Source organism: Delphinus delphis, chromosome 2 (assembly GCF_949987515.2).
Source record: "Delphinus delphis chromosome 2, mDelDel1.2, whole genome shotgun sequence".
Classification (NCBI taxonomy): domain Eukaryota; kingdom Metazoa; phylum Chordata; class Mammalia; order Artiodactyla; family Delphinidae; genus Delphinus; species Delphinus delphis.
Genome location: NC_082684.1, coordinates 42991150 through 43279507, shown reverse-complemented (window position 1 = coordinate 43279507; position 288358 = coordinate 42991150). Strand labels below are relative to the sequence as shown.

Genomic DNA, 288358 nt, shown 5'->3' with positions numbered 1-288358 from the left:
GAATCATAATTAAGATATAATTAGAGGGCTTCCCTGGTGGCGCAGTGGTTGAGAGTCTGCCTGCCGATGCAGGGGACACGGGTTCGTGCCCCGGTCTGGGATGATCCCACATGCCGCGGAGCGGCTGGGCCCGTGAGCCATGGCCGCTGAGCCTGCGCGTCCGGAGCCTGTGCTTCGCAACGGGAGCGGCCACAACAGTGAGAGGCCCGCGTACCGAAAAAAAAAAAAAAAAAGATATAATTAGAAAGAAGTGCTACCCCAGAATGATATGCTTAATGATGTATTTGCACTGTGGTGTACGTTGATGTGTAAATGCAAAAGAAGACTATAGCTGGAAAGAAGTGTGTAGGTTTAAGCAACATGATACCCACTGAAATAACCCACTTCTAGTTAAGTTTTCTTCCCCACTGCCTTCTCTCATACGCAAGAGGGAATAATAATCCAAAATCAAAGTATTTATCTCTGGGAAGTCTGAAACTAGATGCTGATTGTGTTTATAAACCAGCTGGCAGCAGTCAGAACAAAGGTCAGAATGAAGAAAGGATCAAGACAACTTGCTCCCTTAGAGCTTACTAGGATAAACCTCTTAGTAATTTCCTTCTTTGTAGGCATTTTACTGTGCAGAAGTAATTTAGAGCAACAACTCTGGACCTTTCCTCTGAAGGTAAGTTGGCTTGCCTTCTTGAGCTATTATAAATGAAGGGAAAAAATTATAGGCTCTGTTTTATTAATTCATTATATCCTTCATTCATTCATTGTTCTATGTATCATTGATTTATTTAAAAAAACATTTATCTAATACTTCGTATGTTCAGTTCAGGGAATACAAAGTTAAAAAGCCATTCCGGGGGAATTCCCTAGTGGTCCAGTGGTTAGTACTCCGTGCTTTCACTGCCAAGGGCCTGGGTTCAATCCCCGGTTGGGGAACTAAGATCCTGCAAGCCGCTTGGCACGGCCAAAGAAAAAAACCATCCCTAGACTCAAAGTAGATACTAAAGGTAGATAAAAGAGAAAATTAGAAAACAACATAAGAAAAGGTTCATACAGAAATGGAACCCCAAGTAGGGGCACCTAAGACCCAGGGGAGACTTCCCAGCAAAAAGGATGTCTGAACTAAGTCCTGAAGGATGAAGACCATCCAGAGAAGAGGGAGCAGTGTACAGCCACAGCAGTGAACTGAAAAAAAACACAGCACATTTAGGGAAGTGCTCATAGCTCAGGGTGGTTATTAGAGTTCTAAGAGGGGAATGGTGGGAAGACAAGGCCAGGGATTGGTGAGCTGGGGTCAGGTCCTGAAGGATTGTGATCACCATATGAGAAATCTAGAATTTGTCCTAATGGTTATGGGTTTTAAGCAGGAGGATGACATGATCAGGGTTGGGTTTTAGGAAGATCTCTTGGGCAGCAGTGTGAGTAATGTGAAGGAGCAGGACAATGTTTAAGATAGAAAACTTGCAGCAACATAGGAAAGAGATGATGAGTGGTTTTGGTCTTTAAAGAACATACTAAATGACAGATGAGGACACCAGTCCTCTGGTTGGACCCTGAGGCCCTGGGAAGAACTCTGGAGGACAGTGCTGAGGCAGTTTATGGAAGCGTTTGACAGTGATGGTCGGGCCTTTGGAGGCAAGGCCTAAGACAAGGAGCGGTACTTGTTATACAAGGTGGGCCACTCGTTTAAGGCCATGGAGGTTACTTCCCTGGAGGACATTTCTTCTCTCTGCCCACCAAAGAGTCTGAGATTATTTTTTTTACTCCTTCTGGGGGAAATCCCTCAAGGTCCTGAAGATCTTGTCCATTCTGAAACACACCCAGGGCAGTAAATGACTGAGGCTGAAGGAATTGGCGGCCATTGGGTTGATCTGGCAGAGTCCAAATGCCCCAGAGAGCCAAACTATCATCCATGGTGCCGTCATTCTGACCAAGCCGCCTTAATTCCTGTGGGATGAGGCAACTGAAGGGAGAACAAAATCAATAAGCACTTTGCTCTTGCCAGGTGACATGCTCTTTGCAAGGTGACAGGGTGCAGGGTCTCATTAGGGGTGCATCTTGTTCTTGTTCCTAAAATAACTGACACTGTCTCTCTGCTCTTGTGCCTAAAACACTGCTGCTAATGGCGGATGTGGATAACTGCTGTACCTCTGCTAAAAGCTGCACTTCTATGGGCAACTTTGCTAAAGCCATCTTTGATGCCATCTCCAAGTCCTGCAGCTATCAGACCCTGAACTCTGCGAAGAGACCATATTCATCAAATTTACCTCTCAGAGATTTACTGATCATAAAGACTCAAGTGACAGTGCAAAGAACCCACAGAATCCTCCTGTGGCTACCATGTTCGGTTCTTATAGTACAAGCAAAAGTAAAGAAAGAGTGAGAGAGAAAGATGATGAAGATCTGATTAATCTGAGCTACTAGTAGTAGTAGTAGTAAGGATAGAGAGGAGGTAAGACTGAGATATACAAGAAGGAGAAATCAGAGGACTTCATGACTGATTGAAAGTGGGAAGTAAGAGGGAGAGAGAAGTTGAGAATGACTACTTTGGGTTTTGGCGCCTGGAAGGTCTTTCAGAATGATAAGAAAAGTAGGATATGGGGCCACTTTTCAAGGGATTACAAATAGTTAAGTTTTGGGACATACAGAATTTAAGCCAGTTGAGGGACATCCACAGAGATCAGTAGATAGTTGGATAATACAGCTTTTAAATTCAGGCAATAGAACTGGGCTGAAGGTACAGATTGTTAGAGAGTGGGTGGGGTGGGTGGACATGAGTATAAGATGGTAAATGAAGCTGTGGAGGAGAATGAGATGACTCAGGGAGAGTGTGTAGAGGTGAGAAGAGAAGTGAGCCAAACATAACGATTCTCTAGCCAAATGGTAGAGAATATGTATTAAGAGGTAGATAGAATAACAGAAGACTCCAAAGAAATACCCATAAAGTATGTTAAAAACCAAAACAGGGCATCATTGTAGAAGCTAAGAGAAAAGAAAGTTTCAAGAAGAATTGTTAGTTGTGCCTATGATTTATTTAAAGCTAAAGCTTTGAAGTACTAGGACCCCCGATTCTTTTTTTGTTTGTTTTTGTTTTTTGGCCACTCCACTGGCTTGCGGGATCTTAGTTGTTCTCCGACCAGGGGTTGAACCTGGGCCCTCAGCAATGAAAGCACCGAGTTCTAAGCACTGGACCACCAAGGAACCCCCTAGGACCCCTGATTCTAATTTGTTTCTATGGAAAGCACCCTTGGCTTTATAATGATCCACTTTTTGATGCAGTTCCCAAGAATGTGTCTGGGAAAAACAGGAGCTTACACAGACTCATTTTTTAATTGATAAGTTCTCTCTGTTAATTGATAAACTAATAAATTACACATGTTTATATTTGTACATTCTGTACATGTTTATATAAGTTATAAATGGAGGGAAATCTTAAGTCTTAAAAGTATTAACAGAATTTTGAATATACAATAAAATGCCAAAGCCAATTCCAAAAAAAAAAAACAGTTTGAAAACTTGCAGAGAAGTTATATATAATAGGTTAAAAATTGAGATGTGTCCATTGGATTTAGCAACCAAAGAAGTCACCGATGTGTTAAGCAATAGCAATTTGGTCATGTGGCAAAATCTAGAATGCAATGAGTTAAGAAAGGGAAGGGAAAAGAAGGTATAAGGCTGTTGCTAGAGAAGAAGATAGGTTGAGGGAGGGTTTTCTTTTTTGGAAAGATGCTGATGGGAAAGAGAAGGAGGCAGGCAATTGAGGATGCATGGCCACCGAATAGGTTGGGGAATGAGGTCTAGAGCCCAACTGGAGGGATTAGCTTTGGATAAAAGAAGGGAAGCCTCTTCCCTTGTGATAAGAAGAAAGCCATGCAGATATATTTCTAAGAGACATCCACCACCCACCAAAATTTTTTGATACAAAGCTTTTTGGTGCTGGAATTCCAAATCAGATGGAGAGTATTGTCTGTGGACAATAAGCATTCACAATGTTGTAAGAGGTGACAAGCAAACCCTCTCCCTGGGTCACCCCATTCCACAGCTTTGATAACTGCCACGTCTCACATGTTTAGTAATGTCAAAAGTAGAGTGAAAACCAAGTCCTTAGTGCTGCTTAGTTGAGGTATAATTTACATACCATAAAATTCACCAGTTTTAAGTGTACACTTAAATGATCTTTAGTAAATTTACCAAATTATGCAAGCATCACTGTTACCAAACCAAACTTGGGTCAGCTTGCCCATGCACAGTAAAGCCAATCTATTGACACCGGGATTGTGGTGAAGGAAAGTGCCTTGTTTATTGCAAGGCCAACCAAGGAGTATGGACAGCTAATGCTCAAAAGACCCAAGCTCTCCAATGGATTTGAGGGAAGGGGTTTTAAAGGCAAGGTGAGGGAGAGGGCTGCAGGATGCACAATCAGCTCATGCACAATTCTCTGACTGGTTGATGGTAAGGTAACAGGGTGATGTCACAGGGATTAACATCATCATAGGCTCCAGCCAGTCTGGGGGCTATGTGTTCATGGTCATCAGGCAGTTAGCTTCTTCCATCCGGTGGGGGCTTTAGTATCTGTAAAACAACTCAGGAATGTGTGTCAGACACTGTTATCCATGTCCTTCAGGGAGGAACTAAAGATTCTGTGACTCTACTGTATGGCTGATCTATTGTTCAAATTGTTACCAGTTCTTCTGGCCCAACTGCTATCTTTCGTTACTACATGTTCACACTATTCTAATCATTAACTCTTGAGCCAGCCTTTTGTGACTCAGGGGAGGCCTGGGAAACTAAAGCTTTTCTACAAACAAGAGGCAGGCAGAGGACGGGGGTGGGGGTGTGTGTCTGTCCTGGGAAGGCACCATAGATTCCTCCTTGGTTACATTACCATAATCCAGTGTTATAATATTTCCATCACCCCAGTAAAATCCCTAATGCCCATTTTCAGCTAATCCCCATTCCCACCCCAGCCCTAGGCAACTACAAATCTATTTTTCATGTCTATAGATTTGCATTTTCCAGACATTTCATATAAATCATACAAAATGTGGTTTTTTGGCTGGCTTCTTTCACTCAGCATAATTGACTTTTAGGCTCATACGTATTGTAGCATGTATCAGCAGTTCATTCCTTTTTATTGCTGAGTAGTATTCCTTTGTGTGGCCATACCACATTTTGTTTATCTATTCACCAGCTGAACATTTGCTGCTTTGCTTTTGCTTCCCCCTTTGCCCCTGAATGACAGAGCATAGGCTGACAGTTTTCTCTTCATTCTTTCAATATGCCTATTCACAATTTTAGAGAGTGTGGCATATCAATTTTCCTAAGGGTGTGAAGCTAGGCTTTGCCAATTTTTGGTGAAGGATAAAGCGATTTTTTGGGAACTGGTGAGGATAAAGACGTTATGATTAGACCAATGCCTTACAAATATTTCCAAACCACAGACAATTGTGACAGGATGTATACCTGCCACAATCCACAAGAGGATACCTCACACACTCCAAAACTGCTGCCATTACAATACAACAGCACAAAACAATAATGACAATAACAGTGATGGCCACCACAATAAAACCTCCCAGGAAATAATGGGAAGAATGATGCTATTTGGGGGGAATCCAAGGAGAAAAATTACATCAGTTATGCCAAAATAGAAATAAAAATGTTGTCCTAATATAAACATTGTCCTATATGCACTGACGTCTGTGGACAATAAGCAACCTTCTCAGAACATACTTTGAGAGCTGTATGTACAGCCCAATGGTGCACTTGAAGGTAAGAATTATCACTAAACGAATACACATCCCAAGAAGTGATTCAATCATTTTGTATTTTTTAGTTTTTTTTTTAACTTCTACTTTTTAATACACAAAAGTATACAAACCAGTATAAAAAAGCCCCCGAGTAGCTATCACCCAGGCCCAACAACCAACAAACCATGGCAAATCTGCCCCATCCACAAGTTAATTCTGCCCCCCATATTATTTTACAGCAAAATTCAGGCATCATATAATTTTATCCATAAATATTTCATCATGCAACTCTACAAGAGACTTTTTTGGAATAACATAACCACAATACCATGATCACATCTAAAATATTATAATAATAATTGTTTAACATAAATTTTCTAGTCATTGTTCCTGTAATGTGAATTTATAACTTAAAGCAACAAGCCTAGATGGCAAAACAACCTCTATCAGATAAAGACTTGAAGAAGAGGGGCTCCATGCATGTCTTGATAGAATACACATGGTAACATTTCTTCACATTGCCAAGTGATCTTGTCGGGCTGGGTTTTAAAGGACAGAAGGGAATGCAAAAATAAGCTTGGAAAACGTATGCCATATGGACATTAAAGAATTACTCTCCTCTTTTGGGTATGAAATGACTAATTAACTATTTGCAGCTAAAATGTGTGGGCTCTTTTTCAGAAAATGGAATCTTTCCCTCACTGAGCATATTGATTAGAGACATAATCTAGACTGTCTGGGAATAGTTTCTCTGTAGCAGAACAAATCACACCCTTCAATACACTGTTTAATTTTAGATATATCTTGACACATTTATTTAAATATTTTGGCTCTGGATTTTCTTTTCCTTTAGGCGTGCCTGATGTCCGCATTTAAAATTTAGCTGTCATTTTTCTCAAAAGGTTGTGTGGGGCAATAGGAAAAGCAATTCCAATTTGTCACATATGAGCAGTATGATCTTAAGTAAGTTACTTAACCTCTCTGAGCGAGATTTTTTTTTCCATTTGTTGGCCAATAAGGATTTTTGAGGATTAAATGAGATAATGAATTTAGGATTATGCCTGCATCAAGAAATCAGAGCTATTGTTAAAAAAAGAGGAATTTTCTACAATAAAAATGTATAATTTATCAAAAGTTCCCCTATGAGAGTTTTTCTTTAGCAGTATTATTTCTTACTGATTCTTCAACAAAATTATAATGTTACTACGCATGGATCAGACAGCCAAGAAATAATTTACATTGCCTCGAACGTTAACAAGAGCTTAGAGTAATAGAACTGTAGCTGATAGACACTCTCTTAAATCATTCTATTTTGAATCTATTTTTTAAAATTAGGTCAATTCAACCATCTTTATCTATTCTAACCTCTCAGAATAAAATATCAAACTTTTCTGTTTGAAACTAAAACAAAAATAATGGGAAAGACCAAAAAAGTCTAATTCTCTCATCTTAGAGACAATATCGAAAATTCTACATCCTTAGGTTCTATTCCAAACCCGACCCTGGCCTGAAGTATGCATGTGAGGAAACCAGAAAACTTCCATTTTTGTCCATCCATTTGTAGGCACAGAATGAAAATCATTTATAGTAGAATATTAATGAAATAGGTTGCTAGTTCAGCAAATACTTCTATGCTCAATGTATGACTTATGAAAATCTGTATTAAATGTTTAAGTCAACTTTGTCTGCTTTTACAAGTTTAAATATGCTGTGGGTAACTGATTCTGTGATTGATGGTTTAGGATCTTGCCATACCTCATAGTTAGCAATAAATTTTCATTATGTAGTTCCTCAGAAATGAAGAGTGTAATAAATCAGCCCAAATGTGTCCTGACCTTAACACAGTTCCTGGTACTATCTAGTGAATTACTTCCCTTTAGTAAAAGGGGACACAACACTGTAATTCCAGCTCATTGTAAGCTCTGATTCATTACTTGAAGTTTTATTACAATGTGTCATGAGTATTCATGAAATGTGGCATGAAATATTCTTTGAGAGGTCAGCTTCAAAAGCACTATTGTGGTCAATCATGTAGATGGATAGCTACATACTGAGTTTAAAGCAGTTTTCTATTGTCATTTGCCAACCAGCTACAAGGTGAGCTGGGAGCAGTTCAGCTGGCCACTTTTCCATGTCACTGTCATCCATTTAAAAAACTAGTGAGTGCCTACTCCATAGTCAGTCCTACGCCAGATGCTGGTCTACAGAGGCCCTGCTCTCCGGGTGAAGGCACAGTAAATCAGCAATCGCGTTACAGTAATAAGTGTTAGTCACTTAGCAAATATTTATCCAGAACCTACTATATGCCAGGTGCTCTGTTAGGCCACTAGGGAAACAACAGTAAACTAAGCAGACAAAAATATTTTAATGTGCTGTAATGTGCACAGGATGCCATGGAGACCCAGATAAGAGGATCTAAATAGACTAATAGCACAGGGGTCAGGGAAAGCTTTTCAGAGGAGGTGATACTTCAGCAGAGTTTGGAAAGATAAAGAAGAAAAGACATTAGATAAAGAAGGCATTCTAATTATGGGAGGTGTGAAGTAGCAGGATACATTTGGGAAACCACTGGCAGGTTGATATAGCTGCTGCCTTATCTGAAAACAGCAGAATATCATTGAAAGACTAAGCAAAGAGTGGCATGATTGTATTTGCATGTGAGAGTGCTCACTCTGCCTGCAATATAGAAAATGGACTGTGTGTGGAGAGGATAGAGAGACCAATTAAGCAGCTGGTGCCATGATCCTGATTGCATAGTAGGAATGGAGAAGACAAGGTTTATACTAAACTTATAACAGGACTTTGCAACTGATTAGGATAGTAAAAGACTGAATGAGAGGGGCCTAGGAGACTTCTAGGTTTCTGGCTATAAATGCAACTACTTGAGTCATTGGTGCTGATGAAAACTCTTCTTCATCAACTAAAAATTGGAGAGCTTGTATAGTGCACTCAAGAAGCCTAAGATTAGGTCACCTTCCCAGCCACTCTGGACCCAAAATTGGTTTCTGAGTTAAAGAAGGTGAGTTATTCCTGGAGACATAAGTGATTGTTAGTTTTGAGGAGGGCTTTGATGACTAAGAATAAACAGTTTGTTAACATGGGCAAGAGCTAGTTATCATTTTCATTTTGGTGACATAACCTGCAGAAGTAGTTGAAAAAGAGGTTAAAAATAAAGCTACAGGGACTTCCCTGGTGGCGCAGTGGTTGGGAATCCACCTGCCAGTGCAGGGGACACAGGTTCGAGCCCTGGTCCGGGAAGATCCCATATGCCACAGAGCAACTAAGCCTGTGCGCCACAACTACTGAGCCTGCGCTCCAGAGCCCTTGAGCCACAACTACTGAAGCCCGCGCACCTAGAGCCCATGCTCCGCAACAAAAGAAGCCACCACAATGAGAAGCCCGCTCACCGCAACTAGAGAAAGCCCACGCGCAGCAACGAAGACCCAACGCAGCCAAAAATAAATAAATTTAGAAAAAAAAATAAAGCTATATTATGAGAGCTGTAATTATGATTACATCTTGTACTTCAGAAAGGATTAATTAGGAGGCACTAATAAAATTAGAACTATAAACCTCTCTGACCATGTAACTTTAGTTGACTAAATCGGAGTATTCTTTTTCTAGCACAGTGCTTGAGAAAACAGCTCTAAACTGTGATCAGTGCCTTATTACAATTTTACTGTCATTAAATATAAAATTACATCTTTTCCCATATGGATAACATTTTTTTTTTTTCCTGCGGTACGCGGGCCTCTCACCGCTGCGGCCTCTCCCGTTGCAGAGCACAGGCTCCGGACGCACAGGCCCAACAAGCCACTGCTCACAGGCCCAGCCGCTCCGCAGCACGTGGGATCCTCCCGGACCGGGGCACGAACCCGTGTCCCCTGCATCGGCAGGCGGACTCTCAACCACTGCACCACCAGGGAAGCCCATGGATAACATTTTAAAGGCAATTTGTCACATATACATTATTATTCCCTAATTAACGGTCATCATTTCTCTCATGGACTCTTGCAATAGCTTGCAAATTGGTTTCTCACCACAGGTCTCTGTCCCCTCCATTTCACCCTGGTCTATCCCACTTCAGAATAAGTGAACACAAACTGATCAAACTGAACACAAAGCTGACATTGTATTTCCCTTACATATTTTGAATGGTGACTAATAACTATAAAGCCCAAACTCCCCAGCATATTAGTAAAGGGCTTAAGATTTGGACCCATCATTTCTTGTCAATAGACAGCATATTACTACGCCTCACCAACTTTCTTAGACTCATGCCATGTGCAGTTATCTCAACCTGGAATGTCCTCCCTGTAGCTCTAGATTGGAAAACTGCCACTAAGCATCTAGAGAGTTCACATATTATGTCCTCCATTATGTATGCCCATTCCCACCTCTCCTGAAAAAATATCAAGTTGCTCCCTGGTCTCTGCCTCTAACTACCATGTTCATCCAAGCATTAGCTTTTATCAATAGTTTTAAAAGTTTGTTTTTGTCTGTAAATGTGACTATAAGCCCCTGAGGCTAGTAATTTTCTTTTACATTTGTACCTCCAGTGCCTAACAGAGCATCTGCTTGAACTCAAGAATGGATAAATGAACATCTCCCTGAAGCTGCCCTTCACCATTCCCTAGGCAGTTAACTGGTCCCTTCCTCTGTCTTCCTTTAATACTTACCATATTATCGCCAGTATGGTACAGTACTTATTACTTTATATGTCTATCTCTCCAATATAGTCTATGAGCTGAGACCATTTTTTATTCTTATAGTTTCTGAACCTAGCACATAATAGGCCCTCAGTAGGTACTTATTAAAAGAACGAAAACCTTGAAAGCATGCTCCTCAAACTTGTGGGTTGCAATATATTTAATGTTTAATGTCAGACTCTTGATTCAAAAAGATTTGGATTGAGGGAAGACTGCTGCCATGTCTGCTGCAAACAGTGGGGTGTTGCTCCAGGACCTTGCTTCAGACATATGTCTTACATTTCATCCCTAGCCTGAGCAAAGGAAATCTCCTTGAGGACTGGGAAGCAACAATGGCCTCACTGCAAGATGAATCTAACTGTTGGGTCTACAGTGAGATGCTGTTGTCATCCTCCTCTGGACATCCATAGAAAATTGACCCAGGTAACGCGACCATGTGGGGATGACTGACAATGGGGGGAAAAGACAAACCACTTTCCTGTTCCGCAAGCCAGCATGTCAAAAGAACCCCCATCGGTAAACGTTACTGTACACATCACACACTTTGCCAAGGTTACTGCTCACGAGCCCCCCACCCTCACCCCCACCCCAGGCTATGTTGTGTGAAATGGAATAGGCTGGCTTTTGGACACACAAGTCCAACTAGCAGGATTAACTGTTTTTTGTTTGGAAAGTCATATAATTGGTCCACCCCTAATAGCACCCAAAATAACATGGGATGCCAGACCTGTACTGTGACTGCTGACTTCTGGCTAGGCCGCCAGAATGTTTCTTTTAAAGCTGGGCCTTCCCCTCTCCATGCAGGTGCCTCCGGGTTTGTGAAAACCCGGGCGGCACTTACCTTCCTTATAACTGGACAGGACACTGCTGCCATTGACTCTCCATTGACCTGGTAAGCAACTGGCTCCAAGATTTGCCTATATCCTGGCAAATGACTGTTCTTAGCATACTGGGTATCTTACTCTTGATAGCCCTTGGCTGCTGCTGTCTGGATTCTATTTGTGGTATCTGGTTGCAGTGCCCCTCTATATACCCGACCCAGGGATATCTCGGAAGAGGGCTGGACCAAGACTGTAAGGGTCGTGCAGGGTATGTAAGGGTGGAGGGTATGGTCAGGCCTGCCGAAATGGTTGTTCTCTTGCTCCCTGTATATCCCCCGCTTGACCAGTCCCTGCTTCACCTACACCCTACTCCCCTGACTGACCTTCCCTCTTAATCATAGAGCCTAATCAGTAAATGCCTAGTACTTGCCCCTAGCCCCAGCTAGTGATTGTTCTAATCTTTAGATCAGAACATCTCCAGCAAGATAACTGGGCTTCCCGGGTGGCGCAGTGGTTAAGAGTCTGCCTGCCGATGCAGGGGACACGGGTTTGTGCCCCGGTCCGGGAAGATCCCACATGCCGCGGAGGGGCTGGGCCCGTGAGCCATGACCGCTGAGCCTGCGTGTCCGGAGCCTGTGCTCTGCAACGGGAGAGGCCACAACAGTGAGAGGCCCGCGTACTGAAAAAAAAAAAAAAAATCCTGTTCTCCACCAAGATAACGTATCAAAGGGGTGGTGAGGGGCGTGCTCCTCTGCTGGTTTCCCTGGTAACAGATGAGCCAACCTGATGTCAATTTCCCCTATAACTGGTAAACATCCCTTCCCCACCCCAGGGAACAAAGACTATTGCCATGTCTTGCATGTCCTGCCCATTGCAGTCTGCTGCACATGTTGGGGTGTTGCTCCTGTACCTTGCTTCAGACATGTAAGATCCCCCCCATCCATTAAACCATCGATGTCTCTGTTGCTGACTCGGGCTCTTTTTTCGGTCTTGAGGCTGGGTAAGTACAGAACCTGCAGGCCTGTGGAGTGCAGCCCAACAACAGTGAACTCAGGTGATCTGTCAATTAGTAGGCGTCAATCCCATTTGTGGAAAGTGAAAGTAAGAGTATGTGTGAGATGGAAAAGATTCAGAAAAGGATGAACGTGTTTATGGAGCACAAAAGAATAGTTACCGAGGTATAGTTGGATTGCCAGATATATTAGAAAGTTACTGGGATTTGTGATTCTGTATTTAGATGAGGATCAATATTCTAATAATGTGCTTCATCTGAAGCAGCCACTGAATAGGGAAGAATTTTGAGTCACTGGGATTGGTATCTTGATCAGGATATATGGTAAGAAGTCAGATAAACTTATGAATCATTTGTCTTAGTAAAAATAGGTTTAAATGAGTAAATGGGGATTAAATTAGGCAGTAAGAATGAGGAATGCTAGGGGCTGATGGATGGAAAGTGGGGACAATGGAATATCGGAGTCCCATGTGATAGGAGAGCTTATACATGGGGAGTGATCCTGTGAATGAGCTGGAAGTAGACAATGTTGGGGTTGCTGGATGTGGTCTCTGATTATTGATTCTATAGGTCACATTCATGGTGAAACCTAAGTGTGGTATGTATCCCATTTTTAGAAATGTTAAGTTGGAAAACAAAGCAAAATTTGTACTACAGCTGTAGCATTGTCTAACCATGTAATTTTGTGATATCATTCCTTCCAAACCTTTGTTCACATTATTTGTTAAATAAACCACATCAGCAAGTTTTTTTAATGAGGATTAATAAAGCAAATATATGTAAAAAAGCAAACTGGATTTTAAAAATATGATATGGAATGGCTGGAAAGATGAAACAAAACTTGCTAGATTAAATTTAACAGAAAGAGGGGACTTCCCTGGTGGTCCAGTGGTTAAGACTCCACACTTCCACTGCAGGGGGCGCAAGTTCGATCCCTAGTTGGGGAACTGATATCCTGAATGGCATGCGGCGCAGCCAAAGGGAAAAAAACAATTTAACAGAAAGAGGTCTAAAGCTCCAAATTTAGGTAGACATTAGGTTTTCATTTGCCAGGTGAGAGAGAACTGAATCAACAGTATGATATGACTGAAAATAAAACAAAGAAACCTACTGCTACATATTAGTAGAGAATGCAGCTGGAGCAAGAGAGTTGAGCCTTATCATACCATGAGCTCTTCAGACATATCTTCGATATTGTGTAATTTATGGGCCCATACCAAAATAGAGAAACTCCAGAAGTACGTAAATGGGCTCATAAGTGGCCTGAAAACCATGAAAATGAGGGATAGAGAGGAATAGGAATGACTAGCTTTGGGGGAAAAAAAGGTAGGAAGAGCAGGGGAGAATACTCAGTATTAGCCAAAGGGATGAAGATTCCAGTTCAACTTAGTTTAGGTTATTAGTGCTTATACATCTACCTCATTTTGCAAGTGAGGAAGGCATTATGTTAAGTGAAATAAGTCAGACAGGAAAAGACAAATACTTTATGATCTCACTTATATGTGGAATGTAAGGAAAACAAAACAAAAACACCAAACTCAAAGAAAAAGAGGCAGAGTGGGGGGCGGGAGGGATTGCAGGAAGATGGTTAAAAGCTATAAACTTCCAGTTATAAGATACATAAGTACTAGGGATGTGATGTACAACATGATGACTGTAGTTAACCCTGCTGTAAGATATACAGGAAAGTTGTTAAAAGAGTAAATCCTGGGACTTCCCTGGTGGTGCAGTGGTTAAGAATCCGCCTGCCAATGCAGGGGACACAGGTTCGAGCCCTGGTCCGGGAAGATCCCACATGCCGCGGAGCAACTAAGCCCGTGCGCCACAGCTACTGAGCCTGCACTCTAGAGCCCGTGAGCCACAACTACTGAGCCCATGTGCCACAACTACTGAAGCCCGTGCGCCTAGGGCCCGTGCTCCTCAACAAGAGAAGCCAGCGCAACAAGCAGCCCAAGAACCGCAACGAAGAGTAGCCCCCGCTCGCCGCAAGTAGAGAAAGCCTGCATGCAGCAACGAAGACCCAACGCAGCCAAAAATAAATAAATTTAAATTAAATAAATTTAAAAAACAAAGCAAAACAAAAAAGAGTAAATCCTGAGAGTGCCCATCACAAGAATTTTCTTTCTCTTCTTTCCTTTTTATTGTATCCATATGAAATGATGGATGTTAACTAAACCTATCGTGGTAATCTTTTCACAATATATGTAAGTCAATCCATCATGCTGCTTACCTTAAATTTATACAGCGATATGCATCAATTATTTCTCAATAAAACTGGAGAGGAAAAAAAGATTCAGGTTTCCTAAGGAACCAGGATAAATCTTGATACTAGTTACAATTATCTACTCAGGCTGACTGATTGGCGAAGAAGTCATCATTCCATCCAAAGGAGAATCAGCAACCACCAGGGCACAAAAACAAACAAACAACAAACAAAGGAGGAAACTGAAGCCCAGAGAGTTTAATGGAGTTGCCTGAGGTCAGTAGGCTAACTAACAGACTTAGGACTTAAACTCAGGTTCATATACCAAGCTGCTGGAAGTTGGGTTTCTTTAAAGTGATTCTTATCCTTGGGACTTCCCTGGCGGTCCAGTGGTTAAGACTCCACACTTCCAATGCAGGGGGCGAGGGTTCGAAAAGATCTGGGAACTAAGATCCCACATGCCGCACAGCGTGGCCAAAGGAAATAAAAAAGTGATTCTTATCCTTACAGCATTTTCTTTTTTCTTTTTTTTTTTTTAAACCTCTAAGTGTATTAGCAAATGCATTTTCAGTATCTTGTAGATCCCAACCAGTCATGAGTTCTCTGTTCACCCCTGGAACCATTTGAGGAGATAATTCTCATCAGAGATGAACAGGAAAGTCTTGTATTAGGTTAGAGTTTAGACTTGAAAAACCCTTATATCACTTCATATACTAGGATTGTAAAATTCTACGATAAGATATAATTACTTTAATTAATATATAACTACATTATAACCACGCAGTATAGTTTTGGTCCTGGAGTCAGACTGTCTGGGTTCGAATTCCTGCTCTGCCACTTACCATTTTGAGAGGCCTTGGGCACATGATTTAACCTCTTTCGCCTTCGGTATCCTCATTTGTAAGATGGAGATAATAATACTTAGTTCATAAAGTTATTGTGAGAAATGAATGGGATTATATAGAGCAAACAGCTAGCAAACAGAACTCAACAAATATTAGCTCTAGGTATACGCAGGGGAGTAAAATTATTAAAAGAGAGTGTATACAGTAAGAAGAAAAGAGGTCTGAGGGCAGGGCTGTGGAGAACATTTAGTTGTGCTGGGTTGCACAGTATTCTCTCCATTTCTTGGCCACTGGGAACCTTAAAGTATGATCTTTTTTGGAAATAGAGTCTTTGTAGATATAATCAAGTTAAAATGAGATCATAGTGGATTAGGATTGGGGCCCTAATCCAATGACTGGTTTTCTTTTCTTTTCCTTTTTGGCTGCATGGCCCAGAATGCGGAACTTCCCCAACCAGGGATTGAACCCACACCCCCTGCAGTGGAAGATGGAGTCTTAACCCGGAAGTCCTGGTTTTCTTATAAGAGGGAAATTTGGACACAGAGAGCTATGCAGAAAGAAAATGTTGTGAAAACGCTGGGAAGAGAACGTCATATGAAAGCACAGAGACACAAGACCAGGTGACAACAGAGACAAGAGACTGGAGTGATGCATCCACAAACAAAGGAAGACTAAGGGTTGCCAGCAACCACAAGAAGCTAGAAAGAAGAAAGGAAGTATCCCCCTAGAGCCTTCACAGAGAGCATGACCTTGCTGACACCTTAATCTCAAACTTCTAGCCTCCACAACTATGAGGATACATTTCTATTGCTTTCAGCCACTCTGTTTGTGGTACTTGGTTATGGCATCCCTAGGAAACTAATATAGCTGGTGAGCAGTCAGGGAAAACACAGAATGGATAATAATACTTTATAGTTTCAAAATACAATGTCAATTGATCCTCACAACTACCTTGAAAAGTAGCAGGACAGTTTATATATAAGTAAATGGATGATCAAAAGTATTGGAGACTTGACAGAAGGTGGCAGAAACAGAATTTGAGAGATGAGTCCTGTTCCAACACTCTGATCCTAGTTAGCAAAATGCTTCATCCTTTCTCAACCTTTCTGAAGTTTCCTTTCCCATTCACAACTCCAACATCGTCCTCTTACCTCTGGCAACTCAATTTCAGGAAGGCCACTGATCAGTGAATTCTACTAACGTCACATTTACCAAGCTTATGCATTGCATAGCTTTAACTCTTATTATAGAAGGACCTTATCCTTCGGTGGGGAGGTTCAGGCACGTACAGTAGGTAAGAATGACACACTGGGGAAAAACAGGTCATTCCCCTTTCTACAGTCATAGAGACAAGGCACCAACCTACGCCACTAACTCCAGTTTTCACGGGCAATTTCAGCAGAAAGAAAACAGACCTAACCTAACTTTTCTCAGGTTACACAGTTCCTCAGTTTTAGAGTAAACAGGAACCCGATTCAATGTTCCTTCCATTAAACCACCTTGATTGTTCCTCCACAGACAGATTTGTAGATGCTACTGCTTTCTTCTAGATTAAAATTAACTTTCAGCAGAATGACCTCCAAATAAAAATTTGTACGTGTTCTTTTCTAAGGCATCAGTAGTACAGGCTTTGAAATCAGAAAGTCTTGGGGTCCAATCCTGGCTTGGCGGTGGGGCACTGGGAACATTACTTCGGTTCAAACACGTAAGGAGGTAACACCTACTTCCGATATTTCTTGCGAAGAATAAATGATAAGCAAAACACCTGGCACAGCAAATTTTGTCCCAAGACTGCAGGAATCAAAGCTTTTGGGGTTGTGACTTCTCTCAGCGTCCTCTGCAATGGAGAGGTTCAGCGATCTAACCACAGAAGCTCTCGAAAGGACCCCAGCCCCTGCGCCACTTGAGGGCGTGTCCGGAGGGAAGGACCCAGGGGTTGACTCCGCCCCAACTCGGGGCACCCGGCGCGCCTGATCGCCTCGGTCCTCTGCATCACCCGCATCTAGATCAGCAGCTGCCTGCACCCGTACCTTCCTAGTCCCCGGGACGCGAGCTCCTGCGAGGGTTCAAAGCCCGACGCGGAGTGAGGCACAGCCAGGGACAGCCCGGGCCCCGTGCGCCGCGGCCACGCGAGGCCCCCGCCGTCGCCACCACCTGCGCGCCGTCGCGCCAGCCCCGCCCCCGAGAGCCGAGAGCTGTTGGCAGCCGAGGTCTGGTGACGCCCGTCTCCTTACCGGCTTGTTTACTACCATGCCGCTGTACGAGGGCCTGGGGAGCGGCGGAGAGAAAACGGCGGTCGTGATAGACCTGGGAGAGTCTTTTACCAAGTGAGTGGCCGCGGCGCCAGCTGCAGTCGTCCCGAGGGGAGGGCGGGTAGCCGAGCCCCAGGCCCAGCCCGGGTCCTCGTCGCAGGCTCCAGAGGCGGCTTGTTCCGTCTCCACTTCTTCCCCCAGGACCCGCAAATGACGGCCCTTGTTACTTACACCGTGGGCGATGCAAATCCCGGGAATCCGGTGGAGCGGTCAGGTTCTGACTCCTGGAGAGGCCCAGGAGGCTTCGGGAAAGTTGCCTTCGTTGTTGCCCCGGTCGTCACCCCAAACTGAATGGACTCTTTGGGGTCATCTATGCAGGGGATGACAGCGATGACCTAGGCCCCGCTTATCTGGCTTTATCTGCTTAGGGAGGTGGCAACCGAACTGTCATGCTTGATGACGACCTCCGTTATTAAGCATTTATTGAAAAGAGATGCTATTGGTGTTGGAAATTCAAATATGTTTAAGACAGGGCTACTGCTTCCCAAGAGTAGGAAGTCGAATTAGGAAGGCTGAATGCATGAAAAACTGAAACCCTATAGATAATTCTCTAAAGAGTCTTCGTTGCTCCCACCCACCAACTCTTAGATTAGGAAATTTAACATTTTAAAAGGCAACTTGTAAACACTAGAATAGTGGTTTTCAACCTTTTGGATGGCATAGATTCCTTTGACGACCGAAAGAAAGCCACAAATACACAAACCTTAAAATATTTGCACACAGTTTCAGGGGTTGGTGGACCATCGCAGTGGTCCTTGGACTCCGGATTGAGAGCCCTTGTACTGCTCTCAAGAAAAAGGAACGTGACAGCCAGAATTGCATCTTCTATCTGAAATGGAAACATTTGAAAAAATTTTGTATGTCTCTGAACAGTGCCTGACATGTAGTATGTGTTCAATAACTATTTGTTGAACAAGTGGTCGAAAGAGCCTATTTCAGAATTGGAGGGAATTCCCTGGCGCTGCAGTGGTTATGACTGGGCATTTTCACTGCCGAGGGCCAGGTTCAGTCCCTGGTTGGGGAACTAAGATCCCACAAGACGCCCAGTGCTGCCAAAGAAAAAAAAAAAAAAAAACAGGAAAATTGGACTTCAGGTGCTCCAGAATTGGATTAAACATAGTCCTTGGTTCATGTTATTCTCTTACTGTTCTAAGCAAGATGCTCCCATAATTATATATTTTTATTTATCTTTAAAGGTTTATTTAAATACCATAGTAAGTACCTTGAGGCTGACACCCAAAGATAATTATTTTAGGTATGCTGTGGCAATGAGAAATGGAACTACTATATAGGAGGACGGTTATTGACAAAGACAACAGGAGGGTGATAAGATGAGTTTGTGCATCCTGGGGAATTTGAGGAGCACTGGTACAAGTCAAGTAAACATGGGGATGTGACTAAAAGAAGATGGAGAGAGCTATTTGGGAATAGGAGGAGAGCAGTACTGAAAACCAGACAGGACAAGGAAAGATATTAAGACTAAACTTACATGGCAATCCTTTTTAACAACATTTTTAGCAAAGTTTTGTTTTACGTGAAACAGAAATGGAAATACTTAAATACTCTAGAAAGGAGAATAGTTTTTTAAAAGGGATGAAATATTTTATGCAATTTAAAAAATGATAGCAGTGAAGACTAACAATATGGGCAGAATCTTATTTTATGAATTCATGATGTGTGAACAGTGTGATTATAATTATGTCACATATGCATAGTTTAAAAACTAGACCAAAGGAAATGCATCAATATGGAAGCTGATATTAGAATGATGGAATTATGAGTAACATGAATTATAGACATGAAGTCAGATAGTGGAATACAGATTCAGGACTGTAGAGATGTGTTACCTAAAATTCAAGTAAAATTAAAAACAGAAAAAAAAGTAAATGCGACCCTAAAATAATACACTGGTTTATTTCACTGTCACTAATTTGAAAAATTTTATTTTTTACCTTTAATACATAATTATGAATAGGTGGTATTAACTTTTCCCTAGTTTTTTGTCCCTTTGAATACATCAGAGATGTTTCTAGTTGTTTTTGTGACCACTGCTTTGAAAAAAATACAGAAAAACTTGTTTCTGTGACAAATATATAAAAAGAATGTTATAATAAGTTGAATTGTTTCAATTTTCTATTTATTTGTAGATGTGGATTTGCTGGAGAAACTGGTCCAAGATGCATAATTCCTAGTGTGATAAAAAAAGCTGGCATGCCTAAGGTATTTTTTTTATGACAAATTAGGAAAATAAATGCTGTACTGTAAAATATTTTTAAATGTGACTTTAAATAAGATTGATTAGAACAGTGCTAAATGTATAGCTTAGACTGTATTCCAAGAAAACTTTTTTGATTCTTTATTTAGGTTTAATTTTGCATACCATAAAATTCATCTATTTTAAGTGTGCGATTCAGTGATTTTTAGTAAATATATCAAGTTGTGCAGCCATCACCACAGTTCAGTTTTAGAACATTTTTGTCATTCCAGTAGCATCACTAATGCCTACTTATAGTTAATTCCCATTCCCACCCCGAGCCCACCACGGATGTTCTTTGTCTTATAGATTTGCTTTTTCTATTTAATGTATATAAATGAAATTATATAACATTAAGAGAAAGTTTTTGAGCTCAATAAAATAATTGCCTGAGCCTTGTAATGTAATTGTAGAATCATTTTATTCTTACCCTGTTCAGAATATGAGCCAGGTCCTCATTTCTTTATCTGTAATTCAAAAGACCTGTGAAAAACACAGTTTTTAAAAGCAAGTCTTGCCAAAGTTAATTTTGTAGAGTAGGAATTGTAGAACAATAGAAAGAATAATTTTACATGCCATAAAATTTGCCTGTAAAATCAAATACAGATTTTTCTACCATAACTTAATATTTGCATTCCTGAAAAACCTCTTCTTGATAGCAAACAAAAACAGGTTTTGGGGAAAAGTAGGTTGGGGTAGATTATTTAAAACCCATGAAACTTTGTAATCCGAGCATTAGAAAAACAAAAATTAATACCTCAGGAAAAAATTGGAATAGCTTTGAGTTGCAATTGAGTGTGGCTGGAAACTCTCTTGGGGACATATAAAATAAAATGAAATAATTGAAACTGTTGGTTGGTGGGTGCTGAAACAATGCAGATATAAAAATGAGCTCTGAGCCTCTCTGACTGTTGTTAAGGTGGGACCAGGAAGAAATGCAGCTCAGTAAAGAGTCTTGAAGGGGTCCACTCTGTTACGGGAGCCCCTGGTACACGGGATCATTTAAAATTTTTAAAAATAGATCTGAAAGAATGCTGATTTGTGTGACCACTGAGTTGATGACTTTCTTTACCTTGATGAAGGTTATAACTCTGCTGTCATCATTTCAGCTCCTCTTGCCTAATATGAACTGTACAGCCTTCACATCATATAGACATTATTCCCTTATTTAACAAATATGAGCATATTTGTTTTCATAAAAGCACATATTGGAGCAAGATACAGTAAATGGAGCCCTTGTGATGTGTTAGTGTTGACTTAGCACCCATGGTTTGGTAGGGTTTACTTTAGTGCTAATGGTGCATGTTTTCATTTTTGCCACACATATTTATGAGCTGTTTGCTTTGTTCCTGGCACTGTATCAGTTGAAGGAGGATATATCATAAGCAAGCCAGAAGTAGTTCTTGCCCCATGGAGTTTGTAGTCTAATGGGAAGGTAGACATTTTACAAGTAATTAAGTGGGGTGATGCTACAGAAGGAAAAGTGTCAATGCTTTGGGAGTAAATAACAGGGACTGAACCAAGTCTGGAGTATTTGAGGAAGCCTTTGATGCTTTTTAATTGATGCTGCTTTTTATCGGTGATGCCAAAATAATGTCAGATGGAAGAAAAATGTGATGAGTACAGCTCTTTACTTACTGTGGACACAGATTTTTTATTCCATAAACCAAAACATTTTGTCATCTTGGACATGCCAGTTCTTAAACATTTCTAATTTAAGTGATTATATTTGATGTTTGTATCTCTTCTCAATACAAATTGCTTTTGACTTATTACCAGAAAATCCATTAGAAAAATAAATAAGCATGTTTTAGTTTGAGATTATTTTATTATTATAAATTAATAAATCATTTTAATTTTTTATAGCCTATCAAAGTTGTACAATATAATATCAATACAGAAGAATTATATTCCTACCTAAAGGAATTCATCCACATACTGTATTTCAGGTAAAATGCAATTGTGTTTCCCCCGCCCCCCAGCTTTTCCTAGTGCCCATCCTACTGATATTTGGTTGTATTATTTCTAATGCAAAAAAAAGGTTAATTTCCATTGCCATTTTAACTTTCTTACTTTCAATCTTTTCAAAAATATATTTGAAGACTAGGAAACTAGCAAGCATAAGGAAATATCGAAAATAAGTCAAATGTCTATTAATAAAGGGGATTGGATAATTTAATTATTGTACATCCATATAGTGAAACACTATATTGTCATTTAAAAAGTTCTGTATCTATATGTACTGATACAGAAAGATGTCTTAGATATTCTGATAATTGAAAACATGTTGCAGAAGAACATCTATGGAATGAATATTTTTGTTAAAATATATGTGTGGACATACACAATAATGAAAATCTATAAACTGCTGTAAGTGAAAGTTTCTGGGTAGTAGAGGTATATGGTATTTTTGTATTTTCCAAGTTATAAGCTTCTATAATATTTGGAGTCTTGTGAGCATATACTACTTTTGTAGCTTAAAAAAAGAAAATATCTTTTTAATGGCTCAACTCAGTATTCATAATAGGCTATAGTTTTTGTTTTCTGAGATAAACGAGTTAATAGATGTAAATTTCCTGACACAGTACATGGCACGTAGTAAGAGTTCAAAAATGTTATCTTTCTGTGGCATATATATTGATATATTCCATGGACTACTACTGAGCCATAAAAAACCCCCGAAATTTTGCCATTTGCAGCAACATGGATGGATTTGGAGGGCATTATGCTAAGTGAAACAAGTCAGACAGAGACAGACAAACACTATATGATATCACTTCTTTGTGGAATCTAAAAAATACTACAAACTAGTGAATATAACAAAGAAGAAGCAGACTCACAGATATAGAGAGCAAACTAAGGGCTACCAGGGACAACATAGGGGTGAGGGAGTGGGAGGCACAAACTACTGGGTATACGATAGGCTCGGGGCTGTATTGTACAACACAGGGATAGAGCCAATATTTTGTAATAACTGTGAATGGAAAATAACCTTTCAAAACTGAATAAAAAATTTTAAAACATTTAAAAATTTAAAAAATGAAAATGTGATCTTTCACAGATAATAAAATGAAGATGTCTTTTTGTTGTAAAGCTTCTTAAGTGAAGGTGGTACGATTTCTCTAATCTTAACAAATTGCATTATGTACCAAAATAAATACAAACTTTTATTTACTTTTAAAACAAAACTATCACTTTTCAGGCATCTATTGGTGAATCCCAGAGACCGCAGAGTTGTGGTTATTGAGTCGGTATTATGTCCTTCCCACTTCAGAGAGACACTCACTCGTGTTCTTTTCAAGTATTTTGAGGTACCTGTTTTTTATTTTGTTGTTTTTAGTAGGTACTCAAAGCTTAAACTAAAAGGTCCTCATTTTATTTCCTTCATTGGAAAGAGGAATTGGATGACAAAATAAACTGAATCCTTTACAAATTGACCGTTTATTTTCTTTCTTTGTGTGGTTACTTCATGCGTAATAAGCATTTCATCTAATACTTAGATAATTGAAGGTTTCTTTTTATTGCTGTTTCCCTTGTTTGTTTAGTTTAGTACAGGTTTTAAGTTTTGGGACTTCTTTCTGAAATTAAAAGTTATATTCTGTGCTGTGAAGTTGATGTTTTTCTTCCAGGTCTTTTCTAGTTTTCATTGTTTAGTTATGCTGACTGTTCTAAATTCTCCAATTCTTTCATTTCAGGCTTTAAATTCCCCTTAAATGGAGTATTCAAATAATGTCTCCCATAGAGTAAGTGGGCAGTGCCAGGAGTGACTCTTATATCTTGATATTAGTAATATTACTTGTAGCTTTCATTTTATAGGAGTCAAGATTATTTTAAAGACCAAAATTATGACTTAAATGATTACATTTCATAGTAGGCCAGAATCTTTATTATTTAACTTTTTAAAAAAATCTCTGCCTTAGGAATTTAGAGTTTTTCAGCAATTTAGAAGAATGTATAAAATGTGTATAGTATATAAGAAATTAAGCACATGTAAATGTAATTTTCATACATTCTACTGAACACAAAATATATCAAAAATCACAATGTATTTATGAGATAAGGGCAGTTAATATTTAGTAACACAGGCACAGAGAAACAGGTTACATACCCTCCTGTACTTACTGATGTCACTAATTCAGGAATTTGGTTTGCAATAGGGAGAACACAAAACACAGCAGGAAGTCACTTTAGCTCTTACCTGAATAAAATAGATGATTTTCTGTATTTTTACTTGAACTTAGCATTTTAGTTATATTTATGTTAGTATGCTTATCTGGTGTATAACCAGAATACCTGCTGTACTTAGATAAAGGAAATATAGCCATTATTTTGTTTGCCACTTGGTTATTATGGACTTCCATATTTCGATTGAATATTTACCTGATATTTGGGATGTCACCAGATCTGGCAAATTTTCACTGAAAAATGTCACTTAGAGCTAAGGATTTTTGTAGTTCTTCAATTTAATTTTAACTGCTACATTATAATATTTTTAGAATATAGTTCATATTGTGAACTTTGTGAATGAGGACAATCAAGAATTCTTCTTCTCTATTTCTATTTTGATGATAAAGGCATCTCTTTATTTTTTAAATTTAGCATCTTCCTTTGAATGTATGTTTCTGGACCTCTTCTTTTATCCTTTTCAGTTTTCCCTCCAAAAGAGAACTGAATTAATTAAAATGCTTCATAATTGTCATTTCAGAATGAAAAGACTTAGAGAACTTAAAGAGTGTTTCTATTCGTTACAGTGTATTTTGTTTATTGTGTAAATTCAAATAAATCAACTAATTCTTAATTTAGTGCCATAAAATGGTTGAGTAGGTATCATAATTATGAATTTTTTCAAATATATTTGAAATGTAAGGGAAACACCTTCAACTACTGACATTCATTCTGGTTTTGTTGTTGTTGTTTTGGATTTGTTGTTTTCTAGGTTCCATCTGTCTTGCTTGCTCCAAGTCATCTAATGGCTCTTCTTACACTTGGGATAAACTCTGCCATGGTCCTGGATTGTGGATATAGGGAAAGCCTGGTGTTACCTGTATCTTTTTTGTAAACCAGCTAATTTTGCAGTTTTTACTCTACTTTAGAATAATTAGGCTTATTACAAATTGTTTTTATTGCATCAAGCTATTTTGGATTATCATGTACAAATATGACATATGTGGAAAAAATTCACAGGATTGTGAGACTTAAATTTACTTTTTGTAGAAATTGTCATTATGACTTGGTCCCAATATAAACTCCAGAGATCAGACCTATTACGTTCAGTTTTTAAGAGGAATATCCGCTAATTAGGATGTGTCAAAGAAGATGGGTAGGATAGTCAAGTTCTAAGAAAAGATCATATGAAGAATAACTGGAAACAGAAATGAAAAAGTTAGGGACTTCCCTGGCAGTCCAGTGGTTGAGACTTTGCCTTCCAGTGCAGAGGGTGCGGGTTCAATCCCTGGTTGGGGAACTAAGATCTGACATGCCTCACGGCCAAAAAGCCAAAACATAAAACAGAAGCAATATTGTAACATATTCAATAAAGACTTTAAAAATGGTCCACGTAAAAAAAAAAAGAAAAAGAAAAAAAGGCAGATGTAGATTAGTGGTTTCCAGGGGCTAGAGGGAGTGTAGAATAGGGGAATGAAAAATAAATAAATAAAAATTAAAAAATTAAAAAAGATAAATGAGAAAGTTAAATCAAAAGTTAAAACTTAAATGGCAACGTGAAATCTGCTTTCAAGTAGCTGAAGGGCTCACTGTGGAAAAGTAAATAGATTTTTTTTTCAATCTATTTCCTGAGGCTATGATGGGGGCAGTATGACAGCTAAGCTTCTTTCTAGTTGTATGATTTTGGTCAAGTAGCTTAATCTCTTTTGGGCTTAGTCTCCTCATCTGTAAAATGGGAATTATAATAATTCCACCTCATAGGGGCATTGTGTATCTTGAGTGAGATAATGTATGTAAAATATTTAGCGTAAGACCTAGCACGTAAATTGCACAGTAAGTGCTGTAGTTTTTATATCATTTGCCATTAGGAAGAACTCCCTAGTAATTTAAGCTGTTCCACAGTGAAATTACTGACTATAAACTGGTCCATTCCCCATCATTAGAAGAATTTAAGTAGAGTATAGGTAAACATCTCTTAGAAATGTTACAGTAGACATTTGCTACATTTGAAAAGGAGTTTGAAGTACATAGATGCAAGACTCTTGCAATTTTGAGACCTATATGTGTATTTATTAGAAGAAGTACTTATGGGAAGGAAATCAAGAATCATTAGCTCCTAAAGAACTAAACTAGGCAATAGCTTTTTTAAATATAAAGTATTTTGTGTGTTAGTCCCTGCAACAAAAGTATTATTCTCTTCATTATATGATTGAAAGTTGAGATGGTAGTTGACCCAAGTTAATATTAAGTGTATAGCCAAGATATAAACCCATGTTTGTCTCCAAAGCCAGTGCTCTTAACAATATACTTTTTTCTTTTTCATAAATAATGTACTTATGAAACATCAGCAAAAACAATATATAAAATAAAGTAGCAAACCTACAGTACAGTATTGTCCACTGTCCTCTCAGCTCTGATAGAAATACAGTGTGAGACATATGTAATTTAAAATTTTTCTAAGAGCTACAAATTTTAAAAGTTCAGGGGCTTCCCTGATGGCACAGTGATTGAGAGTCCGCCTGCTGATGCAGGGGACACGGGTTTGTGCCCCGGTTCGGGAAGATCCCACATGCCGCGGAGGGGCTGGGCCCGTGAGCCATGGCCGCTGAGCCTGCGTGTCCGGAGCCTGTGCTCCGCAATGGGAGAGGCCATTAGTAGTGTATTTTATCTAGCTCAATGTATTTAAAATACTATCATTTCAATATGTAGTCAATATAATAAATTATAATGAGATATTTTACAGGTTTTTTTTTTTATTACTAAGTTTCCTGTGTTTGCTGTGGAGGTTATTCTTACAGCACATCTCAATTCGGACCAGCCATATTTCAAGTGCTCAATAGCCACATGTGGTCAGTGGCTACATTGTTGGACACCCAAGCTCTAACGAATGAATTCTGTGTGTGTGTGTGTGTGTGTATATATTTGTGTATGTATATGTTTAACTGTTTTCTTTGGAGAAGGAAAAAGACTCTGATTTTTCTGTAACTCTTTTTAAAAAAAGAAATAAGAATTTGCCAGCCAAGCTGATTTAGAACAATAATGCAGAGGTGAAGAAAATACTGAGGGAAACACATTTTACCTCCTAAAATAGTAATACCCTTGACTGCCTTATAGATATATGAAGGAATCCCAGTACTAAATTGTTGGGGAGCACTCCCCCTAGGAGGAAAAGCTCTTCACAAGTAAGTTTCTTGGCATTTAGCACATTTGCTTCACCTGTGCCAAAAAACATGCAATTTTTTTTTACAGTGATCAATAGAGGACTTGTAGTATGGACATTTAATGTTATTTATTCCATTCTTTACTAGCCTTGAGTATATTCATCTTTTAAGGGTAAAACCACTTTTATTTAAAGCATCATGATCTGTTATGAAGTAAAAGTATTAAATAAGAAAAGGATATCAGTTGCATTATTGTAATTCCAGTAACTTTTTTTTTTTTTTAATCTTCAGGGAGTTGGAAACTCAACTATTGGAACAATGTACTGTTGACACAGGTGCTGCTAAAGAACAGAGCCTTCCCTCTGTGATGGGTAAAATCATTATAAACTTTGAGTGGTTTACATTCCCTTTTCGTTCAACTCATTTCCCCCCCCCCCCCCATTGCATAGCTATTCTCTTTCTCACATCACTCTGGTGACATGGCTCCAATTATAAGGTCATCATTGAGCTGTTAATCACCAAATCCAGTAGTTGAATTTTATTCATTCTTTCCAGAACTTTTGACATTATGGATTATCATATACTCTTTTTAAAAAAATTTTATTGAAGTATAGTTGAATTACAATGTTGTTAATTTCTGCTGCATAGCGAAGTGACTCAGTTATACATATATATACTTTTTTCATATTCTTTTCCATTATGGCTTATCACAGGATATTGAATGTAGTTCCCTGTGCTATACAATAGGACCTTGTCGTTTATCCATCCTATATATAATAGTTTGCATCTGGATTATCATATACTCTTTTTTTTTTTTTGATACGCGGGCCTCTCACTGTTGTGGCCTCTCCCGTTGCGGAGCGCAGACTCCGCAGCCATGGCTCACGGGCCCAGCCACTCCACGGCATGTGGGATCTTCCTGGACCGGGGCACGAACCCGTGTCCCCTGCATCGGCAGGCGGACTCTCAACCACTGCGCCACCAGGGAAGCCCTGTCATATACTCTTGTTATTATCTCTTCCCTTGGCTTTCAGGACTTTTCTTCCTTTATGGTTTTCTCTTATTTCTCCAAGTATTCCTTCTTAATTTCCTCTGCTCTTGCTTTCTCTGCTGATATTCTTCTAGCCGTTTATTTTTTGTTCCTTTTTTTCTTCCTACTGTCTTTTTAAAAGTGATCTCATGGGGCTTCCCTGGTGGCGCAGTGGTTGGGAGTCCACCTGCCAATGCAGGGGATGCGGGTTTGTGCCCCGGTCCGGGAGGATCCTGCGTGCCGCGGAGCGGCTGGGCCCGTGAGCCATGGGCACTGGGCCTGCGCGTCCGGAGCCTGTGCTCCGCAGCGGGAGAGGCCGCAGCAGTGAGAGGCCCGCGTACCGCAAAAAAAAAAAAAAAAAGAAAAAAAAAAAAGTGATCTCATGTGTTCCCGTAACTTCAGCTACATCAATATGCTGTTGGTTCTTAAGTGTATCACTGGGCCCAACCCTTCTTCTAAACTTCATATTCATAATTCCAATTGATTATTAGATATAAACTAGGCATCCCTCTCGGCACCTCAAACTTAAGACTTCCAGAAGTAAATACATTATCTCTTTCCCTAAATTCATTTTAACAAATCATGGTTAGATAAAGATAATATCTTACTGAGCTCCCATTTTAGATAACTGGGAGTTTATCAGTCCTTTCAATTCTCCCTCAGAAATCTCTTTTTCATCTCTTTTTTTTCTGTCCTCCACAACACAGAACATCTGAAAACAAAGACGTCAACTAGGCCCTCATTGCTTCTTGCTTGGATTATTACAGGAGCCTGCTTTTTGGACCCATTTAGTCTATTTCACACTGTTAGCAGGAATAACTTTCACAAAATTAATCTGATTACATTTCTCTTTTGCTTGAGAATTTTTGCTGGCCTCCACAGGTTAAAACCCAAATTATCTGTTTGATATGCATGTTTCTTCACAATCCGACTTTATTCTACCTCTTAGCTTTAACTACTAAACTCAACCCTTTGCACCTTATTTCAGCTACAGTAAATTTCATACATCTTCCTGGCACCATTGTTCTTCGACAACCCTGTGCCTTCATTTATACTATTTCTTTACCTGGGATGTTTTTCTTTACCTATTTGGGTTTTTGATCCCTCTACATGACTCAACTGAAAGATTATCTTGATTGTGAAACCTTCCTCATTTTCCCTAAGCAGAATAAATTGCTCCCTTCTCTGTTACACCCTCAGCAGTATTTATTATAGTACATATAACAGCCTCATTTACCTGATAACTGTTTCCCTCGATAGACTTTGAGAATCCCTGTCTTATTTATTTTTCAAGTGCCTGGGCACTGAATAAATGTTGGAAAGACAAAGGTGGGTTGTTAGGACATTTATCCTTGCATATATTGTTTTCCTGTTCTTCTTTAGGTAGTTAAGATAATAGCACATTCTTCATTCTGTAGATCAGATTATTATTTTTCTATTCCAGATAAACTTTGTTACCTTTTTAGTATATCATGATGACAGTTAGTTAATAAAAGATATCCAAAGGTAATAAGTTTAGTGTAGCATCCCAAGTTTTTTTTTTTTTTTTTTTTTTTTTTGGTGGCCATGCCACGGCATGCAGGATCTTAGTTCTCAGACCAGGGATCGAACCCATGCCCCCTGCAATGGAAGCGCGGAGTCTTAACCACTAGACCGCCAGGGAAGTCTCCCAGATGTTTTTTTTTTTTTTTTTTTTTTTTCTTTTTGCGGTACGCGGGCCTCTCACTGTTGGGGCCTCTCCCGTTGCGGAGCACAGGCTCCGGACGCGCAGGCTCAGCGGCCATGGCTCACGGGCCCAGCCGCTCCGCGGCATGTGGGATCCTCCCGGACCGGGGCACGAACCCGCGTCCCCTGCATCGGCAGGCGGACGCTCAACCACTGCGCCACCAGGGAAGCCCCCAGATGTTTTTAATAAAGCTCTTCACTAAAACTATGACATTTCCTTAAAATTCTAAACTGTATGTTCTTGGACACCCCTTTCTTTAACCAACTGTCTTGGACTGTGATTCTAATCTTTCCCTCTCATATGCCCCAAAAGTCTTGAGTCTGCAATCCTAATAATTGAGGAATTAAATCATATCACTGTTTGCTGAAGGATCCACTTAGGAGGATCAGAAATGCAAATGTATTTTAAATATCTCTTGTCAAGGTCCTTAGCAAAGATTAGATATAAGTCTTACATATACTGGGATATCCTTAAGTGAACTTTGAATGAGCCTCTTTCATTTAGTATTTAGAACCTAGTTCAAAAAAGAATGAATATACTACCTTAAAACTTACAAAGACTAACCTAAGTACATTGATTTGAAAAGTGTACAGTTGAAAAGTAAACTATATATAAAATATTGTACTTCTTATTCTCCTTAATTAGCTGAAATTTAAATATGATTTTTCAAAGCCAGAGCCAGTGAATGCCTCTTATTTCTACTCCTCATTTGCAAAGTTTAAATGGCTGTGATTATTCCCTAAGATTGAAAAGTCCCTTCCCAAAGCACCATCTACGCCCAGCTAAAATAAGCCCTTTATTTTGAAGCCTGCCTTCCATGTTGCCTAAAGAAAACTGTTTTTCATATTACCAAATGTCTCTGGCACATGTTGGAATTTATTTGAATATTCCTAGAGAGAGTTTAGCACATGTGAAAAGTTACGGTTTTTAGCACTTATTCTTAAATTTCCAGGTTCTTATAATCTAGTTACATTTCTCTTATCTATTCATAGCCAGGTTTAAATCATTTTGGAAATCTTTATCCCCCTGTGAGATAAATTTTAATATTTAACAATAGGAGTCTTCAAACTTTTTGATCACACACTGACCGCATAGTAAAAAAATTTTGAGCATGTACCTGCAATACATATTTATGTCTATATTTATTTATAAACTATATGTGTATCATTATTACTATATTACAAAACACAGAGGTAAGAATTTGGAAAGGACAATATAATAAAGGTAAAATAATAATTCTCAAGTCATACTTACTAATGGTAAATTTTTTTTGCTCCCTCTCAGAATAGCAATGTGATTAAATATTGTTTATTATTTTTAAAAAGTTATGGCTTAACATTTTGAAAGTGTGGTTTTAATTTTATCTTAATTCTTAGTTTCAGTAGCTGTCATAACGTAAAGATGTAGCTAACAAGATACGTAGCTCCAGATGGAAGAAGTGCCTGATTACCCTTATTAAATCATTCCTTTTGTAGCTATAAATTTCTGTCTTCATTGATATAAATAATTTGTTCTTACAGATCAATCAGAATATTTTTACATACTTAACAATGAGTTAAAAATTCTGAGTTTAGAAGATTCTAAACTTAGAAAACTTTGTTTCTCAGTCTGACTTGGAAACCTAGATTTATTGGCAACAAAATCACATAACAGTGGTAACATATGCAAATACTATCTTCTAAAGTCATCCTGTATTATATAGGTTTCTTTGAATAGCTACTTTCTCACTCATTTTTTAAAATGTCACGTTTACCTTGAAAAAAATTAAAAGTCTGTGTGTGATCCTTTTTACAAATATGTATTAGGTTAGCATATCACTGACAGTCATTTATTATCACAGAAAAGGTAAGCAAACTTGAAACTTCACTTTTTGTTAAAGAAAAGTAAATAGCTCATGTTTAAGCCCTACCATTTCTTCTAAGTACTTTAACACAGATAACCAGCAAATCTTTTTATGGTAGAAAATATTTTCTTGGTCAATTCCTATCTACTGCCAATTATTCTATGATATTTTTAAGGTCTTATTTTTATCAAATTTATGAGTATTAGTGACTTTCTTCAGCACCTTGTGCACATCTGGCTTCAACTTCCGTGCTTTGGCTTGGCTTCGAATGCTGAAGTTTCTTCCCTAAAAGCAAAGTTGAATTTTTTATTTGGCTTTTAAAAAATTATGGTACTTCTAAATTTTTTTTTAGGTTGCTGAAATGGAAAATGGAAATGTGAATGCAATTTTACAGACTGTTTCTGCTTATAAAGTTCTGTAGTTCTAAATAAAAATTTCTGTTTTAGGTTCAATTCCAGAAGGTATCTTGGAGGACATTAAAGGTAAACTAAGTTCCCATTTTTGTCCCCTTCATCATTAAGTATTCATTTGGAGGGCAAGTGTTTCTAAGTATTTACACAGATATAAAATATATTAAATTCATAATGTAATATCCTAAAAATATTTAACATTTAGGCTATAGAATAACGTAAATAAAATATTGGTTTTTCTTCAGATTTATGGAAGCTTTTGGTATTACTTTTTTTTTTTGGCCACACCACGTGGCTTGCAAGATCTTAGTTCCCTGACCAGGAATTGAACCCAGGCCTTCGGCAGTGAAAGTATGGAGTCCTAACCACTCGACCACCAGAGAATTCCCTTTTGGCATTACTTTTGATGTATTATTATTTTTATTTATTTATTTTTTTTTTTTTTTTGCGCTACGCAGGCCTCTCACTGTTGTGGCCTCTCCCGTTGCGGAGCACACGCTCCGGACGCGCAGGCTCAGCGGCCATGGCTCATGGGCCCAGCCGCTTCGCGGCATATGGGATCCTCCCAGGCCGGGGCACGTACCCGTGTCCCCTGCATCGGCAGGCGGACTCTCAACCACTGTGCCACCAGGGAAGCCTGATGTATTATTGAAGAAACTTCTCAATGATAGAGTATAGAGAGTTACTAGGGAATTAGTAGTTTTCACAGTATGAATTAACAGTTACATTACTTATGAAAGCCACTGATTTTATGTTGTTTAGCATTTTTTTAAACTCTAGTATTTTAAAGGTCATTTTTATAAGGTCAGTCATTTTACTGATTTCAGAAATTCTACAGTTGGGTAAAGTATATTAGATTCACTTTAATAAGATATGTTACTTCTCCTTTGCTAGAGTGTATTTTTATGATAATATTTAAATTGAGTTTTCTGGTATTTTGATTCACTAAAAGGAAAAGCAGTTAAACTATAATGTAATGTTCTTCATTACTGAAAGTGTCATGTAAAATTAATACTCTAGAATATTTAATAGAGAATTAGACAATAATGGATTTTAGAGTTAAATGGGACCTGGAGGTAATCTGGTACAATTGGGTCCCTGAAATATTAAGTGATTTGTTCAGTGTCACACAATAGGTAGGGTTAGACCTAGGGCTGTAAAATGGATCTTGTTCTTCATTATATTGCTTACTTATGTTGTATAATTACCTAAAATCTCTTCAGTTATTATAAAATTTCAGTCATTTGTACATGCTTATTGCAAAAGCTCAAATAATACAGAAATATCTCAAGTGAAACAAATAGTTTCCCTTTCGTTCTTCCAGTCCTATCCCCCATGATGTAACAGTTGATAATTCCTTGGAATGTTTCTTTCCATATAGCTTCCATCTTGTGAAAAGATGTTCAACTTTCCCATTACCCAGGGAAACATCAGATTGGCAAAAATTTGAAAGATAGACATTTAGTATTCGTGAGATTATGGGAAAATTAATATATTGCTATTAGTAAGAACTGAAAATTAAACTCTTTGGAAAGCATTCTGACATATATATAAAAATTGAAAAGTGTGCATCCTATCTAAGAGTGTATGTTGAATGAAATTTGGTGACTTCATAATAAGGAATATCATATAGCTTTTATTTATTTGTTTTTTAAAATATTTATTTATTTAATTTTTGGCTGCGTCGGGTCTTAGTTGCGGCACACAGGATCTTTTGTTGCGGCGCGTGGATTCTCTCTAGTTGTGGTGCACAGGCTTAGTTGCCCCTGCATTGCAAGGTGGATTCTTAACCACTGGACCACCAGGGAAGTCCCACCATATAGCTTTTTAAAAGGAGGAGCTAGATGTATTGATTTGGAAGGATATCCATAATGTATTAAGGGAAAAAGCATGTTGCTGAATAATATGTACAGTAGGAACCCGTTTCTATTAAAAACAAATATGCAATACGTACACATACTCTTGCCCACTCATTTATATTACTTATGTAGTACCTACATTTTTTTCAATTATTTTAAAATCCTTAAGTGTAATTTATCTGTTCTTAGATTTTTAATTCAGTGAATTTGGTTTCCTTAAAGAAGAACACCTTCATATGCCAAGTATATAAGATGTAGAAGTCTAAGTATTTACCTTGCTTAGTTATGAGGACTTAAAGTATAAAATATGTAAATAACTTGAGCACGTAGCTTACTGTCTAGCATATTAGCATATTGTAAACTTTTTTTTTAAAATTGAAGTATAGTTGATTTACAGTGTCTCAGGGTACAGCAAACTGATTCAGCTTTATATATTCTTTTCTTTTTTTTTTTTTTTTTTGGCTGTGCCATGCAATCTATGGGATCTTAGTTGCCCGACCAGGGATCAAACACATGCATTGGGAGCACAGAGTCTTAACCACTGGACTGCCAGGGAAGTCCCCAGTTATATATATTCTTTTTCAGAATCTTTTCTATTATAGGTTATTACAAGATTTTATTGAATATAGTTTCCTGCGCTATACAGTTCTTGGCATATTGTAGATTCTTAACAAATATATTTTGAATTAGTAAATGAAAAGAATTTTGTATAATATATAAGTTTATGTCAGCATGTTTTGCAAGTCATTAACCAAATCATTAGATTTCTTGCTCTCAACATCAATTTTTAAAAATTAATTAATATATTTATTTGGTCTTCATTGCTGCACATGGGCTGTCTCTATTTGCGGCGAGCAGGGGCTACTCTTCGTTGCAGTGCACTGGCTTCTCATTGCAGTGCCTTCTCTTGTTGTGGAGCACGGGCTCTAGGTACACGGGCTTCAGTAGTTGTGGCACGCAGACTCTAGAGTGCAGGCTCAGTAGTTGTGGTGCACGGGCTTAGTTGCTCCGTGGCATGTGGGATCTTCCCGGACCAGGGCTGGAACCCATGTCCCCTGCAATGGCAGGCGGATTCTTAACCACTGAGCCACCAGGGAAGTCCCTCAACATCAATTTTGTCTCTACTTGAAAAAATTTTTTATTCCTTACCTATTTCTGAAAATAATTTGCACCCGCTTATTATAAAAGGTACTTTGCAACAGAAATAATCTTTAAAAGAATAAATGATCATAGTGAAAGAAAAGAAGATAAAGTGTGCAAGAGGGAGAAAATTATCATCCCAGAAAACCCTAAACTAAGGAGTGTTACTGTAACTAAGACCAAAATTTAGCTTTGTGTTCTGACCAACCAACATTTTTAAAAAAGAATAGGATAGATAAGTAAGATTAGATATAAATCAATCTGGTTCAAAGAGATATGCTGTTCAATTAGAATGGCTACATTTTCATGCTGCTAAAATTTATTTTTATTATGGTACTCTTTATACAAGGAATATCAAAGAACATAAGTTTCCTCAAATATGGTTTTGTTTTTTTTTTAATGTGGCTTTGTGGAAGACGAACATGGAACATGTCTTATGATTCCTCAGTGAATGAAAAGTTTTTTATATGTGTATAAATTGTCATAAGCTAACTAAAGACGGAGATAGTTTATAAAATTGGAAGGAACAGGTGATTAACATGTCCACTTGAATAGAATTGTTTTAACTGGGACATTGATTCAATCACAAACCATAACAATGTCTCCTTTTCTTTTAAGTGCGCACTTGCTTTGTTAGTGATCTGAAGCGTGGACTAAAAATCCAAGCAGCAAAATTTAATATTGATGGGAATACTGAGGTAAGCTAAAAATAAATGTATATTCTTTTTTTCAGAGGTTGTAATTTGTGTACTTATGCTTATGATACTTATATTTCAGCGTCCCTCACCACCTCCAAATGTTGACTACCCATTAGATGGAGAGAAGATTTTACATGTCCTTGGATCAATCAGGTTAGACCTTAATTTTTATGAGCAAAATAATGAACTAAAATAAATTTTTGGCCTGAATATTTGTATAAGCCTTTAGTATTGTTGATTTAATAATTATGTGTTTTTCATTAAGCCTCATCACTCGTGTTTATTTTTATTATTCGACTTCTTAATGTTTTAAAACATAAAAAAAATTTTTTTTCTGTTCTTCAAAGTAATTCAGAATCAACCATTCTTTGAGATGGAGAATAAAGTATGATACTTTAAAACAGGATTCATCAGACTTTTTCTGTAAAGGACCAAATGGTAAATACCTTAGGATTGGTGGGCCATATGGTCTCTGTTGCAGCTACTCAGCTGTACAGTTGGAGTGCAGAATCAGCCATAGGCAATGTGTAAATGAGTGAGCATGACTTGTGTTCCAATAAAACTTTATTTGAAAAAACAGACAGTGGGCTGGATTTGGCTTGCAGGCCATAGTTTGCTGACTCCTGCTTTAAAACATTGGCTTGTTAGAAAGAATGCATTCTTCCAAATATACTAAATCTTTAGGACCAGTTAGTAATTCACCTTTTTATTATTCATTATTCGGTCTGATGATGCAATATAAGTTGTCAAGGACTTACATGATTATATTGGTAACAATGTAATTTTTGTTTATACCCAAGCTATATAAAATTTGTATTATAAAAGTTTCATCTGTAAAATACTAGATCAGAAGATGCACAGAAAAGAATTATATAAATATAGAAGATCCTGTTAGATTTTGAGATAATTAACATAGAGGTTGAGATACTAGAAGGATGAACATAAATATACAGATGTTAAAGATAGTAGGTTGGGGAAACAAAAAAGTCAGAATGTAACACTTTTTGGTAGTAAGTTTTTATCATTTTACCTTTTAGTTAAGTTATATTCACTAATTTACTACGTAAAAATTTCTCCTGATTGTTTAGTGGAGCCCAGAATAACAGAAGAAAATAAGTGTTTATTTTCTACCATAATATTTCATTGCTTAAGTGATAATTGTTAAATTATGTCATTTCAATATCAAATTAACTGACAAAGATTTGGGAAAAGAAAACTGATGCTTTGTGAGTATTTAGCTCAACTGGTAGAAGCAAAAGTATGCAGGCATAGAGGCAAGTGGCTAACCAACTGTGAGTGAGTGAGTGTTCAGCATACTGTAGATCTCAGTATACTGTACTAACAAAATCGACAGTTAGGAAGTAGGTTGAATATCAGGAAGAGAATTTTATGTTTTGAAAAAGATTCAAAACTCTTTAAAGTAGTATGCATAGTATAGTCCCAGTTTTATTTTAAAAGATATTGTATGTATATGTATATGTATAGCTTTATATTGCATTGGTTAGGGTTCAGTTTGTTTACCAGTTATACAAACCTGAAAATAGTGGCTTCAACAGGATAGAATTTGTCTGTCATTTAAAAGAAGTTCAGAGGTAGATAGTCCAAGGATGGTATGATAACTGCTACCAGTGACCCAAGCTTCCTTCCACCTATCATCTTTGAGGTGTAGCCCTTGTCCTTGGGGTCCAGGGTAGTTGGTAAAGTTAGCTACTCCATCCGTGTTTCAAGCATGCAATCCTAGGAAGGAAAAGAGAAAAATGCTTCCTCTCCTTTTAAAGTGGACTTTCTAGCAGTCCCACATACTACTTTTGCCTCCATCTCATTGTCCGGTACTTAGCTATATCTAGCTGCAAGGGAGGCTGATAAATACAGTGTTTCAACTGGGGAGGGGCATTGTATCCAGCTTATAGGAGTTTTATCTTTTTTTATTTTCAAATAATTACAGATTCACAGGAAGTTGCTAAGATAATATAGAGAGGTCCCATGTACTCTTCACCCAGTTTCTCCCAATGGATACATCTTATGTAACTATAGTACAATATCAAAACCAGTAAATTGGCATTGGTGCAGTGTGTATATATTGTTCTGTGTAATTGTATCACATGTAGATTTCCATAATCAGCACCACCACGATCAAGATATAGAACTATTCCATCACAACAAAGATCTTCCTTGTGCTACCAAAAATAACCCTAATAGTTCTATATCTTTTAATTTGAAAATGAACAGGCACATGAATATTTTATTAGGCAACTAGCCATCTTTGCCATGTATTGTTTTTAAAAACAAAGAAATACTTTGGGCTGGGTGGGGGAGGGTCTTGTTTGGTTTCAAATCTGTTGTATCACTACTGATCTGCTTGTTGAATTCTACCAACTATTACAGAATTTCGCTCCTTTTCTGTTATTAGGTTTAAGGTGGACAAAATATTTGTAAATCTATACATAATAATAATAGTTATAGTTAGTACTTAGGGAGTACCTCCTATGTGCCAGGCACTGTTCTATTAACTCATTGAATCTCTATCACAACACCTGTGAGGCAAGTGCTATTATTTTTCTCATTTACAAATGCAAACACCTTGTGTTTTAACCATTACTCTACATTAATATAGTACTGGTACCTAAAAATATGTCAGTAGAACTAATGGTATATACTATGTCATATTATGTGATGCCAACAAAACACTGTCTGTTTTTAATCTCATTAGAGATTCGGTTGTGGAAATCCTTTTTGAGCAAGATAATGAAGAGAAATCAGTTGCCACTTTAATATTGGATTCCCTTATGCAGGTACTTTTATTTTGTAAAAGGTTTCAATTTATGAATACAGCCCTTTACAGAGAAATTTTAAAAATCATATTGTCTGTATTTTTAATTTTAGCCATTAGTTACATTTTTTAGCTTTTATGTGAAGTTTTATAGTTAATGAGTTTTACTTTGGCACTTATATATGGTACCCACAACATTTCAAACCCGGGATAATACGTTCTATAGACACATCATGCATTTTTTCCATGACAATGATAACAGATTTTTATTTTGTACCTAGTATGGCTTGTAGTTTCTTCAAATGTAGGTTTGTGTAGTATGAAGTTTTTCATTCCACAAGGTATATGTCTCTTTTGTTTAATGACTGTGGGACCATAGAACTCCTATAAAATACTATCACTTTGGGAGATATTGTCTACCTCTATGGCTCTACTTGAGGACTTTATGAAAAACATAACATCATTGAAGGACTGTAACATTCCTGATGCTTAGAGAGAACTGATGTGGAAACAATTTTTCTAAGAATGTTATCTTCCCACTCGATAACAGGCTCTGGATATAATGGATATAGTACCTTAGAAAAATCAGGTTTCCACATGTTTTCCTTACTAAAAAAGAAATGAAAAGTTATTTCTTCTCATGTTCTTTGCTCAGCTCAGTCATTCTACCCTGAAAATGAGAATACTCCCATATTACTACTATATTCCCTGTGGAATTTAAAAGTCTACACTATTAGCTTTTTAAATCTTTAAGGATTTATATAAGTACATGATAATATTATCATGGGGTTTATTTGCCACTTGAAAAACTCTTGTTAAAGAAACCTTGCTGTAGCCCTTTCTGAGGGGTGGGATGAACTAGGAGATTGGGATTTACATATATGCACTAATATTATAAAATAGATAACTAATAAGAACCTGCTGTATAGCACAGGGAACTCCACTTAGCTGTGCAGCAGAAACTAACACAACATTGTACAACAATTATACCCCAATTAAAAAAACAAAAAGATAAAAGGGCTTCCCTGGTGGCGCAGTGGTTAAGAATCCTCCTGCCAGTGCAGGGCACACGGGTTCAAGCCCTGGTCCGGGAAGATCCCACATGCCGTGGAGCAACGAAGCCCATGTGTCACAACTACTGAGCCTGTGTGCCACAACTACTGAAGCCCATGCGCCTAGAGCCCGTGCTCCACAGCAAGAGAAGCCACTGCAATGAGAAGACCACACACTGCAATGAAGAGTAGCCCCCGCTCGCCACAACTAGAGAAAGCTCGCACACAGCAGCGAGGACTCAATGCAGCCAAAGACAGATAGATAGGTAGATAAATAGATTAATTAATTAAAGAAAAGAAACCTTGCTGTGGCCCTTTTTTGTAATACAAATGATCACCTAATAATGTGTATATTTTCTTAAATTCAATCAAGCATTATTTATAGTTAATTCTTTTTTTCTTTCTCTTTAATAACAGTGCCCAATAGACACTAGGAAGCAACTAGCAGAGAACTTGGTAGTCATAGGTGGCACGTCTATGTTGCCAGGATTCCTCCACAGACTACTTGCAGAAATAAGGTATTTGGTAGAAAAACCAAAATATAAAAAAATACTTGGCACCAAGACATTCCGAATTCATACTCCACCTGCAAAGGCTAATTGTGTAGCCTGGTTGGGAGGTAAGAACTGCTTTTTTTTCTTTTTTGTTTTTGTCTTTGTTTTTGTTTTGTCCATACCATATGTCTTGCGGGATCTTAGTTCCCCGACCAGGGATTGAATCCAGGCACCCCAGCAGTGGAAGTGTGGAGTCCTAACCACTGGACTGCCAGGGAATTCCCAAGAATTTCACTTTTAAAAATAATGATTATATAGTAATTGGTTCCTGAATGACATTACTAATGGTTATATTAGAACAGATGATTCATTGTTCAAAATTGTGTACTTAGTAAACTAATAGAACTATTAAATAATTTTCTTTGAACATTTACTTTTCCTTAAATTATTAGTTTTCAGAATTATATACTTATTTCTCTTATCATTTGCACTTCTATTTTTTTTTCAGTGAACTCTGTCCAATTAAAGTCATCCCGCATAATGATAGTGATAGCTATGCATTTATTTTAATTATGCTACCATTGCTTAGAACCCTTGTTTTAATTCCTTACAAAGCTAATTTGTGAGCCATATATGAAAACTGATCTCTTTATTTTATAATTACACTATATTTTGTGACTGAGTTTATTGAATGTTTTAGGAAATGATAGTTTTATTAGTTTTATTGAAATACGGAAATAGCCTAATAAAGAGACTACTTTGAAGAGAGAACAATCATAGATGTGTATATTTGTGTAAGTTCTGATATGTGTCTTATGATGCAGTTACAGCTCATAGGTATCAGGATCATTTAGAGAGAAAAAACAAGTCTTGAGATTTAAATTGATACGTATTATATTTCTTATAAAGTAGAATTTGGTCAAAACGTAATTTTGATCTAGGAAGAATGGATTTGGTCACTAAGTTATTTTTTTGAAACTGCCTTGTGGGTCTTTATAAGGTCTTCAGCATAGACTCTTAGGATACTACGGTTGGCTTATTGAGTTTTGCACTGCTGTTTTTTTACTGACATATAATCTTAGAGTGTGGCAAAGAAAACTAAGATGATTATTTCTTGTGTTTACACAGAGTTGAAAATACTTTCCACCTTACTCTACCTCACTCTACCTGCATTTGAACACAGTAATACTTATCATTTTCACTATAATCTAGTTTAGAACATTTAAGTTAGTTTCAACACAGGAGTTATGGCTTAGCCTGTTTTTCAAAATATAGGATATAGAACAACTTAACCGGAATTAATTTGAAGACTGTGAATATGCATTACTGAATTTTACCTGTTCTCTCTTGTCATATAATGAAGTGGATGTATGTGTACATAAAATTTTCCAGTAAAAGTTTTCATATCAGCTATAAAAATATGTTTACCACACAGGAGCTATTTTTGGAGCACTGCAAGACATACTTGGGAGCCGTTCAGTCTCAAAGGAATATTACAACCAGACAGGCCGTATACCTGATTGGTGTTCTCTTAATAACCCACCTTTGGAAATGATGTTTGATGTCGGGAAGGCTCAACCACCTCTGATGAAGAGAGCATTTTCCACTGAGAAATGAAAGTTTGATTAAAATTCAGCTTTGCTTCTTTTCAAATATCAATTACAAGCAAACTGTACAAAGTATATGGGATGGTGTTAGAGATGACTTTAGTAGACGTGCAAGCGTTTCTGTAATTATACTTCACATTAGTATTTAATCATTTTGCCTTTGGTGTAATGGTAGAATGGTAGCTGATGCTTATTGAAATTAGTTGTATTTATATCAATAAAATATAGTAAAGCAGTTAATTTTGGAAGTTTGTTGCATAGTTCATTTTTCAAAAAGAATAAAAACATTGTCCCTCCACAATTCACATAATCTGTCCTGGGCATTGGAGACTTCATTAATTTCATTGTGTTCAACAATTATTTTATTTAAAGAATAATGTTACCAGTTATTTCAAGTATTAACATGGGTCTGTGTCTTAAAATCCTTTTGTTTTGATGTTTGTGTCCATGTTATAATTATGCTACTTTTGGGCTGAGAATGTTGGGTAGCATAGTTAAGCATTTGGTAAGGAAAATGGGGAAATGTTCACTTTTTAACTTTACAGTTTATTTTATGAATTGCTAAGAAAAAAGATATTTCATTTTTATGCGGAGATACTCATTTTATGCATTTTTATGAAACTGCTTTATAAACATGTATTCATAATGTCTTTAATCTTTTGTGCTTTTTATCTTCTAAGGCAGGGGTTCTTTGAAATATGTACTCAGTCATTATTTAATTTTTATTTTTGTTTGTTTTTCTTCCTTTGTTTTTAATGAACTGCCTCTTACGAGAATTTTGCTGGTTTCATTCTTTCTAAATACCTATGAATGGGAAATATATGCGTATGTATGCTCATAGTCCTGAAGACCGATTATGAATTTATACATTTTCTAGACTATATATCCCAAGTCCATTTTTACTCATAGTTCAATCATTTTGATTGTCCTTTTTCTGGATCCTTCCTACTTTTGCTATATGATTTATGTATGAAGATACCAACACCAAGTCACACTTGAAAGAGCTGGTTCCTGGCATTAAGAACAGGAAAGGATTGGGGCTTCCCTGGTGGCGCAGTGGTTGAGAATCCGCCTGCCAATGCAGGGGACACGGGTTCGAGCCCTGGTCTGGGAAGATCCCACATGCTGCAGAACAACTAAGCCTGTGCGCCACAACTACTGAGCCTGCGCTCTAGAACCCGCGAGCCACAACTACTGAAGCCTGCGTGCCTATGCCTAGAGCCTGTGCTTCGCTACAAGAGAAGCCACCGCAGTGAGAAGCCCAGGCACCGCAACGAAGAGTAGCCCCCGCTCGCCACGACTAGAGAGAGCCTGCGCGCATCAACGAAGACCCAACACAGCCAACAATAAAATAAATATATTAAAAAAAAAAGAATAGGAAAGGATTCATTTGTGTGTGTGTGTGTGTATTACTTTAAAAAATACTACTAGCTCTACTTTGTCACCATGTAATCCTACTTTAGTAGCCCCAAACTAAGATTCATTCAGTATTTATTGACTCTCTACTGCGTACCTAGTATAGTTTTAGATTCTATAACTGCTGCAACAGGAAGACATGGACCTTTGCCCTTAGAGGGGTTGCAGGTTAGCAGAAGTGGATGTGTACACAGGTGACGATAAACAGTGTGGTGTGTGCCATAAAGGGATCAATTGCTTATTGCTGATGTAGTTAGTTCTGACCAGGGAGCCAAGGAAGCCTTCATAGAGGAGGCTTTTGACCTTGTTCCTGAAGGATGAGGAGAATTTCAGTCCAGGCTACGTGAACTGAATTCTTGACACAAAGCATTGAGATGAAGCATTGCAAATTACAATTTAGGATTCAATCACAAAGAACTTGAAAGCCATATTAAACCAGTGAATAAAACTATGAAAATTCAGTTTTACCATCCAGTTTCCCAATATATTCATTCCTAAAGTGAGACCCCTCTGCCCTCTGGGACTTACTGCTTTCCACAGCACCCTTTCCCCCAAGGTAGTGATCTCTCTCATAAGCACATTATCTGTAACCGAGGCACTTACAATTTCACCTTGTATTTGTTTCTATACAGGTTTTATCTTCCTTTCTGGAATATAAGTTCCATAAGAACAAAGCTCCATTTCTTAACTTTGAAACCCACCAGTGGGATGGCCAGGAATAGGTGTACTCATTGTCAGTCTTAAGGATTCAGTATTTTATTAACATTATCTCTTGTAGTAAACATAAAATTGTCTTTTGTAGAATTCGGATTATTTATTAGAAGATTTTCATTATTGAATAATACAAAATATAAGCTGAAATATAGCTTTATAGAAAGCTATAAAGCGGCAGACACCCAGTGGCTGAGGTTAAGGAATGGAGCCCTCTTTTAAGGGTTGAGTTGTATGCCCCAGAGAGATACGTTGAAGTCCGAACTCCTAACACCTATGAATGTGGCCTTACTTGGAAGTAAAGTCTTTGCAGATGTAATCAAATTAAGATGGGGTTATTAGGGTGAGCCCTAATCAGGCACTATGACTGGTGTCCTCATACAAAAAGGAAAATACCATGTGAGACAGAAACACAAGGAGAAAGGATGTAACAACAGAGGCAGAGATTGGAGTTAGGCACCTGCAAACCAAGGAACACCAAGGGTAGCTGATGACAGCAGAAAGCTAACAGAAAGAAGCAAAGAACAGATTCTTCAAGACAGTCTTTGAGAGCATGACTCTGCCTACACCTTGATTTCAAGCTCCTAGCCTCCAGAATTGTGAGACAATACATTTCTTTTAAGTAACTCAGTTTGGGGTACTTTGTTTATGGCAGCCCTAGGAAACTAATACACCCTTCTTAATTCACTAATTCAACGCATACTTACTGAACATCTGCCAGATACTAATTTAGGTGCTTGAGATACATTCGTGAGCAAAGACAAAGACCATGCCTTTGTGGACCAACATTCCAAGGGTGTGGGTGAAAGTGAAGAGAGGTAATAATAAAAGAAGATGATACCTTCTATAGAAAAAATAGTGTAGGGCTTCCCTGGTGGCGCAGTGGTTGAGAGTCCGCCTGCCGATGCAGGGGACACGGGTTCGTGCCCCGGACTGGGAAGATCCCACATGCCGGCGGAGCGGCTGGGCCCGTGAGCCATGGCTGCTGAGCCTGTGCGTCCAGAGCCTGTGCTCCGCAACGGGAGAGGCCACAACAGTGAGAGGCCTGCGTACGGCAAAAAAAAAAAAAAAAAATAGTGTAGGATAAAGTGGATGGTGGGGTAGTTGCCAGTTAGGGTGATTGTGGTTGGGCTTATAGCGACTCAAAGACAAATTAGGCAAGTGTGACATAATAAGTATATATTTGGTGTCTGCCCCTAGTTTCTGACACAGAGCTCCTAAAATCCTTGTCAATTCCTGCATGATGGGGGTGTTAGGAGCATCTTACACAGAGCTTCTAAATCCCTTGGAATTTCCTGGGTAATAGGAGTGTCTTGTTCTAATGAGGCAACTCTTGGAGGGCTCCTGGATGATTTCTGGATGAGGTCTGGTCGCCAGAAAGTCTAAGTCATGATTAGAAACAGAACTTGGAAATTGATCAATAACTGATCATGCCTGTGTGATGAAGCCTCCATAAAAATCCCTAAAATACAGGGTTCACAGAGCTTCCAGGATGGCGAACATATTCAGGTGCTGGGAGAGTTCCATGCTCCTTCCCCATACCTTGCCCTATGCATCTCTCCCATTTGGCTGCTCCTGAGTTGTAACCTTTATAATAAACCAGGAATAAGTAAACTGTTTTCCGGAGTTCTGTGAGCCATTCTAGGAAATTAACAAACCTCAGGAGAGATTGTGAGAACCCCTGATTTATAGTGGGTTTGTCACAAGTGGGGAGGCCTGGACTTGGAATTGGCATCTCACAGAACCATTCACTTTAGACAAGTTGGTCCCTTCCAGCTCAAAACACCAAACATCATGCTCTCCTGCTAAATGAGTGACTTTACCAGTTTCAGCTTTATCCCTCCTTTAGTCTGTTTTCCCTATAGGTAAGATTTATTTAGATGATAGAATTGCCCTTGCTTTCTGAGAACACCCAATCCAAAAGGAACCCTCACTTCCTTAGACCCTCCGCAAAATTCCACAACTATAGCCCCAATCCTATAATAGGTTCTTTCTAACTCCCTCTTACTGAGACACCCCACAGGTCTCCCTCGCTGCAAGGGATTTTTTTTTTTTGGCTGAAGGGCATTGTCAGGTTTAAGAGATGGGAGGAGAGGAATGTGACCTTAGGCGACTGTGGGGTAACTTACCCCAAAGAGGAACAGAGAAATACTGTAGAACGGTAGCCTACAGGGAAACTAGGTCAAAGTTTTCGTTTTCTTTTAAGATAGAGAATTAACAGCATGTTGTACGTTGAAGGGAAAAACCGAGAGAGACAAATGGGTCGTTTAGCAGGAGACACGCCGAGTACAGGAACTAGTGCTTCAGGTAGGAGCATGCGTCGTTCACCTGCAGGGTCGGGTGAGTGAGATCCTGGAACGTGCCTGGCTGTGGTGTGGACATTCTCTTCCTGATTACTTCAAAGTTCTCAGTGAAGAGGCGAAAAAGGCGGAAGTCCTGCCTCCCACAATATCTAATTGTCTATTAGAAATTTCACGTCTCAGTCCTTTTGTGCTTCTGTTTCAAAGAGCCTCCCCTCTACCGGAATATTAATTTCCCTAATACCTATCCAATTGTATGGTTAGATTCCAAATACAGTCCCACGAACAATGGGAGAAAACCTGATTGTGCCCTAGTTGTCTAGATCTCACAACAGAAGGAAACATTTCTCACTGTGTATTTCTCCACAAGACATTCCCCCACCTCCACCCCAGGACAAGCCCTATATTGAGAAGAAAAAAAGTAAAATAAACAAGAAAGGACTTTCTTCGAAGTCCTCCGACTCTCTAACTGCTTTTACATAGGATCGCTTGTTTTAGAAAAGCTGCCAATATTGAGGCTCATAATTTTGGTCCGATAGAATAAAACACTGCCCTCTATCAGCAGTAATGCAGGTATGCACAGTAACACAGAAAATCAATTTCAACTTTAAACAGTGGCCTTTTCAGTTTCTTCTGTGCTTTACGGAGGAAGTAGGCGAGGGATCCGGGAGAGGAAGAAAAACTTGCGCTTTTAAGTGCGCAAGCGCAGTTTGAGAACTGTTTCGTTCGCAAACTGGTCTTTTTTCCGAAGATCTGGTTAATATTGACAGTACGTAAATTAATCCGGTTTAAAAAACAAACAAAACCGTTCTTAATTACAGTGCTGTGGAGAGACCTCAAAATATTCAAGGGAAATTAAGTGCTATAACAAAAGGTACCTTGCGCCCAACGTGGGGCTCGAACCCACGACCCTGGGATTAAGAGTCCCATGCTCTACCGACTGAGCTAGCCGGGCACCTAGGTACCAGGTTTCCTTTTTCTTCTCTTGAAGGGTTCAATTACATTTGATTTTTGTTTTCCTATGATTCTTTATTTACATTAAAAAATTTGTCATACTATAACCTCCAAATTCGTTTCTTAAATTCTTTGAAACAGTTCTTTAATTGTATTTAGATTTAATATTTTTTAGTGCGTGTGTATCCCAAAGGCACTGAAAACACGCGTTTCTCATTACAGAATCACTGAATCTCTTTTTCTGCAGTGTTTTAAAATATTTACTGCCCAATACGTTATCTTCTTTACATAAACACGTATCAAGACTGTTCACTTTCTATCAAATGGCATAATGGATTCCTACAATTTTGGACGCGGCATTAAAAAACAAAGTTTTTAATGAAGTTAGTTACACACACGGAAGAAAAATGGAGCTTAGCTATTTTCCTTTAATAGGATCTAGTCAAGGAAAGTTAAATTGAGGAAGGGGATACTGGTTCAGTTAAAATAAGCCCTCTTTCCGGTAACTGCCTGACAATTGAAAGATAGGACCCTGAGAGGTTGTCATTACCATCCATCTCAAGAGACAAGCTGAGAGGAAAGGACTGTAGAGACTGTGGGTCTTCTGGCAAAGAAAGTTACTTCTAGAAGAAAAGGAGAAGAACTGATTCTGACCAAATTATGACAAGCTGAGACAATGGAATAATCTTCTATGGAAATATATATATTCTGAGATACTAGTGAAGTTCTCTAGATAAGGAACTCTGCAGATTTCTGTGATGGGAGTGGTGTCTATCCTACTGCTCAGAACAGCAAGCTAAAGCCTAATTGTTAACCTGGGAGTAACAGAATCCTTAGGTTACTATCCCTGAAACCCTAAAACACAGTATTTAGAAGTTAAACACATTGCGCATCACATTTCCGAGCTGCTTAATTAACACATAATAATAAGGTATGGCATAAAATATGTTTAGATTCCTCAAAGTGCACCTAGGATTTAAGTAGAATATTTAAAATTTCCAAGCTTGAAATATTAATGCAATTATTCACCAACAATTTTTTCCTGCAGTTGCAAATTCTGGCTTATTTTGACAATTTTATAACTTGGCAGAATGTAACTGGGAATTGAATTTGTATTTATTTGCATTTTCAACACATTTATTAAGTACCTATCATGTGCAAAGCACTGTGTTATGTATTCTAATAGATGGAAGTATAAACCAGACTCTGATAACCAAAAATACCTTATCACCCTCTAAGAAAGACATGTAGATTACATACCGATTTTATATGCACTACTTCTAAAGTAATTTAAAGTAATTAAAACAAACACATCCATACTCACACCTTTTAAGTCTTCTAATGAATCAGGCAATCACGAACCTTAGACCACAATTCAGTGTATTCTTCCAAGATACGAGATATATCAACAATCCAGCCCCCAAATAGGCAGTTCATCGAGTTCAGAAAGCGTTCCAAATTCATAATTATTAATCAATACACAGTAGGCATTAGACACTCAAATTGTGTTTATCACACACAAGCAGGAAAGTTAATTAAGAGTTTAACTGGATCCCTAAACAAGTTTGGAGTACTTGTAGTTTACCTTCAAGGTGAACCCTCCTAGGACTATACTCTTCAGCTTTCTTCAGCACTTTCTTGGCCTACCCTGGACTAACTCAGGACCCTTCATGAAAAAATTGCAACTAGAATATTTCAGTGAGGGTTAGGCAAATTAAATGGCTAGTCTTCCAAGTATATCCAAATCCTTTCTTTATCCATTTGTTCAAGAATAAAAACTAACCTTTAATTATAATGCTTCATTAGCAGAAATTAGCAATTGAATTTCCTCCTTCTCTCTCACTTTCTACATCTAATTTTTCAGCAAGCCCTACACTTCTAAAATCCATCCACGTATTTCCACCTCCACTGCCGCCACTCTGCTCATTCTCCATTACTGCTTGCCCACGGGACTGCAATAGCTTTCCAACTAGTCTCTGTGCTTCTGTTCTTCCCTGTATTTATCATTCTTCACACAGAAGCAAGAGAGATCATTTAATAAATAAATTAGATCATATCATTCTGCTTAAAAAACTGATGACCTCATGGTAGAAAGCCAATCATTAACTGTGGAAGGAATGACGGAATTAGAAAATCACCATTTGGCAACCATCATCATAATAATTGATTCAAATATGAATCATGGGATACTATAATTAGTGGGTGAAAGGTGAAGGAGTTGCAGGATATTTACATAGTTTCAAGGTGTTTCTTCACAAGATATTTATTAATTACAAAGGGCAAAATTGAAACTATAGTGGAGAAATCTTAAGTGATCAAAGTTAACATCATCTGTAGTGGAACAAACTGACATCACGTGCCTCCTAATATAAGATTCTAATATGAATACAAGGTTACTTTTGTGGCATTCCTGACAAAGAATGCATCACCCAAATCTAATCATGAAAAAAGTCACACAAACCTAAACTGCAGAATATTCTACAAAGCAAATGTTTTGTATTCTTCAAGTGTTAATGCCATGAAACCTAAAGAAATATTAAGAAACAATTTTCCAGATTAAAGGAGACTAGAGACATGACAACTGAATGCAATGTGTGATCTTGGATTTTCTTTTGCTATGAAGGGCATTACTGAGAGATTTGCCAAAATCTAAATGAAGTCTGCAGATCAGAAAAAAGTATTGTTAATTTTCTAATTTTCATAGTTTTACTGTGGATATGTAAAATGATGTTCTTGATTTTGGGGAAATACACACTGAAGTATTTAGCAGTTAAAAATGGCTTTCCAGGGGAAAGGGGGGGAAAATGGCTTTCCATTTAAAATCAGATTAAAATCCAAACCACTACAAGGTCTGATCCCACTTCCACCTCTCTGATTTCACTTCCTGTCACTCTCCCCCACTTAATCTCTATGACAGGCCACACTGATCTGACAGTTCCCATAACAAGCCAAGTTTATATTTCGATAACAACCCCAAGTTTCAGTTTAAATATCACCCATTCAGAAAGTCTTTCCTTAAGTATCAATAATAGGTCTAAAGTTCAAACTTCCATTGTCTCTTTTTTTTTTTTACCACAAGATGCAACTATTTGCCTATTTACTTTTTGTTGCCTATTTCTTCTCACTGAATGTAAATGTCTCCTTCACCGTTTTATCAGCCAGCAGTATTTAACTGAGTACTTGGGACATATAGAGCTCAACAAATAATAGTTAATCAGTCTTATCCTTAATTCTACTAAATAGAGTCACACTCAAAGAGTCCTAATGCTTCTGTAAAATTCCGACCTGAGCTTAAAGGTGATACCCTTAGAGCGCACGTTCCTTCTTTTTTGTTAGAATAGGTGGATGAAGGGGATGCCATCAATATACTGGTTTAGAACAAGGCCGCCAAGGGTGGAGGGAAACCCTCTCCCCTACCGTTTTCTCCGGTCTTTGTAAGAGTATAAGAACATCTCTCTGCTTTGCTCTAAGAAAGAATTAGGCAGAGAAAGAGAGGGATAAAAGATAAATAATAATTCCTAGGAAAAGGAATGGCGCAGCTCCTCAAGCCATCCGAAAACTTAAAGTTTCTCAACGACCCTCAAGACCGAAACCTGACTCTCAGAAGTAAGCAGAATCCTACGTAACCCCACTTCTATTGCTTCTGCACATGCGCGTTGCACCCCACGCACATCCCCTTCCTTTTCCCACAATCCTCTGTTCCTGGGCTAAGGCCCCAGGAACGAGCCACAGAGAAGGCTATTGGTGGAAAGAAGAGCCAATGAGAGAGCCTGTTACTCGTCTGCGTGCTGCAGCGTAGGGGGATCGCTTTAGATCCTGAAGACCTAGGCGTCCCCGTGGGTTTTAGCGCGATGAGCTCAATCGGCACCGGGGTGAGTTCGTTGTCTCTCGGCGTGATAGTCTACATAAGGATTAGCGTGGGAAGGGAACGCGGACGGACCGCGAGGGGTGCGCCGGCCCGGGGTGCGCTGGTACTTCCTGGAGGCAGGTGGGCCGCTTCCAGTTGCGCGGTGGACCGGGGGTCTTTCCGACGCTGATTGCTAGGCCCGCGTCTGCAGTGACCGTGGCTTGAAGCTTCTCAGCTCAGGTGTGGCGGGCTTGCCGCGCAGCAGTTAGATTTGGAGCCGCTTTGGGTTGCTGAGTCACTTTCTTTAGTCGCTTAGGGAAACCGAAAGTGAAAACTCGTGGGGCCTGAAATTGTGTGTGAGTGAAGGGTTTGGGCGACAGTTAGCCTCTTGAGAACCACTGAGGCAAGGCGGCTTGAGAGTCCAAGGGCAGAGACGCCGCTTTCCAAGGAACCCCTTTGCAGTTCCTGGGGTGCTGCTGCCTCACGGGGATTCTCTGTCTTTCCTTCGAGTGTAGTGATGGACCGCTCTGTATGAGTCCCTGGAGCCTTCTCAGAACTGATAAGAAAAATAGTCTAAAAAGCGGAATCGGAAGAATCCTTTCCATTTTTCCTGTGTCTCAGCTTTTCCTGTACAAATCACTTAACAGCACTATGAGGTGTCAGTACCGTTAAGCGTTTAAATGGTTAGCTACAGACTTAACCGCTTCTGACTTTGAAGACAGTTCAGGATTTTGGAGTTGGATTTGTTAACTTTTTCGGCCTACTACTTTCCTTTGTCAAACGAACTGCATATATGCAATCTTCTGCTTACTCCTTTTATGTATTTCTCCATGTAGAAAATACAGTTTTTGTTTAGAAATATTTATTGGTGGTTTTCACTAGAGGCATTGAATGATGGGTTTCTCAGTTCATTTTATACTCCTACTGTGCACAAGACTTTTATACTCACCATTAGGCCCAAATACTGGTTTTCCGAGTTTGATAATACGCAACTTATACTTGGAATGGTTTAATCCATTCGGTTATGAGATGCTAAGATTGTCATATAGTTTTTGGATTAGTTGATGCTCAGTAATGCCTGTTGTAGCAAATTGACTTTGCAACTACATTAATATTACCCTAGATTAATAGTGTTCTAAAGGGTTCTACAAACCCTTTAAAAATATTTGATAATATAACCAGGTGAGATATTTCGGTATTACAGTGGTAGAGTTAAGGATCTTCATTTAACAAATCAACAAACTGAGACCAGGAAGCACCACTGTTGAAGACTTATCTCCTGTCTTTACTTGTCCCAAGAACTCTGGATATGAAGACCTGTCTTCTTGACATTTCTCTCCACTTGATTAATAGCCATTTCAAATGACATGTCCAAAGTAGATCTCTGGGTTTTCTTTTTCCCTTGCCATTTTGCATCTCCTACAATTTTCATTTCAGTGAATGGGCGAGTTCTAGTTGCGCAAATGAAAAATAATCTATGATGCACTTTTAATTTCTTTTTTACTCTACTCCTAGGGCCAATCCATTAGCAAGGTTTTTCTGATTGTACCCTCCAACGATAACACCTTCCATCTCTTTTTCTATAGTCTAAGACACTACCTTTGGAATACTTAACCTCTGCTTCCACTCTTGTTCCCTCTCTAATTAATTTTCCAGATGAACAACGTTTTAAAAAAATTAGACATAACCTCTCCCCCTTTCCCCCTCAAACTCCAATGACTTTCTGTTGGATTTAGAATAGAAATGAAAACTTCCTACTCCAGCCTAAAAGACTTAACATAGTTTGGCCCTTATATGCCTCTGATATAGTTTACTCTTCTGTTTACCACTTATGGTGCTCAAGATACAGTGGCCTTATTTCTTTTTCTTATTGTGCTCAGCTTATTTCTACCCTAAGGTCTTTTATGCCAAATACCAGGACGCTCCTCCTCCATATCCTAAATGACTAATTACTTGTTATTAATTCTAGCTTAGCCTAAATAACTAAATATAATTGCCCCAACAATGCCTTACTTGATCAGGTAGTCTGTGGTAGTCCCTGAGACTATCACTTCACCCTGTCTTATTTTCATCATAGTACCTTTTCTGATTTACTGCTGTATCTTCAGCTCCTAGATTTGTTCATGGTCTGATTTTTGAAGATGAAGGACTTCTAGAATGAGTAGTCTTTGTATTTCCTTATAGTGACTAACATATAATAGATGCTTATTAAATGTCTGAATGCTAAATGATGTGTCCAAGGTCCCTCAGTTTCTTAGTGCCACAGCTATGAATTAAAATGCTCCAATGCTGTTTTTACCATAGCAGTTTTTTCAGAAATGAGCCATTTCCTGTGTGGGAAAAGTTCTGACTTGATGCAGGACTTGTATCCATTGCTTTTCTAGCAGAAATCTAAAGTGTATAACTTTGTCTTAGCTTCTGTTGCTGCTCTGACATGCTTCCCCTTTCTCTTTAAAGCAAAATCTGTGTTGAGATTTAACACACATTTCTGATGTGTAAGCCATTTAGGGGGAAAAAAAAGTGTAAGGTTATTACTGCCAAAGATACATCATTATAAGCTTATTATTGCCTTTTCCTCCTAGTATGACCTGTCAGCCTCTACATTCTCTCCTGATGGAAGAGTTTTTCAAGTTGAGTATGCTATGAAGGCTGTGGAAAATAGTAGGTAAGAAACATTGTTTTACTTGAAATTACCATGTTTTAACCAGGTATTAAATGTCTTCTTTTCTATATTTTTGGTAATTAGGGTTTGTTATGTTACTTTGGCACAGAATAATATATGCCCTAAAATAATCTCAATTTATTAGTCATTTCCAGATCTCTTTTTAGGCCAGATCTTTCCATGTGCCTATATTTTCAGTTGACTCCAGAATTATCCACTTAGACATTCTGCCAAGTCTCAAATGAAGTGTATAAAACCAAATTCATCAACATCTTTGCTAGACCTTTATTCCTTTTTCAAATTCCTGATACATATCATTGTTTTCCTTGGCCATTAGGATTGCGACTTTATCGTCTGATCTTTTATTTCCTTGTGTTTTAAATGTCCTGTGCAGTTGGTCACATGATCATCTCAGCAGGGATGTTTTTTATTTTTCTCTTCTGCTGCCATACTCCAAAAGGTGTAGGATCACTAAGATATTTTCCCGTTGGACTTATTTCCTTCACTCTGTCTTTTTTTGTTTAGAGTAATTCACTAAAATGATTCCTTGCCACCACTGTAACATCTTAGTTGAATTACTGGCTTATTGACAAATTCTCTGAGTCTTATATTGAAGAATTTTTGCAATCAGTTATATGATCTTTTTTTTAAATTTTTTTTTTTATACAGCAGGTTTTTATTAGTCATCCATTTTATACACATCAGTGTATACATGTCAATCCCAATCTCCCAATTCATCCCACCACCAACACCACCCCCCGCCGCTTTCCCCCCTTGGTGTCCATACGTTTGTTCTCTACATCTGTGTCTCATATATGATCATTTAAAAAAAAAATCATTTCTAATTGAACATAGTCTGCACAAACTGGTTTCATTTTTAATTTTTTTTAATAGAGTTTGTTTATTTATTTATGGCTGTATTGGGTCTTTGTTGCTGCGCACAGGCTTTCTCTAGTCGTGGCGAGCGGGAGCAACTCTTCATTGCGGTGCCTGGGCTTCTCATTGCGGTGGCTTCTCTTGTTGCGGAGCACAGGCTCAGTAGTTGTGGTGCATGGGCTGAGTTGCTTAGTTGCTCCGCGGCATGTGGGATCTTCCTGTGCCAGGGCTCGAACCCGTGTCCCCTGCATTGGCAGGCAGATTCTTAACCACTGAGCCACCAAGGAAGCCCCTTTAATTTTTTTTTTATTGAGGTATAGTTAATTTACAATGTTGTGTTAGCTTCAAGTGTACAGCTCAGTGATTCAGCTTTTTATATATATATATATATATATATATATATATATATATATATATATATATAAATAATCGTATTTTTGAATCTAAAGCAGCTTCGGGATGAAAAAAATTTTGTTCATGACATCTCATTCAGATCTCTCAAAAATTTTTTTTTAGGCCTACTAAACAAATGGTGTTGATGTTTGAGCTTGGTGTTTTCATTATAATGAAAACCTGTGTAGTAGGGAAATGTGTCCAGAATTTTAGAAAAGTCCACGTGTAGATGTAGTTTTTTCACTTTCTACTAGTATCTTCGATATTTGATTATGGAAGTTTCATGAGGGTAGAGACTGTAACTGGTCTTTGCATGGGCTAGCACATAGCCCTCAGTAGTTACTGAATAAATAAATGTTCATTTTTTGCATTTTCTGGGTGGTAGAAAGAAGGTATGTGGATTTCTAATGGTTTATGAAATAGTATTTTAAAGTTTTTGAGCAAAAATATTTTTTAAGTCTTCTTACAGGATTTGTTAATGAAGCTAGTAGATTCTGTGTTTAAATGTATTATTATAGATATTGTTACTTACAAACTGTCAGTATCTGATAATATAATAGAAGTAAGGCTGTTAAGAATTTTAGGCTGCACTGTATTTGTCGTTGTGTGCAAGGCCTGAAAGAGTTCAGAAGAGAGTCAAATTCAAGAAAAAAGTTGACAATAAAGAAATTTAAAAATTAAAAAAAAATGAAAGCAAATAAGTGTACTGGGGAAACTGGACAGCTACATGTAAAAAAGAGTGAAATTAAAACATTTTTTCACACCAGACACAAAAATAAACTCAAAATGGATTAAAGACCTAAAAAAAAAAAAGAAAAAATAAGTTGACACATTTTTTTTCCTGTTGGTTAAAGAAGATAGGCTCATAGGCCAAGGAGCTGGAGAAAGACTTGAGGAAGTCATTGTTTTTCTCTTCCTCCTTTGCATTCTTGCATTTTCATTGGTGTAAAAAACTGGTGGGAGATGTCTTGACTAAGGGAAAAACTGGAGATGCATTTTGAAGTCATCTGTAACCCAGAAAATTGAGACTAGCCTGTGAGGGTCTGGGTATCTTAGCAATTTGTTTTCTATAAAGTATTTCTAAATATGGTTTAAAACAGTTACATTTAAGCAAACTTGAAGAAATATAATTTTTTAAAATGGAAACATTAAAAATTAATGTATTTTTCCTGCATAAAGAAAAATTACTAGGAAAGTTCCTCTTTTAAAGGGATCTGTGTAACTTGGTATGATGGAATACTGGATGAGGATCAGAAGATGTGAATTTTTCTCCTAGCTGCTGCCTAATGGTAATATTATATAGGTTTCCACTATTCAGTCCTCTGAATGTTACTTTTCTGTCTGTAAAATTGGGATGTGGACATCTAACCTAACTACTTCATATACCTTACCATAAGAATGAAATTTGAAAATGTTTGTTTTGTGGGCACAGAAAGTAGAAAATAGAAAAATTACATATGAATTTTCTTACGAGTCTGGCATATAAACTGATAGAAAACATTTAACCAAATAATTTGATATGATTATATTCTGCATTAAAAAGAGATAAATTCTTTTTTTTTTAATTTTTTATTTATATTATTATTTTTTGGCTGTGCCTGTACAGCATGTCAGATTTTAGTTCTCCAGCCAGGGATCAAACCCATGCCCCCTACAATGGAAGCGTGGAGTCTTAACCACTGGACTGCCAGGGAAGTCCTGGAGATAGAAATTCAATCTCGGGAATTTAGAAGGCAAATACTTTTGAGTACCTGTTACGTTAAGCATAGGAACTACCAAAACAAATAATTGACATATAAGTGAATACTTAAAAACATTTTATTAAAAAAAAATATATATATATATCATGATCAAAACTATTTTATAAAAGTATGCTCCTAGCAGGTAATATGCAAAAGGAGAAACGGGGTAAAATTATAATCGTTCCCTTTAGCCTCATTGAGGAGACAGGATATGAAAGGAAGATTGAGCAACATAACTGAAAGGCTAGATTGTTTGGAACAAAAATGTACACAAAATTTTGGCCTTAGGACCCCTTTATACCTGGAAAAAAAAATCACTGAGGACCTTGAAGAACATTTAATTATGTAGGTTGTAGGTTCTATCAATATTTAACATCACCCTGAAGAGCATTTATTTATGCAGGTTATTGGTTCATCAATATTTACCATATTAGAAATTGAAACTGAAAAATTAAAAATACTTATAAATTCATTTAAGTAACAGTAATAAACACAACTGCATGTTAACAAATAATTTAAATTAACATTTATTAAAATATTTGAGTAACATTAATAACATTTTTTTTTGAAGATGTTGGGGGTAGGAGTTTATTAATTTATTTATTTTTGCTGTGTTGGGTCTTCGTTTCTGTGCAAGGACTTTCTCTAGTTGTGCCAAGCGGGGGCCACTCTTTATCACGGTGCGTGGGCCTCTCACTATCGCGGCTTCTCTTGTTGCGGAGCACAGGCTCCAGATGCGCAGGCTCAGTAGTTGTGGCTCACGGGCCTAGTTGCTCCGCGGCATGTGGGATCCTCCCAGACCAGGGCTCGAACCTGTGTCCCCTGCATTAGCAGGCAGATTCTCAACCACTGCGCCACCAGGGAAGCCCATTAATAACATTTTTAATGCAAATTACTTTTCCAAAACATAGAAAAAAATGTTGTGAGAAGAGTGGCATTGTTTTACATTTTTGTAAATCTCAATAATTAATTGAATCTTAATTAAAGAGAGTCTCATATCTCCTTCTGCTTCAGTATGTTGTTACTTTTGTTGGAGCTTGTGAAACAAATCAGGCTTCATGTTGTTTTATGATACTATACCAAAACTGGACAAATGTTAGTTTCTTAAAGATTAGTTGCAGTGTGGAGTCAGAAAACATAACAATGAACTTTTTCTACTTTTACATTAAAATCTGTTGGGCTGTCTTACACTTTGCATGTTTTACCCGTCAACATTGTGAGTTGGTCATTTGGAAAATATTGGTTCACTGAGTTATAACAGAGCTTCCAAATTAGACATATTTCATTATAAACTATCAGAAACATCACACTTTTTTTTTTTTTTTTTTGCGGTACGAGGGCCTCTCACCGTTGTGGCCTCTCCCGCTGCGGAGCACAGGCTCCGGACGTGCAGGCTCAGCGGCCAGGGCCCACGGGCCCAGCCGCTCCAAGGCACGTGGGATCCACCCGGACCAGGGCATGAACCCGTGTCCCCTGCATCGGCAGGCGGACTCTCAACCACTGCGCCACCAGGGACGCCCCTGTCTTTGTATTTTTATGAAAATAATTTTGACCTCACAAACCACACTTTTAGAACTTTTAGTTTAGAAAAAAGAATGTTTTAGGTTCTGAAAGGTGAGGAAGATGATGAGTTGGGATAATTGGGAATGGCTACCTGAGGCTATTCAAGTGACTTTGCAAAAGTTTGTGGAAATTTATTTAAATGGGCAGTGGTGAGGAGGAAGTGTATTCTAGTACCCAGGATAACCGCAATAAAGACAGAAAAGCAAAAATGAACATTAAGGTGTTTGAGGGGTGACAGTGAGGTTGAATTTGGTAGAGCACAAGACCTCTATAACAGGAAACTGAATTCGCTAGATGGGCTTTGCAGATTCTTGGGGAGTGCTGAAAGCTGGGCCAAGGAGTTTAAACTTGAAAAGATACCTGAAGTGTGGGGGAAGGAGTGTCTGCAATTCTTTACATATTTGTGCCTGTGGCTCAGCTCATTTTTCTGGTTGTTTCTCTTTGTTAAAAGAATTAGAAGATTAAAGTAATTCATGTATTTTCATCTTGAAGTGGCAATGTATAATTTCTCCACATTTTACTTCAGATTATTTTTTGATCTACTTTGTTTTAAACAGTTGTACAAAATGTTTATTCTTTTACACTTAAATAGTAAGCAACACATGATTATTGCAGAAAAAGCAAAAGAAAGAAAAAGAATTATAATCTTTCCACCGAGAATAGTCACTGGTAACTTTTTAGTTTGTATGTAGCCTGTCTTTTGTATGCATATTATGTACCATTTTTTTTTAAATAATAAATTAATTTTTTTGGCTGCGTTGGGTTTTCGTTGCTGCATGCCGGCTTTCTCTAGTGTGGTCAGCGGGGGCTACTCTTTGTTGCGGTGCGCGGGCTTCTCATTGCCGTGGCTTCTATTTGTTGTGGAGCACGGGCTCTAGGCGCATGGGCTTCAGTAGTTGTGGCACACGGGCTCAGTAGTTGTGGCACACGGGCTCAGTAGTTGTGGCTTGCGAGCTCTAGAGCGCAGGCTCAGTAGTTGTGGCGCACGGGCTTAGTTGCTCCGCGGCATGCAGGATCTTCCCTGCCTAGGACTCGAACCCATGTCCCCTCCATTGGCAGGCGGATTCTTAGCCACTGCTCCACCAGGGAAGCCCTTACATACCAGTTTTAATTGCACATGACTTTAGTCGGCATTTGTTGTAAGATGGCTAATATATGCTAGACACTGTGCCATTTGGTACATATTTTGTTGGCATCTTTTTTCACTTATGTATTAATATCTTTCCATGTCATGATATGAGATTTTTGGTCACATGATTATTTATATGGATCTAATTCATCACATTTTAGACTGTCCTTTCTAGTTTTCAAATGTATTTATTTTAAAGACTTGATATGCTTTAAGAAACAAATTTGCCTGTTTTCGTGGTTTTTGTTTTTTAAACTTGGGTTTACAAAGTTTCTTTTATTTTCAGTTAAAAAAATTGATTTTCTTCTACTTGTTTCAGTACAGCTATTGGAATCAGATGTAAAGATGGCGTTGTCTTTGGGGTAGAAAAATTAGTCCTTTCTAAACTTTATGAAGAAGGTTCTAACAAACGACTTTTTAATGTTGATCGGCATGTCGGAATGGTAAGGTTACATTTAAAAATGTTCCTTTTTGCCTTGTCCAGTTTCTTGTGAAATAACTAACTGGAATATGTGAAAATGTGATTGTTAAGAACCCATTTAATACTTCAGCACTGAGGCAGAAACAGCAGAGAGCAGCTATAGAAGTAATCAGAAAGTTACTGGTTTGTGAACAGCTCACTGTCTAAAAGGAAGGTAGCATTCTTATTGTATAACCTGATTGGAGATAGATATGAAAAACCAAGTTGCCTTAAGAAAAGGAGGGGGGGAGGGGGTGAGAAGTATGGGTTAAAAAGAAATCTTGGCAGTATAGATCAATGAAGGTACATGCTTGAGAGGCAATGAATCTTTGGCTTTTTGTATCCTTTCTGGGGATCACTGTTACACTGAAGATGTTATCAGAAAGAGAAGACCTTTATAGTAAGGTGGAGCATCAGGAAAGGATGTCCGATGAAGGGAAAAGTGAACACATGCTTTCTAGTAGCTTCATAAGCATCACTGTATTTATTTCATGCAGCTGGTATCTTGAGTGACTGCTTTGCACAGTTGCAGGCCAAGACATAGATACATTACTGGTATATACTGAAGTCATCCTATATAGATGTCAGACTTTCTTCAGTAAGAGCAACAATCCAAAAAAAAAAGAAAAGAAATGATTTTTAACTTTGCTTACTGAAAAGTCAAGGAAGAAAAGAGAACACTGTGTGCTAGGTACTATGCTAGTTCTTTACATAAATTATCTCATTTAATCCTGACAACCCAGTACAAGTAATATTAATCCCATTTTTACAGATGAGAAAAAGATGCACAGGTGGTAAAGAAATATGCTGGGATTCATACTTGGGTCTGCATGGTCTGTGTGTTACTCTAGAGACCATTCTGCAGGGTGAGATCCTATAGGATCCACTCATTCTGCTGAAATACGAGTAGCTTTGTTATTTCTAAATGAGATGTGTTACAAACACAAAAAGGACTAGCAAAATATAGCCAGTAAACTATAAAGCTACAGATAAAAATTTTTTTTTTTTTTTTTTGCTTCATATTTTTTTTTTTTTGAACTTGTTTTCTCTCCTGAACAAATTTATTATTGCCAGTGAAACTGGTATGTTTTCTTGAAACTTGCCAGATTGTAACCTAGCTGGTATGAGGTAAGGAATCCTGCTTTCTTTCACTTAAAAAAACTTTAGATAGGTATATTTTGGAAAAAAATCATATATGCTTATAAGCACTTTAGTGATGGAAAGAATTTTATCATCCTAGAATTTTCACATTTGTCCCATTTGTTATTTAAAGCCAGGAAACTGATGGCATTCCTTATAGCTGGAAATTGGCAAAACATTTAGACATTGAACAGGGTTGGAGAAAATGAAGGATTAATGTTCTGTCTCCAAGTGATTTGATAAATTTTTAGACTTCACAGTGGGTTTTATCCAAAGCAATGGAAGATTGTTTAAATGGTGAAAATTACTACCTGGGTATCCTTGTGGAAGTTATTCTAAACAGCAGTTTTCTAACCTGCAAAACTATGGTGGTAATAGTACCTACCTACCTTCATGTATAATTATGTAAAATGCTTATTAGCATGTAATGAATGATCAATAATATGTTAAGGATTTTCATCATTATTACTACTACTAGGTAGCAGTAGAAAAAAAGGCTATTAAAAATTTTGATAGTACTTATTTTTAAATTCTGCAAATCTTCTGTGCCACTGGTTCCCAGTACCCATAAGTGTTTCAGTAGTTTTTTCTGTTTTCATGGCTTCCCTAGACCAAAAGAAATACCCAGTGGTTCTGTTTATTATATATGTAGGTCTAAACAACTAAGTGGTTGTGTCCTAAAAACTTAGTAGCTGTAAAAACAAAACAAAAACAAACTCACCACATACAGCAAAAGAAAAATATTTTTAAACAGTCACAGTTAACTAATGTGTACTGCACAACTTCTTAACCTTTGGAATTGGATTAGATGCCGCCCCCCACCTCCACCCCGTTTCCTGTTCTGCATTGTTTTTTGCACAGTACTTATTTTATATCATGGCAACCCAGCTTTTCAACGAGCGGATGGCAGTAAAAAGAATGTAGAATGATCTAATGTTGAAACCGTTAAGTACTTCAACATATGTTTCCCCAAACTTAAAATGCCCCACAACTCTGAGTTCACTATAGTGCCCTGGGATGTCTCAGCACGTGGTTTAGTAATTGCAATTCTAAGCCACCAGATTTGTGGTTTGTCATGTTTTGATTTGCCATTACAATTTATTAGTTAAGCTGAAAAAGGAATTTGAGGTTGTGCCTTTTAGGTGAAAACTTTTAATAGCTTTTTGAACACAGAATGGCTTTAAATAAAGGATCAGTTCTAACCAAAACAAATGGTTATATTCTTCTTTGTTGTTGTTTTGTTCTTTATAATGAAGTGGAGAATGGGGAGACATGGAGGTTTTTCTGAATGTGATCAATGGACAAAACAATGTAGTCACACTTGGGAAATTTCCAAATTGTAATCCCGTACTCAAGCATCAAAATGCCAGAATGCCTTGTAAAGAAAGACCTTTAAGCCAAACAGATTTATTCTAATAGTGATACTTGTTAAAAATATCAAATAAGCCTGTAATAATTGCATACTTTCCTTGATTTGTGATAGGAATGTTATCTACTGAATTGGTACTTTTTTTTTCTTTCAGGCCGTAGCGGGTTTGTTGGCAGATGCTCGTTCTTTAGCAGACATTGCGAGAGAAGAGGCTTCCAACTTTAGATCTAACTTTGGATATAACATTCCACTAAAAGTAAGCTGATAACATGTTGAAGAGCCTTTGGAACAGAAAGAGAAGAGTATTAATAAGCTCTTCTGTTTTTCCCCACAGCATCTTGCAGACAGAGTGGCCATGTATGTACATGCCTATACACTCTACAGTGCTGTTAGACCTTTTGGCTGCAGGTATGAAATTTACTGAGATATTCAGTGGTATCTGTACTGTAGGTATTTGTTTTCTCAGAATCTAATTAGCCTTTTATACCCTTAAAAAATGAAGTATCATCAAGAAGTATTAGGGCAGTGATTAAATAAAATGATGTACTTAAAAATAAAAACTGAAAAATGAAAGACTATGCAGATTTGGACAGGATAAAACACAGAATTCATAGTAATATTTTAATCTAATTATAATAAATTCTCTGGAGGAAGGTGGTCAAAAGGTATATAAACTTTTTTTAAAATTATTTTTGGCTGCGTTGGGTCTTCGTTGCTGTGCACGGGCTTTCTCTAGTTGCAGCGAGAGGGGGCTACTCTTCATTGCAGTACATGGGCTTGTCATTGCGGTGGCTTGTCTTTGTCGTGGAGCACAGGCTCTAGGCATGTGGGCTTCAGTAGTTGCAGCGCATGGGCTCAGTAGTTGTGGCTCGCAGGCTCTAGAGCGCAGGCTCAGTAGTTGTGGTGCACGGGCTTAGTTGCTGCTCCGTGGCATGTGGGATCTTCCAGGACCAGCGCTCAAACCCATGTCCCCTGCACTGGCAGGTAGATTCCCAACCACTGCCCCACAAGGTAAGTCCCAAAAGGTATATAAACTTTTAAAGTACTAGGGATATAATGTACAACACGATGACTATAGTTAACACTGATGTGTGATAAAAAGGAAAATTTTTAATATAGTAGATCCCTTAGAGTTCGTCACAAAAGGAGGAAGTTTTTTTTCTTTTAATTGTATCTATATGAGATGATGCATGTTAACTAAACCTATTGTGCTAATCATTTCAGTGTATGTAAATCAGACCATCATGCTGTGCACCTTACATTTATATAACAATGTATGTCAATTATTTCCCAATAAAACTGGGGGAAAAAAGTATCTGGAACTAAACCCAAACATTTTCAGGAAATGGCAAACTGATTTTAAATATATTCCATGTTGTTACTATTTAGTAGCCAATTATACTGACACTTCAGTTTTCTCATTAGTTTCCATCTGATATACTTTAAGCAATAGGTCAGATGTTCTTAAATGGGATGTAGCTGTTACAGTATTCTGCACATGAAATGATAAGGCTGGTTTCTTTTCTACTTGTAATTTCAAAATATCAGTAATTCATATGATTTTTTAATACCCTAATTTTAATTTGTTGAGCATAAAAAAATGCATTGAACCAATTTTCCTGCAATTTTTATTGCAGGAAAATAAATGGAGGAATACCGGGGAATAGCCAGAAAAGAATGAAGGGTGGAACAAGAGTTTTAGGTAGTTTCAGCGTATTCACATCAGGAATTTTGTCCCCTTGGCTTTTTCATGTTTATTCCTTTAGCTGTTGGGCCCCCTTATTACTTGTCCATCTATCAGTACTCCTTTCTCTCCACTGCTGTCCTCTCAGGAAAGTTTCATCAGAAAGTTTAATACTAAAGAAAGGCACATGAATTGTGAAAAGTTTTCAAGTATATACTAGTTTTTATCCAAACTACATTATCAAAGTGTTTACTATGAGTTATATGGGTATTAGTAAATGTTTGTCTTAGAAAGTACAATTGCATTTTTATCACAGTACTTTTTATTTTTTAAATTTTATTTATTATTATAAATTTATTTATTTTTGGCTGCATTGGGTCTTTGTTGCTGCGCACGGGCATTCTGTAGTTGCGGCGAGTGGGGGCTGCTTTGCGTTGCGGTTCGCGGGCTTCTTATTGTGGTGGCTTCTCTTGTTGCAGAGCACGGGCTCTAGGCGCTTGGGCTTAACTAGTTGTAGCTTGCGGGCTCTAGAGCGCAGGCTCAGTAGTTGTGGCACATGGGCTTAGTTGCTTAGTTGCTTCGCAGCATGTGGGATCTTCCCGGACCAGGGCTCGAACCTGGGTCCCCTGCATTGGCAGGCGGATTCTTAACCACTGTGCCACCAGAGAAGCCCTATCACTGTACTTTTTAATACTTTTCTGGTATTAAGAATCATGGTTTAAAATTACTAATTTACTTTTATGTAGTTTCATGTTAGGGTCTTACAGTGTGAATGATGGTGCACAACTCTACATGATTGACCCATCGGGTGTTTCATATGTGAGTAGTTTTGAATCATCTGAAATTCTATTTCTAGTTTAATGGTCTCTCATTAAGCACTTAAATCATGTATTTGGATTATATGAGGTTTCTTTAATATTCTTTCAAGGAAGGTAACATTTTTTTCTTGTTTTAACATTAATGACAATAACCTATGAATGTGAGGCAGAGGAAGATCTGTGGCTTTTTTTTTTTGGTTTTCTGGCCGAGCCATGCCACATGCAGGATCTTAGTTCGCCCAGCAGGGATCGCCCCCTGCATTGGGAGTGTGGAGTCTTAACCACTGGACCATCAGGGAAGTCCCAGATTTGTGGCTTTAAATATGCTATTATAGAAACTGCATAGTGAAGATAAAATCTTGAATATGTGCTATTTCCTTTATTACTACAAATATTAGCAGTATCTTAAAAATGAATGTAAAAGTGAATGTAATGCCGTCCTTTTTTTTATTTTGCGGTACGCGGGCCTCTCACTGTTGTGGCCTCTCCCGCTGCGGAGCACAGGCTCCGGACGTGCAGGCCCAGCGGCCATGACTCACGGGCCCAGCCGCTCTGCGGCATGTGGGATCTTCCCGGACCGGGGCACGAACCCGTATCCCCTGCATCGGCAGGCGGACTCTTCAACCACTGCACCACCAGGGAAGCCCAATGCCGTCCCTTTTAAAGTTTTGTTTTTGTTGTGTTTTTTTGGCTGTGCCACACGGCTTGTGGGATCTTAGTTTCCCACCCAAGGATCTAACCCAGGTCCATGGCAGTGAAAGCCTGTGTCCTAACCACTGCACCACCAGGGAGTTCCCCAATTCCCTTTTTAAAAAGGATTTCAAGTGGGATTTCTTGGACGTTTCTCTAATTACCTTTTCTTAAGTGTCTTCTGAGATTTTTATGGTTTTTTTAATACTCATTAAAAAAAATGTTCTTTATGTTTTGTCATTATACACTGGTTACACAAGTAAAAAAACCTTTACAGTATAAATTAGGGGATTCCCTGGCTGTCCAGTGGTTAGGACTCCGTGCTCTCACTGCTGAGGCCCCAGGTTCAATCCCTGGTTGGGAAACTAAAATCCCACAAGTTGTGCTGGTGTGGCAAAAAAAAAAAAAAAAAGTATATATTCACACACACATAATTCATATGTATATATTAAAAAAAGGCTTATTTAACTCTTAGGAATTATTTCTTTCTCTAAAATAACTTCCATTGTCAGAATGCTAAAATTTTTTCTATTCCTGTCCTCAGAAGTGCTTATAGTTCATGAAGTGTATATACATAATGAAATAATTTGTTTTTCTTTGGATATACTTCTTGAAAATAATACAGATTACTCTAGATTTAAGTTATTTTAATTTTTTTGAGTCCCTTGGTGGTCATTAAAATGTCTTTTGACTATATTTCTCCAGATGTGCTTTTGAATGTCATTTAACAACCTTTCATTAACCTTTAAATAAACAGTAGTCATTAATGACTTATGATAGTATATTAATTTAATAATACATATGTATTTTTCGTGTATGTTCTTTTTAAATAGGGTTATTGGGGCTGTGCCATTGGCAAAGCCAGACAAGCTGCAAAGACAGAAATCGAAAAGCTTCAGGTAATACATACATATTTACTGCTTGAAATTTTGCTATAGCATTATCCTCATGTGGTGAAATTTTATCACCACAAACTAAACCTTTTACTCCAAGTGTGGTTTGCTGTTTTGAGTAGAGCTTTCTGAAGCTGCTAGCTAGGTGGCTGAGTAGGAAAGCTGGTAGCATATTACCTGTAGAGTTGGGTCATGGATCCCTTTATGATTTTGGTGGCTGCTTAATCCAAAAAAAATACGAACAAATCTTCATATAATGTCACAAAATCCTTGAAGCCCATTCATGGAGCCCTGTGACCCTTAGGCTGAGAACTTTGCTCTTTTATTGTATCATTTCTTCCATCTGGAGAACAGCTTTTGTCTGTGGAAGTCTTACACATTAAGAGTCTGTGCTCCTTTGCTTCTCTTTCCTTTTTGTTCCTAGCTAAATAGGGCATGGGAACCCATCATCTATCTATTAGTGTGAAAAAGGTTTCTTAAAAATTTGCTGGCTTTCCTTTTAGCCATAAATTGATCAACTTTATATTGAAACAGTACCCACCAACTCTTCATTGCTTATCAGAAACTTCCCTAAAGACAGGTGTATGATTCATCAACATTTTGGTAAATTACAGTGAGAAAAAATTTTATATACATTTAAATATTAATGCTCAACTAATTAACTTATTCAGCTTATTTAAGGCTAGGTCCTAGAAAACATTTTTTTAGTGCTTGGAATTTAATGGCAAGTTCTAGACGTATAAAAGCCTAATTTATGTTTGGTATTTTAGTATTGATAAAATTGACAAAAGGACTTTAGAGATCACTTAGTCCAAGTCCAGCCCTGGGTTAAACATACTGGCTAGAGTCATAGAATATTGCTTATGAACAATTCACAGACCTAATAACTCTTAGACCAGTGTTCTTTTCCATCATATACTCCCTGGTTTGTGCTAAGTCCCTGTCTTCTACTATCTTCTCTTTTGCTTTGATCTCTCCGTAGTATTATGTGGAAATTTGAAAATAGATTGTTTAGTACAATTGTTCTTTTGTCCTCTGTGGTTAAATCCTAGCAAGGAATGGGAATACTAACAAATCGTACTTAAGAATTGAGAACGATTACTTCTATTGAGGAACATGTACACTTAATGATGAAAACATATGCTCTAAATCAGAGGTTAGCAAACTGGCCCACTGCCTGCATTTTTTTTTTTTTAAAGTGAAGTATAGTTGATTTACAATGTTGTGCTGATTTCTGCTGTACAGCAAAGTGATTCAGTTATACAAATACATACATTCTTTTTTTATATTCTTTTCTATTATGGTTTATCATAGGATATTGAATATAGTTCCTTGTGCTGTACAGCAGAACCTTGTTTATCCATTCTGTATATAATAGTTACATCTGCCAACCCCAACCTCCCACTCCATCCCTCCCCCAGTCCCCTCCCCCTTGGCAACCACAGCTCTGTTCTCTGTGTCTGAGTCTGTTTTTGTTACATAGATAAGTTCATTTGTGTCACATTTTAGATTGCACATATAAGTGATGTCATATGGTTATTTGTCTTTCTTTGACTTCACTTCGTATGATAATCTCTAGTTGCAATGCTTTTTAAAGTTTTATTGAAACCCAGCCATATTCAGTCTCTGGCTTTTGCCCTAGTACAACAGTGGAGTTTAGTTGGTGACGGGGACCAAACACCATATCCCAATAAGTCTAATAAAATATTTACTACTTGGCTCTTTACAAAAAGAGTTTGCCAACCCCTGCATTACTCTGGTCTGCTTTTCTGCTTGTGTTCTGTTTTACCAAGAATATAACTTTATGAAATAAACTTTACCAACATATATAAAAATATTTTTGACATTTAAGATGTATCTTTTCAAGTTTAAGTTTGTCTTTGTATGTTACAATTAATATACTAAATATAGAACTTAACATGTAAGGGCAAAAGTATGAATATTGGTATTTTCCTTTTCTTCACTCCCAGTTTTAACATGAAAAAAATTAATCATCAGAAAAGATACTGTACAACAAAATATCTCCATCTAGATTGAGTGAACAGTTGTTATTTTCCAATATTTTACCTATTTGTATAAGCTGGGTGATCAAGATTTCTAAATATAAAAAAATACCAAAAATAAATAATAAGCCTAGATATACACCTCAAGTCTGGACTGCTGTATGACTATATTCATTATTTTTCGCCATTTTCCATCCTCCTCCACATATCCAGAATATGAACACTAGTTTGCTCTTTTTTTGTTTGTCAGCTGTGTTCAGAAACACATATTCCTAAAAAAATTTTTGCATTGGTTACTTCCAGTACCTACAGTACAGCAGACTTTTCTGCTGGGCATTTAAGGGCTGTTTTTCTACCCTGATTTCCAAATGTTCACTTTTGCTTTGTGCTGTTCATTTATCTTCCTCAAAATCAAATCAGATCCAACTAAGACCCCACTCAGATCTTGGTTCTTCAAAGCTTTCCCTGACATTTTGCATTTTTGTCTTAAACAGTTTCATGAGGGACAATTTATTTCACTCCTTCATCCCCCTCTAGAATATAGAAGGTATTCGTGGTTTGTTTACATTTTATTATCCTGAATTGGCTATAAAGAAGAAAAGAAAAAAACATTTCTTTGCTAATGTTTTAAATGTCAGGGTCTGCCTGTGAATAAATTCATAAAGGAATCTAGATTTTTATAAACTTTAATATTTTTCACAAAATTAGTGGTGCCCAAGGGTTGTCCAGAATATGTTTTGGCATAATCATTAAAAAACATTACACTGTAAATAAAAAACTTTGGTTCTGGTCTTTTTGTATTTCAGGTTATTTTCTTTGGTTTTATATCTGAGAATCTATCTCAAGAGCATGGGGTTACTGATAAAAGTTGTGGAAAGAACCTGGAAAGTTACACAGGTGGAAAGCGTTCTTCTTTGAATCATAACATAATGAATATATATTTTATTTTCTGTAGATGAAAGAAATGACCTGCTGTGATGTTGTTAAAGAAGTTGCAAAAATGTAAGTTGAAATTTTCCTTAGCATTGACAAAAATATTTCACTTGACCTTACCTTATACATTAACCCTGAGGCCGTTTTGTTTGGAAATAACTTGTTGCATAAGTTTTAGAAGGTGAATCCAACATTCTCAGATGGCTCATTAAGGAGAATATCCAAGTGACAATGAATAGGATGGGGAAAAATAGCTTTTGACAAAATATACTCCTGTTCAGGTGACAGAATTCAAGAATAGGAGGATATAGTGAACCTCTACGGACTTCATTTGATAGCTCCCGACTTCTTAAATCTCAGAAGTCCCGATAATATTAACCTTAGCTTACAACTTTAAGGTCTACAGCTAAAGTTGTAACAAGATGAGAAGAGCAGTGTTTCAAAACATCTAGCAATAGCTGAAGAAAGCCTGAAGTAGTTCATATTACAGTAATAGTAAGCAACAACAAAGCCAGTAAAAGCTCAGTGAACATGCTTCGAAGCCCATGATTTTTTTTACATCAAAGAAGGCAGGCATTTGGTATTTCAAAAAATCTAATAAAATGCTGGTGTTGCAGCCAGCTTTTCAGAGTTAAAAGTAGTAAATGTAATATTCCAGAGAATTCACAGAGACTTCTAACTACTCCACATTAGAACTACATGAACATGGTCTAGTCAGCATTTTGTGCACGTGTCTCAGGTTTTACATCTAATAACACATGCAAGGGAAAAGTCTTGGAGGGCTCTATTATATAATAATAAATATACTATTTGAATGGTACCCTTAATCTCTATACTGATGGTTGTAGCAAAGTATTAAAATCACAAGTGTTTTATAATTTTGTACTAATCGTCCACCACTCCTGCTACCCTCACTTCCCACCCCCCACCCCCCTTTACCATGAGACCCTTCCCCCCTTTCCAGTTGTGAAGAAGCAGAATCCATTCCATTCTATGACTGTCAGTTAATAACAACCTAGGGGACACTGGCAACTAACATATAATAGAACTAGTTAAAAAGTAATCCTTATTGAATTGCACAGCAGTTTAACATGATAACTCAATTTCCTTCACTGAGAAGTCTTCTGGAAATCAGTTCTTCCTGCACCTTTTATGTTTAAATGTAACACTAGACTCTACTTTGTTCCGTGTAGGAAAGCCATCCCTTTATCATTTAATAAAATGGAGCACTATGCTTCTTTTACTTAGTTCTAGCAATTTTAAGGTGCTTTCTTAAAGCAAGGCTTTAGGAATACTCTCCAAATTACTTTTGTTACTTTGTTGTATAAGATGGTGGAAAGTATAAAATAAGAAAGTTTTGCTGATACTTTGTTTTTACTTCTACTTTAATATGTTGTGTGACAGTGCCTTCTTGCTGGCAGCAATTTGTCATGTACTGTTTGAAGGCCAGGTTAAGGGACATACCTTAAGGGGTTTAAAAATATTCCTGCCAAGAAGGTGCAGAACGAAGAGACCACTAATTGTAAACTAATGAATTAGTTTGGTTTTTAAAAAAATCAGTTAATGAATGGAAAAAAATATACTGAAAAGGCACACAGGGAATGATGGCCTTTTCCCATTTGAATATATGTTCCTTAGGAGGTATCTTTCAGGTATGTCTCTAAAAGAATGTATCAAGGGCTTCCCTGGTGGCTCAGTGGTTGAGAGTCCGCCTGCTGATGCAGGGGACACAGGTTCGTACCCCAGTCTGGGAAGATCCCACATGCCGCGGAGTGGCTAGGCTTGTGAGCCATGGCCGCTGAGCCGGCGTGTCCAGAGCCTGTGCTCCACAACGGGAGAGGCCACAACAGTGAGAGGCCTGCATACAGCACAAAAAAAAAAAAAAAAAAAAAAAAGAATATCAAAATAAACAACTTGGGTTGTAAAGGTGTAAGGTATATTGAATCCTTTGTAGTGAGTGTTTAATTTTTTAATCAGTCCTAGTGTAATTTTCATAATAGACTGTATATAATGTGTGTATCATTTTATAGATACTTACATTAGGAATGGCTGTTCTAATTTGCTGAGCTAGGTGCATGAACTATGTATGTAGATGACCAAATGAATGTTAACGTCCTCTTTCTGTTCTAGAATTTACATAGTACATGATGAAGTTAAGGATAAAGCTTTTGAACTAGAGCTCAGCTGGGTTGGTGAAAGTAAGTTATTTTTCTACATTTATTTGCTCTCAGAGTCATCTGTACCAAACCTAATGTACTACTGGGTGCCTTATTTTTTCTTAAAAACAACAAAAAATTAGTAATGGTGTATACACATATAAGAGTACACAAATAACAAATGAATTGATAACTGTCACAACATGGATACATTCATGTAAATACTGCTTTGGTCAACAAGTAGACCAGCCCCCCAGATCACCCCTTAGGCTTCTCCCCAGAGGTAACCACTATCCTGAATCCTAACACCATAGTTCTTGACCTGTTGTTGAATTTTATATAAATGGAATTAGACATTATGGATTCTTTTGTTCCTCATTTCTTTTCACAAAATTATATTTGTGTAAATCAGTTTTGTTACATACAGTAGTATTTTTGTTCATTTGGCTTGCTGTACAGTGTTCTGTTGTCTGAAAATAACACTTTATTCATCTCCTCTTCTGTTGTTACACCGTTAGGCACTTTCCAGTGTTTGTTTACTGTAAAATGAACAATGCAGCTGTGGACATCTTGTACATCTATTGTGGTACACATATGTAGTAGCATTTTAGAAATATATGTTAAGAGTGGAATTGCTGGGTCATGAAATAGGCACACATTCAACTGCAATATTGGCCACAATGTGTTCTGACCACTGGGTGCCCTTCTAATACAAACAGAGCCAGAACAAATTTAGGAGGTACTCTATTTTTGAAGGAAAAGCTCTGCTTAATAATTGACTAAAGCTGTGACTAGTTTATTTACTTTTTTTGAAACATCCATTGCATTTTTTTTTTTTTTTTTTTTTGCGGTACGCGGGCCTCTCACTGTTGTGGCCTCTCCCGTTGTGGGGCACAGGCTCCGGACGCGCAGGCTCAGCAGCCATGGCTCACGAGCCCAGCCGCTCCGCGGCATGCGGGATCCTCCCGGACCTGGGCACGAACCCGTGTCCCCTGCATCGGCAGGTGGACTCTCAACCACTGCGCCACCAGGGAAGCCCCATTGCATATTTTAAAAAAGAATTACTGGGAAATCACCATTTTTCTTTCTAGCATGGCAACTGTAAGGCTTCAAGGACAGCTTTTAAAATCTAACCATGCTGTGAATGAATGCTCAGGACTTAATAGCATCAGGATAAATCTTAGCATAATGTATTCTTTATTATAAGAGCTAAATTTGGGCAGATTTAATATGTAGGGAAAACACACAAAGATGAGTTCAGAGAATCTGGTATTTACACTTGTAGATTGGCTAGATTATATGGTATTTGCAAATCACAATTACAGTCCTTGTTTTTAATTCATTTAAATATATGGCTTAATTTACAGTAACTAACGGAAGACATGAAATTGTTCCAAAAGATATAAGGGAAGAGGCAGAGAAATATGCCAAGGTAAGCCACAGCATGAAAACGATTCTAGCTGAAGATATGGAGATACGTTGAATTTTCTTAAATAACCCTTAAGAGTTGAGCTGAACTGAAGGATGAAAACTTTCTAGGTTATCCTCAATGGGGATAAAGTTGCCCTGGTTCCAAAAAAAATTTTTTGTGCTTGTGAAAATGGCAAAGTTTTTTCAGGACATTTAATGCTTTCATACTGTGTGTATCCTATCAAGAATATAGTCATTGATTGTTACAGCAAGATGTACTTTAGTTACCTGTTTCTTTACTTGAATGTCTTATTCTAAACCAGTGTTCATTTTCACTTACAAAGAATTTTAATGACAAGTGCTTAATTAGATTCAGGCTGTTATAGCAATGCTAAAAATTGATTTTAAACACTTTTCTCTTTAACAGGAATCTTTGAAGGAAGAAGATGAATCAGATGATGATAACATGTAACATTTACTTCGTTTACTTCTATTTAACTATTTAGCCCTTTGGATTAATACATACCCACTGACAAACTTTCATTAAATCTTTGTCTTGTAACGACTGAAGTTTGGTTAATATCTGCTTGACAAAATTGGTGGGGGTAGCTGAGCACATATTTATTCAGCATTAGGATGCTGCTTTATGCCTGTTGTAAAATTCCTTGCTCTGGAATCAGATTAATTCAAAACTCCATTTCTTCACTCATCTATAACCTAAAGATCATATCCTGCTGGGCTGTTGTGTAAAAAGTACCTACCAACTTTGTAGGCAATTGATGCCACTGCCCAATTTTGTATTTAGTGAGATGATTGTCGGTCATCAGACACTGTTAATCTTTAGAATTTTATTTTTTTTTACTTTGAGGAGTGGATTTAAGGATTCAGAAAGCCCCTATCCTGTCACTTAAAGAATTTCTTGATCTGTAAAGCTGAAATAAAAATACCCACATTTAATGCTTAAAAATAAATTAGAATGCATGTGGAAACAGAACTGATACTGAGTGGAAAAATGAGTATTGGAAGAAACAGTCTGAACTCAGGCCAAGCGTGCCAGGCGTACACACACCCTTTATTGGCCTCATGCCAGTATCACTCCATTCAACTGTCATGCTTTCCTGAGGTCACTGAGTTTATTAGCAGCAGGGTGTTGCCGGACTTTGAGCATCTGTATAGTTTAAACGGCAAATCATTATACCAGAATACTTAACTACTATACAAACAACTCAAGAGCAGTATCTCATTACCATGGCTGCTTTTATGTAAAATTACCTGCTACATCTTACAACCCGTATATTTAACTCAGAATGACACCAGTGGCCTTGGGCAGACACCTAAACAACTTAAGCTGGATGGATAATAAGTTGAGTATCCCTAAGCCAGTCTGACCATTCTATACTTTTCCAACTTCCAAAGTATGAATGGCACATGAATCTTCTATTTTCATTGTACTGTGAGTACATCTGTTCTTAAATTCACATTGGAATAGCTAATAATCCTCTTTAAAAAAACAGACAATGGTTCTCAAGAAACTTAAATCTGAGCAGCTAAGCCACCTCAAAAACATATATCAGATAAATCTAAAACTAAGCTTCTCAGCTATTAGAAAAGAAAAGCAATTGATTTTCATAAAACTATACAAAGGAGTAATAAATAATCTAGGTTCAGCTGTAGGGGCACTTCGTAACTGCACCACTGAGGCATGATTAGCCTCTGGGGGGAAAAATGGCTGGCACATTTTACTTTGACAAGATAACAAATTTATTTTCAGCAAAGACTGAATACCTTATTACTGTAAACCTCGATACTGGTACCTAGGAAAGAAAATTACAAACGTTTTAAAGAATGAAGTTTTGGTTTAGAGATTACAAATAATATTGGGTTGGCCAAAGAAGTTTGTTCGGATTCTTCCATAACATCTCTTCTATTCCACATTATTGTACAGTATCCAATTTTCATTGCCCATCACAATTTGTTTTTAAAAACGGAATGTTTTCGTTACGTAAGTAGAGAATCGCAGTGCAGAAATGTGGTCAAGGTTTCTTTCGCCTAACATGGAACCCAAACATCAAAGCGATTAACATAACCAAGCTGGTGCGAATGATTTTCAACACCTGATTTGGAGATTTTGAGTGTGTCGGCTTATCTCCTGCGTGGTATAACGTTGATTGTTCTGAAATTTACGTCTCGATCTGACTGCTATCAACTTGAACTGGTCTCCCCGACCATGGAGCATCGTCCAGTCAGAAATCTCTACCACAAAACTTTGCAAACCACTTTTGACACGTTCAGTCACGGCACCTTTTCCATACACTGCACGAATGTTTTGCCTTTTCAGTTGTGTTTTAACCTTTCTTGAATAAAGCATAATATGCTGCTGTTTTTTTCCTTCCATCTTCAATATTAAAATGGCTACACAAAAATTCACCAATTTTGATGCTTTTTTTAAAAAAGGACGCTGATATGACAGCTATCACAATACAATCTAACAAAATTGTTTCAAATGAAGTTAAAGACAACTAAGCACTACTAAAGCCATCTTATGGAAGAAACCGAATACATTCAGATAAAAAAGCACTTATCTGATAAGACTATCCCTTTGCTTTCATTTCTATCATTCTCAAAGGAACCTGAAAAATAAATGAGAAAAATAAAGTTGTAGGTCCTCAATATGTTTAACTGATTGAAACATTAAAATACTCTTCAAATTAAGATTTGAAAAGCAAATTAAGGTTACAAATTAATATCTCGTTAAAAAAATCTATCAAAACGCTACTAAGAAATCAGAAGAAATCCACAAATGAAAAAAATGAAGTCTTAATGTAACAACAATTCTAATGCTGTTCCTCACCTTGGAAATGAAACCCAGGCGGAACCTTTTACTTTCCTGCGCTCTACCACATCCATATTGTATTTACTGTGCCTAGGCTACCTCTTAACTGGTCTTTCTGAAGGACTCCCACCACCTACAAAAGCAAGACTTCTGAAATGATTGACAGATTTCTCCCTCTCAAAGCCCTTTACACGTTTCCCTCTTAATAGTTTTCAAACTATTTTTTTTTAAAAGGAACTCCGAAATATGAAATAAGAGTGCAGCCTACTCTTAACCCCAACCAAGTAGAAGCTTTTGTTCCACCATTGACCATGTGTATATATCTATTACAGTGTTTACTATAGTAAAATTTACTATAATTATATAAATGTATTCCTCCTCCCCCACCGTCCCTTGGGAGTTGTTCAAGAAATCATCTTTGTATCTCTACTGGTGAGCACACAGTATGTAATCAAATGCTAAAGGTATGTATTTTTAAAACTAAAATAACTCATACTAGTTAACTACAGGGTGAGATATTCAATATATTTAAAAACACTGGTTCACTACTGTATTGATCAGAGGCTTCTAAATTAAGACAAACGTGGTTTAAACGATTTGAACAGATCTGGAAAACCTAAGCTCAGGAAACATAAACTTTGGGGGAATCAATTCTTTTATACCATCATGATAATGGGATTTTTCTTGTTAAAAAAAGTTGGGGCTGCTTCTCTGTCACCATTGTAACCACAATTTCAGAATAAGAAAACCAGCATCATAATTAAAACCAGGATAGTGGTTTATAAGCTAACGTAGGTTTCATACTGGCTTTGTCACTTAATAATTGTGTCACCTTGGGCAAGTTACTTATTCCCTCGTCTATAAAATGAGGATTATGTACCACTTTTAAAATGACATCAAAAACAGGAATACTTAGATATAAATTTAAATTTGTACAAGATTTTGTGTTGAAAATTATAAAATGTTGGTGAGAAAGTGAACTATATAAACAAACTGATCAGAAGACTCAGTATTGTCAGTTCTCCTTAAACTGATTTATAGATTCAATGTAAAACCCAATCAAATTTGCAAGAGGGTTTTTTTTTGGGGGGGGGGGAGGGGTGTGTTTGTGGAAAGAAATCAACAAGCTTATTTCTAAAATTTATTTGGGAAAAGAAATTAGAATAGCCAAAACAATTTCAAAAGAAAAAGTTACAAGGCCTATGCCATCTGATTTCAAGACTTACTATAAAATTAATGTAATATTATTAATGGAAAAGAATAGAGTCTAGAAATAGAAATATATGGTTAATTGACAAAGGTGCAAAGGCAAATCAATGCACAAAGATAGTGTTTTTCCACAAATGGCGCTTGAACAACTGGACACCAAACACCAAACCATACCTTGTACCATATACAAAAATTAACTCAAAGTGATAAGTCAAAATGTACCTCAGGGCTTCCCTGGTGGCGCAGTGGTTGAGAGTCTGCCTGCCGATGCAGGGGACACGGGTTCGTGCCCTGGTCCAGAAAGATCCTACATGCCGCGGAGCAGCTGGGCCCGTGAGCCATGGCCGCTGAGCCTGCGCGGAGCCTGTGCTCCGCAACGGGAGAGGCCACAACAGTGAGAGGCCCGTGTACCGCCAAAAAAAAAACCAAAAAAATAATGTACCTCAAAGTCTAAAACTTCTGGATGAAAACAGAAAACCTTTGTGACCCTGGTTTAAAAAAGAGCTCTCAGATACTACACCAAAAGCATGATACATAAATGAAAAAAACTGACAGTGAATTTCACCAAAATTAAAAGCTTCTGCTCTCCTTTAAGAGAATGAAAAAAAACTCTAGACAAAATATTTGCAAATCACATATTTGACAAAGGATATTTGTCCAGAATGTATAAAGAACTCTCAAAATTCAACAACCCAATATTTAAAAATGGGCGAAAGACTCAGATAATTCATATTACAAATAAAACTAATGTTCCTTCTTTAACCATCCTAACCCTGCAAGAGGTAATCACCATATTATGTATATCCTTCCAGCCAATAAATATTAATTCTTTCAAAGAGTAAATGCTAGTGTAATTATAAAGATGTTGAAGAGCAAGGGTACTCACACACCTTGAGTCTGTGTTTGAAGTGTATGATTTGGAATTTGATTTTGATTTTTACTATGTGGAACCATGAAGTGGAATTTTAGGAAAAAGTCATTTAAATAAGTTGAACTATATGATCCATATGGGATTTATTAAAACTTTTTAATTTTTTTAGGAAAAGCCAATAGGCTTCAAGATATAATATGGTAGAATCTGACATATAAAGATGATAACCTACCTTTAATAGACCGATTGGTTTAAGAGTCAGCAGCAACCAAGTGATAGTAAAGATTCAATGCAAAAATTTAGATGTCTAAAATGGATCATACTGCCAGGAAAGATTAAAAAAAAATAATATGCAATTCTTTCCCCAGTGGGAAAAACAGACACATTTAAAAATCACTAGGAAAGTATATTAGAAATACATGGGGACTTCCCTGGTGGCACAGTGGTTAAGAATCTGCCTTTCAATGCAGGGGACGTGGGTTTGATCCCTGGTCAAGGAACTAGATCCCACATGCATGCTGCAACTAAGAGTTCACATGCCACAACTAAGGGGCCTGCTGGCCGCAACTAAGACCCGGCACAACCGAAATAATAAAATTTAAAAAAAATATTTCATATCCATTAAAAAAAAAGAAATACATGTTCATGTATTATTAAGTATACATAGCCTGTATGTATATACTGACCATAAATGTGTACTCTGAGAAGGGGGGAGCAGGGGAGGAGATAAATCCTGACAAGGAATTTTGGACAGTTCCCTGGATATCTGGTGCATTAGCTCTCCAATTCAGTGAACTGGATGAAAAACTAAGGATGACAATAATAGGAAAAAATCTGAGATGTCAATAATTGAAACAAAGTAAAAAAACTAATCCATATAAGAATATGAAGAACAGAATTTAGATGGGCGTGCACGTAAGTTGATAACTGTTTCTCCATCTTGTTCAGAGACCACCCGCATAAGAATTCTCCATGGATCTGAATTCACCAGATCTGAAGCGAGGCCCAGGAATCTGTATTTTGAACAAACAACTGATGTAATGCTTATGAATACACTAAAATTTGAGAATCACTGATTTGGACACAGCTTATTAAAATGAGAATACAGCAACAGAATGGTTATTAAAGGGTTTCAAGAAAAGAGATTTCTGATATATAGCAAAACGGAGGATGAAGCTGTAGGGCATGATGGGTACTTGGGAAAACTTTTTTCCATTGGATTTTTAAATACATGTCTCAGAAATAGGAGCACATAACTAGATGATAAAAAGAGAAGTATCTGATAGAAACTTTATAATAGATGGTTTCTAATACCTTATGATTCAGCATCAGTTCTCTCACCATTTCCAACATGAGGGTGGACAAAGAGCCAGGGAGCTGATAAAGAAGAAAATGCATATGAATTCAGAGATTAAAAAGCATCTTTTATATTTTACTGACAGGTCAAGAGAAAGAAAAATAGCTCCGACTTAAGACAGGCCAGGTCAATATGGCCAAAGAAAATTTTATATTAAGGGCTCAGTTCTGCCACTGCAAAAGAACCTTAACACAAGATTCCCTTACCAGCAATATCAAGGGATTCAGGTTTACACTGAAAGTATCTTCTACTGACACGTTCTACTAACACCTAATTCGAAGTTCATTTCATAGGATAAAAATAAGTGACAGATAATTCATTGTTTAGATAAATGTTGTATTTACTCACTATTTTACTAACAAGAGTAACATCATTTTACTGCAAACTTTCCCCCAAAGATATTCAATATTCACAAGGCAGCCCATTTCTATTCTAATCACCATTTGACCTTTCACCTGTCCCTACTGAAAATGGAGTAAATGTGGCTGAATGCAGTTCTTACATATTTCTAGAGGAAAGGTCTACTAGAAGTGAACACAGATAACAACACTTCCTTCAGAGGCAATACAATGATTCATTCACAGACTGAAACACGTTTGACAGGGAAAGTCTAAAAAGGCAAGCCACCAATGTTGGCAAGTCATACATTAGTAATTATTTCTGACAACTAAGTTTTTCCTTCCTTGTCGGCAACCCTGGCTTTCATGATATGAAGCCAAATGAAACTTTCTGACAGATGACTTCATGTGAAGACATGACGTGCCACCCCCATTCCTCAATCTAGATATTTGGACAGCTTCCAAAAAGAATTTCAGAAGAGATGCTTTAAACATGAAACTCAAGCTTGTCTACTCTAAATCCATTCTTTTCCCTACATGGAAATCTGACAAAACAGGAAGTACTTGGCAGGATGGAGAAGCAAGTCTTGCGGCTTAAGTATTTACTGGTAACAGACTAAGTTCTTCGTGACTGTGTAATAAAATGCAGAACTACAAATTTGAGAAGAAAACAGCAAAAACTTGCCTTGGTTACCAAGCTTCCCTTGGCAATTTAAAGGCCTTGAAAAGACAGTATATCACATGATACATAGAGGAATAAGAAACAGGAAGATGGCTTTTTTTTTTGTTATGGTACTTCATGTAAGAATCCCTCTCCCTACCCTGTCAGACCAAGATCTAAGCCACCAAAATTATACAAACACTGAAAGGAGTTTTGTGACTATATAAAAACTAAGAAACACAAAGATTCAAAACAAAACAAAACAAAGATTTCTGGTTTCGTTTGAGAGAACATACTTGGGGAAAATCTTTGGTCTACGTTTGCCGAAGGATCTGAGTATAAATACAGTATCCTAACTACAAATAAATACAAATATAAATATACACCCTTAAATGGGCTGTTAGGATTAGCAGAATCAATAACACACTAGCAAACATACTAAGGAAAAAAGAATCCCTCCCCCATGACTCCTTCCAGCTGCCACCCCCAGCCCCAACTGAACTGTTGTTGAAACAACTAGAAGCATTTTCAGTTAACAGTTAGTTTGTATCTTCACTTTTAAGCTATCACACTTAAGGGTACAGCAGTATATCAAAGTGCCCAGTGAATGTTAAAAACTACCAAACAAATGTAAAGCACTGTTATCTAGTCCATTTGCCTACCCCTCAAAAGCAGGTTCAGACCCACAGTAAGTCATAAAATCAATTCGTGGGTCACAACAGATTTTATAAAAAAGTGAACTACAGGACAAAATACTGGAGGGCACTGTACTTTCATCTGTGGTGTGTATGAGCAATACACACACATACACAGAATAGAAACTTCACTATAAAGAAATTAATCCACGACCTTCCTTAGCTATTATTTCAAATATCTGTTTTACTAGAACACTTGTTATATAAAACAGTGAGGTAGGTAAGGACATTAAAGCTTCTGTCAATTTGATAATAGCAGCAACTTCCTTAAGTGCTAAAATTATCAAGTCAGTGTCTGATACTTCTGATTTTCAGAAGTATCATTTAACCTTTCAGGGATACATAAATATTAGAAATATGCTTAGGAATTCTTATTAGAAAAATATGGTGCTGGATTAGAACCGTTAAGTATTAAGAGCTGTAAATACCTAGCCCCATGTCCCTTATACTTTAAAAGCAAACACTCATGTAGAGTAATGTATCCCAACCAATGAGAACAGGCTTATGATCAGAACACAGAACACCTGGTCTTCAAATCCAGTGTTTCTACAGTAGGATACTTACTGAAATCAACATCCCATTGAACTATTGTAAAAATTCTGAGCATTTTCGAGCTAAGAGTACATAACTGCTGCTTTAGCTCTAAAAATGCCTACTATGAGCCTGATTTTTTAACTTATCTCCCCATTTCCCAACATTTCCATTTCTTCTAAATCTAGAGGCATAGACCCCGTCAATCTTACAGTAACTAAAGGTCAAGTAAGTGTCCTCATGAAATGTCTCACCCAGTTCCTATTTTCAGCCTACTCCTATTTTCATGCCTAGAGGCATTACGGTATTGTGAAAAGAAAAATGTATGTACAGAGTGAGATTATGGGTTCAATAACCAATCGAGCCACGTGGTTTGTAGATTCTGTTATTGGCAGATGTACCCTTAGTACTGGCCCAACTTTTCACAAATTTGGACCACTGAGGATGAGAAGATTGGTGGGCTGGCAGATCCATGAAAAATCAGCTGTCAGAAGAAAAATCCCTCTGGTGGTTAATTAGACATACTAGCCTTTATAAAACAATAGGAAATCATTCTAATGAAAATTCCTGACCTGTGGATAGTCCCCAGAGTGATCTACCCCCACTACACATTCTGGAATCTGACCCAATTCCTAAACCTCAAGCGATCTCTCATTTTAAGCAACTCATCAGGCAAGATGTTCCTCTTGTACAAAAACTGACAAAGCACATTTTCACTGGCATGCATTTGTCCATTAAATGTCACCTTTTAGCTTGCTATACCTTTTATAAACTGTCACTCCACAAATGAGTGCGTACTAAGTGCCAAGGCCTGTGACAGGTTCTAAACCTACAAAAGTGAATAAGGTGCAGTTCTCTGTCTGTAAGATGTCATAACTTAGTGAAGGACATATTAGAGGACAAAAAGCTAAAATGCAATACAGAAAGTGGTAGAAATCACATAAAAGGAAATATATGAAATTCATACGGACAGATTATCTATAGTTGCAGAGGTATCAAGGAAAGCATCACTTAAATAGCAGCTTTTGAATATGTGGCAATAGGGCAACGATCCAGATGGTGGGAAAAATATGAATAAAAACAAAGAACTGGGAAAAATACAGAGCTTGTGCGGTGGAGCCATGATAGTTTTAGTGTGACTGCAGCAAATAATACCTGAAGAGAAGAAGTATGAAATAAGTTTGGAGAGAGGTCAATATGACCTTCAGGAAGGGAGAGGCAAAGAGTCTAGGTGCTTTATTTCTGTATATAAATATAACATTTCTTTAAAACTCTTGAATGACAGACATTATGAAACAGCACGATACATACTAACAACACCACATAATATCTGGAATCATTCTAAGCACTTTACGTATATTAATTCATTTAATACTAATCCTAACCAGGTCAGTTCTATTACTATCCCTATTTTACAGATCAGGCAGAGATTAAATCTGCCCTAAACCACCCATCCCCACAAAAAGCCTGGCCACACCCACACATTCTAAAGCTGAAGTATCTTCTTTGCTATCCCTGAATAATTCCCTGGATATTCACTAAACTGTAGTCATCATTTCATGATGTTAAGTCAAATCACTACGCGGTACACAAACTTATACACTACTATATGTTAATACCTCAATAAAACTGGAAGAAAAAAGAATGAAAAACTAACCTTTCTTTAACTTAGTTCAGGAATCATCTGGTTTTCCTGCATTTTACTTAATAATCCACTTTAACTTTTCAAGTTAAAACCAGAAATAAGAAAACCCTAATAAAAGCCCCAAAAAGTCTAATGGAAGAATAGAATTAAAAGTCAGAATACAAGGAACTCCCTGGCAGTCCAGTGGTTAGTACTCCACGCTTTCACTGCCAAGGGCCTGGGTTCGAGCCCTGGTCGGGGAACTAAGATCCCACGTGCCACGCCACGCAGCCACAAAAGTTGGAATACACAAAACAGTATACAGTCCAGCATATGCCTTAATCCAATTAGGGACCTTATAGGCATTTTCACAAAAGTAAGAACAGATGCTTACTGGACATTTCAAGCTCTAACTAGCATGTTTAAAACTGATTTCACTTTCCTTACCAACCAGTAGCCTTTCCTGACTTTCCAAACTGATTAATGGCACAATCTATTTCCCATTTTTTAAAATCTTGAGTTTTCTTTCTTTTTACCTCTATAATCAATTAGAAATCAAATGCTATCAACTCTTTTTTTCTCACAGTCTCTTGCTCACCTATCCTTCCTTACCCTCCCTCCAGGCCCTACTCACTCTAGTTTCACCTCATGCTGACATCACTGCAAGAGTATCTTAATTGTCTCCCCACCTCCAATTCCTGTGTCACTTCTTCAGTCATACTGGACACTATTTCCAAGTAATCGTTCAGGAATACATTTTGTCTATTCAAAAACCCTCAACACAAATAATGAAAATCAAAAGGGAAGTCTTTATGGAAAAATATCTGTAGCAAATTACTACTAAATATTATATAATAAGCTCAAAAAATTAAGGAATATCAAAACTCTAATATATAAATGGACAAAAGTCTTGAATAGACAACTTGTCTACTACTAAGAATCAGTAACTGAAATTATGGAAAGAGGTCCCACTTCACAAAAATATTACAGAGAAAAAGAGAGCTCAACATATTTTGTACCTAGTAACTTAGCAAAAGTTATAATTACAGGCTACCCAATGTTGGTAACTAAACTCACAGGGAAGGTAGTGTAAATTATAACTCTTTTGGAAAACAACATGGCAACATTTCAAAGAGTCATAAAAATGTTCATACAATGACCATTTAAATCAATCCTAAAAGAACAGTGCAAAAAAACAGAAAATACTGTATGTACATAGATGATAATTACAGCACAATATTTAAGAACTAGAAAGAAACCTAAATGGTCCAGCAATAGGAAAATAAAGTCAGAGATAACAGAGTTTGATGGAATATTTTCAGACATTAAAATTACTGTGGAGGACTTCCCTGGTGGCGCAGTGGTTAAGAATCCGCCTGCCGATGCAGGGAACATGGGTTCAAGCTCTGGGCTGGGAAGATCTCACATGCCGTGGAGCAACTAAGCCCGTGCGCCACAACTGCGGAGCCTGCGCTCTAGAGCCCACGAGCCACAACTACTGAAGCCCACGTGCCTAGAGCCCATGCTCCGCAACAAGAAAAGCCACTGCAATGAGAAGCCCGTGCACCACAACACTGAGTAGCCCCCGCTCGCCGCAACTAGAGAGCTCACGTACAGCAATGAAGACCGAATGCAGCCAAAAATAAATTAATTAATTAAAAAAAAATTACTGTGGAGACCATGCAGTCACATTGAATGCCTATTACAACGTTAAGTAACAAAGAAAAATAAAAATTTCTCTGAGTCTAAAGAAAGAATATGCATACAGACAAGGAAAAAGAAAATTTTAAAAATCCAATGGTAGGGTGGGATTAGAAGTAAGTTTTTGTTTGTTTGTTTAATTCCATTTTGATTTGTAAAATTTGAAAACAAAACAAAAAATAACCTTCATTTTCTGCTCATATCCCACCTTTCAAGGCCCTCTGGAAGTTCCCAAACCTATAAAAGACAAGCACTCTACATAATTCTGATGTGCAGCTAATTCTAGAAACCTCGACAAGCTGGCTTCACACAACTTTCCCAATGTAATCTTTAATCAGTCATCCTCTCCAAACTGGTTCACTTACTGTCCCAAACATAGCTTTTCTTATATATTGGGTTGGCCAAGAAGTTCCTTCAGTTTTAAGTAACTATAAAAGACACATTTTTCATTTTCACCAAGAATTTTATTGAATAATGTATTCACTAACCGAACAAACTTTTTGGCCAACCCAAATAACTGCATCCTTGCTCACAAGCTACATCCACTTAGAATGACTTCCTTTCTTCTAATTTTACACATTACATATCATTAACCTTGAAAAGCCTTCAATGATGGCTAAATTTCTTTCTGTTCTGTATTATAAAACAATTTGTTTTTTAAAACAATTAGATCCAATTGTACACTGAACTTTGACAAATCTATTTTTCTCGTGTGCCATGATTTAAATCTTTAAAAAGTTAAACCAATCTAAATTGATGGAATCTTTTGAAATAACTATATTAACACCCACATGTTTAATTATGGTTTTCTTTTTATTGACAGTAAGCTTCTGAGGACAGATCCTAGTAGGAATGCCACTAGGTAATCTACCAAATCCTAAAATAATGCTCTTGTTTGCATTATATATGAAGGAAAACCAGTTATCTATGACTCCATGTGGCCATAAAATAAGCAGTGACATCTACTAGGGCAAAAGACCATACAGAGATTACAAAGGTTGCTTTGGTTGCAAATAAGCAAATTTAGTAACTTTCCAAAAAATAACAAAACCATTAGGAAAGCAGCTACATTCAACACAACAATCTGTTCTGCTTTTCAACATACACAGACAGTTACAGGAATAACTGTACAGTGGAACAAATTCTATCATTTTTAAAAAGAGATATACATGTAAAGGCAACATGGCCCATCTCGATTACTAAAGAATAGTTAAGTAAAACTGCATACCAGAATTACAATTTCAACAGAGAGCAGATCCAAGTCATTTAAAAACTGGAACACTTTCCTTCATTATTCCACAAAGCGAGGCTTCCTCTAGAAGACAAAGACTTTTTAAAGTTTTGAGTATGTTATATAGCCCACACACTCAGAACAGACTGTTTTGCTTCACTTCTAAACACTTTTCCTGATGAGATCTTTATATGTCAAGTATTTTACCATGGGTTAAAGAAAAAAAAAATCATGAAAATGTTCACAGTGTTCTGTGATTAAAAATCCAGAAATGGGAACCATATGAATGGGTAAAAAAAAAATTCATAGGGATGTTCTAATTTCGAGATTTCAGTCTAAGATACCATGATGGGAAGCTAACTTCATGCCCTCATTTGAATTCTTGACCAAATAAATAAAACATTCTGCTTTCAAAATAGCTTTTTTTCATAAAAACATTATTAAAAATTTGACCATTTTGATTTTGTAGAAACATTATTCTACTAGTTTGGGCTCATTAAAATACGTTACAAAAATCAATTTTATCAAAATTAATTTTCATTCATTTATTCCTAAGAGATGATTTGAGTGTTCAATTAATATTCATCTATAGTTGCCTTCCGCTAAGGTATCATAAAATCTTTAAAAAAAAAAAAAAGAATTGAGGAAAAAAGTCAAGAATAACTATTCTCAATGAGTTCTCTAAACCTACATTATTATTAGCAATTAGAAATCAAATCAGTTCTGGGACTTCCCTGGTGGAGCAGTTGTTGAAGAGTCTGCCTGCCAAGGCAGGGGACACGGGTTCAATCCCTGGTCTGAGGGGATCCCACACGCTGTGAAGCAACTGAGCCCGTGTTCCACAACTACTGAGTCTGTGCTCTGGAGCCCTCGTGCTACCACTACTGAAGCCCTTGAGCATAGAGCCCACGCTCCGCAACAAGAGAAGCCACCGCAATGAGAAGCCCGCGCACTGCAATGAAGAGTGGCCCCTGCTCGCCGCAACTAGAAAGCCTGCGTGCAGCAACGAAGACCCAATGCAGCCAAAATAAAAAAAAAAAAAGTTTGCTCCCTTCAAAAAAAAAAAGAAAGAAATCAACTCAGTATTAAATCAAGTATTTGGAACATTAAAAAAAATTTCAAAGTTAAGACAGCATTTGTGGAATATCATGAATTTTCAGAAGAGAACCGCTGTTAAAGAAAACATGTTAGCTTACTTCACATATTTTGTATATGAAAGTACATAACGATTCATAAGAAACAGTGACAGAGCACATACCATGTATCAGGTAAGGAAACATAAGAGTGATTAAAACAGCAATTGCAACCCTCTGGGAGTAAAGTCTCAAACTGGGGAAGAGCCAAACAAATGCAAAGTAAATGTGATGAGAGAGGCATGTAAAGGGTCCTATGACAGTACAAAAGCACCTTGAGAATGCACAGAAAGATGGAAAACTTTAAGCCAGCCTACAAGGAAACAATAGTTAAACTCAACTAACTCTACCATAAAAAACAATTTGTTTTTAGTATCCTCTAAGTGTCACTTCTGCATAGCAAAATGTTTCACTGTACAAACGCCTAACTATTCTAGAGCAAAAAATAAATTAATTTTAAGAAATTACTCTTAAGGTACAAAAAATTCTCAAGTTTATTTTACTATATGTGTGACTTGAAAGACTGATAATTTTACCTGAATAAACAGAGACCCAGGAGAAAAAGCTCAAAAATAAAGCTAAATTAAATTTTTAAAATGGGGATTGGGGAGGAGGAGAGTAATAAAAGGAAAAAGGATAACAAAAAAAGAGCAAAAGCTTTCTGATGAAGCATGGTATAATCTCTTTGGCCTTGTATTTCCACTTATAGAAATTTATTCTAGAGAAATAATCAGGCATGTGAGGGAATATCAAGATGCCTAGAAATTTTAGGCATAGATGTCAGTTCTCAGAGAAAATCTTTTGTAAAACATGCACAAGGATATTCAGACATATTACTGCCATTATAAAAATTAAGAGATCTGGTTACATAAAATACAGTACATCTATCCTACAGGACACTATGCAGCCATGAAAAACGTGCAGCATGTTCCCAATATTTTCCAAAAAGGAAAAAAACCTGAGTGACAAAATGAGCATGACTAGAATGATCTCTATTTTGTAAAACAAAACCAGCGAAAGAGAAACCCCTCTGAATAACACATAGGTACAGTACAAACTGCAATCACCTTTTGGTGGTGGTGATACAAGAGATTTTGTTTTCTTCTTTTGGCTTTTTGGTAATTTCCAAATGCCCACTGACATACATTATTTGGATCAGATAATAACCGTTTTAAGTCAGGTAGTGGAATTATAGGTGATTACCCACCCGCTCCGACCCGGGAAGTTAAGTAGTATTTACATGTCCTATAATTTCCTTAAGAAAAAAAATTGCTTAACTTCTAAACTCTTACTGAAATATCTTTTCTACATGCCAAATTTTTAAATATTGAGTAAAAAATCATGAAAATGTCCACATTATTCCTTGATAAAAATATTAAGTACTTAAAAATCTAGAAATGGGACTAGCATGAATGGGTAAACAAATTCTTAGGTATGTCCTAATTTTGAGACTTCATTCTAAAGTATCATATCAGGAAGCTAATCACAGACTCATTTGAACCCTTGACCAAACAAAGACTTTTCAACTACCATTCTTCCATGTTGCTATTTATGGCTCTACTTACTGGTCTCCCTAATTCTAAAGATTTTTACAGACATTAGAACTCACCTCAGTAATACTTCCGGATGTTTGTCACTTAACTGTCCTTTTCTTCAGACCAACTGCCAAAAAAACCCCAACAAATCATTAAATCACTCGATCATTTTCTAGTCTGGAGCCCCACCAATACAGCAATAGGGTTCAAAACAGAAGTATTATGAGGATAATTTTAAGCAGCTATTCAGATCAGTGTGACTAGGTCACTCAGCAGAAATACTAACATGCATTTCATTTTCTTAACAATTCTGAAAAAATCACTGTTACGAATGAAAAATCGATGCAGCCTTAGTTAACATGTCCTCTTAACGAGTAAGTTTAGTCAACGTGGATTACCATCGATATTTTACATTTTTTTAATTATTTCATGCTTTAAAACAACTTGCCAATCAATACTCTATTTCCACCATTTCAAATGTGGTTTTGTTTTCTTTAACAGAACACAAGATCGTGCTAATGGAACGAGATCAATGGCTACCCTGAACAAAATCCTATCGGGGAGGCCCTTGTATTTTTATCTAAGGTGTGTCCCGTCCCTGCAAAACCACTACTCGCTCCTTTCAAAAAGCAGCCTAAGCCTCGTGCAGCATGGCACAGCTACTTGTCTAAGGCCAGAGCGGCAGCGTCTGTGCTAGCTAGGGAATTCCTCAGCACCCCAAGCCCAGCGTTTCCTTCATTTTCCTCACTGCTTAAACGCGTGACCAGCACGCGGAAACCCCTCCCCACGCAGGACCGGTTTGCCTCAGAACCCTGCCCTCCCTGCCTTAACTAAGGAGGAGCACACAGCCGGTGGCCTTGGTCCCAGAACGTGACAAGCTGCCGAAATCCACTTCCAAAGGGAGGAAGCACTGCTCTGAGAGGAGCGGCATCCCGAACATCTCTCACACTCCCGAGAGGAGTCCAAAGGATCAGCCCGGAGAAAAGAGACGTGCACGTCCCCTCCGCCTCTTTCTCTAGGGCCGCGAGAGAAGCCTCGCCCCCTCTCAGCCCGCCCCCAGCTCCCCACCCAGCCGCAGGGAGAACTTACTCTGCTATGGCTGCCGAGCGGCCCCCTCACTTCCGGTGCCGGTGCCGCTAGAGCTGCGCCATCCCCCAGTCCACCGGACAACTACCGCTTCCAACTGACCTTTCTGACAGATCGCTACTCTTCCGATCTTCACTAGGTGCTGTCCTGGAGGGAACGGTGGATGGTTGCCACAGTTAAATGAATCCACGGGATAAAGATTCCGCTCTCGTCTCGCCAGAAACATAAAATACCGTAGACCTGCAGCCACCGCTGCCCAGACAAAATGGCGCCGAGAAACTGGTTCAGCGCAGGCGCTTTGGAAAGACCCTGCCCCGCCCCCGTGCAAGTCCTGGCCACAGCTCCGGGTTCGGTTTCCATGGGACACCCCACCGCCAATCCTCGTGCCGAACTGCTCTTCCTGACCCCTCAATTGACCAATCAGTGCTCAGTTAAGTACATCCGGAGTCGTCTTTACCAATCATTTTTCAGGACTTGCTTACTCAATACCTGATTCTCCAGTAACGTTAGTCTTCGGAGGCAGCCAATCATAAGTGGCAGATGTCCTACCTGCTGTTTTTCGCACCAATCCGTGAAGTTTCAGAGCTACATCCAATGAGGACGGCAGGTAGCGAGCTCCAATCCGAAACTCTTCGGCGTCATGAGCAGCCAATAGGAGTTCGTGTAGAAGCGAGTCTGCTCAACAGCTTGTTATTTGGTGGATTGTGGCAGTAAATCGGGCGAGTGGGGAACGGGGCGCAGGAACTGCCGCCGCGGCCGGGAGTGGTGCTGCCCGGACTGGGGCCCACGGGGGTCAGTGGGGCGGAGGACTCGGGGGCTGACAGCGCGCACTTCACCGGCAGTTGGTAGGTGGGGAGAAGAGAAGCGGGGGATACTGAATGGAAGAAGCGGCACTAGCAGCTGGTGCTGCTGCCCGGGGTCCCGGTGCAGTTGGAAGCTTTGGAGGTGGAGAGGGGGATGCTTGGCAAGCGGGGTGGCGAGCGCAGGGGAAGGGGCAAGTCGTGGAGCAGCGGCAGCAACTGCGGGAACAGCCGCCGCAGCTGCCTCGTCGGCCGCTTCCCCGGGTTCCCCGGGAAAATGGCTGTGGGCTGGCCGCGCCGCTAAGTTTGCTTCCGCGAGGCGAGGAGCGGGCTGCTTGGGGCAGCCGGCCCCCAACTCCCCAGTGCGTCCTCCCCCGTGGAGTCCGTGGTTGGACCCGAGGGACTGGGGGCTGGTACTGCTCTGGGTTGTACAAAAAGTTGAGGCGGGCGCGGGGAGGAGGCGGCGGCTGCCGCTGTGCGGCTCCCCTCCCCTCCCACACCCTGTCCGGGCCACCTCCCCTCCTTCTCTCCGCCCCCCCAGCCTTCTTCCCCTCGCGGGTCTTCCCTCCCTCGCGCGCCTCGGGGCTGAAGGCCACGGCCCCTGCCCCTTCGGGTGAAGAAGTGCTTCTCCTTTCTGATATGGTGCAGAGGAAAGGAAGGAGAGCAATGGCGCCGTGACACTCCGCTGCCGCCACCGCGGGCCCGGGGCGGGCGGAGGGGGCCGATCGGCGGAGGCGGGGCGCGGGCCGAAGTCGGGGTATCCGGGGGGCGGCTGAGCTCGGCGACCGCGCCTGTGGGGGGCCCGGGGAAGCCCAAACGGCGCCCTGCCCTTCTCCAGAGCGACCCGTCCTGGGGCTCTGAGTTGAGCATTCCGGGTCAAAGTGGCGAGCGAGGCGGGGGCGCGGTGGGCCGCTGGCGAACTCCGCGGCGGAACCCACTGCCCTTTGGCGCCCGTGGGGTTCTTGCCACCCCCTCGGCTCCTGCGTCCTGGCTGCCCTCGGAGGGGATCTTATCCCTTCCCTGGTGAGGGTTCTGCCCCTCCCCGCTGGCATTTGTTTACTTTCTTTCCCTGGGTCGCTCCCCTCGTTGACTGATTCTGTGCCTGTCTTTCCCCTCCCCTTGGTTCCAGCGACGGAGAAGATAGCTCGTTGAGCTGGAACCCCACAGATCACCAGTGAAAATGAAGGTAAGTAGAGTCGACGCTGCTCGGAACCTCGTGCCCTGGACACTGACTGTCGTGAGGCCAGTGCTATGGAATGTCATTTTTTTGCTACTCAAAATTGATTCGTCTGCTGAGCAGCGCTTTCTGAAAATGAGGACGTGTTGAATGGGTGAGAGATGATCATTGTGTCTAAATGCGGTCAGTTGGGCCCCTCTCCGAAGCAGTTAGCACTTTGGAAAGGCTGCTGCAGCCTTTCCATTGTTGTCCATTGGGCTAGTATTTTTAAACACTTCCTGTGTTGGCAGCGACCTTTGCAGAAGTAAAGCTTTTGTCCTGCTTTGGTTCTTTGGGGGATTTTTTGATTTTTTTTTTTTTTTCCTTCTCCAGTGCCAATGCGATTTTCTAAGGAAGGAATGTGTGGATTGTGTAAGGGAGATACCATTTCTTCTGGGGATAAAGTGAAATTTTGTGGGTAAAATATTTGAAGGTGAACTAAAACTAAGTATTATTATATATTATTATTATAACTAATAATACTTAATTTTAGTTCAGTAAATATTTTAAATGTATATCCAACCTAAAAAAAATTCTTCTGAAGACAACAAATATTGCAAACATCGTATGTGATGTTTAAAGGGAAAGGAAGGTATAACATCCTGCAGTTCCATGGCATTGAATGTTTCAGGTCAGATATTTATTTGCAAAAAGTATTTCTTTTCAATTTGCGTTATTCGTAAATGCACTAACTTTAAACTTGATTCCTTACTCATTTACTCTTGCAGTGTATTAAGCTCTGAAATACAGGATTTTCCCAAACTTCATCTTGCTTTCTTATCTCCTTGAAATGACAGTGTACCTTCTTTAATGTTAGTTGGGAAAACTTAATGAAAAATCATTTTCTACTTGAAAGTATTTCTCTAAAGTGTACACTGTCACCTTTGCACTTAGCATTGTTGAGTTGAGCTTTTATGAATACACTTAACTTTTGGAAAATATTCTTAAAATGACAGATTGAGATAGCAGTCATTCTGTTACTGTCAAGATTAAAATGAATGGTGGAGTGAAATTTCTCACATCTTTCCATGTATCATTCTGATCACGGACATTTGCTAAAAGTAGGTATTTCTTTGTGAAACTTTTTTTTTTTAAATATACCAAGAAGATTAATATTGATAAACTAGGTACAGCTACCCTCAGTTCACATCTCTGCATTCATCAGTTAATTTAGATTTAAAGCTTTAAAATGCAGCTTTTAGCCAATGATTTTTCTAAATGCTCTCCTTATCAAAAGGCTTCATTTATTGTCTGTACAGTTATTATGTATCCAAAAACAGTTGCCTTTATGTAGCTATATTAATAAACATTTGGGCTTCCCTGGTGGTGCAGTGGTTGAGAGTCCGCCTGCCAATGCAGGAGACGCGGGTTCATGCCCTGGTCTGGGAGAAGATCCCACATGCCGCGGAGCGGCTGGGCCTGTGAGCCATGGCCGCTGGGCCTGCGTGTCCAGAGCCTGTGCTCCGCAACGGGAGAGGCCAGAACAGTGAGAGGCCCGCGTACCGCAAACAAAACAAAACAAAACACATTTAATTATGTATTTGTTAGTGTTAATTTTAATAGCAATATTTCTTTTAATTTGAAAACAAAATTTCAAGAGGCCATAACTGACTAACTTAAAGTTTTATGAGACACTTAAAATAAATATACCTTTTCTGGATTTTTAAATTTTTTCATTTCTTAAATATATTATAAAATTGTTGAATCATTTTGTATCTGAATGAAAAAACATTATATTTCCTACTGATACTTTCTAGTTACAATTTAAATTGTTTTATGTTTTCGCGATATAGTTTATAAAGTAAAGGATTGCTAATAAAGTGCTTTAGGGATATTTTTCAAATTATCAATGATACTAATAAGCAAATAATGTTAATGTTCTTATTACTTGAAATACAGAACCTTTTGATGGGAGTTGGGGTTGGAGTAGGGGAAAATAGTAGTGACATTCATATTGTATGTTCCTTTCATCAGGCGGCGGATGAGCCTGCCTACCTGACAGTGGGAACTGATGTCAGTGCCAAGTACCGAGGTGCCTTCTGTGAGGCAAAAATTAAGACTGTGAAAAGGCTGGTAAAAGTTAAGGTAATTTTTTTTTTAATGGAACAGCTTTATTAACTCGATTGAAGAGAGTTAGGGATGGAATTCGGAGACTACAAATCAACATTTTATTTACTGAACTATTACTTCACTTCGTGAATCATTACTATGTGAAAGCACTGTTATATACAAAACTATAGGAAAAGCACATTAAGAATTGGGAAATAAAGAACTCAAGATGAGAAATTATTCCAAGTGCTTCCATGAAATACCATACTCATGATACTTCCCATCATTTGGATCTTTCCTGTTTGCGGTAGCATGCTTACTTAGGCTATAATCTATTTTCTCTCCTTTCATATTATTCAGGTAGCGATGATTTCAAGTGATTAGAAAAAACAATAGATTACTAGAAACAAAACAGTGGGAATTATCATTTCAAGACAGCGATAAAAATGACTTAAGAATTTTATCCTAAGATAATTTTAAGATGCTTTTGTGACCAGAAAAAAAGTTATTGATTGCTGTACAATATTTGGAAGTACAGAAAAGTACTGAAGGATTAAAAGCCATAGTTGACCTCAGAAATCCTACTATTATCATTTTGTGTTTACTCCTAGTAATTTTTCTATATAAATGCTTTTAATAATCTTAGTTACTTAGACTACAAAGGTAATCCATGCTTATTATAAACTTTTTAACATTGTGGAACTGTATAATGAAGTTCATGGAGGTCCTCTGTAATATTACTCCAAAGAGCCTTTATGTGTTCTACCAAATTTTGTGCTGTGCCTTTCAGTAACAGTGTTGATGTTATTATTATCATTGGATCATTCTGTACTTTCAGTTTTGCAATTTGCTTTTCACTTACATATGTGATCCTTTCCTACAAAAATTAAGCACCCTGGAAGGAGGAAATGTTTGCTTTGTTCTGTTCACAATACCTAGAGCAGTGCCTTATAAACAGGGGGCGCTCAGAATGTGTTGAATGAATAAGTGAACAGTGGACCCAGGACCAGCAGCATCAGTCTCACCTGAGAACTGGTTTAAAATGCAAATTCTCAGGCCCCCACCCCAGACAAACTGAGTCAGAAACACTGAGGATGGGGTCCTATGATTGTGTTATAACAAGCCCTTCAAGTGTTTCTGATGCATGTTGAAGTTTGAGAACCATTAAACTAGAGGAGTGTGATTTGTGTGGTAGACAAATAGATTTATCTATGATTATTATAAACTTTCTGTTTAAATTTCCATCTGCTGGTGAAACTTTTCTTCGAGTATTCTTAGGATATCATTTGACATTCATTTCTTCCTTGTTTCATATAGCCTTTTTACTATGTCAGCTATACAGGATTTCCTTACTAAATATTTACTTGGAATTCTTTGAGAATTTTAACTTTTTGTTAGTATTGTGGCTCTTTGTAGATTAATTTATTTAATTTAAAATCAATACAGTGATTGTCTGGGGAGGTCTTATACATAAATTACCTAGAATTTGAAGTTTCCCCTTATTTGGGTACATGCTTCCTTTCCGTCTCCCTCTCCCATTCTCCCTCTCTCTCAATAGAGCTGGTTACCTTATATATGTGGGAGGATCTGTAGTAGAAGGGAGCACTTATTTGTGACTGAATTGCATATCAGATTATTATTTAGGTTTACTTTATAAAGGACCAGAAGACTTCTGGTTTTAATTTGTTTACCTTGCATGTAGGCAATAAAGTTTGATGCTGTTTTTTTTTAAATATACTTGGCGACGGAACCTTTATGACTAGTTGATAAAAAGCAATGAAGGCCATTTTAAGGTTTTACAATAATCACTACAGATTATAAACCTTCTATAGTCAATTCAGCAAACATTTATTAAGTGCCTGTAATATGTATTGACACTTGCTAACTGCTGGAGATATAGTGAGAAGGAGGACTCCAGCCCTCAAGGAGCTCACAGTTAGTGAGAGAGACAATAAATGTAAATACAATGGAATAAGTATTATACCAGAGGTAACTCCAGGATGCTAAGAAAGTATAAAGACATTTTTGTTACAGTATTACCATAAATGTACTGTTTTAAAAGTAACATGCAAACTATTGTGCAAAAATGTTTTTTAGGTACTCCTGAAACAGGATAATACTACACAATTGGTGCAAGATGACCAAGTAAAAGGTCCTTTAAGAGTACGTATTTTGTACAGTTTACAATCTGAAATGATGAATCGTAAATTCATACAGTGATTTATTGGATTTTATATTTGTAGATACACTTTTAAAATGTTAAAAAATGTTAATCAGAAAACAAAATTACAAATAAGGTGTTGTAGAGTTAGTATAAATTACAATATTACAATGGCTGTATCCTTAGTTAAAGAATGTTAAACATCTTACAGAAGGATAATTTAATATATGTGGACATGAGTTTCAGCTACCTTTTGTTTTGAATTCTTGGACTGAATACTACATTTTGTTTTTCATATTGTTGCCACAGGTGTTTAGCTTGATAAGTGTAATATACCAGTATCATAAGTCTGAATCTTCTGTTTTTCTAACTTACCAAGTAAACTATGTTGACTTAATAGTTCAATTTAATGAATACCTACATTATGTTTTCCATCCATTTCTGGCCATTTGTTTATGTTATAAATCTTCATTATGTCAGAGTACCACTTCGGTTAATATCTGATATACAAAGGTCTGGAAGCTGAAAGAAGGTCAACTGGTCCATCCCTCTCTCTCCAGGTGAACCTTTATCTAAAAGGTCCCTTAAATACAAATGCTGAATCCAATATTCAATATTTACATGAAAGAAAATTGAAGCTGTTTTTGCTGTCCTATGGTGTTTTGGTTCTTACATTCCACAATTTTCTTGAAGGCAGTATCATGTAGTAAAAAAAAGCTCTGAAATGAGACTTAAAAGACTGGGTTCTCATCCTGGACTCTTTGCAAATTATTCTGTCTTCCTAAACCACAATTTCCAACACGTAAAATAGGGGTAATAATAGCTATCTTACTTAAGCCTAAGCATTTTGAGACTTGAATTGCATGGTAAATGTATGAACACTACAAATGATAAAGATCTAAGCCAATGTAAGGTATAATTACCATAAATAGATATATTTTTTTAACCCAGGTCATATAGTTGGTACGAGTGATTTGGTTTGTTTGTTTAAATTTGGTGATGAAATTTCGATTTTTTGTTTTAGGTTGGAGCCATTGTTGAAACAAGGACATCTGATGGATCCTTTCAGGAAGCTGTTATCAGCAAGTTGACAGATGCTAGTTGGTATACTGTGGGTAGGTAGTTAGGTAATTTAATATAGAGGATTTAATTTGCGGGTTTCATATCTATCTCTCTGTTTTGTAAATTCATTGAATCATTACCTTGGCAGAGAAATATGTATTCTTTCCTGTCAATTTACTTGATATAGACAGCTAAAATTTTAATGACACCCTGATGGTAAAAAAAAAAACCAATTATCTCTTTATAGTAACTTGGCCACTTATGGCTATTTCATCCAAGAATGTACTTCTTTTTTAGGTTATCTTGATATTTCCCTTCAAGAAAGTTAAATTATATGGTTATTTTTCTTGCGTTAGAAAAGTCAATACAACTTAGTATTGTAAGTCATCAGACTTTTAAACTTTTTCTGGAATTACAATTAAAATTGCATAGTTGCAGTCTTTTTTTGTATTGCTGCCTATTCTATATAAGGGTGCTATAGATATTACCACAGAATTTACAGACTAAAAAAATTTGGGCCAGAGTAGATTCAAGCCTAGGTGATCATAGCTTAATTTTTGATTTTCAGTGCAGTCAGGACTCTCTTAGTAACACCTTTCACGAAAGATATATATGCTGCTAATGTGAATTCATTCTTAACATTTCATGCATAAGCTTATACTGGCTTTAAAAAACTTTACTGTAGTGAGTAGCAACAAGTGTCACAGTGCATGTAAATGAAAACCTAAATGTAGTACCTATATTGTTGCTGTCATTATGTTGATGAGAATAGCAATAATTAAGATTTCCAAGTCTCCTCTCATTACTTTCAGACTACACAGTCCTGTGGATAACATCCAATCGTTGGCTTTACACTGAACATCTATAGCATTATTTGGTTTTTACATTTATGTCTTGGTATAAAAGATATAATTATAGTGTTGTGGTTTCCTTGCAGAAGGTAAAGAAATGACCCTTTAGGTTTATTTTTAGTTTACTTGATTTGTTGCTTTGGGTAAACATCATTCATCTGTAGTTGATGCTCAAAGCTGTGAAGAACACGCTTTGGTTGAAAATTGTACTTCCTGTGTCTTACTCTGTGGCTTCTATTAGTAGTAGCAATGTGCTGTATGTACCTAATATTTTCTAACCATTTTTATTCTTAGACCTCCTACAAGTTGGTGTTGGTTCACAATAGTGCTATTATTCTGAACTATACATATATATATATATATATATATATATTTATTTTTTTTTTTTTTGGCGGTACGCGGGCCTCTCACTGTTGTGGTCTCTCCCGTTGCGGAGCACAGGCTCGGGACGCGCAGGCTCAGCGGCCATGGCTCACGGGCCCAGCCACTCCGCAGCATGTGGGATCTTCCCAGACCGGGGCACGAACCCCTGTCCCCTGCATCGGCAGGCGGACTCTCAACCACTGCGCCACCAGGGAAGCCCTGAACTATATATTTTTAGGAGGCTTAATTGTAACTGTTGATAGTTGTTAGAGATTTAAAAACTAAGCTTAAACTTAACTGTTAGATTTTAAGTGGATACAATTTTGCTATATTAAACAAAGCAGTGGTAAAAATTACAGGAGTTGATGTGTGCAGACTCATGGGAAATAATATGATGCATGTTTGAATACTAACATGCATCCTGTTTGGTGTCCAATATCAAGGTTACATTCACAATACTTGTGAAGTTTTCCTGATGTAATGCTTACACTTCTGCAGCAGCAATACTTTTCAGGTTTTCACATTTTGGATTTTCTGCACCCCAGAATAATCCTTCATTTATGAATAGCAATCTCTGTCCTTTACCTGAATGGCACTTTAGTATTGACGAAAACTAGTTGCTACTTAGCATTCTTTGTGGTGATTTTCTTTGATAGACAATAACAGAAGAAATTGTATAATTCTTGTTCTCAAAGAGCTTAGAATCTTAATTGCATATGGTTCATATATTAAGCATTAATGTACATAAGAATCACTTGGTGCTCATTTGAAAAAAAAAGGATTTGAGGACCCCAAATCTCTCTAATTTAGTAGGTCTGGGATGGCAACCCAAGAATCTGTTTTATAAGCACATTGGCTGAATCTAATGCAGTTAGTACACACTTAGAAAAACAGACCACATTTGTAGAAACAGAGACCAATTAGGGGAGAAGAATCCAAAATACTTAAAATTTTTGCATCTGTGTAATGAGAGACAGTGACCAAAAAATTTTAAGATGTTAAGAGGCACTATTCTCTTAAGTATTAAGAGTATTAAGTATTAAGAGGCACTATTCTCGTAAGTATTAAGAGAATTAAGTATATTCTCTTATTCTCTTTATAGCACTCTGCTATAAAGAATGTTTAGGTGTTGAAGGATGTAGGCCACATAAAGAATGATCCTTATTAAAAGATGGCAAAATAAAATGTGTGATCTCTCACAGGTCACGAACTTTCTATAATTTTCTTTAATTGAGTGACGACTTAATTGCTCTTTTCTGGATTTTTTCTTGATTTCTAATTCCTAGCAAAGTGTTATATAGGTAGAATCAGAAAGTATTCAAAGTATTGTTAATGGTCTTGATGTTTTTTGATTTTAAAAGAACTTGAAATTATGTCAGGCTCTTAAAAATGAAACAAAAGGGGATACCATACTGCTGATTTGGATTAAATAGGAGTTATAATTATCAGTGATCAAAAGTTATCTGAGAAACTGTTATTAACTCCTTATATAATATAGGTATTAATTTTTCATATTATAGCTGAATGATCAATTTTGAAAAAGATTATGGATCTAATATAACTTAATTAAAAAAAATCTAATAATACCTTGCCCTCCAGTGTTGAACAACAAATAGCACCAGTTCATGGATTTTTATGTTTTTTGAGACTTTGAAATATTTCCCCTTCCTATCATAAAACAATGCTTCCTAGTAGCTTATTCATTTGGCAGTTCTTTTGCTTGCATTAAAGATAAGGAATCTGTAATGTATGGAAGTATATTGTTATCTGTCCAGCCATTCAGAAGATACCAAAATTGGGATTAGAATTCATATCTCCACTTGAATGTTGCCTTTAATTCCTGACAAATATAACTGTCAGTAAGACATTCTAAAACTGTTTTTCTTTTGCTTTGTTAGAATATAAAAATAACACATGGTATTTGAAAAATAAGAAAAATGTAAAGGAGAAAGTTGCTTTTAATTTAAATAATTTATATATAAATGTACATAAACACATCATATATCAAGTTTAACACTAAAATATTTTCGATCATTGATATATTGTGACAAATGCTTTTTAAGTTTCTGGATTTTTTTCATACCTTCTTATTATTTTGCACATCAGTTTGATCAGATCTCATGGAAATTCTAAGTTAAAGGAGTAGAGGAGGGTTACATTAACCTGGTGAATGGACTGACTTTTGTAGAATGTACTGTAGGCTTATAAGGCTTTTAATTTGATTAGAACTGCTTATGACAAATGTTGTTATAACCAGAATCAACCACAAAATGTTTTCAAAGCCAAATGGTTATTCCCCTGACTAGAAAATCATTCATTAAGAAAAAAAGTACTAAGTAACAAATCTATTTAGTCCTGTGATAGGCTTTAACCCATTGTTTAAATAGCCTTCTGTAAGACTTAACATCTCATGATATTTTGTTAACATAATTATACATTTGAATGTTAATTTCTTAAATTTCCAGATTCCTGAAGTTTTTGATCTTAGCTGCTGAGGGGCTTCTATAGTTATCACAGATGATTTTATGAGCAACAGAACTATTGGTTTTACCTAGGGTATGCATATATTTTTAATTTTAAAGTTTTTACTGTATCACGTGAAATGTTTTGTTAATTGTTACCGATATAAGCAGATATAACAATAATACTTATTTTCACCAAGTCAGAATTCTTTTTTTTGGTCTGTTTTTTGTTTATTAACAAGATAAAGTTTGAGGGTTTTAAAAAAATTAATTTTTATTATTGAAATATAGTTGATTTACAGTGTTGTGTTAATTTCTGCTGTATAGCAAAGTGATTCAGTTAGACATATGTATACATTCTTTTTAATATTCTTTTCTATTATGGTTTATCACAGGATATTGAATATAGTTCCCTGTTCTATACAGTAGGACCTTGTTGTTTATCAAGTTAGAATTCTTAAACTCTCTTCCCAATGTTCATTTTATGCCTCTGTTTCTTACCTGTTTGTTAATTCATTTTGATCCCCCCTTAACTAAATTGTAGCTCATAGATGAACCTTCTAATTCTCAATTTCTTTATCTATAAAAGGAAGATAGTGATTCCGACCCTGTAGAGTCTGCTGTGAGGATTAGGGCATAGTAGAAGCTTAATAAGTAATAGCCAATTATATCTTTGGATAGATAAAGTTAATTTACTGTTGTTATTATCTTATTATTCTCCAGCATCTAACAGTGCTATGATAACAGGTAAATCTTTTGTATTTAGTAGTTAGATTAGATCCCTTTTACTTTTGTTTCTTTGAATTCTAACAGTTTAGGGTCAGTCTTTGTTTCCATTAGCATTATTTTGTCTAGTACGATTAATGTTATAGAGAGAGTCTTAGCTTTGTCATTGTCCTCAAATTAGGTTTTAGAATTTTTATGTAATATACTAACAGAGATACAACTTTTGTAGTATCTGCTCTCTTGCACTCAGTGAATGATCTATTCAAATGCCATTTTTGGCAAGTATAAGACATTTCATATCTTATAATTACTAAACCCTTATACTCTGACTTTTTTTCTCTTGGCGTGCTGTAGTATACACCTTGAACCAAAAATAAGCTTAATATACTATACACACACCAGTTAATTATTTCACTCTTATCAAAATGCTAGAGTCAGTGTTCAATGCCTTCAAATTATGTGTTCTTTAAGATGATATTTCTAACATGGAAGTTATAGAGGAAACTTTTTGTTTTTGGCCGCACCGCATGGCGTGTGAGATCTTAGTTCCCTAACCTGGGGTTGAACCTAGGCTCTTGACAGTCAGAGTGCAGAGTCCTAACCGCTGGACTGCCAGGGAATTCCCTAGAGGAAACTTTTTTTTTTCTTGTGTTATGCGGGCCTCTCACTGTTGTGGCCTCTCCCATTGCAGGGCACAGGCTCGGGATGCGCAGGCTCAGCGGCCATGGCTCACGGGCCTAGCCACTCCGCGGCATGTGGGATCTTCCCGAACTGGGGCACGAACCCGTGTCCCCTGCATTGGCAGGCGGACTCACACTGCGCCACCAGGGAAGCCCGAGGAAACTTTTTTTAATCAATTTATTTTATTTATTTATTTATTTATTTTTGGCTGCGTTGGGTCTTCCTTGCAGTGTGCGGGCTTCTCATTGTGGTGGCTTCTCTTGTTGCGGAGCACGGGCTCTAGGTGCGCGGGTTTCAGTAGTTGTGGCTTGTGGGCTCTAGAGCACAGGCTCAGTAGTTGTGGTGCGTGGGCTTAGTTGCTGCGCGGCATGTGGGATCTTCCCAGCCCAGGGCTCAATTCAGTGTCCCCTGCACTGGCAGGCGGATTCTTAACCACTGCGCCACCAGGGAAGCCCTAGATGGAACTTCTTAATGATTTTGATAATCAGGGATGTCATGATTAAATAGGTCCACTATGTTGTCAAGTTTTCTGTTTGTCTTTCAGAAAATCTTGAGAAGTTATATGGCTCAACAAACTTGTATGAAGTACTCAAGTACATACCTTTGTATAGTTTTATGAATTAAAAAATATTCTTAAAAATATTTTTTAAGAGAAACAGAGAAAATTCTGTTTCTCTTTGTTCACTTGAAGTTGGAAGGGGTTCGGTTCCTGTGAAAAAATGTAAAACGCTTATTTGTACCACAATTGACTTTGGTCCTTACCTTATTTCTAACCATGGTAAAATTGTGTTGAAGTGAGATTAATTTTTTCCTTCAAAAATCTGATATATTTTCAAGGTGAATATTTTAGAAAAACAAGAACTCAGAATGTTAAATTGTTGAAATTTCTCATCAGAGCATTTTGATTTGGGGCTGCCATTGATTAATAATAAAACCTTGTGGAAAAGATTTTGTTGCGTAAATTTGATATTAGTGATTTGTCTTATAGTCTCATTTTCCTTCCTCACATCTCTACCACTTAAATGTGGTGTATATAGTGTATATGTGCGTGTCCAGTGTCACCGTCTTTGCTATTGTAGGCATTAAGGAAAATTGGAACTTTTAAGTTTTATTCTTTAGCATACTTATGGACATTAATAATAACATGAAAAATTATTTTAAGTTTGGTATGATAATTTCATGATTTTGAATTTTTCAAAGAGCAGTGGTTTATCAGACTCGATGACACCATATAAATCATAATTGTGATACAAATGTTTAAAGCAGTGTTAATCAAGTGTAGATTGGTGATGTAATTGTTGGAGGATGTTGTGTTTCATCCTGTCATTGTGTCTGCAGGTGGTCATTAATTTCTGCATCATTGACAGTGTATAACACAGATGATTTTGCGGAATTATTATGGTTCTTTAAATATGTGCACCAGGAGCTTTTAATATTCTCTGCATTGTCTCCTGCATGTAAGAGAACCTAAACTAGGTGTCTTTAGTCTAAGAGAAGGAACTGACTGAGGTGGATAAATATTGAAGAAGTTGAGTACTCTTACATAGTTAAGTTTCTACCGTGAAAAAAGTTTATGATTCAAAGGCAAAGTTTTTGCTAATAAAGCAGCCCTTTAAAAAAAATTCAGGATTGTAATTATATAGGTAACAAGGTAAAGATTTTAAGATATTAAATCAAGATAATGTAGAATTTTCCTTTCTTAACATTAATATATTCTGTTAAATTGGAAAAATATTAAAAAATTGGAAAACATGTAGAATTATAAAAATTAGGATTAAATCTTAAAATAATAATCACTTTTGTTTATGTATGCTTTCCTGTGTATGTGCTTTTTCCATAATATATATAAACATTTGTTGATGTGTATATGCATTTTAAGTATCAGAGGTAAGGATTCTGTCTTCTTGTATTTTATTTTTTCAAAATGCTGGGCATCAGGTATCTTCTGAAAAAATTTTCTTTGTGAATATTAGATGGTAAAATCAGAGTACCTTTCTAGAAAATTAAACCTTAGGGAGGGCAGGAGAGAGGGAGACGCAAGAGGGAAGAGATATGGGAACATATGTATATGTATAACTGATTCACTTTGTTATAAAGCAGAAACTAACACACCATTGCAAAGCAATTATGCCTCAATAAAGATGTTAAAAAAAAACCCTATAAAATTATCAAAATAATATATATAGCTAGATATATGAAGAGCATTGGTGGTAAATTGTTGAATTCCTTGCCCCCATTTTCTTGAAATATTTACACATAGTTTCCAAGTAGTATTTCTTTTAAATGTAGTAGAAATAAAAACTTGAGAAAGCTTCTGTGCAATTATGACTTATTTTTTAGAATTAAAAAAATTCTCTTTCTGGTGTTTAAACTTTTATTTCTAAACTTCTTGCATCCTCCTCTAGCAAAAGAAACAAGTTGAATCTTATGACTTTAGAATTTGGCAGCCAGTACTTCTGTTGTATTAGGTTATCATGCAAATAAGTAGAAGCAGTAGAATGAACCAACAGCATTACGAGCAGTCAGGCAGTTTCTGGACATTAGAGATACTCCATTGATAACTGTTGCGAAAAAACCCATAATACTTCTTTTTTTTTTTCCTGTACGCGGGCCTCTTACCGCTGTGGCCTCCCACGTTGCGGAGCACAGGCTCCGGACGCGCAGGCTCAGCGGCCATGGCTCACGGGCCCAGCCGCTCCGCGGCATGTGGGATCTTCTGGACCAGGTCACGAACCCGCGCCCCCTGCATCAGCAGGCGGACTCCCAACCACTGCGCACCAGGGAAACCCCTACTTCTTTTTTTTAAACCAGGTTTTTGCTCGTTCTTCTAAAATTAAAGGTAATTTAATATCTGTGCTTTGACTAGGTTGCTCATGGTTTAAGAAGGTCGTTCTGTAGTGATAGAGATTGAAAAAGTGAATGGAGACACTAAAGCAGTTTGGGGCAGCCCTTAACCTGTGTTTGTTTGGTATCTATAGAATGAAAAATGTGTGTAAATTTTAAAAGGTTTTGAAGCGTAACTAACAATGGTTCTTAAGCTCCAGGTAAATAGCAATAAGTGTGCATAAATTCTCTGATATTTTCTGCCTATTGCAGTGTTTGATGATGGTGATGAGAGAACATTGAGACGTACCTCACTATGCTTAAAAGGAGAGAGACATTTTGCTGAGAGTGAGGTAGGGTAACATGGATGGACTTTTAAAATTGAACAACAGCTACTAATGTAGAAGCAAAAAGTGATTTAATTTGTCTGTTTCTTATCCAGACTCTTGACCAGCTTCCATTAACAAATCCAGAGCATTTTGGAACTCCAGTAATTGCAAAGAAGACGAACAGAGGAAGGAGGTCCTCTCTGCCTGTGTGAGTGTTTTCATGTACAGTAACATTACAATTATCACGACATTAAATAAGTGGTTTTTCTACGGTGGTGAAATTTGTTTGGGTGGCCTTTCCACAGCATCTTGTATCCTTGTTTTAGACATTTTACCCTGAGTAGACTTTGTTCTTAATTCTTGGACAAAGTAATAGGAATAATGATCTCAACCCCTTTTTAAAAAAGGCTATTTTTGTTTTGAGTTACTTTGCCGAATTCCTTAATTGATAGGATTATTTTGCTATGTTATGTGCGTATATGTGTTTTCTTAGCCTTCTTATTTCAAAAACATTTCAAGTTTAAAAATTGTAAGAATAATACAATAAACTTTCATATACTCATCATCCAGATTCACTAAATTATTAAAACTTTTTGACACATTTGCTTTATCATTTCCTGTCTTTATATACATATATTATAATTATTTTTTATTTAATAATAATTTTAACTGGCTGAACCATTTAAGAGGAAGTTGCAAGCATCATGACTTCTTACCCCTAAATAGTTTATGTAAGAACAGGGACATTCTCTTACATAATCGAAGTATGGTTATCAAATTCAGAATAGATAACATTGATAGAATGCTATTATCTGACAATATATAATACATATTTCAGATTTTGCCAGTTGTCCCAATAATAGCCTTTATACCATCGCCTGATTCCAGGATTCAATCCAAGATCATGCATTGCATTTAGTTTACGTGGTTCTTAAGTCTCCTTTAATCTAGAAAAGTTCCTCAGCCTTTTTTTGTCTTTTCATGACAGTGACATTTTTGAAGAGTACAGGCCAATTGTTTTGTAGATTTTTCCTCGTTGTGGCCTTGTCTGATTGTTTAGTTATCCAGATAGGTTATCTAAATAAACCTCCTGATGTGTTTGGTGAGATCTTTTCCTAACCTGTTGGAGAATTAAGAGTTATATTATCTGGAACCTGGCATACATAAAAAGTGGAAGGGCAATCTCTTAAACTGTATTTGGCACAGTGAATACTTCCTGGTGATATAGGTTTTCTGTCCCAGCCAGTGGTTGGCATGAGAGTCTAAGTCCAGGTCCTCACTGATCTAGTGAAGTGGACTCAGAGTTACCATGGACAGCGCAGGACTACCCCTTTAGGGCTAGGGAAGTATCCATTTCTTCAATTCCGACTTGAATGAAGAGGCTACTACCCTGGGGTAATGACTGTATCAAAAATGGTTGATGTTAAGATTATGATAAAGTTATTCTAACTTTTAGTAACGAAGATGAAAAAGAAGACGAAAGTAGTGAAGAGGAAGATGAAGATAAGCGACGTCTCAATGATGAATTATTAGGAAAAGTTGTAAGTGTGGTATCTACATCTGAGAAGAGTGAATGGTATCCTGCTTTGGTAAGTATGGTTTCTTTGCAGAGTTAATTAACCATTTAAAGTATTTGTTTAACATGGATTTTAAGAAAGCATTTAAAATATTTTGAGAGTGTTACACAAATTTAGTTTGGACTTTATTGCAAAATTGAGCAGTCTTACTCAGGTCCCACATTCTTCACTGTCTTCTTTTGTTATTTCCTTTCTTTAATTCTCTGTAACCAAGTATTTATTGAGATCTTTCAGTTTTTCCTTCAAAATGTGTCCAGTGGTCTGTGTTTACTCTGTTCCCATCACCTTTTTCACCTGATGTATAGTACCTACCACCAGCTTCTCTTAACTTGATGCCTGAATGCTTTCTTTACTAAATTCAGACTTATTTTCTAGAAGTAACTTTTATAGAGAAATTTTAAAACATTGATTTAATCATGATAGTCCCATTCTCAAAAAAAAAAAAACAAAAAAAACCGGCACTGACTCTGCCTAGTGAATCAATTCTGCATTTTTAGATGGGTATCTGTGGTCATCCTTAGCTTTTAGTTTGTTTCTCATTTTCAGTGTAAGCTGTCTACTTAGGCTGTTTCTTAACTGCTCCCTGTGTAAGACACTTCACTCCTCCAGTCCTTTACCCCTTAAATCAATTAGTATTTACTAAGGATTTGCAGTGACTTCAGCTTTGCTCTAAGCTCCTTAAGAAAAGAAAGAGGTATGAGACATAACACATTGCCCTCAAGGAGTTTACTATACACATCTCAAAGACTGTGTAGTAGTTAAATATTATACAGTAATTTAAAAAACTTTTGGTGCAGACACTGGAATAGGACAAAGAGTTTTAGGGAAAGGAAGGGTATACCTAAGCTTTAGAAATGGCAAATCTTGGGTAGGTTGGTAGAGAAAACTAACCTTTGCTTACTTGGGAAAGGAATGAGAAGGTATGGGGAAGAGAACTACTTCACAAGAGGAATCAATAGTACTTGGTAATACCTATCTCCCTTTTCTCTTCTTCCTACTCCTCTCTTAAATATGTCTTAAGGCTCAGCTCAGGTCCTACCTTTCCTGCAGATTCTCCCCTAACCACTTTAACATAAGTATGCCCCTTCTTCTCTGAGTTTTGATATCACTTATATCTCTAATAATAATTTTGGCACAAAATACCTCCCAAATTAGGTTAGCCTCCTTTAAAGAACTGAGGCCTTTTTTTTTTTTTTTTTTTTAGGTTTCTATGTGCATGTAAATACATTACTCAATTCCTGTGTAGTAGATTTACTTCACATAGGAAAAGTCTGAAAATCCTTTGAACCTTTCAGTTGTATAGGCCAACAAGTAAATGGGTTTGGATTCAGAATACTCAGGTCATAATTTGTCAAGAGATTAAAAAAAAAAACCTTTATTTACTCAACAGGTTTATCATTTCCCAGGTAATAAAATGAAAGATGAGTAAGAGTCAATGTAAGACTCAATCTTACATTTGATGATTTTAGTGTACTGCAGAGAATAATCCAAGTAACTGTAATATAAAATAGTATACATTCAATATTAGGACTTCTTGTCCTGAGACCTTGCATTTATTTGAAGGAAATCCAAAAAGAAAAAAAATAAAAAGCCTTCATGAAGCTTTTGAGCTGAGCCTTGAAGGATTTAAAGTTAGTTAGCAGAGCTTCACTAGAGAACTTTCTTAGAAGAAACAGAATAAGTAATAGGAAAGAAGGGGGTTTGTTCATGAAACTATTTGCTCTGGGAATTCATTTTGGCTAAATATTAGATGTGAATAGGGGCATAATAGGAAAGAAGACTGGGAAATAATTTGGATTGAGGACAGAAGGGTCTTTAAAATTTCATCTAAAGAATCTGGACATAGTTCTGCATAGAATTTTGCAGAAGAGTGACATTATTTGAGCTGCATATTTAGGAATGTTAATGACGCAGTGGTATGGTGGATGGATTGTTGTTGAAAGGAGTGGAGGTGATAGGAATCAATTTGGAGGCCATTAGAATGGTTCACAGGTGAGGTAATTAAGCCTTGGGTTCTGTCTACTCATCCTTTAAGACTTACCTTTAGCCTTTGCTGCCACACATTTTCCCTTCCCAGGTCTGGTTAAATCTTCCTCCTAGGTGTTTTTATTGATATTTTATCTTATGCCTAGTTGGTATCACTGTACTTAGCCTTTGTTATGTTTTTTTTGTATATATTTTTGTATTTACCCTTCCATTTCAGTGTTAGCTCCTTGAGGGCAGACACAACTATATTATTAGTCTAGTAATTACCAGCACCTAACAAACAAAAAAACATTTAATACCATCTGATGTTAAAACAGCTGATACAACTGCCAAGAATTTTTGATTGTCTGGACATAACACTGTTTAATATGATAGTCATGAGCCATGTGTGGCTATTTAAGTTTAAATTGTAACTTAATTAATATTAAATAGAATTAAAAATTCAGTCTCTCAGTTGAACTGGCCACATTTCAGGTGCTCAGCCCCATGTGATTCATTGCTGCTATATTGGTCAGTGCCGACAGAGAACATTTCCATCATTGCCTAAAGTTCTGTGGTTGGTGCTCGATTACCACAGAGGGGCTAATGTTGAGCAGGTACAGTTCAGCAATTTATTAGTAGTCTTTAATGTTTTTTAAATATTAAATTCTATAAAGAATATACAGAGATTGGTTAGTTACAAATGTTAAGACATTTGTTATTTTTAAAAGTTAAGAAATTTAAAAGTTCTTCATTCAGATTTTCTCTGACTTGTTTAAATACTAAAAATTGTACATGCCTTGGTAAGAATGGGAACTTAGGTGCTTATTTTAACCAAATAGCCAGATTTCAAAATTGATCCTGATTTAAGTGCATTTAAAAAAAATAATAATATGGCATGTCTTCATCATAGATCATACATTTTGTTTTTTGGACAGTAAATGAGTTGTTATTATTTGGCTTAGAATAAATCCTAATATTTTTAAAGTGGTCACATTATGGTTTATATTTCATTAATTATTCATTTTATTATCTAATGACTGTGTATATTAAATATCTAGAAAGCCAATATGCTAAAGAAAAATTATAAGGCAATCTTTTGTAAGTAAATTTATTATGGTATGGAAGCTGTTGACAATGAACGTATTTCTTGTCAAATATAATCATTTCAAGAAGTTAGGGGATCCAGAATTGTTATTTTAAAAAATATATTCTTTCTTTGAGTAGGGAAAGTAGTAATCAATCTGCTTTTATTTTATATTTCAGGTAGTATCTCCCAGTTGTAATGATGATATCACAGTGAAAAAAGACCAATGTTTAATTCGGTCATTTATCGATTCTAAATTGTGAGTAATGAATCACTTAATAGTGTTACATTGGGAGAAAAAAATGGAAATCAAGACCTTATTTTTTAAAATTTAATCATTTCATGAACTGAGAAGTTGTTACCTAATATGTTTTGACTTCTTTGTAATGTAGGTTATTTAAAAAAAAGTTTTTTTTAATAAATTTATTTTATTTTTGGCTGCCTTGGGTCTTCAGTTGCTGTGCGCGGGCTTTCTCCAGTTGCGGCGAGTGGTGGCTACTCATCATTGTGGTGCGCGGGCTTCTCATCGCGGTGGCTTCTCTCGTTGCGGAGCACAGTCTTCAGGCACACAGGCTTCAGTAGTTGCAGCACATGGGCTCAGTAGCTGTGGCTCGCGGGCTCTAGAGTGCAGGCTCAGTTGCTGTGGCGCATGGGCTTAGTTGCTCCGTGGCATGTGGGATCTTCCCCGACCAGGGCTCGAACCCGTGTCCCCTGCATTGGCAGGCAGATTCTTAACCACTGCACCACCAGGGAAATCCCTAAAATTTTTATATAAAAACTGAACAACAGTATTTGAGAATAATATTTAAAAAGTTTTAAAATAAAGCATAGTATTGATTTTCTTTTTAATTGTAAGAATTCTTTTTTTAATTTATTTTATTTATTTATTTTTGGCTGCGTTGGGTCTTCATTGCTGCGTGCGGGCTTTCTCTAGTTGTGGCGAGCAGGGGCTACTCTTCTTTGCGGTGCTCGGGCTTCTCATTGCGGTTGCTTCTTTTGTTGTGGAGCAAGAGCTCTAGGCGTGCAGACTTCCAGCAGTTGTGGTTTACGGGCTGTAGAGACCAGCCTCAGTTGTTGTGGCGCGTGGGCTTAATTGCTCCACGGCATGTGGGATCTTCCCGGACCAGGGCTGGAACCTGTGTCCCCTGCATTGGCAGGCAGATTTTTGACCACTGAGCCATCAGGGAAGCCCTAATTGTAAGAATTCTTTATTTTTATTATGTGTACTATTTCATATTATAAAACATGAAATTTACTTTTAATAGAATTTATATTACTAGAATAATTATTTTGACTTTTTTTCTGATTAAATGTCAGATTTTGAACTCCAATAAAAATTAATTTAAAAAAAGGTCAGAGTTTTAGAAACCTTCCTTCACTTCAACTTTGCTTTGTTTCCAAAAAATGTAAAATTATGTATTCATTGAGTTGTGATTCTCTGTGAAAAATTTGATACCATAATATATCTTACAATGATAAAAGTATTTTAATGTTACCATCTATTAAATTTTTCATACTGAACTGAATAGTAAATTTGAGAAATATGAAAGATCAAAATAGACACTATAAGGAAAATACCATGCTGATATAAATAAACTACCCCATATTGTAGGTAAGACGGTTGCATAAATTGAAATATTACAAATGTGAGGCTCTCAAATTAGTGTGCTTTGAGTATGTGAATCTTTAGAATTAAGATATTAACTTTGCCTATATTACCTCTTGCCCTTTATTAAAGATTAGGATATACATGGTCTTTTTAAAACAATTTATAAGTAAAATAATTTTGATTTTGAGATTTATATTTTCTGTGTGTTAACATGACTCTTTAAGTGATAATTCTTATTTAGTAATGGTTTCCCTCCTATTTATTTTTCTCTATAATTAGTTATTCTATAGCAAGAAAGGATATCAAGGAAGTAGACATTCTCAGTCTACCTGAATCTGAGCTCTCTGCTAAACCAGGTAAAATAAGGATGAATCAATTCATTATTTCATGATGTGACTCTAAATGGCAAATTTAGTGGCAAAAGCAAGACTGAATATTTTCTGGTGCCATTTTAACTGTTTAGAGTTGGTATCCACTCTTCTTTAATGCCTTTTTTTAATATCTAGATAAAGTATTTGACCTTAATTCTTTGTATGTTTTATCACTAACATTTCTGACAGTATTGCCTAGAGAAAAATAAACATTAATATAATATTATAACTTATATGTTCAAATTTACTGTATCATTTTAGAAATGACAGCTGAATTTGAATCCAGATCTTCTGACTCTGAATGTCATGGCTTTGTATTATTCTGTGGTGCTAATTCCATAACAACTGCTGAAGTACATTTTTATTTTTAGGGCTTCAGAAAGCAAGCATCTTCTTAAAAACTAGAGTTGTTCCTGATAATTGGAAAATGGATATAAGTGAAATCCTTGAGTCATCCAGTAGTGATGATGAAGTTGGCCCAGCTGAAGAAAATGATGAAGAGAAGGAAAAGGAGGCCAAAAAGGAAGAAGAAGAGATGGTAGGTGAAATTTCATGTTTGTAACATATGAAAACATTTCAATACTCTAAAAATAATACCTTCATATATTTTCCCTGTGTTTAGATTCTTTATATTATTTGTTGCTGTCTTTTTCTAGCTCAGCTTTATTTGGGGAAGGGGGAGCTTTCTGGCTTTTAGCTTAGTGGGCAAATCAGAACTAATTTTTAGTGGGTAAGAGATTACAAAGAAGAACTTTTCAGGTTAAATGAGCAGCAAGTGCAGACTTTTTTTTTTAATAACATCTTTTCCAAATAACCAAGGAGGAAGGAAATGTAACTTTTAGGTATATTACATGTGTTAACTCATTTAAATTATTTCCAGATGGAGTAACTGTTATTATTCTACTTTAGAGAGAAAAGTGAGGGTCAGAAAGATTAAATAACTTTCCAAAGATGACACAGCTCAAATGTGGAGAGCAGGGATTTGAACACGGGTCTGGTCTGTCTTAACTTTGAAATTTCACCTCTTTCAGACATTTCACAGTATCTCAAGGATAATGAGGATTAAAAAAATCCTATCTAAATGGAAGAATATTTCATTTGGCAGTTGGATAAATCATAGAAAAGATTTAGATTGTATTTTATAGGTGCTAATGGTTTTCTTTGTAATATCACTGTGTTGTTAAGAATGTATATGTAATTGTAGGAAATCATTCATGAAGTACCACATAATTGCTTTCATGAATATTGCTGTCTATTTTTTCAGCAGTGTTTTGTCAAGTGGGATAAACTGTCCAGTATAGTTTTGGTTGTTATGAGGTAAAGGGGCTTCAGGGCAGACAAAGAGAATGAGTTTACTGAAAAAGACCTATTTGAGCATGAAAAATATTTGCTTGGAAAATGTGGAATGTTTGTTTCTGTTTTACATACACAAATAAGAATTTTTGAAACAAAATGAGTGTACTTGTATGTGATATAGGGCATAGGGTGTTTCTTCCCTTTTACTTCCCCTGCAGTATTTGGCTTTTTGCACTCTGAAATCAGAATGGCGGTTCATACTTACAGGCTGCCTACAGAGTTGCCATAGTAACGGGCTGTTGGTTTTAAGTGAGCATGCTCGGAAAGACAGGAAGGTTTTGCAGAGGCTTGGCGGGTTGCCAATGGAGGTTTGCCAGATGCTTTGAAATGGGCTGTCTTTCTTTTCCTTTCATGTAATGTCTGATTTTTATGTGGAAGAGAATGTAAGTAGTGCTGTATAACCCTGCGGATGCTATGCCCTAAGAGGAAAAGCAAATATTGCAAGTCAGACTGAAAAATGTTCAGATACTGTACTGATTAAGTAGAAGGGGAATCTAACCATTTTACATGTGAAAGAAAATGCAGCATATAGGTAAGATTTTTTTTATGTATTACCATTTTGATTGCCAGAAATGAGGTTAAATAAGAATTTTAGGTATTGATGATTTGGCTGATATGGTAGGACTCGTAACCAAGCGTAATTGTTTCATGTAAAAGAGACAGTAGGAGTCTATTTTTAGAATATCAGAGGATGAAGGCTATTTTTCTGAAACATAAGATAGAGTTTGAAATGAAAATGACAGTTTGGAAAAATTTTGGGATTTAAAGTCTAAATATTAAATGTGATTTTTGTATTTTATCTGTATTTATTTATAGATTATATGTTTTCAGGGTAAATAGGCCACATTTTCAGGGTGTGAACTGTTGGAGTCTGGTTTTGCTTTTTTTTTTTTTTTTTGAATTAACATTGAAACATTGAAGTTAGGATCTTATATTGCCAAATACTGAAATACATAGTCTCTTTATTTTTGCTAATACTTTTGATTTGTATCCCTTTCAAAATGCATTTTCCCTGATCCCCACCCCCCCAAAAAACCTGAAATTTTAAACAAAGAGGGTTAAATGAGTAGTAAGGGTAGAGAGTATGGCTGTAAAATAGTAAGTAGTAAATAGTGGTCTTATTATAGCTATTAATTTTGTAAAAGTCATAATGTTTTGTTTAAGCTGTGAGTAAATGTTAGTAAAAAAGAATGAAGAGCAGAGGCAAGCTCTGTTACCTATTGTTTGCAGGTAGTAAGTAAAGAAATTTAAAAAGGTAAGGACCTTTCTAAGGATAGTATCTTCTTAAAATGTATTACTTAAATTATGAACTGTTAAAATTAAGTGAACCAAGATGCTTTTCATCTACTAAAGAAAGAAAAGCACAATCGCAAAATGTAGTCATTGATTATATGATTATTTAAAACTATTTTTCAGATATTCATTTTCATGCATATACTTCATTGAATTACCTAATAGAAACTAATTTCCTCTTTTTCTCTGGCTGTACAAGTAGATTTTCTTTAGTGAGATTGGGTTGCTTTAGAAAAAAAAAAATCAGCTGCATTTCTTGCTCTTGGATTTAAGATTTAGATGCTGAATCATTCTAACCTGTCTTGGACAGTAATTTTTAAAAATTTGATATATTGTAAAACTGAAAAGCAGTTTAATCTATATTTAGCAAAGGAAAAAAATGGATATGGTATAAAATGAATTAAAATCTGATAAGCCAGGGCCTACCTGGCTTAGTCATTACAGGCCTTTACTATATAAGTGAGGCTAAGCTGTTATATTTACATTACAGATCATATTCTTCCCAAAATGTAATTATGCTATGCTTTCCATGAGGATTTAATGTTGCTTGACAATGATCAAAAAGATCTTTTATAATATTCTGTAAACCACTGTAACAATACTTCAGCCAGCCATTTGGTGTTTGTAAATTTTATGCAGTAGAATCATACAAGTGTTAAGATACTTCTGCAGTACTAATGGGCAGTGCACATTGTTTTTATATTTGATACTTTGAGTACCCTAACATAGCCTTGATCAGGAGATTTGAGACTTACTGTGGAGTAGCATCTTTTATACTTAATATTATTTTGAATTCCTAAGCATTGGTAGTTCAGGATTTGAGTACAAGAAATATATTTCATACTATTACTGGGTAGGAAGAGACTTGAGAGTCTGACAGGAAGTAGGTCCTACCTATATTGATGACTCTACATTTTAAGTCATTGATAATTATATTGAAAAAGGTTCTGGAGAATATTTTTGTGGGTATTACTTAAATGTCTTTTGTTAGGACATTTTTATATTAGAAAAGATATTACTGAATTTCCTTTTGAGCTTTGAAATTGATTGAAAAGTTCATGTAAACATAAACAATGATGTCAGGTGTTCATTTACTCCTGACTTATATTCACTTTGGATGAATGTAGGAGAGTTGTCTAAGGGTAAAATAAATAGGTGAATGTTTAGAAGACTGAATATCAGGTGGGAATTTAACTAGTCTTAGTTCTTTTATCCTTTTGGTTTGCTATAGGTAGGCTTATATGTTGGGCCCTTTCAAAAATCTCCTCTAATTTCATATTTAGTAATGAAAATTAGAATTTAGTGAATTTTTATAAGAAATGCTCTTTTTTTAAAAAATTTTTTGGCCTCTCCTGTTGTGGAGCACAGGCTCCGGACGCGCAGACTCAGCGGCCATGGCTCATGGGCCCAGCCGCTCCGCGGCATGTGGGATCTTCCCGGACCGGGGCACGAGCCCGTGTCCCCTGCATCGGCAGGCAGACTCTCAACCACTGCACCACCAGGGAAGCCCAAGAAATGCTCTTTTTTGTTTAGAAGTATTGACACCCATTTCTCCAGTCGTTGAACTTCTAGGGATCACTGTTAAATTTAATTCCTAGGATTACATTCTCCTATTACAAAAATCATAAGTGCTTGAACTTTTTAATTCATCGAAATGTGAGGTTTTTTTTTTTTAATGTTTAAATCAAGTGTTTTTTGTGTATTTATGCCTTTTTGTAGATCAACCATAAAGGCATTTGTTAGTAATCTTTCAAGATCACTTTGGGTATAAACCTATAGTAAATGCTTGATAACTCAGGAAAATCCTGTTAAGTCAATAAAATTTACAGAAAAATTTAAAGGTAATATTAGTATTTTAGGTATATCTAATAACTCCAGCTGCCAATCAGGTGTTTGTAAGCAGACCCTATAAAGCCAACCTTCAATGAATAATTGAGACTTTAGCTTGCATTCAAATGTAATAACTTACCTGCTAAGGTCTTAAAATGTAGCCTGTTAAATAAGCAAGCAAAAATGTCCTAATGTCTTTAGCAAAGCCTTTCTTCACAGTGTTAGCATAAGACTCTAACCAAATTAGGATCACCTCATCAGATTAATGAGGATTGCACATTTGTACACACAAATACACCTACATTTTAATGTACTTATAGAAAAAGGTATTTTATAGTTGTGTTAGTAAGACTGATTTTAAAACCTTAGATTTGATAGCATGTGAACCACAGCTTGATGACTGAAAGTAAGATATATGTACCTTTTAAAATGGGGGGGGAGGAATTACTAATTTGTTATAGGCAGGTTGTTTGTAAACTGTTCTGTGAAATTATAAAACAGTGTCTTACCACATAATGAATATATTAGGCATGACATGTGGTTTCTGAAATTTTCTGTTTAAGTGTACACAACAGAGAAGAATGGTACCACTCTAAATTTTATGATGAACAAATTTCACTGGGCCTTCGATACTATTGGTCGGTTCTCAGTTTCTATAATCTAATCATTATCTCCTCCATTAAGCCAGCAACGCTACCCCCACTCCACTCACTTTGGAAAGAAACTAGGAGCTTCAAATTGGGAGCCAGCTCTAAACCCCACCTGCCTGCTCTCCTTCCCTTAATGTACAATTAATAGTATGTTGTCCTCTTCTGTAAGATGAGTCCATCTTTTTAGGCTCTGGATCTCATTCCCTTCTTTCTTGTCTTAGACTGTGAAGTATCTCTTTTCTTTCCAGCATCTTTAATCTATTCCTTTGTGTTGTAACCTTCTTACCAGCTTTTAAAAACATGCTTACATCTCTTCCAACCTTCTAGCAACCTGTCCAGATTCCTTCCACCAACCCCTCCACCTTATGGCCAGATTGCTCAGAGGTATATACACCGTTCTATTTCCTGACACTACCACCCTGCCCCCCGTTCACTCTTAATTCACTGTAGTGCATCTTGTACTTCCACCACACCTAAAACAACTTAACTAAGGTCACCAGTGACCTCCAACAAATTTTTGTGCTAAGTCCAACAAATTTTTGTCATGATTTCGTTTGACTCCTTAGTAGGCATTCAGCATCTTTGACATGCCTACCTTCTTAAATCACCTGACATACATGACATTGCATTTTTTTCTGGTTTACTTCGTAACTAAATGATGTAATGACTCCAAATCTATATGTGCATCAAAGATGTCTCTTTCTTAACTCCAGACATTTATATTAAAATTCCAATGAGGATTTCTTCATATTTTGTAAGTCCTCAAACTCTGTATGTGCAAGACTGCACTCATCTTTTCCCCCAAACCTGTCCTTAACCTGTTTGTTCCTAATTCACTTGAATAGAAGCACCATCCACCCAATTACTCAAGCTAGATAAATGGAAGTCGCCTTAATCCTCTCACTCTTGCCTCCCTATCCAATGAGACATCAGATCCTGTCTCTTCTACTTACTTTATAGCTCTCAAATTTGCCCACTTCCTTCAGTTCCTACTCTCTGTCACCTTAGTTCAAGCCACTCTTCTCTTTCACCTAGCTAGACTGGTGCAGTAGCAACTTGTTCTTTCCATGTCCATGCTTTCCCTACTCCAGTCTGTTCCTCTGTACTGCATCGAAGTAGGTTTTTTAAAACTAGAAATATAAAAATGAGATTCCTCTTGGAATAAATTAATTTTGGGGCACAAAAATAAAAATAAAAATAAATACCAGTCATTGACAATAAAACTGTGACTAAAATCAGCATGTCTTTAACTTCATGGAATTTATTGAGCACTTATAACATGTTGAAACTTTGAGGACAACAAACATGAATAACCTAAACTAAAAAAAATCTCAGCATTAACACCTCTCTCTCACTCTCCCATGCTCTCTTTTCTCTCTGCTTCAGGGGGAGGGGTCATCTTTCCATCATCAGGTGGCAAGACTAATTCAGGCATTGATCCTCTCTTTGTGGACTGTGACAGTAGCTCCCCTTTCCCTTCCAATCCATCAAACTCAGAGAACTTTTAAAAATACAAATCTGACCTAATTCCTCTCTAGCTCTCTCAAACCTCACATCTACCCAGAGTGTCCAGTTCTGATTCTCTAACATATCATTACAAAGTCCTTTCCTAATCACAGCCTGCCTTTGCAAGCCTCATGTTTATGCTCTTTGCTCTGTATGCAGAAAAAAACAAAAACAACTTATACCACACTGGGTCTATGCCACACTGGCTGTATGCTCTTCACATTCTGAGGCTTTCCCTACTATTACCACCATCACCGCAGCCCCAGCAGAACCATTCATCCCCTCACCTTGCTCCTGTATTCTTTTATGTATTTTACAACACTTACCACATTTTGTCGAATTGGCTGGTTTTACATTTCCACACCTCCTGCCAGACTTGAGGGCCAAAAGTTTTCTGATTTGAATTGCAATACTTTTGCAAAAGTTTGTGATTCATGGTAACTATCAAAAATGCTTGAGCTGTATTTGAAGACATAGTGTCCAAAGTCAGAAAATACATAATCTAGTAGTAGATAGATATACAACTACTATAATACTAGGAAGTTATACTCCTGCTAACTAAAATTGTAAGTTTCTTAAAATTATGATCATATTCATGCCTCTTCTATATTCTTAGCCCCCTTCCCTGCCCTGGCATTTTAGTGGGTGCATAGTTACTCTTCACATCCTTGACTAAACGAAGGGAAGAAGGCTCATCAGCAGTCTAATGGGCTCCACCTCCCATTATTATAGCCCTATCCCACTTCAGAACCCTTGAGGGATGGAAAACCCTCTTGGCTCCCAACCGGGAGAGAGACCCTGCAGGTATTGTGATAGCAAGCGCTGCCCCCATATAAAAGTCATAAAGGCAGAGTCTTTGGAGTAGTTGGAGGCATTTTCTACCATGTGCAATTTTACTCTAAGGTGACTAACAAGACAGCTGTTTTTTTAAAAAAAATGATTGTGAAGAATTACTTATTGTAAGAGATTAAGCAGTTTTGAGTTTTGCAAAGACCATCAGGTAAATTTAAAACTTTGTTTATAGCATCATCTTTTTTTTTTACTCGAAATAAATTTCCTTTCAAGCAGGCAGTTGTTTTTAAGTAGAATTCTTTATTCATTTATATCTTGTTTTTACACATGATAACTGCATTCTGAACTTAAAATTTTATGGCCATAGTTTCTCATGGTACTTAAAACACTCTTGACATCCACTAACTTTTAATTCCAATGAATTTAAACTACCAATTTTTATCTATAAAACTATATTCTTAATCATTAAGAATTTCTCAAATGTTTGGTAAAACCTTAATAAATACCTTATTTGCAATTGATGGGTTCATTTTGTTTACTTGCTTTTGGAAGAAACTTTGATTTCAAACCAGTGCTTTTTAAAAACAATTGCTTTTACATATACTGGATACAACAGTCTTCTTTGAATTCTGTAAGATCATAAATACTAAAAATGAGGTGTTAGTCTGAGGAGAGACTGTTGTGATTACGAGGGACAGGCAAAGCATAGACCCAGTGTGGTATAAGTTGTTTTTGTTTTTTTCTGCATACCAGAAGTCCTTAAAATTAGTATCTGAAATGATTCTTAGGCTACCAGATTACTCTTTTCTTGAGTTAACTCATTGGCAGTTGTTTTCACAACCTTGTAAAAGCAAAAATTTTTAATGCAGTTGGGAAAAAATTGCCATGTCTTGATCTGAGTATTTAGTAAAGACCTCTATTAACTCTGTAGTGATTATTAAGTCTGTATGTATATTGCTAACTATTAAGTCTGTATATTGCTAATTTTTTTTTTTTTTTTTGCGGTACGCGGGCCTCTCACTGTTGTGGCCTCTCCCGTTGCGGAGCACAGGCTCCGGACGCGCAGGCTCAGCGGCCATGGCTCACGGGCCCAGCCACTCTGCGGCATGTGGGATCTTCCCGAACTGGGGCACGAACCCGTGTCCCCTGCATCGGCAGGCGGACTCTCAACCACTGCGCCACCAGGGAAGCCCGTATATTGCTAATTTTTGAGGCTTACTAGAACTTCGACTTAAGTTTCTTAAATTTTGTTAAACTGAAAGTACTCCGATGCTATAAGTCATTTTTTTTTTTAAGAAGATATTGGGGGTAGGAGTTTATTAATTAATTAATTAATTTTTGCCGTGTTGGGTCTTCGTTTCTGTGCGAGGGCTTTCTCTAGTTGTGGCAAGCGGTGGCCACTCTTTATCGCGGCGCGCGGGCCTCTCACTATCATGGCCTCTCTTGTTGCGGAGCACAGGCTCCAGACACGCAGGCTCAGTAGTTGTGGCTCATGGGCCTAGTTGCTCTGCGGCATGTGGGATCCTCCCAGACCAGGGCTTAAACCCGTGTCGCCTGCATTAGCAGGCAGATTCTCAACCACTGAGCCACCAGGGAAGCCCTGTAAGTCATTCTTAATGAATGTACTGAAAGAAAAAAAAGACTGTACTGAGGGAAAGACTTTTCTGTTGATTGCCTCATGCTTTTTATGTTATATATTTTAATCGACCTTGATTGCCTCATGTTTTTTTAATATATTTTAATTAACTACATGTTTATTGATCTTGGCTATATTATTAGCTGTTAAAAACTTAAAAAAATTTTTTGCTGTCTGGATTTGTGAGCACTCAATATTTATTGCTTGACAGTTGCCTTTGCTTTGAATATGGCTTTGAAAGACAAAAGTCTGAATTCTTGTTTTGGATCATGGAAAAATAGTAGTACTCTGGGGCTTCCCTGGTGGCACAGTGGTTAAGAATCCGCCTGCCAATGCAGGGGACACGGGTTCGAGCCCTGGTCCGGGAAGATCCCACATGCCGCGGAGCAGCTAAGCCTGTGTGCCACAACTACTTAGCCTGCACTCTAGAGCCCACGAGCCACAACTACTGAGCCCATGGGCCACAACTATTGAAGTCCGCGCGCCTAGAGCCCATGCTCTGCAACAAGAGAGGCCACCGCAGTGAGAAGCCCGCGCCCCGTAACGAAGAGCAGCCCCTGCTCGCTGCAACTAGAGAAAGCCCGCGGGCAGCAACGAAGACCCAATATAGCCAAAAATAAATAAATCTATTAAAAAAAAAAAAAGTAGTGCTCTGAAATTAAATTATGATAATTTATATGAAAGAAGTATATCAGTGTTTTCTTTGTTTCTCCATAGTATTGTTAAACTTCAAGAATTTTCCCAAATATTAATTTATAAGTAGTCTATCAGAAAAGGAAATATTAAAACCCCAAATCCATTTGTTTGCATAAGAAGAAATCATTAGGTTTATATAATTAGTAAAATGTAACACACAAATAGGTATTTGTAGGAATAGTTGTTTCTGTATGAATGTTTCCATTAATTTTTTTTCCACAGAACTAAATTGTAGTTATGTATATAGTTTCCTTCCTTAAGAAATAATTTTCATTGTTCTATTTTAAGGGGTTGCAAAGTCAACTACAGAGGCCCTGCAAGAAAGGCAAATGAGAAAAGCAGGCTACTGTGATACAAGAGGGGCTGGTGGAGTCTGGGACAAAATAAAATTTATATGGCTCATTTACGTGCATTTAAATTTCTTTAAAACATTGTGCTATCCAAGCAAAAAACCTTTGCCATGCGACTTCGCAGCCTCTGGTTTATATTCATTCAACAGTAACAAAATTTTAATATTAATTTGTGGATTATTTTAAAATAATAAATACATTTGTGATTATTATGCTTATCTATCAGTATATTCCTATGGGCCACATGATAATTTTGAGGATTTTTAAAAAAACACTAGATGAGGTGAAAACATTCTCACCCCATTCCTAAACCTTTTCCTCATGGCTAATCTTAGTCCCCACAGTGATAATTAACAGGAAGCTTCAAGTGATAAATGGGGTGAAGAGTAGAGATTGTATATCTTGACAGTCGCATCAAACCAGCTCTATCAAAATATGAATTAAAGTATGGCATTGTAGGATTTTGAGAAAAATTCATATTTTCTGGCTTCATTAAAATTTTATCCCCTTACCTTGGGTTCCCAAAACAAGAAACAAAGAAGACAGTGTATCTCCTATTCATTGTTCTGTATATTTATATAGTTTATCTTTACAGCCTGAGGAAGAACCTGATCCTGAAGAGAGGGACAGCTTCCTTCAACAGCTTTATAAGTTTATGGAAGACAGAGGTATTTTCATGCTTATTATTTAAAAGCAGACATTTCTGGGAATTCCCTGGCAGTCCAGTGATTAGGACTCAGCGTTTTCACTGCTGAGGGCCCAGGTTCAGCCCCTGGTCTGGGAACTAGTGCGGCATGGCCAAAAAAAAAAAAAAAAAGTAGACATTTCTTTTACTGTTTTATATTCTAGGTTTATGTATTATTTTTGTTCAAATCCTGGTACAGGGATTTGGATTTCAAGCCTAAGAATCAGTTATAGCTGATAATAATAAGTATTGGGAATACAGACAACTACTAATATCTAGTTTGAGTACAAATGTAGAGGAAAAGTAGTTTTGGTATAGTTAAATTTTATCTTCTTGAGACTTATGAAACCAGAAAATATTATAATAATATTTGAGTAATAGAAAGTGAACAATCATAAGGTAAATCTACATACCCATTATTTACTAATGGCGTTTTTGTGGCAAGTAAACTAGTCTGATCCTTGGTCTCAACAAATTAAACATAATAGCCCCTATCTAAACGGAGTAGGATTTCTAATAAAGTTAGAAGAAATAGAAGCTTTATAAATCATCATACTTACTGGCATTATGTAAGTCCTGGAAATCCTCAGATAAATCAGTTCTACTGGCCTTCAACAGTGATCCTTCAGATGACTGCCACCCGTCTTAACGTTTGTGTTGAAGCATTCAAAATGGAACCATGGCCTAAAATGTGCCCTTTCCATTGTATGTTTTCTTGCCCAGGCTTCTTGAACCAGCAACATCATTGGCTACACCTTGCAGGCCCAAGGTTTGATTTAGTTTTATCCAATTCAGTGGCAGTTAGAGAGGTTATTTTATTAGTTGTGGCAGTAAAACTAAAGACCACCACAATACTGTGTAAAGAATATAGAGAATATTTTGTGTTGTCTTATATAATTTGAGGTTCTTTAAATATATGCCTCTGATTAGTGATATTTGGGAAATTAGAAATTGATAAGCTTTGTTTTAAACTTAGTATTTTCCGTTGGAATTAACATGGTATTTCTGCTCTCTGATATTTAAAAGGTACTCCAATCAACAAACCACCTGTATTGGGCTATAAAGATCTCAATCTCTTCAAACTTTTCAGACTGGTTTATCATCAAGGTGGATGTGACAAGGTAAGTAAGACTGTAATGCAAAGTTAAATTGTCTAATGTTGCACTATAATATGTACTTTAGGTAATAAGCACATTTTCTTAATGAACATACAGTATTAGTGTAAAGATTATTTCCCTTTGCAAACATTAACAAATAAAAACTTAATTTTCCAGATTGATAGTGGTGCTGTATGGAAGCAAATTTATATGGACCTTGGCATTCCTATTTTGAATTCAGCTGCTTCCTACAATGTAAAAACTGCTTATAGAAAGTAAGTAGTATAGTTTATTCATCAAAGAATACATATTTACAAGGAGTATTTTCCACTTAATTTGTTAACAGTTAAATAAGAACACATCAGTCGAAGAACATTAAAGTCAGAGAAAGTATATAAAAAGGTTTCGGTTAATAAATACTGTGATTGAAAGTTATTTCAGTGTACCAAGTCTGCTTTACTCCATTTTTCATGTTCTGATTTTCTTTTCAAAATCACAGATACAGGCAGTGTTTATAGTCTGAAATTACGATACATTTTATAGAGTTGTACCTTTTGTGGTGAACAGCCTTCACATCAAAACTATGATAGCTGTGTTCACTTATCACAAGCTCAGATTTTTCAGGAAAGAAATTTTATTTTCTGATCAATATTTTTGTCTGTTTTCCTATATAAAACACCAATAAATCAGTAACAGAAAAAATACTTTGTAAAAAAAAAAGGCTTGAGTTTTACTTTTCAAAAAACATGTGTGTGTTTAATATAGTATTCAAGTTAAATGTAAAGACTAAAATTTCTTAAAATGAAATATTGTTTGTTTAGGTATCTCTATGGTTTTGAGGAGTACTGCCGTTCTGCAAATATTCAGTTTAGAACTATTCACCACCATGAACCAAAAGTAAAAGAGGAAAAAAAAGACTTAGAAGAATCCATGGAAGAGGCTCCAAAAGTAGATCAAGAAATGCCTTTAGTAGAAGTGAAGAGTGAACCTGAGGAAAACATTGATTCAAACAGTGAAAGCGAAAGAGAAGAAACAGAATTAAAATCTCCAAGGGTTAGTAGTTAAGACTAGTTTTATCTAGTTCGTTTTTAGCATTATTTTAACCTTTTTATTATGGGCATTTTCAGATATACACAAAAAGACTCCTATGAACCTAGTTTATTTTCCAGTATTTGGTTGTGCTTCAGCCAGGCTAGCCTAGCTCCCTTTCTCTAAATATACCACATATTATTTCTTCTACCTGAAAAAACATTCCTCCTCTTGTTCTGTTTATGTTTGTTCAAGTCATTCTCATCTGGGGTCAGTCTCAAATATTCACTTCCATCAAGTCTTTTGCTAAAGTGTCACCTCACTGAAGCCTATCCTGGTCACCTTACCTAAAATTGTAACCTACCTCCTCTCTTTGGCACTGGCAATCCCTCTAATGTTGCTGTTTCTATCTGTAATTTACTTACTTGTTCAGTTTACTATTTATTGTTTCTTTTACCCCACTCTGGACTAGTATCACACTCCACAAGGGCAGGGATTAGTGTTTATTCCATTAATTGAGAGATCCCAGGCATCTAGAATAGTGCCTGGCACATAGTAAGGACTTATTAAATAGTTGTTGAGTGAATGAATCTCCTCTTTATAATACCTGTGCCCTCAGCCAGGTGGGATCTTTTCTTTCTCTTGACTTCACAACACACTGTACAGCTCTTGTGGCAGTTTTTCATGCTCTGCCTTGTTTCCTAGTCATGTGCACACTGGTTTTATGTTCTAACTCTACTCTTCCTCTCCATTAGTATATAACTCAAATCAGGAATTGTCCCTCACTATTTTGATCTTTGTCTGATGATGTCTACACAGTAGGATTTATCAAATTTTAGAAGTAGAAAGAAAATTTAATCACACTGTCAAAGAAGTTCACTTATTGTAATGCATCTTATTTTTCAGTGAAATTGTATTTAAAAGAAAAGGTGAAATCATCTTCTCTTTTATTTGCTCAGAAACCATTTTTTAAAACTGTCCATTTTATCATCTAGTAAATGGAATCTTCTAGTGAATTTCATGAAACATCCAAAGTGGTTTGTTTCTTTTCTTTCTTTAATTTTTAAAAATTGTAAATACACATAACATAAAATTTATCATCTTCACCGTTTTTACACGTGCAGTTCAGTGGCATTAACTACATTCACATTGTTGTACAACCATCACCACCATCCATCCCCAGAACTTTTTTCATCTTGCAAAACTGAAACTGTACCTGTTAAACAGTAACTCCTCATTCCTCTCTTCCCCAACCTCTGGCAACCACCCTTCTACTTTCTATGAATTTGACTACTCTAGGTACTTCATATAAGTGGAATTATGTAATATTTGTCCTTTTGTGACTGGTTTATTTCACTCTGCATAAGATCTTCAAGGTTCATCCATGTATGCATTAGAATTTCCTTCCTTTTTTTTTTTTTTTTGTGGTACGCGGGCCTCTCACTGTTGTGGCCTCTCCTGTTGCGGAGCACAGGCTCCAGACGCACAGGCTCAGCGGCCATGGCTCACGGGCCTAGCCGCTCCGCGTCATGTGGGATTCTCTGGACCGGGGCACAAACCCATGTCCCCTGCATCGGCAGGCGGACTCTCAACCACTGCACCACCAGGGAAGCCCTTCCTTCCTTTTTAAGACTGAATAATATCCCTTGTATGTATTGTGGACATACTTCCTTGTCATTACATAAAGACCCTCCTCATCTTTATGTAAAGCATCTGCAGAGTACTGCGTAGTACGGATGTTTCATAAATTTACCTTCCTCAAGATTTTGTCCAATTTTTTATGATTATAAAAAGTGATGCAATAAATATGCTTGTAAAAATGTCCTCCCCATTTATCTAAATGTAGAGGTTTGTAAAAATATCCTCCTCATTTATCTGAATACAGAGGCCAGACTTCTAAAAATGGGATTTCTGGGATAAAGGTATAAGTTATACAAACCTAAATTTTGATGGATAACAGATGCTTTCATTCATTTACCTACAAATATTTAAAGAGCACCTGCCATGTGCCAGGCACTGTCTAGATCTGAGGTTACAGAAGTGAGTAAGACAGAGACCCTGCCCTCATGGAACTTACATTTAAGTTCTTTTTTTTTTTTTCCCCGACCTTTGATGTTTAAATAGCACATAGTCGGCGACTAGGTAAAACATTTGTTATACTGAGATATTGTTAAGTATTCTAGTGCTCCCAAAGTTCTTGGCTCTTTTTTTATCCTCACTTTATTCCAAGTAGAGGGGAATTCTGCCAGTGTATAGAGGTTGACTGGAAGGAGAATTTAGGAGATAATGAAATGGCTCAACAGTTTCATGGTCATTTGAGCATGCAGCAAGAGACTGGATAAAAGCTGCTGGGCGTATAACAAGTTACTGCTGGCCTAGTGAGCTCTCCAGATACTCATTCAAAGAAATGAGCTCACTTTTTGGCCATTGATACAGTTCAGTCCTTTTAAAATGTAATCACACTGAAACACAGTGATACGTTAATTTTATCTTAGTAAACAGTAGAATTAGAGATGACAGAACTTCTAAAAACTTAAGGGACTGATTTATTATTATTAACTTACATCATTGACACTTAGATAATTCTTTAAAAAATTTTATTATAGTCAGGAAATATTAAAAGTGAGATAATAGAGTGAACACAGGAGAAAATCTTTATTTTTTATGTAGTATGTAGCCAGGGATCATAGTACACTTGGACATAATTAAGTGATTTACATGGGTTATTCTTTTCCTTTTGAGAGGAAGAGAAAAGTGTTCAGGAGTTGATGGGTTACCAGTGTCATGCCTCAAGCTAGAGAGAAGACGAGTCATTGCTGTGAAGGTTTAAGGAAAAGATGCATTTTTCTATGTTTTTTTGCCCTTTGTAGTGATAGTTACTTTAAAGCTTTTATCCCCCTATTAGGGACGAAGACGAATTGCTCGAGATGCAAATTCTATTAAAAAGGAAATTGAAGAAGAGAAAACAGAAGACAAATTAAAAGATAATGATACAGAAAATAAGGATGAAGATGATGACTATGAAACTGCAGAGAAAAAAGAAAATGAGTTACTACTGGGGAGAAAAAATACACCAAAGCAAAAGGAGAAGAAAATTAAAAAGCAGGAGGATTCTGACAAAGACTCAGAGGAAGAGGAAGAGAAGAGCCAAGAGAGGTACATTATCTTATATTTGTTCTCCAGAAGCACCTGTCTGGGGTACAGCAGCGCTCTGTTCCTGCTTAGAGATTCAGGTTTGAGGGAATGTTTTCTTATTGGGACTTCCATTCCTCTTGTCTAATGAAGGTGAGACACATTGTGAAGATGATGTGTATCGCCTTTCGGAATTGGAGAATATACTGGTCGCACCATTTTAATAGCACTTGTGCCCTAAACAGTGGCCTCAAAGAAGGCTGCGCCACCCAGTCAAAAGAAAGGTCCTGCAGTTGACAGCAGGGAAGGGAGCTGGAGAAAAATGGAGGAAGTGGACAAGAGGAAACAGCGACAGCAAAAATTCCATTTTAAAAAAGGTACAATTTGGGAAAGCTAACAAACACATGGGTGCACAGTACTAGCAGATGTTTCTGTGTGTTAGCTTTATCTAAGAACATTTTTCTTTTTCAAGTTATTGTATTAGAATAAGTGGCATGCACCCCTGATTCTAGTTTGGAAAGTACATTCTTGCCCCACAACACGACAATTAAATTTCGGCCTTTTAATGTTCATCCTGTTTGCTGTTGAATGAAAACTGTTTTTGTTTTTTCTCATGTATTACACACGTATGGACTGAATTGACTTAAAAATAACCAATGATTAGGCAGTCTAGCTAGATCACGGTAATGTCCAACTATGTTCAGTTGGCCATTTCTTTGTTGTCAAATGGATTTACTAATTTTTAGACACTACTAAAAAATGAATTTTAATTCAGCAACAGCAGCATAACACACTTACTTGTATAGAAGCTCTCCTCCATAGTTATTTTTTGATTATCATCTGATGCTAAATTTTCTAGAAATGTGAGTTACTAAGCAAAATTGGGAACAGTGGCCTGCTGCCTCCGACTAGTGGCTGACACCCATCTGAAAAATAACCGTTGAGAAAATTACTGGAAAAATAGTAATGATTGGTGAGCGGGAGGTAATTTTATGATTCAGTACAAATAGGTGCAGGAGCTTTCACAATTACATGTGAATTAGGTTAGTGAATAAAGCAAGTTCTGTCGTGAAATAGGATTAGGATTAGGGAAAGTGGGAGGAAGTAATTCGAGTTGAGTATAATGATGTGAGTATAGTATTTGAAGTATTCGGACAATAAATTTAAGCAAAGATAAACCACCTAAAACGTAAGGCCTAATTACAGTTTGAAGATGTGTTAAAAATAAGCATCAAAATGTGTATATTTTATAGTAATGCATCAAACGTGTAATGCACATATATACACATACACACTATGTGGTTTGAAAAGCCTTTATAATTAATTGATATGTAAATGGAATATTTATTTTAGAGACAGAAAATTTCAGACTTGAATATGAAGAATGGTATTTCCTTTTACTAAATAAAAATTGAATATACAAACATAGTCTGTATTCTCATTCAGTAGCAGGAATTATGGAAATAGGAAACTTTTTTATTTATAGAGACTTCTGTCTTAAGTAGTTTCTCATGGTGTTTTGAAATTACCTTATCAGGATATAATTGGAAGATGCCCTTGGAAAGAAAACATTCCCACTGCTAATGGGTTATCAAAGCTTCTTCATGTCGGGTCCCCCAGTGGTCCCTAAAATAATGCCCTATGTTTATGACAGAACACAGTACCTCCTTTTAAGCTTTTTAAAACTCTTGTGACACTAGTGTGATCTTTGATGCAAATCTTTTCTGAATCCTTGCCAGGCTAATAAAGAATGTTTTATTTATAAAAATATGAAAAATATTGTTGGACCTCCCTGTGTGAATCTCCTTTATATCTGATTATCAAAACAAAGAAGAACTGAGGGGAGATGCGTAAAAACAAATAGGAATCAACATTAGATATGCAAAGTTTTGTTCTCCTGGTGCTATGCCACAGTTATAACAAGTGGCCTGATACTCAAGTATCGTTTCTTTGTTAGGGTGGGGAAACCTTTAAAATAGAAACTATCAGTAATTTAAAAGATAGAGTTACTAAGGTAGTTAGCCCTTGTTCATTATTTTGCCCACCAAAAAACTAGTCTTGGTTAAGAACCGTTCTGAATTGAGCCGAAAGTAGTAGTAAAGTAGACTTAAAAGGCATTTTAGTTGCAGGAAGTTAAAAACTATCTTTAGGTCATTTTCACCTGTAAGGTGGCACTTGAGTATGAATCCTAAAGACTTTTTCAAAGCATGTTGTCCTTATTTTGCTTTATCAAAAGTGACTTATTTGACTCCACATCATCATTAACTGTGATTATTGATTGGCCTTTAAGAAGTATGGATTTCCTTTTGGTACAGTGCACCTTTACATAGTAAATAAAGTCCTTAGTAAGTAGTCTGTAAAAATCTTCTCCTTCTCCTCCTTCTTCTCCTCCTCCACTGACATGAATTAGGTTATGACTCTTCTACATGTTGGATTCTTTTAGCGTATATTATTTTGTTTTCCATTAAGTTATTAGTAGCATTATCAATGTTATAACTTACTGCAGGGAAGAAACCGAAAGCAAATGTGACTCTGAAGGGGAGGAAGATGAGGAAGACACAGAACCTTGCCTAACAGGAACCAAAGTGAAAGTAAAATACGGACGAGGGAAAACACAGAAAATCTATGAAGCCAGTATTAAAGGCACTGAAATTGATGATGGAGAAGTTTTATACTTGGTACATTACTATGGATGGAATGTCAGGTAAGCAAGAAATTATTTTCTTTTTTTGAAATTTCTTTCATTGGTTCAGAAAGATCAATTTAATGTTTTAAAGAACTAAAGCAAATAGTATATTTGTATTTACAAAGCACACCTTGTATCTGAATTTTCCAAGACTCCTGTCATTCCCACTGTTTTACTAGCTATGTCAATACTTCCAGCCAAAGGTCACCAGGATCACATCTGTAGTTGAACAAGTTGGATTTATTACTCATTTTCAGTGAGGGAGAACACACAGCTTGGAGAACCACGTGGCACCTCAGTTAGAGGGTGGATCTGTGAAAGCTTACAGTACCACCTTGGGGAAAAGCAATACCCCAGGATTCTGTGGAAACATCCTGTAGGGAGCCAGGCCCATGGCGCCCAACAGTGCAAGTGGTTTTTGTTTGTTTGTTTATTTATTAAATTTATCAGAAATCAAACCTGTATCAAGCACTGTAACAATTCTGAATTGGTTAATTAATAAAAAAAAGAATATTAGATAGGACTTAGATCTGAGCTTCTGTTAGGTGATTTTGGGGTGGGTTTAAGGAAATGGGGCTTTGCTCTAGACTGGATGCTGTCAAGAAGTGGGGGGTAATTCTGTGATTGGTTATCTTAATCTTATCTATAAGGAGAGAAGACTAGAGCAAGGTTAATGCTATAATTGGTAAAGCAGCAGCAGTCAGGAAAACAAAGGATGCTCGGTCATTTTTGTGGCTTGGAAAATGTTCCTGTTTTTTTCTGGGTTGAGACACAACTAGGGAGTGGTCTTGTTTTTGTCTTGATCCATTATGGTCACGGAACAGACCTGTCTGATGTTGATGTTCTGTGAAATTGTTCACATTCAACATGAGAACAACACGCCCAAGCTGTGAGGGCCAGAACAGCTCCGTAGCAACAGCAAGGCCCAGCTAATAGTACCAGGCTAGTTCCTGAATGGCAGGGACTACTTTTCTCTTTCTCCTTTAGAAAGTCTTGTGTGTTCAGTATCTCTGCTTGCCCTGTAGTTGCTTTGAGCCAGAGTGCTCCAGAATTTCCCTACATACTCAGTGTGTGCCCTGTTACGCCTCAATTCCCTCATCTGAATTGGGGAAGACAGAGTACCTATTTTACAGGGATTCTGTGAGAAGCAGTGCTAATATCTACATTAACATGCAAAGTTAATATAATTAGTGCCTAATATAGTTAGTAAGTGCTCAATAAACATTAACTTTTCTTTAGTGAGGGGGAGTTTGGTTTCTGTCCTCTCACATCATTTTAAAAGAGTATGGTTTTAATGAATAGCGTATAAAACTTGAAAATTTCTTTTCTCTTTTCTCAAACCAGCCCTTGTGCCCTTCACATTTCTGCCAACACTAAAAACAAACTTTTTCGTCCATCTCCCAGTTGTTTTGTATGTATGTACTGAATTTGGGAAGAAAGACCGCACTTACCAACCTCGAGTCCCTGCTTTGCAGTTGCAGCCCATTGTAGCCTTTTTTCCTCAGATTCTATTTAGTTCACATCCATCTACTTTTATTTACCATCAGTGTGTCTTTTCTGCTTTCCAGAATTTCCCCCTTCTGTCATCCTTCTGTCTCATTTTTTTAATGTATTACTGTATGACTCTTCTTCACAGTCATTTTATTACATGCTCATGTTCTTCCTAACTGGTTACCTAACTGGAATTCACATGGTTATGGGTTTTCATTGACCTTCCATACTGCTAGATATTGGGTTAATGCAGGAGAAGATCATTTTTAAACCATAGTATAGGTAGTCATGGTACTGTGTCAGCTGAACTTGCGCATATTGGAACAGTGTCCTTCTTTTGCGTGACTTCACGGTAATTCGGTAACAAAGTGAGGGTATGGTTGCCATCATCATGGTGCAGTTCAAAGCAAGGACTGCCTGTAGTTTTTTTGCTTAAATGTTCAGATTTTAGATTCTGGTTGAGCTCTATAAATACCTATATATTCATATAATATGAAAGTTGTTATTTAGTTCTAGGAAGTTTAATTCCTTATTTGCCCCTGATTAGTAACTTGGACTGACTATGTTAAAATTTAGAAGTGATGTCAATATTTTGGGAAAGGGGAAAATGAGGAGTTCTCAACTTGAGCTAAACAGAATAAACGTAGGTAAAGGAAATATCTATAAAAAATTTCAGTCTTAGAGGTGATACAATTCAGAATAAAATTTTATTAGAAATACTGGAGGCTAGAGAGAGTTCTGAGAGGAAAAGAGTTGAAAAGGCCTTCATAAAATAATCCGGAACTGAGCATATTACAAACTTGAATTTACCTGACTTGTTTTGCATTATTCGATCAATAGAATGAATTCCAGTGCAGAATCACTTATTTCATTAAGCTCAGATGTGTGGGAGTTGTGGAAAAGAAGGCAGTTCAAACAATCTTGAATCTGTTTAGAGTTTGCCTACCCTGCTATCCCTGTAAGCCTGTTTTCCCTGAGAAATTCTCTTGCCTTGCCCTGTTGGGGGCAGGTACATAAAACACCTAGTAGAGTACTTGGCACACACGTTACCAGCAAACTAGCATCCGTGCCCTTCGCATTTCTGCCAACGCTAGAACCAAATTCTTTAGCCTATCTCACTGTTGTTTTTATTTGGTGAGTACCTTTCAAATAAGGTATTCTTGTGAATTTTTAATATATTCTTTATTTTAAGGTATGATGAATGGGTGAAGGCTGACAGGATAATCTGGCCGTTGGACAAAGGTGGACCAAAGAAAAAACAGAAGAAAAAAGCTAAAGTATGTACATAGGTGCCATATCCTTTATGATAGGTACAGGAATTATTCATATTGTATTTTCTGTAAACGTTGTTTTCTCATTGTATAATCATCTTGAGTCTTTCAAAGTAATTGTGATTTTCTCTTCTACAACACAGAAGCTTAAAAAGTAAAAAATGTAAACACATTACCACGCTGTTTCAGGAAAGGTGAAAACCAGCAACCCCTAGGGCACAGACTTCAAACACAAAGGCCTATGAGGTTCTCTAGAAAAGGGGTGTAAAGTAGGACTGAGAGTGACAAAGGAGAGGTCAAGTTCCTCATCTAGAGAGAATGGAACTAACTACTCTGCTGTGGGATGCAGACCCAGGGTTGCCAGATTTTAGGATTTTTCAAGACAACTGTATTTTTTAAAATGTGAAATCTAATTTTTAAATGCTGGAAGCTGATACTAAATTTTAAGACATACGTTGGCCAGTTGTACCCTCATGCACGCCCACAATTTTCAGCCTTTGCTGTAGAGATGATGACGTATCTTTCTTTTCCTCAGGGAATAGTAAGAAACAAGGGGGAGAGCTGAGTAGTGTATAGCTCTGTAATGTACTGACTCTGACCTTCACAATATAATTGCAGTGTTACAAGTTGAAGTTGTAGAACATCATATTCACATAAGTACAAAAATATTTTAGAAAACGATTTAATTTTAATTTTTCCATAACTACAGATTAGGAGTTGACATAACAAACCTTTTTGAGTTATAGTTTTACTTGGAGAAGTAGACTGGTGCTTCTCATACATTTTGTTGTTGTTACCCAGAACAAAGAAGACAGTGAAAAGGATGAAAAGAGGGATGAGGAGAGGCAGAAGTCAAAACGGGGACGACCTCCTTTAAAATCTACTCTTTCATCAAACATGCCATATGGTTTGTCTAAGACTCCAAACAGCGATGGAAAATCAGGTACCAGAAGTGCTCACATCAATATGCCAGACAGCTCACCTCTGTCAAATGGAATGGAAGGTGCTGAATTCTGAGAATCACTGGTTTTCTAAAAATCAATAATAAAAACAATAAAACTTCAGTTTGCGAGAGATTCATAGCAAGTCATCTAGGTTTTTTTTTTTTTAAGGAATCAATTTTATTTATTTATTTATTTTTGGTTGTGTTGGATCTTTGTTGCTGTGCACGGGCTTTCTCTAGTTGCGGCAAGCGGAGGCTACTCTTCGTTGCGGTGCGTGGGTTCTCATTGCCGTGGCTTCTCTTGTTGCGGAGCACGGGCTCTAGGCATCTGGACTTCAGTAGTTGTGGCTCGCGGGCTCTAGAGCGCAGGCTCAATAGTTGTGGTGCACGGGCTTAGTTGCTTCACGGCATGTGGGATCTTCCTGGACCAGGGATCGAACCTGTGTCCCCTGCCTCGGCAGGCAGATTCTTAACCACTGCACCACCAGAAAAGTCCCTAGGCTTTTACTATATGATTTAAACTACAAAATTTGATTTGAAGAAAATGTTTATTTTGCTGTATCATGTTTATTTAAAATTTAGTGATGTTTTACTTAATTAGGAATAACTTTTCTTGTTAATACCGTAGGAATATTCTTTTTAAAAATTGTTTATTTATTTTTGGCTGCATTGGGACTTCGTTGCTGTGCGCAGGCTTTCTCTAGTTGTGGCGAGCGGGGTCTACTCTTGGTTGCGGTCTACTCTTCGTTACAGTGCGCGGGCTTCTCATTGCGGTGGCGGTGGCTTCTCTTGTTGCGGAGCACGGGCTCTAGGTGTGCGGGCTTCAGTAGTTGTGGCACGTGGGCTTAGTTGCTCCGTGGCATGTGGGATCTTCCCGGACCAGGGCTCGAACCCGTGTCCCCTGCGTTGGCAGACGGATTCTTAACCACTGCACCACCAGGGAATCCCCCCTAGGAATATTCTATTTTAACAGAGGGTGCATTGACAAGCCATGCGTCCTCCTGTGTGCTGCACTGTCCTACAAAGCATGTGCCAGTGTCTCCTGTAATCTATTGCTGTTCACCTAGGATCTTTCAATAAAGTTGTGACTGTGTTGTTCAAAGACAGGACAAACTAATGTGGTAGAGGCATGTTTTGTGATGAATATAGGTGAACATATGTTATTCTGATTTTACCGTTTTTCCCACTTTTCTACCTTTGTATATTTTTCCATGTAATTTAAGAAATGTTAAATTTAGCAAAACGTTCATATAAAAATTTCCCTCCCTTGAAGAAAAAAGCTTTTCTGAACCACAGGATTGCCAGGAGTCCACCGTGTGGAGAAAACGGCATCTTTCTTCCTCTTTACTGCCATCTGCTGGAAGGTTGTCATAATACACAAATGCAAGACGTCCACAAAGGGGAAGATGCCCTCTTAGATGCATGCCCATGTGCAGTGTATAGTCTACAGAACTGTACATGGTCTTGCTAAACTAGTTCATAAAAGTAAAAAACTACTTTTAAAAAAAATTTATTTATTTTGTTTATATTTATTTTTGGCTGCGTTGGGTCTTCATTGCTGCGTGCAGGCTTTCTCTAGTTGGGGCGAGCGGGGGCTGCTCTTCGTTGTGGTGCGTGGGCTTCTCATTGCGGTGGCTTCTCTTGTTGCGGATCACTGGCTCTAGCTGCGCGGGCTTCAGTAGTTGTGGCACATGGGGTCAGTAGTTGTGGCTCATGGGCTCTAGAGTGCAGGCTCAGTAGTTGTGGCGCACGGGCTTAGTAGCTCCGGGGCATGTGGGATCTCCCTGGACCAGGGCTCAAACACGTGACCCCTGTATTGGCAGGTGGATTCTTAACCACTGCGCCACCAGGGAAGTCCCTACTTTTTTTACCATGAGAAAAAATTCTAAATTCTGTATATGATAAAACCACAAAATAAAACCACACCTTTTCACTTAAAAAGTACATTTAAGCTTGCTTTTTTGCACTTCTTTAGAATATGAGCACCATGTGGGTAGAATTTTTGTATTTTACAACTTCTATACCATCTTAGAACCCTAGTTATTATTTTAAAAATTTTCTGAGTTAAAGAGAATGATTTAAGGTAGCTGGCCTGTACTTTCCTGTCTCTTAATCAGAGGAATATTTAAAGTTTTGAGAATTCAAGCTTCTCATTCTGTACATCTTTTCAGAATTAAGTAGAATATCATATTCCTTTCTAAGGACACAAAATGGGCATCTCATTTATTAATCAGTACCTTCTAGATCTCAGATCAAACCACTTAACATATTAACTTCATATCTCAGTACTAGTCCTTTGCTTTTTCTAGGGGTTACTGTAGCCTAAATACGATACTAGTAAAAATTGCAAAATAGCTCTTTTATGGAATTGAGACAGTAATATTTTCTATGCAATGTATTTTCACATGGAATTTGAGGTCTCCCCTCCCCCATTTTGGCACAAATGTATGATTTATTTTTTTTTAATTTATTTATTTACCTTTGGCTGCGTTGGGTCTTCGTTGCTGCGCGTGGGCTGTCTCTAGTTGTGGTAAGCGGGGGCTACTCTTCATTTTGCTGCGTGGGCTTCTCATTGTGGTGGCTTCTCTTGTTGCGGAGCGCAGGCTCTAGGTGCGCAGGCTTCAGTAGTTGCGGCGTGCGGGCTCAGTAGTTGTGGCGTGTGGGCTCTAGAGCACAGGCTCAGTAGTTGTGGTGCACAGGCTTAGTTGCTCTGTGGCATGTGGGATCTTTCCGGGCCAGGGCTTGAACCCGTGTCCTCTGCATTGGCAGGCAGATTCTTAACCATTGTGTCACCAGGGAAGTCCTGATTTATTTTACATAAGAAATTTCTACAAGGAGGTATTCAGAGGTACTTGATAAAGAGTTTTGTCTTTGGCAGAATTTTTATTATAAAATTGCATTGGTAATTAAGATAGAAACCTTTGTAATACAGTATTTCCTCTTGCAGACTCCTGTTCATCTGATAGTGAAACAGAAGACCTTTTAGAAAAGAATTTGATGAATGAAGAACTTTCTCCTGATATTAAAGAAGAATTAGAAAAAAATGAAAGTTTAAGTGATGATAAACTAGATGAAGAAAATCCAAAGATTGCTGCACATATATTAAAAGAAAATGATAGGACTCAAATGCAGCCTTTAGAAACCTTGAAGTTAGAAGTTGGAGAGAATGAACAAATAGTACAGATTTTTGGAAATAAAGTGGAACAAGTAGAAGAAGTTAAGAAAGAGGCAGAAAAATCTCCTAAAGGAAAGGGAAGACGAAGCAAGACAAAAGATCTTTCTTTAGAAATTATAAAGATTTCATCATTTAGCCAGGATGAAGCAGGAACTGAACCTCATATAGAAGCTCAGAGTATAGAATTTTCTTCATTAGACAATAAAAACTTTTCTTCTGCTACAGAAGATGAAATTGACCAGTGTGCAAAAGAAAAAAAGTTGAAACGGAAAATACTGGGACAGTCATCACCAGAGAAAAAAGTAAGAATGGAGAATGGAATGGAAATGACAAATAGTATTTCTCAAGAAAGGACCAGTGATTGTGTTGCATCTGACGGAATGAAAAACTTAAATTTTGAACAACACTTTGAAATAGAAAATGAAGGAATGCCATCATTAATAGCAGAGCCAAACCAATGCATTCAAGAATTGACTAAAGAAAAATTTGATAGTCCAGCTGAAGAAACTGTAAATACTCCGCTAAAAGAAGAAGAGGATGCAATGCCTCTGATTGGGCCGGAAACCTTGGTTTGCCATGAAGTAGATTTGGACGATTTGGATGAAAAGGATAAGACCAGTACTGAGGATGTAGTAGTTGAAAGCTCTGAATGTAACACTCTTGTTTCTATTCCACCTGCCCTACCTCCTGCAGTACAGCATAACTTTTCAGTGGCTTCACCACTTACTCTCAGCCAAGATGAGTCTCGAAGTATAAAAAGTGAGAGTGATGTAACCATTGAGGTCGATAGTATTGCTGAAGAATCTCAAGAAGGTCTCTGTGAGAGGGAATCAGCAAATGGATTTGAAGCCAGCGTTGCCTCTGGTACCTGTAGTATAATTGTTCAAGAAAGAGAGAGCAGAGAGAAGGGTAAGGACTTCCTAGGGAGAAAATCAACCGTTATATTAAAACCAAAAACTAGTGAGCCAAGAGTTTTAGGAACTAATGATCTGTTAAGTACCCTCCCTCCCTCCTTCCCTCCTTCCTTCCTTCCTTCCTTCCTTCTTTCTTTCCTCTCTCCCTCCCTCCCCTCCTTTTTTTTCTTTTTAACATAGACGTGGAAATTCGTGTAGAGTAAATAGGTGAATGAATGTTCTTGCTCTTGATTTTTTTTTTTGCTAAATCTCTCTTTTCACTTATTTCAGGTCAGAAAAGGCCAAGTGATGGAACTAGTGGATTATTGGCCAAAAAGCAGAAGCGAACCCCAAAGCGAACAAGTGCTGTAGCCAAAAATGAAAAGAATGGAGCAGGTTGGTACTTTTCAATGCTGGCTTTAGTATGGTGTTAGTACTTTCAGCAGTTTGTTGGCTTGATCATTTGTGTCAGCTTAAAACTCAATTTGGTTTATTATGTTCTGAAAAGTAGCAATTTTTCCATTAGTTTTTAATCTGAAGGTGCTTGTCAATTTTATTTAGAGCTGGGATAGCTGTGGTTATTTTTTATGCTTATTTCATTTGTATTTCTTATGTAAAGCAGTTTAATATTAGAGGAATACATTTGGGAATCTTGAACAAAAGAAAAATAACATTTGCTCTGGTAATAAAAGCAGATTAAGTTTACATTTCTGAATGGAATGTTCTCCTTTCATCTAGAAAAACTGACTTTTAAATAGTAACACAGTAAGTTTGAAATACGGGGAAATAAAATTCTTACTAAAACAAACAGGAAAATTAGTAAACCAGTAAGAATAGATTACATGAAAAACAGATTTCTGTACAATAAGGAGTAAAATTAAGTTGTAGAATATAGTAAATAGAAATAAACATGGTTGATTTTAACAAATGAAAATTTTACCTCCAAAGCATGCCTTCATACAAGTCTGAAAGGGAAATTCTAGATTACAGTAGATACATATTTCAAGGAAGGGGCATATAATTTATTTAAGATAAAAGGCATTTCAAAGAAAAACCTTTGAGCCATATTTCAAGTCCTCAATAACCAGATATGGCTAGTGGCTGGACAAGACAGGTCTAGAGTATAGAGAAAGAGTGATGGGAGATGAGACTAAAAAGACAGCAGGAATTACAAAGGGAAAATGAGAACTTTACAGTGGCTGAGCTAGGCAGACATCACCTTAGTCAAATGAAGTGAACACCACCAGTAATGGGACAAAGTGAAATGTACCACCTGACAGGACGCAATAAGAAGAACATAGCTGCACATCTGTAATATTCCTGTCAAAGATGTATAACCTGACTGTAACCATGAGGACCCATCAACAAATTCAAACTGAAGGATGTTCTATAAAATGACTGGTCTATGATTTTAAAAATTGTCAAGGTTATGAAAGTCAAAGAAAGAGGAACCGTTCCAGATTAAAGGAGACTTAGGAGGTGTGATAATTAAATGCAGTATATAATTCTCACCTGGATCCTATTGCTGTAAAGAACATTATCAGGTCAAGTAGAGATACTTGTGTGGGATCTGAGGATTAGATGATAGTAATATATCTGTGTTAATTTCCTGATTTTGATGGTTGTATTATGGTTCTTTAGGAGCGTGGTGGTTTTTAAAACATATCCACAAATGTGTTGATACGTTTCGCTTCAAGAGGCAAAGCCTAATCCCTTCCTCTTGAGTGTGGGCTGAATTTAGTGACTCACTTCTAACTAATAAAGTGGACGTGATGGAGTATGTCTTCAGAGAATAGGTCATAAAAGGCACTGCAAATTCCTTCCTGCTCTCCCTTGGATCACTTGCTCTGGGGGAAGTTAGCTGCCATGGTGTGAGGTCACTCAAGCAGTGTATGGAGAGGCCCACGTGGTGAGGAACTGAGCATATCCTGCCAACAGCCAGCAAGGAACTGAGGCCTCCCAAAACTCACTAACAGCCATGTGAGTGAGCCATCTTGGAGCATATCCTCCAGCTCCAGTCAAGTCTTCAGAGACCAGAATCTTGGCTGGTTGACTGCAACCAGAATCTTGGCTGGTTGACTGGTTGACTGGTTGCTTGACTGCAACCTCATAAGATTCCCTGAGCTGGACCACACAGCCAAGCTGTTCCCAGATTCCAACCCTCTGAAACCGTGTGAGATACTAAACATTTGTAGTTTTAAACTGCTAAGTTTTGGGCTAATTTGAAGATAACTAATACAGGGAGAATGTTCTTATTTGTAAGAAGAGAACACTAAAGTATTCAAATATGGCAGGGCAACTTATCCTCAAATGGCAGAAAAACATTCTTTGGTAATTGTTCTTCTCTTTTTTGTAAGTTTGAAGATTGTCTCAAAAAGTTAAAAAGATTAAAAAGGAAAAAAAAAGGAGATGATCAGTTTTTCCTTTTGGAAAGAATCTTTGGCTTAACTAAGGCAGTGAAAGAAGGAATGAATTAAGAGAATTGGGACATAAAATCACTAGTACTCAATTATTATTAGTTAGATATGAGGAACTGGTTAACTGACATATAGCATATAGGAGTAGCAGCAGGCTGTTGGAAGAGTAATTTAGGGAATGTTGCTTTTAGAGATACCGCGTATTAGGAAAATAAGGCTCTGGAGCTTCGAAGAAAGTCTGTTTTTAGAAGATAGTTGTTGAAGGATTACAAGATGATAAAGCTGCTATGGGAGAGTTGTAAAATGAGAAGAAAAAGAACCAGAAGTGGAATTATGTGGCATATCCCTTTAAATGGGCCAGGAATAGCAGAGTAGAAGCAGATTAGAGATAAATGAAAATCAGTAAACACTAGTTGGTTTGAATAAGAAAGACGTTTCAAATGCAATAGAATATTCAAGTAGGATTAAAATATATTCATTGAATTTGGTGAATAGTAAGTGTTTGGGGCCCTAACAAGAGCATGGGAAGGAGACATGATTAGAAAGTATGGAAATAAGAAAGACAAAGAATTTCTCTTTCATGAAATTTGACCCTAAAGAGAAGGAAAGAGGTGCCAGCTAAAGGGGGAGGCTTTCCTCTCCTTCCCTCCCTCCCTCTCTAAGGGTAGGAACGCTTTAGGCATGGAAAAAGATGCTTAAAGAAGCATCTGGAAAAAGAAGAAAGATAAAATGACATTGGGATATTTCAGAGGAGCTGGGAATAAATGGTTTCAAGAGTATAGCTGAAGAGATTAGTTTGCCCAGAATTAACAGTCTCCTCTTTTTGAGGCCCAAAAAGGGAGATAAGGACAGATACAGTAGGGGAGGGGCTGGGAAAGTGAGTGTGTAACCCTCAACGTTGCCTTTTCAGTAGAAGGGAAGGTTGGCTGTTGAGAGTGAATAGGATGGAAGTAGGGTGTAGACTTTGGAAAAAAGCAGAAAAAGTTGAGAGAAAATTCTAATTTGTTATTAAGTGAAAACGAAAAGCATCTTTAAATACACATTTGGTGAGGAGGGATGTAGACTTGCAAACAAATATCTGACACATTTTATATATTATACATATGTTAAAAGTTGGATGTGTATTTTATGCTTGTTCATGTGTAGTTTGGGTTGGTCCCCTTTTGGGTTGTTTTTATGTTTTGTTTTAAACATAAGTGGGGCAATACTGTGCTTATTGTTTTTTAACTTTATCATTTCACAGTGTATTTTGGATATTTTGCCATTTTTGTTCTTAGGAACTCTAGCTTATTCTTTTTTAACAACTTTAGCACAGTATTCAATAATACTGATATATAATTCTTAGCCATTTCCCTTTTGGTGGATATTTAGGTTACTTCCATCTTTTTATTGTCATAAAAGTTGGCACATTTGTGCATTTATTTCTTTAGGATACCGAAAAGTGTAATTACTGGGTCCGTTGCATTTTAATATTTGAGATTTTTATCATTTATAACCTGAGTCAACTTTTTCTTATTATAGGACAAAGCAGTGATAGTGAAGATCTTCCTGTCCTAGACAATTCAAGTAAATGTACCCCAGTAAAGCATCTTAGTGTATCTAAGCCACAGAAGCTTGCACGATCTCCTGCAAGAATATCCCCTCACATCAAAGATGGAGAAAAAGATAAACAGAAAGAAAAACATCCGAATTCATCTCCTCGGACATATAAGTGGAGTTTTCAACTCAGTAAGAAACTTACAGAAAACTTGAATGTATATTACAAAGTGGTATATATTTTGAAATGTCAAAATAAGGAGTAATGATTAGCAAATTCATTTATTTACGTATCCTAAATGTTGTCTTATTAATAATCACTATTTATTATCTTAAATACAAATCTGTGTCTTTTTATAATACTAACTTGATAAATATTGATTGGAGAAAGCTCTCCAGTTATGGAATGAGACATGTATGATTTATATAAATTGATGAAACTTAAACACCCTTTCTTGTACTGACAATTGGAAATAACTAATAAATGAGGAAAACATCAATACAAAGACACTATTTGGATAAATAACTACAATTATAGATCAGAGTTGCTGAATGTTGATGTTTCCTTGTGCTTTTCTGATTATTTCAGTAATACATCATTAAGTAATACATGTTTAGTGGAATATTTGGGATATATATAGAAATCTTATTCATGAATTTAATTAAGGCCTTCCATTTTTATAGAGCCTTATTTAGTGTACTGTTAGGTTTTAATAAACTAAAGCATTTGTTGATTTATGAATTGGACTTTTGATAGAACTGCCATCATTTTTTCTCATAGAATTATTTTTAAATCCAGATTAACTTTTTTTCCCTTTTAGATGAATTAGATAACATGAACAGTACAGAGAGAATCTCTTTTCTCCAAGAAAAACTACAGGAAATCAGAAAGTATTACATGTCTTTGAAGTCTGAAGTTGCAACCATAGATAGGAGGAGAAAAAGATTAAAAAAGAAAGACAGAGAAGGTAATTTGATTATAATTTTTCTTCCCCCTGTTTTTCAAATATATGTCCTATCGTTTTATAAGATTTAGGTTTGCCACTTTTTAATATAGTATATACTTATTGTTATCTTTAGATTCCTAGTGTTTTCTTCTTTGTTGCTACTGTTGAAGTGAGCCAACAACTGAATCAGAATGAGACTCTTGAAAGAGACTATGAACTGTTTTACAAAATGTGTGATTTTACTAAATGTGGTGGGTTCTTAAGAAGAGCTTACTCCCTCTGAATTTCTCTCACTGCTCAACAAACATTTATTGGCTGCCTATTAACAGGCACTATATTTTTCATTATGGGGTTCATCAAAATGAAGAGCGATATGGCTTATCCTCTAGGAGGTTATCTTGTTGGGATCATAAGTCATTTCCTAAGCAACTACTATATAAGATAGTTCAGCTTTACAACATTAATGCACACATACCATATGCCAGGCCCTCTTTCAGGTGGTGGAAGTACAGAGATGAATGAGATACAGACCTCGATCTCAACGTCTTAACGTCTAGTGGAACTGTATGTTGAGGGCCCTGAGAGTGATATTAACAAGAACAGGAGTTGGTGGAAGGAGAGATGACTTCGGAATAATCATGAGGAGAGAATAGCATCTGAACTAAACCTTAAAACTGCATAGCATTGACTTCTAGTTAAACATTGACATCTCATATCTACCCCAAGCCCAGGCCTCACTAAAATAATAGTAAAGAAAATTAAAAGCCCTATACCCACAAGGATGAGAGAATGGGACAGCAGACTGACTACGGTAGACAAGAAATGTCAGCAGCATATCTTTTGGAAGCTGAGAAGCAGATGGACTGTAACTGTCCTAGCAGATGACAGAATGCTAAACACCTAAGCTTGTTTATCCTTCCAGTGGGACAAAACAATGAGAAGCAAGCTAATTCACACTACATCACCCCAGAAAAGCTCTGAGGACAGTGTGAGGTGTGAGGATGAAAATTGGAGATGGTTTGAAAAAGGAAGGAGAAATTGGATCCTTTCATCCCACCCTCTGAAGCAAACTACCTTTTCCCCTAACTCCAGCAGAAAATAGGAGATTAAGTTATTGGAGGCTGAGAGGGATCAACAGGCTTATAGAAAGACCCAGGGACACCAGCCATAGCTGAAGGTGAGGGTTAGGTGCTAAACCAAAAATAATGAGCTTGAGTGAAAGTTTCCAGTACTAAATGATGAGACTTCTGTCCCTTTTCCAACCAACGATCTCATTTTCTTGTCTGTCTGAAAGCTGGGAACCAAGCTTATGCTCATTCCTGGAAGGAGATTGAAAGATTCCTCTGGAGAAACTGGTCAGCCCAAGGGAAGTGATCTAACATAGATACCAGCATTTGGAGGTTCCTGAACGAAAAAGCAAAATCCTTACAAATCACTATGTGTGCACTGCCCAACATTTAAAAGCCCGGCGGCCTCATGTATAGCCTCCAGTTAGCTTTTTAATGCTCCCCCTTAAATATGGAAGCCACAAGACCAGATGTTTGAGGAAAGCCTTTACATAAAGACAGAAACCAAAATATTCAATAGAAAAAAGTAACTTGGACAATGTGCCATATAAAAACAACAAACTATAATTAATATCCAGAGTTACAGGAAAGATATTGCCGTCTTGAAACAAGAATATGATACTATCAATGAATTCATCTCTTAAAAATTAAAAATATGGTATTTGGAATAAAAAATAAATAAATAGAAGGGTAAGATAGCAAGGCTAAAGAAATCCCAGTAAAATATCAAAAAGATAATAGGAGAGAATAACTAAGAGAAATGTAGGATCTGGCTGGGACATCCAACTTCTGAATCATAGGATTTCTAGAAAGAGAACACTGAATAAACATAGGAGGAAGTTGTGATCAAAGAAATAAGAAAAACTTCCAGAACTGAAGGAGATGGGTTAGAAAATTGAAAGGACTCCCTGCGACCTCTATAAAGAATGGAGGAAAAAATCACACCAAAGCACATTATGAAATTTCAGAACCCTGTGGATAGAGGTAAGGTTCCAAAAGCTTACCATATAAAGGTATATACAAAAAACTGGGTCTCAGAACAGCGTCAGATTTCTCACGTCAGATTTCTCAATGGTGGCATTAAAAACTAGAAGCCAAGCTATTAAGATAACATGACATCCAGCAAACAAGGAATCCCACATAGGAAAACAGTAACGAAAATCTCAAGGTGATGGCACATGGAAGCCCTAGAATGATCACTACATAACAGGCCTACAAAGCAACTATTTCAGGAATAGGATGGAACAGGAGGGGAGGGCTCTAGGAGGGATGTCCCTTTAAGAAAAAAAACAGTAAATTATCTGATAGGCTTGCCCATCTTGAGAGAAGTTTTCTATCTATGGCAAAGAATTAGGGGATGAAATACTAATAAAATGGCCTGTGTCATATGTGGTCTTGAATCTACTCCAAGTCCAGCAGTTTTCAATTCCTGGAAATGTGATGGAGCAAAAGGAAAGAGATCGACCTTCCATGTTTGTCCTTTTCTTCCTTTTTTTTTTTTTTTTTTGGCAGTACGCGGGCCTCTCTCTGTTGTGGCCTCTCCCGTTGCGGAGCATAGGCTCCGGATGCGCAGGCTCAGTGGCCATGGCTCACGGGCCTAGCCGCTCCGCGGCATGTGGGATCTTCCCAGACTGGGGCACGAACCCGTGTCCCTTGCATCGGCAGGCGGACTCTCAACCACTGCGCCACCAGGGAAGCCCCTGTCCTTTTCTTTAAAAACTGTAAATAGCAAGAAGTCTTTACAGCATTTTTAAACACAGAAAGAAGAACAAATTAACAAATTGAGCTTTTCTTCAGAGAACCTTCAACGGCTTTGAGTTTCCTAAAGGTCATATAAGTTCAGACAACTAAAAAGATGATTTTCTTATAGTCTTCTTCCCTTTTTTGTTTTCTTAATTTTGTGTGTGTGAAGTGAGTTATTAAAGTGAAACATTGAGTGACTTCTAGCACACATATTAGAATTTGTAGTAATGAGTTACATGTCATTTTGGCAGTACACACATTGAGGAATGTATACTTAAACAAAAGTTAAGACTTTAAGTAAAATAGGAATAACTGGGCAAACATGAGCAGGAGATAGGAGGGCCCTGCAAAGAAAAAAGTAAAAACTAAAAAATGACAGAGCACCTGATGTATAGAGTAATGATCTTTAATCCAAGCTCCATGCTCCTGGAGAGTTTTGTTAAAGTCATTTGAAGACTTTTTCTAATCACTCACCCACATTTCCATCCTGATCCCATGATTCTGATACCTGACTTAGATTACTGCTTCTTGCTTATGAGAGTTTTGTGTCCATCGGGTATATTGGGACAGGATAAAGATAGGAAGCCAATGTTTAGCTGGTTAAAAGAAATTCTCTAGGATAAGTGAATTCTTTTATGGTCCTATAACCCAGAGATAAAGCAGGAATTTGCTATAGTGAAAATTTATCTCAGGTTGATCTCATTTCTGATTTGGGACAAGGTGAGTTTCTTTCAGGGATGTTTCAAGTAGGGATTTAAGATTTTTTTTTTTATTTTTATTTTTTTTTGCGGTACGCGGGCCTTTCACTGTTGTGGCCTCTCCCGTTGCGGAGCACAGGCTCCGGACGCGCAGGCTCACGGGCCCAGCCGCTCCGCGGCATGTGGGATCTTCCCGGACCGGGGCATGAACCCGTGTCCCCTGCATCGGCAGGCGGACTCTCAACCACTGCGCCACCAGGGAAGCCTGGGATTTAAGATTTTATATCTCTTTAGTCTTTACATTTTCTGGTGCCTTTTTTGAACTGAGTTACTTAAGTGATGAGAGACTGATTCCACTCAATTGAACCAAACAAAATTTTTGCTGACAAAATGTTGTTATTCCTTCATGCACCATTTAAGAGGACTATAATTGAAGTGAATAATGTTAAGAAATTTATTTTTGATTTGCCGGTGGCTGGGTATCTTTGTGTGATAGTTGTCGGGTCTAACGTAGCTTCTTTGATCCTACAGTGTCTCATGCAGGAGCCTCCATGTCATCTGCTTCATCAGACACTGGAATGAGTCCCTCCTCATCATCTCCCCCACAGAACGTACTTGCTGTAGAATGCAGGTGATAAATGTTTTCTCTGCCTTCCCAGCAGTTTGCTGCCAAGGACATAAATCCCAAATCCCTGAAATACAACCACAGAAAGCACTCAACTGGTTTGACATTGCTAAGTATATCCTGTACACTTTTCCAGGCTGGATTGTATCTATTCCCTTCTCTTTTCTTTTTTTTTCTGTTGCAAGAAAAATAAGCTGATTAATAACTGAAGTTTAGGCAGCCTGCCATATTTGTCATAATTTTTAATTTTTTTTTTCGTTTTTTTGTGAAGATAGAAAAAGGGCACTTAGCAAATTTGAATTTGTATAATAAAGCTTTCAGGTGTTATAGAAATCATAGACAAGCAAGTGCACATGATAAACATCAAAATATCCAGCTAAATAGTTACTGCTGCACTTTCACTGAGATGTATTTGAACACTTGGTGACTAGGGGGTTTATGTTGTGTTTTTTTATTGTTGTTGTTGGTTTTCTTTTTTTTTTTTTCTTTTTGTGGAAGCACTTGCTATTTAGAACTGCCAAAGTATATGTTCAGCAGTGTGCCCAGGTTTAAGGTGTAAATGGGACAAAATAAATTGTGAAAGGAAGTGTAGTTGACTGAAAACTACAGTTGTAATAAGTCTTCCACTTTTTATAGGATTTTTGAGCACACAATTATGCAAATATTTTAATGTTTATTAATGTTTACAGTGGAATTGTGAATAAGTTTTCAGTGGACTATCTTATCCCTTGACAAAAATATTTTGTCTTTTTTCTATGTAATTTCAGAGTTTTTATTTTGTTACAAAAAGACAAAAATGAAATATATAACAACAATGAAGTTATTTAACAAGATTTCTAAAGCTGAAAATTTTGTGTAAAATAAGGTATTATCTTGCAACTTGTTAAATATATTTATTCAGACATTGGATGTTGTATTTTTATGTATTTTTTAAAATATTAATAAAATTGAAAAAAAGAAAATTCTAGGTTAATTCACTCTTCGAATGACAATAGCTCTCAGCTGTCCCTTTTACAGGAGGTTGCATCCAGCGGCTTTGCCTGTACTGAAGGGAGTCTGTCTCAGTCCTTCAAACAGTGTAGAACTATAAATGGGCATCTGGATCATTAAAGTATGTCCTTGTTTAGAAACTTTGGCAGTCCTAGTACTTAAACTGTTTTGAGGATCAAATTTTTGGTTGCCCTTAAGATATTTTGTCACAGTTTTTATGTTTGCTGTACTGCCGAATAAATTTATATCTCCCAAAGTTGAGATGCAACAACTAAGTAAAGCAATTATGTATGCTTTGTTTGTGAATTGTTTCACAGACTGATACATTTTGTAAATAATTCTTCCAAAACCATGTATTTAAAGCAGTTTTGCCATATACATTATGTAAAAAGGTGATTTTTTAAAATCAGTTTTTAAATTCATGTTTGTACATTGAAAGGGTTTTTTTTTAAACCTTCTTTCCTGTGTTTAATATGCGTAGAGTAATAACCTAGATGCTCTAGACTGTATATCAGGATCTGATTTACAAGAACAGAGTCAGAGCCAAACACTAGTGATGGCATAGCATTAATGAAATCATTGTTTCTTAATTTCATTTTACCACATTGTGAACTTGTGATTCAGATTCCTTCCATTTTCGCAGAGAATTAAAAACAAAAAAGTACTCTTGTAAAATGCACTTTTCTGTCTTTTCTTTGCAAAGCAGAAGTATTTCAATGTAAAATAAAAATGGAGCTCAGTGGGCAGTATTAATAAAGGCCATGTTTTAAACATAGGCTTTATATTTTTAGTTTTCATTTAAGTGATTGTTTTTTTCCCCTAAGTGCCAATAACTCACAGTTGGAAAACCAGACTTCATAAAACAAAGCATATTCAATATATTCTTCAGTCTCTACAATTAAATATTTCTAGTACTTAATTATAAAAATTTTAAAAGTGTGTCATTCAAATACAGTTGGAACTAGGAGGCAACTTTAGATTCATACATTAGATATTTTAATGATGTATCAGCTTGAATATTGTCCTTTCTAATCAATATAAATCTGGTGATGATGTACTGGGATCTTGCTACAGAGAGTAAAATTATAAATTCATTGAATGGGTATATGGACACTTAAAATCCTTTTATTTTGGGGGGCTGGAAAGGATTATGAAAGTTACTGAAATTTGTAAGAATATTGACTAGGTATTAAATTCAGATATTGACCATATTTTGAGATTAGCTAAATTTTGAGTAGATAGCTCTTGCATATGACTAAAAAAATAAAAATATACTCTTTAGTATCTAAAATGAAAGGTGCTATCTATAAAGTCAAGTTATTTGAAGATTATGGAGATTTCTGTTTTAATATTCCATGTGTGCTTTTATTATTGTTTATGTTAAATTTCTAGTTTTCCTGCCCTTCACTAAGAAAGATGTTCGTATCTAGCACATATATGCTATGTCTTCTACGAAATTGCTTTTAATTGGCAATCTTTATGCATCATGCTGTTAATTTGCTTATATACCTTTCTTATACGCCCTGTAGTATAACATAGCTATCAACATTGTGAAAGCATTTGAAGCTATAGTCAACCACATGTTTTAGAATTCAGTCATCAAAAATTTATGAATTTTTGATCATAAAAAATTTATTGGGTATCTTTGATGTGCCAGGCATTGTGCTAAGGCTCAGGAGACCTAACAGTGAACATGACAGAAAAAAGTCCCTGTATTTGTGGACTGTATAACCTAAAGAGTTATATGTTAAACAATTATCCCATGTAATTCTTTTTTTAATTAATTAATTAATTTTTGGCTGCATTGGGTCTCCATTGCTGCGTGCGGGCTTTCTCTAGTTGCGGTAAGCAGGGGCTACTCTTTGTTGCCATGCATAGGCTTCTCGTGGTGGCTTCTCTTGTTGTGAAGCATGGGCTCTAGGCGCACGGGCTTCAGTAGTTGTGGCGCGCAGGCTCAGTAGTTGTGGCGCGCAGGCTCAGTAGTTGTGGCTCACGGGCTCTAGAGCGCAGGCCAAGTAGTTGTGGCACACGGGCTTAGTTGCTCTGCGGCACATGGGATCTTCCTGGACCAGGGCTCGAACCCATGTCCCCTGTATTGGCAGGCGGTTTCTTAACCACTGTGCCACCAGGGAATCCCCCATGTAATTCTTAACTGCAGGTGTGATTAGCATATGAAGTTATGGTGTGCCACGAGAAAACGATACAGAGCCCAACTAGTTTGAAGGCAAAGATGGTCGGCGAAGACTTTGCAGAGAAAGCAACAGTAAAACTGGGCCCCAGTGGGGATTATAAATTGGTTAGACAAATGGGAGGAGCGATATGGTGAGTAAAATGCTCAGGCACATTGAGGAGGAGAAATTGGTGGTAAGAGAACAGACCTGAGGCAGAAGAAGCAGGAGCCAGGTAAAGCAGAGTTATTCAGGCATTGCCTAAATCTTATACCTGCCGACCTTGGCCTCTTGCTCCTTCTGTCCCCCCCACCCCATCCCTACTTATCCAGAGCCATTTCAAGAGCCACTTTTCCGGGAAGCTTTTGCTGACTTCTTACCACCCCCCCAGAATATCACACTCTTTTATGCTCTGATAGCATTTTCAATCTGTATTATTTTACTTGACAACTCACCTTGTATTGAATATATTGCATTTACTTATGCCTGTGTCTTTCTACCCGACTAGGTGTTTAGTTCCCTAAGTACTCCTCAGTCACAGGGGTATCCCACAAAGTGCCTGGTCCGGCATCTAACGTATAGTAAGATGGTCAAAAGCTATGTTTACTTAAATTGAGAAAAATTACTTTTGAATTGCCATTGTATTTTTACCAGTGATCCTTATGCACAAAGTCAGACATTTAAAAGTTGTCTTTGGTGTTCTTTTCATAAAGTGATTTAAAAGTATCATTTGAAAAATGTAAAACTTGTTTAACAGTCTAATCCCCAACTTAAAATATTCTTAAGCTGATGAGTTCTTTTCCCTCCTCTCCTTGTTTCTTCTTCCCTTCCCTCTTCCATTACTGTCATGCAGTTACAGACAGACTTTTGTTCCATTACAGGAAGACTACAGTATGTGATAGCATTCATCATTAGTGAGGGTTGAATGACTCTTAAAATGGAGTTTGCACTAATAGGGAATTTCTAACAAATACATACTTGGTGTTTTCAGCATATAAATATTTTTTTAGTCCTTCACATTTACTAACAAAATCAAATGTTGTTTTCCATGTTGAGAAGGACAACAAAACCTTTTTATTCATAGAGACCCATTATATCTTTTTAAACAGAATAAGAAGGGCAGTGTTTATAATTTTGGAATTTGTAGTTAACATAATTATGAAGCCATCTTCATTTTGTAATCTATACCATGCAAAATTCATTTTTAAAAGTTCTACTTTTGAAAAACTTAAGGAACTTCCATGTAAATATAATAAATGATTACTCTTCACAGGTAATTGGATTTCTTCTCAAGGCTAAATTACATTAAACAAGACAATCTGATTCAAGAGTCTCACCAGTTTAGGGTTGCCAGATTTAGCAAATAAAAAATACAGGATACCCAGTTAAATTTGAATTTTAGTCAAACAACAAATAATTTTTTAGTATAAGTATGTCTCATGTAAAAATTGTTATTTATCGGAAATTCAAATTTAACTGAGCATCCTATATTTTATCTGCAAATCCCACAACTAGTTCCTTTACTGTTATATTCCAGTACATGTTATCCTCTAGAGAACCTTGGTCTCTGATGGAGGATAATAAACTGCTGAAGTTTCCCTTGGTTTCCAACGATGAATGGTCCTGGGAAGTCCGTAAGTGATTTCTAGAATTAACCATTTCTGTGATGCAGTCATTTTCTCCACAATTGGCCCTATAATAGCTAAGCTTTAACAAGATAGTTGTGAACACAGATTTTACTGGTAGTGTTCCTTTGATGGGGCACCTTTCCCACCAGTTGCTAACTGCTCTCAGAAATTCTCTTTGATCCTTATCCAAACCTACTCTTAAATAAAAACCTAAACTAAATCTGACTGCATTAAAATTAAAAACTTCTCTATGACAAGGCATTTAATAATTATGAATAGAGCCACTGTAAATATTCATTTCTCCGGTAAACACCTAGGAGTAACTTTTGTATGACCGTACCATTTTGCATCCCCACCAGCAACACACAAGAGTTCCAGCTGCACTATGTCCTTGTCAGCACTGGATATTGTCAGATGTTTTTGTTTTTTAGCAGTTGTAATAGTTGTGATATTTAGAAGGGTCAAGTGATTTGCCCATGTTCAAACAGTTAGCTAAGTTATAAATGACTGCTTATAAATCCTACTGAGCAGAATCCCAGACCCTGTAAGTTCTCCTTAACCATACCAAGTGTTGGGGAGGATGCAGAAGAACTAGAACTCTCTTACGCAGCTGGTGAGAATACAAAATGGTACAAATACTTTGGAAAATTTTTGGCAATTTGTTAAAAATTTAAACAATGTGACCTAGCCATTCCACTCCTAGATATTTAGCCAAGAGAAATGAAAGCATGTCCACATAAAGCAACTTTATTAATAACAAATACTTAAAACAATCCAAATGCCCATCCACTGGTGAATAGATTAATAAATTATTGCATATCCATACAGTGGAATACAACTCAGCAGTAAAAAGGAACAGATGATACAGGCAACAAATTCGATGAATCTCAAAATAATTATGCTGAGTGAAGCCAGGTAAAACAGAGTACACACTTTGACTGCATTTATACAAAATTATAGAAAATACACATTAGAGCGACAGCAAGTCATTGGGTTCTTGGAAAGTTGGTGGGGGTCGTGGTGTAGGTGGCCTGGGAGGGAGAGATTACACAGGGGCCAAGGAAACATCTGGGGGTCACGGTTGTGTTCATTATTTTGGTGGTTGTGATAATGGTTTCATGGGTGTACACATATGTGAAAATTACTGAAAGTGTATACTTTAAATGTGTGCAGATTGAATGTAAAGGAAAACAATCTTCTAAATCAAAAAAGCATAGGGCACATGCAAACCCAAAGTCACTGTGGTTGGCTAGTACAAAACTCAAGTTTAATCAAGTCAGTGATTTTTTCTTAGCCTGGGGAAAGCAAGGAGAAATTTGTGCTTTTTCCCCACCTACATATGTTATGACCCTTTTGAGGTTCCTTCATTTGACCAGAAATCTTAAGATCTTCCTGCTAACATAGGTAAAATAGACCCAGTATATTATTTTTCAGTGTTGAGTATAAATAGAAATCCTATTTTTCATAATTTACTGAAGCTAATTTATGTAACCTTTTCCTCTAATTTCTGAACATTTCTCAAATATCTTTTTGAAACACTGATGCTATTAAATTGAATATTTTACCGTAACTTTGAGTAGTCACTCTTGAATTAGATTTTATGTGACCTTCATTTTTTTTTTTTTTTTTTTTTGCGGTACGCGGGCCTCTCACTGTTGTGGCCTCTCCCGCTGCGGAGCACAGGCTCCGGACGCGCCGGCTCAGCGGCCACGGCTCACGGGCCCAGCCGCTCCGCGGCACGTGGGATCTTCCCGGATCGGGGCACGAACCCGCGTCCCCTGCATCGGCAGGCGGACTCTCAACCACTGCGCCACCAGGGAAGGCCGACCTTCATTTCTTGTTACTAGAGTTTATACTGTTTCATCCTGTTTAAGTTGCTAGTTTAATATCCCAAGATTCCTGCCTTATAGTTTTATTATACTTTCTCTGATTCACTGTGTCCTCAGCCTCCATCTGTTTTCTTCATTGTTTCAAGGTTCCTTCTCTCCTCAGTGCCAGTCACCTGCCTCACCTCCCTTTAGCCTTCTCTTGGAACACATCCTCAAGCATTTAACCTGGCCTCTGGCAATTTTGCTGATTTGTATCTTACTAGCCCTAAATAATTGACCTAAGAGATAAGGAAATGGTTAATGTCTAAAAGAGAGTAATAATATTAAAAGGACTTTACATGCAGAAATCAATGGGTTTTTTTTTCATTCATTGGATCAGTAGAGTGCTTTCATACCGTGTACTGCTCTGGTAGAGTAGGATTTTAGCACAATGGACTCAATTTGCCAATAATAGACTTCAAAAATAAAGAACTATCTTTAAAATTGATAAGCCTCTAGCCAGGCTGATTAGGAAAGGAAATAGAGAAGACAAATTACCAATGTCAGGAGTGAGAAAGGTGGCATCACTGCAGATTGTATCTATAGCTATTATAGGGATAATAAAGGAATACTATGAACATCTCTATGCTAATAAATTCAACAACTCACATGAAATAGAAAAATTCATTGAAAGACCCAAATTTCCTAAATTTACTCAAGAATAAATATATAACCTGATTAACCCTATATCTGTTATCAAATGGAATTAATATTAAAAAACCTTCCCACAAAGTAAAGGTCCAGCTTCACCATGAATTCTACCAAACATTTAAGGAATACATACTATTAATACTAATTTAAGGAAGACATAATACTAATTCATCAAACTCTTCCAAAAAATTGAAGATGAAGGAATGCTGCCAATTCACTCTATGAGGCCAGCTTTACTCTGACACCAAAACCAGATATTGCAAGGAAGGAAAACTAAAGACCAATATCCTTAATGAATATGTATGCAAAAACTCTAAACAAAATTTTAGCAAATAAAATCCAACAACATATTAAACGGATAATACAACATGGGCCAAGTAGGGTTTATCTCAGGAATGTAGGGTTGGTTTGATATTCAAAAATCAATATAATTCAGCTTATTAACAAATTAAAAAAGAAAAACCATAGATGCAGAAAAGGCATTTGACAAAACCCAACATCCGTTCCTGAAAAAAAAGCTCAACAAACTGGGAATAGAAGGCAACTTCCTCAACCCGATAAAGGACATCTATGAAAAACCTACAGTTAACATCATACTTGATGATGAAAGACTGCATTATTTTCTCCAAGATTAGGACTAAGACAGGGAGAGCTACTCTCACTACTTCTATTTAACACTGTATTGGAGGTTCTAAAGCATTCAGGAAAAAAGAAATCAGAGGCATTCAAACTCGTGAGTTTAGCAAGAATGTAGGATGCAAGATTATAAAAATCAATTGTATTTCTATGTACTAGCAATAAATAATCAGAAATTGAAATTTTAACAATATCATTTACAATAGCATGAAAACATGTTACAATGAATCTGACAAAGGATGGAAAGACCGAAACTGAAAACTACAAAGAATTGCTGAGATAAAATAGAGACAATCTGGGCTTCCCTGGTGGCGCAGTGGTTGAGAGTCCACCTGCCGATGCAGGGGACATGGGTTCGTGCCCCGATCCGGAAAGATCCTACATGCTGCAGAGCGGCTAGGCCCGTGAGCCATGGCTGCTGAGCCTGCGCGTCCGGAGCCTGTGCTCCGCAACGGGAGAGGCCACAACAGTGAGAGGCCCACGTACTGCAAAAAAAAAATAATAATAAAATTTTAAAAAAATAGAGACAATCTATGAGGACATGTACCTTGTTCATAAAACCTAATATTGTTAGGAATTTTTTTGCTTCTCAAATTTAATGTAATCCCAATCAAAACACCAGGAGGCTTTTTTGTAGAAATTGATAAGCTAATTACTAAATTCATGTGGAAATGAAAAAGACCTAGAATAGCCAAATCATCTCGAATAAGAGCTAAGTTGGAGGCCTAATGCTGCCTGATTTCAATAATTATTATAAAGCTATAGTAATCAAAATGTTGTTTTGGAACAAAACAGGGAGTCCAGACCCATAGAACAGAATAGAGAGTCTGGACTCATGGAACAGAAAAGAGAGTCCAGAAATAAGCCTCCCATGTATGGACAATTGATTTTTCATAAAGGTGCAAAGACAATATAATGAAGAAAGGACGATCTTTTTAAAGAAATGATCCTGGAACAATTGGACATCCATATGCAGAAAAAATGAACTTGGAGCCATACCTCACACCATATACAAAAACTCAGAATGGATTACAAAACCTAAAACCATAACACTTTAAAAAAGAAATCAGGAGAAAATCTTTGCGACCTTGTGCGTAACTGGGTTAGGTGAAGACTTCTCAGATACAACACCAAAAGCACAATCCATAAAGGAATAATTTGATAAATTTGACTTCATTAAATTTTAAAACTTTGGCTCTTGAAAAGACATTGTTAAAAGAATAAAAAGACAAGAAACAAACTGGGAGAAAATATTTGCAAAGCATTTATCAAATAAGGGACTTGTATCCAGACTATGTAAAGAACTCTAAAAACTCAACAGTAGAGAGCAAACAATGCAATTTAAAAAAAAAAAAAAGACTAAATATTTGAACACACACTTCTCCAAGGAAGATACATGAATGTCAAAGAAGTACATACAAATGGTGTTCATCAAGAGAATGAGAAGGCAAGCTATAGACTGGAGAAAATATTTGCAAAAGACATACTTGATAAAGGACTATGTCTTAGTCTGTTTGGACTACTATAACAAAAATATAAACTGGGTGGCTTAAAAATAAATAACTTATTCCCTATAGTTCCAGAGGCTAGGGATTCTAAGATCAAGGTGCCAGCATGGTCCAGTGAGGGCCTTTTGGAGTAGAAAGGGATGGGTTGTTCTGTGGGGCCTCTTTTATAAGGGCACTAATCCCAATCTTGAGAGCTCCATCCTCATGACCTAATCACCTCCCAAAAGCCCCACCTCCTAATACCAGCATTAGGAATTAGGATTTTAACATAAGAATTTTGGGTGGACACAAACGTTCAGGTCATAGCAGACTTATCCAAAATAAACAAAGAACTCTTAAAACTGAACAATAAGAAAATGAACAACCAGATTTGAAAATGTGCCGAGGCCCTTAACAGACACAATCATCGAAGAAAATAAACAGATGGCAAATAAGCACATGAAAAGATGCTCCACATTATATGTCATCATGGAAATGCAAATTAAAATAATGAGATATATGACTACACATCTAATTAGAATGCAAAAATTCAAAACGCTGACAATGCCAAGTGTTGACAAGAATGTGGAACAAGAGGAACTCTCATTCATTGCTGGTGGGAATGCAAAATGGTACAGCCACTTTGGAAGACAGTTTGGCAGTTTCTTACAAAGCTAAACATACTCGTACATATGATCCAGCAATCCTGCTCCTTAGTATATACTGAAATGGGTTGAAAGCATGTCCACACAAAAACCTGCCCAGATGTTAATAGCAGCTTTATCTATAATTGCCAAAACTTGGAGGCTTCCAAGTCCTTTAGTAGGTGAATGAATGAACTGTGGTACATCCAGACAATGGAGTATCATTAAGCACTAACAGAAATGTGCTATCAAGCCATGAAAAGACTTGGAAAAGGCTAAGAACTATATGGTTCTAAGTATATGACATTCTGTAAAAGGCAAAACTATGGAGACAGTAAAAAAAATTAATGCTTGCCAGGGGTTGGGGAGAGAGAGGGATGAACAGGTGGAGTGAAGAGGGTTTTAGGGCAGTGAAACTATTCTGCATAATACTATAAGGATGGATACATGTTATTATACCTTTGTCAAATCATTATACATTTGTACAACACCAAGGGTGAACTGTAATGTAAACTGTAGACTTTGGGTGATAATGATGTGCACGTAGGTTCATTGATTATCACTAATGTGCCGCTCTAATGTGGGAGGGAGGAGTTTGTGCTTATGTGGGTTCAGGGGGTATATGGGAACCCTCTGTACTTTTCAATTTTCCTGTGAATCTAAAACTTCTCTAAAAAAATAGTCTATTTTTAAAAAGTGTTCAATATCATTAGGCATTAGGGAAATACAAGATAAAACCACAGTGAGAATCCACTACCTGCCTATTAAGTTAAAATTTAAAAAGGTTGACCATACCAACCGTTGGCAACAATATGGAGGAACTGGAACTCTCATACACTGGTGTAGCCATTTTGGAAAAATGTTTGGCAGTTTCTTAAAAAATTAAACAGACTCCTACCATACGATCCAGCCATTTCACCTTTAGGTATTCTTAAGAGAACAGGAAAAATGTGTCATATAAAGACTTGTATACAATTGCTTGTAGCAGCTTTGTTTTGTTTTCTTATCCTTTTAATTTTATTTTTGTAAGCGCTAGTCTTTTTTTTTTTTTCTTCTCTTTTTAAATTTTGGCCATACTGCACAGCTTGCAGGATCTCAGTTCCCTGACCAGAGATTAAACCTGGGCCACGGCAGTGAAAGCCCGGAATCCTAACCACTAGACAACCAGGGAACTCCCTCAGCTTTATCTGTAATAGCCCAAAACTGGAAATAATCCAAATGTCCATCAACAGATGAATGGTTAAACAAATTGTAGTATATCCATAAAATCAAAACTATTTACCAATAAAAATGAACTACTGATAAAACAACATGGATAATCATTATGCTTATTGAAAGAAGCCAGACAATAAAACAGTACACATTGTATGATTCCATTTAGAGTCGATTCTGGAGAAACATGGGTTTGAACTGCCTGGGTCCACTTACACATATTTTTCTCAATAGTAAATGCTATAGTACTACACAATCTGAGGTTGGTTGAATCTGAGGATGTGAAACTACGCATACAGAGGGCAGACTGTAAGTTATACAATTTTTGACTGCACAGAGAATTGGCACTCCTAACCCCCCCACTTTATTCAAGGGTCAACTGTATATAATAATCTAGAAAATGCAAACTATAGTGACAAAGCAGAGGATGGTGGGGGAGGCAGGGAAGGATAAGCAGAAGAACAGATTAAAAAAAGGGGCCAAGGAGACTTTTGGCGATGATGGATATGATTATTATTTTGATTTTGGTGATGGTTCAATGGATGTATACATATGTCAAAATGCATCAAATTGTACATTTTATTTTTTTAATATTTATTTGGCTGCGCTGGGTCTTAGTTGCAGCACGTGGGATCTTCAGTTGCGGCATGTGGGATCTTTAGTTGTGGCTTGTGAACTCTTAGTTGTGGCATGTGGGATCTAGTTACTGGACCAGGGATCGAACCCAGGCCCCCTGCATTGGGAGTGCAGAGTCTTAGCCACTGGACCACCAGGGAAGTCCCAAATTGTGCACTTTAAATATAGGGAATTTACTGTATACCAATTATAACCTCAATAACGCTGTTGAAAAGAAAGAGAGCGGTCATCCATCATAGAACAATATTAATGCGATCTCAATTTTGAAAAAGCTTTACTGGAATTCTTTTTTTTTGACTGCATTGGGTCTTCATTGCTGCGTGCAGGCTTTCTCCCTAGTTGTGGTGAGCAGGGGCTACTCTTCCTTGCCGTGCACAGGCTTCTCATTGTGGTGGCTTTTCTTGTTGCGGAACACAGGCTCTAGGCGTGCACAGGCTTCAGTAGATGCAGCACGAGGGCTCAGTAGTTGTGGCTCATGGCTCTAGAGCGCAGGCTCAGTAGTTGTGGTGCATGGGCTTAGTTGCTCCATGGCATGTGGGAATCTTCCCAGACCAGGGCTTGAACCCGTGTCCCCTGCATTGGCAGGCGGATTCTTAACCACTGTGCCACCAGGGAAGTCCCTACTGGAATTCTCATCACCAAATTAGCAAGAGTGGTATCTATATTTGAGAAGGAAAATCTACCCTTACCTTAGAAACTTGCTTGAAAATTTTTCCATTACTTTATGGCATGGTCTCTGTGGCAATTTCAACTTCAGTGAGCTGTTTATTTCTATTTGCCTTAATAGTTCTCCTACCTTTACATGTCACTGTTTACTTTGTCCCTGAACACCCTGCTAGTCTCCACAGTTTCCCTGGCGCCACCCCTCTCCATGTACCACAAGGATTAACTATGAGCTCAGTGGAAGTGAAGGATGGGAAGTGGGGGACAGGTAGAGTAGTTTTATTAGAAGACAAGAGCAGTCAGCCTAGAAAAAGATCGTATGGAGCTGGACTAAACCCATCACCAGGATTCTGAGCTAAATACCACTCCCAGATCACCAGTAACACTGGAGGCTGATTCTACCCTATCTTCTGTTTGTGTTTATAATCAGGTTTTGACAATAGCCCAAGCTCCCAAATAGAAGATTGAGTTATAGGAAGAAACACACAGTACTCAAGAAAACAATTACATGCATGTAACTTACACCGGCTAACTTTTGAATAGTGAGGCCATGGGCTGCTTCTCAGCCCCAGTGGAAGTCACAGCAGAGATGATCATTTTGCTATACACATGGTAGTAATATCAGGAAATCGTAAGTAGCAATTGAATAACCAATCAAACAAAAAAGAAGGTCCTTACCTAGCTTATGCCTTCTCTTTGGCTTTGTATAAAGTCAAAACTCTGATATTTGGAATAAAGTCTTACTTCCTTTCTGCTATGTCTGCTGAATAAGGCAAGTATTAGAAAAGCATCTAGGCTAGTAAGTGTCATGGGTCTCTTGGAGTTGCTTTTCCTCTGGGACCTTTGGCTGTCAGGCCCGGCCCAGACCAGCAAATTAACGTTTTTTTCTAGGCTAAATCATTATTGTTGTTACTATTATTATTACTTCAACATGCCTCCTACCGCCTGCTATCGAGCTAAGGTGGTTGGGGACTTTGGACTGCTGGGTTCTTGCAGGTGACAAAGCATACCAGGTTGGGGAATACGGACTAGTGTCCAGGTGCTCGGTGGGCAGTTCTGTGAACTAGGAGATGACCAGAGTTATGACTCAAAGTTGCAGTTGAGGGAACACAGGCCTAAGAAGGATCAGTACCTCAGCTAACCAGATTCCCAACATACTGTGATTTGCCGGAATGGGCGTCGTAGGCAGAGGTACTGGGGTGCGTTTGGGTAAGGGGTTCGGAATTTGGAGTACGACCGACCTGGGTTCGAACAGAGCTCTCCTACTCGGTGGTTGTGAGACTCCCACAGGCCTCCTCTAGGACCCTGGGTTTCCTACTCTATCCGCCGGCCGAGGTGCGAGGCGTTGATGCTCAGCTCTTCACGCCCGCTGCCCGGCGCACAGGAAGCCCCGAGGCTGGGAGGGGCGCGGCGCCGCGCCGACGCCTCCTGCCGGCCGGCCGGCCGGGCTCCCCGCGCTGGCGGGCCCGCGCCCAACGCTCGACTCGTGGGACGCCCGCGGCCGGATGCTCTACGTCCGCACAGTTCTCTGCCTCCTGGCGGCCCTGGCGGCCTGTGGCGCCGTCGCCTTCCTCGGCTACTGCGTCTACTTCGACCGGAAGCGGCGTGGCGACCCCAAGGCGGGAAAGTGAGTGCGACGGCGGCGGAGGTGCGGCGGGCCGGGCTGGGAGGGCGGCGGACGCGCTGACCGGGCCGGTGGCGGAGGGGCTGACTGGGCCCACGGAGCGAGGCCGGGCCGCGGGCGCCGCCGCCGCCGCCGAAAGGCCCGCGGGACGGAAGGCGGGGTGGGGACGGCCCCCTACAAGCACGTGCCACGTTTTGTTTGCAGAAAGAAGAGCCCAGCAGCAAAAGGCTGAGGGACGGGGCGCCCAGGGGAAGTACTTTAGCGACGCCGAGGTGGCGTTACAGTGAGGAACCTCCCGCCGATGCAGATCGCGGCTCGGCCTCAGGGTCCCAGGCCGCTTCCTGAGCAGCGGTTTCCCAGCACCGCTCTGCCTGCCCTCACCCCGTTTCCGCTCAACTTACGTTTAGTTTTTATTGTCCGCTACGAAAGGAAAGGAACGAAGGAAGAACCATTCGGGGTCGTGAAAAGGCAGCTATACAGTAAACGTGGTAGGAAAAGGCGCTACGTTTAGTTTATAAAAAAGAAAGAGAAGCCTTTGCCCTTGCTGAGCAGCACCAGACACTTAGAAACCCACGCCGGGCCTCGGCCGGGTGACAGTGATGCACCGCCCACTCCTGTCCTACTGGGCCTTTCTTCTTGCTCAAAAGCAGAACATATCTTCTTTTTCTCCAAAATGGAATTTGATTAGGTATTTTTAAAGATAATCACAATCATCTTAGCGATCGGTCCAACTTAACTAACTCACATCATCTTTCAAACAGAGGGTTCTTAGGTCCTTCTATGAATTTTCATTCATTCAGTCGGTTGAGCACCTCCTACGTGTGAGGCGTTGTTCTAGGTGTGGCAGAGGTTAGCAATGTGGGTGTGTGTGTGGGGGGGGAAGACTATCCCCCACGTAACAGGAGCACAGAGGAGGTAGAGGATCACTTCCAGGGCAGGGTTATCATGGAGGTGTTCTACTGATCTACTGCTCCTTTAACCTTAGTGGCTTAAAACATCTTATTTTGCTCCTGAATCTGCAATTTGAGTAGGGCTGGGTGGGAATGACACCTTTCTGCTCCGCTCAGCTTCAGCCAGGTTGACCCCAGGGCTAGGTGCTGGGTCATCTGAAGGCTCGCTCCCTCACACGTTGGGCAGTTAATGCTGCTGGCCACTTAGCTGGGTCTATTGCACAGAACACCTGCACATATCCTCTCCATGTGCCATGGTCTTCCTCGCAGTATGGTTGATGGGTCCCACCGGGCAAGCAAGTGTGTGGTATATTTGTGTGTGTTGTGTGTGTGTGTTGATACACACAGTTGACCCTTGAACAACACAGTGGTTGGGGCAACGACCCTTCCCTCAAAAATCTGAAAATAACTTTACAGTTGGCCCTGCGTATCGGTGGTTCCAAATCTGAGAATTCAACCAACAGCAATTCAACTGTAGTGCCTATTTATTGAAAAAAATCCGTGTATATGTGGATCTGGACAGTTAAAACCCATATTGTTCAAGGGTCAACTGTATATATGTATTTATACATATATTTGTGAGAGAGAACATGTGGGCGCGTGCCAGGTGGTGCCACTTCTACCGCATTGAGGCCCACTCAGTTTCAAGGGGAGAGGCAATAGCCTCTAGCTCTGGGAATATTGCTGTGGCTGTTTTGGAACATGCAGGTGTTCACAGAAGACTTTGGAAAAGAGGTGGCATCAAATGAGTGTGGAAGGATGTGTTAAATTTGGGTCCTGGTTTCAGGGGAGACAGCATTCAGGATGAAGGGAACTGAATGTACATAAAGGTGCAAAATGGGGGATCTGCCAGGCCTATTCAGTAAATCAGTTTGACAGAGGAGTCCCAGTGGGGGATAGTGGGAGGTGAGGTTGGAGAGCTAAGTAGGGGCCGCATCGGAGAAGGCTTTGAAGGCCAGGTTAAGGAATTCACATTCAATGGGGGAATTACTGAAGATTTCTGAGCAGGAATTTTTTTAAAAAGGAGGAAAGCAAAAAACTTTTTAGGTTACATCAGGCAGGAGTATGCTAGATAGAGTGGAGGAAAAGAAAGTTATTGCAGTAGTACAGGTGAGAGGTAATCAAAATCCTGAACTGCGGTGGTGTCAGTGGCAACTGGTGATGAGAGATGTGAGATAAATTTCCCAGAAAGAATAGATAATTCTTGCTGTCTGATGAAAGGGTCATGGAGAACAGAAGTCAGAGATTTCTGAGGTTTCAAGATGGAGTCTCTTAGAGAAAAAGGTGCAATTGACAGTTAAGAAAGCAGGACAGGGAGTATCCATGGCTGGTCATGAGAGAGATGCTTTCCCTGGGGCAGAGCCTGGGTCAGCTCCATGTCCCTCTCCTTCATTGCCCTTATCCATGGTTGAAGTTACACCATTTGTTTGTGTGATTATTTGATTAATGCTTTCTGTTTATTAGAATCAGCTCCATAAGGGCAGACCTTGTCTGTGTTTTTACTCTCCATTGTCTCTCCAGTGCCTAGAACAGTGTCCAGTACATTGTAGGTGCCCAGCAAATATTTGTTGAATATTGTTTATTGTAGGCAGAGAGAAACAGCTTGTGCAGAGGCACAGACTACGAAATTGCAATATTTAAAGTGTTGTGGCCAGAGAGATAGCTGAGTGGTAGTTTGGTGTCTTATTGTGGAGGGCTTTGAATGCCAAACCGGAAAGTTTTGATATTTTTCTGTCATGGCAGATAACCAGTCATGGTGATTTTATTTCAGAGAATGGATGCAATTTTTTTTTTTTGGAGTATGGGGTGGAGGAGGGAAGTCAAAGGCAGAAACATCAGTGGCAGTCTAGGTGGGAAATGATGAAAATCTGGATTATTTCAAATGAAGAAGAGGCAGAAGCAGGATTTTTCAAATGTTCTTTTATATAATCCTCATAACCACTCTGTTCTTCTAGGTTTTTGTTTTTTTTGTTTTTTTTTTTTTTTTTGCGTTACGCGGGCCTCTCACTGTTGTGGCCTCTCCCGTTGCGGAGCACAGGCTCTGGAGGCGCAGGCCCAGCGGCCATGGCTCACGGGCCCAGCAGCTCCGCGGCATGTGGGATCTTTCCGGACCGGGGCACGAACCTGTGTCCCCTGCATTGGCAGGCAGACTCTCAACCACTGCGCCACCAGGGAAGCCCTGTTCTTCTAGTTTTATAGATGAATAAACTAAGGCACAGAGAGATGTCTCTTCCTACTTCCAGGATCTCTCTTCCTTCTCACCCCAGGCCCTTTTTGTTTCCCAAAGTATGGTCTGTGGTCAGTCTGCATTAGATTTACCTGGGGCATTTGTCAAAATGTAGATTATTTGACCCAAGCACCAGCCATTCTGATTTAGGAGGTCAGGGGTAGCCCAGTGGTTATGGGGGCAGTGATGCTCAGACTTCAGAATTTATAAGAATCTTCTGAGGAGCTCATTAAAAATGCACATTCCTGGACTCTACTTAGACTGATTTGCTAGGTCTGGGTGGAGCCCAAGAAAACTGCAGTTTTAATAGCTCGTTCAGCCCATCCTTTGTGAAACAGTGCTCTCAGATTCTGCATAATCCCTTATCTCCCTGGAAGCTCCTTCCCTTCTCCATAAGTGACCTCAGATGTACTGCTCTAGACCTGGGGGCCCAAATTTTGCCTGCCTGCCAGACTCTGTAGCCTAGATGATCTGTTGGCACCTCAGCTTTGTGTGTTCAGAAGTATATTCATCATCTCATCCCTTGCCACTGTTCCTCCTCCTCTGTTTCCTTGTGATGCTTGATAGCCCTAGGCTCCCTGCTGTGACCCAACTCATCTTGCTTAAAATATCAACCTCATCTTCCACAATCAATCCCCTTGTTTTTCTGTTCTCTATCTCATACCCTATTCCCTTTCTATTTCCATTGCTCCTGTACTACCTCAGACTTTTATCACCTTTTACCCAGGATACTGTAATAATTTCTTAACTGTCTCACTGCCTCTTTTCTTATGCTCTCAGAGTAAATTCCTTCTAAACCGCAGCTGTGTATATGTAACACTTTGCAGTAGCTCCCTACTCTGCAGATGAAAGACGAACCCTCTCAGCTTGGCACCAAGGACTTGACACCATGGGTGCCTTCTGTATTGACAGCCTTATTTTCCTAAGGATTAGAAATAATACATGGAAAGTTTTCAGTCCCTAGCTGGCCTTCAGTAATTGGTAATTATTATTGTTGTTGCTCCATTCACCCTATCATAATCCAGCTACATAAGCTCACTTGATATTTTTCCCTGCAGTTTGGCGTCACTTGTACTTTCTTCATCAGACTTTCACTGAGCTTCTCCACATCTCAAATGCTATCTTTTCTGAGAAACTTACCCTGATCTTCCAACCAGATGGAATGTACTATGAGCCCCAGAGACATTGGACTTTGTTGTTAATGTGTTATTGATATCAAGCATACTTGTCTTTTCTCTTGGTTAGACTCTGGACTCCATGGGTATGGGCACAGGAGTCTTGATCTCCTTCCCCTTCCAGCTCTCCTTAGAGGGTCCTGCTCTTGGCTCACTAAGTATCTGATGAATGAAACCTGTGGTTGTTACTGATCATCAGCATGTTTGCTGATAAAAGCTTAGAATATGATCTCATCTGCAGGTTTATACCATTTAAAAAGGAGAATTCTTGGGGAAAATAAACAGAAAAACTCTCTGAATATAAAAGACTGAAGCTGAAGTGACTGGCAGTGGAGTTGATACTTTGGGCTAGGGATTGCCCACTTTAGCTTTAAAGACCAGCCCTTGGCATGGTACCAGTGATGATGCCATCCTGTGAACCTCGTCACCTTCATGAACCAGCCTGCAGCAAACCACAGCATCCTTCTGAATATCACCAGCTGCCCGGCCAGCCCCCGCCATGCCCTTTGCTAAATCAACAAGCATGGTTAATACTCTAGGCAAGAAAATAGGTTTGCAACATACAAAGAAAACTACCTTTGTTATAGTTGATTACAGTGTGATTTCTCCTATGTGTACTTAGCAAGCTGGGTAAAATATGAAGTTATTACAAACACCTCAACCAAACTTGAATATGCCATTTTTTTCATCTTTTTGTTTTAGGAGGGAGCTTCAACTTTTTTTTTTTTAATTATAACATGAGCTAAATTTAAGAAATTACCCTAGTCTTCTGACTTTATTTCTCAGAGTTGTTAGATCTACATGACAATATAACTCATGAAAGTATATTGAAAAGTACAAGAGCTGATATAAAATGGTAATCAGGGTTCCAGGTGTCAAGGGATTAGAGAAGCTGAAGAATAAAACTGGCCAGGCTGCAGCCTGGCAGACGCTGGATATGCTGGTTTAACAAGGTACCATCTAGGAAGGCCATCAAATGTGCATGGTGACAATTCACAGCCATCGCCTGCTGTATATATATATATATATATTTATTTATTTATTTATTTATTTATTTATTTATTTATTTATTTATTTATTTATTTATTTTTTTTTGGCGCCTGAAATTATAACTCCATTTTAAGAAATTGTCTTAAATATAAAGAACAACTGCATTTGTCATGCTTGGATTTAGAGACTAGATTCAAGATGTGCTTTTTCTGGGGTTTTTTGTGGCACGCAGGCCTCTCACTGTTGTGGCCTCTCCCGTTGCAGAGCACAGGCTCCGGACGCGCAGGCTCAGCGGCCATGGCCCACGGGCCCAGCCGCCCCGCGGCATGTGGGATCTTCCCGGACCGGGGCACGAACCCGCGTCCCCTGCATCGGCAGGCAGACTTCCAACCACGGCGCCACCAGAGAAGCCCAAGATGTGCTTTTAAAATAAAAGTTAAGGGACTTCCCTGTGGTCCCTGGTGGGGTAAGACTCTGTGTTCCCAATGCAGGGGGCCCGGGTTCGATCCCTGATCGGGGAACTAGATCCCACATGCATGCTGCAACTAAGAGTTTGCAGGCCACAACTAAGGAGCCCGCCTGCCACAAGTAACACCCAGTGCAACAAAATAAATAAATAAATAAAATAAAAGTTAAATAATTTTGATGAGTAACCATATACCTTACATTCGTTACTTATTGTTAAATATTCTGTGACTCTTTTAGTTGTGGGATCCAGCAAAGAATGAAAAATTACAACTTTTTCTGCAAGAAGTACGAATGGGAGAACTTTGGTTATCCAGAGGTAAGAATGTAAACATTCTTTTGTAAGCAGTTATTTATGATAATTTATATTTGAGAAATATTTATGGATTAGTATTTGTATGTCAGATAACTTAACTAGCTAGACGTGTTAACCAACTTGCTTCAGTTTAAGAGAAACTGTCCCAGCATTTTCACTTTATTACAGTTACAGCTCCACGATGTTACAGTTAGTGTTAGTTTTGGTTGCAGTCTTGGAAGTGGGCAGATGGAGAAGCAAAGCCAAATACAAGAACACCTTATTTACTGTCAGATAAAATTCTAAGTAAATGGGTTTTCCAAATGACTAAATGTTGTATGAATCAAAACTTAAAAAAATTTTAACTGCTTAAGGATACTCCCTGGATATAGGGGCAATTAAAATACAAAGAACTTTTCAGCTTTAACATTTTTTGAGCTGGGATAGTATAAATATGGAGAGGAAAATTATGAGTTATAAATTAAAAGAAAAATAACAATTATTTTATTACATTTTATTTTTACTTACTTTATGTTTAAGAGCTATCATGTAATAGTTTAGATATAGAGGTGAATGTTACAAATATTGAGATGATGAAAACAAAAATTGCAAACTTGAGTTTTTAAATTTTTCTCTCTCAAAGGTGATTAACATTATTTCTATGAGCCCCTAAATTAATTAGCACTTTTAGGGTTATATACTTCTACTATATTTTACTTATGAAATTCTCATCTTGGTTGCTTATTCTTTAAATCCCCCACCAAACCCCAAACCAATTACATAAGAATCTCTGGGGTGGGACCCAGGCATCAGAATTTTTTTTTCTTTTTTTTAATTGAAGTATAGTTGGTTTACAGTGTTGTGTTACTTTCAGGTGTACAGCAAAGTGATTCAGTTTTACATATATTTACCTATATCTGTTCTTTTTCAGATTCTTTTCCCTTATAGATTATACAAGATATTGATTATAGTTCCCTGTGCTATACACTAGGTCCTTGTTGGTTATCTACTTTGTATTTAGTAGTGTGTATATGTTAATCCCAAACTTCTAATTTATCCATCCCCTTCTCCCCTTTGGTTACCATAAGTTTGTCTTCTCTGAGTCTATTTCTGTTCTGTAAATAAGTTCATTTATGTCATTTTTTTAGATTCCATATATTAGTGATATCATATGATATTTGCCTTTCTCTGACTTAACTTCACTTAGTATGATAATTTCTAGGTCCATCCATGTTGCTGCAAATGGCATTATTTCATTCTTTTTTTTTTTTTTTTTTTTTTTGCTGTACGCGGGCCTCTCACTGTTGTGGCCTCTCCTGTTGTGGAGCACAGGCTCTGGACGCGCAGGCTCAGCAGCCATGGCTCACGGGCCCAGCCGCTCCGCGGCATGTGGGATCTTCCCGGTCTGGGGCACGAACCCTGCATTGGCAGGCGGACTCTCAACCACTGCGCCATTCTTTTTTATGGTTGATAATATTCCAATGCATGTATGTACCACATCTTTTTTATCCATTCCTCTGTCGACGGACATTTAGGTTGCTTCCATGTCTTGGCTATTGTAAACATTGCTTCAGTGAACATTGGGGTGCATGTATCTTTTAGAATTACAGTTTTCTCCAGATATATAGGTGTCAGTATTCTTTAAACCTCCCTAGGTTATTACAGTACACTGGTTGAGAACCAGTGTTCTAATGCAATAATTTTTCACCCAGTTTTCTGTAATCTCAGTTTTCTCTACTCCCTCCTGCCACCACCCCATTTTTACTACTTTGCTGCCAGGTAGTTCTGTAGCCGTCTCAGTTGTGTTTATGTCTATATAACCAGAGGGACCATAGAGCCAAAAGTTTTAAGAGAAATTTCTGATTAGCTGATTTGATTGGATTTATTGGTTGGTTGACCTAATTAACCAAACTGATTACTGTTTTTAGGTTACATTAGCTCCATCAACTTGAGAGGCACTATTATATATTTTTCTTTCTTTAAAAGGTTTGATACAAAGTGTTTATTTCCTACTTAGTTATATTAAATATGTCAAAATGTCAACTTCTGTTATTACATAACACCTGAAGAGAGGCAGCACACTATAGTCTCAAGGTTCAGAAAATTAGGTTCTGTTACTAATTCTGGCATTAATTAGCTTTGAAACCTTAAATTATTTCACTGATCTTTGCCCGTTTCCTAAAACGAGGTAGTGAGACTAAGTGATTACATGTTTTAACTTAAAGAGAGACTCTATCATTAATTTCCACTATTCACAAATTTTCATTCTTAGTTACTTTACAGCCAATCATCCTAAAACTCATTTTAAAACCACCTTGAAATCAAAGTTCATAAATCTCTTCTCCTCCCCTGGATATGTAATTCATGTTACACTAAATCTTGTTTCAGCTCGTTGATAATACAGTCTATGTTTTAAAAGTCTTATTTAGCTAGAACATCAAGATGTTTCACCTGTAATACTTCATCGATCACATATGTAGAGTTAAAGATAACTCGTATCAGTAATGGCAAACCCCAGCCTTTTAAAAAAACTCAGTACCTCCCTCTTGCATACCCAAATAGCAGAACGTGAACATTTCCAATTCAAGAGTGCACTTTTAAATAGTAATTTGGGTCAGAAAGTTATTTAATTGGCAGCTCAACATTTTCCCCTTTATACTCTTTACTCTTTTTGTGGCTTGTTCAAATAGTCTTTATTTATTTTTTAACATTTATTTGTTTGGTTGCATCGGGTCTTAGTTGCGGCATGTGGGATCTTTTGTTGCGGCATGCGGGATCTTTCGTTGTGGCATGGGGGCTCTTCGTCGCGGCGGGTGGGCTTCTCTCTAGTTCTGGTGCACGGGCTCCAGAGCACGCGGGCTCAGTAGTTGCAGTGCGTGGGCTCCAGAGCACGTGGGTTTAGTTGCCCCACGGCATGTGAGATCTTAGTTCCCTGACCAGGGACTGAACCCGCGTCCCCTGCATTGGAAGGCAGATTCTTAACCATTGGACCACGAGGGAAGTCCCCTAAATAGTCTTTAGTTTGATGTGTTTTTTTAGTTTCAATGCTTGGTGCTTTCTTGGTAATTTGTAGAATGTATACTTTGAAGAACTTTAAAATTCTGCTCTAATCTTATAAATCTGTTTCAGGGGAGCATTGAATGGGGCTTGAACATCTCAGCAATGCCCTTTTGGTGTGTGGGCAACCACAGGAACTTCTGAAAGTTTTCAAACACACACTTCCTCCCAAGGTATTTGAGATGCTATTGTGCAAAATTCCCCTCATTTGCCAGGTAAGCACATACTTAATTATCTTTGTGAAATGAACACTGTAAATAACCATGTTGGGCTTAATTACGTAGAAACAGTGAAGTATTGATATGTGTGTGAATGGCCCAAAGTTTTAAATGAGTAAGATCTCCGAATTTTTGTTTGCTTTTCTTGTCTTCAGATGAAACAAGCTTATTCTTTCATGTTCCTTTGACCATAATGAATTGTATATTTTGTTGAGTATTATACGTTTCAACATTTCAACTTTAAAGTTAACATTGTTAACACTGTTTATCTTTGTACTTTCAAAGACATCACAATTATTGACTGACTGCAATGTCAACAGAGGTCTATAAGTTAAATGGTATTGTTAGTTAAATGACCTAATGGCTTAAAAATTAGATATAATACAGAAAACTGTAAATTATCAAAGCAGAATAATACTTCTACTTTCCAATAATATGACAAAACATAGAAATCACTTTGGTAAATTTAAACATATAGGCTAGTTAGTGTTCTCTTGAGTACAAGTTTATATTGGTAAATGTAAGCAGACTAATACCTATTAATAAATTGGCTCATGAATGGATATCATTTGATACCAAACTGCTGGGTGTACTTATGCATCAACTAGAGTTTCCTGCAGTGTTTGGATTTGTTTTAGGATTCATTTAGCTCTAAGACACTACTTTAACTTTGGTTTACTTTTTATTACATTGATCACATGCAGTAGCTGAGAGTACACTGTATATTGTTGGTCTGACTTGGAATCATTCATGTTGGCTTCTCAGCTTTTGAATAAAACACAAAGCAACATAGTCTCCACTAAAGCACAATAATCAATTCTTAAACATTTTGCAAGCTAGTCTCAGATGGGATGTTTCCTGAAGGTACATGAAAATGTTGCTAGGATAAGAGTGTGTAGTGCCCACCCTGACACAAGAAGGGAGGCAAGAAAAGGATCGTGCATTAAATTGATTTTATGTATTTACCAGCAATTTGAGGCAGACATGAATGAACAGGAATACTTGGAGGATGATCCTGATTGAAAAACATTTCAATGTATCCACAATCCAGTCAGAATGCTATGGTGCTATATAGTATAAACTGCTCAGTGATATTTCCATTTATTTTCCTTTTAGTAATAAAATTTTTTTTCTATCTCATACATGATTGAACACGTATTTTGCTTTAAAATTAACAGTCATAATTGAAGAAACCATGGTTTATTTCTCTAATCAAGTGACCAAGCTGCTGAATCTTAAGGCCTCAACAAGTGTTGCATCTTATTATTTTCATTGAACAATAAGACCTATTTTGATTATTCTGGTAAACAGCAATTTTGTTTCCCCAGTGGTTTCCGTTTGCCAAACAGTCATGACAGACGGTTTAACATGGTGGCTACTGCTTTCATGGGATTCTGTCAGGTGAATCCTCATTTCCAGTGCAACAGTTGTTGGCAATCTTTCATCAAAAGTCCATGCATTAGGACTTCTCTATCGTGGTTGGCCAAGGAGTCCTGCTTTGGCAGCCAGGGCTTCATTCTGCTGAATATGATATTCCTGAAATCTCATAGATATTCGTTGAGTCATTTTTAAATATTTCTGTAAGCAATGCTCTGAACAGGTGGTCTAGAAATAAAAAGATCCAAGAGTCAACACAAAAATATTAATTAAAAGAAATTGCATCTATTCTAAAAAAATAACCAGTGGGTATTTTTCTTTTCTTTGAATATATCTGAGAATTAAATGGTATTAATGAGTAGCAAGTGATCATAGCTTTCAATTGTTAATACTTTCATCCATTTACAAAAATTAATATATACTGAATGCTTACCAGTTTGGAGGTACTAAAAACAATGGTAAGTCAGTCCCTGCCTTCTGGACTAGATTTTCTGCAGGTGTGTTTCAATATTAACTGAAATCCCACATTCCCATCTCTTATTCTGATTGTTAAAATGTAGGCCCAGTATCAGGTTTGTTCTTTTTAATGAGAAACTCCATTCACAACATTCTTAATTTTCAACTTTTTACTTTTTAATAAGACTATTGTACTTAGCATCTCTCAAACTTCGTCATTTATTTAACAAACACTTATTGATTGCTGGTTATATGTTAAGTTCTTGGCATGAATATTTATCAACATATTCCACTGGAGGAATTTTATGTCTCTTTTAGCCAATATATAAATGTTTTGAAGAGGATATTAAAAGTTAAGACTTCTAATAGGGTTAGGCAATATGAGCCACCAAATTCAAACTCTACTTTTTCCAAAATTAACCTGAGTTTTCAAGGTCAGATAGGAAAGCCATGTCAAGTTTCTCTAGCCTGGCCATCTTGACTGAAAGCTAATTATTAAGAATCTTTGCTTTGGAACAATGTATTCAGCAGGTCCCAGGCACCTTCTCTAAAAAAGTCTGCCGTAGTTCAGTGTGGCTGTGATATTAAATTTGGCATCTTTAAACTCAGTGCCACGAGTCTGGCTGCTTCAAGTTCCTCTGAGCAATGGAACATATAAAAGGTAGCCTAAATTCCTGTAATAACTAGGAACAAGCAAAATGCTTAGGGGGATCCCATTTATATTGTTTATGATGAACTTAGAGAATTTTTAGTGGGCAACACTTTTCATACCTCTTCAGGTTTTACTTCTCTTGTTGTGAAGTCTTTAACACAGTCCAAAAAGCAGGTTTCTGTAAGTTTATTGTAGGTTCCAAGAAATTCCTTAAACTACAAACAAATCAGAAGGTTCTTTAATATTTGGTTTTTAAAACAAAGATGTTTTAAATACTGATGTATTTAGGCAAAATACCCTGTAATACTTGAAATCAAAGGTTCTTTTGCTACCTTAAATGGGTATAATATGATCTACAAAATATAGTCAGATTTTCTAGTTGAATATTTATTATTTCCTGGATTATCTTTCAAATTATCTGAAAAATGAATATGCTTCATATCATTTAACATCCATCTGTGGAAATGAAATATAAATAGTTATTTTGTGAGATCACTGACTGACATGGTTATATCCAGTAGTGCCTTAATTTTTTACAAAATCCTTTTTCCTTAATTATAATACCTTACCTGTTTTATCTGATCAGATTCTGGTATTTGTGCAGCCATATTCTTTTGGTATGTTTATTAGTCACCTGATTTAAAAGTAAAAAGTTTGTCAGTTTGTATACAAATTTCTTTAGGCTAGTTGAAGGTAATCAAAACAAGCACAGATTTTGAAATAGCACTGAAACGAGTCTACCTGAAATTACTGTTCATATTTTATAAATTTCTGATTATGTAATTATATGCCCCCCCACAATCTCCCAGGTCATTAATAAGAACCTTACAGTTTAGAACTCGATTTTCTTAATGCTAGCTATGAGAACCAAAGGCCCTATCTACATCTCCATTTTTTAGACAGTTTGCTCTGTTACCTTGCAAAGCTACGTATTAAAGTCCCATGCGTAGTACGGCTTTATGGGAAAGAGCTCTCTGGTGTCTTCCTATAAGTACTTAAGTTAACTATCCCCCTGGTTCCTAATACAACTTAGATCTGTGCTACTAAAGATCCTTTTACTATCTCTATGTAAATGCAAAGGTTCTATTAATTAACAAACGCCATCCACTTATTAATCAACAACACTCATGAAAGAGAGTTCTAAAAGACTCTAAGAGAAAGTTATAGGAGTTTTGCATTCTACAGTTCAAAAAAGGTAATCACAGAGACTTACCAGAAACTTCTGAACATATGACACTTTTGATCTAACTTGGGGGCAACAGAGAAGTGAAGATAAGGAAGTCAAAGAGTGTTTCTGAATTACTGGGATTTTCACATATCCTAAATGGAGGACCCAGGATCAGTTAATTATGATGTAAGAATGTATCACGTTATTTACTTATTCTATCCTGGCTAGTTCTAAAACAGATGAAATCTCATAAACTGGATGTGTATGTCATTCTTACTAGCTCATCAATTATTATTTAAAGTGGCTGTGAAAAGCACGAAATTTTCATGAAGCTCACATGGAGATTAAGTAGGAAATTCAAGCTTACGGCAGAGTGTATGCTACTATCGTGAAAGAAAATTCTCATTTTGATTAACAAATACAATCAATGGTAATTCCACTCCAGCATTCCCAACCATGTATAAAACTTTACCCCTTTTGCATTTATTCTTCCCTCCTCTTTTGTCCTTATCCTGTATGTTCACAAGTATTACTGCCATTTTTAAAAAGTTATTTTTTCCACATGCAAGGGAAAGCACCAGTTCTTTTCTATTTGCTATCCTAGTCTCATTCCAAAATTCTGACTGTCTATACTTCAGGGAATCTCTGGTTTAGTAGTAACAGTTATAAACTATCTTTTCTATTAAAATTCTTTGAAATCTGCTACAAACAATGCAGTAGAGGTTTCAGATTAGCCCAACATGCAGGCAACTAGTGTTCCATAAACACCTAAAAAGTTACCAAGAACGCTCTTTATTCCTATTTTACTTCACAGATTTATAAATAATATATATATTTTAACCACATAAACTACCTGAAAAATACCAGGAATTAACTGAAGGTCACAATTTTTCAGGTATTGCTGTGACTATCATCATTGATACGTCCCAGGTAAGATACTTCCATTATATTTACTCTTTGCTCACTTAAGTCATGAAACACTGATTCCACACCCTCCAACTACGGAACTGCATAGAAATACAAACCTAATTATTCCATTATTTTCTAATATCAACTTCAAACTTATTTACAGTTTGAGATCTCAGCAGTTACTATTTTGCTAGATAGATATGGGTAGATATTCATTCAGTAAACATTTATTTAATGTACCAAGTACTGTGCTGTTTATGAAACCAGCCATGCTTCTGAGGTAAGATGAATCTTTATAGCTGCTATAAAATTTTATCACTAACCAGCCAAGAAACAGAGAATCCTGTAAGTATATCATACAGTGAGGTTTAGGATTTGTGCTTCTGGGAAGGTGGGGTAGATGTGCTTTTCCCTATTCTTCTCACTAAGTACAACTAAAACCCCTGGACATTACACATAAAACAAACATAAGACTAAAAAGTAGAGAGGAGAAAGTATATTAGCTAGGGCCCTTGGGACCCGAGAAACATCACAGTAGTGAATTCTCTCCCTTGTCTGGGGTCTCATATATCACAAACTTGGAGCTGAAAAAGCTGGCAATCTGCAAATGCCAGTTGGAGTAGTCAAAAAGCCCCTCTGTACCCCCAGCCAAAAGTCTGCCTTCTCTAGCCAAAAGGCTAGGAAAGGGGAAGCCTGCCTATAAAACAGAACTCATTTAAACAATAACTGCTGTACTCCAGGCCAACACAGAAAAAACTGGTTCTCATCCCCACCCACATCAGCATAAGCCAGATAGACTTCCACCCTCACTAGGTTGTAACGAGACACTCCAACTCCCACACCAGAATAGTGTCAGAGAAGGGTGATTAGGGAGCAGGGACTTTAATTCTTGCTGGGCATTAATAAGGACCCCTCCCCCAAGTGTCAGTGGAAACTGCATGGGGAGCCTAGACTTCCACCTCTGTTGTCAGTGATGAAGTACCTTTCTCCCTTCCCTCTCGGGTGGTATCAAAGGAGGCCTAGTTGAGATTCAGGACCTACATACTGCCCCATGGTAATCAGGCCACATGCCCTCCTGTGGTGTCAGTGGAGGCCACGTGGGGAGTAGTAATGAGGCACTCCAGTACTCAGCCAGGGAGACACCAATGAAGGCCTAGTAGAGATCCGTAACTCCTACGCTCACCCAGCAGAAATGAGGAACATCACCCCCACCCCCTGGCGTGCGCGCACGCGCACACACACACACACACACACACACACACACACACACACCACCCACCCTCTCTAGTGACAGAGTGAGGAACTTGGACTTCCACCCTCACCTGGCAGTAATAAGGTGCCCCCACCCCATGAAGCAGTGTCAAAAGCAGTCAGCTAGAGGAGAAGGTTTAAACAAGATCTAGAGTCTCATAACACAAGATGCAAAATGTCTAGGTTACAAAAAAACAGAAACAAACAAAACTCATTCCAAGAACTAAGATCTTAAGAAAAAAAAGATGTCAAACACTGAGATGAGAGATGTTAGAATTATCTGACAAAGATCTTAAAATAGCTATTATAAAAAATGCTTCAATGAATAATTAAGAATGTCTGAAACAAATTAAAAAAATATAAAACTCAGCAAAGAAATATAAGATATCAAGAACCAAATGGAAATTTTAAGAAGTGAAAAATAGAAAAAAACAAAAGAAGCTCAACAGACAGAATCAACAGCAGATCGGAGGGGATAGAAAAAGGAATCTGTGAAGGAAGGAGGAAGATAGAAAATAGAATTATCCAATATGAATAACAGAAAAATAGAATAAAAAAAATGACAGGGTACCAAGAATCTGTGTGACTGTGACAAAAGAACTGACATTTGTTTTATTAGAGTCCTGGAAGAAGAGAAAGAGGGCAGGGCTGTTAAAGTACTAAAATAATGGCTGAAAACTTCCCAAATGTGGCAAAAGAAGAGAAGCTTACACATTCAAGAACTGAATTGCATTCCAAAAAGCGTAAACACAAAGAAATCCACATCAAGATACATCACAGTCAAACATTTAAAAACTAAAGACAAAAAATTTAGTCTTGCAAGATGTCGCTCGCAAGAGAAAAGGGACATCTTCTATGGGGAAAAACAATTAGGATAATAGCAGATTTCTCATCAGTCAACCCAGAAACCTGTATCTAGCAAAAATATCCTTCAGGAATGAAGGTGAAATTAAGACATTCTCAAATGAAGGAAAACTAAGAATTTGGTGCCAGCAGACCTGCCTGAAAAGGATTAAAGTTCTGAGCAGAAAAAAACTGATAAAAGGAGACTTGGAACATCAAGGAGGAACAACATAGTAATAAAAATAGGAACAGGTACAGTACCCTTTCCTTTTCTTCTCGAGTTTCCTAAATTATATTTGACAGTTGAAGCAAAAATTATAAAACTGTCTAACATGGTTCTAAATGTGTATTTTAAATGGGGAGGGTAAAGGGAGGTAAGGTTTTCTCACTTCACTGAAACTGGTAATATGCTGACACCATTAGACTGTGATAAGCTTTGTATATGTCATGTAATACCTAGAGCAACCACTAAAAAAGAACATAAGGAGATACACTCAAAAACATTATAGATTAATCAAAATAAATTACAAAAAATATTCAAATAATCCACAGGAAGGCAAGAAAAGAGAAACAAAACCAGAACAAACAGAAAATAAAATAGCACATTTAAGCCTTAATAAACAATTACATTAAATATAAGTAGTCTAAAGAATCAAAAGACAGATTGGGGGCTTCCCTGGTGGCGCAGTGGTTGAGAGTCCGCCTGCCGATGCAGGGGACGCGGGTTCGTGGCCCGGTCCGGGAAGATTCCCACATGCCGCGGAGCGGCTGGGCCCATGAGCCATGGCCGCTGAGCCTGCGCGTCCGGAGCCTGTGCTCCACAACGGGAGAGGCCACAACAGTGACAGGCCCGCGTACCAGAAAAAAAAAAAAAAAAAAAAAGACAGATTGGCAGAGTGCATTAAAGAAATGACCAAGTATATGTTGTCTATAAGAAAGTAACTTCAAATACAGTGATACAGACAGAGTGAATACAAAAGGATGGAAAATGATTTATCATGCAAGCATTAATACAAAGAAAATAGTGGATATATTAACATCAGATTAAGTAGACTTCACAGCAAAGGAATTTAACAGAGACACAAAAGGACATTAAGGGTCAATCCACCAAGAAGACATAGTACTCCTAAATGTGTGTGCCCCAAGCAACAGAGCTACAAAATATGTAGAGAGAACTGAAAGGAGAAAAAGACAAGTATAGTTTCAGACTTAAACATCCCTCTCCCAATTGATAGAACAATTGATAGAACAACTCAACAGAAAATCCACGAGGATACAGAAAAACTCAACAACATTAACCAACAGGATACAATCTACATTTATAGAACATTTCACCCCACAGAATACACATTTTTTATTAAGTGCCCATGGAACACATACCAAGATAAACCATATCCGGGGCCACAAAGTAGCCTTAATAAATTTAAAAGAATTGAAATCATAGAGTCTGTTTTTAGACCACAATGGAATCAAACTAGAAACCAGTAACAGATAACAGGAAAATCTCTTTTAACATCTGGAAAATAAATAACACTTCTAAATAATCCATGAATCAAAGAGGAAGTCTCAAGAAACTTTTTAAAAAAGTCACTGGACTGAATGAAACTGAAAATACAGCATATTAAAATTTGTGTGACACAGCTAGATCAAGTGCCAAGAGGAAAATTTTATAGTACGAAATGCATACATTAAAGAGGAGATGCCTCAAGTCAACTTTTTTTTTCTTTTTACCTCAAGAACCTAGAAAAAGAGCAAAATAAACCCACAAAGCATGTAGAAGGAAGAAAATAATAACAGAAATCAACCAAAATGAAAACAGAAAAGCAACAGACAAAAATCAGTGAAATAAAGAGCTGGTTCTTTGAAAAGACTATAACAGACAAACCTCTAGCAAGACTAACGAAGAAAAGTCACATATTATCATTATCAGGAATAAAACAAGGTATAGTACCATAGACCCTGCAGATATCAAAAGGATAACAGAACTATGAACAACTCTATATACATAAATCTAACAACTTACTCATGAATTTACTATTATCCTGATATCAAAACCAGATAAAGAAGATACATACAAGAAAACTACAGAAAAATATCTTCATAAAATAGACATAAAAATCCTTAACAAAATAATAGCAAATATAGTTCAGTAATATATATTAAAAAAATACACACCTCTAATAAGTAGGGTTTATTCTAGAGATGCAAGGCTAATTCAATATTTAAAAATCAATAAATGTGATCCACCATATTAATAGATGAAAAAATAAGTCATGATCATATCAATTGATGCAGAAAAAGCATTTGACAAAGTCAGTACCCATTCATGTTAAAAACTGAAAATTAGGAAGACAGGGGAACTTCTTCAACTTGGTAATGTACACCTACAAAAAAATCCTACACCCTGTACTACATAGTTAATGGTGAAAGACTGAACACTTTCCCCTAAGATAGTGAGCAAAGCCAGATGTCTGCCCTTACTACTCTTACTGAATATACTGCTGGAAGTTCTACCCAGTGCAGTAACTCAAGAAAAAGAAATAAGACATATAAATTGTAAAGGAAGAAAATAAAACTGTCCCTCTTTGAAGATGACATGATTGTGAACATAGAAAATCCCAAAGAATCTACAAAGAAACCCTAGAACAAGATAGTTCAGCAAGTCAGCAAGATCACAGTATACAAGATAAACATGGCAAAAATCAGTTGTAAAAACTGTAATTTTCCGTGTTACTGAAATTAAAAATACAATACCATTTATAATCACTCAAAAAAAAAAGATTTATGGGTAAATCTAACAAGGCATGTACAGGTAAATATAACAAGGCATGCTGAAAACTACAAAATGCTGATGAAAGAAATCAAAGACTTAAATGGAAAGACACATTGTGTTCGTGGATTGTAAAACTCAGCATAGTAATGACGTAAATTTTCCCAAAATTGATATACAGGCTTAATGCAATTCCTATCAAGGTCCCAGTAACATTTATTATAAATATAGACAAGATTATTTTTAAATTTATATGGAAAGCAAATGGACTTGAACAAATTCAAAAAAAGACTAATAAAGTGGGAGGAATCAGTCTACCTGATTTCAAGACTTATTACATAGCTACAGTAATCAATATTGTGTGATTTTGGTGGAAAAGCCGACACATAGATCCATGAAACAGGATAGAGAACCCAGAAATAATAACACAAATATGCCCAATTGATTTTTGGTAAAGATGCAAAACCAGTTAAGTGAAGATAGCCTTTACAACAAGTGGTGCTGGTACAACTGTACATCCATAGGCAAAAAATTTAACCTCAAAGTAAGTCTTTCACTTTATACAAAAATTATCTCAAAATGGATCTGGGACTTAAATATAGAACATAAAACCCATTAAAACTTTTAGAAAAACAGGAGAAAATCTTCAGGCTTTAGGGCAAAGAATTCTTAGACTTCACATGAAGAGCAAACTACATATGTGATAAAGAACTAATAACTAGACAATATAAAGAAGTCTGCAAACTCTATAGTAAAAACACAAATAATCCAATTAGAAAATGGGCAAAAGACACCTCACCAAAAAGATATAGATGGCGAATAGGCACATGAAAAGATACTCAACATTGTTAGCCGTTAGGGAAACAAATTAAAACCACGATATATAGCATTACACACCTGTCAGAATGGCTGAATTAAAAAAATATAGTGACACCACCAAATGCTGGTGAAAATGAGGAAAAACTGGATCACTCAGATATTCCCTAGTGGTAATGTGAAATCATATAGCCACTGTGGTAAACAGTTTGGCACTATGTTAAAAACCTAAATGTACAACTATCATATCACACAGCAATTGCATCCCTGGGCATTTTTCACAGAAAAATGAAAACTTATGTTCCCACAAAAACCTGTACATGAATGTTTATATACACTTTATTCATAACAGTCAAAAACTGGAAGCAATCCAGATGTTCTTCAACAGGTGAATGATTAAACAAACCGGTACACCCACACCATAGAATACTACTCAGCAATAAAAAGGAATGAGGTACTGATACACACAACAGCCTGGATGAAACTCTAGAGGATTATGCTGAGTGAAAAGCCAATCCCACAAGGTTATATACTATATGATTCCATTTATATAACATTCTTGTAATGACAAAGTTACAGAAATGGGGAACTTAGTAGTGGTTGCCAGGGGTCGAGGAGGGGGTAGGGGAGGAGGAAAGTAGGTGTTACTATAAAAAGGCAACATGAGACTTTTGAAATGGAAATGTCCTGTACTTTGACTGTAATAACATCAGTATCCTGGTTGTGATATTGTACTACAGTTTTGTAAGATGCTACCATTGTGGAAAGCTAGGTAGATGACACAAGGGAGCTCTATTTTTTCTTACAACTGCATGTGAATCTACAATAATCTCAAAAAGTTTGAGGTTGCCCAGCTTTCTAATCCCTGCCAAAGAACAAGGTACAGTGTGCATTGTGGTAAATGTTAGCAAATGTTCAGAACTAGAGTTCTTTTGGCTTCCTACTCAGAAAACAGCCTGAAAAGATCCAAGAACTGGTAAGATAACTTTTGTGGTTAGGTGTTAAAAGAAAACTTTGTGGGAACTTAAAAAAAAAAAAACAAAAAACAAGAGCAATAAAACAGGAATTAAAGGAACCTGGTTCACCAGCAGGCCTCTAGCTGAAAGCACAAAAGGTTATCCAAAGACCTGTTCATGTTTGCTAATTATAATGCCAAAATCAGCTTCTTTTTCCTGTTCCTATCCTAGTATTTCTTCAGGTTAAAATTCACGTATAATATGACTTTTTCAAGCAGAGGTCAGAGAGGCAGAAAGTATGAAATCTTTAAATGTTGTGTAACACTGCTGACTCTACCTCACTTCCCTCTTGGTATACAACTCATAGTGACAAATGATGATTGTTATTGGGAAGTCTTTGAAGAGATATAGATGAGGAGCACCCCCAAATGTTGTTTGTATGAATTTTTTTGATATTGTCTTTTTTTTTTAAACCTAAGTGAAGGCAGTTGTTCCTAGAAAATACTGGAGACGGTTGAGTGAATAGATGATTTTCAAATTTACTTGCTAGTTTGTGTCTTCTGAGTCTTCCAGCATTCTATCTTGCAGTTATTTAATCATTAGTTATGTTGACTGACAAAGTCCAACAGCCATACAAACCACCTGATAGTGAGAAGCGGTAGAAGCAATGTGGCTGCCCTTTTATTAGGTCCTAATTACCAGATATTACAAGCAAATGTTTGTTACTGTAGAGGCAAATATCCAATCAGGGGATACCTTCTAGTTATATCCCTGAAACCTGAAGAGGGAGGGAAGGGATAGAGAGTTCTAGCATCTCTGGCTTGGGCCTTAGGAATGATTACAGCAATGCTAAGTAATTTTTGTGTCAAACAAAATGTATCATAAAACCAGGGAACTTAAGAGAATTGTTAGTCATCAAGCTCAAACCTTTTCTGATGCATGAGTTTCCTTTCTGTTCTGGATAAGTCGTTGTCCAACCTTTGCTTGAATGTCTCCAGTGAGGCCTGATTTCTCACCTGAAAAATGAGGGGATTACAGTATGACTGCTGAGGCCCCTTCAAGCTCTAAGCCTGTTCGATGAAATTTAAACTTCTGCTGGCTAAGTCATTTTTTGAAAAGCCTTTTCCTTTTCAATAAGTGAAATTAGTTTCCTCAATCTGTTCTGAGGTTACAGTTATTTAGCATATGTGTTATTATGTATTAAAAAATACTTAATATCCTGTTTTGCCATGTAATATGTATGTTCAGGTGAACATACAAGGACAAACAATTCCCAGAAATTTCTGAGTATTAAAAAAAATAAACTAATCAGGATGTGGTGGGAAGATACCCTCTATTTAGTCTTTAGAATCATATGCAGATTTCTACCAGGTCTGGAGCCAAATTTCTAATTCTGTTCAAACTTAGTTTACAATAAGTGATTCTTCTGATGTCCTTGGCCACTATCACTATAACTGATCCTGGCCACAGCATGGCTGGTACTGGTAATTGGTAATCTTGTGATTCAGGCAAGGATCATGAATGGATGATAAAACTACTGGGTGATAGGTTGGGGAACAGGATATATGCATTGTATCAAAGCATCTCCACAGGTTACTTATCACAAAAAGAAAACTGTCCCTTTACATTGGGGAGATCTGCCAGTCACCACCTTAACCAGTGTGGTACCACCTATGTGCTATTCTTGCCAAAAATGTTTTATGTGATTGATTATGAGGGAATAATTAGGAACAGCCACAATTTGGGACTATGTGTAAGATGACTAGACTGGTCTTTTCTAAAAAAGTCATAAAGAAAAGGAGTAGAAAGGGCTGTTCTAGAATATGACTAAAGAATTAAGATAACTAAACAGTTGTGAACTTTGGAACTCCAAACCATTTTTGAGTTTTAAAAATAAAGACTTTTTGGGATAATTGGAGAAATCTGAATATGTTATCTTAGGTGTGATAGTCATATTGTGGCTATGTAACAGTATGTTCTTAAGGAGATACATGCTGAAGAAATAAGGGTTAAAGGTCATGATGTCTGCAACTTGTAAGTGGTTCAGCAAAAAAAACCTGTATATCTCTCTGTATATGTATATATAGAGATATGAGAGTGGGAAAGAGAAAGGAAATAAGTAAAAGTGTTAACAACAAACAAATGAAAGAACAATCCTGTGAGCCATGTTTTTTGTTCCCGGGCTATCTGTTCCCGGGCTATCTGACCTATTTGATAGGTCAGATGTCTAAACTGATCTGAACTAACTTGCTAGATTGACATAAAATAGGACTCTACCACATGTCCCTTTACTTTAGATCATTTGCAGCAGCTTTACGAAATTGTGCCTGATTAACTGGCAACCCTAACTTAATCAGAGCAAAACATTCTTTTGAAAGATCACTGCATACTCCTTTTGGGTTTAAAGGATGGCTTCAAGGCCTTAAAGGATGAGCCTATGAGCACTGGACTAGATGGGGGCAAGATTACTTGGGTTTTAATCCCAGCTCTGATTGAAGAGTTGTAAGATCCAAAACAAGTCACATTTTTAATGAGTTTCTACACCTACGAGCACACCTTAGAGGGGAAAGGTCACTTTTTCTTTTACATCTAAGTTTCACCTAGAAAATAAGGGAGATAAATCATCTCAAAAGTCTCTTACAGCTCTGACACTGTCATTATATCTTTTAATTTACATAAATTATAAAACAAATTGTGAACAGATAACTACCTAAAAGCCTGGTAATGAAGGAAATGTAACTGAAATACAGAAACTCATCAAGATTTAAAAGGTTCTCTAAAGCTGAGCCCTTAAGGTCTCTTTTAATTCTAGGATTTCTTCTATCAAAGTAGACAGCTGAGATGTAAAAATAAATAAAAATTTGTTATTTAACCTTTACATCAGATTACATTTTTTGCTTTGATTAATCTTTTAGTAATGCGTAAAGGGAAACGTTTAAGTAATGCATCCTCGAAAATCAGCAAATCAGATAAGGTGTGTTGGCCCTGGTCTTCTGTCTAGAGAGAATTTTTCAGTTAAAGGAGGGTTCAGCTCAAGGTCACAGGGTGGATGCCTTACAGTCTAACTCACTGTCCCAAAACAAGACCCCGACTCCCCAAACTTGGGTTGAAGGTGGCTCAGAGCCTCGTATTCGACCCTCGCCACAGTGATGACACTGTTCCAAGGCAGGTCCCAAACCCGCTCTGGGGACGCGTTGCCCGGCTCCGCAGCCCCCGCATAGCACCAGGTAACCGCGGCGGCCTCCTTCAGAGACCCTGCCACCTTTCCCGAGCGTAGCTTGCAGCCCCCCGCCTGAAAACCCGGGATTCTGTGGACAGAGAAAAGAGACCATACTTAAGGACAGACTCTCGCATCCGACACCAGTAGGAGGCTGCGGGGCTCCGCTGCCAGTCGAGTCTGGGGGCGGAGGATCTGGGTCAGGGCCGGCGCCGCAGCCGCTGGATGAAGGAGAACACGTGGGAATGGCGATGTCAAATAGCTCTTATACCCTACTTCACCGATTCGTTGTAACGCCGGAAACGCTAGAGGAAAAAGCCGATATCATAAACAAATTTTAAAATCCCCTGAAAATTGATTTTTTGATTGTCTGCTTAGATAAAGCTATTTCTGACTTTTTCTTCAATATCAACACGAATCTGTAGAAACTTTTTGTAAAACTAATTTACTTAATCTCGCGTCCCTAACGGTCTGCGGGAGCTACCCTGTAAACAGTCCCTAATAAACAAGATTGGTATTGTCATCTACGTTGGGCGCTCTTCAGGTCTTGGATGAAACTCCCGAGTGTTATTCAATGTTTTAAGCCTTGTGGGGCAATGTACTGCCTTTATAAAACAAAAAATTCACACCCGTTTTAAGCCTTTTATATTGGGTGTTTGTTTCCACCCGGAGAGGGATGGAAGAGCACTGGAGAGCGTTTAGCTTTTTGGTTGGACGATTTCATGGCGCGCATGCGTGTTGTGTCTGAAGGGCAGGTTTAAAGGGAAGTAGGTGTTGACCCGCGGCTAACTGAAGCTGTTGTCAGCTTAGACCCGTGACTCCGCTGTTGCCGAGGGTTCGGAAGACGCAGAGGGGTGAATTTAGGTGTCTGATGGTTGCTTCTGGAGGGGTGTGTAAGACTCTTTGGCTGAAGAAAGCTATTAAGCTTCTTATGTGGGTGATTTTGAAAAAAATAGCATTTCGGTTTTACCTGCTTGACTCCCTCTTCTCAAATTTTAACTCCGCCTCCACATCTGGTAGGTTTTGCACTGCCATCTCTCCGGTTGGGGAGTGCTCTGTTATTGTTATTATTGCTTATGCGGTCATTCTCTTGTCATCCTCACTTTCAGATTCATTGGCATGGTGCATTAATAGACTGAGTGGGATTAATGGGTAAATATGTTCTAGTCGTCTCTAATCCTGGATTAAATACCAAATTGAAATTTCTAGCTTTGTGCATAGTCTCTTTAGACGTTTTATTTAAAAGTTGATGACTGCATGTTTCAAAATCACTTGAAATTCACGTTTTCTTTATCATACTCCCACTTTATTTCTTCTCCCCTACCCCTGCCCCCCCGAAATCCTCAAAGCGGTGAAAATTTTGTTCTGAAGTTTAATGCACCCAGAAGAAAATTCTGTTCATAATTGTGGGACTAGTTTTGTTACCAGTAATATGAAAGGCTCTGAGTTTAGCCCGGAAAAGAAAAAAAAGGTTAAAATACCAGCGAGGAGACTTCGTGAGGTAATTTCTCCAAATCAGGGAGATAATTCGCCTTTGCTGAAAGATGAGTTGTGCCGTGTTCCTCCAGCGTTGTCTGCAAATAAACGTCTTCCTGTTAGAACTGGGAAGAGCTTGAATGGAACGTTATGTGGTATGTGATTCCGAATAGTTTCAACCAGTTTTCACTTCTGTAAATCTTTAGTCTTTATTTTCATTTCGTTTTTTGTGTTTCAAAATTTAGAGGACTTTTGATGATTAAATTCCTAAATATATGTCTAGTTTGTACAGGCGTTTGAAAAGTGACCCCTTTTCCTGGGAAAATGGCCAGGTACCCACAGTCTACATCGAATAATACTGAATAGATAGAATGAATAAAACATTTTGTATTTTGTTTTTTCTTTGCGTGTTTTTGGCACACTGTTCTTGTCCACAACTGTGATGGACACACTCAGCTAGTGTGATGTGCTTACTTTTCACCAGTAGTGCTGGCTTTTTACCTTCTGTTTGGATAGTAGAAAAGCACAGTTTCTGCATTTTGATGGCTTCCATGTCCCAATTCACTTGTCTGGAGCTCCCTGAAAGTGAAGATAGCATACGTTTTACCCACTTCACTGGTAATCAAATTAATGAATATAAGCACAAAAAACAAAAGAATAAAGCAGCTTTTATAGTGCTGCTTTTGAGGGGTACAGCATAACATAGGCCTGCTGTTAAATCAGGCTTTTATATCATGCGCATGTTTTATTCCTGACAAATGATTGTACCCATAGTTTGTCCAAATCCAATAGTGTAATGATATATTTTATAACATTTTATACTTATCTCATTTGATTGTCAGTTCTGAGCCCTTATTTTCCAAAATATCAGATGTAAAAAACTTCATCAGGATATATTTAAGTACATTTTAAGATTTTTGCATGAAGAGTGGCTTCCAATTTAATTAATTGCATTAATATGGAGTTTATAGTTCTTGAATTATATTTGTACAGTTTCAAAAGGTAACATCCTGATTTAAAAATCACTAAAATTGATTCCTTTATTTTGTTAGGTTCATCAGACTTAACTTCTGCCAGAAATTATCAGCAGCCTCCATTAGAAAATCCCACTGTGTCAGAAAGTGTAAGCAAAAGAATTCTTAATTATGCTCATGTTAAAATTTTAAGTATTGGCAAATAATGCTTTTTAAAATTTTGTTTGATTAGCAACAGACCTTGTTTTTATTTAAATTGCATTTACCAAAGAAATGTTTTTACAAACTGTAAGGTAAAGGTAAAGCAGCCGTAACAACATAATAAAAAAAAAGTGAGGTGTAAATTATATATCATTCAAACTATTCTGAAGCCTTTTGTGTACTTTCTTTTTCTTTTTTTTTGCGGTACGCGGGCCTGTCACCGCTGCGGCCTCTCCCGCCGCGGAGCACAGGCTCCGGACGCGCAGGCTCAGCGGCCATGGCTCATGGGCCCAGCCGCTCCGCGGCATGTGGGATCTTCCCGGACCGGGGCACGAACCCGTGTCCCCTGCATCGGCAGGCGGACTCTCAACCACTGCGCCACCAGGCGCCTTTCCTAGGAACTTTTAATGGGTTCACAGAATTTCAGTGTATGTATGTACCAAAGTTTATTTGTTCATATTCCTGTCATTTGACATTAAGGTTTTTTTCCCCGTTTTTTATAATATAAACAAGCAGGTGATGAACATTCTGGTATATATCCTAGCTCATTTCCTTGTATTAATTTCTAGGTGTAAAATTGTTAGATAAAAGATTATGCACGTTTTTTTGCAATGTTTCTAAATTGCCTCCAGAAAAACTGTATCAATATATATTCTCCAGCAAGGTCATGAGTAAGAATTAGTGGGGTTATTTCTCCCCATCTTTATTTATACGAAGCATTAAAATTAAACCCAAAAAACCCCTGCCATTTTGATAGGTGAAAAAGGCATCTCATTGTTTTATTTTCTATTTCTTTTATTATTAGTGGAGGGGAAATTTTTTTCATTTATATTGCCACCTGTATTTACTCTTTTGTGAATTACATATTTATGTGCTGTGCTTTTTGTAACGGATTTGTGGGAGTTCTTTACATTAATTTCCCAGATACATTCTACTGTATTGTTAGCCTCATTGGCTATTTTTAGGAAGTTAACACCTGTTATCAGCAGATAGCTTGGATCAGTTTTCTTTTATGATTTTCTCTTTTCCCTTTAATGATTTAGCAGGGAAAAAAAATGTGTGTGTAAGGAAGATGAAGCAATGTTGACTGAACCTAGTACTTAAAAAGTCATGGTGTCTTGGCACTGAATAGAATCTTAGAAACGAAGTCTAGGGTTACACATGTGAGCAGAAAGCTATTTGCCAGTAGATGTCACTTATATAGTGAAGTCTTCTGAGACCACATTATAGCTTAGTGACAAAGAATACTGTGATTAATTTGTGATATTGTGCCATGCGTTGACCATCCTTACGAACTTCATTTGATTCACAGTGAATCACATTTTCACATTTAACTATAGCCACTGAGATGTTACATAAGTTGCTCTGCTGAGAGTACCAAATCAGGATTTGAATCTGAATTTCAAGGTCGCAGTTGCTTGCTTGTTCACTTACCCATTCGTTCACTTGATGACAGCTCATTACTCATTCAACAAATCTTTGAGTAGCTTCAAGGTACCTAAGCATTATGGTGGTGCTGGGAATTAAGCATATAAAACACACAGTCCTGTCCTCCCAGGGCACAGTAGTCACATGGCTAGTAAATGGTAATTGATAAATAATAAATCATAAAGTTTATTTAGCCTTTCATTTCTTCCTTTCATATCTTAAAGGATTTTTCTAAAGATGTTGCAGTGCAAGTGTTGCCTTTGGATAAAACAGAAGAGAACAACAGACAAAAAGGTAAAAGGATAGATTTGATTTTTTTTTGGTAAAACATACATAACATAAAATTTACCATCTTTACCATTTTTAAGTGTACAGTTCTGTAGCATTAGGTATATTCATATTGTGCAGCCATCACCACCGTCCATCTCCAGAACTTTTCATCTTCCCCAACTGAAACTCTGTACTCATCAAATACTAACTGTATTCCCCCTCCCACCATTCTACTTTCTGTCTCTATAAATTCCACTATACCTCATATATATGGACTCATACAGTTTTTGTCCTTTGGTGACTGACTTATTTCACTTAGCATGTCTTCATGGTTCATTTATGTTGTAACGTGTAAGAATTTCCTTGGTAAGGATAGAATTTTAGATTTTTAGACATTGATTTTTCTTTTCAGATATTCATTAAACAGCCTTACAGTTTTTTCTTATTATTTTCATTTTTAATTAGTTTTTCCTTCCAAATTAAGCTACTAATGGAATCTCTAAAGTCCAGAAAATGGTTTGTAACAGTAAGGATACTTTTATTATTGCCAACATATTGCATAGGTTTGGTATTTGATACCTGTTTATACATGCTGAATTCAAGTTTTGTATAGTCTTTGGTAAGATAATAGATTAAAATATGCATTGAAAAAATTTATTTAATGACAGTTAAAAAGTAGTTGGTTTTATTTTCATCTAAGCAGTTTTATTGTTAGAGTTTGAACAAATGTCTCTAATTTGGCCCCAGGTGTTTTTACACAATTTTTTTCCTACAGTCTAGGGTTATAACTATTATTACTCAGTCATTTAATGTGTTCCTTACCTTTTTAAATTGAAAGGTCATATTGCTGAATCCCCAAACATTTTTTTTAGTTAAAAAAGTTTTTCTTTGAGTAGCTTATCAAAATTTAATAAATTTTCAGGAATCTAAAGTATATTTTTGTGTTTTGATTTTGCAGCAAATGACATCTTTATTTCTCAGTACACTATGGGACAGAAAGATGCTCTAAGAGCAGTTTTAAAACAAAAGTAAGTTTCATTTACAGAAAATAGGTGGGCCATTTCTTGTGTTTCTATATGGTTCTCTAAAATCAGCTTTATTTATACTTTGCACCTAGGAAAAAGTTTTTTTTTCTCCAATGTGTGAAATATATATATGTGATAATATGTATAAAGCATTTTTCATGGTGCTGGGCATGTGTAAAATACTCAGTGGCTGTTAATTATTATTATTATTATTGAAGATGTATTGTTCTAAGCACTTTATGTGCATTAACTCATTGAATTCTCTCAAAATCCAATGAAATAGATTCCATTACTATCCCAATTTTACAGAATCCCCATTTTATAGATAAGGAAACTGAGGTAGAGAGGGATTGATTTTCCCAAAGTCATTTAGCAAGCATTCACTGGGCTGGGATTCAAACCCAGGTAGTCTGTCTTTAGAGTCCTCTCTTAGTCACCTCACTATACTGCTTATAGCAGTAGTCAAGTAGTTCCAAATATATAATACTTACTACTTACTATCAAAGGACATTTAGACTTTTTCTGGTTAAGATTTGAGAAAGGGACAAGCTTAGCATCTGGATGGAGTGAAGGGGAATGTGGCTACTACTCTATTCAAATGCTTCCTCCCAACTTTATCTTTAATGCCAGTGAAATACAGAACCAACCCTGACAACAGCACCATGCTAAACATGAAAGAATATATCACTGGAGGAATTTTTTTTTTTTTTTATCATTAGTGGCGGTGGAATGAGATACATATTCTTAGGCTAAATGTATTCTATTCCTAAACCAGAGCAGCCTGGGACACCCCTTAGAAAATAGGAAAAATGTTTACTTACTTTTGAACTCTCATTTTATTCAAAAAGGAAATTTTAGATTACTTCTATAAGTGGAAAGTTGGTATTTCTAATAATACAATGAAAATAAGTATATAACTATTAAGATAAAGTTTATTCTTTTTCACCTATAGTTATCCATGGTATACATATTATACTCTGGGAAACACTAATGAAATAAATATTACCTCCAAACTACAAGGGTGTGATCTGAGCCAGCCAGAGTTTCACAACTGGTTGTTTTGCTTAATGGTGCTTTTCCTTTTTGCATTTGATCAGCCTCCAGTTCCCAATATGTGATATGGTGGTTAGGAGGAGAATTTGGATGGTAAATTGCATTCTGGGATTTGTAAATATATAAGAAAAGGCAAAAGTAAGGGCATGAGGGAGTAGTGCAGTCTCCCAAATTCTATACTTGAACTAAAAATTGCAGACTACATCTGACTCATTTGGAGAGAAAGTGATTACCATTTCCATCCAGCTGACCCCAGGTGGAAGTGGCTGCTTGCAACCGTAATGGGGACTTTATCAACTTGCCTTCAAGTCAGAACTCTCAGATCTGAGAGGGAGAAGTTGTTTATCTACAAGTGGACAGTGAGAGGTAACTGTGAACACTGCTCCTCTTATCTGTTCACAGTAGATCTCTCCCCATTTCAGGATGGATGCACAGAATTTTTTTTAAAAAGCAAAAAACAAAAAAACTAGGAAGGGCCTCTGAGAAGGTCATTGCAATGTAGAGAATAATAATTGAGTCAGAAATATAAAATGACTCTCATACTGGGTTAAGAGAGATTTTGCTGTAGTTAGTGTCACTTGAATTTTTTTTTTTTTGAGAATGGTGGATGGAATTTGGCAAAGTGATTCTAAAATTTACTTGGAAGGACACACAAATTGAGAATATATACACATACTGTTAAGAATACATACATCTAGAATGCACACAGTTGAGAATAGCTAATTTTGGAGAAACAGAAATGGAATGATGGAAAATCTGCCCTATTTGCTACTATAATATGCTGTAAAGCTGTGATAAAAGGTAATCAGCTGGAGCCTTTGAGGAATGAAGAGTCTGTCCAGAGTGTCTAGAACAAGGGTAGAATGTCCTTACATGTGGCTGGAGAGGTTATAAACTACTTTAAAGAAGTTTGGACTTAAAGAGAAACAGCAAATCATTTAAAAGTTTTAAAGCGTGATATATTTTTCTTAAAAGGCTCACTCAGGTAGTTATGAAAAAATGATTGGAAGAGGACTGGACTGGAGTCCAGGAAACCAGTTGACTATGAATTTTTCAGGAATCTTTTAAAGAGATGAATTAGATTGGTCCTGAGTACATTGGGGAGTGGTGGAATGTGAGGGTGGGAATCATGCTGGGCTGTAGAGGAGTACACAGGTTTGGAAGATGATCTGGAGATAGAATTGACAGGAACTGCTGCTTAGATGTGAGAGTGAGGAAGGAGCTAAGGATGGATCCTAGATTTTTAGCTTGTATAAATGCATAGTCAGTAGTAGTATTCATTAAGAAATGGAAGCCTTGGGGGAATAAATTTCATTTTAGATGTAAGCAGGGGTTTGAGGTACCTATGAGACATCCAGGTGAAAAATGTCTGATAGGAAATTGAATATAAAGGTCAAATTTACAAAAGGGGTCTAAGCTAGAAATCCATAAGTCATCTGTATGTAGATAGTAGTCTAAGCTCTGGAAGTGATTGAAGTGACTCGGTGGGAGTGTGAGAGTGAAAAGAGATGGCATAGGGTAGGGCTCTGAGAAAACCAAACCTTTAAGAGATGTGCAAAGAAAGCAATGTGGCTTCTAAATGTTACTCAGAAAGTTTATCCAGAGGTGTAAGAGAGTATGGTCTTAACAAAACCAAGGGAAATGAGGTTCTAAGTTTGATAGCTGCTCAGAGGTAAAGAAAGATAAGGACTGAAAAGTGTCCATTGAATTGAGCAAGACGAGGTATTAATGGCCTTGGTAAGAGCAGTTTCAGTGTAGCATTGGGATAGATGCCAGATTCAGAGGATTTAGGAATAAATAAGAAAGTTCTAGAAAAAGACTAGAAGGAAACAGTTTCTTCTGAATGGGAGAGTTATGTGCATTTTTTCTAGTTCTTTACACTTAGAAGCTCATTTGCTACATTGAGCATTTATTAATTTGATAATTGGAAAAAATAAAATTTTAAAGCCTGTAAAGTTGATGTCTAGCCTTATAATGTTATTTTTCTTGTTGGTCAATTTAATGTATTAAAGTAGAATGAAAGATCTTAAAGGGTAAATCACATTCAGACTTCAGACAGAAATTCTAAAAGATACAGATTATCTGAATTACATTTTCTTAGTACACCACTCAGCTAAATATATATTGAGCACCTACTATGTGCTCTTTCTTAGTTGCTGTTTGGTATAAAAGAAGTCCCCGGCCCCCCACCCCAGGTTGCTTAGAGCTTGGCTGGGGAGAGAATAGGTAGATATATGGAGGAATGCATGATTAGAGCTGTGAGAGGAAACATTCAATACATTGTTAAACTGTTCTGTACAGACATTTAAACCATAGGATGGCTGACTGTCAAGCCTCAGTTGTGTGGTATAGGAAGTAAATGCAAAAGTAATTAATGAATGGAAAGATCAAGAGGAAATGTTATGAGAGCAGGCTTATTGAAAAAGGTAAGGCTTTTGTTGTATCTTTAGAAGGATAGAGTAAGTTAGGTGAAGAAGGTTGAGAGAGTGAGAAAAAGCATGGAGTCAGCTGTGGGAGTGGCATGGCATAGTCAGTGAGAGCAGTGTGACTCAGGAAGAGGTGGTTTTGGGAGGAAAAGTGCAGTGTGTATAGGGCAGGGCCAGAGGATGGAGTGTGTGGAAGGCCAAACAGGAAAGTAGCCTATTCAGTTGTCTATAAGGAATGATTTTAGATTTTTGAATGGTGGGAAAATGTGTGTGGAGAGTTTTTAAGCAATTAGAAATGGGAAGAATGAAATAGTTGGCTAGAGATGATGGTTTGTACTAGAGCAGAAGTCTGAAGGGAGAAGTGCTGTTTGAGAGAGAAAGCTTGGTGTTATGGGACGATCTCTGGGAACTGGTCCTAACTCAGCTACTTACTAGTTCTGTGACGTGATCAAGTAAATCCCATTACCTCTATGGACCTCAGTTTCTTGATGTGAAAATTAGGAAAGATGGGCTACTGGGTTCCCCCTACCTCCATAATTCCATGACACTAGTCCTGCAATTGTGATGAAATAATTGACAAAACCTGATGACTCAGTTGGGCATGAGAAGGTAAACGAGGACAGAGAAGTTAACTTCAAAATTTTGAGAATGAGAGAAAAATGATGCTCTTAATAGAAATGAGGCAACATCAATGAGGAGTAAGTTTAAGAGCTCTGTGGCCTTCTTCAAAAATCAAAGGATGGGGGTCTTCGCTGGTGGCTCAGTGGTTGAGAGTCTGCCTGCCGATGCAGGGGACACGGGTTCGTGCCCCAGTCCGCGAAGATCCCACATGCCGCGGAGCGACTGGGCCCGTGAGCCATGGCCGCTGAGCCTGCGCATCCGGAGCCTGTGCTCCGCAACGGGAGAGGCCGCAACAGTGAGAGGCCCGCGTACCGCAAAAAAAATAAAAGGAAAAATCAAAGGGTGGAAATTCAGCAGCTGGAGATGGAGCTCATTCCTGTTGATTTTACTTAGACTTACCTTAGGGAGTCTTCAGTTTTGTCAGTGTTTTCTTTCATTGATTTCTTTTAGGCCAAATACAGCACAAAATTGACCAGTCTTTTTTTTTTTTTTTTTAGGTGTTTAGTTAAATGCCTTACTGTGAATATGTATCTATTTTCTGGACTCATTTTTAATCCAGACTGATTAGTAGTGTATTTTGTGCCCATTTTAATAAACTAGGTGACATTTATTAAATCTAAATGAGTTAGAATTTAAAAAATTCTTTTCAGCAGTTTTAACGATCCCTCTTGGGCTGTCTTACTTTGGGAGTAAAACTTGATACCTAAATTCTTAGAGCCTTTTCTGCATGTTATAAATTTGTACTTCTTGACTATAAATCATTGTAATTGTGCCCATGTCTTTTCCACATGCATAAGTCATATTTTCTGAAATATCAGTGCCTTCAAGGAATTACCTTTTTATTTCTTTAGTGTGTAGTGACCTGAGCCTTAATAGATTTCATTAACCAAATGACTAATAAGATGCTGATAGTGAAAAATAGGGATTTAAATTAAAAAAATCAAGAAAACTCACCTGCAACAGATTACCACTTGTAGGTATTTCTTCTAATGGTTCAGTAGAGGTTACTGAATAGATTTTATTCCTTTTTTATTTACAGAGCTCAAAGCATGCCTGTCTTTAAAGAGGTAAAGGTACAGCTTTTAGAAGATGCCAGCGCAGAAAAGGACCCTATTATTCAGGAGAGTAGAACTTCACCCAGTGGAATTGATTCAGCTGCAACTGTGGCTGCAGCAACTGCTGCCGCCATTGCAACAGCAGCTCCACTGATAAAAGTATATCTGTTTCTTCCCAGATAGTCATTACTACTTTGTAAAATGTAAAAATGTTTATTAGAAACTGATTCTGTAATTGTTGTGTCCAGCCATTGGCTAGGGATATTGCTGTCTGTAGTTGTGAATTATTTCTCAGAAGTTGTGAGATTTATCTCTCATCCCTGTGTTAGTTCTAGAAAATCCTGGACTTCCTTAGTTTTAGCACTGAAAAATATCATCTTGGGAACCCCTCAGTCCTGGGTACCTGGGATGTTTTGTCATCCTTATTTTAGAGCTAGAAGGGACCATACAGACCATCTATGCCATACCCCTCAGTTTGTAAATGGGAAAAATGAGAAACAGGTCAGAGTCAGCAATAAGGTCTTAGAGCCAATAGGGGGAGAGCCAAGACTGCTGACCTAACTCAGCCTCAGATTAGTGAAGTATCGAAAGCTACTTTGTTTTGCTATTTCCTTCTTTTTAATTTCCATTTAAGTATTTTTAATTTCCATTAAGTATTTAATTTCCACTTAAGAAATAAAAATTGTATGTGACAAATTTGTTATTTTTTATGAGAGAAAAGATCTACTTAAGGATAACTATCTTCTGCCTTTTATTTCTGTGATTCTAAAAATAAAGGCATAAAATCATCAGAAATTTGGTTTGATAATTTCTCAATACCAGTCACTTTATATAATCTTTCTAGTAATTGAGCATATTTTTGATATCTTTGGATATTTTTACTGTTTTAGGTGCAGAGTGAGTTGGAATCAAAGGTCAATACTGTTACAGAATTACTCAATAAGTTACAGGAGACTGATAAACAGCTACAACGCGTTACAGAGCAGCGGACAACCATTCAGAATAAACATGAGAAACTACACTGCCGTGATCATGGAAAGCAAATGAATGTGTTTATGGAGCAGTACATTAGGCATCTTGAAAAACTGCAGCAACAACAAATAGATATTCAGGTAATAAAGGGATTACACATTCCATGACCTTTTATCACGTGGATCTCTAAGCTAATATTCATTGATTATTGCAATAGCTCAGGAGATTGTAACAGTTTTAGTTCTTAAATAATGATTTGCTTTTGTTCAGAATTCTTTTCCTCTATGGGGTAACTCTGCATGTTCTAGTTCAGACGTCTAGCTCTGTGAGACCTCTCCTTATAGTTGGCTTTTCCTTCTTTTGTGGTATTTCCGTTGACGGTGTTTTTAAAGGGCATTTATTGCATTGTAGTTTTTTGTTTACATCAGTGGCTCTTAGCCTGGGAATGTGCATCAGACTCACTTGGAGAGCTTTATAAATATACACGTGCTTGTACCTCTCAGAAAGTCTGAGACAGCAGGTCTCAGATGGGGTCTGGGAATCCTTGAAAGCTCTCTAATGATTCTGTTGCACACCCTTGGATGAGAACCACCTAGTATACTTATTTGCTTCTACATTTACTTAATTAAAAAGAATGAATATTCTTATGCCTTTTGAATATGAGGCACTGGGCTATTATAAAAAGAAGAATTATCCTCACAGAGAGCTGATAGTATAGTTTCTTATTTATTTTGGAATTTCTAAGTCCTGGGATACTACCCAGCACTCAGGTACTCAGTATACTTCCCTTTTGAATGAGTGAATGACCAGCATCGTAAATGCATTGGGTTTTTTAAAATAAATTTATTTATTTTATTTATTTATTTTTGGCTGTGTTGGGTCTTCGTTGCTGGGCGCGGGCTTTCTCTAGTTGCGGCGAGCTGGGGCTACTCTCTGTTGCGGTGCATGGGCTTCTCATTGCAGTGGCTTCTCTTGTTGCGGAGCACAGGCTCTAGGCACGTGGGCTTCAGTAGTTGTGGCACGTGGGCTCAGTAGTTGTGGCACGCGGGCTCTAGATCTCAGACTCAGTAGTTGTGGCGCATGGGCTTAGTTGCTCCATGGCATGTGGGATCTTCCCGGACCAGGGCTCAAACCCGTGTCCCCTGCATTTGCAGGCAGATTCTTTTTTTTTTTGCGGTACATGGGCCTCTCACTGTTGTGGCCTCTCCCATTGCAGAGCACAGGCTCCGGACACGCAGGCCCAGCGGCCATGGCTCACGGGCCCAGCCGCTCCGCGGCTTGCGGGATCCTCCCGCACCGGGGCACGAACCCGTGTCCCCTGCATCGGCAGGCGGACTCTCAACCACTGCGCCACCAGGGAAGCCCCTGCAGGCAGATTCGTAACCACTGCGCCACCAAGGAAGCCCTGCATTGGTTTTAATTTACTTTTTTTCCCTACTTAGTATGCAGTTTAAAAACTTTTAAAAATAAAATTAAAATATAACATTCAGAAGAATATATAAAAATAAGCTTATCATAGCTCAATATAAGATCACAGAGTGAACGCTAATGTCCTATTATTTTCAAGACTTCCTAATAGAGCTTGTCTTGAAATTTTCATGGGATTAAGATATTATTTTTATTGGAATGATTATGGGCATATAAAATAAAGTTTTACTAAGTACTCCATACATTGCTAAAATTGAGTATGCAGCATGTTATCTGGAGAGGCTAGGAGTGGGCCTATCAGAGTGCTGGTCCCCAGTCTACAGGTAACTTTGCTTCTCTGAGCCTTGATTTCTTTACCTAGAAAATATTTTTGGTTCAGGATAGAATGAGATGACACATTTGAAAAGCACATTGAGTTTTTTTAAGGTAGTTCTAGGTGCCTGCCATTCATTTATCCTTCCATAAATAAACGCATAATTTATTAACTTTCTGATTTTGGAAGAATGGAATCTTTGCTAATTCAGACATCTTATTTATAAAGCCTGTAACTACAGAGAAAATTGAACTTTCAGTGAGTATTTTAGTAGTTCAGTTAAGGCTTAATGAAATGAAATTCTTTTTGAAGAGTGATCTCAACACACTTTTAAGAATTCTGTAAAACTATAAATCTTTTCGGTTTTTCTTTGTCTAGCATAAAACTCTTTTAAAATCCATTTTATTAGTTAAGATACTTACACATTTCAGATGTTTTAATAGTGTTAAAACTGTGTTGTCACTATCGTTTCCATTTATACGTAAATGCATAAATTACTGCTGCTACTATGCGCGGCTACTATTTTATTTGAGTGCTTTCTGTCAATGGTTTTTAAACCTTTAATTAAAATAAAATCTTACCATCCAGGATATAAAAGATGAGATGTTTTGGTTTTAAATTCTCTGGTTTAAGTAGAGGTCTAGGGCTAGGGTCCCTTCTTCCTGGTCCTCTCCTACCCTGCTTCAGTGTCTCTTGAGCCATCTCTGAGGTGAAAAGGAAGAAACGGAGGTTTAGAATAAATTAAATGATCAGGGCCACACTGCAGAGCCAGACTTAACCCAAGTGCTATTATATGCTTCCAGTGGCATTGCTGCTGCAGTAGATAGTTGCATGTAATGTATGTATTTTCATTGTTTATTAAATCTAATAGATTGTTTTCAAGTCTTCTAATAAATTCAAAGTATTTTGTCATCTAACTCTTTCAAATGATATTTGAAATTAACAAAGTAATTTTATGTTTTCTAGACTCACTTCATTAGTGCTGCACTCAAGACTAGTAGTTTTCAGCCTGTTACTGTGCCCCCTTCTAGAGCAGTGGAAAAGTATTCTGTAAAACCAGACCATTTGAATTTTGGTAGCAGTAATCTATCTTCACATAACACCTTTGCTTCCAAACAAGGTAAAAATATGTAGTTTTCTATGAATAAAAAATGCCAGCTATGAATGTTCTTTGCAGTATATAAGCTGAAAACTTACTTACAAGGTTGTGAGAGACTCTTTGTTTTATAAAATTAGGTTTTGTTTTTTTTTAGGTCAGGTAAGTTTTAGATTATTTTGAAACTTGTTCAGTCAAGTTATGGATCATGTTCTACTTAATGGTTTTAATTAATAACTTTCATAAATTGTCAGAAGCACTTCTATATAAATTTAGAAAAATTTTACTTATCTAGCATCAAAAATGCTTATCATCAATTCACCAATTTTCTGACAAACTGGATATTTGCTGTTTTCTTGATTCTGTCGGGGAGAAACCATCTGAGTACAATTAGAAACTATTTCTAAATATTTTCAAAGAGTTAGTAATGCAAGTCTATTTTAATGGAATTTTTAAAATCTCTTTATAAAAACAAAGGAATACATAGCTTATTTGTGTTAATCCTTTGGAATTTAAACTATATCAATAAATGTATCTCCAAATTATTGATATTTGAATAATGAACTAATGAAAATCAAGGGCCTATCCCTTTAATGATATACAGATCCGTGGAGTACAATATTCCCGACATTTGATTTGTTAGAACATTGTTGGATTACAGACACGTTAAAGGTTCCTTATACTTGCAAGGTGCTTTACGTTTCCCCCAAATGAGTGGGTCTTACAAAACTTTTGTGAAGCGATGTGAGTCAGTTTTTAAGTTGTAAGGGGAGGAAGATGAAGCCCAGAAAGGTAATGACTGCCTGCTCAAGGTCACCTGGCTTGAGAGTGAAAGTGTCAGAGCTACAGCCGGAACTCAGGTTCCCACGCTCACCGTTTATAGTTGTCTAATGTATCTTGTACTCTAAAGTGGGATCTCTCTAGATCAAAGTATATAAAAATTTTAAGACTTGCTATACTTAGCACCAGATGGTCTTACCAGTTTTCATTGCCATGAGCAGTGTCTGGCTATGCCATTTTTCACCACAACTTGAATAGCACTGAATATTGTCATATTTTTTTCTTATTTATTAGGTATAAGTATAAAGTGTTTATAGTTTGTATTCTTCTGATTCTAGTGAGGATGAACTTATTTCTATATATTTGTTAATAATTTGAGTATCCTATATAATTTTTGTTTTATTTTTAAAATATGGGGAAGAGTAATATTACAATTTAAACGTTTTTAAAAAGTAAGTTAAATTTATTATTTTCTTTATTTTCTATTGAAGCACCTTCAATAGAGGTTGAAGATACCAATTTTGATAAACAGAGATCTCCTTTGGAGACACCAGCGCCCCGCAGATTTGCTCCTGTACCTGTTTCAAAGGATGATAAAATATCAAAGCGGGAAAATCCTACGGATAAAAAAGAAAATATGGAGATATCACGTCATACAGGTAATAAAGCAATTATAATTAGCACCCACTACTTTTATTAGACCGATCTCAAATTAGGAACAGATTTCCACACTCAGGATTTATAATTCTCTAATGTGCCTTGTAGTAACTGAAGTAGGATCTCTATTTTTAATATTTGTATTTAAATGATACTTTCTGGGCAAATCAAGCTTCTTTAGATTCTTTGTAGAAGGAGTTGGAGATATACCTTTATAATTATTCTGACTATCTTCAACATGTTATTACTTAAACCTTTAATGAAAAAAATTTGTTATTAATAAATAAAAAATAATGCTTTATAGAAGGTAAGGTTGATTATCATGTTTACTTATATTGTTTTTAAGTGTGAATTTAAATACTAAAACTCAGAGAAATTTAACATTTATTATTGTGTTCAATTGGAAAAAGTGCTAATAACCTTTATAAGTGACAGGAAATAATAATTTGTTATAGACACTTAAAATATAGCCTTTCTAGTAAAAGTAAGTAAAAATGTTAAATATAAGCTTTCATTTTTGGAGTCATTTAAATGCATTCCAAGTCTTGTCTTAGACACATTTAAAGAATCTTAAGGAATTTAAAAGATAATAAAATCTTTAATTAATAAACTAACCTCACCAAAAAAAAAAAAAAAGTTTGTTATGTAGTCTCATTAAAGCTGAGGCTAAAAGGAAGATTCAACCAATAGTTGTTGTGAAGAAATAGTTAAATCTCCCTTTTACTGTTTATAAAAATAGTTACAGGGCTTCCCTGGTGGCGCAGCGGTTGAGAGTCCACCTGCCGATGCAGGGGACACGGGTTCGTGCCCCGGTCCGGGAGGATCCCACGTGCCGCGGAGGGGCTGGGCCTGTGGGCCATGGCCGCTGAGCCTGCGCGTCCGGAGCCTGTGCTCTGCAGTGGGAGGGGCCACAACAGTGAGAGGCCTGCGTACCGCAAAAAAAAAAAAAAAATAGTTTACTGGGCTTTGTGATGATGTTACTTCTCCTTCAAATTCCTTTTTTCTGTGATGGAAATAAATTCAGGCCTAAAATTTTACCAGTATAGTTTCCTTGAGTTATAAATATTTAGTTTTATTGATGAATGTATGTACAGTCTACATTGTAAATTGAGTAGGTCATCACCACATGAAACTAATTTAGTACAAATATATGTGAGATAGTATATAAAAGAGAAATGAATTAGTACTTGAAAAATGATACTGTATTTCTTCTATTGTAGAAAATGTAGGACTCTTGGAACAAATTTTGAATAACTATGATTCTTTGTCAAGAATAAGTGAATCTTCAGACAAAAACTTACTAACTAGATCAAAAATAGGATGGAATCCTGAGAGGAGAAACAGGTAAAAACAAGAGATTGGGATAAAAGCTACATTGAAAAGAGCTTTGTTTATATTTTTAAAATTTCTTTAGAAATTTTAGTGAATTTAAAACATTGCTTTTAAAAATTGTCTTAGATTTAGATACTATTTTCTTCTGCTAATAGATCTTTCCTCTTTTCTATAATATAATTATGAATACATCTAATTTTCTCAAACTGTGGATTATTTACTATTCATTTCTGATGAAATGATATCTGGGATTTGCTTCAATAATAATCCATTGCAGGGGCTTCCCTGGTGGCACAGTGGTTAAGAATCCACCTGCCAACACAGGGGACATGGGTTCGAGCCCTGGTCCGGGAAGGTCCCACATGCCGTGGAGCAACTAAGCCCGTGCACCACAACTACTGAGTCTGCGCTCTAGAACCTGCAAGTCACAACTACTGAAGCCTGAGCACCTAGAGCCCGTGCTCTGCAACAAGAGAAGCCACCACAATGAGAAGCCGGTCCACCGCAACGAAGGGTAGCCCCTGCTCACCGCAACTAGAGAAAGCCCGCATACAGCAACGAAGACCCAACACAGCCAAAAATAAAAAAATAAAAATAAAATAAATTAATTTAAAAAAATCCATTGCAGGGTGGGGAAAACTGGGTTGGAAGTATAAATGAAATGAGAATAGTCATAAGTTAGTTATTTTTGTAGTTGAATAAAGGTATATAGAGGTCATTATACTATTCTTTCTACTTTTGTGTATGTTTGAAACTTTACATTATAAAGAGTTTTTAAAAAGTCAAGTAAATCTAAGCCACTATAATTTTTTTTGAATGTCATGAAAACTACAATAATAAAAAGTAAACGTGTCACATTTTGCATAATCTCATAAGAAGACATTACAATTTTAGTCCATTACATTTAATGTAATTACTGATAAAGTAAGATTTATGTCTGTCATGTTGTTATATGTTTTTTTATATCTTAGGTCTTTTTTTATTACACTATTCCTACATAATGTCTTTTTTTTTATTAAATAGATATATTCTAGTATAAGATTTTCATTCCCTTGTTGCTTCTTTTACTATATTTTTTGAGTTATTTTCTCAGTGGTTGCCCTAGGAATTACAATTAACATCTTAATTTAAAATGATCTAGTTAGGATTAATACCAATTTAATTTCTATAGGATTCAAAAACTTTGCTCTGATATAGATTGATTCCCTCCCCCTTTCTTTCTGCTATTATTTTCATACAAATTATGTCTTCTTGCATTATAAGTTTGTCTATACAGCTTGATAATTATTGCTTTATGCAGTTGTCTTTTAAATCCGATAGAAGAAAAGAGTTATAAACAAAAATAATTTAATACTGTCTTTTATATTTACCTATGTAGTTAACTTTTACCAGTACTCTTTGTTTCTTCACATGGATTTGAGTTAGTTTGTGGTGTCCTTTTATTTCACTTTGAGGGACTCTTTTTAGTATTTACTGTAGAGTAGGTCTGCTGGTGATGAATTCTCTCAGTTTTGTTTATCTAGGAATGTCTTAATTTCTACCTTTGAAGGGTAGTTTTGCCAGATGTAGAATTTTTGGTTGACACTCTTTTTCTTTTAGTGCTGTGAATATGTCATCTCACTACCTTCTAGACCTCATGATTTCTGATGAGAAGTAAGCTGTTAATCTTCCTGAGGAAACTGTATATAATTAGCTATTTTTCTCTTGCTGCTTTCAGGATTCTCCCTGTGTCTTAGGCTTTTGACAATTTGACTATGATGTAGCTAAGTGTGGATCTCTTTGAGTTTATCCTCCTTAGATTTTGTTGATCTTCTTGGATGAGTGGATTAATATTCATTAAATTGGGGAAGTTTTTGGCCGTTATTTCTTTACACAGTTAAATAGTGCACATGACCTTTTTTTTCTCTCCAAGGGCTATGTTGTATGCTTGATGATGTTCCACAGGTCTCTGAGACTTTTAATTTTTTTCATTCTTTTTTTCTTCTGTTCCTCAAACTGGATAATTTCAATTAATCTATCTTTAAATTTGCTGATTCTTTCTTTTGCCAATTTGAATATGCTGTTTAGCCCGTCTAGTGAATGTTACATTTCAGTTATTGTATTTTTCAACTCTCAGAATTTCTATTTTTTTAAAAATAGTTTTTATCTTTATTGATATTCTTTGGTGAGACTTCATTCTTTTAGGTTTCTTTTTGGCCGTGTCGTGCAGCTTGCAGGATCTTAGTTCCCTGAGCAGGGGTTGAACCCAGGCCCTCGGCAGTGAAAGCACGGAGTCCTAACCAGTGGACCACCAGGGAGTTCCTGAGACTTCATTCTTATACTTTCTTTTAATTGTAGTAGCTCATTTATGTTCTTTTTCTAGTAAGTCCAATATTTGGGGTTCCTCAAGGACAGTTTCTACTGACTATGCTTTTTCCTGTGTCTGAGTTATACTTTCCTGTTTCTTTGTGTCTCACAACATTTTTGTTGAAAATTAGACATTTTAATGTGCCAGTTCTGGAAATCAGATTCTTCCAACAACTGCCGCCCCCAACCAGCGTTTGTTGGTATTGCTGATTGTTGTTGTTCATGTTGTTGCTGTTTGTTAAGTGATTTTCCTGGACTAATTCTATAATTTTAATTCTTTATCATGTGTAGCAAGTCTCTATTTGGGTAGCTAAGTCTGCTAATGATTGGAAGGAGATTTCCTTATCTGCTTTGAATGAATAAGTCTCCCTGTCTTTGCAAGGGGCTGTGTGTGTGTGTGTGTGTGTGTGTGTGTGTGTGTGTGTGTGTATCTACATGTTGGGGCATACCTTCAGTGCTCCAGCAGTTTATAAGTCTGTCTTAACCTTAACTTCCTACTCGCACAGAGCCCACGGTCAGTCAGATGTGAAAGATTAGGCCCTTTTTAGGTCATTCTTTTGCATGCACATAGCCCTGTACGTGCACATGACCTTCTAGATCCCCAGTAATGTGTTGGAGCTTTTCAGAACTCCACCATGGACATCTCATTCCCCAAATTTTTGGTTTATTGTTTACCCTCTTGTTTGCCTCAACTGGCATGACCCCCTCAGGCAGCTAAGATGTTGAACAATTGGCACTGTTTTCGAAGAATGACCTGGGGATGGGATTTCTCACTGAGATAAGTCTGAGTCAGGTCTAAGGAGAAACCCTGAGAAGGGACTTTTTGAGGTGCTCCAAACTCGTTCTGACTTTTTAGTGGTTGTGAGGCTGTTGGTTTTCTTTTTTTAAAAAATGTTTTTTTTATTTATTTATTTTGGCTTTGCTGGGTCTTAGTTGTGGCACGTGGGATCTTTCTTGCGGCCTTTTTAGTTACTGCATGCAGGCTTCTTAGTTGCAGCATGCAGACTTCTTAGCTGTGGCATACATGTGGGATTGAACCCGGGCCCCCTGCATTGGGAACATGGAGTCTTACCCACTGGACCACCAGGGAATTCCCGAGTCTGTTGATTTTCAAAGCTACCACAGAGTTGGGGAAAGGGCTCTGGGAATAGGGCAAGTTAAAAATGCCATAGAGCTTGCTGTTCTTGTCAGCCATTTTCTTACTTAAATATTCCTTGGGTTGTTGCAAGCTTTTGTTTAATTTCCAGCATTCTGCAAAAGCTGATTTGACCATTTTTGCTAGTGTTCTCTTTACTCTTAACAGGAGTAGATTTTTAGAGATTCTTACTCCACCATTCCAGAAGTGCTTTTGCACGTTAGCTTTTTCCTGCTCTTTTTCTACTATTCCTAAACCAGTCTGGCCAGAGTAATCTTGTTTCTTGTAATTTTTGGTGTTTCATATGTTTAATCACATAACTGATTAATTCTGTTGTACAATTTTAATAAGACTCATTTAGAATTCATATAACTAAGGATGTATCAAAGATTTATATAATCAACTGTTTACTGAACTTATGACAATTTAGAAAACTTTAATTTTAAATCTTTTACAGCATTGACCCTCTATCCACTCAGAAATTCCCTTCCTATGAAGAACTAGGAACAGCTAAAGTGACTGTGCAGAAGTCTGATGATATTCTTCATGATCTTGGCCAAAAGAGGAATGAAACAAATGGCATACTCCAGGTAAGGTGGGAACAAGATACTAAAATTAATGATTAGTAAAGGTAAAAATTACGAAGAAATAAAGTTATCAAGACAGAAAGCAAGAGGAAGGATGAAGACAAAGCATGGAAAGACATGTCAGCCCAGCCTGTTCCCCTTACAAAACTTTTCCAAAAGCCCTCATCAAATGATTTCTACTTACTGCTCCTTGGCTAAGACTGAGCCACATGGCAACCTGTAGCTCTCCAGCTTCTGTTGGAGAGGAAGGAAGGCGGAAAGGAACTGTGAATGGCCCTTGTTTATCCAGTTTACATTGTCTGCTCTGCCTACCTAGAGCCAACTTGCTCTTATTTTGTTTTAGCTTTCTTCACCAGATAGAGCTTTTGTTGGCCACCGAACTGCTGTGGGCTTCCCAGCCCCATTTCACTGAACATTCACATTAGTGCTTCTAAATGGAAAGAAACTTTAGTTGCCAAGTATTCTTTTATAGCTCTTCAATTTGACAAATTGATTCCTTAGACTATATTGGCATAGTATATGTCCCAAACTATAGTAATAGCTCTTACTTGGATTAAAATATTAATATGAGTTTTACATATTAACATTCTTGCCTTTTTATCTTTTAAGCCAAAAGAATCTCAGATTGTGTCAGGGGTTGCTGATCTTCCACAGAATTCCATTAAGCTTCAAATAACCAATACGAGATCCATATTGAAAGATGCTGAGAAGATTTTGAGAGGAGTACAAAACAATAAAAAAGTACTTGAAGAAAACCTGGAAGCTATTATTCGTGCAAAGGATGGAGCTGCCATGTATTCATTTATCAATGCTCTATCTACCAACAGGTAGGACAGGATGTTGGCATCCCAAGGTTTTTTATGAAACTGCCAGTTTACACAGGCTCTCATATTTTTTTTCTAAGTGCTTCATTTTGTTTTAGTGTGTTTTAATGTTTAGAAAATGTTCTTCATTGCCTTTGACATGTGGACTTATTATAAAGTTGGAATTTGGGTATGTACATGTTGCTATTATTTTTCACAGATGTTAATTTTCCCTGTTTTTTTCTCTCCTTGGTACATTTCTTCTGGGATCTACATGTGCTTTTCAAACATTCAATGAAACTAATAACATTGGTTTTTCATTTTCAGATGAAGGATATTGGGCTACACAATAGGTTCAAAACTAGGTAAGAGATCTATTCTTAGGACCTTTAATGTTAATTTAAGAAAATTCTTTTTTCTGTTTTGTAGAGAGGTGTCAGAGAAGATTCGGATCAGAAAGGCAGTAGATAACTGGATTAAAACTATTTCTGCAGAAATTCAAGTAGGTATTGGAAAAAAAAAGAATTAATTGAATTCTTAGGAGATAACATTTATTACAATTTACAAGTATCATACATATTCTCAAAATATTCCTTTTAAGTCCACTGATAATTCTTAATTTCACTCTCTCACCCTTTATACTTACTTAGTAATAAGTTTCATTTTACTTAACATGTGCTTTGTCTCATAAATTATATTATGGCTGTTAACTGGAAAATTGTGGATAATAACTAAAATATGAGTGATTTGAAAGAAAATTTAGCAAAAGCATTTAGAAAAGAAAGAAGTATACTTACAAAAAAGGATCCTTTAAAAAAAAGACAGCAGATTTAGAAGCATTGGCTTACCAAAGTAAAAACATCAAAGTTACTTAAAAATTAAAAGGAAAATACTCCACAAGATTTTTAAGGTTACTAAGTTTAGAGAAGTCAGTTCCAACTGGAAAAACTGCCACTTTCTCACCTCCACAAAGCTCATGGTGTATCTTCAGACATTAGCATTGCAAAAATCCACGACAGTTGTTTTTATCAAGGCGTCAGTAATTTAAAGGAAATTCTTAAAATTCTATGTATTTGAAGAAGCAAAACTAGACAGGGTAACTCATTTTTACCTTGGGATGCAAAGTGTTTTTTCCTGACTGTAAGATGTGTGTATCTACGTACTCACAGTGGTAGAAGTGTTAGTTTTTTTGGTTTGGGGGATTTATTTTTGTTTCTTTCTTGTTTTTTGTTTTTGCGGGGTTTTTTGGCCTCACTGTGTAGCTTGTGGGATCGAACCTGGGCCCTCAGCAGTGAAAGCACAGAGTCTGAACCACTGGACCGCCAGGGGATTCCCTAATATACACTTTTAAACACTGTTGTTTTAAGAATATATATCTTTAATGTGGTTATAAAGAATTTATATTAACTGCTATGTAATGCGCCAGAAAAAAAGTGAGCTAAGCGTCAGAAGACTTGGAGTTCATATCTGGTTCTGCAGACGACTAGCAATATATGTCACTCTATAACTGTGGATTTCATGCAAAATATGCTTGTTTAAACCTACAAGTAACTTTAATTTATAAATAAATCTCAGCGTTTTATTACAAAATTGTTTACTTTTTGGAAACTTATTTTTTAATTTAATTTTTGGAACAGTTACTATATTCATATGGTTTAAACATCAAGAAGTGTAAAAAGCTTTATAATGAAAAGTTGCCCTCTTATCCCTGAACATCATCTACTATTTCTCATTCCCTCTGTTCCATAAAACACCAGTCTTTTAAATTTTTCGTTTATTCTAAAAAGAATTTTTATTCATATGTAAACCAATATCATTTACTTATAAAGCCTTTAAAACTGCTAAATTATATTTCTATAGCAGCAGAAAATGAATTCTAGTACTTTTGATGTGAAAGCATTACTACTTGGATAGATTTTAAGTAATTTTAATTTTGGTTATGTTAAGGATGAACTGGCAAGAAAAGATTATGAGCAAAAGAGATTTGATCAGAAGAACCAAAGGACCAAGAGAGTTCAGAACATGAGTAAAGATATTAAAACCAACACACAAGACAAAATGGTAAACAACTCTGTAATTCCAAGAAAACATTCTCAAAAACAAAAAGAGGAGCAAATTAGAAATCCACCTACAAGGAGCATGCCTGCTTCAAGCTTACAGAAAGAGAGAAAAGAGGTAAGATCCTAATCTGGTTTTGTGATGTAAATGTTGCATTATAATTGATCATTTTTTAAAGACATAAATAATGAAATGACTGTGAAAATGTTTTAAAAATATGAATGACTATACAAATGTAAAACCATCTTTAAACTATTGATATTTAGAGTTTTGGATATCCATAATGTACAAATCACTGCACAAAGTACACAGTTCCTTCCTTCTGACATCTCACACTTATAATCACGGTATTTCAGTTACAGCAGGTATATCTAGAGATCATCTAGTCCAAAAATTAGATCCTCTAGTTCATGGTATTCAAAATTGTATTTCATCTTTATATGTTGTATATGTGTGTGTGTGTGTGTAAATTTTAGTTTGTTTATTTTTCAGTTTAACAAATGTCTGTTTAGTGCCTAGTGATTGGGAGGCATGGTACTAGATCCTAGAGGGAATTTTTTGGCTGTTCTAACTAAGCTGTAACTTTGTTAATGCCAAACATAGATTGTTGGGCAGATTCATAAAGCATCTGATTAATTCAGTACTTAGTACTTAATAGATGCTCAATAAATGCTACCTTTTTGTGGCATTTAGATTATGATTGAAGGTGAGATCAGGAATGTAGGAAATTATTTAAAGACTTGATTTATGTTATTTTACTGTACTTGACAGTTATTACTTTCATATGTAAAATGTATTTAAGCTTACTTTTTGGTGCTGATAATATGCTTAGTAGTGTAAGAACCTTCATGTTTTTTGGGTGGATGATTTTTGTATTTAATTTTTATGCTTTGGAAAACTTTACAACTGTAGTTTGAGAACTATCTCCAGAATTTAAGAGCCATTCAACATAGAGGACTTTCCTGACCTGATCATTCTTAATATAGTACTTAAGCTGGCAAAAGGAGTTTTTAGAAAAATGAGATAAGTGTTTGATGACTATTTTGCTGGTGAGTTGAATAACTTTGTGTACTTAGGGGTTTTTGAAAGCAGCCACAGTGGTACAAGACAAGGATTATATGTTACAAATCTATGGAAAACCAGTTTATCAGGGTCATCGCAGCACTCTTAAAAAAGGACCATATCTCAGATTTAATTCTCCATCTCCTAAGTCCAGACTACAGAGACCAAAAGTAATAGAACAAGTTAAAGGTAAGGAACCTCATTTTTTGGTGATAAAACTCATTTTTTGTGGTATTGGTTTAATATGTAAAGTTTAATTTTTGCTTTTTATTACTTATAAATACTGTTCAAATTATGTAATGCTTAGGGATGGAAACATTTCCTTTTAGGAAAGTAGGGAAAAATAGACCAGATTCAAGATAGGATCAGTGGGGAAAAAATAGGATTAGATGGTATCTTCAGATAAAGCATGGTAAAATTTATGAGATGATGACTTTTAAGCAATTTAAATTATAATCTAGGGAACGTAGACATTTCCTTGCAAAGCTTACTCCATCACATTCTTTTTTTGTTTGTTTGTTTCTTTTTGCAGTACGTGGGCCTCTCACTGCTGTGGCCTCTCCTGTTGCGGGGCACAGGCTCCGGATGCGCAGGCCCAGCGGCCATGGCTCACGGGCCCAGCCGCTCTGCAGCATGTGGGATCCTCCCGGACAGGGGCACGAACCCGCGTCCCCTGCATTGGCAGGCGGACTCTCAACCACTGTGTCACCAGGGAAGCCCCATCACATTCTTTATGAACAGAAAGATAAGCCATATGCTGTACATTATCATAAAAGTGCTTATGGGCACTTTTGCAGTTTGGTTTGTTCTCAAAGAGCCTTAGTTAGCAAAGGGGAAAATTTTTTGTTACTTTTGTACACAACTAAAAGTATCTTTATTTATCATATGTTTTGACTCACACCTACCATTTCACTAGTATATTTAAATATAACTCTTAGTTAAATATTGAGTCCGTTGACTTTGGTTACATTTTGAAGTTTCTCAACTTGTGCTTTAGCAGTCTGTAAGGCACTTTGACAACATGCCGTCACTCATGGATCCCAACTCATTTTCCTTTCTGATCCTTTCTGGAAGTTGGAGCTGTAGCAGTTGCTTTATTTTTCCTTCCTTTCCTTTCCAAAAGTTAGTTGATCATATAGGGTGTCAGTTTATCTAGAAATCCTATAGATTTTATTTTACTAGGCTTGTGGATGATATTTACCTTAATGTTTCCTTGTTTCTTAGACCTTGCTATTGACTTATATTTGGGGTTTGGTAAGCCTTTGCAAAAAAATAAGTTAAGGTTTTAAAATACTTTTAAATCCAAAAATCACTTTATGAAGTAACCCTTTTAATGGTAGAAGTGATTGAGAACCTATGGACCCAGGCTCCTCCTTGGGCCTTGGTGCCTGTTATTCCCTCTGCCTGGAGGGCTTTTCCCTCAGACCCTTGCATGGCTCACTCAGTTCTTTCAATCTCTGCTCATAGCTGTTAGCTCCTCAGAGAGGTCTATGTTGACCATCCTATCCAAAATGTTATCATCTAACCCTCTCTATTCCCTTGCTCTGCCTGTTGTTCCTCATAGCACTTTTCACCATCTGACATTATACTTTTATTTGTTTATCAATTTTTTTCCTTACTAGAGTGTAAGCTACATGAATACAGTTGGTTTATTCAGTACTTGTAGTCCCTGTGTCTGGAATGATGCCAAACACATTTTAAATGCTGAAAAAATATATTTTAAATAAACATTCAAGGGGCTTTCCTGGTGGTGCAGTGGTTAAGAATCCACCTGCCAGTGCAGGGACATGGGTTCAAACCCTTGTCTGGGAAGATCCCACATGCCACAGAGCAACTAAGCAACTAAGCCCGTGTACATCTGACTTTGATATTGTTTCTAAAAAATCTTTAAATACATTTTTTAAACCTTTAAAAGCATTAAAAGTGCTTACTATGATGTTACTATTAGATACTATCTACATTCACTATTCACTTCCCCCTCTGCCTTTAAGTTTCTGAGTGTTAGCAGTGAGAGAAGTTACTGCTAGGCACCTTTCAGATTCTATATAGCACCTACAGTACAAACATGGAAGCAGAGGTATCAGTACCACTGCAGGGGTCCCCTCCATTGAAGAACCATTTGTTTGTAGCAAGTAAATTAAATGGCAGTCTTCTCTGAGGTGGTTGCCTGGAAGCCCAGAATTCAAACTAATCTATTGTATCATAGTAAGAAATAAGCAACAGCATCCCTTTCAGACTAAACAAAACTGGGTGGAAAGAGAAAAAGAAAAAGAAAACCTACCTTAGGTCTAGCTAGGGTTTAATTAAAAAGTTTTTTACAAATACCTTTTATGTGTCCATTATTATTATACTGGGTATTGTGAAGGCCACAAAGAGTAAGACATTGTCTTAATCCTCTTAAACTGGAGGACTTCCCTGGTGGCACAGTGGTTAAGAATCTGCCTGCCAACGCAGGGGGACATGAGTTCGATCCCTAGTCCAGGAAGATCCCACATGCCATGGAGCAACTAAGCCCATGCACCACAACTACTGAGCCCATGTGCTGCAACTACTGAAGCCCGTGCACCTAGAGCCCATGCTCCACAACAAGAGAAGCCACTGCAATGAGAAGCCCATGCACCACGACGAAGAGTAGCCTCCGCTCACCACAACTAGAGAAAGCCCACACGCAGCAACAAAGACCAAAAATAAATAAATAAATTTATTTATTTTTGCAGCCAAAAATAAATAAATAAATTTATCAAAAATAAATAAACATTCAAGAAAAATATTCCTTCAATTGAATGAATGAATACTTGAGAACATGATGAAAAAAATATATAGATGTGGTACTAAAATTTTTCTTCCTCGGATCATAAAACTATATTTAAAAGTCTAGATTTATAAAACTACTCTTACATTAAAAGTAAAAATGTAGAAATGTCAGGTATTTATTTATCAATAGAGGAGATTTTAGTTTCTTTTCCTTTACACTTTTAGTTTTCTTCACTTTTCTCAGGTTCCACAGAAATTTATGTTCTTCTCCAGAGAGACAGATAATCAGAAAAACTTCTAATTATTTAAGAATTCAGGATTTAATATCTATATAGGTTTACTAAATAGTGATTAAAAATGTATAATGTTATTAACTTCTGCAGGGTTTTAATAAGTATAGAATTTGATTATCTGTACATAATTTCAAAGGATAAAGCCTGGTTATACAGAATAATGAGAGGATGAAAAAATTTTCAATTCCAAAAATGATCATTAACTTTCTTATACTCATAGGAAAAAATGTAACGAGTTAAATAATACGTTCTGAATATTCTTTTGAATCTTTATTCACATTTTATTCTAGTTATTGTATCTTTTCTATCATAGTAGCTGCACAAGTTGTTACATCTATTGAGAGGTTGAAAAACCATGACCTGCAGGTCAGCTGCCTGTTTTTGTAAATAAAGCTCTATTGGAACACAGCTTTACTCATTCATTTAAGTATTGTCTATGAGTGCTTTCATGCTACAACAGCAGAGTTGAGATGTTGCCACTGAGACCACACGGCCAATGAGGCTAAAATATTTACTATCTGACCAATTAAGAAAAAGTTTGCCAACCCCTGGTTTACTTTTATTTTGGGGCCCTGTAACCTTATTATATAGAATGAGATCTTTCTGTGAAGAAGGGTTGCTATATTTGTAGATGACTGCATAGTAGATGTTCAAACAATATTTTAAAATATCTGCCGTTGGTCATTATTATAGGCACTAAAGTGAAGTCAATAAGAACACAAACTGACTTTTATGCAACAAAACCTACAAAGACAGATTCTAAACTGCAACATACCATAACTACACTGTCTCCTGGTGAGCAGCAGTATTTGTTCAGCCCAAGCCGGGAAATGCCTACTTTTTCAGGTACACTGGAAGGTCATCTAATTCCTATGGCAGTTCTTTTAGGTAAGACGCAACAAAATATATGGGGTAAATTTTAGAATTCTAATCAGCAATAGCAGAAATTACAAAGTCATACTGACATAGTAGTCACCTACCTTTTCCTTTATGTGTTGTTTGTATTTGTGAGTAGGGCCTCAGAATGTGTCTTACTTGTGTAGTAGCAGTCTCTGAAATGATGCTATATTTTCACTTACAGGAAACATTCTTTTGGTATTTTATAATATATTTCTGTAGATGAAATGAAATTAAAATAATGTTTAGACATGTCATAGATATTCATAATAATTAAAGAACTTGAGGATTTTGATAGGTTTAATATCATCATATCTTAGGAGAAAGTACTTTGAATTACCTTCTATATACTTTTGCACTAGGCCGTGATAAGTAAAAATTATGTAGTTGTGTGTTCTAAGCTAATAGTTTGTTATTAACTTATTTGAGGCCTCTCAGATCCATCATTGTAAAAGTTGAGCAAATAATTTTTGTTCTCACACTAGCTCTTCAAATTTTGATAGCTATTTTTTTCTTTAAATATTACTGCGATTCTTAATTTTGGTGAATTATTTAAATGTGAATATTTTTCAACATAAGAGAATTTTTTATTTTTGATATTATGTGTTAATGGCATGTCAACTTGGTAGCTGTCTGTTCAAACATGTCTTCTACTAAAATAATAGCTGATACTTATAAAGTCCTTACTGTGTGCCAGGGACAGATCTAAGCACTTTATATATATTAACTTATTTAATCCACTGTATAAAATGCATGGTAATGTACCAATTTTATAAATGAAGAAACTGAGGCACAGAAGAGTTCAGTAATTTGTCAAAGGCCACATAGCTAGAGTGGAGCCAAGAGTCAAACCCAGGCAGTGTGACTTTAGAGTCTGTGTTTTTAATGAATGCACTGCACTGTCCCTCTTTACTTTGAAATTTAGGAAACAAGTGGAACTTTTGAAGTGAAAGGTAACAAAATTTTGACAGCTATGATAGTTAGCAGATAATTGGCCTACGTGCTCTTTATTGGTAGTCAAACACTAGTATTTTGTTGTCGGTTTTATTTCTGTCTGTTGCTGCCCTATGAAGATTTGAGAATAAAAATAATACAACACAATGCAATACACTTTAGTTTTGGCTTTGCCACTTACTGTCATAACCTTTGGCAAATTAAGTTATGTCTCTAAACCTCTGCTCCCTCAAATGTAAAATGTGGATAATATTAATACTCCATAGGCTTATTTAAGTTAGATAGTGTATGTGAACTGTTTAGTACATATGAGCACCTAATGTTAGTCGCTGCTAAAAGGGTGACATGGTGAGTATGGTGGCAGTGGTGATGATAGAGGAAAAGGTGATTGCAGATAGTGCTTTCCTTTCCTATGAGAATTTAGGCCTAAAGATCTAGGTTTTATATTAGAATTTCTCTTTACTTCTGAAATGGTTGACTTCTTTTCCCCCCAAATTTTTTAGGACAAACCCAAAGTAATAGTGATTCCATGCCACCTGCTGGAGTAATTGTAAACAAGCCACACCCTGTAACAGTGACTACTTCTATTCCACCATCATCTCGAAAAACAGAAACTGGAGTAAAGAAACCTAACATAGCAGTTGTAGGAATGAAGTCAGAAAAAAGGGATCCTCCTCAACTTACTGTGCAGGTATTCAGTGTGCATGAACAGAAAAATTTAAGGAAAAAAATATTTGGCTTAACTTTAGTGCTTAAAATCTATTATATTGCTTCATGAAAACTGTGCTTTCATGATGGGTCTTTCCTTCTTTAAAACTATGATATTAATGTGATATCGCTATCCTTGTTCTGCATGATTTAAGCTACCTTTTCTAAGCTGATAACTCATATCCAGATGACTTGATGATATTCCAAAGGGAACAATTCAATAGTATGTAATAATTAATTTTAAAAAGGCTTAATGTATTTGTCTTATATAATTAATACTTTAATTTTATACAAACATATATAAGAGGACTTGAATGAATGGAGAGAGAACTTATAATGTGAAGCTTAAATATTCAAGATGACAATTCTTCCTAAGTTAATGTATAATTTAAGTGAAATTGTATTAAAAAAAATAAAAGCCATAGTTTTTTTAAAACTTGAACTTTAGGATCATTTTGACATTTGAAAGAACAAAGGTTTAGAAAAGTTAAAGTGTTTTGATACTGGTCCTATTTCAGAAATAGCCTTGGTTATTTAAAAAGACTGTAATATGTGATAGATAGTTCATTAGTCAGTGGGAAATAAGATTATTTTAAATGAAATAATGTATGTTATAATTAGTTAGCAGTGTGGAAAGTAGATCGGTGTATCTAGTGAGTATCTAGTGTGTATCAAGTGAGTTCCAAATAGGCAATAGGCTAAAGTATAACTACAAGATATAAAAACATAGAAGAATTAGAAGATAATTGCGTGTAGTCCTTATCAAAAATGAAGTTAAGTCTGGATATAGAGGAAAAATCTTAGTTATGATAGAAAATAGATTTGAATCTATAAAATCTAACACTTATATATGTAAAAGGTTCCTAAATGAAAAGGAAAAACAACATACAGTGAGAACATATGAAAGGAATATGACAGAAAGTTTTAATTTTTAAATATAAAAATCTCCGTAAATTAATAAGAAAACATAAGAGCAAATCCAGAAATACTCAAAGAACATGTATAAGACTCTACAGAAGAGGAAGTTATAAGCAATCAAATTGAGTAATTTAAATCTTGCTAGTTACCAAGGTAATGCAGATTAAAATAACAATAATATACCTCCATTTAAAAACTGTTCTTGCTGAAACACTTCTATTATCTAATTTGGGTGAAGGTTGGATAAAACAATTAATTATGTTTTTGATGATGGAAATAGAGCTCTTCATTGCATTTGGGCAGTAATTACCAAGTATCTTAAATATTTATGCTTTTTGGCTCAAGAAGTGAGCCTAATATCTGGCTATCTAGCATAATGAAATAATTCAAAGTTCAGGGAAAAAACCCCTATGTATATATGACGTTTTTTGGAGTGATATATATCTATCTATCTAATAGTGAATATCCTAAATGTTTACCAACAGGAAATGATTAAATAAGGCATGTATTTTCTTGAAATACTATACAGTCATTTAAAATACTATTATGAAGTCTATATGGAAGTATAGTAAGGTGTTTATGACCTAATTACAATGGAAAATCAGGAATGAAACTGTTTTAGATTTTAGCTATGCATAAGTGGATAGTAAAAACATAAAGGGAATAGTAAAAATGATGTTGTCTTAAGATAATAGGATTCTTTGTGTTTCCCTTTTATTTTCCAAATTTTGTAAAATACGCTTTCATAATTTAAATTTGTTATCCATTGACTTTGCAATAAAAAGTTAAATATGTTATTGATATATAGATTCACAAATTTTGAGTCAAAATGATGAACTGAAAACTGGATGTTGTATTCTGTTTTAGGTATTACCCAATGTAGATATTGACAGCATTTCAAATGGTAGTGCTGATGTTGGTCTATCTCCGTCTTGTCCCAAAGAAGCATCTTCTCCTCCTCCTCTGAAATCCTGGATACAGGTATGTTCAGAAATGTGTATCTTTGAGCAATGTCTGACTATGGATTTTTAACTAATGTTATTCCATGCAAAGTCTTCCATTATAATCTATTTTAATAATTTTCGTTTTAAGGAAAAGATTCAAAACAAATATGAAATTGCTTTTTTTTTAATTAATCAATTAATTTATTTTTGGTTGCATGGGTCTTTGTTGCTGCGCATGGGCTTTCTCTAGTTCCATCGAGTGGGGGCTGCTCTTCATTGCGGTGCGTAGGCTTCTCATTGCAGTGGCTTCTCTTGTTGCAGAGTGTGGGCTCTAGGCTTCAATAGTTGTGGCACGTGGGCTCAGTAGTTGTGGCACGCAGGCACTAGAGCGCAGGCTCAGTAGTTGTGGTGCACGGGCTTAGTTGCTACACAGCATGTGGGATCTTCCCTGACCAGGGATCGAACTGTTGTCCCCTGCACTGGCAGGCAGATTCTTAACCACTGCTCCACCAGGGAAGTCCCTGAAGTTGCTTATGAACTTGAAAAAGAAAGTTTGTTTAATATCCTTACATTTATAAATGTTCTGAAAATGATAATCCTTAGTGTAACTATTTGGTAACTTAAGTTGTAAGACTCATATGTGAAGAAAGAATTTCTGTCTCTTTGGAGAAGAATCTTGATTTAAATGGGAATTAAATTATAGTTTTCCTGAATGTGAACTTTATAGTGACAATTGGAGTTTATGTTTTGGGATGTTACTTTGTCGTCATAGTGTTGACACGATGCAAAAATATGCATTTCTTTCTAATATTTATTTGCTGCTTGTGATTGAATGACAAAATTATGACTTTACTACACAACAAAATAGCACTGTAACATTTCCCCAGGTTTCCTCTATTGTAAGCAAACTTGTTCATTGAGGATACAGTTTTAAGGAGAGGAAGAACATCACTTTTTCACAATCAGAAATAGTAAAATAGAACTGGCCCTGAATGGCTTTTGTGCCTAATTTTATTTTTCATCAATAATTTTTTTAACCAGAAGTTTATTAAAACATATATGATTACAAATAATTGTTTGGACTGTTCATCATTCTGCTCTCAGGAATTGTCTATTGTGGTTTTTGATGACTAGAGGCTAAATTTGTAAAATAATTATTTTGTTTGTCTTTCTAAATTATTTGATTCTGTATCTGTCTTTTTGTGAGTTTGTATATGTGTAAACTTATATATCTATACATACAAACACATTTCTTTATCTTAATTCTAGGAGAGAAATCACAATTATATCAACTTGATCAATTGACTTAAGTTGCATTGTTGGTGGAGTCCTTAATAGAAAAACTGATACCTAGTTTTTTATAGCTATTGAAATGATAACTTGGAGACTAGCTTGGATTTCATTTACTAGTTAAATCAAGTCTGAGCAGGATATCAAAATAAAAAATAGGGGCATGTAATTATAAGCTTATGCTATGGTATTATGATAAATTAGGTATAAATTAAAAAGACATTAAACACAACCAAAACTTTCTGAAAATGCTTTCTTAGACTCCAGAATTTATGAAGGCAGATGAAGAAGAGGTGAAGTTTCCAGGAACTAACTTCGATGAAGTAATCGATATCATACAGGTAACAAAGCTTATTAGCAATCATGTGAATTTATTTTTCTACTAGCATTTTTTTACGTGATTTGATTATCTTTTCTTTTTAAAGATTTTATTATTTCTAGAGCAGTTTAGGTTCACAGCAAAATTGAGAGGAATGTACAGAAATTTTCTATATGTTCCCTACCCCCACACATGCATGGTCTCCCCCATTATCAACATACCCGAACAATTTTGACTTGTTAAAAACTGACACTTCATAATCACTCAAAGTCCATGGATGACCTTAGGGTTCACTCTTTTTTTTTTTTGGTGGTATGCAGGCCTCTCAGTGCTGTGGCCTCTCCCATTGCGGAGCACAGGCTCCGGATGTGCAGGCTCAGCGGCCATGGCTCACGGGCCCAGCCGCTCCGCGGCATGTGGGATCTTCCTGGACCAGGGCACGAACCCGTGTCCCCTGCATCGGCAGGCGGACTCTCAACCACTGCGCCACCAGGGAAGCCCGGGTTCACTCTTTATGTTGTACATTCTATGGATTTGGAAAAATGTGTTCATCATTATGCTGTTATACAGAGTATTTTCTCTGCCCTAAAATCCTCTGTGTTCTGACTATTCATCTGTCCCCGCTACCCACCCCAGTCCCTGGCAACCACTGATCTTCTTACTGTCTTCATAGTTTTGTCTTTTCCAGAATGCAGTCTACTTGGAGTCATACAGTATGCAGCTTTCTCAGATTAGCTTCTTTCACTTAGTAAAATGCACTTAAGTTTCTTCCATATCTTTTCATGGCTTGATAGCTCATTTCTTTTTAGCACTGAATGATATTCCATTGTCTGGATGGACCACAGTTTATTTATCCATTCACCTGCTAAACCACATTTTGGTTGTTTACAAGTTTTGGTAATTATGAATAAAGCTGCTATAAAAATCTGAGGGAATTCCCTGGTGGTCCAGTGGTTAGGATACCGTGCTTTCACTGCCAGGAGCCCGGGTTCAGTCCCTGGTCAGAGAAGTAAGATCCCGCAAGCCACGCTGTGCAGCCAAAAAACCCCAAACAAACAAATACAAAACAAAACCAAACATCTGATTTTTTCTGTGGACATAAGTTTTTAACTCCTTTGAGTAAATATCAAGGAGCACAATTGCTGACTTATATGGTAAAAGTATTTTCAGATTTGTAAGAAACCGCTGAACTGTCTTCCAAAGTTGCTGTACCATTTTGCATTCTCACCAGCAATGAATGATAGTTCCTGCTGTTTCATATCCTTGTCAGCATTTGGTGTTGTCAGCATTCCAGATTTTGGCCATTCTAATAGGTGTGTAATGGTATCTTATTGTTTTTTTTAATCTACATTTCTCTACCTCAACATAATAAAGGCCATATATAAGCCCACAGCAAGCATCATTCTCAACAGTGAAAAACTGAAAGCATTTCCTCTAAGATCAGGAACAACACAAAGATACCCACTCTCTCCAGTTTTATTCAACGTAGTTTTGGAAGTCCTAGCCATGACAGTCAGAGAAGAAAAAGAAGTAAAAGGAGCCAAATTGGAAAAGAAGAAGTAAAACTGTTTGCAGATGACATGATACTATCCATAAAAATCCTGAAGATGCTACCAGAAAACTACTAGAGGGACTTCCCTGGTGACGCAGTGTTGAGAATCCGCTTGCCAATGCAGGGGACATGGGTTTGAGCCCTGGTTCGGGAAGATCCCACATGCCATGGAGCAACGAAGCCCATGCGCCACAACTACTGAGCCTGCACTCTAGAGCCCGCGAGCCACAACTACTGAGCCCACGCGCCTATTATTTATATGTAACAGATATAGTGCATGAGCACTATTTTGTTCACTTTTAAGCATGTATATTTTTCATAATAAAAAGTTTAAAAATTCTGGAAGTAACTCTTTTGATCATGATGTGATGGTACAAATAATGTGTAAGATGACCTAACTGCATATTTAACTGTAAATTATATGTTCTATAAGGATGAGCAGTAATATTTGGAAGTGTTAGTTTTACTATGATAATAAATTTATAGAGGGAAATGTTAATAATGTTTTATGTAGGAATAACCAAGTTTTCTAGTTTGTTTTATGATTGTTTAAAATAAATATATATATTTTAAAATATTTATTTATTTGGCTGCGCCAGGTCTTAGTTCTGGTACGTGGGACCTTCTTTGTGATGTGTGGGATCTTTTAGTTGTGACATGCAGGATTTTTAGTTGCGGCATGTGGGATCTAGTTCCCTGACCAGGGTTGAAACCCAGGCCCCCTGCACTGGGAGCATGGAGTCTTAGCCGCTGGACCACCAGGGAAGTCCCTGAATATTGGGCTTTAAAAACACAATATAATTGTGTAATTAAGTTTCTTCAATGTGATTTCTATGACAAGTGTGTATACTATAAATAATGTGATATCACCAATTAGAAAATGCTATTGATTAATTTAGAAGTGTTGGTTAATTCACCTACCTAAGTTATCTCTACTTAGCACTCAGTAAGTGTTGAATAGATACATGAATATAATAGTTTTGTTTTTATTATTACCAGGAAGAGGAAAAATGTGATGAAATTCTGGAATACTCTGAACCAGTTCTGGAGTTTAACAGAAGTGTTAAAGTTGTTTCTACAAAATATAATGGCCCTCCGTTTCCACCAGTTGCTTCTACTTTTCAGCCCACTACTGATGTTCTGGATGAAGTAATTCAGAGAAAAGAAACATTGGAAAATAGCTTAATTCAATGGTGAGTTTACAGTGGTGTTGGGATGAACAGAATTATAGTAGCAAGTATAAATAGAACGTATGAAATTTTGGTTGAAAATCTTCCTTGTCTCCTTTTGTTTATTAAATTTTTCCTTTGCTGTAGTCACTGGACACTATCTGACATGAGGCTGAGGGTTTAACTAACTGTTGCAAGTATTGTTTCTGTCCTTGAATATTTGTACTGAGGCAGTCTATTATGACAAAAAAGGCTATTGCTGAGTAACAAAGCATTAAAAATGTACAAGTTCTTTAATCCAGTGGTTTATTAACAGAAATTTATACTAAGGAAATAATCAGTTCTGCTACTAGGACATAGAATACTTAGCACTTATAGTGCTTACTACAAACAAGGCACTGTTTTGTTTGTTACTTATATAAACTCATAAACTCTACTTTTATACCTATATTTACCTGTGGGAAACCTTAAAGAAGTTATGGAATAAACTAAACAACTGAATATTCATACAGTAATCAAGATTGGGTTTAGAAAAATACTTAATGATGTAGAAAGATATTAATAACACTGGTGCATAAATGAAGCAGGATACTAATGATGCAACCACAGTTTAGAAGAGCTCACTCAAAAATAAATGTGCGTGGGAAAAATATTGAAAAATAATACCAAATTGTTAACTAACTTTGTTTATTCTTGAATCTGGGATTGTGAGTGAGCCTTATTTTTTTTTAACTTTTATGTGTTCTCTGATTTTTACAATGAACATCTATTACTTGTATAATAATAATAAAGAAGGCTGTTAGCTTCGCTAAAGAAATGTACAAAAAAAGCAGTCTCTTATTGTGTTTCCCTTCCTTTTCCTCTCCTACTTCCCTTCCTAAAAATGACCTTGAAAGTAAATTTTCTTTCCCTTTTTAGAGGAAAACTACCTGTGTTGCAGTCTATATATTTATTTCCTTGAAGAGAGGGCAGCTGGACTCCTTTTCTAGCTTTGATCTTGTGGGGTTTTATATGTGCTTTCAGAGTAGGGAACCCAACATTTTAGGTGCATGGTATGCCAGGTAATCATTGACCTAAACCTTATTTTGAATTTACGAGGGCTGTTAAAGTTTTCATTAAACTGATCAGAAAGATTTTAATTTGATAAACTGTCTCCCACACAGAGATTCGGTTTGTTTTTCTAGGAGATATATTTGAAGTTTTTCTTCTTTCCAGATTCAACTTTCAGAATGACGGCTTTCACATTTAAATGTTTGTGTCCATGGGTACCAGTTACTTTTTTTATTTTATTTTTAAATTTTTTTATTTTTGCAGTACGCGGGCCTCTCACTGTTGTGGCCTCTCCCGTTGTGGAGCACAGGCTCCGGATGCGCAGGCTCAGTGGCCATGGCTCATGGGCCCAGCTGCTCCGCGGCACATGGGATCTTCCCGGACCGGGGCACGAACCCGTGTCCCCTGCGTTGGCAGGTGGACTCTCAACCACTGCGCCACCAGGGAAGCCCGGTACCAGTTATTTTTAAGGGTGTTATTTCTAACCATCTATACATTTCAACTAAATTTAGGAATCCTTAACTTTTTTCCCCCAGGGTAGAACAAGAAATAATGTCAAGAATGATCTCTGGGCTTCTTCCAGTCCAACAGCAGGCCACAGCTGACATCAGTGTCTCAGTCAGTGAGGCCAGTGAGCCATTGACTTCTGACATTGGTAAGTGAAATGGAATCTTTTAGCTTTTTTTGTTATTATAAGACAAAACCTTCAGGTTGTTGTGGATTTATATATTCTAGAGGTCACATAGTCCTTGGTTGACAAAAGATAAAAGTCCTCTTCTTTTCAATGTCACTTCCCAGTTTTCTGTAGTGGAAGTTATTTCTCCCTCATTCCCTTATTACATACTGCAGCATTCAGATTATGCTATCAGCATCCATCCCTCCTACCCCCAACCTCTCCCTTCTTTCCCATAGCACTTTGTGTGTGTTTGTTTGTGTGTCTGTGTATCTTTTTTTTTTGCGGTACGCGGCCCTCTCACTGTTGTAGCCTCTCTCGTTGCGGAGCACAGGCTCCGGACACGCAGGCTCAGCGACCATGGCTCACGGGCCCAGCCGCTCCGCGGCATGTGGGATGTTCCCGGACCGGGGCACGAACCCGTGTCCTCTGCATCAGCAGGCAGATTCTCAACCACTGCGCCACCAGAGAGGCCCCTGTGTCTGTGTACCTTTGTTATAGTAACCATCAAACTGTATTATGATTGGCTTGCATATCTGTCTCACTCACTAGACTATAAATTACTCACAAGTAAGCGTGATTCTCCTTTAGAGCCTAGCCCTTGACTGACACCTAAGAAGAGTTTAAGTATTCCCTGAATGGATAGAGCCTCTTTCTTTAGGGAGCCCACACCATTCACCTCTTCTTCCTCCTTCCTCTTCCTCTTCTCTCCCTCCTTCTTCCTCCTTTTCATCCTCCTCTCCTTCCCTCTTCTTCCCCCTCTTTCTCCATTAGCTTTTTGAGGCATAATTTACTTGCCGTAAAATTCACGAATTCTAAGTGTACCGTTTGACAAGTTTTGTTAAACAAACACAGCCACATGTTAGCCACACAGTCATGTTATAGAAAAACATTTCCATCATCCCCAACAGTCCCCTCATGCCACTTTGCAGTCAATCCCTAACCCCCTCCCATGCCTACTACACCCTAACAACCACTGATCTACTTTCTATCATTGAATTTTGCCTTTTCTAGAATTTCATACTTATGTAATCATACAGTATTTAGTCTTTTGTGTCTGGTTTCTTTTATTTAGCATAATGCTTTGACAGTCATGTTGTTGCATATAGTAATAAATATTACACTCCATGTATGTACCATAATTTGTTAATCCAGTTACCCGTTGATGGACATTTGTAGTCTTAGTTTTTGACTATTATAAATACAGCTGTGCTATGTATATTTGCAAACTAATCTTTTATATACATCTTTTAATTTCTCTTGGTCATATGGTAAGTAGGTATCTAACTTTATAGGAAACCGCTAAATGTTTCCAAAGTGGCTGTTCTATTTTGCATTCCAACCAGCAATGAATGAGAGTTTCAGCTGCTCCACATCCTTACTAATGCTTGTTGTCAATGTTTTTAATTATAGCCATTCACTAAGCATGTGGAGATATCTCATTGTGGGTTTTGTTTGCATTTCCCCAGTAACTAATGATGTTGTACAATTTTTCTTGTGCTTATTTGCCATTTGTATATTTACTTCGATGAAGTATCTTTAAAACTCTTTTGCTCAGTTTTTAACTGGGGTCTATGTCTTACTATTATTGAGTTCTTTATTCTGGATACAAGTCCTTTATTGCATATGTTTTGCAATGTGTTATCCTAGTTTTTATCTTACCTTTTGCTTTCTCAGCATTGTCTTTTGAAGACCAGAGATTAATTTTGATGAAGTTTAATTTATCAATTTTTCTTTTATAGCTTGTGATTTTTGGGGTATACTGTTTAAGAAATCTTTGCCCAACATCATTAAGATTTTCTCCCGTGTTTTCTTATAGAAGCCTTATAGTTTTAGATTATAAATTTAGGTCTATGGTATGTTTTGAGTTAATTTTTATATGTGGAGTGAAGTAAAGATCAAGTTTTTTGTGTGTGTATGGATATCCAATTTTTCTAGTGTTATTTGTTGAAAAGATTATCCTTTCTCCTGCTGAATTGCCTTGACACCTTTGTTGGAAATCATCTGGCTATTATATATGTTTGGATCTGTTTCTGGACTTGCTGTTTGGTCCCATTGATCTACAAGTCTGTCTTTACATCAACACTGCGCTTCTTGATTATTGTAACTTAAAAATAAGTCTTGAAATTGGATGGTATAAGTTCTCCAGCTTTCTAACTCTTTTTTTTTTTTAACATTCCTATATATCGTTACCTCTATTTTTTTTCCACTTCTTTCCAGTCCAGAATAACCTCCTCTTCCTCCTTCTTAAACTACCCCTTAACTGCCTAAATCCTAGACATTAGAGTCTGTATTTACTGCTTTACTTTCTCATTTCTCACTTTCTCTTTAGTTTTTATGAGCTGGCTTTCTTCTTCCTTCTCGTTAATGAAATTCCTCTCTTACAGCATTTGGTTCTCAGAGATAACCTTTTTTCAAATCCTTATTCTCCTAGAAGGCTCTAGTATGGGCATTGTTGACTACCTCTAATTATTAAAATGTTCTACTGGTTTTGGTTTCTTAGAATTCATTCTATTGTTCTTCCCCTTATCTTTTTAATTTCTTTAGGACCTCATTTCCTCATCTTTTTTCTACTTGAATAAAAAATTTCCCCCAAGCTTCTGTCCCCTGCCCTCTTTCTTTTCTGTTTTTCTAGTCTCTTCTTGGCGATAGTTATCCCGTGTCAGTTGATGACCCCTAAGCTACACATTTAGGCTGTAAACTTGCAGTTTTGCCTGTTGATGAATATTTCACTTGATGCTCCACTGGCATACCAAACTTGGTGTGTCCAGAATGCATCTCATTTTTCTAACCAACCTTATTCCTCCTTTGTTGCTCTTTCTGTTAATGATACCACTATTTTCCAAGTGCCCAGTTTCCAAAGCCTTGGAATATCACTTGTTCTACTTTGTTTTCTTTGGTCTTCCTCAGTCCACACCCAGCCACATCCAATGTCCTGGCTCCATGCAATTTATTCTTATATTTGATTAATTCTTCCTATTTAGTATAACTCAAATGCCTCTTCCACTGCTACTATCCCAGGTTTTCTTTTATCTTCTCATTTTTTGAAGGAAGGAATAAAATGACCAACAAAGTTATGAGGAAATTTTTTTTACTTAAGATTAGTGCTTCTTTAATGATAAAATCATTTTGTCATGTTAGAAGATACTTTTTCAGAAGAAGACATCTAGGAATACAAATCCAAAAGAAAACCAAAACCAGTTCATACAAATAATTGCTCTGAGACTATTTCAAAATCTGTTGAAAAAGGAACAGATGGAAAATACCAAGTGAAACTGGAATAAAAAAGGACTGGAAGCTAAAAAGGCAAAGGACCATGAAATATGCCTTGGAGAAACAGATAGTCGGACTTCTGTAGCTTTTGGTCAAAATTCTTGTTGTGGAGATGGTATTCAGCAGTCCCAAGACAAGGAGACCAGTCCAGGAAAACAAACAAGTGTCTCCAAAGATTTGTCCGGTTTATGATGGATACTGTCCAAACTGCCAGATGCTTTCTTCATTGCTAGGTCATACACCTCGATGGCATATTTTGGAGTGCTTGGACTCTCCACCAGTCTCTCCTGCTAGCGCAAATCAGGGCTAGTGATAGTCCTCTTAGCAGTCCTTCACATGGGTCGGGTGGTGGTTTCAGTGAGACTAATTCAGGCTTTGTAGCCTTAAGGAAAGATGGTCTAATATAGAGGGTATTTAGATCCTGTTCCCTTTTCTTTAAAAGCATGTGTGTTTGCTTTTGTTTTGCCTATGTCTGGGTAGGACTTTTGGGTTTTATAACAGAGATATTCTGATTTTTGGTCATGCCAAAACAATGAATTATGGGAACTAAAAATGGAGATGTGTTGATATATACTGTTGAATATAAATTTGGGATTGTGATAGTCTTTGCTATGGAGCTCCAGAGTAAATTGCTATTACTTATCTCTCAACAAGTGATCCCAAGACACCTGTACCTACCTATTAGGGAATTCTCTGTAATGCTGCCATAGTTGTACTAATTAAGGAGTACTCTTTGGAGAGGTCATGTCTCCATCAAGTTTTATAGATCACTGTTTACATGTTTTCCACACAGTGCTTTAGAAATATAACCACTTTAAGCCTAATAAAGTCTGTTTAGGAAATTTTACTGAATTTCATGTACATTCACACAAGTGAAAAGTACAACCCATTTGGAAAATTAATATACTATAGAGCTGCTGACATCAAGCACCTAAACTACTCTAAAAGTTTGAGGAGGATTAGCCTGTAATGTTAGTAACTGAAGTACCTGAAACTAGACGGAAGTAAGATTTGTCTTCATATTTATGAAGAAGCTGCCATTTCTCTAAAATCCCCCCACAGTCATTGTGTCCCTGTGTTTTGCCACGATCTATCACAGTGTTTCCTGGTGCCCTACTCTTGGAAATGTGGATTGTTTTCAGATGAAAACATTTAATGTGGATACAAATCTTTTTTTGTGGGGGGGGGTGGGGCGTGCTGAGCGGCATGCAGGATCTTAGTTCCCTGACCAGGGATTCAACCCGTGCCCCCTGCAGTGGGAGCATGGAATCTTAACCACTGCACCACCAGGGAAGTCCCTGCAAATCCTTTTTATCACTAAATGTTGTAGTGGTAGGGAAGAGGCCATATAAGTAAATTTTCATCTAGATGTTTTCCTCCCCTTTTTAGTTTGTTTAGAGAGGATGTTCATTATGTGAGTTACCATCTTATTCTCTGTCACAATAAGTAGATTTTGTATTTTCATTTTATTCCTCCTCACACCATCTCATACACATATGTTCACATCTCTAAAATTTTAAGAATTAAGGCTTAGAATGCAAGCATGTTTCCTGCACACTTACTCTGAAATTCTTTCATTTTTTTAGTGGAAGGAACCAGCAGTGGTGCCCTCCAGCTTTTTGTTGATGCCGGTGTTCCTGTGAATTCAGACATTATTAGGCATTTTGTGAATGAAGCTCTTGCTGAAACCATTGCCATCTTGCTGGGTGACAGAGAAGCAAAGAAGCCAGGTCCTGTTGTTACAAGTGTTTCTGGGGATGTTTCAATAAGCAAAACACACTTGCTGGTAAGTGTGACTTTCCTTCATGACTTGGAGCCCTGGGGAATTTTTGATACCTTTGTTAAAGAACAGTAAAATGGACAGATTTTAAATTGGGTCATAAGACCATAGTTTGTGGTGGAGATTGGTTTCTTGTGGCTTTGATTACAATAACAATTCCTCCAGCATTTTATTTTAAAAACTTTAAAATCTATAGAAAGTTGAAAGTATGATACAATGAACATCTGTGTAAGCTTTACCTACATTTACCAGCTGATAACATTTCGACACATTTTCTTTATCTGTCTTTATATGTTGTTTATTATATATGCTTTAAAACTCATTTGAAAGTTGCAGATATCATGACACTTCTAAAAGCATCAGTAGTATCTCGTAAGAACAAGATTCTTTATTACATAACCAAAATACCATTATTATGCTCTCCATATTTAACATGGATCTGTTAATACTATATAATATAGAGTCTATATTTGAATTTCCTCAGTTGTTCCAAGAATATCCTTATAGCTAATTCTTTTAAAATTCAAGATATAGCTAAAAATCACATGTACTGCTTTTGGTTCTTATGTAAAGTGATATTTTTAATCTTTAAAAGAAAGTATATTTCAGACATTTTTGTTATTGTTTGTTTAATCAGCCTTTCTATGTTAAATAGAGTTTCTAATTTATTATAGCAACATGAAATTATACAAAACCACTACCAGTGGAGGGTGGGAGGAGCAATATAGGGGTGGGGCAGTGGAAAGTGCAAACCATTGGCTGTAAGATAGGCTCAAGGATGTACTGTACAACACAGGGAGTAGAGCCAATATTTTGTAATAAATGTAAATGGAATGTAACCTTTAAAAACTGTATGAAAATTTTAAAAAACTAAAAAGAAAAAGAAATTATACAAAACCAGAATGTACTCTGTATTACCAACTGTTTAAAACTTAATGGTCAATTCTGATCCTGTTGATCATAAAAACATCATTTTATATAGGTGAAACATTTAAACTGACTCATCTGAGGTATATAAACATAAAGTTACATGTTTGAATTCTATGGAGATTGGTGTAATGTAATTGGTGTAGTGTGATTAGTGTGCCAGAGATTTGGTGCATACTTTTGTTCTGTGCTTTATTTATTAGCTCATTAGTAATGCATGCCAATATCAGAATTGTGGTTATCTCTATGCTAATTAACTTTGGTTTGTCTTCTGCCCATATATTTCAGATATTTTCATAAGGGTGATTTAATGAGAAAATACAGAAAAATCAGTATAAATAGGAAATAAATGTAATTGTTGAGAGCATGGACTCTGGAGTTGGGAAGTTCTGAATATGAACCCTCAGCTCTGTTACTTTAGTCTTATCTGTATACTAGAGATAAAATACTCAGAGTTTAAATGATGACGGCTTTACCAAAATCTGCTTTCCAAATATTAAGGAGGCCAAGTTCCCCTCCCCCATTGCCATATTGTTCCTTATCTTCAGAATTGCCATGGCTTTTTTTGGCCTTTTCATCTTTGATATATGTTTTAAAATTAATTTTCAAGTTCTGTAAAATATTTTGTTGGGATTTGGGGGGGAATTAATTCAATTTTGATTGGTTTAATTTGAGGAGAATTGACATCTTTATGATACTGTATCTTGTGAGCCATCATAGAAGATTTTGTGGAAGATTCAATAAGATGGTATATGAAAGAGCTTAATCTAGGGCCTGGAACTTGGTAAATACTCAGTAACTCATTGTTTATCATTATTACCCATTACCAAGACTAGTAGGATACCTTTAAATCCTCTCATGATGATGAGTCAGTAGCATTATATTTGAAAACAACTGTCTTAGGCTATAGGTTTATGCAGTCAAGAAGAATAAAACATAGTATATTTCTATCACTTAAAAAACAAAGCTAAGAATATGCTAATAATTAAGCAATGCTATAGAATTTCTGATATGCTTCATAATTTTTAAATTGTATATCTCTTTGCAACTCATAATACAGAATAAAGGCCAGTCACCCCACTATAAAAATATGTTTTAGAAAGAGAAAAAAAGGACAAATAGAGAAATGGGGAAAAGACATGTCCAGACAGTTCACACACAAAAAGGAAATACAAATGGCCCACATACATACAAAAAGATGGTCAGTCTCACTGATAGTGAGAAAAAAAAATCATTGAATCCATTTTTACTGATCAAATTGGTAACACTCTAAAAGTTTGATTAACACCATGGTTCAGCAAATCTTTGGGAATTGGGAATTCTCATACCTTCTGGTGTTATTGCATTGATAAAATAATATAACCGTGTAGAGGGAAATTTGGTAATATGTATTCAAATTAAGAATGCAATTAGCCCTTTAACCAAGCAGTCTCACTTCTGGGAATTTATTCTGTAGAAAATCTATACACATATGAAATGACTTAAGTCTCAAAAAACTAAAAATAGAATTACCATGTGACCCAGCAATCCCACTGCTGGGTATATATCCAAAAAAACCAAAGACACTAATTTGAAAAGATACATGCACCCCAACGTTCACAGCAGCGTTACTTACAATTGCCAGGTTATAGGAGCAACCTAAGTGTCCATCAGCAGACGAATGGATAAAGAAGATGTGGTGTGTACACACACACACACACACACACACACACACACACACACACACACACAATGGAACACTACTGAGCCATAAAAAAGAATGAAATTTTGCCATTTGCAGCAACATGGATGGACCTAGAGATTATCTAAGGCAGACAGAGAAAGACTAATATCATACAATAGCATTTATATGTGGATTCTAAAAAAATGATACAAATGAACTTATTTACCAAACAGAAAGACTCACAAACATAGAAAATAAACTTATGGTTACCTAGGAGAGGTAGGGAAGGGATAAATTAGGAGTTTGGGATTAACAAATTAGTAGTTTATACAAGCTACTATATATAAAATATATAAACAACAAGGACCTACTGTATAGCACAGAGAACTATATTCAATATCTTGTGATAACCTATAGTGGAAAAGAATCTGAAAAAGAATATATATATTCAGTTATATATAACTGAATCACTTTGCTGTACACCTGAAACTAACACAACATTGTAAATCAACTATACTTCAATAAAAAAAATTTTAAAGTAGGAATATAGCCAATATTTTATAATAACTGTAAACCTAGTGTAACCTTTAAAAATTATATAAAAATTTTTAAAAATAGAGTATTCTGGACATAAAAAAATGACAAGATTATATTTGATAATTCTGAGGAAAGGAACTAAGTAGATAGGACATGGGTAGGAAAGGAGACTTAATTTTCACCATCATCCTTTTGAAGTTTGAATCGTTTGAATTACCTGTTTAACAAATTGATTTTAAAATGTGTGCTTTTTTCTTCCCCAGGACTTTCCATCTCTACATTGTCTTCCTTTTATCCCTCCTACTTTTTCTTATCCTTCCATTGCTTTTTATAACCTTTGTTCTTTTGTACTGAAAGGGGGTTTCTGATAATCTTGTCAATTAGTTAAAATGCTCTCTTTCTGTTACATGGTCTACCCAGTTTGTGTTTGGGTTTGATCTTCAGCTGTCTGTTTAATCTTCCTCTCTATATTAGATAAGGGGACCTAGTTCAGAGGCAGAGCTGTTTCAGTTGCTGGAGGCTTTCTGTAGTCCGGTCTTGAAACTAATAGCTAGAAGTTCAAGAGCTAGGATACAGAGGACTCCATTTTTACCCCCCATCCATTTAAATTTTATGTAACTCTGAATGAGATCATTTTATTTTTCAAATTACCCTTATTTGGGGATTGTAAGCACCACTTATCTTGTTTTATTTATTTTAGGCAAGAGTGTGTACCCCAGTGGCTACCCCACAGCCAACTCCTCCTCTCTCACCTTCATCACCTCCTGAGGAGCGTGTGTTGGTAAAAACTCCAGATTCTTCTCCCTGTGTTTCAGATCATGATGTAGCTTTTCCCATGAAAGAAATATTTGCTGAAGAAGGTAGAAACCTTATTTCTATAACTCAGTTTTAATTTTAGCAACTATTAAATAAAATATCATGGTTTGTTTTATAAGAGTCTTTATAGATTAGTATACACATACCTGTTGCTTACTAGGTTCTAGTAAGTCATTTTTTCTTACAAGGAAACTAAGGGGTTGGTTACCACTTTTTAAAGTATATAATCTAGTAGACATTTAGACTATTTTAAGTTCATGGTGATGTTGAAAGTGATGTCTTTTCAAGGTTATTTTTTGTACTTCACTAAATTAATTTGGAGCTTTTCCCAGTAATGGCCATCATTATTATTATTAATTCTTGTTGCCATTATTTGTATGCCAAAATGTTAAACAATATATCTTGCCTTCCTGTGGAATTCTTATTGACTTTTTTTTGCTTTTACAAAAAACCTTTAGGAAATAATATGCCTCCCATCACACTTGTTAATACTCCAACTGTTACCCCTGCAACTACACCTCCTCCCGCAGCAGCTCTTACCCCAACTTTGTCAGAGACTTCTATTGATAAATTGAAGATGTCAAGCCCAGAGCTTCCCAAGCCATGGAGTAATGGAGACCTGCCACTGGAAGAAGAGAATCCCAACTCTCTTCAAAAAGAACTTCACCCGAGAGCTATGTAAATGACAGTATATTCATTTTTAGTAACTATACATTTCATCTTATGTTGACTTAGGTGACCCATTGAAAACATCAGAAATGATAAACGAAGGTTGATAAACCACAAGCTAATCTATACTTTAGTAGGAAGAAGTTTCATAAATTTTATGTTTTTAAAATTTTTACCAGATTTATTTATACTTTCAGTTCTCTTCTTTTAAAACAAAATTTTGGGGGAAACAGATTAAAATAAAGATAACTATAATATTGTTAATAAAATAGAAGAAGATTTTTCCCCAGTGTGAATCTTCGTTTACTATGATCAGTTGACTTTTATATTACCATATATCCCTATGTAGATTTATTTTAGAGATGGTAGAACTTTCAAGATGGTTTGTGATTAAAGCATGAAGATGATTTTGGAAAAATAAATCTTGTTGGTTAATTATAGTAGTGCAGATTATAGAAATATATAGATATATCTATATATTGATATAGAAATGTCTAAAGGAGACATAGTACTTTTGAATCTATTTTTTATATAAAAATTAATATAGGCCTTCACCAATGTAATACATTCAAACTATGTCTCTTTCTTCTTAGTGTAATGTCTGTGGCCAAGGATGAAGAACCTGAGAGCATGGACTTCCCTGCTCAGCCTGCACCTCCAGAGCCAGTTCCCCTTATGCCGCTTCCTGCTGGCACCAAGGCCCCTTCCCCCATACAGATGTCAAGTTCAGATTCATCAACAGTGGAGAGTACCTTGAGCGTTACTGCCACTGAAACTGAAACCTTAGATATACCCATCTCTGAAGGAGAGATTTTATTTAATTGTGGTCAAAAAGTGGCTCGTAAGAGTAAGTTAATTTTGCATCAATTGATTTCACTGGTTAGCTTATGATAATTCCTAAGTAATGCTTTTCTGTTTAAAGTGTTTTTACTTAATTTTCAAGATGTAACAGGGTATAGTAGAAAGAACATGGACTCTGTAAGTTAACTTTTCTACACCTTAACCTCAGAATGTAAAATCTCCCTCATAAATCCCACCCTCCAGAAATAGTATCACTGTTGAAAGTTTGGGGTATACCCTTCCAGTCTTTTTTTTTCTATGCATATATAGACACCTAAATACATTTGTATGTGTATATATTTTTACCTTTTAAGTAGGGTCATATTATACATATTGTTCTGAAATCTGAATTCTTTAACCTTAAATATGTTATAGACATTTTTCTATATTAATGCATATAGCCCTGCCTCTTTTTTGTAGTGGCTGGGTAGTCTGCTAAAACAGTGCCATAGTGGTGGGCGTTTAGATTGTTTTCATACTATACATAACTCTCCACTGACCATCCTTGCACATATATTTATTTATCTTTGTGAACTTCCATAACTGATAACTTCCTTAGAATACATGCCTAGAAGTGGAATTGCTGAGTCAGAGTATGCACCTTTAAAATAGCAATACATAGGGAATTCCCTGGCGGTCCAGTGGTTAGGGCTCCATGCACTCACTGCCAGGGGCCTGGGTTCAGTCCCTGTTTGGGGAACTAAAAAATCCCACAAGCCACACAGCGTGGCCAAAAAAATAAAATTAAATAGCAATACATTGCCAACATGCTCTCCAGAAAGGTGAATCGGTTTTTAATTTTAATCAGTTATTAATTATATCAGTAGTATATAGGAGTGCCTCTTTTTAATTTCATGGTTACAGTTGATGTTTAATAGCTCTTTTTAATTTCTGACAAGCTGGTAAGTGAAACAAAAATCTCATCTTTGTTATAAAATGTGCTTTTCTTTTTTTGTGGTACGTGGTCCTCTCACTGTTGTGGCCTCTCCCGTTGCGGAGCACAGGCTCCGGACTCGCAGGCTCAGAGGCCATGGCTCACGGACCCAGCCGCTCTGCAGCATGTGGGATCCTCCCGGACCGGGACACAAACCCGCGTCCCCTGCATCGGCAGGCGGACTCCCAACAACTGCGCCACCAGGGAAGCCCCTAAAATGTGCTTTTCAAAGAGCTAGTGAGATTGAATAGCTTGTGAACTATGATTTATGAACTTTGCCAGTATTTTTATTGTGTAAGTTTTAAGTGTAATATTCTATGGCTTTATGGTGAGATTATTTACTAAATTTATGTTTCTTCTTTTTTCCAAATTTTTGCATTTTAATTTCTAGTTTTAGGAGATGAAGGACTGTATCTGACAAACCTAAATGATAGCTTATCCAGTACTCTGCATGATGCCCTCGAAATGGTAAGAAGTGATTGACTCCACATTGAATTCTGAGATGAAGAATATCTTGATGAACTTGTTGCTACTGATCAGGGTTTTTTCTCAAATATTTGAGTTATAGTCATAAAATTTAATAAAATATCCATGAAGGAATTTAAGGTTTCTTACACATGTCTTTATCATATTTACACATTTCATTATCATAATCGTGAGAATGAATAGAAAATTGTTGTTAACCCCTGTGGCTCCAGTAGTTGAAAAACGCAGTTAATGTAATTAGGTAATGAAAATCTAAGTCAAGGCACATTGTCACCTGGATATGTTGCCTTTACAGTGTTTCAGGCAGGACCTTAGCTGTGGAAACCAACTCTCTTATAATACGTTTGTAATTTTCCTTAATCGTGATTATAATTCTTTATGCTAAAAAAAATTGAATTTAGTGGCTTTAAAAAAAAAATACTGGGAATTCCCTGGTGGTCCAGTGGGTAAGACTCCGTGGTCCCAATACAGGGGGCCCGGGTTTGATCCCTGGGGAGCTGTGGGGTCAGGGAACTAGATCCCACATGCAAGCTGCAACTAAGAGTCCGCATACTGCAACTAAGAAGTCCACATGCCGCAACTAAGAAGTCCACCTGCTGCAACTAAGACCTGGCGCAGCCAAAATAAATAAATAAGTAAAGATTTTAAAAAATAATTTAAAAAATACTGAAATAGGACCCAAGGGTACTAACTCTCCTAGTTATTATCTAGCTTTATGGAAGGAAAATTCGCATTTAAAAATATATATCTTAACATATATAATATATCAACATGTATAATATATATAAAAATACCATACAGAAATGATAATAGGGATTTTCTTTTGAAAATTATTAAGGAATAGAAATCTTTACTTTTTATGTTTTCAAACAACCTAAGCAAGTAAGGGTAGTTGTGCTCAACTTTCATCTACATTCATCCATAGCCTTTGCTAAGCATTGCTATTATTGTTGCTCTTTAAAAAAAAAACGTATTTGATAATTTTTGACATATGTATATATCTGTAAAGCCATTACCACAGTTAATGTAATGAACATATTCATCATCCATCACTCCCAAATCTCTCCTCAGGCCCTTTTGTAATCCCTCCTTCTCATCTCTCATCATTCCTCTCATTCTCTATACCTCTTCCAGTAACCACTGACCTACTTTCTGTAACTATAGATTAGTTTGCATCTCTAGATGTATATAAATGGAATCACGTGGCATGTATTCTTTTTTTTTTGTCTGATTGTTTTAACTCAGCATAATTATTTTGAGATTTATCTGTGTTATACTTTGTATCATAGTTCATTCCTTATTATTGCTGAGCAGTGCTCTGTTGTATGGATGTGCCACAGTTTGCCTATTCACCTGTTGATGGACGTTTGGGTTCATTTCCAGTTGGGGGCTATTACACATAAAGCTGCTATGAAGACTTGTGTACAAGTCTTTGTATTGACATATGCCTTCATTTCTCTCTGGCAAATATCTAGGGGTGGAATGGATAGATAATATGGTAGTTATATCTTAATCTTTGAGAAAAGCTGTTTAGGACTTCCCTGGTGGCTCAGTCGTTAAGAATCCGCCCGCCAATGCAGGGGACACGGGTTTGAGCCCTGGTCCGGGAAGATCCCACATGCCGCGGAGCAACTAAGCCCGCATGCTACAGTTACTGAGCCTGTGCTCTAGAGCCTGCGAGCCACAACTACTGAAGCCCGCGTGCCTAGAGCCCGTGCTCTGCAACAAGAGAAGCCACCGCAACAAGAAGCCCACACACCACAACGAAGAGTAGCCCCCCCTCACTGCAACTAGAGAAAGCCTGTGCTCAGCAATGAAGACCCAATGCAGCCAAAAATAAATAAATTAAATAAAAAAAAGAAAAGCTGTTTAATTTCATCTGCCAAAATTTTGCATAGACTTTTTCCTTCTATGTTTTATATTACTATAAATATTTTGGAGCTTTGCTCAGGACATGGCTAAGTACTTAGAGACAGTTTTACCCTTTTGAGTCTTGCTTTTAAGATTTGTTAGGCAGTACCAGAACAGTACTCAATCTAGGGCTATTTATCCCCCGCTATGGAGAGAAGACACTTCTATGTACTCCACCCAGTGCCTCATTAATGAGGTTTTCCAGCCTGGCTAGTGGGAACAACCATTATCCAAGCCCTGTGTGAGCATCAGGCAGTGTTATATCGAGTCCCTTCTCAGGTGCTCATTCCTCCAGCCTCATGTAGTTATCTCCAAAGCATCTGCTGAGTAGTACTTAGCTTAATACTCAAAGGGGATCTTCTGCAGATTTCCAGAGTTTTCTCCCTCTGCAGCTTTCACTTTTCTAGCCGTCCGTCTTATGAACTCTAGCTGTCTTGGCCTCCCTGGAGTTACATCTCCATCTTCTTAGCTTAGGCTCCTGTGCCACAGCCTGGGAACTCCCAGATGGTAAGCTGGAGCAGTCATAGGGTTCTTCTGACTTGTTTTTCATTTCTCAGGGATCACTGTCTTTTGTTACCTGATGTTCCATGTCTTGAAATGCAGTTTTTCACATACTTTGTCCATTTTTTAGTTGTTTCAAGGGGGTGGGTGTATCTGGTTCTTATTACTCCACCTTGACTGGAAGTTTTAGAAGTCTAGTTGCATTTTTATCTTTCCATTTGTATCATTATATAGGATCATGATGAAAAAAGAAAGAGATTGGTGTACTTTTGAAACATCATGCCCTTCTATCCCCTTACAATCATAATGCTAGAAATTTCTTATTTTTTCTTTCTTTTTGGCCGTGCCACGCAGCTTGCGGGATCTCAGTTTCATGACCAGGGATTGAACCTGGGCCACAGCAATGAAAGCCCAGAATCCTAACCACTAGGCCACCAGGGAACTCCCTAGAAATTTCTTTAAAGCAGCCTATTCAAGTGATGTAAACTAGGATTGTATATTAAATTCACCAGTGGAGCTTTTAGAAATATGCATCCTGCCCCCACCCTCTGATATGTTGATTCGGTAGGTCATGAGTGTTATATGGTATGCATGCATGTGTGTGGGCGGTTAGAAGCCTAAACCTGTATATTTTTAAAAAGCATCCCAAAAGATGATGCTCATTCTTTGTTAAAAATAGTAACTACTCATTTTACTTTGCATTGAATGAGGTTAAATCACTTGTTTGTGTCACATAGCTGTATAGTGATAGATCCACAACTCTTTTTATATGGATACATGATAATTTGTCTTTCATCTTAAGCTATCAACTTAAGCTAAAAACTGTAAATTTTGAGTTCTAATAGGAGCTATATGAATCCTAAAGCTTGAGTTGCAAGCAGCTGGGTGTGTGTGTCCGGTGTTTGTCAAGTCCAACAAACAAAAAGCAAAAGATGCCATGTAGCATCTTTACACTATTAAAGACACAACAGGGTAAAGATGCCAAATCTGGAGATTCATATATTCAAGTAATGTGTTAAAACAATTTGCTTTACTATATGTAGGAGTATGAAATAATTAATGAAGGAGAGTTTTGATAAGATTTTAATAGCAGTTACTTTTTAAACAGTAATTATTTATTACAAGTAATTGAGTCTGTTCTGAAGAGAGTGGAAATCACTTTTATAAAATAATATGAGGGGGAAGCGTAAAGGAGAAGTCTTTATTTTCAGAGGAGCATTACACTAACATTTGGCTTACTTAATATGTCATTAGGGCATTTTTATCCATTCTTAGAACTTTATCATGGTGCCAAAGCACATTTAAGTTTGTTTAAATAGCTGAACTGAACCAGGACTAAATTATAACATCTTTCTTTTTTTACATTTGAAACTAAACTTTAATTTTGATATTTTTACTAAGCCTAAATCAGATATGCTACAAATTCATGATAAAATCACATGCAGAAGTACAATCTTGAAAAAGACTAACTTTGCAGTTATGTACCAGTAGGTATTTATCTGTGTCCACCTGGGGGATAAAGACTTGTACTCCAGAGTTAAACTTTATTTCATTAAATGTAAGATACTTAAGTAAAAAAAAATACTATTAATGGAGTTTAAAATCATGCTAATCCTTGTATTTACAAGGGAATCCAGTTTTCTGACTGTGGCCCACACTGTCCTTCATTTTCGGGACTGGTCTATTTTGAGGCACCAAGAAGTCTAAGCTGGGTCTTCCGACTAGGGCTTTCAGTACCTGCTCCCTAGCGAGTACTGGCTGTCAGCGCAAAGGCAAATGGACAATCAAAGGTCTATAGGTGCCTCAGCGTATTTCTGCAGTTTTTCATTTCTGCCTGTGGTCCAGGTTGCACCACTGCTACAGTGCTTTGCCCCCATTGCCACGCTGGGGGCGCAGCTTTGTGTGCTGCATCAACATGAAGCAGGGAAACCGTGTGAGCCAAAAACTTGATGACACTGTATAAAACGTTTATGAATCATTGTAACTCAATCACATGGGACAAAGGGTCCAACTTTCATATGATTTTATAGTAAATCCCTAGTTTAAATGTAACCCAATTATTTTATACTGTTATTTACATTTGAGGCAAAAATAAAGGGTTTTTAGTATAGTCGAATGGAAGTGAGATCTAAATGATAATAAAGAGTCCATCTTCTTTCTGTAAAGTGCTAATATGACCATGTTCATGATGACTGTTAAGTTTTATTAATCATAAATTATGAAAAATGTAATTGATGCATTAATTTTTGTTTTTTTATTGTATTGTCTTTATATTTTACTTAGGAAGATGATCCTCCCAGCGAAGGACAAGTGATTAGGATGCCCCATAAAGAAATTCATGCTGATGCAATTCTTTCTCTTCTTGCTAAACAAAACCAGGAATCGTTAGTTTCACAGCAAATGGTCTATCATTCAGAGGTATTTTTTAACCTTAATTTTTTTTTCTGTTAGATCTAAATACAGGAAAAAGATAACAAAAATATTCCTACTTTTAGTTAAAGCACTCTAATACTTCAGCTTACTCAGGGATCAGCCTTGCAGTAACTTTAACCTAGAACCGTAGTTATGACTTTTACAGCTGAAAGGAATTTAGGCCATCTGTTCCAACTCTCTTATTCTACAGATGAAAAAAGCTGAAGCCCTTTCAAATGATTTGTGAGGATCGTTCATTCATTCTTTCTTTCTTTCTGCAACCATTTACTGAGTATCTACTATATGCCAGACACAACCTCCGAAAAGGTACAAAGATGAATGAGGCAGGGTCCCTACCTTTAAGCAGCTTACAGTCCTGTAGAGAGAAAAGAGCTTAAACAATTACTCTGCCATGCAGTAACTGATCAAATAGCTGGAGAAGTAGATTGAACAATATGATCGTAAAGAACCTTGTAGGCCATGGTAAGCCTTGGACACTATGGAGCCCCTTAAGATATTTTTGGGCAAGGGAGTCACAGGCTAAGATATTTAGGAAGACATATGGAGCCGTGGACAAGTGAGGGAAAGATAGAGGTTTGTCAGAACACCACTGGAGTAGTCCAGAATGAGAACATGAACAAAGGCAGTTAAGTAGAAATAGAAAGGAGAGAGATTTAAATATGAGTACTGATTGGCAGTAATTGGTCACTGGTTAAGGGAAGTTGTGGTTGTGTAGCTGTTGGCTTAGAAAAGCAGAGAGAAGAGTGCTAAGTATTGTGGGGAAGGTAATGAATTTGATTTGAAACATTAAGTTTAAGGTGCTTAAGGAAATTCCAGGTGGAAATGTACAGTGTAGTTGCTCAGGCTGGTTAATGATAGAGGTGGGACTAGGATTCTTGATTCTATTTAGTATTCTTTCTATTGTATTTGGTTGTCTTTGCTTGAACAGGTGTGAAACTGGCTTTAGATGAGCTGAAGATCTGAAGACTATACAGAATCCAAGGAGATGGCTGGCTTTATTTTCTATTAATTTTTATCTTAAAAATTTTAATTCTTAGGAAAGGTAGAAGAAAAAAGATATGGAACTTAGTAATGGAAAAAATGGAAATTTACTTACTCCTTCTTATTGAAAAATGACTAAATTTTCTGCAACTTTACTTAGCTTGACCAAAAATTGATTTCACTGGAAAGATACTAGTTGTGATTGCTGTTGCTAAACTCAAGAAAGTACTCTCATAGCTGTAGAAACCATGCTGCTTAGTATAGAAACCAGTAGGCTGAGAGAGAAAGAGGAGAGAGAAAATGAGACAAACAAATGGCACAAAAACTAGTAGAAATGTCAGTGTAGTTTAGAAGTTCCACTAACTAATCCCGCTTTCCTTCATTTTGGAAATCAGTTATATTGGCTCATTTATTAATTCGATGCTCAGACTTTTCCATCTTTTTAATGCTGGGAAATTTCTCTCACTACTTTTTCAATTTTTTTCTTCCTCTCATTTTTTCCCCCTCTGGCTAGAACTATTATTTCCAGATATTAAAACTTCTGCTTCTGTTTGTTTTATCTCTTAGACTTTCTATGTCTTCATTCTTTCCTACTCTCTTCTGGGAGAGTTCTTCAATCTGATCTGCCAACCACTAAGTTGTTCTTTAGCCTGCTATTTATCTGATTTATTATATTTTTCATATCTGATAGTCTTACTTGGTTCTTTTTTTTAATGATTTTTTGTTTCACATTGTTAATATCTTTCTTTGTTCCTTGTGTGTATGTATGTATGATTAATGTTTTTCACTTTTTTTTTAAACACTAATTGATTCCTCGAGTATCTGTTTCTTTTTTTCTTTTTTTAACATCTTTACTGGAGTATAATTACTTTACAATGATGTGTTAGTTTCTGCTTTATAAGAGTATCTGTTTCTTTTGGTATATGAACTCATGTTCCGGGGCCGGGGTGGATGGGGTGGTGGCGGTGGGAATAAGCTATTCTGTGAGAAATCGTATTGCGTAAGGATGAAAATCAGGCCATAGTCTGTTCCTGTGAATATAAGAAGAGAGGAGGAGATGAGCCCCAGGGATGGGCGTCTCAGGCAGCACAGAACCACTGTTGATCGTGGCCACTGCTGTTTGCTGGTACTCTACCGTTTAGTGTTTCTGATGGTTGTTGTGTCTTTAAAACCCTTAGGAAGAAGTTTCTTTGGGAAGTTTTGTATTCCTGTCCTGGGGTGAAGAAGGGAGAGAGTGAAGGAATGAATGGTCATGGGTTCCTGGTCAGATGTCACCTATAACTTTTTACCCCGGCTGGGCCTTCATGCTCCCTGATGTTACTCTGGGGTACTAGTATCTGCAGCCCAGATTGTTGCCAAGATCTTTATGGTTAAGGGACAAGCAGTGATGATCTCACGTTAATGAAGGAAAAAGGGAATGACAGCAGCACTTTGTACCAATCTTTCTTCTCACTAAACCTCCTCTAGCGACCCTCCTCCTCAGGATGCAGCCCCTTTCTCCCCACACACACCAAGTCAAGCTAGTCGTCAGTCTTTCTTAGTGGTTTTTCGCAACTTTTACCTAGTTCTCAGAATCCTGGTTTCTTCCCACATATGTAGTTACTACAACATTGTTTTGGGGACAGGGAGCTGGCAGCCTTTGTTAGTGTGCCATCTTGGCTAGACCAGAAGCCCAGAAGTTGGAAGTGTATCGTTTCCAGATCTTTTTCTAAGCATCTAAGCATTTGCATATGTGTGGTTGTGTATGTTTGTGTGTGGTCATGTGTGGATAATTTTGAGGTATGTGTATGTGTTTTTCTGCCATCTGATTCTTAAAATTTAACTATAAATCCTAAAGATCCACCATATCCTTTTTATCTATCATGTAGTATACCCTAGTTTAATTATTCCACTGTTGAAGGATTTTTAGATTGGTTCCAATTTTTTTTCTCTCCAAACTGTAATAAGAATAAAACCCTTTTTACATTATGAGGAATTGCTTTTCTATAGAAGATGAGGGGTGGAATTACTCAAAAGGCACGAGCATTTATAATTTAAACAGACACTAATAAATTGCTTTTCAACTATATGAGATTCCTTTCCAACACCACATATGATATATCTATATATATATATTTTTTGCGGTACGCAGGCCTTTCACTGTTGTGGCCTCTCCCGTTGCGGAGCACAGGCTCCGGACGCACAGGCTCAGCGGCCATGGCTCATGGGCCCAGCTGCTCCGCGGCATGTGGGATCTTCCCGGACCGGGGCACGAACCCGTGTCCCCTGCATTGGCAGGTGGACTCTCAACCACTGCGCCACCAGGGAAGCCCACATATGATATTTTTAATTTTAAATTTTTGCCAGTCTGATTAACAGCGACATTTAGTGTGTTATCCTACATTTACAGAACTATCAAACATTTGTTTTGTTTGTAATAAGAACTGGTAGTAATGATACATTTGTAAGTTAAAATATTGCTTTGGTAAGAAAATAGTAACCATTCTTTGTGCTTAAACAACTCTTTGCCCAGAGGGAGCATCAGGTCAGTGAGAGTAGTCTGATGACAAAACTGCAATTTGTACATTTATGTGGATGGGCCAGGTGTACTACTAGAGATCATAGGTAGCCTAACTTAGAATTGACATGAGTCTGAGCTTTGAGTATAATATTAAAATGATAACTGCTTATGAGTACGAGAGCATTTTGTGAATAGGGAAGCTAAATCTTCAGTAGGGTCATAGAGTATTAAGGTGTTAAGTAGTTCAGCAGTTACAAGTACCTTAAAAAAATTGGTTCACAACAGAGAAGGTACTATATATTGCACAACATTTATATGGTAGTGGCAGAGTAAAATAGGCACTGTGAAATATTTTTAATTAATTTCTAGGGAAAATGTATCTGCTGTCATTCTAAACTTTGCCCAAGAATCTCCAAGGGTTTTATATTAATTGCAAAACAATCTTTTTCTTTTTAAAGAGTGTTGAGCAACTGGTATTCTTAAAGAAAAGTCAGATTACAGGATAAGGGGAGCTACAAATCTGTAGAGGATAATTAGGGCAAATTGTAGAAAATCTTGAATGATGAGCTAAACAGTTAGATTTTAGTTTGTAATCAACAGAGTCATCAAAGATGTTTCAGCAGTGATTTCTTCATATATTCTAGTAAAAAAACTCTACTTGGTTGAAATTAAACTCCTTTTAATAAAAAACATGAGAACTCTCATATACTGGAATTTTTATCCAGTTCTTGATTAGTAAACTCATTTATTAGACTATCTCCAAGTCACAAGATGTGCTAGTGATTAGGGCATATTATTTTTAATACCAAAAGAAAATAGAATTCATCATTTTTTTAGTTTTTATTTATTTTGTATATTTGATAAACATATTCATACTTTTTGTACATTTTCATCAGTTGTTTTATTATAAAGTTCACACTAGCAACTTTAGCCAATTTTCATTCATAAAGAACAAGAGGTGAATTTTCTATTCTTCTAATTAAGCTGTATGAACAATGTATAATGTGTGACAGCATTTAGTGTTTTAAATAATAACATTTTTCCGGTGTGTTTTATTGTTGTCTAATTTGGAGCTTGAAGAAAACAGATAATGGGTATTTAACTTCATAAGAAATAAGATATGGAGAACAAAGCCTGCACTTAGATATCTTATTAAACTAACTTTCCTGTAGCGTGTATGTGGCATAATAAGGACTTCCTAAAATAGCTTTCAAGCAGTCATGTGGTCTGCATCATGATACATTTGACAACTATTTCTTGTTTTGACTTGATTTTAATGTAATGTTTGTAACAATGGTTTCTACTTTTTACAGGACTTGGAAAACAGTGTAGGTGAACTTAGTGAAGGACAAAGGCCCAGGCTGACAGCAGCAGCAGAGAACATCTTAATGGGACATTCCACCTATATGCAGCAGCCTGTAACTAACGCAGAGTCTTCAGATCAAAGATGTGCTCCTAAGCCATTATCTCAGCAGTGTGCCACAGTTACAGGTATACACCAAAATATTGCTTCTTGATGTATTGTCTGTTAGAATATTCACTTCGAATCCCATCATACTTTTTTGGTTACTGTTTCCATGTTGAATGCTGTATTTTGTATTATAATCTACAGTAGTGTTCCTGATCTGAATTAAGAAAAGCTTAACTATTTTCAGGTAGGGGCTTACAAAATTTCCTTATTAAAAGGGGTATTCATAATTGAAAAGTTTGATAATGACTTTTTCTATGGTATTTATAGCAGTATTTCCCCAAAGTGTTGGTACGTGAATCACTGGATGGGGCATGAGATAATTTTGGTAATATGCATGTGTCCACCTAAAACTTTTTAATAGTGATGTATTTATTTTAATATATACTGGAAAAATATAACCAGCACATCAAAACTGTGACATAACAGATCATGTGTAGGACAGTGTTAAATTAGGTAGTACTGTAGAAGTTCAGTCTTCTGACTCAGTGCTCAGTGTACTCAGGACTGTTTTGGAATTTTATTAACTAAACTTTCTGCTGTAACACTTTGGGAATAAGAGTAGAATAGAGAATACCAATTTCTAGCATATGTAGTTGATTTTCATTATCTATAGTACTTATGTCCTATAGAGTCACCAGAAACATTGAATTAGCAAATACTGAGCCACTGCTTCTAGGGGAAATACAAGGTTAGGTTCCTGTGAGCCTCTGATTATCACATTTTTGACAGTTGATCAGTACATAGCTTTGCTTTATGTGTGTTTCTATTTAAGGACACTTATTTAATATATATTGTTGATTCATTAACATTGAATCTCACGGCCAACAGCACTTAACTCATTCCTGAATGAAACTTATCTAACACATATATTTTTTCTGTAAGGCCCATCGCAGCCTTCTTGCACTTAGGTACACTAGAGAGCACTTCTGCACTATGTTTGGGGGCAATTTTAAACACCCACAAAATCACCAACAAAGCATTCAAAAATGTGAAAAATGTGTCACTAAATAGCGAAAAAGAACACTTGTTCACAGTGTAAGAGCTGATAAGAAAGCAGAGCAGCACCGTGTTCAACCTCATCTGCTGAAGTGTGTGTAGGGTGATTCAGGTTTCTGCTGCTCTACACATGTCCACAAATGACTGCGAACATGCTGTGAGTATTGATTTCAGGGTTACAAATAAATTTTATCAGATAGGTGAATTTGCAGAAATGGAATCTTCAAATTAATGAGGATCAGCTATATTCTCATTTATTGATTTTCTCATGCCCATTGCTGCATTCTCTTAAATGAAAAGAACTTCTGGAGGTATGCAGATTGCCAAAAGTTGGAAGAGGAGATGCTGGAAGTTAGAAAAACATTGGCACAAAGTATGAGCGAATACCTTATCATTCATATCTGAGAGACATTCAAGACTGAATTTTCTATGGGAATGAATGTAAATTAATATTTGAATTATTTATTTTATGCACATAGTAAGAGTATTAATTTTTTTACATTTTTAAAAATTAATATTCAAAGTGGCATTAAAATATGACTTCTATATTTGTATCCAGCTAACAGTGCAGAGTGCAATTAAATAGAATTGACACTAGATGGCTCTCGCAGATCACTTGAGAGCTGCTTGGTACTTGGCGAACAAAGGTACTTGTTAAATTGTTACAGAAAATAAAAATAAATAATAAATGTTATAGAATAAAATCCATGAGGATATATCCTGTTTAACCCCTCCTTATACCCTGGTATCGCCTAGCAGATTACTTATAGTACAGTTCATTTTTAATTGTAGGCACGCTATAGATATTTATTTAATTTAATTGGAAAAAATAATAAGTAATGTGGCATAAGATAGAGCATATAGATGGGTCAGTATGACAGAGTGGCTAAGAGTTTGAGCTTTTGGAATTTCAGAAATCAGTTTGAATTCCAGCTCTGTATTTTTGGGCAAGTAACAATCTTTCTGAGCCCAAGTTTCTTCATCTATCAAGTGGGGATAATATTAATGTATTAGTTACTTATTGCTGTGTAACAAATTACCCCAAAATTTAGCAGATGAAGACAGCAAACATTTATTATCTCACACATTTCTGAAAGTTATGAATCTGGGAGTAGCTTAGCTGCATGGTTCTCAGGATCTCTCATGAAGGTGTAGTCAAGCTGTTGGCTAGAGCTGCAGTCATATGAGGGCTTCAGCTAGGGTTGGAGGATCTATTTTCCAAGCTCACTCACATGGCTGCTGGCAAGATGCCTCAGTTCCTCATTACTGGAACCTTTCTATAGAGCTGTCATGACATGGCAGCTGGCTTTTCCCAGAGTGGATGATCTGAGAGAACGTGAACAACCAAGATGGAAACCACGATGTCTTTTATAACCTAGTCTCAGAAGTGACATGCCATTACTTCTGCCACATTCTGTTGATAACACAGACCAATCCTGGAATAATATCGTAGGGGACTACAGAAAGGTGTGAATACCAGGACCCAGATGTTAGGGGACCATCGTGGAGGCTGCTTATTGCAAACAATATCTACCTCCTAAGGTTATTGGGGGTGGGTAGTAGGTGACAATGCACATAAAGTAGTTAGCACTGTGCTTGGCACATGGTAACTGTTACTATCTTTAATAATGCTTGGAGAATGTAAAAATATCAATACCTTCTCAAATGTATTTAATGGAACCAGAAACTATCCACAGTTGCTTAAAAGGAAGGTGCCTATAGAGAGCTAGTTTGTTCCTCTTGCTTTAAGTATTTTGTTACATTATGTTTACTGTAGAAGAATGAGTCCCAGTGTATCACTATTTCTGCTGCTGGCTAATCTCATGCCTTTCATGTTGATTTTTAGTAACTTTGTTTACAGAGGCTCAGCTATTCTTACCTTGCCTGTCCCCACCCCTGCTCATTTTCAGAAAGCATCCTATTTGCAACCTATAGTCCCCTATCACTGTTTCTAATTCTGAGGCTTTCACATTGGGTTGAGTAACAAAAAGATGCTAAATAAGGTTTGAAGAATTGTCTCGAGAACCCTAAAGTGTAAACTGGTATTTCGAACAAACTGTGAGGACTCTGGGACTTACTACCAATTATAGCTCTTCATTTACTCAGAAAACTTGTATTGAGTACCTACTGTGTACTCGGTACCAATATATTAGTACAATATTAGGGTCTTGAGATGCAGAGGTAATAGACATCTGCTCTCGAAGTTTACAAACTCGTGTAGAAGAATATGAGACAGGAATTTTAATACTGTGTGATTAATGCACAACACAGACTGCTTTGGGAGCGCAGAGGAGGAACAGCCCACACATGAGAGCTCAGAGAAGGTTTCCCACAAGAGCCAATGTGAAACTGAATCTTAGAGAAATCAGCCAGATGATGAAGTGTGATAAGCACGTTCCAGTTTATTCATTTACTTATTCAGAAAATATTTTTTGAGTGCTTGCTCTGCTCTAAGCACAGTCTAGGTGGTAGGAATATAAAACCTGGTAAGGCCTTATCCATAATGAATTTTTTCCCTAGTAGAGGTAGTAGAGAGAAGGCAAAAACATGCAATAAATTACTGTAGTTATTGTGAAGCAGTCTGTATGGGATGGGAGTACAGGTCAGTTGTAACTGGGGAGGGCAATCAAGAAAGACTTCATGTGTGAGGAGCTAACTTGAAATGAGTTCTCAATGATGAATAGATGTTTGCTGTGTAGTAAGTGTAAGAGAAACTTCCAAGGCAGAATATGCAATGAGACAAGGGGATAAAGTAAAAAAAAAACAAAACAGTGAAACTTAAGCGGGGAAATGTAAGTACTTTATCAGTGAATTAGACTTTAGGATGCAATGGGATTGGAACAGTAGCAGAAACCAGGTGGATATAGATAATAATATCAAGTGGTTTTTCGATTTACTCTAAGACAGTAGAGATTCGTTTGTGTGCAAAACGGAAAGTAATTCCAATCTTACTTTATATTTATGCCCATGGAAAATTCAGTCTTGAATTTCTGTCAATTCTGAATGTTTTGTGATATTCACAGATCCATTAAAGATTGTATGTAAATGAGTGACATGATCATATTTGCCTTTTATTTAGCAGGATCATGTGAGGTGCAGTGTGTTGGATAGATTGCAGAGGATTAAGACTGGAGGCAAGGAGCCTCTGGCTTAGACAGTTATTAAAGTAAACCTGGTGAGACATTATTCAGCAGCGAAGAAATATGAAAAGGGAGACTTGAGAGACATTTGAGGAGGAGAGTGGACAAGACTTAGTTGAATATGAGAGGTGCAAAAGAAGGGAGGGTCTAAGATGACTCCAGGTTTTTGGCTAGAATGACTGGATAGATGGTATTTCCATTCACTGAGGGAGGGAGGGATTCTGGAGGAAAGACAGAATTAGGAGGAAATAAGAATGAGTGGGGTTTCATCTATGTGGAATTTGAGGTACCTTTGGGTTTCATACAAATGGAATAATTTATTAGACAGGCAAGAACCAAAGCTGCTGCTGGCACTGGCAATTCAAGCAGACTTAGTCTTCTCTGAAAGTCTACCATGGTTGCTTTTTCAAAGCAGTAAGATTCTAGAAAAGTAAAATTAGGGATTTTAAATTATGGTTAATTAAATTTGTCTTGAATGGAATAATACTTTAAGTGTCTCTCTTACAAAGGGCTAACTAACGTACATTACACTCAATGAGCATACTTTTTAGAAGTGACACATCAAGTTCAACATTGTTGTGATTGCTGTCATGGAATCCTTTCCTGATCCCTTATCACTGGGTTAGGTACCGTCAAATATGCTCTCTGTGTAGTCCTCTAATGTCGCCTGCCTAATGTTGCTCTTATCACACTGATTTGTAATCTCACTTGAAAATGGAGACTTTATCTTGTCCACTGTCATAGCCCTGTCATCTAGCAGAGTATGTAGCATAGTCAGTAAATATAGGTTAAGTGATAGGGTGTCATATGAGCTGAAAGCTATTATGCACTTTTAATGCTTTTGGGAGATGTTTGATTATACACTTTCTTTGTTTCTATATTTAATTTTTTTCTTCTTTTATCGCAATCTACCTTGTGTCCTTTTTTTTTTTTTTTTGCGGTACGCGGGCCTCTCACTGTTGTGGCCTCTCCCGTTGCGGAGGACAGGCTCCGGATGCGCAGGCTCAGCGGCCATGGCTCACGGGCCCAGCCGCTCCACGGCATGTGGGATCTTCCCAGACTGGGGCACAAACCCGTGTCCCCTGCATCGGCAGGCGGACTCTCAACCACTGCACCACCAGGGAAGCCCCCTTGTGTCCTTTCCAACTAACTTTTTTCCTTACACCCATACGTCAGCCACATATCATTTTACATAAAAATAAAATACGATTATATCATATATTACTTTAAGTTATAGACTTTTTTTGAGTGCTCTTCATCTACCCCTCCTCCTCACATTTTCTCCTGTCCCACTTTATGCCTTAACTCATGTTAAGATTCTGGTATGTAACCTTCCTGGTTTTTTTTCCTTATGCATATATAATAATTATATACACACACACATACAGTATACATGATAGGTACATACGATGTGTGTGTATTTGTTGTTATTTTACAAGTTGAGATTGTGTCATGCACACTCACCTGCATTTTGTTTTCACCCAGTAAACCCTGCAGAAATTACTCAAGGTCAAGTAGTAGTGCTTAAATTCATCTTTTTATTGACTTTTTATCCACTTTTAGTATGGATTTCCGATAATGTATTCAATCATTGCTCTGTTGATGAATATTTACTTTATTATCATTTCGCCCCTACTATAAACAGTGCTAAAGTAAATATTCACACGTGTGTATCCTAACATATTGCTGCATTCTATATTTAGGGAATAGTTTCCCAGAAGTAGTTACTGGGCCCAAGGGAAAATATATTTAAAAATTTAAAATAGATATACCAAGTTGCTGTCTTAAAAATTTAAACTACTTTATTTTTATTAGTAATATATTACAACCTTCCCTCTATATCGCTTCCAGAAATTGTGTTTACTACTATTTTTATTTTTGTCAGTTAAAGTATAAAGATATGGCTGACTACTGCTGAGTTTATGTTTGTTGGCTATTTGTATTTGCTCTTCTGTGAATTACCTACTTAAGTTTTTCCCCCGTCTGTTAGGTTCTAAGTTTTTCTCGTAACTTTGTAAGAACTATTTCTGTATTTTAGATATTTTCTATCATCTGTATTGCAAATGTCTTTTCCCAGATTTGTACTTTGTTCATTGACATTATTTATATTCTTTTCCATATAATTTAAAAAATTTTATAGAATTATTTACATCATTTATACTTCCTGTGTTTTCATCACATGGTTAGGTTCCCCCAATATAAGCTTATACCTGTAGTCTCAGATTCTTTTTGCAAGTTCATTATTTAGTATATATTTATATTTAAGTCTATCTGGAATTTATTTTTGCAAGTGGTGTAAGGTAGAAGTTCAATTTGATTTTCTTCCAGATAAGTAGTCAGTTGTGCCAATTATCATGTATCTTTTTCCTACTGAATTAAAATATCAACCAATTTGTATATTAAATTCTCATAGATCTAGGAATTTTTTTCTTTCGATTCTTTATTCTAAGTATTCTAGATTCCTTAGGATCTAAAACACATTGGAATACTGTGTCTTTATGGTACATTCTGTTATCTGATAGGGCAAGTTTACTTTTTAAAATAAATTTTCCTGGGGCTTCCCTGGTGGCGCAGTGGTTGAGAGTCCGCCTGGCGATGCAGGGGACACGGGTTCGTGCCCCGGTCCGGGAGGATGCCACATGCCGCGGAGCGGCTGGGCCCGTGAGCCGTGGCCGCTGAGCCTGCGCATCCGGAGCCTGTGCTCCGCAATGGGAGAGGCCACAACACTGAGAGGCCCGTGTACCGCAAAAAAAAAAAAAAAAAAAAAAAAAAGTCCTGCTTTTCTGGACAATTCTCAGGCATTTATCCTTCCATATAAACTCTAAAATTATGTTTTTCAATTAAAAATCACCCTGATTGGAATTGTGCTAATTTATATATTAATATTGGAAGAATTGACATTTTTATATGTATGTATAAAAATACATTTTATGTATTTTACTATTTGTCCAGATCTTGTTTTGTGCTCTTCAATAAGATTTCATAATTTTCTTCATTTTCTTCTTCTATACCTTTCTTAATTATTTTACAGTTCTGGTCACTATAGTAAAAGATTATTTTTCTGTTTCTAAGTGCATATTGCATAATATAGAGAGAAACCAATGACTTTTGTATATTTTTTTAGTATCCAGTCATAGTACCAAATTGTCTTATTACGTCTAATAAAATTATTTTTCCTCACTAGGGAGTCTAGGGCTTTCTAGGTATATAATCATATATAATCAGTACAAAAAGTTTTTATGTGTGTATGAATTCTTTTAATTCATTTGCCAGTCTTAAGAAAATGTAGGAAAAGTGACATAGGAATAGAAAAAGCCATATCAGAATATAAAAAGGCCAATGTGAGGCTTGGAACAATGGTTGCTCTAAATGATGCATGTTATTACAATTATTTAAATTAATCTTATAAATAAAATGAGAATAAAACAGGTAATAATTTTGAGAAATTGTTTTGTGTAGATCAAATTCTGGAAAGGTAAAACTTAAAAGTCAGTGTATGTATTCTGCTTTATGTAAAACCCACCTAAAAATATAGATTAACATAAAAAAACCAGAGAGTGCTTATTTGCTAAACCTAAGAAATTGTCAACATACTGCTTTTAAATAGAAAATACCTGTGGGGTCTTTAAAATGTCATTTCTTTTAAAACAATTTATGTATATTGCTTCAGGTCTATTTCTACTGATTAAAATGAGACTGCATTGTGCTATATTTAAAAGGTGACCATTAATTAGGAAAAACAATTTTCTTAGGAATAATTTAGCGAGAATGTGAAATAAGGAACAGTGACTAGGAGTTGAAAGATGAGGATTTTAGTTCCTTTTCACCTCTTAGCTCTGATATTTTGACAGTTAACTTCCCTGAGCCTTACAGTGAAAGACAGTTATAAAACTATCGGATCCTCCTGCCTTACAGAATGATTGTGAGGTTCAAGTTAAACGAGATATTATATGTGAAAGTGCTTGGAGTATAAAATGTAATGTAAATGTACAGTGATATTATTAGATAAATATTTATCTCTGCTCTTATTGTCTTCTTTTTATTGATTTCATTGAGATGCCATTTGGTTGAGGAAAAGAGGAGCTTGATCTTTTGAAGAAAAATACCAGAACAGAGCTAAGCAATACCAACATTTTCTAGTCAGGAAATTGCCCCTTGATTTAAGATTACATTTTAGATGGAAAGTATTCTATTGACTCTTATTGATAGAAAAAGTAATCTGGAGTGTTAGGAGTTGGTGTGTAGGAGTGAGTGTTGGGTGTGGACTGCGTGAACAGCTTGCTGATTGGAACCTTAGAATAGTCCATAGATTTGTTTGAACATAGGTACTTTTTGCATTCTCTATGAGCTTTGGTTTTAATTGCAGTGAAGGCTTGGTGACACGTATTTTCTGTTGAAGTACTTCTAATTCAGCAGGTAAGAAATATTGGTAATTTTAGGCAATTTTTCTTTTTCTAAGAAATAATTTATTTTAACTTTTTGTTTACATACTTGATAACAGATGATATTTATGAAGATTTATGTGCTAGTCATGGTCCAATGAGTTTGGGAGAATTGGAGTTGCAGCCAGATCCTCACCTTGCCCTTCCCACAAAACTTCTGACAACACAAGAAGATGATGTTAAATTATCAGTAGCAGCTGAAGATTTTCCTCAGGTACCCAATTAATAGCACTTGTACTTTACTTAAATCAGAATGGTAACAATATTGCCTTAGCATAGAACAGTGTCAAGAGCACAGTCTTTGGAGTCAGACAGCCTCAAATCATGCCTCCTTTTTTCACTAACTCAAGCCTGGCTATAGATCTTAGCTCATCCAGTCTCTAGCTGTGACCTTGAATACATACTTAGTCTTTTTCTAAGCCTTAATTTCCTCATCTTTAAATTAAAGATTAAAATAATGTATGTAAAAATGCCTATTACCAAGTTAGATAGCTATTATCATTTACACCTCTATATTCCCCTGCAATATCTAGTTTAGTAGTTTGTGCATAATAGGTACTCAATAAATATTTATTCTTTTAAAATTTGTGAAGTGTGTTACCGTGAAAGTATGAGATATTTCATACTGAGTTAAGCCAATGACCCATGCAATCTTGTGTACTGAAAAAGTAGGATAATTACTCTCCAAGGTGTAAAAAAAAATGCTCATGTTAAATTAAATACAGTTTTTTAATCTGTGTATTCTCACTGTAGATTAATTTATTCAATAAATAGTCATCATGGTATGGTATTGTGTTGCATTGCATGGTGTTGAGGGTGAAAGCCAAAAGTATATAAAATAAAGATTGCTTATGGAACACACTATTATGTAGGGTTCAGTATTAATAACCTGTGACCAAGCAAAGATCAGGAAAAAACTAGTCATGAATAAATATCTGTTAATTAATTCTGTAATAAAAGAAAAATTGTTTGTGACCTTGGGTTAGGCAAAAATGACACCAATAACACTATCCATGAAAGAAAAAAAATTAATAAACTGGTCTTATCAAAAACAAGAATATCTGCTCTTCAAAACACACTGTTAAAAGAATGAAAAGACAAGCTACAGATTGGGAGAAGATATTTGCAAATCACTTATCTGGTAAAAGGCTTATATGCAGGATATATAAGGAACTCACAGAATACGATATTAAGAAAACAAACAATCCAATTAAAAAATGGATAAAATCTTTGGACAGATACCTTACCCAAAGAAGATATACTGATGGCAAGTGAGGACATAAAAAGATTCTCAACATCGGTAATCGTTAGGGAAATGCTAATTAAAACCACAAGGAAATACTACTACACAGGCATTAGAACATCTCAAATTAAAAAGACTAACATGCCAAGTTTTGGCAAGGGTGTGGAGCACTTAAACTCTCATATGCTGCTGGCTGGGAATGTAAAATGATTCAACCACTTTGGAAAAGAGTTTGGCAATTTCTTTAAAAAGTGTTGATAAAAGGTACACCTACCATATGACCCAGACATTTCACTCCTAGGTATTTATTTACCCAAGAGAAACTACCACATATGTCTAAGCAAAGGCTTGCACATGAATGTTCATAGCAACTTTATTGGTAGTAGCCCCAAACTGGAAACAACATAAATATTCATCAATTGCTGAATGTACAAGTTGTGGCATATCTATAAGATGGAATACTACTTAGCAATAAAAAGCCACGGATGGACTTCCCTGGTGGCACAGTGGTTAAGAGTCTGCCTGCTAATGTAGGGGACACGGGTTTGAGCCCTGGTCCGGGAAGATCCCACATGCCATGGAGCAACTAAGCCCGTGCACCACAACTACTGAGCCTGTGCTCTAGAGCCCACGAGCCACAACTACTGAGCCCGTGTGCCACGACTACTGAAGCCCGCGTGCCTAGAGCCAGTGCTCCGCAACAAGAGAAGCCACTGCAATGAGAAACCCATGCACCACAACGAAGAGTAGCCCCTGCTCGACACAACTAGAGAAAGCCCACACACAGTGGCAAAGACCCAACGCAGCCAAAAATAAATAAATAAATTTATTAAAAAAGAAAAAAGCCATGGACTATTGATACATACAGTGACATGGACGATTCTCACAAAAGTTGTGTTGAGGGGAAAAAGCCAGAACCCCCACTCCCCCAAAATAGTGCATACCTTACGATTCCACTTACATGACATTCTAGAAAATGCAAACTAATCTATAGTTATAGGAGGGAATTCAGGTTATTTTGAGCTTGGTGGATATGTTCATCGTATTATCTTGACTGTGATGATGGCTTCATGGGTATATACATATGTCAAAACTTAACGAATGATACACTTTAAATACATGCAGATTATTGTCTATCAGTTATACCTCAATAAAGATATTCTAAAAAATAAAAGAAAGATTGCTCTCCTTTAATTATTGGCCTGTTTTAAAATAAAACTGCAAGGTGTTACCAGAAGAACGGCTTCAAAAAAATTCATTTGTTAGATTTCTTTTATTAACAGAGAAATATGGCTAGTACTAATACTAGCACACACTTGTTTATAGTGCTTACTCTGCCAGAGGCTGTTCTAAGTTCATTACGTATTAACTCATTTGATCCTTTTAACAACCTACTGAGGTAGTTATTATTATTATCATCCCCATTTGATGAATGAGAAAATAGAGGTATTGGGGGGTTAAGTAACTTAACCCAAGGTCAAAGCTACATAATGACTTAGCCAAATTTGAACACGAGCAGTTTAGCTACACAATACTCAGCTCTTAATCCCTGTGGTTAAGGAAGGGAGCCAGTAGGAAGGTTCTAAATTGAAGCAGCACAAAAGAGTCATAGTACCCATCTTAGAAATACACACCAAAATAATATTTCCTTCAGGGAAGAAACCTATATGACTAATGGCTCTAAACTTAGAAGACCAGAGGTGAGGCTAGTTGTTATTATTGCAGACTAAAGCTACTCATTTTTATCTGTAGATAAATAAGTACCTGCCAGAACTGGAGTGGTTACATTTGAGTCCATGTGGACAGGTGTTTCACATTCTCCTCTGCTTGTATCTGTTGTTAAGAGTTCAGAGATACCTTTTTAGGTTCCTGTCAGATTATATCTGACAGTTGTTTTCAGAGACTCATTCATAATTAGGCTCATAAAACAGGAAAGGGGAGAAAGAAAATGACTAAAGTCATCACAATTTGTAATGTGTGATTGTGAAGGAATTTGTGACTACTGTAAATTTCAAATTTCGTTAGGTGGTAGTAAGGAAGAGAGATGATGGGGCTTATGGTAGAGTGTACTTTTCTTGAATGGCAAAGGAGGGTAACAGTACCTACTCAACACTTGTGAGAATTCAGTGATGTTATTATATATAAAAGCTCTTTGAAAATTGCAGTGCATTATGCAGATTTTCATTTTATGCAAAAATGGTTATATGGAAGTGCTTACAGTCAAATTAAGTTTTTATCCTGTCTAAATCCATCATGTATGTATCTAGAATAGTTGGTTTATAAGTAGTTCTGAATTCTCTAGGAAAAATAGAAATGATTTGAATATCTGAAATCTGTGTATATTACCCAAATCTTTTGAAAGATTTTATTTGCAATATCTTTTCTTTAGTAATATGTACTCCATCACCCATTTGGTAGTTAGAAAGCATGCATGATATCCAAATTTTATATAATAAACACCTAAATAATTTAATTGCTCAGATCTTTTTAAAGTAACTTAAAAAATAATATTATGACTTCATGTCTTAAATTCTTCAGTACCAACAAAAACAAGACCAAGATGTTAAGCAAGTTGAACACAAGCCAGTTCAAAGTCGTTTAATACGTGTAAGAAATAAATGTGATATTTCACTTTCACAGCAACAAGGTAAGATTTGTTTCCTTGTAATAATATAAGAGTTTGATATATGTTGTGAATTGAACACATATATAATGAGAATTCTTTTATATAAGTTTTATTCTTATTCTCTAGGGGTTTTTTTGTTTTCTTTGATTTAGCCCTTTGGGATAAAGAATCTGGTATTGTATTTGAGTATATTTGTTAGTTCTCTTTACCAATAAACACTATTTCTAATGGATTTTAAAAACTCTTAGGTAGTATTTTTATTTTAATCTTACCTTTTGGTTCTTGTACAATTGAATGTCAGTGTCTTTTTATCTATAAGTCTGTATCTGTATCATAGTTGTCTGTTTTAAATTATAATATAAAGGCAATGGTTATGGTTGTTGAGGAGCTTTGTAAAGGCTATTTATGTTGTGTGGCGATTTGATCAACAGGTACAAGTTAGAAAACAAAGAACTCATGTTAGATGCTATCATATGAATGAACTTTTCTGTACTGCTTGATTACCAAAATTGTGTGGCTAAATGATTCTGCAGTCAGCATCCCGGCATTTGATGTTGTCTTTGTGTTTCTGCAAAGCTGTTGGCCTTGTGCTTAGTTTGCCTTCTTGCTTCTTTGTCATTTAAATTTTATATAACCTAAATTCTGAAATTTGGCAGTAGAAATTAAGATGTCTTCTGTTTAAAAACTTTCTGTCTACAGTCCAGGTAGAAGTATTAGGAGTATTTTGAGCAGTGGAATGTTTTTCTTCACTTTTGTAATTGTGTTTTTTTATCTCATATATTGAATGCCAATATAATTACAAATGTAACTGTTTGGCAGTTTGGGGAGGACCTAAATGAGGAAGTGCTTAAGATTATGTTATATGAGGTTTAGGTTTTTACTTTTCTGCTTGTTTTCTGTTCCTTTCTTGCTCCAGCTTTTCAGAACTTTCCCCTCCTGACCGCTTTTTAAAACCTAACAGTGGTACAGTAGTGTTAGTGTTATATCTTAAAATCCTATGGAAAATTACCTGTAACACTTTCCTCATTGTGTTTAAAAATTAATCATGACAGTATATAGATATAAGCAAATGAATATTTCTAAGATAATATCAGGACTGACTTGATGTCCTTCTACTGAATTCTGTTACTATTCATGATCAATGACTGTATATTTAATTTGGTTTTTTTTTTAAATTATAATTTCTTAAAATTATAAATGAATTTTGTCTCCTTGGAGAATGTTGTATGATCATTTTTCTCACCTGATAGGAAAATATCTTTGGTAAGATTTTAAGGGTAAATACCTCTCTTTAGGAAAGTGGCATTGTTTTCATTTTCACATATATGAATGTCTGACCACAAGATGGCAATATTTAAATTTTTGTTGACTTACAACGTCATTAAATAATAGTGTGCAGTTAACATTTAATGCCAGTAAAAATCATAAGAAAAATAAAAGAAACCAATGTGTTAGCTAGTAGGAGGAAGTTTTATTTAGAAAGAATCTAGAACAGTTGGATTTAATATGTGTAAAAATTATTTTCATTTAATTTTACATGCAATACAGAAGTTAGGAGAGCCGCAGGCCTATGTCAGTTTTAACCAAGATAAATAAATACCCAGTGGGCTATAGATAAAACATCTTAAATAGGAGCCAAGTGTTTCACTCTATAATTGATACATATCTCCATACTAAATACTTTTTGAATGAATACAATTCCCTTGGCAAATATAGTCAGTTATGACTTTTTCCCCTATAAATTTTGTGGATTTAATTTTTTTTCTCTGATGAAGCTCTGATACACTGCCAAATGTTTCAAAGAATAAGAGAGTCAGAGTGCCAAAATAATCCTCTAGGGCTTTCACAACTTTGAGTGACCTTGAAGGAATTCAATCCTATCATATACAAAGGGCTTGAAGATAATGAAGGAAATTCACCTTATCACAAGGGAATCAAAACCACATCTTTTCTGGAAGATAAATGCTTCTAAGAATACTTGAAGCCCAAATTATGGCTGTTTCAGGAAGAAGTATTATGTATTTCACTTTGAAATGCATAGTAGTTTAATATATGTATATAAAGAAATCAAGCCGTTTACTAGCAGTAGCAGTAGTTTAGTGATCATCCATTAAAAATTGACTGACGATATGGTAGGACGTAGGTTCTAGCACTATGCTTCTGGGATATCTTTAAAGTACTTGTCTCCTTCCTCTCCGCTTGATTATTACTTTCAGATTTTAATACAAAAGAGAGAAATTGAATTGAATTCTGAAAGATAATATCTGTTTCTTTTGGTATTTAATTCATTGGGTATATTTTTGGGCACATGATACCACTTATCTGATTCTAAGTCCTGATTAATGTGTCTAACAGTTTTATAGTGAAAGCAAACTTTTTAAGTAATTTAGTAAGTCATTAAAATTTTTTTCCCTTTCACTGTGCAGTTAACTTTCTTCAGTACAAATGAGAGACTAGTTTTCAATCCATTTATTTGTTATGAACCCAGGAACAATTAAATTCTATAAAGTGATGTATTAAAATAGTTCACTTTTAAAAATATTTTTCTTCTTTAGTTTTTCTCTTAAAATTTTAAGAACCGCATAATAAAGAATAATTAGAAAGTCAAATAGGCTATACTATAATCAATGGGGGAAAATTAGAACATATGTTGTATGGTTAAATGCTAGGACAGATTAGTTGTCAAAGTTGTTTGAAAACCACAGCATTCTTCAGTTTTCTTATTTGTAGATGAAATACGTTGCTCAGAAAATATGTATCAAAGTGCTAAAAGTAATTACTAATGTAATTGCACTAATTTATCAAAAGCAGGTTACATTTTTGTGGGAAATCACAATAGGTTTTTTTTGACATTATGTCCTGAGTTTAATTCCTAGCCATCGTAGCACCTTTTATACCTTAACATACAGTGATTGTGACTTTAGATATGTGAGAATTAGGAAATTCAAAGCTTATATATATTTAGAAGCCATTTCTAACCGTATGTGCAAATGAAAATTTTTGCTTTTGTATTTGAAATATACCTAAATTATAATAGCTCAAAATTACAGTTGATTTTAGTAATTTTAAAATCACAGTTAAAAGTTTTTTAAATTGATTTTTTTTCTCATAAAGTATGACAGTGATTTAAAAGCCATGTGTGTAGATCTCTGATAGGGAAGGGATGGGGCACAGAGTAACAAATCTGCCCAAAGTCCATGAATCCAAAGGTGTAATCTGAATAAATGTGTCTTTCACAAATCCATGCTATTATTGATTAATAAAATAGAAATTCACTTTAAAATGTTGCTGAATGTGGGCGTTCTGTTTCCACCTAGGAGGATGAAAGTGGAGAGTGTCTCTTCTCCTAACTGTAATAAAATGTCAGATAAACTCTAAAATCATAACATTTCTTGAACCCATCAGAGGACTTATGATGTACAGCAACTAAGTAGCCTGAAGTCCACGGAAAGACAGACTCCTCCCGAGATATGAGACACAAGAACCCTGTCACTGTGCCAGAGCACAGTTACAGGAAGAGATACCAGGCACCATACAAACAGATAAGATGTATTTGACTAGACTTTTCTTTAATGAATTGCTAAAGGCCAAGCATAGAGCCATTGGTAGCTACTGATACAAAAGTGGTTCACTCTCACTTGCAGTCCCTTCTCCACAGACCTCTAGAAACAGAAAGATTAGGAGACTGGAGAGATTCTTCTTCACTGGTGCAGGCCTGGAAGAGGAGAGTGGCCGCCACTGCCAGAAGGACTGAATTCTTTCCAGCATAACCCTGATACCAAAACCAGGCAAAGACATTACAGGAAAAGAAGATTATAAACTAATATCTCTCATGAACATAGACAGAAAATTCCTCTACAAAATATTACCAAATTGAATTGAAACTTCTTATTCTTCAACATTCAGCTGCATTTTCCTGAGTCCTTATTGAACCTTCAATTGAAAATGGCTTATTCATCCTTAACCCCACCCTCCAGATCTTTGGTGCCCGGAACATAATCATAATCTTAACAATAGTTTCCATTTACTGAAGCTTTGCTAGGCACCTTATGCTATCTCATTTATTCCTCATAATACCATGCCACGCAGGTAGTGTGGCATTTATACGAGAAAGGGTAAGATTCATGAAGGTTAACTAATTTTCCCAACGCACACAGTTTAGCAAATGAAGGTGTGGAATTCAAGCCCATATCTACTTGAGGGCAAAGCTGATGCTCTTTTCCTTGTTTTATACCATTTTATTGAGTAAGCACTTAATAAATATTTGTGTGACTTAACAGTTTGTGGCAAGAGCTGCCTTTACCATCGCTGTATTCTCCAGACTGATTATTTAAAGTTTCAGAGAAAGTGATATATGGGATAGTTTTGTGGTTTATTTATTAAGATAGGTTTTCCTATTTATTTAATAGACCTTGTTTCCCAACATAGCACTGTGCTTAAATACAGTGCTTAAATACAGTCAATGTGTTCATTGAATTGAATTTGATAATTCATTCCATCATTTGCTTTTGACACCAAACAATGTTTAATGCTGTTATTTAGTAAAAGGTACAAGGAAGAAGAAAAGGTGAAAAATGAGAATAGTTCCTTATAATCATTTTTCAGTTGAAACTTTTGAATGTAGACATGGTACAGACAGCCACGGTGGAATAATGTAAAGTCAGTTTTACTTTTCTAAAAGATTTTGTCATTTCTTTTGTAGTATAAAAATTGTTCGTTCTTTGAGGACATATTAGTTAAGCAAGGGGAAGGGGCAACCAAGCATATGCTAAAGGGTAGAGAAAGTTAAATCGGGTTACATGTTAGTCAGTGGGCAGTATTTTTTAACTCTAAATGAAAGAGAAATAGTGTGAGCATTCATTCACTCATTCTTTTTTTTTAATTGCGATATCGTAAAATTTTCCCTTTTATAGTGTACAGTTCAGTGATTTTTAATATTTTTAAAAAGTTATGGAAATTCCAGAAAATTTTCTTTGCCCTAAAAAGAAATCGCATATTCATTAGTGTTCAATCTCTATTCTCCCCTCCCCCCAGTTCCTGTCAACTGCTAGTCTACTTTCTATGTCTGTGGATTTACCTATTCAGCACATTTTATGTAAATGGAATCATACAATATGTGGTTTTTGTGTCTAGCTTCGTCAACTTAACATGTTTTCAGGGTTCATTCATGTAGCAGATGTCATTACTTCATTCCTGTTTATGGCTCAATAATGTTCCATTGTACATTTATTTTTAGGTCAGTGTTTTTAGCATCCTTTTTGTGTAAAGGACTGTAGAAGGTGCTTTGGAGCTAGAGAGATGGATAAGACAAAACATCTGCTCTCAAGGGATATGAAGAAGAAAGGGGGGGCTTCCCTGGTGGCGCAGTGGTTGAGAGTCCGCCTGCCGGTGCAGGGGACGCAGGTTCGTGCCCCGGTCTGGGAGGATCCCATATGCCGCGGAGCAGCTGGGCCCGTGAGCCATGGCCGCTGAGCCTGCGCGTCCGGAGCCTGTGCTCCGCGGCGGGAGAGGCCACAACAGTGAGAGGCCCGCGTACCACAAAAAAAAAAAAAAAGAAGAAGAAGAATAAAGGGGGTAGTTTGAGAAGAGTAATTTCTTTAAAACACTGAGTCTCAGAAATAATTTGTTAGAATACTATGAAATTCAAAAAGACAAACATCTTTAGGTAATCATACTGTCAAATTGTCACTTTTTTCTTATAGTGCTGAAAAAATAAACACATGGCAGCAAGTGTGTTAGGTCAACTTGCTGATTGTCTTTATGTATATACATTTCTTATATTTTCTGAATGGATGGAGGTGGGAGCGTAAACCATATGAGAAAAGACACTTTTCTGGCACATTAATGGATTTTTATCATAGATTATTATTTCAACTGTTTGTTCCTACAAGAAAGGATTTACACCTTTGATTTAAAAAATAGAAATATATACACACACACACATATATATATATATATATATATATAAAATCTAGGAGATAAATGTGCTTAACTAAGGCTATTCCCTAAAAATAAGCAAAATGCAAAGAGGATTGATAGGGAAAATCTATTTGAAAAGACACTGAAAATTATTCAAGGATTTCCATAACATTTTTGCTTGTTGGTGCTAAAGTGATTTCTTTTTCTATGTAAGAGTATTTTAATTGTGGAAATTATTTAATTTTCTTATTGTTGTAGAATTATTTATACACTGTGTATGGAGCATGTAGGTTTTTCTCAAGTCTTTGATATTAAACCTGTCTGACCAAATACATATACCAGGATTGTTCTGAAGACTCACCAGTATTCCAGAAACCTCTGCAACCCTTTCATTGTTCTTAGCCAGATTTCCTGAAACCTGACTTTAAAGTTTTTATGCTATTTTTTTTAGAAACCAAATTGATGTAAAACCTGATTTAAACTCTTCATTAAACTTAGTAGCCTTTTTATTCAACAGCCACTGAGCAAAATTTAACCTTCCAAAATAATCACAGAGGTAAGTGTAGATTTGATAATATCTTTATATTTTAATATCAATGAAATACTGAACTAGGAGTAAGAAGATCAGATGCTACCACTAATCAGAATGATGACTTTTGGTTCTGTTGAACTGGGGATGATGCCCCTGCTCCCAAGAACCAAAGGTCATAATTCTGATTAGTGGTAGCATCTGATCTTCTTATTCCTAGTGTAGTAGTATTTCTATCATACTACACTGCCCTCCTCCAAGTAAAACTAACAACATTGACAAGTTAGTGTATTACAGATGCTTTTCTTCCAATCAACAGAATAATCATTTAAATTTTTTGTGATTTTAGTTTTATATAAATAAAATACAAATTAGATAGACTATTTCAACCACAATAACAATGGATTATTCTACTAACCCAGCTCTACCCTAAATAAAAGGGAAGCTGGATTATTTCAATTCAGAATGAATTAGAACAGAGAAGTAATATTTTTATACTTGTAGGATGCACTACTCCTGGATTGTTTGTTAGTCTCTAATACATTGTCTCTCAAACTTTGACTTAAGAATCTCTTGCATTTCTAATTTAAAATGCAGATCCCTGGCTTTACTGTGAGACTCTGATCGGTTGCCTGAGGTGGGGCCTGGGAATCTGAATGTTAAACTAGCACCCCTGCTCATTCTGATGCAGAAGAAGAAGGACCACCCTTTGTGAAACATTGCTTAATGACTCCAGATGTTCATGCTGATGTCTGTTCTACTGTAGAATTTGAAGCACTACAGCATACAGCTTGTACTCTGGAGTCAGATTGCCTGGGTTCAAATCCTAACTCTGCTAGCTATTCACTAGCTGGTGACCTTGGGCAAGATACTTAACCTTTCTGTGCTTTTTTCATCTGTAATATGGTATCTCTTCCAGAAGGTTGATATCCTAGTGGAAGACAGGTAGTAGTGCACTTAGAATAGGACTTGACACATAGTAAGAGCTGTGAAAATATTAGCTATTATTAGCGTGACTGTCTCCAGGACACCTCTCCTTTTTTGAATACCATGTTGTAATCAGCTCTTCTTTAACAGATAGTCGTTGAATCTATATTGGTTCTGAGCTTTAAGGACGTTGGTGAGAAAATGCTAGAGATGGTACATGTTCCATATAGTGTTAGGGAGATAAAGTGACTTTCAACAAATTTTTTTACTCTTCAGTGAATATATTTAAGATAATTTATATTTATTAAACCTTGAGGACTTAAGGACATGGGGAGGGGGAAGGGTAAGCTGGCACAAAGTGAGAGAGTGACATTGACATATATACACTACCAAATGTAAAATAGATAGCTAGTGGGAGGCAGCCGCATAGCACAGGGAGATCAGCTTGGTGCTTTGTGACCACCTAGAGGAGTGGGATAGGGAGGGTGGGAGGGAGACGCAAGAGAGAGGGGATATGGGGATATAAGTATATGTATAGCTGATTCACTTTGTTATACAGCAGAAACTAACAACAATGTAAAGCAATTATACTCCAATAAAGATGTTAAAAAAACAAAACAAAAACAAACAAACGAACAACACCTAGAATTCTTTTACAAAATTTTTAAATTGATTTGCATGTTGGACAATTAAATATAGTGAAGCTTATTAACCAGGATGATTTCCAATCTATAATCCTATCTACTGGCAAGTGACTGTTTTGGTGAATTGCGTTCTGTCAGCAGTTCTCTCATTTTTTAATCCAAGAGAGAAACTGATAACTCAAGAGCTCAGTAATCATTTATGAGCTGTTGCATCCTGATTAAAAGTAAGGATTAAAATTAGGGGCAGTATTGGGTACACATAAAGGTATTAAAATGATTAAATTTCTTAGGGAAAAAACCCTGTAACTCTAATGGCAAAAGGCGATATAATTTCATTGTCATTCCTAGGAACCTTCCTCATGTGTTCTTGAAAAACATTTTTCACCGTTTTATTGTACTTACATATTTTATTTTATTAGATTAATACTTTATTTAAAGTTTCTTATCCATAATAATTTTGCTTTTTACCAGTATTATCACTATTATTATTGATGTTATATACAATAAGATTTTATTTATATAAAATGCCCTCAATTTTTGCCTTTGGGCTCAGCCTTTTCCCTATCCCCACTCCAAACAAAGTTCTAACATCATCTGGGTAGGCTTAATACTACTAGCTTTATTACAGAATCATTAAAACATTTTTTTAAGTGGGAAAAATCTCCCAAGATCATCTTTTGCTACAAAAAACAAATAACATTGGTGAAGTAAAAGGCATATTTTTAACCATGTAATTCATATGTAAACATGTAATTCAGGCCTAATGGCAGCTTTTTTTTTTTTTTTTTTGCTGTACGCGGGCCTCTCACTGTTGTGGCCTCTCCCGTTGCGGAGCACAGCCTCCGGACGCGCAGGCTCAGCGGCCATGGCTCACGGGCCCAGCCGCTCCGCGGCATGTGGGATCTTCCTGGACTGGGGCATGAACCTGTGTCCCCTGCATCGTCAGGCGGACTCTCAACCACTGTGCCACCAGGGAAGCCCTCAATTCTCTTTTAATATATGCTTTTGTTTTTCTAAATTCTACTCTTTCAAATGTGTTTCAAAAGTTCTACTCTTTCATTTATAACTACTCTAGTTTCAACTTCTTATGGCTTTACATTAATCCTTGCATTTTTTTCCCCTTTTGGGTTGAAGAAAGAGCCGTGCTTTTTAAAACCTCCTTAAAGATAACTCTTCCACCTGCAGCCTTGATCCCATCTCATTTCTACTCTTGACAAAGGGAGAGGGAGAAAGATATAATCCTGAGAGAAGGAAAGAGTGCAGAGAAAGGAAGGGAGGGAATAGGAAGAAGGGAAAAGGTGGGGTTACATGAGTTAGTAGAGGAGAAAGGGAAGGGGGAGAAGGGGAAAGAGCAGGAGTGCAGGGGAATGAGGTTGGAATAAGCAGAATCATTCATTCTTATCTACAGAATGAGGGCTGGACTTGATGATTCTTCAGGTCAGTTGTGGCCATTCACATTTCATAATTCTATTTCTTCTCAACTCTCATCCTACTACACTTACCAGTATCTCCTAAGCTCCCCTCCGCCATGCCTTTCTCAATGTCTTCACTTGGAACTGTACCCTCCCTTGCCCACTTTCACCACCTTTCCATCCTAGAAACAAACATTCTTGGTCCACTTTGTGTCCCTGAAGGGCCCGTAGTATTTGGTATATACTTCACTTTTAGCCCTTGCATCATACCTTGTAGGATTATTTTCTTATAGCCTCTCCTTCTCTAGAAAGTAAATTTCTTAGAGACAATGGCCTTGTTTCATTCATCTCTGCACCACCTGCTCTCTAGCACAGCACCCTAAATGGTAGGTTCCCAGTAAATGTTTATTGGATCAAATGTATTAGGTAGTCTTATTCTCCCATCTAGTGCAAGGGCCTTGTTAACAGTTTTCTTCCTTTTTCTATTCATTCTTGAGTAGTTGCTATGTGCTGGGTGCTGTTCCAAACCTTGGGGATACTGTGGTGAACATACTAGTTGAAATCCTTGCTTTCACAGAGCTTACATACTTGTGTACATCATAGAAAAAAGTAAATTAATTTACAGCAATTTCAGATGATGTTAAGTGTTGTGAAAAAACATAAAAGGTTTACAGAAGAATGCCAGGTGTCAACGGGCAAATGTGGAGTGACTACTAATGTTGGAAAGTCAGCATTTTGTAACCATCCTAGTAAAGATTAGATGGGGCAAAGGTCATCAATGAATGCTAAATGTAGAGGGAAGTTTTAATAAAGAGCAGGATATTTGCATGGTCTTAAAGTATCTCCTCATAGATTGGTTCATTTAGTATAAAGGGAAAACATAGGACAGTACCCAGAATCGATGATCAAAATTAGTATCGCCATAGAGGAACAGATGAATACTGTGTGCCTCCGGATGGGATATCTGAGTACATAACCTGAATGTAGTTACAGGGAAATATCACACCAATCTAAAACATGGGGAAGAAGTTAACAACTGTGAATCTGGGTAAGTGAAAAAAGGTGTTCTTTATACTATTCTTGTAATTTTTCTCTTAAGTATGAAATTCTTTCCAAATAAAAAGCAAAACATTTTTAAAAGGTATTGCTTTATTTATTTTAAAAATAATGTCTATGTCAATTTGTATTAATATTTCTACTAGTATCAATTTAAAAAAACATAAAGCAGGGATGAATAGTGAAGGAAGCAAAGTAAGTGGTTTGTTCCTTTAGATCATGTGGTTAGGGAAGTCCTCTCTGTAGGAATGGCATTTCCATATAGAATGAAGGGAAGGAGAAAACTTGCAGACATTTGGGGAAGAGTATTTCATCTAGAAAAAGTAGGAAGAATGAAGGTTTTAAGGTGGGAATGAACTTGTTGTGCCCAAGGAACAGCAAGAAGGCCAGTGTGGCTGGAGGGGAGTGTGCAAGGGAACTGTGGTAGGAAATGAGATAGGAGATGTAGGCAGGTCCTGTCGAGCCCTGCAGACTCTGGGAAGGAATTTGGATTTCATTCTGAGTGTGATGAAAAGCCTATGGAGGATTTGAGCTGGGGAATGACAAACTCTAATTTACATTTTTAAAAGGTTCCCCCTGGCTTCTAGGTGGAGAACAGACCATAGGGAGACAGTCATGGAAGCAGGGAGATCAACTGGAAGACCGTTGCAGTATTACACATGAGAGGTGATGGTGGCTTGTGCCCTAGTGGAGGTGTCACAGTGGTCAGGTTCAGGCTGTGTACTGATGGCATATACCTGATAAAGCTGAGGAATAACGTTATTTCAAAAATTACTTATTAAAGCAGATTAGATGTGGAATGTAATTGAAAGCAGAGTCAAGGATTAATTACTCCTAGATTTCTGGTCTGAAACTTACTGGGCAAATGATAGTGCCATTTATTAAGATTAGGAAGACTGAGGAAGGGTGTGTTCACGTGTTCAGCCTCAGTTTTTAGGGTGGGAAGAGTCAATGAAAATAATCTGGATAGTGCAGCAAATGCAAATTGGGAAACCTGAGTTGTGTCTCAAGTACCACAGTAATTTTCACAGTTCCACAGATACATGTCTTCTCTTTTAAGAAACCAATGTGTTTATTATGAAAGTACGAAACAAAACAGTTTACTTAATTATAAAATATGTTCAAATACGTACATGAAAAATGCTCTTATTTTCAGAGTTTCTTTGATGGGCTCCTTATTCATCACCTAAGAATAGTGATTACAAATATAAGGCTTTCTTGGGGTGTGCGTGTGGTTTTTTCCCCCTAAATATTTATTTATTTGGCTGTGCCGCGTTTTAGTTGCAGCATGTGGACTCTTAGTTGTGGCATGCAGGATCGAGCTCCCTGACCAGGGATCAAACCCGGGCCCCCTGCATTGGAAGTGCGGAGTCTTAACTGCCGGACCACCAGGGAAGTCCCTTGGGTGTGTTTTTAAATTAGTAGTAAATGCAGAGGCCCAGGTTGTGCTGGGATTTCCAATGGAAAAAGATGCAGTTACCTGTGAATCATTTTAAGCTAGAATGCTATTTGCTGTCTTTTAAAATAGCAGAACAAACAGCTCTGTTGTGGAATATATACATACAAAGTCTTTAAGTGAAATGTTATTGCCAAAAGTTATCTTAGAATCTAATTGTTAATCTCTGTTATATTGTCAACTTAAGATGGACAGGTACTTTTTAGTGTGATGAGACTCAGGTAGTAAGGTTATGGAGAACACTGGCACTTTTTTCCTGTGAATATAATTGCAATAATACTGTCCCATCTAATAAAGTCAGAAAAAAATCACGTAGGTAGAAGTGTAGTTCCGAAAGTCTGTGATTACTGCCTTTGTGTTATTCTGCCTACGTTAAAACAAATCAGACTTAGGAAGTCATGGAAATATTATGTTGGCTATTTTCTAATTACTGTGTCAGCCTGATAAATCATTTTCTAAATTTGCCAATTTCTTGAAATAGCTTAACCTATGTTCATAACACTTTACAGGAAGCAGCATAAAATTTCTATGCCGCCATATATTTCTCTTGGTGTCACAAAAATATATATTGTATAAATGAAATGTTTTTCTTTGGCAAAAAGCCCTGTACACCAAACTACAGTTAATGAATACAAGAATTAGAAAGCAAAACTTCGTTTAGTCTGAGGAAAAACAATTCTTTAAACTGTAACCACATGGCCCTTTCTTGTTTGCATCAACTCTGGGTGACTGTTATTGTCTTCTGTGAATTCTCTGGGGCAGGGGCCTGACTTTGTTGAATGAGCCAATTGTTTTCCTTTGTGTTGCCCATCTAGTAAGTTCCCATCTGGTTTGTATCAGACTGTTTTCACAGCCAACAACTGCTGCCTTCTCTATATCCTGACACTTCAGGGCCCCATGCTATCAAAGCATGCTGCGATGGCCTTGCTGGCAGGGCCCATACAGCTGTGCCTCACAGCTTGGAACTATTACCCAGAGTAATGGTAACATAGAACTTGGACTGGCCCTTATTCCCCTTGGTGTCGTGTGTACACTGAGCAGAAATTCCCCCTTGCCTGCCTGCCCCCTCACCGCGAAACTTACTAGTCAACAGAAAGTCTTTAAAGCTCTAATTTTAGGATATGGAATAGTGTTGTTCTTATTTTCTAGTGGCTTCCTGTATTTGAAAGCTCATTTTTCATTCTTTCATTCTTTTTCAAAAGTTACCAGGTCTGGCCTTGAGGGACGTGAACTGGTCACTATGTCACATTTAATTTTTGTTTCCAAATTTAGTTAGGAATGACTAGATACGGCAAAATCCACTGTAAAGACTACACAAATAATACACTGTATTTTTAGCTATAGTCACAGGCCAGAACTTGAGAGAGGTTTTCATATTAGAATTTCCATCTCGGAAAATGGATTTTCTGTGTGTAAATTATAGAAGCTCTTAGATTCAAACTGTTAAGTAACTATATTAGGGACCTACTTTGCCTTCAGCTTTGTTAGTTATCAAATATCATTTATAAGAATGTGATAATAGTGACGTTCTATAACAATCTGTGGCCTCACGTAATTAAAGTTATATGAATTACTATTGAGTAAGAGTTATAGTTGAGTTTAAATGTAGTTATGATATCATTGCTTTATAGACATAAACTGAAGCAACAAGGATTTTTTTTGTATCCAAAATAAGGAATTAAGTGGCTTTTACAGGATGTTTTAATATTTTTTTAAATATTTATTTATTTGGTTGCACCGGGTCTTAGTTGCGGCAGGCAGGCTCCTTAGTTGTGGCTTGCCAGCTTCTTAGTTGTGGCATGTGAACTCTTAGCTGCAGCATACATGTGGGATCTAGTTCCCTGACCAGGGATTGAACCTGGGCCCCCTGCATTGGGAGCGCAGAGTCTTATCCACTGCACCACCAGGGAAGTCCCAGAATGTATTAATATTTTAGAAATGCTTTTAGAAATGCCTTCAAGATTAGTTAAACTGAGATTGGTTTGTGCTTTCAAGTAAATTGAGTGGGTGATTGTTGTGAACATCAAGCATCCTAAGTAGTAAGTCAAACTAGACTTGTGAGAGTCAAACTAAAGCAACAGCGACAAAAGCAAAAACTCACCTTCTGCTTCTGAATAATTTCAGCTTACAGGTTTTTCAAGATTTTAAGAAAAGAAATAGGAAGGAATTTGTCTTTAGTCAGCAGTGTGGCCTGCTGCTGATGTTAACTTGATGTAAAAGCCTACCTAGTACTGTTAGTTATTTGGCATTTTCATTCATTGGAAAAGCAGTTTAAAACTATATGGGAATCATCTTTTTTGTGTGTGTGTGTGATACACGGGCCTCTCACTGTTGTGGCCTCTCCCACTGACGAGCACAGGCTCCGGACGCACAGGCTCAGCGGCCATGGCTCACGGGCCTAGCCGCTCCACAGCATGTGGGCACGAGCCCGTGTCCCCTGCATCGGCAGGCGGACTCCCAACCACTGCGCCACCAGGGAAGCCCCTAAGGGAATCATCTTTTAATTGATGAAACTAACCTATTGGGTTTTTTTTTCAACCTCAAGTTTTTCTGGAAGTATAATATACATACAGAAAAGTACACATAAGTGTACAGCTGAAAGAATTTTCAAAAACTGAGCACACTTGTAAAGCCCATATGTAGCTCAAGAAACAATATTGCCAGCACCTCCAAAGCCCCTCACTTTCCCTTTCAGACACAGCTTCCACCTCCGAAAGGATAACCACTATTCTCACTTCTAGCAGCATAGATTAGTTCTCTTGTTTTTGTACTTTAAATAAATGAAATCGTACAGAATGTATGGCTTCTTTCACAAGGCAAACCTATTGTAATTTTTAAGATTCTTTTAGTTTTCAAACCATTATGGCATGTTTTTATAAAGGATTATCTGAGGGGAATTTGTTTTAGTAGCTGTGTCATAGGCTGTTCAACCAACAGGAAGCACCCTGTAGATAAAGTTGTCTACTAAAACATCGTCTCTCCGTTCTCAACCACATTTTAATGCTGGAATGTCTCTCTAGACATTCCTGCCCCTGAAAGGCAGGAACTCTCTTTGTCATTACACTACACAGCAATACATTCAAGCACTTAAATGGTTTTTAATGAGCCTTAATAATTGAGTGTACATTATTCAAATAAATCATGTCTGCATTCAGGTTAGGTGGGTCATCTATTTTCTGAATTACTAATCAGTTTCCTGGCATTTGAATATAAGCTTTTATGCTGCCAAGATACTATTTCTGAAAATCCTATTATTGACAAGAGTTGTATACCTATTAGATATGCAGCCAATGAGTAACTTATTTGTTTCAAAAGTGTTAACTTCTTCTATATATATTTAACTACTTTAATAATATTCCCTTTTTTGTTCCTTCAGTGAACTCAAATTAGTATAAAAGCACCAGCTATTCTGAATGTTACTAATTTTAGATTTCTCCTTATTAGATTTGTTTCAAATTCTGGATGTCACTCATTTAAAAACTCTTGTTTTTGGGTTAAAAAAATTCATGTTTTGGAGGCCTTCATCTTTATATCCTTGTTTTGCAGTTAACAGTCCTGTAGTACTACATGGTTTTCTTAAATACATAAAGAATTTGTTTAAAACAATAATATAATGATTTACAGCTTTAAGTATTGCTATACTAGTGATTCTTACTAAAGATAGTATTACAGAGCAGAAGATAAATTTTCAACCAAAAATAAAAATTTTTTAAATACAAGAGTAGAACATAAAGCCCAGATTCCTATCCTTTTAAATACCACTTTTTGAAATACAACATGGTTACTTTCAAATTGGCACCATATAGCTACAAGATTTTGAATGACCATTTAAAATAAGTTAAAGTACTGAAATACGGTGAGTGTTTGGAAGAAGCATAGTGTACAAGTGGTACAATCCCGGTACCGTTGGTGTGCCCTCATTTAAAGCTTTTTCAGCAGTATCCCTGCTTTCCCAGCCTTGGATTCTATTTCCAAATCTAAGATCATTTGTTTTTATTTTGTGGTACTTTTAAACATTTAAATAAAGGTTAACACATTTGCCTTTTGTGATAAAGGTAAAAGGCTAAATTATATTCATAGGTAATTTATGACTCAATTTTTAGTCAATATTATCCACTCAGAATTTCCACAGAAATGTTAATAGAAATTTATAGATAAAATATTTAGAAATTTTCTCTTCTCATTCTTTCACTTAAATACCAGTGAGTATTATGTTTGCTCAATTTTGAACAGCGGGATGAGGAAGTGTAAGAACCAACAAACTTGATAAGCAGTTTTCAAAGCACATTGGCCATGGTGGAAGTTGTGTTTGCTACCTTAATCCTCACCTGCAGAGCACAGTATTCACACTTCCAGTAAACCCTATCACCAGCAAGTGACAGTTATGAGGCAGCTACAGGAAAAAATGAGAATAGTCAACTCTGATATTGACATGTTGGCCTTTTTTTTTTTTTTGACTATTAGGAGAAATCATTGTAGAGATAAAGATTCTCCCCCAGTTTTGGTACAGGAGAGTTTTGTTTATGGTTATAATAACAGCAATGACAATATGTAATAGCTGCTATTATGTTTACTTCCTTTATGTGATGCACTCTGCTAAGATCCTTAATCAGTCCAATTAGGTAGGTAATAGTCGTCTCATTTCATATTTGAGGAACCTGAGACTCAGAGAGGTTACATATTTTGCCCAAGGTTACACAGCTAATAAATGATAGAGCTAGGAATCAAACCAAGTCCAATTCTGAAATCAAAGGCTATGCTCTTCAACATACTATATATTTCCTTCCTTGACAATTTTTAAAAAGTAGAACAGATAATTTCTGATTATTCTTACAGGTCTCAATATCTGAAGATACATCTTGGTAGAAGAGTGTGAAAATGTTGGGTGGTGGGGAAAGAACTGTTTACTATGGGTTTTTAGTTCCTACTACTAATTTGTGACATTGATTTCTTTGTCAGTGAAACTTCCTGAATCACGATTTCCTTATTAGTAAGGATAAGATCATCTCTGAGATCCCTTATAGTTCTACTGCTGTAATATGTGATCTTAAACCAAAAGTCTCCCTGTCAAAATATATTTTGAAAAGATTGCCTTAATGAGATCAATTTTTTGTCAATTGGAAAAAGTTAGAAAATAATCATAGGTTAAATAATAATACAACTACCATTTATTGAGTGCCTCTGTAGGCACTGCTCTAAGTTATTTATATATATCATTCCGGTTAATGATCATAAGAAACCTATGAGCTAGAAGAGGAAATAGAAGCACAAAGTGGTGATACTTCACGGAGTGTGGTATTTCTCCCAGGTCTCACAGTGGTTGGCACTGTGATTTGCATTCAGGTAGCTTAGCTTCTAAGTCTGTGCTTTTAGCCTCGAGCTTACAGCTGTCTCTCTAATAAGAGTGTCTGGTTGTTATTTACTTGCCAAAAAATTTTTTTATCTTGCATACCACAGTATAGAATGAACAGAAAAAAAGCAATTTTTTCTAGAAAATGATCTATAAAAGATCATAGAGTATTATATCCATTCCATATAAAGTTTTCAGAAACATTGGTCAGCTGGATATTTCTTGAACAACTATATACAAAGAACTGAAGTAGGCATCTTAGGGAAAATGAAGAAAGATAATGGAGGGAACCATTTATTTTCTTGTCCTTTAAGGAAATCTGGCATTGCAGTAATTTTACTTCAGCCTATGAAGTGGCTTATTGGAGACATTCCTTTAAAAAAAATAACAGATTTTGTATGTTATTTTAATTTAGACAATTTTACTAATAATTTAGCTTTTTGTTGGCTGTAAAGAGATGACTAACATTTACTTGGTTTGGACTAATGAAATAGTTGTTATTTTTTTTAGTTAAAATTCATTTTTTAATAAAGCAAAAATAAGCTGCTTTTGAAAGTTTCAAGAAAATGTTTTTATTAAGCAAAGGACCTGAATATTAGAGAAAACATTCTCCATTTTTTATTGAAAAAAAAATGGAGTGTATAAAATTCCCATTTAGTTATTATGAATTTAGAAGAGTGTTCCATTGTAGCAGCAACTCCCTCTGGGGGATACATCCCCATTGGAGTGTGAGCCTGTCAGAATAGAAGGGAGCTCTTGTTGGTTTGAGAAAGCCCCAGAAGTGATTCAGACTTTCACTTCTCCTACCCCAACCCTCTGTTGAAAATCACTGGTTTGAAAAAGGTATCACAGCTCTTTTTTCCAAAGTATCTGGGTACACTATTTAGCACCTTCTTTATTAACTTTTTATTTATTTATTTATTTTTTGGCTGCGTTGGGTCTTCGTTGCCGCACGCACACTTTCTCTAGTTGTGGTGAGCGGGAGCTACTCTTTGTTGTGGTGTGCAGGCTTCTCATTGCAGTGGCTTCTCTTGTTGCAGAGCACAGGCTCTAGGTGCACGGGATTCAGTAGTTGCAGCACTCAGGCTCAGTAGTTGCGGCACACGGGCCCTAGAGCATGTGAACTTCAGTAGTTGCTGTGCATGGGCTTAGTAGTTGTGGCTTGCAGGCTCTAGAGCGCAGGCTCAGTAGTTGTGGTGCACGGGCTTAGTTGCTCCATGGCATGTGGGATCTTCCCGGACCCGGGATTGAACTCGTGTCCCCTGCATTGGCAGGTGGATTCTTAACCACTGTGCCACCAGGGAAGTCCTCCAGTTAAGGAGGATTGAGACAAAATGTCTTACTCTTTGTGGCCTTCACAGCACCTAGTATAATAAGGATGGACACATAAAAGTTATTTTAAAAAAATTTTTTAATTGAACCCTAGCTAGACCTAAGGTAGGTTTTCTTTTTCTTTTTCTTAGTTTCCACCCAGTTTTGTTTAGTCTGAAAGGGATGCTGTTGCTTATTTCTTACTATAATACAATAGATTAGTTTGAATTCTGGGCTTCCAGGCAACCACCTCAGAGAAGACTGCCATTTAATTTACTTGCTACAAACAAATGGTTCTTCAGTGGAGGGGGCCTCTGCGGTGGTACTGATACCTCTGCTTCCATGTTTGTACTGTAGGTGCTATATAGAATCTGAAAGGTGCCTAGCAGTGACTTCTCTCACTGCTAACGCTCAGAAACTTAAAGGCAGAGGGGGAAGTGAATGTAGATAGTGTCTAATAGTAACATCATAATAAGCACTTTTAATGCTTTTAAAGATTTAAAAAATGTATTTAAAGATTTTTTTTTAGAAACTATCAAAATCAGATGCTCAATTTGGGTCAATTTTCAGATTATCAGTGTATAAGTAATTTGTATTCGCCTACAAATTTACCCTTATAAAATTATATTTTCTTCTAAAACTATACTTTTTAAGCTTTAATTTTTCTTCATTGATCTGTATTGCCTTTAAGTTTTTTATTGAAGTATAGTTGACGTACAATATTATGTTACAGGTGTACAATATAGTGATTTACAATTTTTAAAGGTAATACTGTATTTATAGTTATAAAATATTGGCTATATTCCTTGTGTTGTAAAATATACCATTGTAGCTTATTTTATACATAATAGTTTGTACCTCAGCAGATGAATGGATAAAAAAGATGTGGTGTGTACACACACACACACACACACACACACACACACACACACACACAGAGTGGAATACTACTCAGCCATAAAAAAGAATGAAATTTTGCCATTTGCAACCACATGGACGGACTTGGAGGGCATTATGCTAAGTGAAATAGGTCAAACAGAGAAAGACAAATACTGTATGATATGACTTATATGTGGAGTCTAAAAAATACAACAAACTTGTGAATATAACAAAAAAGAAACAGACTCACAGATACAGAGAACAAACTGGTGGTTACCATTGGGGAGAGGGGAGGGGCAATATAGGTGTAAGGGATTAAGAGGTACAAACTGTTATGCATTTAATTTTTTAACATTTCAATATGTGTTTCCTACAGCGTAACTACAGTAGTTTAACATGAATGTTTGTCACCAGTGGGAATATATTGCTTGGCTTAGTGAACTATGTAATGCTTAAAATCACTTTCATTTAATTATCTTCTTTTAAATCCACCTGAAATTTTCGTGAAATAAAGGAAGTTTGAGAGATTACTGATTTTTATCTTAGAGAAAATCAGAAAATACTGATTATACCATACTGTAAATTTTTTCTGAATCATTCTGAATAACAGTGGTTATTAACAGTAACTGACTATATTTCAGAGCAGAGGTTAACAGCATGCCATCAACTGGGGCATATGCCTTAGGCACCCAGTGTATCTTTTTGGCCTGAGAACTATATGTACCACAGGTTTCTCTCTTCAGTTATTTAACTTTTCTCGGCTTTATAATTCTCTAGCTATAAAAAGAGTTTTTCCCCAGCCTATTTCATTTCAATATTAAAATTTGGCTTTGGTTTAACAGGGTAGTGTTCTTCTGTGCTCCCTGACAACTTTACTGGTTTTTTCACATGGATTGTGTTGGGCAATATGCCCCAGGCTGGCCTAGGGAGAAGGGAAATTCTAAACTTTTTTTTATAATGATTAAATCCTTAAGTAAGAGAATCTGTGAAAACTTTTAGCCTTGGAAGAAATGGCCCATGAGTTTCTCTTATTAAATACAAATAATTATGCAAATTCTTTCATGATCCTTAGTTTCCCCCTTTCCCTAATCTTCGATGCATAAAGATAATCATCTATTAGGTAAAGTATTATTCTATTGGCGGTCATTAAAATTCAGCTGTTTAACTTCCTTCTTTATATTAAGGCCACAAGGTCAGGCTTCTGTTTGCCTGGTTTTATGAAAGTAACTGTGGGAGTGCATTTGGTTTGTGGGTTTTGTTTTTTTTTTTAATAGCAGGAATGAATCATGATTATTTCTATGCTTAACTGATTTTCTTATGAAAAAAAATTTTTTAACTGTAGCTTCACCAGGTGATATGGATCGGACACAAATTGAGCCCAATCTGTACCTAGCATCCGTATTTACAGGTAAGATTTTTTACTTTAAAAGTTTCAGATTTTTTTCATTTCCTTCTTTCTTTCTCTCATAATAATCAACACAGTAGAGAAAATAATTCCAATTTTTTATTCTTTTAAAATATCTATAAACTTACCCCAGGTATAGAACTCCCTTCATGCACTAAACTCAACTCTCCAAAAGTTAGGAGACAGAAAAAAATCTATCATTTCCTTTTGGAAAGTTTATAAAATGTTGAATTAAAAGGCTGCAGGTGTGGTATTCCGAGCACTGAGGCTAGTACTCGAGATAATTCCATCTGGGGGAGGTTATTTGTTGGGACAGGACACTGTTTAAACTTTGAAGTCAGTTTTAAACAAAGTGAAGCAGCTGGAACCTGGCATAAGAAGAAACAAATCTTTCACGTTAACTATTGCTTTTTGGAGAAAAAAAGATTTGGACTTGTTTTTACAGGTGCCAATACATTTATTCTTCCTATAGGAACTGCTGTATTTTTATCTTAAATTATAAATTTTAAAATAAGCATTTGTCAACTCACTTAAAAAACAGAAGCAATAGTAAACTTAAAAAATGTAATAGGGTGTTTATTTCTAAAACACATTTTGGGATGAGATTATAGTAACATTTTAAATCACTCTTTTAAACATGAAAGTAAGGAAAGAAATGTCTAATACTAACTAATTCTGTAAAGCGGAGGCAAATCTCATTTTACATACTATATACTTAACATCAAATGACCAGGCATCTTCTTCATCAAGGCTTGTAGTATTTGTTCTCAAGCACTGAAGCTATGATGTTGCAAAATCTGTAGGGCTGGGTTAAGTATGTGAGGAGAATTGAATACAGCAGGAGAGTTTAGCAGCTGCTTAAACAAGGAATTTAAGCAAGAGTAGATGAACCCACGGTGGACAGGAAAAAATGCTTCAAGAACTCAGTAAAACACAGCTGAAATACTGTAACATTTTCATAGACATCTGGGAAGCAACTGTTTTGCTGGAACTCAGGGTTGATTTTAAAGACTGGATGAGTCTAAGCAAGCTGGTAGCCGTAAGGAACCACAGACTCTCTAGGTAGAAACAAATCAGTTTGGTTCAGCAATCATTTTAAGGCCCAGTGTGTACCTAGCATTATGCTACAACTTTGTAGAATGCAGACTTAAACAAGACAAAGTTGTTGTCCTCATGGGGCACATTTAACAGGAGCAACAGACCCACAAGCAAATAACAGTAATACAAGAGATAAGGTCACAGATACTTAGTGTGTACCTACTGTACTAGTCACTCGGAAGACAATGAGTGTAAGTTGCAGTCCATGCTCTTAAGGAATATATTGTCCAGTGGATGTGACAGACACATAAATAATTACAGTGCAGTCTCCTATGTGCTGCAGTAACATTGCCTTCAGAGAATAAGGCATCTGCAGTTAACAGGAGAGGAACCCCTGTATTTCACCACTACGGCTGGGAAAACAACTCAGAGTGTAATTCATCTGCACATGTTCTTGAGTATTTAGGGTCTGCAGACCCCTTAGAGACATTGATAGCTATGACTACCTGCCTCCTTTCCAAACTGTACTTATATGAAAATAATTTGCATATGGTTTCAGGGTATTCACAAATAGATCCTGGGTCACCCATCCATGGACTCTGGATTCAGATCCTTCGGGTACTTGATTAAAGATTATTACCTTTGTTTCCTTTTTAATTTTATTTTTAAATGTGCAGTGTATAAGAAACTCATCTTGATCTGCATGTAGAAATACCCAAATCCAGGCAATTTAAAGTCACTATACTATCTATTCGTCGACTCATAGAAGAATCCCATAAGTTTATGTGGCTTATGCCATGTGCAGTTACTGAATCTGAGTGAGGAGTGTGCAGTGCTGCATTCTTCTGTGAAGTTACTGAGGAATTTTTTACTTCTTTTCTCTGCTTGTCTCCTGTTGTTTTAGGAGAGAATACTTTGTTTGGATTCCTCTCAGTTTGCAAATAACAGAGACATAATAATGTGTTACCAACTGTTTGAAGATTAGAGTCAGAATCTAAAACCTGCTGATGAAATGGATTATCTAAACCTAAAAAGCTTTTAGAAAGTTTTGTATATGTATTTTTAAAAATACACATGTGATATACAGGCAAATTCTTAAATGGACATAAAAAATCTTGTATTATTATTTTATTACTTAGAATAAATTAGTTTTAGATTTTCTGTTCCTTAGTCTTACAATCAAAGAATAGAAAACAAAATTTCTTTATGAATTTTAAATATTTTTAAAGCAAAAAAATTGAATTTCAGATGCCTAAAGAGTTTTACAAATACGACTTAGGATGCTTCAAATACATGGTCTCGCTCAGTGACATCTCCTGCTTAAATGCATGCCAGGTTAAATGACGTACTGCCTACCCACAGAATCAAGGAATAATCTCCCTTTTTTAAAAACAAATCTGAAAACAGCTGTTGAAACAATTACATCATAGAGTAATGACATGACTGTGGAAAGTTAAAAAGTCAAACTTTGAAAGCATCAAGCTACATTTAATATAGGTAGAAAATTTATGTTTGCTTTAATGATGATTTATTAAGATATTATGTCTTTTCTTTAAAAACAAATTAAACTCTGTGAGGACCATAACTGCATATGAATGTGACTCTTTTTGCCTGTTAACAGTGATGCTTTTGAAAAACGTTTCCAGTCTAAAAAGTTCTCTTTTAAAGCTCTAAAACTGTGACTGTTTAGCTTGTGTAAATGAGCACTTCAAAAAAACCTTTCCAAAATGTACATTAACAAACACCTTTAGATAAGGTGATGTATTTTATTGATATAACTCATTGATTAAAACTCAGTTACTAGGGCTTCCCTGGTGGCGCAGTGGTTGAGAGTCCGCCTGCTGATGCAGGGGACACGGGTTCGTGCCCCGGTCCGGGAAGATCCCACATGCCGCAGAGCGGCTAGGCCCGTGAGCCATGGCCGCTGAGCCTGCACGTCCGGAGCCTGTGCTCCGCAACGGGAGAGGCCACAACAGTGAGGGGCCCATGTACTGCAAAAAAAAAACAACTAAAAAAAACTCAGTTACTAGAGTTAAAAGTAGCCTAATTATTTGGAGGCCTTCTAAAGCTGTGGGGTTTTTTTTCTTAGTGTATTTCAGTGACACATTCTTATCCCTCTCTCCTAAGTCGACTGCCTTTTGCAGCCCACTCTGAGGGTCATTGCCTCTTAGGATAATTTCTTTCCAGTTCCATAAAAGTAAGTGCTAATCTGTTTTAAGTGCTTTTGATTTGCCAGCACTATTCAAAACACTTTATATGCATTATCCCATTTAATCCGCATAAAACCCTCTGAGGTAGGTACTCTTACCTTTATTTTGTAGATGAGGAAATGAGGGTTTAGAGAAGTTATGTAACTTTCCAAAAGTCCCTTATCACTCATTCTCCCTCATACCCCTTACCTATTTTTCATTATAGCACTCATCACTGCCTGACATAATATATGTTTGTTTCCTTACTTGTTTGTCATTTGCCCTTCACATCCAGCTGGGATATGATGTCAGTGAGATTAGAGCCTTTGTTTTCTTCACTGCCGAAATCTCCAGAGTCTAGAACAGTGCCTGGCACATAGGTGCTCAGTTGATATTTATTGAGTTAACAAATGGATGAGCCTAGCCCTGCCCTATTATGGAATCCATGCTCTGTTCCTCCCCCTTCCTCTTTTACTCCTTCCCACATGAAAACCTCACACTGACAGTCTTGATGGGACCATTCCCAGGTGACTGAACAATAGATCTCATTTGGACCCCAGACTTGACTGATCATAAAGGGACTTGTGCTTGAAACTTCATCACTGCTCCTCTCCTTAGCTGCCCCTACCATTACATACCACTACTAAAATGGAATTTCCCTCAACAAGCTTTAAAAGTACTAATTTGTTATGTGGATAATTAAGGTATTTGGTATCAGGCAAAAAGCAATGAGTTGTAGTCTCAGCTCTACCAATTACGAATTAGGTGAATTATACTAGACTCTTTTGAAAACCTTGTGTGACTCTTACCTTGTGTGACTCTTCATTCTTGGGTCTCTTCCTACTTATCTAACACTTTCCTTTTGTGTTCCTCTATTTTCTCTTTATTCACCTTTCTTTGTCCTTCTCTTATTTCTGTCATCATTTATTTTGTTGTCCTCTTTTTCTTCATTGCCTTCCACATCTTTTAAGTCCTATCTCACCTGCTACTTCCACCTACTTTAAACCAAGTATTCCTCTACATGTTTATCTCCACTACTAGGTTTTAAGCTTCTTGAAGATGAGGACTATTTCTTTTTCACCTGTGTATCATCTTCTCTACACCATCTTAGCTCCACACATACAGTAGGCTTGTATAGATGTTTAGTTAGTGAGCATATGCTTTCGGAAAAGCCCACTCTGACATCTCTGTGCCTCAGTTACCTTTACCTTGTCTGCCTCCCAGAATTACTGTTAGGATGAGATAATATGATGGGCAAAAGATCTTTGCAAAATTTTAATTGCTGTAGAAATCTAAGGCAGTAACTATAAGAAATAGCATAACTTTACAATAATTGAATTTAATATGTTCCTTGAGACTTGGAAACTTCTTCAAGGTCCAAAATAAAAAATAGTTATAGCTCTTGTTACATCACTGAACAATTTAATCAGTAATTTAATGTGCAGAGTAGAAAATAAAGGCACATGTAAAGCAGTTTTGTGAAACTGGATAACAAAGAAAAGAAGAATATCTGGCATCAGTGTAGTTTTTGACAGATATGTAAGTAATGCAAGGAATGGAATTTTTCTTAATCAGGGGAAGATAACATTTAATTGTACAGGTTGAAAATTAATTTTGCTCTCAAGCCTTAGTTATAGCCTGTATTGGTTTTTACTTTATTGACGAGGTAAGCTCTGATCTTGGATACTTCTCTTGGTTATTTTGTATATTCTGCATCATGGCTTTGTAAAATGTCAGAATATTTAAACAATGCTTATGTCCTATGAAGGTTTTTTTTTTTTTTGCGGTACGCGGGCCTCTCACTGTTGTGGCCTCTCCCGTTGCGGAGCACAGGCTCTGGATGCGCAGGCTCAGCGGCCATGGCTCACGGGCCCAGCCCCTCCGTGGCACGTGGGATCTTCCCAGACCGGGGCACGAACCCGTGTCCGCTGCATCGGCAGGCAGACTCTCAACCACTGCGCCACCAGGGAAGCCCCTATGAAGATTTTTTAAAAGAAGTTCTTATTGTTTCTTTTTTTAAAATTTATTTCTTTTTTAAATTTATTTTTGTTTTTGGCTGCGTTGGGTCTTTGTTGCTGCGCTCAGACTTTGCAGCAAGCGGGGGCTACTCTTTGTTGTGGTGTGCTGGCTTCTCAGTGCGGTGGCTTCTCTTGTTGCAGAGCACGGGCTCTAGGTGTGCGGGCTTCAGCAGTTGTGGCTTGCGGGCTCTAGAGCACAGATTCAGTAGTTGTGGCGCATGGGCTTAGTTGCTCCACGACACGTGGGATCTTCCCGGACCAGGGCTCGAACCCATGTCCCCTGAATTGGCAGGCGGATTCTTAACCGCTGCCCCACCAGGGAAGTCCCTTGAATGTTTATTTAATATATATTTTTTCAGCATTTAAAATGTGTTTGGTATCATTCCAGACACAGAGACTACAAGTACTGAATAAACCATAAGTTTATAAACAATGTTTCTTAATTTTAGTTTTTATCATATCCTGACAGAGCTAAATTTCAACAAGTCTTTTCCTATTTAAAATATTTGTTCTATTTAAATTGATATAATAATTGCTTTCTTCTTAAAGGATTATGCTGTTGCATTACAGTTTGTAGTACTGCTATAATTATACGAAATCTTATTTCCCTTTCCTCTTTTATTAAAAATAAATTGATACAAGTAACAAAAAGGAACGGTATATTAAAATACTCTTTGTTAGACTTCCTAATATGAAAGGAATTTTTCTTTTACAAGTATTTTGATCATCTTGAACAGCTGTGATTGAGTCATCATTGAATCTCCAAAACTGACCACTTTTACTGTGGTCCCTATAAAAACTTGATGGAAAATTTCACTTTATTACTGTGGCAACTATTTTAAAAGTATAAAGGAGTTTTAGAAAAATTACTATGACTCTTGACTCGGAGATGTCTTTAAGATTATTTAGGATAACTTACTTTTAAGATGCTTATTATTATGTATATATGGTAAGTACATGAAATTTGAAATGAGGATTTTTGTGGTCTTAAATAGTACCAAGTTGGCATTCTTTATGCTCTTAGGCAATGTGCTTTTTAAACTTAGAGGAGTGAATTAGGGTATATGCAGATAGATATATATATGTAGTCAATTCTGGGTTTTTTTAAACATATTAATGAATTCTTCATTTCAAACTGCCTCCCTGACTTGGTCTTACCTAGCATTTATCATCTGTACCACAGCTTTGGGCACTTGTATACCATCTTAGTCTATTCAGGCTACTATAACAAAATGCTATAGACTGAGTGGCTTTTAAACAACAGAAATTTATTTCTCACAGTCTGGAGGCTGGGCATCCAGAATCAAGGTACCTCTTCCTGATTCCTGTGTCCTCACATGGTCGAAGGACTAGCGTGGTCGAAGGGGCTAGCAAACTCTCTGGGGCCTCTTTCATAAAGGCACTACTCTCATTCATGAGGGCTCCATCCTCACGACCTAAGCACCTCCCAAAGGCCACACTTCTTAATACCACCACACTAGGCATTAGGATTTCAACATATGAATTTTGGGGAGACATAAACATTCAGATCATAACATATACTTCTAAAATGTTGTTTCTTAATTGTTCAGGAGTGGAAGTGGAAAGGAGGTTGTATTTTACCTCTGTGACAAGTTCTGAGCACCTTGAGAAAAGAAATTATCGCAAATGCAATCCTTTTTTGATCCCCAGTATTATTTAGGAAAATGTAAGGCATGTAAATACTCAGGTACACTTGTTTAGCTGAAGGAGCTTCTCCTTTTTACAGGTGGTAAAGCAGTTCCACTCTTCACTTCGCAGACATCACCTGCCAAGATGTCCGTGACACCAGCCTCAGTGAACCTGGAGGACTGCTCTCAGTCTGTGAGCATCAGCACTGTCCAGGGGGACACAGAGTCCTCGGGAACAGATACCTTCTGAATGTAAAGTGAGAGCCAGTACGGTATTTGTGCTGCTGGTTTTGAGGTCATTTTTCTCTGGCATAAAACTATCTCTCAGACCCTTTTGGTCCTTCAACATATTCAGAGAAACAATTTTTAATTTTTTATTAAAATGAAAAGTGTAATTTGGGTATTTAGGTGACATTTTAAAATAAAATAATTTAAATGGATATCATCATGAGTCTGTGTTATTTCTTAGAATCCTGAGGCAGCATAGAATAGTGGAAAGGGCATAACTTTTGACATCTAAAAATTTATTCTACAGATATAATTATCTGTACTTAGTTATGAAATTAAGTTGCTCAAGGTTATTCTGTTTCTCTTTTATATATACATTCATTTGTATTATTTTTTAGATTACACATATAATTGGTGTCATACAGTATTTGTCTTGTCTCACTTATTTCATTAAGCATAATAATCTCTAGGTCTGTCCACGTTACTGCAAATGACAATGTTTCTTTTTTTTTATGGCGGAGTAATATTCCATTATATATATATATATATACCACATATCTGAGATATATTGTTAAAGTGAAAAAGGCCATGTGCAATATAGTGTATGAATTATGCTACCATCATTTAAAATGAGGTGGGAGGAATCCAAATATATGGCATGTATATACACATATGCTTACATACACATATTTGCTTATGTATCCATTAAATATCTTTGGAAGGATAGACAAAAAACAGCTAACTTGGTCTCCAAGGGGGGAGACTGAGTGGCTAGGTGATAGAGAGGTTGAGTGACAGGAGTTAGGTATGACTGTATTTACTGTGGATTTTTATATACCTTACATGTACACCTTATAAATCTTTATAGTGTATAAACCTCTGAAATGTGATTGGATTAACTTTAAAAGTGTAAATACATAAAATTAAAAGAAAATAAAACATGGCTTTGTAATCAGACACATGTATGTTCTAATTCCAGTTTCTTCACCTTGGTCTGTGATGGGGCAAATAAACCCCTCCTTCACAGCTGCCTGGGTAAATGGGTTTAATACCTGGTTTGCAGGATACTGGGGATTATCAATTGTGTTGGGGGTAGCACCCACCATGGTGCCTGGCACCACGTAAGTGCTCAATTAATGGTGGATGTCATTATCTTGAGGGGTTTAATAAGCATCCTACACTGGACAGTAAGCATATAAGAAGAAGGGCAGCCTAGCATTAGCAAAGACATTTATCTCTCTGAAAACTTTTTTCTGTGACAACTAAAATTCAAACACAGTAACTATAGTCATCCTTGACTTTTCTCAGCATTTTTCTGGTGAGTCTCAGCCCTGGCTGTACAGTAGAACCTCTGGGAGCTTTAAAAATGCCTGGTTTCCATATCCAGGGATTCTGATCTAATTGATCAGAGTGGGACCCAGGCATTGGTATGAAAAAAGAAAAAAGACCTTCCCAGATGATTTTAATGTGCACTCAAGGTTGAGAATTACTGAAGAGCAATTTAGAATTCCTTAAACTTCTAGTAGGACCCATTGTCGGGGAAACTTAGAGTCTGAGTGTGTTTTCTCACTGAAGATAGAAGATTCAAGAACCTGTGGAAACTCAGAAATGTGTCCACACGTGTTTCTTCTTATGTCACAGCTCCTCAAGCTTCACTCAGATATTTGGTTACTGAAATGCTCTAGGTTTCACTTTAGAACCTATTTTTCTTTGCTATGGCCTTTTAGCCATGTCTGCTTGTAATAGTTCCCATTAAACAAGAAGAAGAAAAATGCTGTTCTGTGGATCATAATTTGGTTTTGATGTTCGCTTACAAGTCTCTGATATACGAAAGCTGCCGAAATGTTTCTAAGTGCTGCTTCGTTTTAAACATTACCCACCCCCCGCCCCAGTTTCTGGTTTTCAGGACTTTTTCTGTTTAGGAAAGATGTTTCTTAATTTTAGCAAAAGCATTTTAAATGATTTTAATTATTGTCATTAAATATGTTTATTCCACCTGCTTCTTTTTTTTTAATTGAAGTATAGTTGATTTACAAAGTTGTGTTAGTTTCAAGCGTAGACGAAAGTGATTCAGTTATAC

General features: G+C 36.9%; 6 protein-coding genes, 1 long non-coding RNA gene and 1 other non-coding gene across 19 annotated transcripts; 5 read left to right on the top strand and 3 right to left on the bottom strand.

The window, feature by feature from the left end:
• Positions 1 to 17507: 17507 nt before the first annotated feature.
• ACTR10 (actin related protein 10) lies at positions 17508 to 42627 on the top strand. 2 transcript variants are annotated; one of them, XM_060004489.1, is made up of 13 exons: positions 17508 to 17658; positions 19791 to 19863; positions 21764 to 21846; positions 23100 to 23208; positions 24834 to 24941; positions 27176 to 27243; positions 27514 to 27557; positions 32268 to 32303; positions 35849 to 35928; positions 36008 to 36081; positions 38639 to 38720; positions 40168 to 40369; positions 41680 to 42627. In XM_060004489.1, exons 1-13 carry the CDS (start codon positions 17582 to 17584, stop codon positions 41859 to 41861), a joined length of 1218 nt encoding a protein of 405 aa, XP_059860472.1. In that variant the 5' UTR covers positions 17508 to 17581; the 3' UTR covers positions 41862 to 42627. The 2 variants fall into 2 exon arrangements, with proteins under 2 accessions (XP_059860472.1, XP_059860471.1); XM_060004488.1 differs by having other exon boundaries at positions 27514 to 27593.
• Positions 42628 to 47160: 4533 nt separating this feature from the next.
• TRNAK-CUU (transfer RNA lysine (anticodon CUU)) lies at positions 47161 to 47233 on the bottom strand. Its single transcript has one exon. It is a non-coding gene; the product is annotated as a tRNA-Lys (tRNA).
• Positions 47234 to 50953: 3720 nt separating this feature from the next.
• PSMA3 (proteasome 20S subunit alpha 3) lies at positions 50954 to 73562 on the top strand. The gene is made up of 11 exons (XM_060004487.1): positions 50954 to 51104; positions 53662 to 53744; positions 59764 to 59887; positions 62568 to 62669; positions 62748 to 62821; positions 64844 to 64916; positions 66439 to 66504; positions 69457 to 69503; positions 71565 to 71632; positions 72958 to 73022; positions 73428 to 73562. The coding sequence occupies exons 1-11, from the start codon at positions 51084 to 51086 to the stop codon at positions 73470 to 73472; spliced, it is 768 nt and encodes a 255-aa protein (XP_059860470.1). The 5' UTR covers positions 50954 to 51083; the 3' UTR covers positions 73473 to 73562.
• LOC132420244 (uncharacterized) lies at positions 56661 to 90073 on the bottom strand. Of its 4 annotated transcripts, none has more exons than XR_009518336.1 (5): positions 89908 to 90073; positions 88794 to 88846; positions 79228 to 79290; positions 78146 to 78926; positions 56661 to 57601 (listed from the first exon to the last, which is right to left on the bottom strand). It is a non-coding gene; the product is annotated as an uncharacterized lncRNA (long non-coding RNA). The 4 variants fall into 4 exon arrangements; XR_009518337.1 differs by lacking the exon at positions 56661 to 57601 and adding an exon at positions 62667 to 62694; XR_009518335.1 differs by lacking the exon at positions 56661 to 57601 and adding an exon at positions 74738 to 75630.
• A 469-nt stretch (positions 90074 to 90542) lies between these two features.
• On the top strand, positions 90543 to 149558 carry ARID4A (AT-rich interaction domain 4A). 3 transcript variants are annotated; one of them, XM_060004486.1, is made up of 24 exons: positions 90543 to 90650; positions 91735 to 91791; positions 93796 to 93906; positions 95968 to 96033; positions 97056 to 97146; positions 105273 to 105352; positions 105442 to 105536; positions 106785 to 106917; positions 110137 to 110216; positions 111846 to 111922; positions 112309 to 112475; positions 122642 to 122714; positions 123758 to 123852; positions 124006 to 124103; positions 124650 to 124881; positions 127763 to 128013; positions 130496 to 130693; positions 133359 to 133443; positions 134239 to 134380; positions 137328 to 138464; positions 138740 to 138844; positions 142387 to 142593; positions 143223 to 143369; positions 147388 to 149557. In XM_060004486.1, the coding sequence occupies exons 2-24, from the start codon at positions 91786 to 91788 to the stop codon at positions 147489 to 147491; spliced, it is 3780 nt and encodes a 1259-aa protein (XP_059860469.1). In that variant the 5' UTR covers positions 90543 to 90650; positions 91735 to 91785; the 3' UTR covers positions 147492 to 149557. The 3 variants fall into 3 exon arrangements, with proteins under 3 accessions (XP_059860469.1, XP_059860468.1, XP_059860467.1); XM_060004485.1 differs by lacking the exons at positions 90543 to 90650; positions 91735 to 91791 and adding an exon at positions 92830 to 92882; XM_060004484.1 differs by lacking the exons at positions 90543 to 90650; positions 91735 to 91791 and having other exon boundaries at positions 93564 to 93906; positions 147388 to 149558.
• A 12011-nt stretch (positions 149559 to 161569) lies between these two features.
• On the top strand, positions 161570 to 171343 carry TOMM20L (translocase of outer mitochondrial membrane 20 like). Its single transcript, XM_060004481.1, has 3 exons — positions 161570 to 161691; positions 167736 to 167814; positions 170920 to 171343. Exons 1-3 carry the CDS (start codon positions 161570 to 161572, stop codon positions 170989 to 170991), a joined length of 273 nt encoding a protein of 90 aa, XP_059860464.1. The 3' UTR covers positions 170992 to 171343.
• A 373-nt stretch (positions 171344 to 171716) lies between these two features.
• TIMM9 (translocase of inner mitochondrial membrane 9) lies at positions 171717 to 185749 on the bottom strand. Its single transcript, XM_060004482.1, has 5 exons — positions 185598 to 185749; positions 183191 to 183279; positions 174120 to 174184; positions 173670 to 173765; positions 171717 to 172670 (listed from the first exon to the last, which is right to left on the bottom strand). Exons 3-5 carry the CDS (start codon positions 174156 to 174158, stop codon positions 172536 to 172538), a joined length of 270 nt encoding a protein of 89 aa, XP_059860465.1. The 5' UTR covers positions 174159 to 174184; positions 183191 to 183279; positions 185598 to 185749; the 3' UTR covers positions 171717 to 172535.
• A 521-nt stretch (positions 185750 to 186270) lies between these two features.
• On the top strand, positions 186271 to 286541 carry KIAA0586 (KIAA0586 ortholog). 6 transcript variants are annotated; one of them, XM_060004478.1, is made up of 32 exons: positions 186271 to 186496; positions 187049 to 187111; positions 188009 to 188079; positions 189784 to 189853; positions 190788 to 190857; positions 195994 to 196168; positions 196900 to 197121; positions 199689 to 199842; positions 201090 to 201257; positions 202476 to 202599; positions 206526 to 206658; positions 207265 to 207482; positions 207888 to 207960; positions 209406 to 209633; positions 210593 to 210767; positions 214319 to 214513; positions 215980 to 216167; positions 217970 to 218083; positions 219597 to 219677; positions 222207 to 222400; positions 223963 to 224081; positions 228959 to 229158; positions 232980 to 233139; positions 233554 to 233773; positions 234358 to 234611; positions 235930 to 236006; positions 240720 to 240854; positions 245664 to 245841; positions 254459 to 254613; positions 258181 to 258289; positions 279094 to 279159; positions 286149 to 286541. In XM_060004478.1, exons 1-32 carry the CDS (start codon positions 186352 to 186354, stop codon positions 286298 to 286300), a joined length of 4686 nt encoding a protein of 1561 aa, XP_059860461.1. In that variant the 5' UTR covers positions 186271 to 186351; the 3' UTR covers positions 286301 to 286541. The 6 variants fall into 6 exon arrangements, with proteins under 6 accessions (XP_059860461.1, XP_059860460.1, XP_059860463.1 ...); XM_060004477.1 differs by having other exon boundaries at positions 186376 to 186496; positions 186830 to 187111; XM_060004476.1 differs by having other exon boundaries at positions 186395 to 186496; positions 186590 to 187111.
• Positions 286542 to 288358: the final 1817 nt, after the last annotated feature.

Bases quoted from the DNA above. Each gene is read 5' to 3' on its own strand.
- ACTR10 (XM_060004488.1), top strand. From the start codon at position 17,582: ATGCCGCTGTACGAGGGCCTGGGGAGCGGCGGAGAGAAAACGGCGGTC. The intron at 23,209-24,833 runs GTACCTGTTTTT...GTTGTTTTCTAG, and splicing joins TTCTTTTCAAGTATTTTGAG to GTTCCATCTGTCTTGCTTGC. The intron at 36,082-38,638 runs GTTAGACCTTAA...TAATCTCATTAG, and splicing joins CATGTCCTTGGATCAATCAG to AGATTCGGTTGTGGAAATCC.
- PSMA3 (XM_060004487.1), top strand. From the start codon at position 51,084: ATGAGCTCAATCGGCACCGGG. The intron at 53,745-59,763 runs GTAAGAAACATT...TACTTGTTTCAG, and splicing joins AAGGCTGTGGAAAATAGTAG to TACAGCTATTGGAATCAGAT. The intron at 73,023-73,427 runs GTAAGCCACAGC...TCTCTTTAACAG, and splicing joins AGGCAGAGAAATATGCCAAG to GAATCTTTGAAGGAAGAAGA.
- TOMM20L (XM_060004481.1), top strand. From the start codon at position 161,570: ATGCTCTACGTCCGCACAGTTCTCTGCCTCCTGGCGGCCCTGGCGGCC. The intron at 161,692-167,735 runs GTGAGTGCGACG...TGACTCTTTTAG, and splicing joins GGCGACCCCAAGGCGGGAAA to TTGTGGGATCCAGCAAAGAA. The intron at 167,815-170,919 runs GTAAGAATGTAA...AATCTGTTTCAG, and splicing joins AGAACTTTGGTTATCCAGAG to GGGAGCATTGAATGGGGCTT.
- KIAA0586 (XM_060004477.1), top strand. From the start codon at position 186,856: ATGCACCCAGAAGAAAATTCTGTTCATAATTGTGGGACTAGTTTTGTT. The intron at 207,483-207,887 runs GTAGGACAGGAT...TCTGTTTTGTAG, and splicing joins AATGCTCTATCTACCAACAG to AGAGGTGTCAGAGAAGATTC. The intron at 214,514-215,979 runs GTAAGACGCAAC...CAAATTTTTTAG, and splicing joins TCCTATGGCAGTTCTTTTAG to GACAAACCCAAAGTAATAGT.
- TIMM9 (XM_060004482.1), bottom strand. From the start codon at position 174,158: ATGGCTGCACAAATACCAGAATCTGATCAGATAAAACAG. The intron at 173,766-174,119 runs GTAAGGTATTAT...ATTTGTTTGTAG, and splicing joins AATCTGATCAGATAAAACAG to TTTAAGGAATTTCTTGGAAC. The intron at 172,671-173,669 runs GTATGAAAAGTG...TTTTATTTCTAG, and splicing joins GAGAAGTAAAACCTGAAGAG to ACCACCTGTTCAGAGCATTG.
- ARID4A (XM_060004484.1), top strand. From the start codon at position 93,691: ATGTTAATGTTCTTATTACTTGAAATACAGAACCTTTTGATGGGAGTT. The intron at 122,715-123,757 runs GTATTTTCATGC...GATATTTAAAAG, and splicing joins TAAGTTTATGGAAGACAGAG to GTACTCCAATCAACAAACCA. The intron at 130,694-133,358 runs GTAAGCAAGAAA...CTTTATTTTAAG, and splicing joins TACTATGGATGGAATGTCAG to GTATGATGAATGGGTGAAGG.